The sequence below is a fragment of the Haemaphysalis longicornis genome, unplaced genomic scaffold, assembly GCF_048455015.1.
Source record: "Haemaphysalis longicornis isolate Haplotype H1 unplaced genomic scaffold, Haemaphysalis longicornis Haplotype H1 scaffold_7, whole genome shotgun sequence".
NCBI classification, from domain to species: domain Eukaryota; kingdom Metazoa; phylum Arthropoda; class Arachnida; order Ixodida; family Ixodidae; genus Haemaphysalis; species Haemaphysalis longicornis.
Genome location: NW_027526422.1, coordinates 16,547,956 through 16,778,935, shown reverse-complemented (window position 1 = coordinate 16,778,935; position 230,980 = coordinate 16,547,956). Strand labels below are relative to the sequence as shown.

At 48.6% G+C, this 230,980-nt stretch overlaps 2 protein-coding genes across 5 annotated transcripts; one reads left to right on the top strand and one right to left on the bottom strand.

Moving 5' to 3' along the window:
• Positions 1-7,699: 7,699 nt before the first annotated feature.
• LOC144145120 (uncharacterized) lies at positions 7,700-27,263 on the bottom strand. Its single transcript, XM_077676623.1, has 7 exons — positions 27,215-27,263; positions 25,218-25,297; positions 20,650-20,754; positions 18,485-18,535; positions 11,128-11,190; positions 10,914-10,963; positions 7,700-7,817 (listed from the first exon to the last, which is right to left on the bottom strand). Exons 1-7 carry the CDS (start codon positions 27,261-27,263, stop codon positions 7,772-7,774), a joined length of 444 nt encoding a protein of 147 aa, XP_077532749.1. The 3' UTR covers positions 7,700-7,771.
• A 25,804-nt stretch (positions 27,264-53,067) lies between these two features.
• Positions 53,068-215,333, top strand: LOC144144595 (protein ABHD15-like). Of its 4 annotated transcripts, none has more exons than XM_077676098.1 (6): positions 53,068-53,224; positions 195,933-198,185; positions 199,219-199,459; positions 204,042-204,252; positions 204,767-205,053; positions 211,186-215,333. In XM_077676098.1, exons 2-6 carry the CDS (start codon positions 197,884-197,886, stop codon positions 211,387-211,389), a joined length of 1,245 nt encoding a protein of 414 aa, XP_077532224.1. In that variant the 5' UTR covers positions 53,068-53,224; positions 195,933-197,883; the 3' UTR covers positions 211,390-215,333. The 4 variants fall into 4 exon arrangements, with proteins under 4 accessions (XP_077532224.1, XP_077532226.1, XP_077532227.1 ...); XM_077676100.1 differs by lacking the exon at positions 53,068-53,224 and adding an exon at positions 80,800-80,939; XM_077676101.1 differs by lacking the exon at positions 53,068-53,224 and adding an exon at positions 153,470-153,491.
• Positions 215,334-230,980: the final 15,647 nt, after the last annotated feature.

The window sequence follows — 230,980 nt, the reverse complement described above, 5'->3', positions numbered from 1 at the left end:
CTCAGTGCTGTCAAGCTTGCAACAAAGCTAGATTTCAAGGCAAAGCGAGCTCACAACGTTGCGGAGGGGCAAATTCGCACAAAGATAATGCAAAGATAATGTGTTCACTGACAAGCATTCGAGGAAACAAATTACAAATGACGCGCTAATTTCTAAAGTATCCGTGCGTAGTAGTGCTTACCGTGCAATACAATGTGTTGTCACTCAGTCTTCATTGCTTTTTTTTTTATGCATTCCAGTTTGTTTGCTTTTTTTTATTCTGTTTCTCTTTCATAGCCTTCTTCATTCAGAGGAGTAAAATAGAGTGCTGTAATTATTAATTAACTGTTTTTGCCAGCATTGGTGCGATATAAATGCAACGAAAGAAAATTTGTTTTACGAAGAACATATATATATATATATATATATATATATGATAATTAAAAAAGGATGGACTCTGCAGAACCTTTACCCTGAGTGAAAAGCAAGGTGGAACTGCTCAGTAACTGCCGCATACAAGCAGGTGTTCAGGAGTGTACGAATCCAAGGACAGTGCACATTTCATAGGGCTCCAAAATTTTTAAGACCTGACAGGCCTACTGCGTATTACGTTTTTGCTTTTGCGGCCTTGCTGATTGCGGTGTTGTGCTTCCGGGTGTTCTATTTGTCTTTTGCTTTTTTTTTATTGAGGCCTACCCTTGTCCCGGAAGAAGAAAGTGTACGACAGCTGCATCTTACCGGTACTCACCTACGGGGCAGAAACTTGGAGGCTCACTAAAAGGGTTCTACTTAAAGTGAGAACGACTCAGCGGGCAATGGAGCGGAAGATGATAGGTGTAGCATTAAGGGACAACAAGAGAGCGGAGTGGGTCAGGGAACAAGCACGTGTTAAGGACATATCAGTAGAAATTAAGAAGAAGAAATGGACGTGGGCGGGGCATGTAATGCGAAGGCAAGGTAACCATTGGTCATTAAAAGTAACAGAGTGGATTCCTACAGAAAGCAAGCGTGGCAGGTGGCGGCAGAAAGTTAGATGGGCAGATGAGATCAAGAAGTTGGCGGGGATAGATCGGTCGCAGTTAGCACAGGACCGGGGTAATTGGAGATTAATGGGAGAGGCTTTTGCCCTGCAGTGGGTGTAGATAGGCTGGTGATGATAATGATGGTGATGATTGAGACCTCGCCGCACTTGTGTACTTTTTACATTTTTTTTTACTTTTTCATTTCCTTTTTTTTCTGTTTTTGCTATTTCCCACCCCCACTGTAACTCCTTATTGTTGAAACGTTTGAAACAACGGTTGACAATAGTCAAATATTACAATGCAAGTGCTTTATTCTTTCATCCATGCGAATTTTCCTTCTATTAAAAATTCAAATGCTTGAAAGAGAGCACTGATTTGATGAATATTTGCAGAATGCCAATGTACCGTCGTGCCAGCCTTTACTTTTCTAATTAAAACATTAACATAAAGAATAATATTCGAGACATACCTCCATGCCCGTAACCTAAAGAAAAATAATTTCTTTTATTTTTTCTCTGAAATTTCATGAAAACTGCCTATAATTCCGTTAGGGACTTAAACAAGACGGTTGATACTCTCAGTTGCGTGCCCAGTTTTCAAAGCTCCTTTTCACCAAAGCTTTGTTTTTTGTTCTTCGTAACAGTTTTCGTGCAGTGATAAGTCTATCGATAAGTTTACTAGCTGAGCCTAGACCTCAGCGTTATGCGGTCTAGTCCAGAATGCGCATAATGTCTCTATGCGGCAGTTGTTGGCCCGTCGCGCCATCTTGATGGTTTCGTGCGAAACAAGTTGCGCAGAGGGACGCGCCAAAATTCAGTCGATCAAGCGCACCTCGTCTGCTCCTACTCAGCGTGTTAATACGGCAAAACAAGGACGCAAGCACCCTCAATGGATGTATTTTCGTGGCTGTACTCTTATCTGTTATGGTTCTCGATGGCTCCTGCTGCCGCGGCACTGTGGTTAAAGCGTTCTACAGGTGAACGCGCCAGTACCGAAGCGCACCTTAAATTCGTTATTGTTTAGGAGGGCCCGCGCGCACCCCCACTTTCCTTGGCTGCCGCCGACGCAAGACGATTGCTTAGAACAGCGGCACTATCATTTGCCAGTGTCACGTGCCCGTGGCTAGCTAATTGTCTTCATGCATGTAAGATGCGAATATATAAAGCGAGGGAATATTACGCTCACGCACGATAAAATGGCTGATCTCTTGTCATCTAGCGACCCAGTGATGAATCAGAGCAATTCAGTCAGTGAATCATTGTGATGCTCATCCTTTCCCTCACAAACGCCATTCCTCCTCTTTTGATAAGGGACTTTGCCCTGCAGAGGCAAAATGGTATGTCAGGCATTTATCACTCACGTGGATATGAATAACGCATTGCGGAGGCCTGACTTGCAGATCGTAAAATGCGCTGGCGGAAAATCCCGCTTATCTCCAAGGTCACCCCTCCTAACCTCTTGAAGAGCAAAGGGGAACCAGCGGCCCCGCTCCCCTGTATAGGGAGATTGATTGATTGATTGATTGATTGATTGATTGATTGATTGATTGATTGATTGATTGATTGATTGATTGATTGATTGATTGATTGATTGATTGTGGCGTTTAACGCGCTGACGCTGCAGAGGTGATGAGGCGCGCCGTGGTGGAGAGCTCCGGAGTAATTGTGACCACATGGGGATATTTAACATGCGCCAAACTCTCCGACCCACGGCCGTTCTCGCTTTTCGCCTCCACCAAAAAGCAGCCACCGCTACCGGGATTGAACCCGCGTCCTTGGGCTCAGCAGCACAGCGCCTTAGCCACTGACTCTGAGCCCCCACACGTGAGGAAGAGTGACGGATCGACGAGGAGAGCATTTCTTTTATTGTTTCTGCTGACGACGACTACGGCGAACACGGCTGGTTCAGACGATAAAGCTTCGCCGTAAAACCTCATCGGCTTCACGGTGCCGTAGTGGCCAATCTGTGCTGATTAATCGCTGTCTATGCTATAAGGAGGACGTAAAGGCGCCACGAAGTACAAGGTCACGGAAGAGTGCTCGTACTTTGGCGCCGCGACTTCAGCGTCGCTTCCGTCCACCCTGCAAGTGGCCACACGCACACAAAAAAGCGGCAGAACTACGTCGCTTTTTCCTAGAACAAATGTGAAAGGCCGACATAATGTGGAAGCTGTTTCTGGGTGCGACAACTACATTGTCGCGTTTTTTCTTTACTGTGGAGAACGCGCTGCTGGTCTTGTTAGCCGTAGGGGAAAACATTCCCACTCACCTCACTCTGTTCTTCACCTGTAAACGTGTTAGCTTAATTGTTACAAAACCTGTGGCGAAAACGGTACGTTTTACGCGCACGCCGCACAAAACCACGAGTATGGCGTGCGTCGGCGGGGCTTCCAGATGTTTCTATCTTTAGGCCTGGAATGTAATCTGACACTTCTGATAAATTCTCAGGGAGAAGAGCAAAACAGCAGTTTCACAAGCGACTCCACGTGCGTTCACGCAGCTGCTGTTAGGTAATACAATTTTATAATTTTTCCTGGACGTTGTGAAATGTGTCCCGCAAGGGGCCAGGCCCATATTTGAAACTAAATATCCGCATGCCTTTTTTGTCTGTTCATACCTTGAGTGCGTTGCTTCGAAAGGCCGTGCCCAAGCACGAAAGGCATTCGCCCACACTGCGAAGACATTACGGGAAATTTCCGATACTTCTTACGAAAGTGGAATCACGTAACGGGGACCGGAGTCCGCATTTCGAGCATTGAAAGTTAACAGACGGATGTCGCGTTTCATTCGCTGCGCTTCTTTATTGCAAGATCGAAGAAAACAAAAACTGCCAGTGTGGTTACGGAGAGAATTCCTGCGGCGTAGGATGAATATCCCATGAAGACGAGATACAAAAAAAAAATGGAGGACATTAATAGCTCGAAATGGTCCAATGCACAACTGCGGGCGCGCTTCACACGCCTAGTTTTAGCATATAGCTCCGATACGTTTAACCATGAATTTATTATTGCGTTAGCGTTAGATGGGGCACGCCACCAAAAATTTTCGCTGTCGATCCGCGGACTGAGAGGGACAGAATAACAGAGCACAAAAATGAACGTGCGGAGGAGGAGAGGTCAATCTGAGCCAACGGTGACGTTGGCTGCGATGGCGCTTAACTGCCTCTGGAGGCCTAGTTAACCAGGTAACTTCTTGTCGAAGTGGCAGCGGTGGCGCTCGAAGAAGTGTTTTCGTGTCTCGGCGCCGTTTCTCAGCGTTCATGTGTGGTGTGAATGGGTGTGGAGTGATTGCAAGGCCTAGTAGGCGAAAAACGAAGACGGAATGCCATCCACAGTGACGGCATGTCAAAACTGCTCAACAACGAAAGTAGCGGCAGGCATTTGGTGCCCCCGCTTAGCGCACAAAGGTGAACAGCGAGATTTTGGGAGCTCCAAGCGCGCTTGGCACGGTGAGCAGATTAGGCTCGCAAGCAACGTGCGGCGTACGCAGAGAGAGAGAGACTTTATTTGGTCCGAAATTTTAACCCGGAAGTGTTTTATTCCCGGATACACGAAGATTTTGCTGAAGTCATATCCGTCACGGAAGTGACGTTTGTACAACGAAGCAAGCGGCCTGTAATGGGAGCACCCCTGCACAGGGGGTCTTCTTGCGGGGAAGCAAACTTTAGTACTAATGAGAACGTTATATTTAGGGTTGTTCGTTTTCGGGTTTTATATTTGAACCCGAAAGTGTTTTATGCCGCGGTACCCCAAGATTTCACTGACGTCGTATCTGTAACGGAAATGATGCCTGTACACCTTTGCCGAAGTGACCCGCCAGCAGGACGTCGCTCGCCAAGCACCCATACAATACAGCCGCCGACCCGCAAATCATGCTCAGCTGCAGATTTCGCTGCACATTTCACTTTCGTGTTTTACTCATTGCTATGACAGAGGAATCAACCACAGTTTTTTGAGCGTCGGCTATCAGCGAATCGGCAAACGCAGAGCTTCGGGCTTCCGAAGCCGGAGCAAATCATGCGCGTCGGGTCGACTGTCAAGTTTTCGAGGCAGGCAGGGCTGTGCTGCGATTCTAACGAATTACGCAAGGTTCATCAATGAGCCTCCGATTGCTCTTTTCTCTATCTTTTCAAGAGAAGCTGCTACGCGAGAGATTAAAACCTCCCACAAGGAGTCATTGAAACAAAATGGCCGTGGCAATAGTGCCAAAAAAAGCAGTGACCATTACGATCCTCCCTAATGCGAAATTTGTGCGCTGCGCTCACTGCAGTCTTCTCGGTCACGGCGCATATCCGCTGCGTCTCAGGAAGGGATAGCGTGATGAGCGAACGCATGGGGGCTCGCGCCACTCATCCGTTATCTCGCAGCGCGGGTGAGCATGTTGTTGCAAATCGTGTTTGAACCTCCCGCGCAAATGTCACGTGGTTCAGATGGGCCACGAACGGGGGAAGGGCTCTGTGAAAGTTTGAGGGGTGGGCGTGTCTCGGCGGCGACGCATGGCAAAAGTGAGGGGAGGCAGGGACAGAGATGACGCCACAGCAGCATGTTCCGCCCTCCCCTTCACACTTTCGCCAGCCCCTTCCTCCGTTTTCTTTCTGCCTTCGGTGTCTTGTTACCTCGGATGGTTACGCGGACATCGCCGCCACCGCCGACAAACCACTGTACCAGCCGCCAATGTTCTGCGCACTAAACATCAACGGGGCATTACAACCTACGGGGATTGACGTAGAGTGCGCTCTACTAAGGACATCAGTAAGTAAATACTTGTTTCTGCTTTCTTACTCTGCAACCTCTCGCTCTTTCTTCCTTAAGCACGCCGTCATGGTTAACCTAGCCACGTCACATACAAGTACTGTTTGTAGACTAAATACTCATGACTACAACTGTGTTTATTGTGTGAGTTGTGACCTTCCCTTTTCCCCTCATCCTTGCTCCCCCCAGGGTCCCATGGCCTCTCTTTTAATAAAGTGTGTCACTCACTCACTCATGTCGTGTTCCTAGAAAAAGAAATAGTAGTTTGAAAGTCAGCACTTGGACTCCCTCAACTTTCCCAGTCTTTGTGTTGTGTTGCCCTGTGCAACTAATCTTGAATGAGTGTTGAATACAGGAGCAGCATATCAGGTGAATTCAAACCCACCTTATTTTTTATCCGGTTTAGCAACCGTAATGTTCTTAAAGGAGCCATGAAGACATAACACAAATTTGTGTTATTCGAAAGATTTCGTGTTTTATAGTACCCCCAGCGCTTGTCCGAATGCAAACGACGCTTTGTTCACTGGGAAATTAATTAATTGAAGTTAAAAGTTTGATTTTCCCGCTAAATCATGTGTTTTTGCGGTCCGCAACGACATCACAGACCGCCCTGCTGCCTGTAATAGGATCCCTTGATTCACCCGTCCGCCGTACAAGGTGGGGACACATATACGCTGGCGCCGCCATTTTGGGTCGCTCGCTCGACGCCGAAGCAAGTCATTGTATCAAAACCGCGCTACAATTATCGCCGCAACGCGGTTAACTGGCGAAGTTTGAATCATCTTATCAGTTTCGCGTTGCTGGGTCGCGTGGGGAATGAAAAGAACGACTCGTTGAGCACGTTGACCAATTGCAACGGCACGGGACCGTTCAAAGGGTGTCTCCACCCTGTAAGGCAGCGTTGATATCGAGGTGTTCACGCGTCTGTTTACGTTAAACCTAGATGGCGCCACCATACCGTGGCATGCCGTTTTGTGTCTTTGGTTTGTTTTTGACCTTCGTTAATAACCTGACTTGTTTTTGTTCTGGGAGAAAATCGTTGCCTGAAACATAGTGCTCCCTCGACAAATATGGTCACGTAAGACACCGTAGCGTCAATCAATCGGCCAGTATCGTCTGAGACGACCCCAAAGCTCCGCAGTTCTGTGCAGCTAAACAAGCATAGTGCGCGCAGAACCAACAGCAGTACGCATCGGTACTTCTATGTTTACATGTGATTTCGTAACTTACGCTGTTTGTCCCACCATTCTTACGGCTTTCAAAGAATGTTCCCTAAATTTAAGAGCTTATAAACTCTGCCTAATCTGCGTTTGCTTTTGCCGCACTCCGCCGCCAATTGCAGAGCTGTCTCATGTGACATCATAGGTTCTGTTGCGGGAAATGAGCTAGGGGGTCGCATGGCCATTCCCTTTTTTCCTAATTATGTAGCTTAATTGAGCGAATTTACGTTAAAAGTGGTGTCAGTGTGATTCTAACGAGGCAATCTTTTTAATGAACCAAACTTGTGTTTTCTCTTCATGGCTCCTTTAAAGTCCTTTTTTTTTTTGTTCCTCAAGTCTGTTGCGCCAGTTGAATCCTTCGATACGGAAAATTCATCAAATATTTCTTCGGGGCACCCCTAAAATAAAGTCTATTAAATAATTTGAATCTTCGTGAAAAACTGAACGGCGGAATCAATGTAGAAAGATTGCGATTTGAGCGTTTATCGTTGCCACAAAATGTTAAAAATCTTCGATAAATCTAGGGTTTTTAAGAATCTTCAGACCTTTGAAAGGTTTTCAGGCAAGACCACCTAGAAAATTCAAAGCCCCCGCGCCACTTCCTCTCCTAGGCAGCTACGTCACGGCAGCGAGACGGTTGTGTCGGGTGGGGAAAGCCGCCGACCCGGTGTTAAGCCACCTTTGCTTCAGGCCACAATTTTTTCACGTCCGAGAGCAAGGACCGAGGGCATGGTGAGTGGAGCTGTTTTATTCGGAGTTATATCGTGTTAGAGCGTTGTGGGCGGTCCCTGTGGCAAACTTCATGGGTACCTGAGAGCGCGTGCGTTCCCGTTCATCCCTGGTGGCCTGCATAGAAAGAGAACGAAAAGGGAGTAGGACCCACATTGGTCGTGAGTACTTATTGAACGCTGAAACTAATGATCCGTACTCAGTCGTCTCGCTTTGAAGTACGCGGCCACTAACAAGTTGTCATGACGGATGGATTGGAGACATGAGTTTAGAAATGTACAAGGTAATGAACATATATCCCCTTTTTAGGCAATGTATCAAAAGTAACAGCCTTTACGTTTCGCCGGTGCACTTTCCTTTTCGTGGCATAGCGCAGAATGGGAAAGTCACAATACTGTATCCCCCAAAGGAGATCGAAGTGCTTTACATGAGAACTATACGTAAGGAGAACTGCAGCCTTTTAAGTTTATTGCATAAAGCGCAAAGATATATAAAGCGCAAAATAAATTAGGATCTAAGAACATTGCTAATTTTAACTTGAAGATAAAAACCAAGGATCGTCGAGAGGAACGGTCACGCAGAACACAGAGCTGCCAAGTCGGGAATGTCCCAAAGCTTGATTTCACAAAATATCGCCACAGTTTTGTTAGAACAACTCGATTATGAAGCTTTGCACCAGGCGATTCGTATCTGAGAAAAAGCTTTTTTCCATTCTCGCGCCCTTACTGTATGTTCATGTACCTAACAGGCTTTTGTCACTTCTCAAAATCCGCGTCAACAGCTGCGAAGGCTGAGGACCTGGGATGCACTGCGGACTAGTAGCCTGTCTTTGAATGCGTTGTCAGCAGCTGACAAGTTACTAGCCAAGTTTCCAGAAAAGAGACTTAATAACGTGTTCATTACGTCCTTTTAATCAGAGGACTTGTTACGTTTTTGTCAGTGCTTGGTGCGGCCAATAAAGTGTGTGTGTGTGTGGGGGGGGGGGGGGGGGGGGGGGACTTATTTACAAAAGCGACCGCGCTGATTGTTAATTGATTGATTGTAGGGTTTAACGCGCCGACGCAATGTAGGCGACGAGGCGCGCCGTAGTAGAAGGCTCCGGATTAATTTTGACCACCTGGGGATCTTTAACGTGCGCCGAAATCTCGTACACACGGGCGTTTTTTACTTTTCGCCTCCATCAGAAAATTTACACCACCTTCCGGCGAGGGGAACCATGGGATAGATGCGACGCATCGGGGGTTTCCGTTGTGTTTCCGTTATGTTAGCGTGTCCATTGTTGTTGTGTGTCCATATTTTACGCAGCATGTTCACCCCCGATGCGTCGAATCTACACCATGGTTCCCCTCCCGGGAAGATGGTGTAAATTTTTATCGGGGTGGCCGGTGCTTGTTACGGTTGCGCCGACCATCGAGATAGCAGGCCTGTTAGTCTCCATTCAAATCATCGGTGGTCATCGGAGGATGTCATCGGAGGAGGGGCGGCGGAACGACTGGGAGGAGCGGCGCAGTTACCGCGTTTATATGCAGCGGAATGAGAGAGAGCAGCGCATAGCAGCGCATGCGCATGTGTTAACCGAGCGCAAGCTGCGCGCTAACCCGCACCCACGCACAGCTGGCACGGCGACGGAGCGAGCGCCGGCGAGCGCTAACACGCAGATGGCGCTGCGGTGAGAGCGGCGCTAGCGCGCAGCTGGCGCGGCGAGGAGAATGGGGGAGGGATGCGGACTACGCCGGACGACGTCGGAGGGACAAGGCGAGTGAAAGAGAGGCGTCGCATCTAAAAGCGGCCGCCGCGGCCGGGAATCGAACCCGCGACCTTGTGCTCAGCAGCACAATGCCCTAGCCACTGAGCCACCACGGCTGGTGCGCTGATTGTTAATGTTTTTTCACAAGATGCGCTTGTTTTGGGGGGCTTTTGTTGCATTCTCGTACATTCGGATTGGCCGAGGACACGGAGCAAGAATAAAATAGGAGGGGAAAGTGAGCTTCCTGGGACAGCCTGATAACGTCACAAGCACTTGTCGAACGTCAGGTTTCTGGCATCTGGCGGCAAGTGAAGGACTGGGTGAGCGCGTTCTGTTCGCGCTCACCCAGTCCAACCCGGCCGCGGCATCGCGTCGCCATTTCGCCGGGCCGCCGAAACAATCCGTGGCCGAAGCGAGAGTGTGTGCGCTCTTCTGTGCTTATGTTGGCTGAAGAGCCCGCCTTCGCGATTAATTTTCTGTCAAATTTAAACTAGCCGGTACCAGCGAATAAAAGGGGCATTTTCTTTTAATGCGTAAGCAATCTTGCGCGAGCACCAAGCCCAAAATACAAATCTGTAAACGCAAAAAAATGTAAAACCTGTAAACGCACGGCCTTATCTCGCGTGCGATGCGCTCGAAGCGAGTTGAGTGCACCGGCCAAATTATGACGCCCGCACGCGCGCGCGCGCGCGCTACGTCCGAGATAACCGCGCTTTCCGTCACCGCGTCGCGCAGCAGCTCGAGCGCGTAGCGATTCACGCCTTGTGGCGAATGCTGCAAACAACAGTATTGCTTTTAATACATTCAACCAGGTGCCGCTGTCAAATTGTCAACCGCAGCTCCGGAGCTCCGCAGTTCACCGTAGTTATCATTGTGACATTATCTAGTCGCTCGATAGCACCGGCAGCAATGGGCATTTCCTCTCCTATATATTCTTGCTCCGTGGCCGAGGACACGAGAAAATACACTTAGCGCGATTTTTCGTCGCTTAAAACCCGGAAAACTGGCTCGGGATAGTGAAATTTCAATACAAAGCGCCAGAATGCTTCCCTAGCAGGCGCCACCAATTCATTCGCTTTTGCCTGCGCTCCAACGTTTCATGGTCGTTATATTTCAAAACAACCATTCCTAATCTGTTCACTCGAACTTTCCTCCTACGTCGAACATGCCGGACGACATCTACTTAGAACGTGTTGCGAGCTTGGAGTACCCAATGAAACTGTCGCCGATGTGCGCTGCTGTTCTATCTAGTTTCGGCGATAAGAACTCATCCGTGCAGTCTTTAAGCAGCTGTTTTTAATGCGACTAAAAATCCACTCGGCGGGCCAAAGATAATGTCTTGTTTCGCGCGAAATATGAAGGACAGATATTTCTTTTACCCAGGTTCAGAGCTCATAAATCTGACTCGGATGCATGCTGAAGAGAAAAAAAAAACCCACAAAATTAAGTTGTTGCTTCAAGCTTACCCTTGTCTGCGCATGCCGTTTAGCGGTCTGATCCATGTTCCCTGACAGTTCTGAAAATTTAAGGTAACAGACAAATGGCACCATATTCGTAGTCAGCAAGCGCCAGGTGCAAGAAAAAAGATGGCGGTTGGGGGGGGGGGGGAGGTGTAAGGGGGGTGTAAGGGGGGAGGCAGACTAGAGTAGTCACTTGAAGAGAAAGTGTGGTAGTTCTTACCTCAAGCTGTTCAGAAAATTTTATGTACTCCTGCTTGCTTCTGGCTCTGAACATCTGCAGCAGCTGGAAAACATAAGAAATAAATAACATTGTTTCAGTTTTCGTGGGGGTTTTTGCCACCAAAACTGGCTCAAAGAAGACAGAAAGTTTTGGGCACAAAATATTTGCGCATATGATACTGCGGAAAAACAGATATGTATAGAATCGACGCGATCGTTCTAAATTCAGGGATAGTAAATCAAATACATTCACTCTATCACACTAAAGTAGATAGTCGGTAATCCTAATAGTATACTCCGCGAGCCTCACTACAAGTAGAAATGTCAGCTCCGGATGATTCAATGAAAGAAAAATGGCATGCAAAAAAATAGACACCGGACACACAAACAATAGTCAAGAACAGCGTTCGTCCAGTCCATATTTTGGGGTCCAATCTCCATTTCTTGCTCGTTTTTTTTTTTCTTGAAACCATGAGCCAACTCACCCAAAAGAAGGTTTTATTAAGCGCATGGCGAGAATCCAAGGAAATCGGCAGTGCGCACTGAGGAGCCGCAGGTACAGCCAAAGCCCCAAGAATTGCATTCAGTCGGGCCTACTGCGTGCCCTAAAAGCCATCACTAAACGCGTTGTCGCACCCAACTGGTTGCAACCAACCAGGATCAGCCGGAATCTAATGCCCCTCTTGCCAAACACACGTCGCGGGAGTCTTTCGAACACGGTCCTGAGCCTCACAGGTGGGCGCATGCGTAGTGCGGCCACCGGTTACAGCAGAACACGTGCGTAGAGGTTGCTATGCGGCTCTACTGTTCATCTTCCACACTTTGTGCGCTCCCAAACCCCTTACCCCTAATCCCCTCTATTGATCTATTGGAGGAGGCGTTGGGCTGCGTGACCCCCCAGTCGAAAAAAGACGGCAAGAAAAAGTTTTGTAGTTTGTCGTATTTTCGCGTGTCGTGCTGTCGACGTGTCGTATTCTTGTCGTGTCAGGATTCTGATGTTCTGTCGCGTGTTGTAATTCTGTTCTGATTTTGATGTTCCGTCATGCCGAATTCCTGTCTTGTGATCCTGATGTTCCATCAGTAGTTGCACATTGTTTTAATGTTATTCCCCATTGGGAAGAGTAACGCAAATGGCAGTTCTGTTGTGACTACAGGAGTGTTTGTCGTTGAGACAATCGATTTTGTCGTTACGAAAAAAATACATGTCGTAAAAACAGATGGCTTTGTCGTAACAACAGGACATCTGTTGTCCCAAAAAAGTTCTTTCTCGTACGAAAGGAATTCTTGTTAGGTTTTTGCGGTATTCCTGTTGTGGTTTTAGACTGGGCCGCGGGTCCAAAAAGGCCTGGCGAACATGCTGCAGAAGCCTGCGCCCAGCGGTCGCCATCCACCCCTCAATAGCATACTGCAAATAAGGTTTATTCCTCCTCCTTCAGCGGCATGCGAATGAACACCCGTTGTGTGTCTTCCAACACTCATCTCTATATATACCTCGGTGGGACTGCTGTTCCTTGCTACGAATGCTTCCCTGTTGTTGCGCTACACTAGTCCAGAACCCCGCATGCCATTAAACCCCTGCACAACACAAACGGGAACTGCGATTCGCGCTCTGATATTCACTCCACTTCACTACTAACTCCACTTTGAAGCACTATACGTAGCTATGTCATTCTAAGATCGGTAAATTCGCGACTAAAATCAACACGAAATGACGACTAAAAATTACGCCATGCTCCCGTGGGGGGAACCGCGAGGAGGATGCGAAGCAGCAGTGGGGGTTGGTTGGTGTGGCAGCAGCGTAGCAGAACCGGCGAAGACGGGGGTTGGAAGCTGACTGAACGGCGCGCAGCGCGTGTGCACACCTGGTTTATACGGCTGGTTGGAGGAGAACGGAGGAGAGGCGCGCATGCGCAGTGGAGTAGCGCACAGTGCGTCTGCACACCAGGAGAATGGAGGAGAGACGCGCATGCGCAGCGGAGTAGCGCGCAGCACGTCTGCACACCTGGTTTATACAGCTGTGAGGAGGAGAGGGAAGCGTGCTGGTCTTGTGGCGGCCCAGGAAGACACCGGCAACACTGTCGCTCCAGGAGCCATTAAAGGGTAAGACACCACCAGGGGTTCAGCAAGCCGAGCATGAGCAGTGGGGGTGTGGACGGCGCAACAAAAACAAGGGAGGGACACAGCCCCGACCATGAGATGCTTCGCATCTAAAATCCTAGTTTTTGCCGGCTGGCGCGGCTATGGGGCCGAAATGTGCGACATCACTTTAAACTTAAACTACGAGAATAAGTGGTATCAAATTGCACTTTAGCTAGTACTATGTCTAGTAATAACAATTATGACAATTATACGACCTGGTTATTAGTTGGGTCCCAGCCTAGTTCGCATACTCACGACATTTCTAAGAATTGTAGCTTGCTGGGGCAGTTCGTGCATTCTGGCGTTTTGGAAAACCCAGCGAAAAAACACAGTCAAAAGAAAGAAAGGACAACACACTCGCTGGACTAACAACAAAAAATGTATTTGAAGAATGATACATCCTACGATCAACCGGCCACCGCGCATGTGCAAGGATTTTAGCACAAAACACGCAGTATTCATTAAAACCACCAGAAACAGCCATGTAGGAGTGCAATCTCTCTATCACTCGATCTCATTTCTCTATCTCTATCGCATTTCTTCGGCTTAGATATCTAACTTTCGTACGAATCAGTGCTTCCGGCCTGATTCGCGTCTCGAAGTTTATCGTTTATGGTTTATAAATTCGCCATTCCGCACGTGGCGTATTCGTTTCTGCGTGGCCCCGCCGTTTCAGAGACCCCATAACACGGGACCTTCTTTGAATCGGCACTCCTGACTCAGCTTCTAGTTGTGACATCATTCTCACCTACGTCAGTCACGTCCACGCTTCTTGCTCTCTCCGCCAGTCATGGGTCCTTCTACAGAACCCTATGGGTCCTTCCCGCGCCGTGCGATCATCATCTTCTCTTATCGGACATTCCTAAAAGCCTTTAGGCATTACGGGGGCGTTATCTCCCACACGAGCTTCGTACTCTCCATCCGTGTACAAATAATCATAGCTGCGCTTATCCATTGGTTTAATTCCCAGCGAAATCGAATTGTCCAATATCGCAATAATACCATGATGGTCTTTTAAAGACGATAGCCTTTCTTGGGCTAATCCAACGCGAAACTCTTGGTCTGTCTGTCTGTCTGTCTGTCTGTCTGTCTGTCTGTCCGTCCGTCCGTCCGTCTGTCTGTCTGTCTGTCTGTCTGTCTGTCTGTCTGTCCGTCCGTCCGTCCGTCCGTCCGTCCGTCCGTCCGTCCGTCCGTCCGTCCGTTTCTCAATTCAACCCGCCGGCCACAGTTAACATAATTTTTGAGCGAAATGTCTATGGGGGCAAAACATTTTCAGTTTAATAAATATAGAAACATGCTCCGTATTTGTCACAAGTTTTCAGCCAAAAAAAAACAATAGCCTTGCTCGAGGACGAACGATGTCAACAGATACCTTTTGTTTGCAGTGTATTTTTTTATTAAAGTTGAATCGGGGCTCACTTTTTTCCGAGAGAAAATTTTAAAAAACGCGCTCAAGACAGGTTCAACCACAAAACACGAACAAGGCTCGCGCTCGTGGCTCGAGCGGAAAGTCCCCAAACAGTCCCGAAAGACGGTGCGCAGCATTGCGAACGCGGCAAAATTCAACTCCGCAATACTCCAATGGGTGGACCGATACCGGAAGGCAACAGTGTGGGAGGTGGGCGGACGAGACAGGAGAGGCATTTCTGTGGCAGGTGTGGCAGAACGGTATCGCCTTCGAACAACATTCGCAGCGATGCGAGCAGATGCGAGGCCAATTTTAAATGCAGAGCATTTCTTTAGCTCACGATGTCACCCGTTCTTGGCGTCCGTAGTTGTCCGCATCGCTCGCCTCGACATGCCCGGCTCAGACGTTTCGCTATCGGCGCGATCCACATTCGATAGCGCGCCCAGGCACGTTTCAAGGACACTCTCTCCCCTCTCTCGGACTCAACGTGCGCCGAGGCTGCCAATTTTACTGCTGACGAGCGCTCTCTCGTCAGCAGTTGCCACAAGTGCAACGACATTAACGTAACGCAAACTACTTAACGTCGTGCGCCCCCGGAAATGCTCTGCATTTGATCGTGCCCCTCGCGAGGGGGATGTTTCACTGCGTCGCCATGCGAACAGTTTGCCACGCTTTAGTTTCAGTTCCGTATCTCCCCGCCGCGGCCGTGGAGAGAAGGCGGCCGGCCGCGACTCTCGCCACCGCGGCGCTGCGGTTGCGAGTTGCGCTAGGAAAGCGAGCGTCGTCTGCGCTAGCGGGGAGCGGAACGCGTTCCGCTCGGCATCTCCGGTCTTCTTTCTTTTTTTTATTGATATGATTTAGCACAGCATCGAATGGTAGTCCGACAAGCTTCTGGGCTGCCCCGAAGTTTTAAAAAACACACAACCCGTATATATTATATTCTTGGAAGGAGGGGCGGAAATGTCAAGTGTTACGCGTGCAGGTGCCGTCAGACGTAATTGGAGCACGGGAACTGTGGCCGAACCCACGGTGGAAAAATATTCTTACACCGTGGCCGAACCGCACAGGCGCGCCGCGTAGCTCCACCGGCGGCAAACGACAGGACGAGAACACGCATGCGCGCCTGCCGACGGTGGTAGCCCACCTGTACATCTTAAAGCTTGTCTTTTAACGTGCATTCGAGAATTCTTCCCAGCATACTAGTCTCGGCGATGGCGCTGATAGCATACACACCTAAAAATATGTGAAGAAAAAAAAACTGTCACAGCAGATCCCTGTGAGAGCGCTGCTTCTCCGGCAGCTCGCGTGCTGGAAGTGGGCTAAAGACGTAGTAAATGCTCGTGGTTCATTGTTCCTTGCTTCGATGCGCCGATGTTGTGGCGTGTAGAAGTCTTCCGATGGTCTGCGTTGGTGCCAGATAGTTGTGGCACTGATGACACGACGACGATGGTTGATGGGGGGTTTCTAAAAAAACTGTATATTTAAGCGTGAGACATATACAGGATATTGACAGACTGAAGATAGAGTTAACAAAGTAAAAAATAAAATGGGGTTCTAGGTCAGCTAAGACTTTGTGCCCGCGGCACCCCCGTCAGCGACGGACCCTGACCTAAAACTACCCAAGTGGTGAGATCCTGCCTAGCCTGACCTGGCTAGCCCGGCAATACGCCGGCCGTGCATAGCACATTAAAACCCTGAGGATTCGACCCCGATACCTCGTGTCTCCTGGTTTTAATGGGTTACTTAGGCCCCACCCCCGATACACAGGCCAATCGGTATCTCCTGGGCACCTGATAGGATGTATTAGTAAATCCGGACCTAAACCACGGTGGGCAACACCCCCCGAAACCCTCAAACACTGGTCACTATCTCTCTCTCTCCAGAAAAAAAAGGAAAGGATCAAAAGCAAACCAAACAAACACGATAAACACTCAAAAACCCGCGAAAACACGTGCAAGCGCCAGGGACACGCTCCCACGAACGCGGTCTGCATCGCCTGTTCCCACGCATCTCGTCCGAGACAGGACAGCGATCAAGCCAGCCGAAATCTATAAACATCCGTCTTAACGACCCGGCGCGTCCCCAAGATTCTCCGCCGTTGACAGGCGATGCCCCGTTAATTGGACCGTGGGCCAGAAACAGCGCGTAGGGACAAAAGGATACGGCGGCCGGCTCAGGCGTCGCCTCTGCCGCGCCCATTCCGGGCCGCAACGCGCGCACCCTCGCACGCCTCCACTCAGCGCGCGCACTGGCCAACAAAAGGAAAACTATCGCCATAAATCGGCCACTGTCTAACCCAACGTTACTAGTAACGTTGGTCTAACCACAGTGGACAGCTCCACGCTCCCCGTCTCCAGCCGCTCGATGGACCAAATGGTTTTACAACCAGCTAATGGCTAAACGCGCGCGCAGGCGGCCCCCGAAGCATCCGACCCACGCTTTCCCACGCTCGTACTGTGCTTTGCAACACACGGTTCAAAACAACGTCACAGCCCAGCTGAGGCTCAAGACAATTCGTCTCCGCGCAGTCGGCATGATCCAAAGGCCGTTCGCTCTTAGCAAGCTGGCTGAAAGCCCTTCATGCGCCCTTCAGGGAACCGCCGCTTCCCACGCGTTCGACTTTGCAGCGTCGCTGACGCCTGGAACCCTTACAGACGTTGTCTCCGCTATCAGCACCATCGCCGAGACTAGTATGCTGCGAAGAATGCTCGAAGCCAGGTTAAAAAGTGCCCCCGTCGCATGCCCCCGCGCGAGGGACACGAGTAAATGTAGAGCATTGGGGGTGGTCACGTGGCGTAGGTTGTGGTAGTTGGCGGTGGTAGTTGTAGTTGTTGTTGTCGTACGGGTGCGTCGACGGCGCTTGAAGGCCAAGTACGACGAAATGCACGAGGCGTTGGTGCACGGGGAGTTTGCGAGCTTGGACGAGTTCCTGCGCGCCTTCGACGTGCGGTCCGAGGAGGAGTACTCGGAGATTCTGCGGGCTGGCGCGTCGCGTCCGTGCGTGCTTCACGCGAGGACCCCCGCCGAGAAGCGCGTGAACGCGTTCAACCCGTGGATCGGAAGGGTTCTCGACTCCAACATGGACCTGCAGATCATCCTCGACCACTACGCGTGCGCGGCGTACGTCGTGGACTACGTCAACAAGGCCGACCGCGGCATCTCGTTTTCGTAACGCGGGGTCCGCCGCTCGCCGCTGACGTTTCGAAGCCGTGTCTCGCTCTCGATTCGATGGATCCGCAGCTCGACGCTGACGACTGGCGGCGGCCTCTCGTTCTCGACGCTCGGGATCGGCCGCTCGACGCTGACGCTTCGCCGCTGCCTTAGCGCGCGCAGTAGAGGGAGAGGAGGTAGCACCTGCTGCTGCAACGCCTCTTTCAGCGCTGGAGCACGCGCATGCGCGCCCGCACCTGTTGTTGAGAGCGGACAACGCCGAGGGACGACGGGTGACAGCGCGAGTTAAAGAAATGCCATGCATTCAAAAAAGTAGTTTGAGATGTTTAGGCGGGCTATCGACGTCTGCCGGCGCGCATGCGTGTTCTCGTCCTTTCGTTTGGCGCCGGTGCAGCTACACGGCGCTCCTGTACGGTTCGGCCACAGCTCCCGTGCTCCAATTACTTCTGACGGCACTGGTACGTTTCAGAATGTGAGACAAATATGAAATGCTCTACAACCTTTCCCCTTGTCTCCTTAATGGGCATCACTTAACACAGCGCGCAGCTCTCGAGACCGTATACAGGAACCATTTGTCACGGAATACGCGCTATGAAGGGCAGTCATGGGAAGTGCGGAACTCGAGGACACAAACTCTTACCTCGTCTTTTGGCTCGTAGTGATCGTGAACGCATTGGTACGTTTTCACAATCTGAAAAGCGAAGAAAAAAAAAACGCAGTTCAACACGCCGAAAATACCGAACCAAAGGCCGTAAAAGACCGCGAGTTTTTTTTTTTTTTTTTTTTTTTAATCCAAGCTAAACCCGAGAAAAACAGAAATATTTCGAAAAACATTTTTTTGAGATGGTTGTCAAATGAGTTTGGACTGAGATAAATATTGTGCGTAATAGACATCGATTATAAGAGCAATCCCATCGCAACTGTGAATATATTTACGCTTTAACCGTACGGCTTTAAATGTTGCCTGAAAGATTCTTTTATTCGGTGCCATCGTGTGTTCGCGAATTCATCAGCACGTGTCGATTTCGGACGCCTGCTGCACGTTGCAGTCGCCCAAGCATCAGCCTGGCATCATTCTGGGCAACAGCACGAAAAAAGACGTGGACGAAGGGAACAGACAGGATGAGCGCTGACACACAACTAGTTTATTCACGGGATGAGTGCGGAAAATAAACGTTTACAACAGAAGAGAGAGAGAGAGAGAACATTCAAATCAAACACACTCCCTCGTACCCCCTCCCCCACATAGTCTGCACTCAAAACCGCTACGTGAAATTCATGAAGAATGAACAAAGGGCCACACCCGGGCTGATAACGGTGATACAAAACATCGGAACATCAAGATTAATGGCACGTGCTAGCTAAGTACGCATATTCGTTGTCACACAGAGCTATCGACGTTTGGCTTACACAATTAGCTACAAATTTTCTGATGTGAAACGCTTCAATAATTTCCTTGCCTGTCTGCTGGCTTGTCTGGAAAGAACGGTTGTTTCTTTTATCAAAGGATAGCAGCCGCATGCGCGGCACGGGTCTGCTAGCCGCGAGTAGGTGGCCGCTGTTAGCGACCTTCTATGCTCACCTAGGCGAGTATTGACACATCGACCACTCGGACCCACGTAGCTCTTGCCACAATGCATAGGAAGCCGATAAACTATACCCGTCTTGCACGGGACAAACCTTGGTTGGTGTTGCACACCACAGCTACCCTCGTGTGTACGAGATTTCGGCGCACGTTAAAGATCCCCAGTTGGTCAAAACTAATCCGGAGCCCCTCCACTACGGCGTGCCTCATCGCCTGCGTTGCGTCGGCACGTTAAACCCCACAACAAATCAATCACAGCTACCCTCTGTGCGTTTGCCCTCTGCGCGGTTGCGCACTTGAGCACACATCTTGGTAAGTTTTTCTGGCGCAGAAAAAACAACCCCGTCTGGAAGCCGAAGTTCGGTGAGGCATACAGCCTCGAAACCACGATTGACTGACCTGCGTGATCTACTGGAAAACTGTTTCGCTAAACCTTCTCTTAAAGAGCTCACGGTTAGGGGTTCGCCTCCGAGCACTTTATGCTTGTTTCGGACTTTATGGCCGCAGCATTCATAAGTTCGACCCTCACCGCTGCTTCACTGCACTGTATGGACGTGTATTCCCTTGGGGTGACGTCGCATACGCGTTACGTGTGAGCCTCATCATCCATGACGAACCCATTTCGATCATGTAAATTTCAAATCGCTCATAGTGGCGTTGCAGCAGGTAAAAAAAAACTGTGGTTGATTTCTCAATCATAAGAGTCAGTAAAACACGAAAGTGAAATGTGCAACGAAATCTGCAGCTGAGCATGATTTGCGGGTCGGCGGCTGTCGTGTGGGTGTGCTTGCGAGCGACGTCATGCTGGCGGGTCGCATTGGCAAAGGTGTACTGCCGTCATTTCCGTGGCGGATATGACGTCAGTGAATTCTTGGTGTATTTCGGCATAAAACACGTTCGTGTTAAAATGTAAAACCTGAAAACGAACAACACTAAGTATAACGAGCTCTCTAGTAATAAATGTTGCTTCCCCGCAAGAAGACCCTATGGGCAGGGGTGCACCCTTTACAGGCCGCTTGCTTCGTTGCACTGGCGTCACTTCCGTGACGGATATGAGGTGAGTAAAATCTTTGTCTGTCGAGGAATAAAACACTGTCGTGTTAAAATCCCATAACAGGCTATTATTGCGTTAAGTTTACTTCTGAACAAGTGATCGCTTAATACGCTATTTAGTGCTTCAGAAGCGGGTGGTGGGCCATGAAAGGTGCGCAGATACTCACTGATGAGGCCGGTACACAACCGTGCTTAGGAACTTCGACGAGAGCTCTGTACGTAAGACAGCCTGCTGCGAGCAGTTTGGCCTTCTCGGGTGCTTCCTGGGGCAGCTGGAAAGGTCAGACGGGTTTGAGGGAGAGCAACAGGAAACCAGATAAAAAATGCGGTTGATGCCTCTTTCAAGGAATCGGTAAAAGACGAAAGTGAAATGTGCCTTTACAGGAGCATTTATTGTGCCTCCATATAAACTTGCACGTCACTATTTATATTACGTCGGTATGGCATCGTTAGACGCATCAACGTTAAACACTGATCGCATGCGCCGGACCATAGCGTAAATCCGACTGAAACCACAGCCCCTTGAAAACCGTGCGAACGAAATGGAACCGAAACCGGAACCGAAAGCAGTAGATGGCGGAGGGTGTCTCAATTCCCCAGCGTCAAGCGGTACCGCGTACACGTAGATGCTGGCATCGAGGTGCCAACTATCGGCGCTCATAAGTGTCATGATGAACTACTTCGCTTCACTTCTCCTAGGGGGCAGCATCTCCTAGACGGCATGTGAATAAAGAAAGTAGTGGGGAAGATATAAGGCGTGTTCGTGGACCTATTTGAGCTAGAATTCGTAGCGCAGTGGGCAGAGCGCGGTGTAGCTCCCGTTGCGGCAAGAGTTCGCGGCTCGAATCCGGGCACATCCGCATCAATGGAACTTTTTCCCGGTGACATCATTTCCTTGACGGATATGACGCCGGTCAGATCTTGGTGTACCCGTGCATAAAACACTTTGGTGTTAAAAATACAGGGGTGATTCCTGTTGTGATGGAATCGCGAGAGCGCGAAATGTGAAGGAAGATAAAAGTTCCGTTGGCGCTAACGCACGCACGCACGCACGCACGCACACACACACACACACACACACACACACACACACACACGCACGCACGCACGCACGCGCGCACCCACGTGCGCCCCTTTTATATACCCACGGTCCCCCTTGCAGTGAAAGATGGATGGCATATAATACTCTGAATTATGAACGGAGGGATGCTATATTCGGCTTTCCATAACGGACGGACGATAGCGAGCCATAGGCCTACTCTGCCGCCAGCTTCATTAAGTTGGCTGTTGGTGACCAACCGATCCGCGTATATGCGTTTCCTAGTGAGTACAGCCAGCCGTCATCTGAGCTTGCTATGGGGGTTATATCACAGCAGAAACCTACGTAAACAACACAAAACCATCCGAACTAAAATAAATAACAGCCAAAACGGATCTACGCTCGATAAAAACCACGATATCTAAAAATATTCAACAGCAATAGCCGAAACCGACCTAAAAGAGACATACCCATAAAAACGTACAAAAAGCAGTAGCCCAAACTGACCTAAAGGTAACAAAAACACCCGAAATCTCATTTATAATGCATAAAGATGTCATAAATAGATTATATGCGTGATAACAAATGCTAATAGTCAAGTGTGACAAACCATTCAAACGCAAAAAAAAAAAACCAAGAGCGTTAAGGGGATTTGAACCCGGGTTCGGATGTTTGCTATGCGGAGCGAAACCACTACGCTACGGAACTTCGTTTTCCTTACTGCATGAAAAGCTGCACTTACTACAGCCTACAAAAGCTATGGAGTCATCCAAGAAGATGCACATCACTGCCGCTAAAATAGGTCTCCCGTCAAAACTTCGGCAAGCAGACGCACGTGTCCAACAGATGCAGCAATTTTGGTGGGTCACTTTGCACCGCATAAATGCTCCGTAATAATGCAGCCTGCTCAAGAAAATGGACTTCGTTGGGCGAGGGGATTCCGCGTGCCTGTCCGTCATGTTGCACTTCTACAAGCTATACAATCCCATCACAACAATTATATCAAAGGGCACTCCAGTAAGATCTCGATAAGGCAAGAACCGAATTGTATAAGGGTAACGTCCATGTCCTTTTTAAGAGTTCGTTGCAAAACATTCCAGAAAAACACCGCATCCCGGAACAAAACAAAACAATGATCAATGGTTTCAGGTTGATTGCGTAAACGGCAATTTCCAGACCAAGGAAGAGGCATTCCTTTCTCGGGCAACCATGTTTTCACTGGGAGTGACGATGTATGCAGCTTGAAGAAAAAATCCCAAGTGCAGACTGAACTCGCCACAACCATCAAACCACCACGCCGGAACGCACGCCGATCAACGAACGCCCGCGCAGCTCCTCTGCCGTAGTTTGAACCGTGGCGACACCGACCGGAGCGGGCGGAAACTATAATGGCAAACTGTTCGCATGGCGACGCAGTGAAACATCCCCCTCGCGAGGGGCACGATCAAATGCAGAGCATTTCCGGGGGCGCACGCCGTTAAGTAGTTTGCGTTACGTTAATGTTGTTGCACTTGTGGCAACTGATGACGAGAGAGCGCTCGTCAGCATCGAGTCAAGGCTATAGGGCGCGTTCGTAGCCACCCATTCTGTGTCGGCTTTGTGGCGCAGTGGGTAGAGCACCATGTACATTGCGTTCCGCCTGCAGGGTCGAGGGATCGAAACCAGGCGCCGGATAGTATTTTTTTATATAGTGTAGGGGGAGGGCGCGGACTACGACTACGGACGACTACGGACGTCAACGCGGGTGACATCGTGAGTTACTGAAATGCTCTGCATTTAAAATGTCTTCCTCCAAAAGCAAGAACTACGCTACGAGGCTAAACGGTTCTGTGCGAATAAATTGAATGCCACAAGCACGTGGATATAGCTGGAAACATGCCCTTAGATGGCGCCTTCTGTCACTTGGCTGTACTGACTAGGAAACGCCTGTCAGCGATCGGTCCTGCTGAGATAGTGACATGAACCGATATAGTCGCCATCATCAAAGTTATAACTATTTCTTCCTCGTACACTTATAGAACGGGCGTTATGAAGTAGGGATACGCTATAGTGTGAAATTATCGAGTAAATGGGGTTGGAACTATCGAAGTTTTTAAAGGTCAATGCAATGTGCGAAACCTCGGCAGCTTCTAAGCCGTTGATTTGGTGTTAGCATTAATAAAAATATCAGTCAATCAATCGATCGATCAATCAATCAATCAATCAATCAATCAATCAATCAATCAATCAATCAATCAATCAATCAATCAATCAATGTTTATTAAGGTGCCCAGGAACAGCCAAAACCCTCGTGCTGGAGAACTCAGAGGGCAAAAAAGATGATGGCGACGACGACGGCGACGATGATGATGATGATGATGATGGTGGTGGTGGTGGTGGTGGTGGTGGTGGTGGTGGTGGTGGTGGTGGTGGTGACGACGACGACGACGAGGAGGAGGAGGAGGATGAGGAGGAGGAGCAGGAGGAGGAGGAGGAGGAGGAAGAAGAAGAAGAAGAAGAGGAATAAGAAGGAACAAGGGGAGGAGGAGAAGAATAACAACAAGAAGAACAATAATTACACAATTCATTAAAAGCTCCACGGACTTGACCCTCAGCTGTCATCAAGACTTCCTCACCAGCTTCCCCGCCATCTAGAAACAACATTTAATCGGCTCCGACTTAATGCAGCGTACACTAATAGTTACCCGTTACCCCATTGGACTATCTTCCGATTCCAGGTGCAACAACTGTGCGTTGCAAGACACAATCGAGTATGTTTTGCTCGACTGCCGTGTTTCAAGGATTCTCGATCAATCTTGCTACGCAACATTGCACACATAGGTTATATGCAAAGACCAGTGACTTTAAAAACCATTTTAAGCCCCTGACTTACTTGTTCTCAGCAGCGCGTAACTCTAAAATTTCTGTTCTCACACCTCAGCGACGCCGGCTTAATTCACAAACTTCAGATCTTTTCACTCTGAGACTTTTGCACTTGCCTTTTCTTGCCTAACTTCTTTGATCCCCCTCTCAGCTTGTATCTCTTTTCTGCCCTCCTCTCTCTCGTACCTGTCTTCCTTTTCCCCCTCCCCTAACCGAGCAGCATGAAAGCGATTTTGTACACCGGCTAGACACTGTTTTCTAATAAAGAGCTTCTCTATCTCTACGTCTCCCTCTCTCTCGCTCTCTCTCATCCGATGCATATATGTAGCGGATTTGCCTAAGCCGTCAAGTGGCTTGTACAGCGCAGCCTATAGGGTAACATATATAATATACAAGCGTTCATTTACCGTGGCAAAAGCAACAAGTGCAAATATAGTTATGCACTTCTTATTAATGTACTGAAGCATAAAAATCAATTGTTTTGGATGGCATTGCGAGAAAAAACGTACGAATTCAAAAATGCAGACTAAATCCTTATAGGAATAGATAATATTGGGGTACAAGCCCAACTAATTGTGCTTATGGGAGTAAACTGAGATACAATATTTCTACCATTATAGGCATACTCAATGTAACAGCAGTTGCTGTTATGCACTATCAGCAGCAAATAGACAAGGAAAAATGCAAAAAAAGTTCATTTTCAAATAACAAGGAACAACAATTTATGAAAACACACAGAAAACCGCTTTATGGTACAAGATACTGGCAGATAATCAAAATAGAATAAAGGTTGTGTTTCGATGTTTCAATAACAATAACAACAGTAATACTTACCGGAACCTGACTATCTTTTGCTGGCACCCAACCCTGCCCATTAAAGAGGTTCTGAACGCACTCCCGGACCTCGCTCCGACCTGCGTGATACGTTTGGGGAACCAATGAAAGTTACAAAAAAATTCTTATGAGTGCTGAAGAACACCTAATCTAAACGAAAGGTATGTATCCTGCCGATAGCGTGCTGGGAAAATGAGACCACTGTGGCGCAAAAGAATAGATTTTAGTGGGCCAAGCCACGTCATTCAGGACCATTGGTTGCTTCCCACATACGATGCTCTATTGAGAAAACTATAAACAAAATGAATAGTATAATATTGACTTACAGGCTATTCTCAGCTGGTTCACTCAATAATTAATCGAGGGGCTGGTGTCGCAGTTTTAAAAGTTCACCAAACATCCTTTCCAGTTGTTTAGTAAGACCCCAAGTTTCATCTCTGTATGTCATCACTGGCAGTATGCAGCGGTTGTATATTTTCCTTTTGAGTGACAGAGGTAGCTTACTTTTTGTTATTTGGCAGTTCTTGCCGAGTTCTCTCTTGGCAAGCACTCCCAAATGGGCCAAGGAATGGATAATAAAAGGAGTAACACTTGTGGACAGGAAACGAGCTTCCTGGATCAGGTAACAAACTCTAGTAGATGATATCATAATTCAAGTAAAGAAAAAGAAATGGGCTTAGGCTGGCAACGTAGTGAAACGAACTGACTACCGATGGAAAATTTAGGGTAACAGAGTGGATACCAAGAGATGGCTATAGAAGAATCAGAAGGCCAATAACACGGTGGATAGATGAAATACGGAAATTCGGCGGCCAACACTAGAGCAGGATGGAAAGTTGGGCGAGTTGGTAGGTCGACATGATGTAAAAAATTCCCCCGCATTTCCCCGAGGGGGAGAATGTGAAAGTGCGAATGCACGGTTGCCGGCCCGCTTGCAGCGCTTGCGCTCGGCCCCCGCAGCCCACCGCCTCGCCGCCTTCTCTTCCATCTCTTCCATCGGGTTTGTAGTATCACGTGTACACCACGCAGTTATCAAGCCGCTATAACGCCGCTGAGTCGCAAACGCACGCCGCTGACGACGTAGTTTGAATGCGTTAAAGATATAAGGCGCGTCACTAACACTGATATCACCGTCGCGTCCGTGGCTTGGTCGGTAGAGCGTCGCGCTGCGGCCGCAAAGTCCTCGGACCGAAACCTGGCGCCGGATGCTGTTTCTTTTTTAAATATAGAGGAGCACTGCGGACGCCGCCGCCGCCGCCGCCGCCGGCGGTGGATGGTTTGGGGTCGCTTATAAAGTGCATTCGCACTTAAAACAGCGCGGTAGGACGAAATACACGAGGAAATGAACCAGACAGGACGAGCGCTGGTCCTGTCTGGTTCCTTTACTCGTGTATTTCGCCCTACCGCGCTGTTTACACATCATGTCAGGCCTACACTGGACTCCAGTGGCGCAGGACAGGAGCTCTTGGAAATCAATGGGAGAGCCTTCGCCCTGCAGTGAGCCTGAGGAGGCAGTTGTTGATGATGATGAAGCATCCTTAGTGGAGTGGAATTTTCACCCGGATAAACCCATGCACACTTTTCTTTTCGTGAACACGCATTTATGGTAATGGAATGGCTGGTGTGAAGGCGGACTGACGGTTCATTTTTCTGGGGTTGAAACACACATAAAAGTATGTACGCACGAGTTTAATCATTTAAATAAATATTTAATAATTGAGCATCAAGTGTTTATTTCAGGGCACCGGCATGGTGCGGACAACCCAGTACAATACCCCAGCTGCAGCTGTCTGTTCGGACTGTCCTTACCAGATCTTGACGGTTCTCAGTGTCCGTGCTGGCCAGGAATGCCAGTGGGAAGTGCAGAACTTGGAAGGGAGGTCTGGCTTCGTTAGAATTCCCATATTCGTTCCCTTATCCAGAAAAGACGCTGCTAGGAGTCTCCGCAAATTTCCTCGGGAGGCCACACTGCCAAAATGGACTACTTAAAAACTCACGCGCGCACGTATTGGTGCCCTTGACCTGCACCTTAAGCGCCCCTTCCATTAGTCCTCCCGCGGTCTAGCGGAACCCTTTGTTGCCTCTGGCGGGGAGTAGCAGTAGTTGTAGTAGTAATAATTTTGCCCAAAATTTGTGGTGATTGCACCACTGAGTTGTTCACTCAGTTACTCCTATTTGATCGGAATGGCAACCAGTGAGTTGTGTGAAGTCTGTGGCACGCTGGAGACTATACAGCAAGGATTTATACACACACCCCTAAACACCTCCCCCCCCCCCCCAACGCAACGCACCCCCAGAAGATATTCGACACCCACCCCCCCAAAAAAATATTCCACGACCACGAGTACCAGGCCCAGGGACATTACACACACATCCAGCAGTTCTCCCCCCCCCGTCCCCCCCAAGAAGGTTTCGACCCCTTCTCCCCAATATCGATATTCTGGATAAACCGCTACTATACAGCATGTTCTGTGCGAATGCCCGCGGTTTTCTTAGGGAAAAAGGGAGCTCTCCTGAACTCTGCAGAAGCTAGACTCTGCGTCCCTTCTGTGAGGAGAAAATTCTGGGCCACTGAATTTCTCCGTTATCTATGTAGAAGGCGACAAAAGCGCCCATGTGGTTCATAAAAATTTGGCCGTGGATCTGCTCACTTCGTTGCAAATGTCGCCGGAAGTCGAATGTCTTCTGTCGCCCCTGCCACGTAAATGCCTCTTCTCTCCCCCACCCACCTCTCATGCCCTCCCTTTCGCTTCTTCCCCGATTAACAAGCAGGAGGTTTGCTAAAGTCAGTCCAATTTTTCCGCCTTCTACTGCGAGGACGTACTGTGAGACAGATCTGTAAACGGCTTAACGTTGACATTGACCACGCTGAGGTAATCAACGCTCGACTGGGGCTTCTAGCCGCTCGAGCTTTTGGAACATATATTTCGATCGGTATAGAAATGAAAACTATAACAGGTGGATGAAGTATCAGCACCAATATAGTTTCCCTAGCAATCATCCGTGAGCCTTAGTAGACAACAGTCCAGCCATTATACCCGCTGACAGGAAAGTGCCAACTTTTCGAGACAATATGAGCACTGAAGCGGCAACACCGCTACAGGGACAAACTCACCTCTCATATTAATGCACAAAGTACTTTCCCCTGTGTCCTGCCCGCTGCTCTGGTGCGCCGCGCCCATGAGTAGAAAGGCGACTCCTACCACCGCTACGGTGCACATCTCACGCAGACACGACCGCCTTCCTAGACGATATACGGTTCGCAGACCCTGCACTTCTGAGCAGCCCCTCAACTGGGTGAGCAGAAGATTCCGTTGGGGGAAGAGGAATACGTTAGCTCCTACCATCCCCCTCTCGCATTCCTGAGACTCGGACGGTCCCACGCTGAATGACGAGAAATCAACTGGGAGACCGTGAAAGCTCAATAAGAACGCTCTACCAACCAACCGACCCGAACTAAAGAACAAAAGGGACCTACTGCGAGACCAATGAGCTGCTGAGAAGGGCGTCGCACCTGGTCTACGCGCTAAACGTTGCCGCATTGAAAAGCGGTGCGTGAAAAGCGATACAGAGCCTGTTCAAAGAAGCTATGAAGGAACCACGCTGCTTCTCCGAACCAAAGGAGGACCTCGAGAATGACCCGTTTCGTTTCAGTTGTCGTTCGAGGGGTTACAGCGCTGTTTGCCGCAGCCTCCGTCAAAGACCGCGGCCAATATGCTAAACCGAGTTCGGAGGCTGCGAACAAGCTGCGAAAGGGCTAACGCGAACGACGTTCGTGAGCTGTGCTTTCAGAAAAACCCAAAGATTGCGATGGTCACCCCAACATGTGCCTGTTACAAACAGAAACCTTTCAAACTCTGCAAACCTTTATGATCTGGAGTGTTTGAAAGACGGTTTTGGTTTCTTTTTCCTTTCCATTTAACGCACGTAAAAAAGGGGGCCTGGCGCCACCTAATGAAATTACGCTTCTATAACAGCCGCTGTCGTGATGGGAATCGGTCTTCTCATTACGGAGAAATTAGTTTAAAGTATGGGACTCGTTCTTCTCATCAACAGTGAGATTAATTTGAAGTTAATAATACAAACACAAACAAAATAAAAATACTGTGGTTGATTCCTCTGTCATAGGAATAGGTAAAGCACAAAAGGGAAATGTGCAGTGAAATCTGTAGCTGGACATGATTTGCGGGTCGGCGTCTGTCTTGTGGGTGTGCTTGACGAGCGACGTCCTTCTGGCGGGTCGCTTCGGCAAAGGTGTTCGGGCGTGATTTCCGTGGCGGATATGACATCAGTGACATCTTGGCGTATTCCAGCATAAAACACTTTCGTGTTAAAATATAAAACCAGAAAACGAACAACCCTAAGTATAACGCACTCTTTAGTACTAAAGGTTGCTTCCCCGCAAGAAGACCCTACCCTATGTGCAGGGGTGCACCCTTTACAGGCCGCTTGCTTCGCTGCGCTGGCGTCGCTTCCGTGACGGATATGACGTCACCGAAATCTTGGTATCCGGGAATAAAGCACGTTCGTGTTAAAATGGCGGATTTCGCACAGAGGTGAGAATCGACGTCCCGCGAAGCTCTCATCGGGGCGCACCTGGGTTGAAATGAACTGGCGGGAGATTTTCTCAGAGTTATAGTTTGTATATCTATGAAGGGATAAGCGGCGCAAAACGATGGCACACAAGAAAAGGTTACAGTTGCTGATTATTCAATACGGTAAGCCATGGCAAGTGCGTCGAAAACTACGAGACGTGAGAAGATTCGTTTAAAGTTTCAGTTAGACAACCTGATACGTTCCCTAGTCCCCCTTTTCGAGTCGCTTGCCGGTCCCCGCGAACACGATAAGCGAAGGCTAGCTAGCGTTATGGATTGTAACATAAAAACGAGCGTGGCACGATGCCAGGAAGAAGAAGCAGGTCCCCGAAACATGGCTGAAAAGCCAAAGAAAGTCGCTTTAATAAACAGATGCAAATGACCTTAAAGAGCTTCGCTTTAATAAAAAGTTACAAATAGCCCTAATGCGCTAACAAATTGCCAATTTATTCCTGCTTTAATATATGTGCAAATTAAAGTCAGCGCAGCGACTGCGTTCCTGTCCTCGGAGAGTTTCCTCAGGTGCCCGCAGTGGCAGGGGATGCGTGGCCATCACTTGGCGAGCACGTTTTTGGAGGAGGCTTCCGTGCCCTTAAACATTTACCAGCGCCCAGTTCTCAGAAACATAAAGACTGGCTGGGGTGCTCCTGCGGCAATGCAGTCAGCCTTTTGACGCTTCGGGATTTTATTCTATTCTAAGGTGATCGTAGGTAATGACAGGCGCATTAACTTCAAGTACTTTTATTATCAAATTATCAAATTATTAAGAAGCGAGCCCTAAATGCCCCACTGAGCGAAAAAAAATGGCGATTCTTGCACTAGTGGTGCAAGGCTGGGGAAACAGCAAAGTTGGCGGCCCTTCTCCCTTCGTCGGAGACCCGGCTGTTGTACCTCACACGGATTTCCCAACTTGCCTCTGAAAGTTCTCCATGACTGACAGGGCCGGATCGTTTCGTCCGAAGCCTTTCACATCTCTCCCAAAGTCGACTGCGCGGTAGAACCCACGGCAACCGGCTATCGCGAACTCGGCGTCTGTGCTCCCCACTTCAGGCCCGAACGCACATGAACTGTCGAAGAGAAACACATGAGAGAGATCACGTTAAGAACGTTGGGCAGAATTTTCTTGAAGGTCGAGCGCTGCCGGTTCGTGCGATGACGTCATGGCCAGGCTATGCTTGGCTCCGCTTTGTGCGCGAGCGACGGCCACCCTGGCCCACCTGATGTGGGGTTGTGACGCAGTGTGCGCGGACGGTCAGACGCTACCGCCGCGAGTGAGACAGTGCGTGGAGTCCGCGGACCCGAGTGACCAAAGGAGGAACGTCCAGCAGCTCGAGGCTGCCCTGGCCCTGCAGAGACGAAAAGGCGACCGCCCGAGTAGTCCGAGCGGGGTAGGGGCGCACCAAAGCCTTGGGTCCTAGGCCCGACGTGAACTCTTAGGTCTATAAGAGTAGCGTAAGGTAGGGTGACCCCCGCGCCCTGCGCGGCCGGAGGGGATCCCGCATGCCGGATGTGTGATAATAAAGTATTTTCTCTTTTCTCTCTCTCCGCTTGCGGCGCTGGGCGAAGGTCGGGCCAGGCGCCTCAAGCCGGAGGAGTACTTTTCTTGGTAGTTATTTTTGCGAACGCCCACGGACCAAGCTCAAGCTTAAACAGCTTTGCTGTTAAAAAGCCGGCGCGTCCAGCGTTTCGTGATAAAAACGGCCTAAACTCGGCAATAGCGAGAGATGGCTCTTTGGGAAGGGTTCCAGAGCACGAGGCGTTCCATAGCGCGAGCGTAGGATCGGTAACATCGACAAGGCATATCGTTCACGCCAGCACACCACACGTGGAGCGGAAGCAAGACGACTCAGGCTTTTAACTGGACATCCGTGCTCTCGCATTCACAACCCATAAGAAGTGTTTCGTGTCCTAAGACATTTTTATGACTTCTTGTGAAACGCCACGCCGTTTTATGAGATGATTTTGCGGGAAATTCATCTTTTATTGGTGGCAATTAATATAAGTTATACATAAATCTTTCACACGCGGCGTTAAGATACGATCATTGTTGCGTCGGAGCTTCACCAAAAACCTGTGAGGGAAGATTTCACAGCCGTAAACCGAGGGATAACTGAGGCATGAACACGCCCACGCACAATTTTTGTCTTCATTGCAGGCACAATGAGGGAATGCGCTCACTGTGCTTATAGCTTAGAAGACCTTATGACATTAAAATCGCCTTGAAACAACTATAGAAATATTTTTTCTTATCTTTTTCCGCACACGTTACGCAACAATTAAGCGAACCAGTTCTTGACAGTGTCAACTCCTGAGAATGGCCTCACATGTATAGTAGCGCAGGATCGTAACAGAAAATGTACCGGTTGTAGCGGTATGCCCATCAAAGCCAACAAACTATACAGCGCGCGTCTATGTCTCTTTTCCACAGTGATGGCAGCTGAACAGGGTCGTTAAGTAACGCCTTGACAGCTGAACCTGACCACTCGGTTGCGTCAATCAAAGGCGGACTGTGGCCCCGCAACGCGATCAGCGGATGAGCAGGGTAAAAAAAAGAGAGAGAACGCAGTGAAAGAGATAGTGCAGAGGAACGAATGCGTGGATCAGCTATGTTTCTCGGGTTTCTTTTCTTTTGTTTTATTTTGTCTGCGTGTAAGCGCATAAAATGTTGGTGAGCTGGCAAAATAGTCGTTTACATGACGGTTATATTCGACGCGCATAGACACACAGAGAGAGATTAACCATAAGGAGTTGAAAGCTATACCGCATGCATATTTATCTATTAAGCCAGTGTGTTTTAGCTCTTCCCAGTGACAGTCCTATAACACACATGCCTATATAATGAGCGCAAAAATGACCGATAGCATTTTAGATCCGATTGCTACTGTCTTTCCCAGAGCTCCTCCGTACTCTCCCCTTCTTTGCCGTTCCTAGCTGGAAAATTGCAGCCGGATATTTGTGGCCAAATATTCAAAACCAGAAGTTGGAAGCGGTTGTTGAGTAGTGGCACGGATTTACTTTTAACCCGTTCGTGATCCCAATGTCAATGAGAAGCGCTCTAACGAGACCCTGCTCGTGTACACCAAGCTCAAGGCTGCTGTCGCCTCTAACACTGACTTGAGCTTTTGAGAAAGTTCCACCACCACTTTTTTTCAGCAAATCAAATTACTTGCAGTCACAGTGCTTGGTTTGATGTTAAGCGTGATGATAAATGTTCGATGGGGCCAGAAAAGTCCCATACATTTTACTTTAGCTTCCTTGGAGCTCTGTGGGTTTTTTTTTTTTGTATGATGAACGGTGGCCTGTTGTTGAGGCTAAAACCTTAGATCTCTATATTTCATGCACAAAACTTTATTCAGAAAACCGCATTATCGAGGGGGGTGGCGGAGAACCAGAGGTCCTCTGCGACCGCCAGAGCTTGGGAGGTGACCCGCGCTTGGCTGGGCTCCACGGAACTGCCCAGGCCCTGCTCTCAATGGGACGGAGAGAAGAGTGTGGTGTGAAGTTTGGGCCAAGCAAGACACTCGCAAAGAGAGTGATATAGAGTATCCAAATGACTACACTTGGGGCAGTGGGGTGTGTGGAATTGATGTGGATGCTTATGTATTAGTTGAGTACGATGAGAGAATGTGTGTGCTTGTAGTATCCGCCACAAGTACAAACTGCCTTTCTATGGAGTTCGAGGAGTCATGTTGTCACTGATAAAAACTACCTGCCCTTTAGAGCCCAGTACACAGTAATTAATGGCGGAAATTCTCAAATTAAGTGTTTAAACTACGGCGTATCTCAGGGATCAGTTTTAGGGCGTACACTGTTCCTTTTGTACATAAACGATATGGTTAACATAAAATGTGACGCTTTTAGGGCGTACACTGTTCCTTTTGTACATAAACGATATGGTTAACATAAAATGTGACGCTAAGTTAATATTGTATGCGGATGATAGGACTGTATTTTTTTCTGGAATCAACGTGCAAGACTTATTCGTACAGGCAAACAGCTGGACGTCAGATCTAAGCTTGTGGCTAGCATCTAACAAATGGGAAATTAATCTGAAGAAAGTCACATATGTATTCTTTAGAGCGAGAGCTATATCTGCACCTTTAAATTTAGACATACGATTTCGTGGTTCCCCAATTCAGGAATCAACCTCAACCCGGTTTTTGGGAGTCCTTTCCCAAGAAAATCTCTCGTGGACACCATACTTAGACTCACTTAGATTCGATCTCTGTCGTGCAATTGGAATCTTAAATAAGTATTACCTACCGGCAGTCGTTAAACATGATATATATTATGCGCTCGTCCACTCACGTATAAGTTGCTGTCAGACTAACTTAAAAAACCTACAAAATAGAGAAATTCGGGCTATTGCCAACCTGCATATAACTGAAAGCGTAGCACCGTGCTTAGAAACATAAAGTGTTCGATATTCGAATTTTATACAAACACAAACTAAGCCTAGAAATTTTCCGCCAGCAGGACCGATAAAGTATTGTTTGAAACCAACTACTGCACAAAAATCACCTTTTATAAACTACGAAGAAATGTAATGGAAGAACCGCGCTCGCGAACAAATTATGACACCCAGAGATTAGCATCTCAAATACCTGATCTACTGAATGGTAGCCCAGTTTTTTTTGCAACATTGAAATAAGTGAAAACTTACAAAATACTTATAAAACAAATACTCTTTGAAAAAAATTGGACGCGTATGTGCTCCTTTCGTTGCAAATGTCGTCAAAAGACGATAGTCTTTGTAGGCATTTGCCAAGGAAATGCCCCCGTTCGTTTTCCTGCTCACCTCTCATGCTGTTCCTGTTCCGTCGCGCTCATCCCACAGTAAACACACTAAAGGTTTGCTCAAGGCGATTTGAATTTACCGCGTTTCACTGCTACAGGCGGAGTTCCTCGATGCCAGCGCTGCAGTACGGCGGAGACGCGCGGAGCAGAACGGCGGAGCAGAACGTGGAACCTAGCTAGTGGAACCTTACGTTGCTGTTGCCGCGTGATTTTTCGTATGCCGCCAGGAGGCGGCGGTTTTCTGCAGGAGATGTAGAATATCATTTGCTATCGAATAACCAAGCACCCAAGAATGTTTTTAATAAAGGAACACTGTAAATATCCCTTGTGTACTAATTTCCTGTCTTATATTTGCGTAATGCCTTGTTCTTGTTCAACAAAGTTGACAAGTATGAACATATAAACCGGGCTTAGACGTTTACATTTGGCTGTGAGTATATAAGACTATTGCGCAGTAAGCATTTTACTTTGGCCGGGTGGCAGAATCGAGTTACAGAGACAGACGGACGGACAGACAGATATACATACACACCAAAATTTCTGGGTTTAAGAAGCCCAAGAAAGACTATCGTCTTTAAAGGTGCATCTGCAAGTTAATTTAGAGTTAAAATGTTAGACAAACTATACGAAGTGTACTATTTTATATACCTCACATGCGTATTTTGGTAGGTTGTGTTAACACCAGTTCGTGAACTCAAAATTCACTATTCTAATTTCATTGTTTTTGCAATCCCATGCACAAAAAAAGATCCTGTTGTCCACTTTGTTGTTTTTGTTCCGCAGTTTTTTACATTTTTTTTTTAATTTTGTATGAAAATTGTAAACAACTGTACCATTCGATGCCGTTACATCTGTAGGGTGGCATGGCCCAGTTAGGCACGGTTGTGCCTTTCGCCATGCCACCTAGGCCAAATGTGAAATTCTCTTGAAAGAAATAAAGAAAGAGGTTCTTCAAAGTTCTCTTTCAATAAATTCATATGAAAAAAAAAATCACGCCATATCCACAGAATGAATGATGATAAGTGGGGCGAAGCTCGAGAGGGGGAGATCATCGGTAACCGTAACTCTCCCGTGAAAGTTCGCCCATTACATCATTAAGAAAGACGTAAGACTGGGTGCGTACATTGTACAAATCAACTTTTATTTTCGGAGTCAATGCTCCCAGGCCCAGACCTGGTGAAAGACCCCGCGCCATCGAGGACTACCCCGCACCTCCACCACAATTTGTCACGTAGGATGGGACACAACGGTAAAGAAATAACTTTTATTTAGGGCGAACTTGTGCCCGAACAAGACGAGAGGAAACGAGCAAAGGTCCTTGCGTATCGTTCGATCTCCGAGAACGACTGCCTGCGTTCGTGGCGTGATCTCTTCCGTGATCTCCCCCTCGCAGTGCACGTGCGCTCGCGCCGGCGTTGGCGAACACAGACAAGCTCGCGCTCCCGGTGCCGAGTTTGCGCTGCCGGTTAGAGCCGGTTCTTGCGCGTGCAACGCGGCCCACTTTGCGACATCTCCGAAAGCATGCGGTGGTCACGTACCACGAGTGAGTGAGTGAGTGAGTGAAAGAACTTTATTGAGGGTCCGGCGATGACGCGAGCTCGTCGCGCACCCGGCTAGTCCCACGTCGGGATCGGCAGGTCTAGCCCACCGGTCCGGTCGCGGGCACGCTGGACTGCCAGGATTTGCTTGTCTAGAGCGGGGCTACGCAGAAGAGAGTCCCACTCCTCCTTGCTGAACTTGGGGTGTGCGGACCCGCACTCCCAGAGCATGTGAGCTAGAGTAGAGGTCTGTCCGCAGGACGGGCAGGTGTCGTCGCGATATACGTCGGGGTAAACTTCGTGTAGAACTGCCAAACACGGATATGTGCAGGTCTGTAATAGTCTAAGGGAAACGGCTTGCGCCCTATTCAACTTGGGGTGAGGGGGTGGAAAGACCCTTCTAGACATGTAGAAAAATTTCGTGACCTCGTTATAAGTAGCGGGAGCATCCCTGTGGCCGTAAGGGGGAGGCGAGTCAGCTCTCCTTACAGAGGAAGCGCGGTCAGTGAGGTCGCGCGCAGCCTCGTGAGCAGACTCATTGAGGTTCGGGGGAGCACCCGCGAGAGATCCTACATGAGCGGGGAACCAGTGAATTGAATGATGCGTGAGAGCATCTGTACGCCAAACGCTAAGAAGGCGAGCAGCTTGCTCAGCTATGCGGCCATTCTGAAAAGCCCTCACTGCCGTTTTGGAGTCACTGTAGATCTCTGACCCACGACCGTCTAGCAGGGCGAGGGCGATGGCGACTTGCTCAGCGACTTGGGGGTCTGATGTGCGAATGGAAGCGCAGTTAGAAATATTTCCGCTGGAGTCGACCACAGCGACGGCAAAGGTCTTCCCATTGCTGTACTCCGCAGCGTCAACGAAGCTTGCTATAATGTTTTTTTGCTTGATCTGTTTGAGGATCGCTGCTGCTCTTGCCTTGCGTCTGCCCTCGTTGTTGACAGGATGCACGTTTCGGGGCACGGGGGCCACTATGAATTTCTCTCGAATGCACCTAGGGATCGGGGTACTGCTCCTCGAGGATCCTGCTGAAGGGTAGCCTAGCTCTTCGAGGATGCGTTTGCCTGCTGCTGTGGTGTTCAGGCGAGCGAGTTGTGCGCGTTCTTGGGCTTCGGCAATCTCCTCGGCGGTGTTGTGTAACCCCAGCTTGAGGAGATCCTCTGTATGAGTCCTGATGGGCAATCCGAGAGCCCTTTTGACTACTTTACGGATGAGAGCGTTGAGCTTGTCTCGTTCCGCTCTGAGCCAGTTGTGCATGGAAATCGTGTACGTGAAGTGACACAGTACGAAGGCATTGATCAGCCTGAGGAGATTGTCCTCCTTCATGCCCCGGTGTCGGTTTGCAATCCTTCGAACGAGCTGGAAAGCGTTTTCCGTCTTTGCAATGATTTTGCGGAGAGCCGTTCCATTCCCGCCATTGAATTCGACAAACATGCCCAGGACCCGAATGACGTCGACCCTGGGTATCAGCCCCCCGTCACTGGTGCGAAGAGTGATGTTGCTTTCGGAGACTGGCTTCCAGTCTTTGGGTCTGCCTCCCTTCTCCTTTCTGTAAAGCAGAAGCTCCGACTTCGCGGGGGAGCAACGAAGTCCGGTGGGGCGGAGGTACTGCTCGGTCACATCGATCGCCTCCTGCATAGCTTCTTCAACTCTTCCCTCGCAGCCGCCGGAGCACCAGATGGTGATGTCGTCGGCGTAGATGGTATGCTTGACGCCCTCGACTCGTGCCAACCTCTCCGAAAGGCCAATCATACAGATGTTAAATAGCATGGGGGAGATTACGGCGCCCTGAGGAGTTCCCCGTCCTCCGAGGGGCACTTCGTCGGAGCGGAAGTCTCCAATGCGAAGCGTGGCCTTCCGGTCAGTTAGAAAAGAGATAACGTACCTGTGGAATCTGGAACCGAGACCCAGGTCCGAAATTGTTTTGGCGATGAAGGTGTGGAGCACGTTATCAAAAGCCTTCTCGAGGTCCAGGCCGAGCAGGGCCTTTACGTCCCTAGAACGGCCATCCACAATCTGATGCTTGATTAGTTTCATGGCATCCTGCGTCGAGAGTCCGACTCGGAAGCCAATCATGTTGAACGGGTAAATCCCGTTGTCTTCGAGGTACCTGTTAATCCTATTAAGGACGACGTGCTCCATTACCTTGCCGACGCAAGACGTTAGAGAAATCGGCCTGAGGTTCTCGATGTTCGGGGCCTTGCCGGGTTTTGGGATGAGAACCGTGCAGGCCATTTTCCATTCTGCAGGAACAACGCCATTCTTCCAGACCTCGTTGATCTTGTCGGTCAGAAAGGCAATCGATGGGGCGTCAAGGTTTCGCAGCATTCTGTTAGTGACCCCATCGGGACCCGGCGCAGACTTGCGATTGAGCGCGAAGATGGCCTGTCTGACCTCGGCAACGGAGAAGTCTTCATCCAGTACGGGGCGAGGAGGGCCTCGGTAGTCCGGGAGTTGCGTCACCACATCCCCGTTGTGCCGGATGGGCAGGTACTTCTGAAGGAGTTTGGAGACTAGTTCGTCGCCCGTGTGAGTCCATGTGGCCTCGTGAAGGGCCCGGGCCAATGTGTGCTTCTGGTTTGACTTGGGGCCGCTTACGTCGAGAAGGTGCTTCAGCATGCCCCAGGACTTGCCGTTACGTATCTGTCCGTCGATGGATTCGCAGAGCTCGTCCCACTGCTGCTTGCACAGCACTTTGCAGTAGTCATCGATAACCTTGTTGAGCTCCGAAATCTTCTTTCGAAGTCTGCGATTGAGTCTTTGACCTTTCCATCGGCGGAGCAGGGCATTTTTGGCCGCGATCAGGTGGGCAAGCCTACTATCCATTTGCTCGACGTCGAGATCGGTTACCACTTTCTTGGTGGCCGCGGAAGCGTCGTTGCGGATGCCTTCACACCATTCCTCGAGGCTGGCAGGTGCACTCGCTCTCCCGGGTTCTTCCCGAATCTTGCGAAAATGGTCCCAATCGACGAACGTGAATTCCCTGACCCTACTCCGAGCGACCTTGAAATGCGTCTCGAGAATGTAGTGGTCGCTGCCGAACTCCATGGCGGTGTTCTCCCATCCCACGTCCTCCACGTTCTTGACGAAGGCGAGGTCGGGTGTAGTGTCTCGGGTTGCGGAGTTGCCGATGCGTGTGGGAAAAGCCTTGTCTGTTACCAGAGTAAGGTCCATCTCGTTGGCGTCTTGCCACAAGTTGCGCCCCTTGGTAGTGTCATAGACATAACCCCAGAGGCCGTACGGGGCGTTGAAATCACCTACGACGACCAAGGGTCGAGGGCCGGCCAGGTCGGTCGCTTTTTTGAGGATGGTCTTGAACTGTTGGCGCGAGTCTCTAGGGTTGCTATAGATATTGAGGACGAAGACGCTATTTTTTCGCTGATTCCGCTGTGGCGCGTCGAGCAGTACCTCCACCATGACGTATTCGAGTCTACCGCTCGCCAGCTTGAGGTCGTGGGTGAGATGAGTTAGCCTTTTATCGATCAAAGTACAAATACCACGGCCACCAGGCTGGCCCGATACGGCTCTGTAGCCTTGAAGCGATGCGGCGGAGACTAATGTTTCTTGGAGTGCGACGACCTGAGGTTTAACCGCCAAAGACCTGAAAAACTGCTGCAGAGGGGCTTTCTTGGTAGAATACCCCCTGCAGTTCCATTGCCAAATGCGAAAACTTTCTTTGGACCTATCCATTATGGGGCTGATCGAACTGACTACCGCCTAGCGGGGCAGTTAAGGTTGCGCTAAAAATGGGACATTCTGTCACCGCGTTGGTGGGATACTTAAGCGTAGCTTCCCTCAGTACGGTGGGAGCGGTTAGAGGATGTACGACAGTGGCAGGTGAAGCCATTCGCGCCTCATTGGCGTCGATGCGATCTGCGAGAGCTCCGAGGCCCCTGTTGGGATCCCCGAGCGCAACCTGAATTTGCCGAACGCTGTCGCTAAGAGGGCTGACGTTAGCGGTGACCTGTTTGAGGCCGTCTGCGAGCGCAGTGAGCGTTTGCTTAATTTCGCCAACTTCTGCGGTCAACACTCCCGACTCGCATGTGTGATCGACCACTGCCCTGCGTTTGGAGGATGTTGCAGTACCGTCTACCGGAGCCGCGACTGGAGTCTCGGTGGCCCTGACTGCCTCACCGTTACCCGACGTATTCGAAACGAGTTTTCTGATTTCTGCCATTTCATTAACTAGCCTGTTGATCATTTTCTTAAGGTCGTCGTTCTCTTTGCGTAAACGAATGACTTCCGCGTCCCTAGCTTGCTCTGGGAGCGGGTTGTTACGAGCGCCCGGAGCGGCCCCAGTATTGGCGCTGGGGTTGGGACGCACCAAATCGGCCCAAGCGAGGAACGGTTGCCTCCCGCCACGTGTAGAGACGGGCTGATGTCCGGATGCTGGCTGGGTTCTGGAAACCGAACGGCCCCTGGATCCGGATGGGGACCTGGGACTGGATCGGATTCGGGATCTCGACCTGGACCGGATCCTGGAGATGGAACGGCTCCTGCTACGGCCCCGGGAGCGGCTACGAGATCTGGATCTCCCCTTGGACCGGGAACGGCTGCGGGCGGATGGGCGTTGAGACGGTGATTGCTGAGCTTGATTCGAGGTCTCCATGGACGGAAAATCGTCGTCGTTGAAGGTGACGGTCTGTCTCGAACTCTCCGCGGCGCGGGAGCGTTCCCCCCGTCTGCGCCTGACCAGGTACGGTGTCTGGAATCTTCGCTTGCACTCCTTGGCGGCCGTAAGGTGACCGCCTCCGCACAGCTTGCATTTGGGGTAGCATCTGTGCTGAGCGTCGGGGTTTGCTTCTCCACATCCCCTGCAGACGGCATCGTTAGGCGAAGGGCAGACATCGGAGCGGTGCCCGAGGCGGCCGCAGCTGTAGCACACGTCCATTTGCTTGCGAAATAAAGTGCACCTGATCATTGTGCCACCGTAGGAGACGAAATTAGGCACCCTGTACCCGTCGAACAGGACCACTACGGTGGTAGTTTTCTTGATTCGTTTGGCGCCGAGCGCCGCGGGGTTTCTTGAATTGACCAGCTTTTTTTCGATCTCCGCGGGTCCGTCGCTAAGAGGAACGCCTCGAATGACGCCCTTGCACGTGGAGTGGGGTGCTGCCTCGTAAGCGCTCACCTCGAAGAGTTGACCGGTGACGGTGATGCCCTCGATGCCGACGTAGCATGCAGCGTTGTCCCTGCTGGGTGTGCTTATCACCATGATATTTTGTTGAAAGTTGGGACACATCGTGTCGGTGTCCCGCGTCGCCAGATCGAGCCCGGCAGCTTGCCATATGGCGTCGGCGACGACAGTAGGTCCAACCTTGCTGATACACAGGCCTCCCCGGGGCCGCACGACGATCTTCGCTTCTTCTTTGTTCAGCGGAGGCATCCTGCCCCCTCGAATGATCTTGCTTTTAAGGTTGGCGCGGTCGGCGCGGCCCATAGCGTTCGAATCGGCGTTAGGCTTAAGCCCGCTCGCATTGCCGCCAATCTGGTTGATGGCCGAGTTTCGCACTGAAGAACGTCGGGAGACAACGTGCTGCCACCCGAAGTCTTTAGTAAAGTTCTCGGGGGCTAAGGGCTCCCCTTCCACCTCGCACTCCATCACAAAGTCCGTGAAAAAAGCTCCCGGCGAGAAAAGGCAGGCGAGCGATGCCTCGCCGCACGAGCGCGGTTAGCGTTTCCACAGTCACGGCGTGGTCGCTAGAAAAGCGGCCATAAAAGTCACAAACGTCCACCCACCCATAAAAGTAGGGTATCAGCGTGTTCCTCTTGACTTCACGAATCCAAAAATGCAGAAAGTTCAGGGGAACACTATCAAAAAATCTCCGGAAACTTTGCAAAAAAGCAGGAGCCGAACGAGCCACGTCCGAACCCGTCACGTCCGAGCCTCACGTACCACGAAACACAAGGAATGGACAGACCCATGGCTTTAGGAGCTTCCCCATACAAAAATGCCTTATGGGCGTCTATTGAAAAATGTATGGTGAGCTATGGCCGCCTATGGGTCTCTATGGTCACCCATAAAAAGGCATAAATTAGGCTATAGCCAGCTATTGAAGTTTTTATAGATCCTGCACTAAAGACTGTAAACCATACAATTCTCTTTAGACGATTATAGAACATCCTAGTGTGTTTAGTCTATAGAGTCACAGCTATTCAGGTAACTGTAGCCAGCTAAAGAAATATGTATGGCTTTAGTTCTATAGACCAGCCGCGTCAAAGCTTTTTTGGCTGGCTATAGACGATTTTTTAGCTTGAAGTCTACAGACTCAAAACCATTCAGCTGTCTTTTGCCAGCTATTGAAGAGAGTTCGTCCTAAAGCTATAGAGAGAAAGCCATAAAAGCTCTTTCGGCTGGCTATAGACCATTTTTTAGCTTGAAGTCTACAGACTCAAAACCATGCAGCTGTCTTTTGCCAGCTATTGAAAAGAGTTCGTCCTAAAGCTATAGAGAGAAAGCCATAAAAGCTCATTCGGCTGGCTATAGGCCGTTGTTTCGCTCTAAGTCTACAGACTTCAAACCATTCAGCTGTCTTTTGCCAGCTATTGAAAAGAGTTCGTTCTAAAGCTATAGAGAGAAAGCCATAAAAGCTCATTTAGCTGGCTATGGGCAGTTGTTTAGCTCTAAGTCTACAAACTTGGAACCATACGGATGTCTTCTGCCAGCTATTGGAGAGAATTTGCTTTAAAGCTAAAGTGAGGCAGCCATAAAAGCTTCTGCGGCTGGGTACAGTACCATATATAACTGTAAACCTTTAGATGTGTGATAATTAAGCAACATTTTGCCGGCATTAAGAAAGCGTTTGGCGCAGAACTTACAAGCCTGCATTCATAAAGGCTTCTTTAGCTAACTACATAGTAACATAAGGCTCCAAGTTTCCAGCCGCTAATCGAAAAGTGTTAGCCTACAAAGGTATAATTCCAGCAACCATTAAATCCTATTCCGCTGGTTTCAATATGACTTATGACGCGAAATTCATATACTCATGATTTACCTAGCTACATCTACAACACAGATTGGATAACGATGATGAGGTTGATCGGCTGGTTATATGAACGTATTTGTTCAATAAGGTTAGGTACTTATTATACCAACAATACGGGAAAAGTACAATTAAAAGAAGCTACTGATTAACGCTCAAATTCAGGTTGCAACTTTGGATACTACGCGTCCGCAAAGCTTGCAAATGAACGTTGACCGAAAGACATATACTTTCGTAGAATTATTCCTCTGTGGCCCTTCACTGCCGCGGTCAAGTGCAAAAGCGGGCTTCTCTGAAAACGGCCCTCACAGTGTCGAAGCAGATTGGAAATAACTTTCGCGGCCCACGGGGTACGCTCTCTCAGAAATGTGGTGGAAGCTGCGAACAACCGCATTCTTTCTCCCGCGGACCCCACTTTCAGATTAGTCATTGAGAAAGGGGGAGAGCGACCCACGCCTGACCGAAGGAGGCGCGGTGAAGAAATTCTGGGAAGCGATGAAAGGGTAGAGGGGACACCCCTGCTTCCTGTTTTATTTTCTGTTGTTTGTTTGGCATACTGGTTTTGGCGATGGGTACCGAAGGACACGGCCGTGCGGCCCACGCTGTGTTAGTATTCCTGCGCGCAGCAATGCTAGTGACAGACAATGTTCCCTGAGTATTGAAAACAGATACAACTTTTTTCGGATGAAGAAAACAAAACGTTAAGCGATTTTGTATTTACCAAAAAAAAATTACCAGCGAACAAGTTAGAAAAAGATCGAAAGATGGGCATGTATCTCCGCACTATTTGCTATCGCGATGGACCTACTTATACCTGGATGCACTCAGTCAGCCACATTTCGTCTCCTTGTTCATGTGCGCGGGCATGGCACGTGTTGCCTGGTGCTGGGAATTTCGACTCGTCGGCAATGTGCTCGTGTAGATGGTGTGACGCCAAGCAAATGTGTCGCTTTTTGGTGTCGTGAATTTCGGTGTTTACGGTGACAGTGTTACGATTAATTCAACATCAACTTCAAGTCATGCTAAAATGGATACCTGCGATACTGTGACAGGAATTTCATCGTACGCAAAACTCTAGGGTGAGTGATCTTACGAACTGAAGAGACTCTATAGTGCGAGAAATGCAGGACTTTTTTGGTGTTCACGAATACTTTTCTAAACTACCCTGCACCACATGGGCACTTCAACGTAGACAGGAGCGAAGATTTGGCCGCGGTGATGTGAGAAAAATAATTTTTTCGCGAACTGAGAAAACTTACAAAGAACTAATTGAGGGAACTTGGAAAAACGTTTTTATTATCATTGCATTGTGTGCGACCATCTTCATTGTTTTATTGAGAGTGCATTTCCATTTTAGCCACCGAACTTGCAGCTGTGTGCGTTGAGTACTGAGTGTAATGAACGACTTCTGAGTGCTTTCTTTTCTGTGGACTACCCAGCACCTGTAGGTATTTGTGTCTCGGCGGACGTTCGCGGGGAATGTGCCGCGTAGTGTGGCTGTCGAGCGAGTCACTTAAGCGTGAGCCAGAGTGTTGGAATGTGTGTGCTGTGTTTTTCGATCGGCGTATGTGAACAACTGTTTACTGGTGGTGAAGTAGCGTAGATAGTAGCCATTTGTGTGATTAATGGAATGAATAAACCCCTTGATTTTGCTTTCCTTGAATGCCTGTGTTTAAGCCTTTTGTGAATGAAAACTGGCGAAGTGTTTGCAATCGCAACCTCGCACTCCCCCTATATCGCTGAAGTGTTCACGGAATATATATTACAGAATGACCTAAGTGCCACAGGACAAGTTCTAGAGATCTGCAAGGCTCTATGCTGGCATGGAAGCGTGCTAATAATTTTTCAGCGGCTGCTGCTGTCGCTGTGTTTCAAGTAGTGGTGATTCTCTTCTGGCTGCAGCTCATGCAAAAATATTGTATGGTCGGCTATTGAAAAACCTTCTTATGGTTGTCTTTAGCTATTTGGCCCAATTATCTTTAGACATTTCTATGGCTGTCTTTAGCCATTCCTATCGACATTCCTATGGGTGTCTTTAGATTCTTCTATAGCCATAGCGATATCGAAAGAAGAGCTAAAGACAGCCATAGAGCCAGCTATAGAAGAAGCTAAAGACACCCATAGGAATGTCGATACGAATATCTAAAGACAACCACAGAACCGGCTATAGAAGACGCTAAAGACACCCATAGGAATGTCGATACGAATAGCTAAAGACAACCATATAACCGGCTATAGAAGAACCTAAAGACACCCATAGGAATGTCGATAAGAATAGCTAAAGACAGCCGTAGAACAGGTTATAGAAGAAGCTAAAGACACCCATAGGAATGGCGATACGAATCGCTAAAGACAGCCATAGAAAAGTCTAAAGATTATTGGGCCAAATAGCTAAAGACGGCCATAAAAAGGATTTTCTATAGCCGACCATACAATATTTTTGTATGGGTCGCCCCTAAAATTTTCGACCAAAATAAACGTCGCGCGTGACCGGTTTATATGCTGCATTCTGTGCGGTCATGAGAGGGTTTCCTTGAGTATTGTTTTATGTATACTGTTAAAATTATGCTGCGTACCCGCCTTGAGGGCAAAAAAAAATATTTTTGCCTTGGTATTGTTTAGGTAAAACTTCCTTTTGCTAAACTTTTTCTACTTATGTCGCGGTCTCTACCTTTTGCGTAGTATATATTGTTGTCATTATACTGCTTTTTTGTGCTTTTTTATTGTTTTATATAACCGAAAATCGTGTTGATATAGTTTGCCTATGATGTCATTTGGTTTGTTGCATGTTTATAATTTGATTCACCGCTTGTTGAATGTGCTTCGCTAGTGTTTGTGCCGTTGTGCTACATCAGGCGGCTCGATCGGGCTCGATCAAATGGGCTCAAACGCCTTTTCTTCGTTTACCTCGGCAAATGATTCAAAATTATACTATTTCGCGCGGTGTACGTGTTCTTTTCCTAAACAAACAAACAAACACGTGAGAAGCCTCGGGGAATGAGTGTGGGTGTGGTAGTGGGGGAGTACAGCGGAGGCGACAGCAATGAAGGATAGTTTCTCTGAAACCGAGGAGAGGCTCGGAGGTCTACAAAAAATCGTGAGGTACCAAAACATGGCGAATACCACGCATGGGTGTGGATCGACGTATCGCAAAGCTTTTATTGTGGCTTACCCGGGTTGAAACAAACTTGCGTGTGACATTTTTGTAGACTGCAATTGTACTTGGTGTAGTTGATGATTTTTAAAACGGTGAGAAGTGGCGAGTGCTTCGAGAAATATTATTTCCTGGTGAAAACGGCACCAGCTCCGACAGAACAGAACATTTTACGTGCAAGGACTGCAGGGACTCAAGGCGTGTCAAGAGACAACGACAAAGCGTCTCAAGAGGCAAGAGTACAAAGCCCTTCAAAGCCGTGAGGCGGAAGCGAAGCGTTTCTGGCGTTCAACTGGACATTAGGGAGTTTTAGCATTGCGGGTAGCGTCCGCTAATGCTACGGCGGCCGGGTACCGGGACTCGACCGGGCACCTGCGGATTCGTTCTGGTAGAATGGATTAGTTCCATGGGCGGGCGCTCGCCATGCCCGCGCATTAGTTCCGCTGAGGGGCGCCCTCCGCGCCCTCCCCGCGCGCGCATGCGCCGTCAAGTCCCGGTAACCAGCCACCATATAGCGTGAGCCTCCGCTAGCCGCTATGCTAAAACTCTCCATTGACTCTCTCGCATTCACAATGTGTAAGGGATGATTAATCGTCCAAGGGCTGTTTGTTTCTTGAATGCGAATGTATGCAACTTAATGTAACCGAAACAGATTCGCTGGTTATTCCGCCACCGTATCACATATCCGAATGGTTCGACATTTGGATTTTCCGCGAGTTGTCGTGAAGCAAGCACTTCTCGCATGCTGCAGAAACACCCGGTAGACTGATATTACTGCCGTTTTGCAACTCAATGAAAAGTGTGTTTAACTGAATATCTCGCAATTACCTTGTTTTTAGACTGGCCATGTCTAATACGGTTGTACTCACTGAGTTTTTAGGGATAAGTCGCGTATATCAAATTACCTATGATGTCATAATTTCTCGCTTTCTATTCGCGTCGTCATGACAAGAAAGTAATGTACGCAGTCGACTCCGTTAATACGAAGCCCATGGGGACCACAAGACACTAGAATTAACCAAACTTCCAAGTAAACAAAAAGCCCCAAAACAGCGTTGTGTTTAGCCGGCAACATGTCTCCCATCTTGATTTCGTTCAGAATCTCGACTTTCGTTGCCAGGTCGAGTGTGCGACACCGATTGCCACGATATTTGAGACTTATGGCTAAAATAGAAGCCTGAGGCCTCTACCACACAAACTGCTCACACGACTCTGTGCGCACCAAAGAAGGTTGATGGCTTCAGAAGTGAGAGATCCGTGCGCTGGCGCGAATGTCAACTGGCCATGGCGCTATATCAGCTGTGCGCTGCCTCTGTTGCGATGGCACCGACATTAGAGGAGCACACGGTCTTTCTTTTTTTAGATGCAGAGCATCTGATTCACTCGCCTTGTCCCTCCGGCGTCGTCGTCGTTGTTGTCGGCGTTGTCCACCCCTCTGCCATTCTCCTCGCCGCGCGAGCTGCGCTCTCCGCCGCTCACCCCCTCTCCTCTCCGATAACGAACACTCTCTCGCGAGGGGCATTGGATTTGATTTGATTTGATTGGATTGGATTGGATTGGATTGGATTGGCTTGGCTTGGATTCGGTTGGATTGGATTTGGATTGGATTAAAGCGGATTGTGTTGGATTGTGTTGCGTCATAGCCGCGGCACGTTGCGTCATAGCCGCGGCAGACGCGCTGGGGCCGGCGCATGTGCAGTACTCTCTCTTCCGCGGTTTCCTCTCCTTCGGGCGCGCTGCGCATATAACCGGTGTGCCGTTCTCCGGCGAAGCAACATCCACGCTTGGCTCAAACACCTAGTCCACGCCGCTTTACAAGTACGCCAACGTCGTCATCGACTGGGACCAGCTTACGCAGTCCCCTCAACGTTATGCGCGCTATACAACGCGTTCCCTTCGCCGCTCCGCCTATGCGTTGCATCTACACAGGGGTTCCCGCGAGGGGAGGTGGGAGTTTTTTTTTCTTTCTTTCTTGCTTTCTTTCTTTCTTTCTTTCCTTCTTTCTTTTTCTCGTTCTTTCTTTTCTGTTTCTTTTTTGTGCGCTCATAAATTTTGCGTTTCATCGAAAAGTGGCACCCATTTTGACACATTTTATATTGCAAATAAGTTCTAGTTAAGCTAAATGATAGGTTTTAGCTTCGTATTATAGAGCGATTTCGTCCATTAGATTGCATATAACATTGCGAAACCAACGAACCACTTTTAATTAACCAAACATTTTTAGATGCGACGCATCTCTTGCTCTGAGGCATGTCCCTCCTGCGTCGTCGTCGGCGTCGGCGTCCGCACGCCACCTGCGCATGCGCGCCTCTCCTCCGCTCTTCTCTCCGACAGCTGCATGCAACACTCTCACTCCGTCTCATTAGCATAACATCTGCGCATGTGAGCTTCGCTACGCTCGCGTTTGCTCCGGCGCCGCAAACGCGCGCATGCGCGACTCTCCTCCTCTGTCTCCTCTCCTTCAGGCGCTGTGAATATAAAGCGGGTAGCGCGCTGCGGCGGTTCAGTCAAGCGCTCACTCTCGCTCGAAAAACGGCAACCAGTCTCTCTCTCAGTAAAAGAATGAAAATTACGCCCATCTTCCCGCGTATGAGAACACCTGCATGTGATGGAATGCATCCTACGCGTTCACAACACGTTTCACCCGATTTTGAGAATCCACCCAATCGAAACGGCAATTGAACCCCCCCATGCATCGCATCACATCAGGGTTCCCTCGCGGGAAGATGGGCGTAATTTTTATGAAGTGACTCGCATTGTTGCTACGACTATATATATATATATATATATATATATATATATATATGAAAAGGGTTTATTTACAGCCATAAATAGGAATAAGAGCGTTGAAGGAGACGGCCACCGATGCTGGGGTCAGTACGAGTGCGGTTCGTCCTCCACTTCCTCTTCTTCTCCACCCCTTGACGCATACCCTGCTTGGGGATTGGTTGCGACCAGTTTAACGCTGTACAGTTTCGAGCGTGACAATATATATATATATATATATATATATATATAGGGAACAGTTGAACTTTTGAAGATGGCAGAGAACACAAGAAAAGAAAACTTTGAACAAGGTAAAAGCACGATTGTTGCCAACGTTTCAGCAAAGAGACTTGCTTTGGTCAGGGCGCATCTCTTATATATATATATATATATATATATATATATATATAAGAGATGCGGTGCTTATTGACTGTGTTATTCGGCTAGTTGAAGGTGCTTTATAGCGCCGAATGAAGTGATTGTCATTTTTGTATGATACAGGAGTAAAGAAATCAAACTCGAGAAATATCAGCCGTGATCCGAAGCGGGAATCGAACCCACAACCTCCGCATAACGCGTGCGGTGCCCTGTCAACTGCGCTATCCCGGCGGCGGATTTGCTCTCGACCTATGCTGGGCTTATATTTTAGGGAAGTTCTGAGACCGGCCAACTAGCGCCGCCATTCGAAAACCGCGGGAGACACGGGGCGTTTTTCGTTATCTCAGCGGCTCGCCACATGAAACGTGATCAAATGGGGGGGGGGGGGGGGTAAGCCAATGACATTTGCGGAGTGCGGGAGCCGGAACCCTCGTAAAGCGTTGCGCTGAACAGAAATTATATAATATATATATATATATATATATATATATATATATATATATATATATATATATATATATATATATATATATATATAACCATAAGCCTTGCTGTGTCCACTGCAAGACGAAAGCCTCTCCCATAGATCGCCAGCCGCGCCTATTGTGCTCCTGTAGGCCGATAGTGTGACTGTATTATCATTAGGCGGTTTTTTAGCAAATATACTAATTCGCAGTTGCCAAATCCTTGTCTCATGAGGAAATGCTGTTTTTGTGTCCCGTGGAGCCTAGCACGGTTGAACCTGTCTAGTTCAGCGTCCCGTGGCATTCGGCGACGTTATGACCGTATCAGGCAGCATTTCGGACCTGGTAATGTGATGGAGGGCGGTTGGTGAGCTTTGGTATGCTCAGAATTTGTGGAAAGCTCTATTGATGCACATAAACTGGGACGTCTACATAGCACGCTTTTCTTATCTATAACTTATCGTTCCAGCGGGAAAAAGCACGCGTCACTGCAGCCGCCCTGGCGGCATCTTGCGTCATTTTGCCTAAACATCGAGCAGTGGTGTACGCAGGGCAAAGGCAATAATATGCAACATTGGGCGAACGAAAACGGCCCGCACAAAAAAAAAGTAAACCCAGTTACACCTCGTGTGAAATGTGCAGAAACATCTGAGCTGTTGGTTGTCTATGAGAAGATTCCGTTTAGCTTCGTCTTCTTTGTTGTGCGTAATGTTAGAGTCGTCTTAGCGGCTAATTCTCATGTAATCTGTTTTGGGATACTTTTATCATAACAGAGGTTCTCTAATCATGGTCTCTCCGCAGATGGCCCTGCTTCACTGCGCAACACACCATGTGGCAAAGCCAGCTCACAAAGGCTAAGCTCACACTGATACAATAAAGTGGGCTTCACTTCTAAGCGACAGTGCATTGCTAAGAAGACATCTTTTATGTGGCAATATGAGGCGTTTCGTCTCAAAATAGGAAGGCCCTAGGACGTTTATTTTATTTTTGTAATTTTTTCTAAACGGGATGACGCTGGTTGTGTCATCGCGTCATGCTCTCTCTGAAGCGGGTTTCCACTGAGAGAGCGTAACTCAACACGAGCAGAGACTGTGGTCAAGGCCAGCGCTAGAACTGCTCAGCTAGTAACAAAACGGCTCTCAGTTGATTCACAGCGCCGTGGTTTGATGCACAGCGGCCGTACGCTACTGCGTGACAGTGCCATGTGCTCGATTAACGGTGATGCACGATTTCTTTCGTCGCGAGCGTCATCAGCAGAGCGACGAAACACGTCACTAGAAATTTATCAAGCGTGACAAGCACCCGCGCGAGAGTGAGGGCGAAGTTTGACGTCACTTGGGGCACTCTCGGCAAGAGTGCAGCGGCTGCCGGCGCAGTGGTCCGTGTACCTTTTTGGCCGAAAGTGCATAGGAGACAATACAGTAGGAGGTCCTAGAGCCAAAGGGTGAAAGAGGACCTCGTGTAAGTAATCACATAAGCAATAGTACTTGAAGAATTGGTATGCTTGAAGCGTTTAAAAAAATTGGCTCCAATCCACGCTGTTAAGGTGGTTGGATTGCGACACCCACAACGACACCCACAACGATTACCCACACACCATCACTTGAATTCACACACGTGGCTCTACAAAGCGTGAAACCAGAGACTCTGCCAGCCGTTACCTGGGCTTCGCAGGGGCGGCGTCCCTGCGTCCCAGCGTCGGCAGAAAGAAAATGGAGAGGGGCGTCTTTCGAAGGGTGAGGGGGAGGGGGGCACGCACGGCTATAGCTTCATCTTTCTCACTGCCTCCCTCTCGCTCTTGTTTCATGTGTCGTTTCCCAAAAGCAACCTCCCCCTCCCCAGACGCCAAATCAAGACCACCGTCTGTCTCCCCGTCTTCACGTGTGGGCGTAGCTTAGTCGGAAAGACGGCGAGCTCTCACTCTGCTTCTCATCAGGCCCAGGTTCGATCCCTGGCGGCGCCAGTTATTTGTTTGTGAAGCCTGCGTGTAGCCCGTAGCCAGTAGTAGCCTGGGATGTTCCTTTGTGTAGCCAGTAGTAGCCTGGGAGTTTTCTGCTGACGTGGACGCGAAAAGTTCCTTGGCTGATTAGGGGTATACTGCTTCGCAGTAAATTGGAAATGGACAAGAGTGCGCGTCCCTGGCGGGTCCCCAACCCATAGCCTTCTGCTATGTTTCTGATGCCCTACCAAAATAAGATACCGGAGCGGAGCGGATATGTTTCCCCGCATTTTTTTCCATATATGCGCTTCTGTTATGTAACCACCCCCCTCCACTCGTTACATTGGATTTACCGACATCGTCACCATTGTCATCGTCGTGGTAAAATGTTGCTGGGACACACTTAAAGCGCGAGGAGGGGGACAGGAAAATTATATTGTTAGCATTTTGACGACCAACTTCGTCTAACAAATAATAAAAGAAATAGCAAATTTAATATCCCGGTCATAAAAATATGCAATAAGCATTGAATGTTATGGTCACTTAACTTTTTAGTGGCCGTACACCACTAGGAAGTTGTCTGAGTAAGACTCAATCGGGTGTGCGCTTCGTTCCCGAAGGCAACAATACATTAGTGTGAGTAAGACTCAATCGGATATGCGCTTCGTTCCCGAAGGAAACAATACATTAGCTTAATATATGTGCGTAGTCATTGTTTTAGGTAAGGAGGACCTGAATCATCTTGCGCTGTTTTTATCCAGCACATATTTACCTATTTTGGCTGGCGCACAGTGACCGCGTTGACTCCGGTTACGACGAGTTCGGACATTTTCAATGAATAATTTATATCGAGCGGTAGAATAACTCTTCAAACCCTTTTTAACAAGCTGTAATTTTGTTCGTCGAACTATTTATTGAGCCAGCAATTTTCTGCTTCCCTTTCAGTTGAATGTATCCCGGTTCAACTAGAACAGAAAACAAGCGCACGCAATTTTTCGGTTCTGAGAATTGTTAGAAAGCTCATTTGCTCCGACCTATCGCTGTTATGGGATGAACCAGCATATGCGTTTTCGAACAGGACGTCCGCACGTTTATCGTTGATGTGGACGAACATTACGCGAGTCTCTGCAGTTCGTCGAAAACCGCGCCAAAATTCAATACCTCTTCGCACTACGCAACAGATGGCGCTCCTGCCACAGGCGCGGTTCGCGGAAACTTGGGATCACCAGATCGGCTCCGTAGCAGACGACGCTGGCGACTCGTCTGCTTCAGTAGTCGCGGGAGCGCGGGCCCGGTGTCGGACGCCTCTCCCCTTGTGGTTTACCGGTCGCTTCAGCGCGTTGGCCTTGTCACCGCCACCCCCGGTCGCCGTCTTCCGCGACGACGCCACGTGAGCACCTGCGAGTTTGTGTTTCCACTCCCACGCGGTATGTCGCTACACGCGCGCACTGACAGCGCGGCCACATGCGAGCCGGCCGATCCAATTGCCCGGAAAGGCATGTGGCGGAATGAAAACAGAAAGGAATTTTCGTGACGCAGTAGGCCCCTACTTTGATGGCAGCCACAAAACGCAGTTAGAGGAGGACGTTGTATTGTGTCATCGTACATTGTGTCAGTGGATTATTGAGATCTCTCTCCGACGTCAAGTCATTCAAACCAATGTGTTGATAGAGCCGTCCAGGCTCTGAAGCGCGCGTTCCTTTTGGTTGGTTATACCGCGTACGAGCACGTGATCGATGCAGTCATTTAAAAAGAAAGGGCAGCGTAAACTGGAGCCGCAGATCCTTAAAATTGCAGCCTTCCCGTAGCCGGCGAGGCGTTTCGAAATTGAAGGAGGTAATAATTACTGGCTTTTTCCGTGAGGCGTTTCGTGACGGGGCCCATACTTTCAAGTTCCATTAAGTGCTAGCTTCTCTCCGATAAGGCGGATATCCTACCCGTTTTTTTTTTTTTTTTCTTAAAACGCAACCCCAATCCTTGACAGCGCATCGACCAGAACCCCCAGTAATTCACAGTGAATACTTGAAACTGCTCAGATGGGAACGAGTGAGCGTCTCATAAATCCCGTAAACCCACTGCAACAATTTAGGCAATGGGAAGAAAATTCTCCATTGGACACAAGTCGTGGTGTTTTAGCCGTCTATGTAGGGACATCTTGAAGTTACTTGCGACGTTTAGATTGTTGTGGGTGTGTTTTTTTTTTTTTCGACACAGCGGTAACTTATTATGCGCAGTGTGTGCCGCTACATATACCATGGTATGATTATACCTAATAATCGCAAGGGGCCGATTATCCTATAAGAAAAACGCTTCTGGCTGTATCAACTTAGTCCGTCACTTTTTCTGAGATGATTTAAAAAAAGCTAAGTCACTGCCAGATCTTTCTGTCCTCACTTTGCAAGGCGGTTCGTAACGATTTGGCGCACTCGAACGTGTTTCGGCGTTTTGAAGCACGCGACCTTCCTGTGAAGTTTCGCTTTCTTATCTTGGCTGATTGCGCGTACACGCCGTTCGGACGGTGAGAAATTCTCACACCTTTCGCGGCGGCCTGGTGCGACAAGTAGGATAGCTTTGCGCTGCTGTAGGGTCAGATTTGTCGTTAATCTTCACGAATGAACTACATAAAAGGCGCATATAACAGTCTAACCCAGGTATATCGGATTAGACGGGGACCAGAATACAGGCAGAAAAAAATCGACAATCTGATATACGAAATTTTCAGTGTATACATATATATTCAAGAGGTTGCTTAGGCTGTCCTGTAGAAAAAAGATTCTAATTGGTTTGTAGCTGAACTAGCTGGTTTATTGCATGAGCTGAACGGCGCTAAGAAAGAACAAAGTGAAGAATAACGAACACGGGCGCTGGCTGATTATTTTCAATGCGATGAGGCAGGCAGTCTATTTCGATGTGGGTACAAAATTCCCTGTCATGCAAAAAATCGTATATCGGCCAGGCAGGGCGCGGCATTCAACGACCGGCTGCGATAAGATGATGACCGCTAAAAACCGCAACCGGCAGCATGCTCGCCCAGCATGTGAGCAGTTGCAAGTGTGGGCCCCGTTTCGAGGCCTGCAGTGTCTTAAAAAGATACCGAGGCCAGCTGGAGCGTGAGATCTGCAAGGCATTATTCATTCGTGGGGACCCGATTCTCTAAAACGAGAGGCCTCTCGCTTTAGATAATTGGCCCCAGATGACTATCATGCATAAGCACACCGTCCATGGCCCTGCCGGATAAAACAATAGCTTATTTGGCGAGATGGCTTATTTGGCGAAATAGCTTATTCGGAACGTTTGGCCTGAAGACCGCCTTGATGCTAGATACGCCCTTTCATAGCTTTGTTTTATCTATTTTCACGCGTGCCGAAATGCACACACAGGTAGCCATTATCGTTTCGTTCCCCCATATATAGTCTTTCTTTCCATAAATAAACAGTTGTTAGTCGAGGACCGTGTTTGTTACTCTTCACTTTGCCCCGTCTCAGCACTCTTCAATTTATGTAATTAATAATATTCGATATAAACACGGCTTCTATCGCGACATAATTTGTCGCTAAACGTAAGGTAATCCAGCCTTCACGGAAGGGAGATTTTGTTGAATTTTTAACCAGGACACTGCGGCACGTTTTAAGTGTGCCTTCACTTACAACGGCAACGTCATGTTTGTACGCTTGGAAACTGACTTTTTGTCGGTAACTTATTCAAAAAGTGGATACAAGCTAATTACCGTGTGTGGCCTTACATTCAAACAGTTACATTCTCGCGATATCCTTTTTTAATCCGATGCCGCGTTGTGAAGGCAAATCAGTTCAATCTCGAGCGCTGTAATTTACCAGCCTTTAAACCAATGCCTATTTTTGTCATCAATCCTTCATGATGCCCCTAAGGCGCTTCGTCTCCTCGATTTGTCATTTGGGCTGCTCTTAATCCCTCCAGTGTAGCTCCGTATTTCTTGTTCCCATACAATTTCGATTGCGAGAGTAGTCTGAGGCTGCCCACGAACTGCTCAGAACAGCTCCCGATATACCAATAAAAGTGATCAACAGCTACGAAGAAACGTTGAAGCTTTGAGAGTTGTGCGCTGAGAGGGTCCTTAGAGCAAGCGAGGATTATTACTTCCTGCGAAATGAAACGTCAATCAACACGACGATGTTTGCTCTTTTAAGGCCTCTAAGCTTGCCTGATGCTCACTTTTGTGCAACCCTTCGAATTTGATTGCAACGTGTCGTGCGCGTTCGGTTGTTCTTTTTTTAGATTTGTCATCATTAGCACTGCCAACTTGTAATAGGACTCGAACCCGTGGACACGCCACACAGCAGCAGTGGGCCCCAGACATTCGTGCTGTGTGCGTATAATGTCAAACCAGGATAATCAAAGGGACCAGACAGTAAATATCCTTGTTTTATTTAAAATAAATAGCTTTTCACAACTTGCTAAGTATCGCTCTGGCCCCGAAAGACGCTATTTTCGCACAAACAAAAGAGCACAAATATTTACGAAGCTTTAAATTTCCCGCTACACGATTTGAGCTGTGACGCCGTTGTCGTGTTAATAAGGACGATGAAAAGGGTGTCTTAACTCCATGTTGGTCTTTAGGGTGGTACAATCAAACGGAACATGAGGCACCATTACAATCGCCCAATCATGCTTATTGGCAGTACATGTTTTGTCTCCGGTGACTAATAACCCCCTCCCACACCCCTTGAAAAATGGTAGCCTACATTCATTCTCCGCTGCAAATTCCACCGAAAGACGATAGTCTCCTTCGCGTTCATGTAGCCCCAGAAACACTATCACCTTGAATACCCCTTGTGACGTCACAGGAGTAGTGCGAGGAAGCGGTTGGTGAGCCACTACTTTATCAGCTTCTCTTACTATTTCAAAAGCATTATGGGGCGCACATAATGCCGTATTTTTCGCCCTAAGCACCTTGGCGCAAAATGCGGCACTGTCCATGGACGATATTGTTGGAGAAATACGCGTGTATCTAACTAAAAGAAATAGAAACGTATCAAGCATGGGAATCGAACCGATGAAATTGCGGTTTCCTGAACTAACGAAGGTTTGCGTGTACGAAAGTGAGTTTAGGATGTCAGTGCTGCATAGCAGGCAGCACGGGAAGAATAATTTTGTTGCTGCATTTAGCGACGTTTCAGTCTCCGCTGAGAACAAAATATAATTGTGAGCTTTCTATCCGAGTATGTTTTGTCCTAATTGACGTACAGGGGGCGCGAGGAAAATTTTGTCGCGGCTTGTAGGTTTTGCCGCAATTAGAACGACCATCGCTAAAGAAGCGTGGCGTTGCTGTTCCATGCCCACGCCCGCACTCACAGTCACAGATACACATGCTGCGGTTGGGCAATAATGGCGCGGTCACATGTTTACGGTCAGCTGACCGTAAGCTCGTAGCCCCACACTCGTACGTAGTGAACATGTCCGTATACTTGGGACCTTTTGTTGTTTTATCGTTTTAAAGCGAAAACGTAAATACGTACCGTATGCCCTATCATTCTGGGAGAATGTGCATAACCGTGGGGCCATCAGCTGCTGCTGTAAGCCGTGTCACCTAAGATGCTAATCTGTGGATTTTTCTGGAGGCGCATTTTTGACAGCATTTTCTTGCAAAGCTTAACAACTCACTTTTTGTTAACATAATAGAAACTACGTCGGCAATGTCTTCGCGCCGTGCGAGTTCTTTAAAAAGGCCCTCGCCATTTCTTGTCTCCGCAGTGCTTTTCGCTGAACGGTTCTTTAATTGTTGCCGCAATATTAAAAAACGAATATCAAAGTCCTTACTTTTTAGCCAAATCGTATGCTCGACATCGTTGTCATTGGCTATTACTAAATAATACCCAGCTCTATTTATGGTAGACGGGCTCTGCTATATCCTCCGAATACAGATAGTGAAAGTACGTGCGTGCGTGCACGCCCATACAATAAAGACAGATGTATTACCTATTTTATAGCAAAACTGTAACTTTCCTATTGCAAATAGTAGACACGATATTTAGAGCGATAACGTTTATCGTGTTTTCTTGTGGCGCTACTTGCGTTTAGAGTTCAGTCTCCCGCTATCGTCAACTTGCCTATCTGCGTGTTCCTGCTTGCGCTGATCCTTCGAACAACGTTCCCGCTAACGCAAGTGCGTTCCCGGGACGCAGCGGTACGCGTGATGGATCACCGCGGTTGCGTATGCGTTCCGCGCGCGCAACCGACTCCCGCGCAACGTATTGCCTTCTCGCCCCAGCGTCTCGACAGCTGTCTAAACCTGAGACACGGGAAGTGCGTGCGCGAATGGTTTTACGCGCGCAGCAATCTCGTATAGCTGTTTTGTGCAGGCGGATGCACCTGCTTAGAATGTTAGATCATTCGCAAATTCCATGGTGGAATTCTTCTCACACAACAATAGGATTTCTATTTAGTTCGCCTAAACGGCCTCGCAGAATTTCGGGCTTACATCATGTCACCCCACGATGTCTCAGAGACAGCAAGTTCAAGCCGATCAGCTCCAACGCAAGGTACCCGCGTACCTTAACACTGACCGTCGCGGAGTGTGTTGAAATCAGAGAAATCGGGGGCCACATTGAAGATGCTGGAAGAAAAGAATAGTGCGTGCATCAACGGAATTCCCTAGTTCACGAACTGTCTCAATTGGTAAGTGGTCCGGCATACAGACGGTATTTTCTGCACCGAATAAGAACAGAGGTGCGCAACAACCAAGGGCAGCATGCGGAAAGAAACACGCAATTCGCTTCGTCGCCTGCTGAGGCAACGTAGTGTACGAAATTCCCTTCTCTTACGGTGCGTGCACGGGTGCGTGTATGTTGGGTAGTCAGGCAGGTGTCTGAATGACTGCCTCAGAGAACACTGATTCCCTACGAGTCGACGCCGGTAGTCTGTTTGCATGCCCCTGCACGACCTGCGGATATACACCCCTTTCGGGAGCGCTCAAGTGATACTTTTGTTCGCGTGCAGGTGAGATTACGTAGGCGTTCGTGGAAACAAAAATTGGCAGAAAGTGCGTCACCGAACACCCTGGGGCATTATTCAGGATGGAACTTGATTACCTTGGCGGCGCATGTTACTGGCTGTGATATCTGCGGGGGGTCGCCTTTAGCCTCGTGGACGTATTTTCTTTCCTTCTTTTCTTTTTCCCCCTTTCTTTTCTTTGTCTTCTTTCCTTTTCTGGTTTACTTGCGTGTAACGGGTGATGGCATCGTATACGTTGTTTACCTTATATATTGCAGACGGCAATAAATATGCGCAGTCGGTAGTGAGCACTTGTAGCGCCCCTTTTTTCCAGCGTCCCTTCTTTCCCGTCACTGCACTGTTTCACCCGCATGCCATGTAACCAGCTACCCCAAATTAGAGCTGTAGCAAGTGTACGCGAAAGCTTAAGCGGTTACACCGATGGACTTGTCGACATCTGTGTACATGGGCGTAGCCGGGCCTTGCAAACGCCTTCCTTCGATTAGATATGCTGGCTTTGTGAGCATAAATGCGTCCAGTCGAATCTTCAGTAGAAGAACTACCTACGACGTGACACCGCGTTCCCTTTTATAAACCAATGTTTTTCATACTAAAATTTCAGTCCAGTTACCTCTATACTACCTTTTTTATAATCCGATGAATGAATGGAGGTTTAAATTTACACCTACAAGGAATGATTTTGTTGTCAAGGTGTTTAGGGAGAGATATCTAGGGGGAAGGGAAGGGAGGCAGAGGGTGAGCGAGGATGATTATTACTGAAGAAAAGGCAGAGAAGTTTGCCATCACGCGTTCACCGACACGCTTCTCTGCAGGGAACAGATGAGGGGAAAAGGCAGCAAATGAAACAAGGGAAACAGTACCAGAAAAATATGAGAAAAATACAAAATAAAAGCTAAGTCGCATTCTTTTTGGGGTCATTTAGTAATGAATGGACTGCGGAAAGTCAACAACTGCGAAGTGAAAGCTTTACCATTTATTGCTACAGATTGCTTAGGTCATGACCTAAGGTGACCTTGTGGCGTACCCCGTATTATGCAGGGGTCTACGTTTAATAAAGGAATGTGTGCCGTGGTTTAAACTATCACAATCCTGCACTTCAAACGAGCCAAACAGCATAACCTGTCAAATGTTCAGGCCTTTGCCCCATATGAATGGGTAGCGTTTCTTGCAGCCGTGATACCGAGTGCACGCAGCCGGCTTCAGCAGTTGACCCAGAGCACGACAAGCTTTAAGAAGCCCAGGCGCTTTCAGAGACGGCTGTTCCTCGCCGTTTCCAGCTGTCTTTCGCTTGTATGGGGCAGTTTCTGCAGAACGGGAAGGTGTAGAGCAACGCGCCGTATACGCCTTAAAGGGCAGCACCGAGAAGTTACAAATGGTGTGCCAGATAGTTCCAGCGAGATATCCAATAATTTGGGATGCTGTGAAAATGCCCGTAGTCTGTTCTCTTTAGGGGCACGGGAAAGGTTTATGTTAGTTATTATGCCATTATTATTATGTTCATTATCATTATTATGCTGTAATAATAATTGTCATTGTTCTTTCTTGCGTGCAAATATTTTTTCAATAAAGCCTGAAACCTGAAGATATCTATGGGTCCGCAGGTAATGCAGAGTCCTACCACAGAGTAATATGGGATATCGAGCAATTCCTTCATGAGCGAACGCATATCACTCTCTTTTTTGTGTGAGAAAAGATAAAGGCCTTCAGACGCTAGGTGTGGAGATAGTGTCACATCGTTTTCTAAAGCTTCTGTTGTGGAACACGACGTGATCTCGATGCACTCCAAACGCAGATATCGTGCGCGCAGAGTGGGATCTTGACGTCATGAAAAAGAACGCGCTTCTGGTGTATGAGCGTGAGATTTAACAGTAACGGGCTTAAGGCAGCTCCTTGATGTACTCCTCTTTTTGTCTTCATAACAGGGTGTTGGGAATTTTGCCGTGCGCTTGAAATGTTTTCGCATTTTAGTGTAGTTAGAAATCCATACATTTATTTGTGTAGCCTAAGCTCCTGATTGCGGGAAAAAACACTTACAGTGTGGGCTTCGCCTGCTCAGGTGGGCTGGGATAAAAAGCGACGCGACGGGAATCGTCTCGCTGTGGCGGCGGCGTCGAGCCCAATCCGGGGTGCTATCGAAAGAAGCCCAGCGACTCCGACATGCATGAAAATACCCTCTCTTTTACGCCCGAGTGTAGATGACGGGTTGATCAAGAAGCTCAGCTTACCGGTGGCGCTCCTGTCGCCCCCCAAAAATTCAGTGTCATTTCACTTTGTGCAGAAGAATGACCTGCGGAACCGGACGCAGTCCAAGAAGTGCACGAACCAAACACGTTGTTTGTAATTTGCGATTGAGCCTGCCCCCTAGTTAATTAGCAGACTGAAACTTGAACGGACTAGAGCATTATTCTAGCGGACAAAAAAGCGGCTGTCTGTTTACCCCCCCCCCCCCCCCCCCCCCGCCAATATAATGACAGCCGTAGGGAATTTTGCAGTGCTGGCAACTTCGCTGTGCATTACGTAATTTTTAAAACTAGGTGAAACATAGTGTGGTGTTAGAGTCGTCTTAGCGGCTAATTTTCATTTTTTTTGTTAGTCTTAGTGAAACAACAGTTACCGTATTTTCCGGTAACCTTACTCCTTCCGTAGATGCCCATGTAGTGACAGCAGCGGGTAATTCTGTAAAGTTTACATCTCACTGTGAACTAACTATGACAAGTAAATGAAATTCGGCGCAATGATAGAGTCGTCTTAGTGGCCCGATTAGGTATTGTGTTTGCCTACAAAATACCTACATCAGATTGAGAGCTACAGATCATTCACCAAAATGCTGGCTTTCGCGCAAGGTTAAATTTTGTCTACTCCACGCTTTTATACGCACCCTGTCGACGCCCGCAGTTGTTGTCAGAACCAAGCCCATATCAGCTCTGCTGTAAAATCCGACAGCACTGGGCGACGCGACAATCTACTTCACCCTCTTCAAGAACATTTAAGGAATAATATGCGTCTCCAGTGACCCCAACGTGATCACAAATAAAGAAACCTCAATGTCATGTTCGACATTTCTTTCCCCTTGCAATAAAGGGCCTCGTTGGAGTGCTCAGTTTCACTGCCTGTCGTTTCTTCTTCGAAGAACGTCCTTTTAAGTGCGAATGCACTTTATAAGCGACCCTGAATTCCGTTGACCGCCGTCCGTCCACATAGCAACAGCTGCGGGTGCGCGCGCTCCTCGTCTTCCTTGGCAACGGGGGGAGATTGCACATACCCACGTGGGAGATTGGCCAGGAATCTCCACGTCTTCCATGGCAACGGGAGGAGATGGGCGCGCGCTGCCTGGCCGCTGACATGGCACATACCCACGTGGGGGATTGGCCAGGAATCGGGCGTGAGAAGGGCTAATGCACCCGCTTAAAGGAGTACTGACACGAAATTTCAAAGCTGAGATCCGCTCTAGCAATCAAGTACAACGACAACACAAATAGGTGTCTGTGCATGGCACATACCCACGTGGGGGATTGGCCAGGAATCGGGCGTGAGAAGGGCTAATGCACCCGCTTAAAGGAGTACTGACACGAAATTTCAAAGCTGAGATCCGCTCTAGCAATCAAGTACAACGACAACACAAATAGGTGTCTGTGAATAAATGCATCTTTCTTTCTTTGTAGTTGTGTGTGTGTGTGCGATCTCTCTTTCGCGAACATTACCGAACCGCGCAAATTCAACTCCTGCATTCGCACTTTCACATTCTTCCCCTCGGGGAAATGCGGGGAAATTTTTTGTTTGTTTCTTGATCCCCTGTAAGTTTCTAACAGATTGGCCATGCACAAGACGCTTAGTCGGTAAGCGCAGTGCCTCGCAGCAGGATTCATTCTGACCCACTGAATCGGTATACAGGGCCAATCCCCGCTTTGAAGACGGTCGGAACGCGTAGACGTCGTGTAAGCTTTTCAACAATGAAGCTACTCCAAGTGCTAAGCTTTGGGACTCTCATGAACCGAGATATCGGGGTGTAAGCGTTGATCAGTGCACCTACCCGCCGCAGTGGCTCAGTGGCTGAGGCGTTGCGCTGCTGAGCACGAGGTCGCGGGTTCGATTCCCGGCCGCAGCGGCCACTTTTCTGATGATGGCGAAAAGCAAAAACGCCCGTGTGTACGAGATTTCGGCGCACGTTAAAGATCCCCAGGTGGTCTAAATTAATCCGGAGCCCTCCACCACGGCGCGCCTCATCGCCTGCGTTGCGTCGGCGCGTTGAACCGTATACAATAAATCGTTCAGTGCACCTCTGCCAGTGTGTGCTGCTCTAGCTGCGGCTGTGTGCCCCTGTGCGGGTATGTAGCACCCTGGGAGTATTGGGACTCGCACCAAATGAGAAGTCCCGGCGCTAAGCGTTTTGCAGGGCATGTCTACCCGTAACCCTGCGTTCAGCCTAATCATGTGCCAAGCTACGTCACACATTTTTGTATGTCAACCTGCGGGTACTACCTGTTGGCGTCCTTAGACCTCCAAGACCCTATTCATGGCTTACCGGAATGACGCCACATACCACTCCCCCTCCCCCTTTTTCAATTTGCAGCGCAAGCATATAACGAAACAATCACGGAGTAAGTGCTAAATCTTGGCCGACACACCCGTGTGGCTAAGATGCACCGCTCTGCCCTGGGGGTGTGGGCCGTGTACTGCTAGCGCCGTAAAACAAGGCTAGTATGATGCGCCTCCGTTGAGCGTTAAGCAAGCTCGGCTGCGGTCTAAATTATTCTGGTGGAGCGCCACTGCGCCAGGCCGCGGTAAACATGGTATAGTACTAATGCAGGCCTGATATATTTACGACTCAGGTGTTAATATTCACGTGACTGCGAGATGCTGCCGGCTTCATTGCGCCGCCTGAGGAAAGTGTGTTATTACTGCGCTCGAACCTCGTGGAAACCCATACAATATAGAATAATCAACGCTGCTGCAGATGAACCGGACGAGCGTTGTCGGTGGGCGTCACGCATAGGGGAGTACAAACAGGTATGGAATATATAAACGGGAACAGGTATAAAATATATAAACGGGTGGCTTACGTACTGTGTTGTTTGGGGTGTGGAGAACAGGGAATCTTTCTAAACAACATCGTAATACCTGATTACTAGCGAAAAATAAAGAAGGGCGAGAGAAAGAAACAATGGACGACGCTACGCTTCTTTCTCTCGTTATTGTTTATATTTCGCTAGTAATCGTGTCTATTATGCTCCTCGCCAACTAGCCTAACTTGCCCCCTTGAATTTAGAAGCTGGCGTTTTTCTGTATCTTAGGGTTACTACTAATAAAACAAAAGGTAAACGGAAAATCGTCCAAGATATCACATTGCTTATAGCGTGCCTGCGGCGCCAAAAAAAAAAAAATGGTGACGTTTCCGCTGACTTTGACGGCGACAGCTTTGTACACAGGCAGGCTGGAGGAAAAATCCCGCATGCGTTGTGTATCCCTTGGCGGTTATTACAGAGCCGGCTCTCACAATGTTTGAGAAGAATTTCCGCACGGCCCTCGTCTAAAGTGTCACCACCTTGTAGATCGGACAAGATCCACAATATTCGGGGATTATACGTAAGAAAAGGTGTGAGCTCCGCAGGGTATAGCTAGGCATTAATTCAAACGGGCTCTGTGACATTTGGAAACCGAGAAATGTCAATATTCGCGCTTTCGTCGAGCATGCGTATGTAACCATTACTTCGAAGCGGCGCTGTAAGAATGGATGGTTTGCGTGGCGGGCGTCGAGAGCGGGTCTATCAATTGAGCGACTGGCTGAAAGAGCCGTGTTGTATTTCATATGAGGGCAAACATAATATCCTTTGGATTGGTTCGCTCGAAAAATGGACCGATGTCGAACATCGTCCCCTCTGTATTCCCGCTCACCTTACGAGTAGATAAAAATAATAAACAACGAATGAAGAAATCAACCGATTTACCATGTTTATTTACGTACCCAGGAACAGCGACTATCTCAGTGATGGCACACGGATAATACAATAAAAGTAAAAAAGTAAAATTTATACAAGAAACAATTTAACACCAGTGCAGATGTATGTGTGTATGTATTGTTCATTGGAAAAGGAAGATCCACCAACAGGCGTAAATTGTCTCGCCTAGGGGGCGGACACCGGAACGCCTGCTGGTGTAGGGGGGGAGGGGGAGGATAGGGAGAAAAGAATACATAGGAATAGGAGGATAGGGGAGAAGGTTGACATTACAATGTATATAACACACACAAGGGTAAATATAAAACACAAAAGAGAGAAAGAAAAGGAGTTACACATTGAGGAAATTGGCATCACAGAGAAACACTACAGATATAATAAGAGAAACAAAAGGAGTTACTACACGCAATTAAACTGGCGCACATAAACGTAAATAACAAGTAGACGGAGCAACAGGTTAAAGAAGTAATAAGAGATACCTACGGAAACCGTATATAGTCTATTTGTAAAAGTGCAGCGACTCCGCCATTTAAACTAATTTCGGTCACTTAGATGGCAATCAAACTCGTTTAACTATTTTTGAGCAATTGATTAGGCTTTTGTATCCACTCACAACGTTGAGCCCCCATGTTAAAAAAAAACACAGCTAAGCTGACACGTAGTATGTGGAATGGGAAGTGCACATGGCTGGCTCAGCAACAGAAGTCCGACAGAAAAATGTCCATGAATATATCATCAGGAACAGAGAGGATAAGTGAACAAAGCAATAAACACCCCGGTCAGTTTCCAAGGTCAGTAGCTAGTTAGACTACAGAGGAATTGGTCAAATAATAAAACCGAAACGAAACAAAAGATGCATTTGGTATGTCTATAAAGTACTACGTTGAGCAGTCCAGTCTGGTTAGATGAAAAGAAACACTGAAGGACCAACTCATAAATGGGGTCTAGTTGGTTTGAACTGTAAAGCATGGTTAATTAGCGCGGTAAATACGGTACAATAAGCAAATACCACACTAGTCCTCTGTGGTCTTTCCTCATAATCCCGTATTTACCGCGCTAATTAACCATGTTTAACTGAAAGATGTCTAGGCATTCAAAGAAGACGTTGTATGAATTCCGCAGTCGGGTTACAAGCCGTGATAGAATTGAGGAGTGCTCAGGAAGAAGCTGTGCGGCCTGGTTGCCTTCTAGGAAGGCGGCACAGGGTAATTTTGTTTATTTTTTCATACTGTCAGCATAAAGGATAATGAGGATATTGAGTTATCCTCCCAAAAAGGTCCTCACATGTTGGCCGTAACGATTTCCTCTTATTTGAAGGTTACGAGTGACGTATTTGTACACATTTTTTCCCGTAATGTCTACAGCACTGCTTCAAAATGACAAAGCGCCCGCCGGCGCGATCACGTTTTGAACGGTGTTGACAACGAATGACGTTGCTCAGGTCCCCGAGCGCCCATCTGTACTGACGCACCTTTTCGAAATGCTGGCTTTGCTCGGACTGAACATTTTGAATGAAATGCAACAACACTCGAAGCGTGGTTAGGCAGCACAACAGTGGGTACACCCTGCATGGGCGCTTCATTAACGAGAGCATCCTTTGCATCGAGTGGCTTCGCAGCGCTCCGGAGAAGATACGTTCTGACAGTGGCGTAACTAAAAGGGAGGGGGGGGTGGGGGGCAAGGGGGCAAGTGCCCCGAGCGCCACTTGAGAGGGGGCGCCGAACCGAGTTCTCTCAACATGTGCCTGAGGGAAAAAAACAGCAGTGGGTTACCGTGTGTCACCGCACCGGGGCGTCACTGCAGCAAAAGTCCCTGTTGAGAGCGCCAGAATGGGCGTGTTGGCACGACCTTGCAGCAGAAGAAAAGGGCTAACGAAGACAAGGACGACAAGTGGGCATCAAACATGGGGCGCAATGTCGGAGGACACACACGGGGCGCTAGCGCCCCGCGCACCTCCCGGCATAAAGCCCCGTATATGTCCCCTTCTGTCCGTCCTTGTCGCCCTCAGTACTATTCATTTGCTACAATGTGGCTTTTCAAGTAATTTCTTTTCTTAGTACGTTCCTTGTCATGAAGCGGCGCCACCTATGTGTGAATACTTAGGTACGGAGTCCAGGCGGCAACCCCAGATGATCTCCAGTGTGTGTGCGTGCTGCATGCATACGCATGTGCTTTCTGTTTTCATTTGTATTCCTGAAGCGGGCGGTGGGGTGGGTGGCTCTCTTAAAATTTGCACCCTTACAATTAGATTAATCCTTTTCAGGTATTCTTACAAGGCGAGGTGAACGACGTGCAGTAGATTTTAGGGATTCTCCTTTATACTCCCTCCAAGACATTATAGTCGTGTTCGGTCAAAAACTATACCCGCCGCGAATGCTCAGTAGAAAGCGTTGCGCTCCTCAGCTTGCGCGGTTGCGTTCTATTTCCTGCCGCAGCCCCGAGCTAGCACATCAGGATGGCTAGGTTCCGACGCCTCACCCTTTGAAAGACGCTCTTCGCCGTTTTTTTTTTCCGCCGACTCACGGCCGGGCTACAGCGGCGGCGTCCGCCGCTCTAGCCCGGCTATGGCCGACGCTGCTGCGTTCGTGACTTCGCTCCCGCGAATTTTAGGTAACGGCTGGCAGAATCTCTTGTTTCACTGTTTGTGGAGCCAAGTGTGTCAATCCAAATGACGTAGAATGGGCAATTGTTGTGGGTGTCGTTTAAAGCTTTGCTTTCCAACCACCTTCACACAGCGTGGATTGGAGCCATTTTTTTTTTCTTGGCAACTTGCTGACGATGAGAATCAGCACTGGCGTCACAAACGGCAGTGATATGCGACAGGAGGCAACAGGGATATCCGGGATGAGTATTTTGACGCATCATTAGCATTAATAAAAAAACGTGGGCATAGTATGCAGATATGAAGTTTTCAATAAATCATTTGGGCAATACATTTTATGGGTTTATTTTATGTAAAGCGAAACGAAAACTGGTGACCGACAAGGTCCATTTCTTCTTTCACTTTTCTTTCGCATTTGTGGACTTCTGGCGTATGGTACGATTAATACATATTCTAAGACGGCTATCGTCCACTGTAGTGAACATTCAATCAAAAAATCACTCATTCGCTTTCCCAAAACATCCCGACGGCCTTTTTTCAACATATTGATGATGATAATAATAATAGTAATAAAAATAATAATAATGATAATAATAATCACTATCATTGTTATCATGAGGGGCGCGAAAATATATTTGCCATGGGCGCCATCCTATCTAGTTACGCCACTGTGTTCTGATATCGGTCCCGGTGTACTACACTGCGCCAATAAACAGCCACAGTTCAGCTGAGTGTTCCAGGGGCAGCATGCTAACTCCACTAGGCCGCTTCGGCAAAAATTATCATTCAACGGCAATGAGGACAATGGATGCAGAGAAAAAAAAATAAAAGCCCTTTTCTTCACAGAAAGATAGTTAAAACGCGATGCTTTCTCCTTTGCAACCTGAGTGAAAGTCAAAGTCCAAAATCCAAGCTGCTTCGACCGTGAAGGAATGATGCAGTCGGGTAGACGTCGGCTTCATAACGCCGGTGACCCAGGTTCGATCCGTCCACGGGAATAGTTTTTGTAGAGGCCCTTAATTCGTTTTTTTTTTCTTCTTCTCCTTCTTCTTAATCACCACCACCATCATCATCATCATCATCATCATCATCATCATGTGTCCTTTGCGGAAACCATTGTGTAAAGTTGACTTTCCTGCAGAGCGTTTTGGTGTCATGATCAACGGCGCAGATGAAGAGAGAGAGAGAGAGAGACAGGATCAACTTTTACTGAGCCCTTAAAGAAGGTGTGAGCGCGCAGGCACCAGGTGTGGTTCCCTAGTCACGGGAACCATATGTGTCCAGCAGTTCCTGGCCCTGGCCACCAGTCCCTACTAAGTGGCGAGGTCGGGGCTGAACAGCAAGGTCTCCCATCGCTCGAGGGGTTGGGGATAGCGGTGGGGGGAAGGGAAGGTGGGGGGGGGGTCCTGAGTTTCGTGCACTCCCTTATGATGTGCGCGAGAGTGCCTCTCGTCTCCTTGCAGAACGGGCACAAGCTGTCGTGCTCGGCCGGGTACATCTTGCTCAGGAGCGCGGGATGCGCTAGCGATCCCGCTTGCATGCGACGAACGATCGTCTGCTGTCGTCTGTCCAGCTGCGGATGCGGAACCGGAAGCCTACAACGCTCGTTTCGGTACATTTGGACTGTCTTTGTAGCTCGTGGCGGGGTGCGGTAGCTCGTCCTCGCCCGGATTGGCATTTCTCGGGCATGGTGGTCGGCGAGGAGGTTGCCTTCCACCTGCGAGTGAGCCGGGACCCACACGAGCTTGATCGCTCGTCCCAGTGGTCTTCGTTTGTTTAGAATGGCTAGTGCTGCGGGAGAGACTCTCCCCCTCCGTCGCGCAGGTGAAAGCATAAACAGCTTCGCTTTAAAAATCTTTCCTGAATTTTATTTACTTCGCTTCAAATGTTAATGCGAAAGCAAATTGAACGGCCCTTTGTGCGAGAAAAAAATTCCCGTGGTTGAACGGGGTTTAACCAAGTTTGTCGAGCGGGAGCTCGGTTCTCGCATCGAGAGCGCGGAGTAACCGCACGCACACTTGCACCACAAGACAAAACAAGGACGCTGCTTAGCGCAGTCGGCACTGCGGGTGCGAACGCGCACTAAGGAGGTGCAGTGTATTATTTTCAGGTGGCATGTGCCCTTAGTCTTCCCGCTAGCCTCCTCTCCGCACCCCTCAGCTTGGAACGAACGAGCGATCGGATGCGTTAACTCGACTGTCACACGAGGCTTGACCTTAGCTGAGCTTGAAGGTCAGATTGAGGCGGCGTCGTTTTCTGGTGCTTTCTGACGATGTGTTTTGTCGGTTTGTACCTGGAGTAATAGAGCTTTCGCTCTAAAAGCTTACAGCATCTGTAGCAGCAAAATGGCTCTTAAACCTTCCATTGGCTGCGACGTGTGGCGCATGCCCAAGAGGAGAATCTGCCAACGCTTTCCCGAGATTTTTCTGTAAGTATGGCTTACGTTATGCTCTGAGGTCTGATGACATTAAAAGGTGCCCACAACTTGATGTACACTCTTAGGCAAAAGAAATCACATTTGGGACCAGTGGTTATCAGGTCCTGTTTCCGAACGCGCTGGACGTCTAGCAGCACAAAAAAAGCAATAAGGGTCTCACGTGCTTGCAAACAACGTGTGCACGACCCCCTTCTTGAAGGCTGAGCTGTGACAGCGTGGAGAAGACCGAGAAGCACCAGGAGCGCCGCATCGGCGCGTAACACTACTACGAGTCCGAGCTACCGCTTATAAGCGGTCGGGACACTTCCGGCGCTCTGTGCACGAGAATCATCCAAAATGTAACGCGCTGCGGGAATAGAACTTGATCGAGGCGCAGTGTCAGCTGTAGAAGCTCTCAATTAGCGAGCAAGTTTTTCCTGCGGTGCAGCTCTCGTCCTTGAAGCCAGATGCAAACATTGCGGGCGCGGTAGGATGTTGAATCTCTATGCCCCAATCACCACCATTATCATCACCATGAGAGAGAGAAAACATTTTATTGAGCATCTCCTTAGGTCAGAGTAGCGTCACTAAATAAAGGCTTTCAGAGTATCGGCACTCTTTTCTCTCATTGTTATGTGCCGCCGGGATTTCCATTGGTCGGTCGGCACCACGTGACGTTTGTTTAAACATGGGCGCAGCCATTTTGTTTTTGGGCGTCTCTCCTCTCTCTCTCCTCGGCTGCGCGGGCGCTAGAGCGGCCGGTCGCACCCTGCCCGTCACAACCGGCGGCGGTTTCGTTCGGAGAGATGGCAACACTACAAGCCAGAAACAAAATGGCCCCCAGACGCCTCTGGGTGCGCGAAGTGGCGGTACTCTTAAGCGTAGCTTATTTAGTGACACTAGGTCAGAGGATACTCGTGGCCGCAGGCATGAGCCGAGCGGCGACGTCGGTAGCTCGGGTGACCAGGGTGGTTTGCACGCCTGGGTCCGGGCTACGCAGTGCCTCCTCCCACTGCTCCTCGGATGTGATTAGGGGAAAGCTACTTTGAGGGCAGGCCCACATTATGTGAGGTAGATTGGCTGGGGCGCCGCATAGGGGGCAATCAGGTAGATTCCCCTGTAATTAAAGGATCATCCCCGTTTCGGGCAGCCATGGCTCCGGTCTGCCTTGCGTCATTCTTCAGTTATATGCATGTGTGTTAGCCTGTGCTTACCCCCATAATTTACCATTTCGTGCGACTCCGATAGCCTTACAGACTTACAGAGCAGCAGATACGCGCCTCGTGCACCCAGCGGCGCCACAGTCACCAGCGAGTCAGGCCACTCTGCCTGGTAGTACCGTACCGCAACAGTGTGTGAAATATATGAACATCGCCACCATACGCAACCCCGACAACCGTGAAAGGTAGCCGTACACACTAGTACACCGCATATACCTCGCAGCTCGAAAACATTACTCGAAACGCAGAACTCTGCTAGCACACGGCGGCGTTAAATAGGACATTATTGCTTTCGCATTCATCCGCCGCAAAAAGTGCTTACGTGCATCAGTAGTATATATATATATATATATATATATATATATATATATATATATATATATATATATATATATATATATATATATATATATATATATATATATATATATATATATATATATATATATATATATATATATATATATATATATATATATATATATATATATATATATATATATAATTTTGCAGCGACATCGCCGCATTTGGAGTTGAGGATAATTCTTCAGGGGCAAAAAAATACTCAACTTTGACGGTTCCGACAGAAGTATTCGGCTAACAGGCGCCCCTTGTTTCAAGTTGTCGAAAAATATTCCAGTGCGCTACAAGAGCACTAACCTCGATGTAGCGTAACATTTCACCATAATTCTCGTGGTTATTTTTAAATGACGTTGCGCACAGCAGTGAAACCTTACTCTGTTTGGACAGCGAAAACAAAAGTTGTTCGAGGGTGTAGACGAGACCAGAGCAGCTTTCTTGTTCTTTTTTTTTTTTTTTTTGGTTTGTTTTTTGTTGCCGAGTTTCGACATAACGGCGCTTGGCCAAGCTGCACTCTGCTCTGTCGACACAAAGCGAAGCTGCACAGGGGCACGCCTTGTGATTTCTCTCTTCGAGTTTCAAGACTAGTCTTCGTCGTACCTGACTGCCACACGAAAAAATTTAAGCTGTTTGGCGTACTTCTCTTTTCATATTAGCTACCATCTGATTCAGCTAACCGACAATTCTGAGCGTGGACAGCAGGTTTCTGTCGTGTGCAGAGGAACCTCCTTCTCTCTCAATCTCTTTCTCTCTACCTCTCCTCATAATAAGGGCACTATGGCAATGGAACGAGGTCATTAACGTCGCGTCACACAGGACCTCATTGCTATTCTTACCCGCTCACTTTGGTCTGCTGCGCGCCTCAGTGGTCTCGCACCGCTCCCTGTGCCCGAGTGATTGAATAGCCCGAAGTCGACTTCATTCTCCATGCACCAGTGCCAACAACGACAAACAGTGTGGCTCCGAATGGGCGACTGTCTCGTAAACATCACGAAGGACGCGGATTAACTAATCATGTAGACATACGTGGTGCACCTCGCGCTGTATACACGCACTGATCTGCAAACATGTCTGCGTACCGTGCTTAATCCGCTTAATCCTTAAATATGCACGGTTCGTGGGTGCTGCGGCGAGTAGCTTCTAATTTACGACAGGAAGGAAAAGTGGTGGGAGGCATATTTTGTGGGTCTAGTACCGCCTGAAACAGAAGCAGCAACAGTAGCAAAAACAACAACTAAAAGCAAGCGATTGAATAAAATCCCGGGCCATCTCCACCAACGTGAAACCTGGTGAGGGGCGAAGCATGTAGTGTATAAGTGTATCCTTGACGCCTTGGCGTTTTTGCCCACGGTAATGAAACCACTGAGGGGGGGGGGGGGGGGGGGGGGGGAGGGTGTAGAGGTATACAGCTTTGCTGTAAAAGTCTCTCGTCTTTGAAGAACGAAGCGTTCTAGCGCGCGGCGCAAATGAGTGTCCCGGTGTTTTGTAGCGTAAGCTGCACTGCCCGAGGTTGAGCAGTTTCGCGTGGACCTTGACGGGCCATGCTGCGCAAGCGCGAGAAGCATTGGATTGGATTTGGATTGGATTGGATTAAATTGGATTGGATTTGATTGGATCCAATCCAATTGGAGTACAGGTGGGGAGAGAATTGGGTCTGCCCATTCGTCGGTCTGCGCATTCCAGAGGAGTGACGTCATAGCCGCGGCAGACGCACTGGCGGCGGCGCGTGCCCAGCTGTGTGCCTCCGTTGCGCAGTAGCCAAGTCTGACGCTGCGCCGGAGCCGCTTGATAGCCATTTCACGTGGCTCCTGGAGAGCCGTGCTGCTCTTGTTCGAGGAGCTGGGACTGGACTGGACTGGACTGGACTGGACTGGATTAGATTGGAAATCGTTTTAGCAGCAGTAAGCATGATGATCAGCTAATCCTAGGGAACCAGGATACCTAAGAATAACCAGCTGAACCTTAGTTCACGCTACGTATATCCTGGCATAGCCGAGCTAAGCCACTGCTAATTTTTTTTAGTACGTGTTACGAAGCGTTCCAGCGCGAGGCGTAAGCGAGAGGCCCGGTGTTTTTTTAGTGCGCGTTACGTTATAGCGTTAGGCGTAAACGAGTGTCTCGGTGTTTACCATGACTACATGAGACGACGATTATAACGACGACATTAGACGCCAACAGCCCGAGCCCTTAAGGGGTCTCGCCCTTAATTATTTCGGTAACAAGCAGGAGAGCTCTTTGAGAAATGTTGGATTGTATACATTACAATAGGATATACGCAGCTGGTCTGATTTGCGGGCTGGCATACACATAATCGAATGTAATGCGTGACTAATGTGGCCGCGTGCAGGTTTTGCTGCTACGGCGCACAACATTTCTGCTATGCGGGACGTGACACGTGTTTTCCCGGACCACTTGTGAACGGCAAATCGAAGCTTATCTATACTACAGTAGGTCGCCGGGTCTTTCCGATACTGCGCGGTGAGAGGTGAAGCACCTGCGAAAAGTATGATGCGATAACGGGGACAGTAGGGGAGTCATGTTGCCGACAACGCGATTACTCGAGATCGTCCAAGTCACAAGGAGAGAAGGGTATGTTCCAGAAAATCTGCCTGGTTCTCGTGTTAGGCTTTGCTTTTTTAAAAAAAAAAAACCTACGAAAAGATCCGCAGCGCGCTTGTCGCTGTGACCGGGGAGCGAACCCGCGATCTTCTGCGCAGTTGGAACCTTAGCCAGGGCTCGATAGCGCTGGATTGCTAAATAAGTGACATTGCAGGTTGTGACAAGACAAAAACCATGTTTGTGGAGGGAGGGAGCAGAAGGCTAGATATATGGGAATTTGGGTAGTGTTCGCCCCTGCCTAAAAAGGACGGAAAAATTATCTGCGCCATAAACCACCACGCGAAGCACCATAACTCATGAAGGCTTGCTTTTTCTAGTTTATTCTCTTATAAATCATCACAGTAGTTACAAGTGCAGTGTCGGCCAAGTGTCACATCTTTATTTTGTGGGGCCGCGGGTTCGTGTTTTACGATAATGGCTGTTTAGTTTCCTTTCGTGTTTGTTCCTGCGTGATTAAGCTGCCGTCTAGCCTTCGCGTAAACATCATTTAATACTCGCGTGACAATATGCTGTCTGCTTTATTGGTGGAGTTTGGGGGGGGGGGGGGGAGTGGAAGATGAAGGGGACCTCACGATTGTAATTACGCCCCTTTTCCCCCCAGAGGACAGAAAGTGCTTAGCTTATATCAGGCGCACCTTTTCATCAAAAACAGCTTAAAATTGCGCTTTTCAGCTGCTACGCACTTTTACACGAGCAGTTGTTCCAAACAAGAAATACTAAGTTAGCTTGAACCAATATTGATTTACGGTTTTAACGCCGAGTCTTGCTAGCGCCGTCGATTTTTTAATGCGCTTACGCTGGTTATCGTGAAGCACTCACTCGGCCTTCGCGTTCGTCGTTCGCTTTATGAAAATAACGTCCCGTTGCGCATTTTCCTCGCGCATAACCCCGCTCTCCGTTAACGCAAACTGAAGGCAGCTGCGCCATGAAGAGTTTATTAGCGTCGAGTCGCTGTAGTAACGACCGTGGCCCCGATGGCGCTAATGTTCTCCACCAATGCAGACGTTCGGTCGTCGGTGATTTGCGGCATCATTCTCGCGACACGAGCACGCTTCTTGGAGAATTTTGTCTTTGTCGTTCGACGTCTCTGTATTTACACACGGTGCCGTGAGCTGACGCAGCATCAAAAATGCACGTGTCAGTTGAGCCCGTTACGACACGAGCTCAGGTGAGTATCGGAGTAATGGCAGGTGCACTAGGTATACTCAATCGTGTACACGTTTTTGTCTGGGCTTGCATAAGTCATCGCAATTCCAATGAATCTAGTTATCGGAACTCGCCGGTAACATTGCCTCACTCCACCGAAACCCCTAGCTCTCTTGCCTCCTTTGACAAGCTGCGGTAGTTTAACCTGGGTCCCCATGTTAGGATATGCACTCTTAACAAAAACATGGCTCCAGTCCACGCTTTGCAAGTGGTTTGGAGCCATTGGAACCCCCCCCCCCCCTCCCCCAACAATTCCACATGCTACGTCACGTGAATTCACACACGCGGCTCTAGAAAGAGTAAAACCAGAGGTTCTGCCAGCTGTCACCTGGGATCCGCGGGCCCGCCGTCCCGAACGCAGCAGCGTCGGCCACGGCCGGGCTGAGAGCGGCGGACGCCGCCGCTGCAGCCCGGCCGTGAGTCTGGAGAAAGAAAACGAAGAGGAGCGTCTTTCGAAGGGCGAGGTAGCGGAACCTAGCCATCCTGATATGCTAGCTTGGGGATACACCACCGCGCGACACAAGCGCAGACACCCAAACAATTCGGCATGTGAGCTTAATGACTCCCAATTATACCAATTTAAACTAGTTAGTTTAGTAAGTTCGAGAATTGCGAGAAAGCAGAGGGAACTTTTATAATCGCTATCTATCAGAGCCAGTTGCTACATTCGTCTTTTATAATACCTATGAAAACACAACCGAATTGGTATTCAGCAATTTAGAAAACGCCTTCCCATTCGTGACAAGCAGCGCGCTAAAGGTGGCGTTTTCTAGCGGCCAGATGTCTGTATGTGGTCTCTACATTTTGTTTTCCCGCCCTGCAAACCAATCCTTAACGTACCTTTGCCGTACAACCACTTAATTCCGTCGGGTTCGAGTTGCCCAGGAGGCGCTGTCGAACAAGTTAATCAAGCCGTTCGAAGTAAGCGCGCAATGGACGCGAAGCTGCGCCAAAACAGGCCCAGCACCGTCGCTAAAGCAGACGACAAAACCGGTGAAAGGGTCCCGCCGACGCACCCGCCGGAGGGAGCACGGGTAACGCTGAGCACTAGCGCCCTATTGCCGCGCTCTACGCTGTGCTCCGTGATTGAAAACGGCCCTCCTCCTCCCCAGCCGCGTTTGGAGTTTCTTGTCCCGCAGGCCATGAAAGAACCGTTCGCTTTTAGATGTAGAAAGCTTTACATTAAAATGCCAGTAAAAAGGTAGTAACGGGTTGTATTTACTAACTCCTTACGAACTTTACTACATCCAAACATAGGTCCTGTCACTAAATATGGAACTTAAACGCTATCGTTACCAGCCTATAGACCATGCACTTAGTAACTTATGCTTGTTTGATACTAACATCCACTGATAATAAGAAAATCCTGTGAATTATTGGACGTTAACTACAGTACTTTCCCCACTCCAAATCATGATCAAATATTTTCACAAATCCACATGCTGACTTTGATATGTTCACAATAAAATGCATAATTCTAAAATTATCTCTAAAATATTTTATCTTTGCATGAAGCCCATTGACTCTATCAGAGGACTTTCCGCTGCTGGCTATAAAATCAAGAAGAGCATATGTATTTCTAAGGTAACTAAGTTATACTCGCTCTCCTTCTTCGAAACGGGTTGGATAATTTTCTGTTCTTAGGGCAGAGCTGTTACCACTAGTCGCTGTGCCTGATATGTGGTTATAATAATTTCTCTTTGCCCCTTTGTTTTTCTTGCTGAGTTAGTGTGATATGTGCGTGAAGAATGTGTCTTTTTCGAACTGCGTGCTCAGCCGATCCACGTTGCCACGCGTAGTTTTTTACTTGGTTATGCACGGACAGTTAGTAAAAGCACTAGGTACGTAGAGTATACTGTGACGAGTAATTGGTTAGTGTTCTGTTAGTATGTGCCGCGACCTTTTTAAGAGTGTGTGAGGAGTTTGCGAAAGTTTTTGTTTTTAGCGTCTGCCATGGTATGCGCTCACGACGGACTGGTGGTCCATATTATTATTCTGAAAGCTTCCACTACGGCGTACATCATAGCCCAGGTCGCCTATCCTCCCCGCACCTGACCCGCCGTCGAGCCACTCGTGTTCATCAAGCGCGAGCTAGCTCACTGTCCAGCGTACGTTTTCCCCGTGCACCGCACGCTTGAGAGCTAGGGCCCCAGGTGTGTGGCGGCTACCCCAACATTCATCCTGCGAATTTGTTGTGCACTCGAGCCACTCACTCACCACACTGCCCCTCTCCGGACACCATCCTTCGAACGTGCCCTGCTCCTCGGGCAGCTGTATCCCATCACCGACCATTGTCCGAGCTACCCCCCCCCCCCCCCCCCCCCCCCATTCTCGAAACATACATTTTTTGTGTGGGTCCTTCGTCACCGGTCGCCAGTGACGCCCTACATGTCGTCACCTTGACCACACCGCCGTCTTCAAGTGAACTAATTAACATGATTAGGTCATGGATCGTTTAATAATGTGATCTCTCTGTCTTTTATGGCCGAAGTACTATATACCTCGTCACGTACAGTCATGAACAAGTGAAATGCGAACACGAAAATATGAACCGTAGCACAGAATTAGCGGGATTTCTTTCTAAGAAAGTCAAATTCATGCGTGGCTTAGTTACAGTAACAAAGTTGGCAAATGCGGCCTCCCAAATATACCAGTAGTGCACCATTGTTGTTCCTCCACTTACAGTATTATTCAAAATCGCGTGTTCTGCTTCATATTTTTGTGTTCGCATTTCATTTGTTTATGACTGTATACATGCACGTAGTGAAATCCCCCTTTCTTTTAACTACGCTGTAAAGTATAATATCGACACAGCAATCAGAGCTGAGAATGTCAGTTGACTCCAAACGACGTACTATGCCCATGAACTCAGAGTTTTTTGTTGTTGTTGTTTTTCTTGCATGCGGGCAGGCGGCAACAAAGGCGAACGTAACTGCAGTTGAATTGAAAAACTTTATTTTGATCCGCTGCTCATACTCGGCGATTTCAGCGCGGCCCACCCCTCATGGGGATACACAAAATGGCAGAAACTTGTCAAGGGCAGAAACTTGTCGGCAGACGCGCAGAGGGAAGGCCTAATTCTGATCACGGAGCCCAGCCAACCCACGCGGCAAGGAAATACCTTCACGAAAGATACGACGCCGGACCTTGCGCTCGTAGGGAAACTGGCTAAAGGCAACAGTGCCGATAGGGGCAACCTCGGCCAAGATTTGGGCAGCAATCATATCATCGCAGCCACCTGAATAGCGACAGGCCCGTCCAAACCCAAAGGGACAGTGTGCAAAATCATTAACTGGGAGAAGTTCAGGCAACATTCCCTAGAAACCGGCGGTGAAATACGCAATATCGAAGAGTGGACGGCTAGACTTGAGAAGGTGGCGGAAGATGTTACCACAACCATCACCGAAGAAGCGGAACTCCTTTAGGCGGACTCCAGGCTCTTACACATGTGTGAAATAAATGCAATAGGCCACTCAAACGCCGCATAGTGAGACTCAACCTCTAAATACAAGAATAGGCTGTCAAGCCCACGCTGCAAAATTGGCCCGCTCTATGTGAGCGCACGGAACTCCAGATGGGTATGGCTAAAGCGCGGAATATAGTCCGGCACCTTATAGGTCGGAGTAAATCCGAACACTGCAGAAGTTTGGAAAAGCTCCTTCACACGCACAACCAGGGTGACGTTCGCAAGACCATCCAAGAGATGCAAGCTCGATACACACCCGAACACCCCTGCAAGAAGCATGAAGACTATAAAGGCGCTCCCAATGCAAAACTGGACCAACCATTCACCACAGAAGAGCTCAAGGCAGCCCTACAGCGACTAAAACCGAAGTCATCTCCGGGCCCAGATGGCATCACTAATAAAACGCTGCGCAACCTCGCAGACGAAAAGTGCGACCTCTTGCTCAACTACTTCAACACGTGCTGGAACAACGCGACGCTGCCCAAGCAACGGAAGAAGGCGCTAGTGAGGCTCATACCTAAGCTCAGAAAGGCACTTAGTGGGGAGAACCGTAGACCGATATTTCTGACATTCTGCCTGGGAAAGCTCCTCGCAGGCATAGTTCTCAATAGGATCAACAACCACATGGAAGATGACCGGCTCTAGACACACCCTATGGTAGGCTTCAGGGCTGGTTAGACGTCATGCTGCAACGACAGAACCAGATCTTCAACAACGAAGACAAGGCGGCCACTGACGCCCGCGTGATAGTCACGCTTGTTCTAACCAAAGCCTTCGACAGACTCAAACATGATGCAATTCTTCCCACTCTCGAGAAATTACAAGTAGAAGAGAAAACCTACAACTATACCGGGGAATTCCTGAACGCCAGAATGGCACAGCTCATGAATCGCTTGAAATCTTGGAAAGAATATTGGAAAGAAAACAGGCGCGAACAGTACCCATGGAGCTATATCGAAAATTCCGCGCCCTATGAGATTGAGTTAGAGGCTGAAAGTTGGAAGGCTTGACCGTGATTCGAGAGAAGAAACCAGCTGAACCTTAGCTCACGCTACGTATATCCTGGCATAGCCGAGCTAAGACACTGCTAATTTTTAATTGCGGACACGAAAAATTAGGATTTACTAAACAGCTTCGCTGTTAAAAACAAGAAATAGCACGGGGACGTCCCAAGACTAATTCCTGGCCAAACCCAGGCCTCTAGAGACACTTCCACCCAGACATTCGTGACGGTAAATGTAAACAGTGCCCCCAGCATGCGAGTTTGGCACACATGTTCTGGGAATGCCCTGTTATACAAAGAAAAGACTCTAGCCATACAAACGGAACATTTATTATCACTATCAAAGAGCACTGGGGAACCGTGCTGCTTAGCGAGGACCCTGCCATTCAGCAGTGGGCCGTACGGAGGGCCGAAGACGCCGCCAGGAGCCGAGACATCATTTCCGTCGCCTGAAGCACACCGGCCCTAACTAGGCGTTCCCTCTGGACACACTGAAGTTACCTCCCCCTCCTCCACACCAACTGGTTTGAGCGCGTGCTCTCTGAGATGTCCCCGTAAGTCGTCTTCCCCACAATACTGCAGAACGACCAATCGAAGTGGCCTAATGAGCGAGTACCGCGAATCAAGTGGCCGAGCATTCAATTTTAATGAAGAGGGGCACCTGCGCAGGGTCACTGCGCAATGCAAACGTCATTCACGCCTTGCGTGTTGTCCCTGCGCACATGCACTTTTTTTAAGTCAAATCATATATTGGTCTTCTTCATTTGCCGAATTTGCACACTTGGTCACTCCAATTCGACATTCTGGAGCACTGTAGGGAAAATGGTTTACGGTGACATCTTATAGTGTATGCGATGGAGGGCATCGGTTTTGGTTCATAGCAGTAAGGACGTAATGCTACATACACGCCGACGAAGCAAAACCTTGAGACGCTTTGAGGTGCGGTCGCTGATACCGAGTTGCGCCACGCTGCTTAGATAATCAGCGCGCCCCACTTGACCCCGGCCGTCTATCCTGAACAGCATCTCTCCACACGCTGTATAGTTGCGAAAGCAGCCGCCGATATTTACCATGATTCTTTCGTCAGCAAGCTTGTTGTTGCCACTACGGAGCCCATTGAGTTTTTCGCCCGCGTTTGCTGCGCGGCGGCGTCAACTCTGTCGCGGTGAAAGAAACGTGGTGGACAGGTTGCAAGATCGCGTTCCCGTGCGCGCTTTGGCTGCGGCCTGAAAGTTATCCTGCTTCTTGGTGCGCACGTCGATGTCACCGGTGAGTGTAGGTAAACGGAGACGAACGCAGCAGCGATAGAAGTTCGCCTCTTTTCTGATGACTTGTCTTAACACCTGTCGACGAGCCTAGCGTCGAATACCGTGTACCTGCTGGAGGCGAACTTGGTGTGTTCGCAGATTCAGATGTTAACTAAGGAAATAAACAGAGCAGCCGAGGATTAAGGAAAAGCAGGACACACGCAGACAGGGTGTTCAGTCCGTGTTTTGTCCTTCTAAAGCTACGTCTTCAGTTCACAAACTAGGCCAACGGCGCACTTTATAAGATCATATATTAAGCAACTCCACAACAGCATTTCATGCTTCCTGGCATCAGGCGCAATTTACAACAAGCAAGATAAAATTTTGGCGGTACGTCGTTCGTTCATTGGTCAGCGTTCACTGCAGGACAAAGGCGTCTCCTGGGAGGTCTCAGCCGTGTACTAGGCCGGGGTTGCCAGATCTTGCGAGGAAACGCAGTGTATTTCCGATTTTGCCGCAAACACGTGCAAACGCACTGGAGGCAGGCACAGAGCACACGCCCTGCATGCGATAAATAGGATCGCTCTAACGCGCCGAAGCTGTTGCTGGGTTACAACTGCGCCGTTCGGGAAAGCTTCGTATTTATTAGGCCATGGTGGTTTGTATATTGCGTCCAAAACTTCTTGTGATTTATGCAGAACCCGCCTTCATCCACAAAACATTCCTCCCGTATATATAATCCTACCGGATACTGCAGCACAGCACATTTAAAATACTAGGCTTCCACTATGTACTGGGCATGTGTTAAATGGATGCTCACGCACGAAAACAACAAAAAATTTCGCGGACACAACGTCGGTAACGAGAAAGAACCACAGGGGGTACATAACAATCCTCAATACCATCCTGTGAACCCCACTTCATAATTTAACTATTTTTGTCGTCGTACAAAATTAATCTAAAACTGGTGAAATTTCTTAAGTCCATGGGAAATCATATATTTTGTTGCTTCAAAGTGATCTCCGAAAGTAGCCTTCGCGCTTTTGATTGACATGTGTTCTTAACCCTGTTTATACGCGACATAAGCCCAGAAAACGCTTGGCAGGAAATATTGAAACTCGGTGTTATCTTTTCTCGGTGCCGTTCGAAAGAAAACAGGCGCGAACAGCACCCTTGGAGCTATATCGAAAATTTCGCAGCCTATGAGATTGAGTTAGAGGCTGAAAGTTGGAAGGCTTGCCTTATCTATGATTCGAGAGAAGAAAAAAAGCAACAGGACAAACCTGAAACAAAAACATATTTCGATCCCATGGATTCGGCAGACACTTCCCTTGAGCACTTAGCTGCCGTCTCCTTGTGGACACATTTATTGACTGTGCCATCTTTACAGTACTGAGCTCTTTACGTATAGCGACCCGCACGGCACGATAAAGGATTACCCCCTGAAAGCTTGGCAGAGACTCAATATGAAAGCGATGGTTCCTAAGAGGGAACGTTCTTTAAAAGTTTGCTCTGCGTTTTGTTCTAATAAAAATTATGCGCAAAATGCGGCAAGTTTATGAGTAGAGTTGCGACAATTTACTGCTAACTTTTTTATGTGGCTGGCGATGGAGGCGAGGTGCTATATACGCCAGCATATCCCGCTTTGATAAATTAATGTTTTTTGTTCTTTTTTTCATCTCCCGTTTAGAATGTTAAAAGCTCGATGACAAGTTTAGATTAGAAAAGGTCCTGTTTTGAAACCACGCTTACGAAACGGGACTCGGTCTAGTCGTCCCGTTTGCCGGTGGTGTGACGACATATACTGCGTCCCGCTTTAGCATCCGCCTTACATCCAAAGATTATAGTGGCTTTTCCGCCGGTGGCTCGTTTACACAACGCTCGCGACGCTCTTTTATACACAAAACACTTGCGTGGGCACAAACAAAGACCCGGCAACCGACGTGTTCGCGTTGAATTTCCGAGCCGTTTCAGGGAAGATTGATAACAGATAGTAAAATGGCGCCATGAAGCGAAGCTGTTTTTTTTTTATGCCTGTCGGTCTATTCAAATTCTTCGTCATGGTTTACTACGTCATTAGATTGTGCCAGTAGCGCTGTAATTATCGCAGTGGACAGTGCGATCTGACGTGCAACACAGAACAGAATTACAGAATTAAAAGAAAGTCCACCTCCACCGGAACTTTTCAGACGACGGTAAACTATTTATAAAAGTCCTGAAAGGAGCCTCCGTAGGGCTCAAACTGGCTGATGGAAAAACGGGAGGGATGCGACTGCATTATTCTTTCTTTTTTACTCCACTGAGTTATGTATTCTGTTCATCCTGTTTGTCCATCAGCGTGGAGATGAATGGTAGCGGACAGCTAGGGCGCAAGACTCGCTCAGTTTCAGAACACTTCTACGTAAACGTGGGAATTGCTGGGAAAACTTAGCTGCAATAACTTTCCTTACGTGTCTTCTCGTTGGAGACCGCTTTCTGTTATCTTTTCCTCCTTCCTTCATGGTTTGTCGCCGGGTAGAATGAGTTAACATAACATCCGAGGTGAGAGAAGAACCTCTCACAAAACCAATTTGTGTGAGTCAGGATAATTTGAATACGTAAATGGGAGTGTTTGGTCTCTTGCGGTGATGAGAACGGCGCATTCTACTAGAGAGGCAAAAAACCCGACTTGTTTTACCGAACATATGGAATTTTCACGTAGGTCAAGAATCGCACGGGACTTATGCAACACCTGAAATTGTTAACAAAAATGTGACCGAACTTTCAGTGAAGTTCTGAAGACAGATACGGAAAGGGCTTTACTCAACTGGTTATGACTGGAACAAGTAATATGTCATAAACTTGCGAGATGGTAATATGCTTCCACCAGTTTGCATAATACTGATCCAGTATAATCATGGTATTGTGTTTCGATACAGAGCAATATAACATTCATACTAGTAGCTGCAAGGTTGGTTAGGGTGCTGCACTGTGTTTGAAGTCTTTGTTGCCCGCACAAGAATGCATTTGTCTTATCACGCGTCCGAAGAGAATTACGGCAGCAAAACTTGTTGGTGAGCTGGTGTTAGCCCGACAAAGTGGGTGGCTGCAGCGCAAAAGGTGACAAATCAAAGACAGAAGAGGCGTGCACGACCTGAGTAGCCCCTGTCCAGTCGAGCTTCTAGCTGTGCTGCTCTCTCTGGAACGATAAATGAGCGGTGTTATGCGTGGGCAATAAATCCTGAAGCCCTATGTTGCGTATCATGTCAGCGGCGCTTTCCTTTGCGTAACTGGCAAATAACTTGCGTGCCCGCATTTTGCTGCAAGCGGCAGTCATTGCAGCATTCCCCGCGCATAGCCAGCTAATCAGTGATGCTGGGACGACGGGGGCTGGAACTCGAAGAATGCAATTAGGGCAAGGAGGCATCTCTTCTCCGTACAAAGCTCTGCGGGTCGCCAACCGCTGCAAGCTCGCAGGCTTCGCGTCGCTTGGTCACCGGGACACTTCGACAGGCATTTCGTTTCGGAGCAGCGAACCGTCGTCATTGTGCGCGTAACTTGCTCACTAAGCGCGAAAATCCACTCGGAACTATTTCTCGAGACAAAGCAGCTTCACTTCGGTATGGCCACCGCATCGTGCCGCGCGCACATCCATGAGGCGACATACGCAGGTATGCGACCTTCACGTGAATTGAGTTACGGCCGGCGCTACGTGATGTTGCAACGACGCGCATTACCCACAGCGACGCCTGACTTGTGTTTCAATTGTTGGAGTATGCAGTTGCACAACAAGCCGGTATTATATTGCTTAATTTGATGGAGTAGGCAGCTACGGTATCAGCCTTGCGGGAAGATGAAATACGAGCAGGCATAAAGGACCTACAGCATTATGGTGCACACCAGCGAGCCAGCAGGCAGTCGCTTACAACCGCTTCGACGCTGCTCGCAGAATAACTGTGAACAGGAACCGTATACTCTGCAATAGCGAGGTTCGTCAGTACTGAGCCATTCTTCGCGATGAAGCGGAGGACAGGCAGCTCCGCAGTCACGCTAGTCGTGCTCTTGGCTGCGAGGGCTCTCTCGGCGTGCAGCTTAAAGGGAACCTGCAACGCTTTCGATAAACTCTTTCACTCTTACCTTCGCGTCTGTAAGCACTGCGAAAGCTACAGTTATCGCCAGCACGGAGCGGCACTGCGCGCTACATGACCTCAGTAATCAATCAGTGATCAAACGTAATTCGGGCCGTCGAAGAACGTCAAGACCGGGAACGGGAAAAAAAGTGAGTTTCCAAGTTATCTGATGAACATATAGCAGTAATTTTTGGCTCAGGTACTTTGCGACCCCGTAATCTAAGTACTGAGTGGGTTGTGTGACTACGCTCTGCAAGCATTTAAGATTTCCAAAAAAGTTGAGGAAAGTGTTGCAGGATCCCTTTAAGCTCGAAGCTCAGCATTTCCCGGTGCCGGCGGCTGTGGTCCTTGCAGCAACATAGAAGAGGTAAAAGTCAACTGGAGAGGGAAACAGGGTGGAGAGGGAGAAAGTGACTTTCGAGAAAATTCTCGGCGGCCACGGAGAGGGTGGGAGTTGAAGCGTCAGGAGGTTGGAAAACGGACAGCACGTTTACCTCCCCCGGCTATATAAAGCCCGCGCTCGGCGATGTCATTCACATTATCGCTGTCGTTCGTATACCTCACGTTGCGTGTTTACCGTGGTTAAAGTGCGTGAGTCCGCAGCCAAGCCGGGCGGTAAGTGCGAGGCTCATTATTATGTGCAAAAGGGCAAGCCGGATCAGTACTTTTACGGCAGGAGGAAGTTTGAGGAACTGGATTACTGTGGATGTGGTCATTAGAAAAAGATAATTATGCAGATTGCTGGGCAGGTGTTCCTGAGACGTGGAACCGTTTTACGAATTGCGCTGTGCATAACTACACGCGGAACAGGCCATGCGACTGAGCCAAGCGCGAGACAACAAGCAGCAACGTGTAGCAGCGCACAGCCTGAGAACGTGTCACGTCCCAGTCAAAATTGCTTAGAAATTCACGTAATTAATTTTAGATATGAAAAGTATACCCAGGAGAGGGGAGGCAACTACCCAGAAAAGATCTATCTGTCCTTGAAAATGGCAGCTTTAAGTATGATTAGCACCGTTTGAGGGATGCCGGTATCTTAATGTGATGCTAAAAGTTATTGATTGATTTCTTTAATTATGTGTTGAATTATGTACTTTCCGGATTGATTGATTGATTGATTGATTGATTGATTGATTGATTGATTGATTGATTGATTGATTGATTGATTGATTGATTGATTGATTGATTGATTGATTGATTGATTGATTGATTGATTCATTCATTCATTCATTCATTCATTCATTCATTGTGCTGCATCGTGTACGACTACCGCCACCCGGCGGAGCCGGAAAAATCTAGCCACTCACGTGAATGGAGCGTGTACACCACGAAGGCGCACTGTATTTTTATTAATTCACAAAAACAAATGCATGGAACCCTGGCCATAAACAACTTCGCTGCAAAAGTTAAGCAGCATTGCACTCTGACGTAGGAACAAGTGCAGCACTTCCGGTTCACACTTAGCGCCATCTGCTGGTTTACTTTGAGCAACCCCGATGTTCACATGAGACATTGCTAGAAGTATCCTGCTGTTCGGCCACCGTGGCATATGCAGAATCGCGGGGCCTAGCGCTAAACCCCCGTGTTCGATCTCAAGCAAGTCTGACATTTTTTTGCCAAGTATCGTGTTTTTTTTTTTTTTGTTTGCTGCAAAATATTCTCTTAGTTGAATTTTACGAATTGTGTCCGTAAGTAAGTCTCGTTTGGAACCCTTTATGTGGGCTAAATTGTGGGCGCAGCCGACGTGTAATCATCGTTGTGCATCTGCCGAGCTTGTGACTGTCATAGAACGGCATGCCGCACGAAATAAACCTTTCTAACGTATTGGCCAATCTAGTGCCACTAGATGGCCAATCCCTTACCAGGGCAGGTCTCATAAACCAGCTTAGCGGAGATGATTTCTCTAGGCAGGAGGAGCAAACTACCGGCACGCGGCTCAGGACTGCAGCTGGGGCTGTAACAGTTACTGACGTCAGGGTACCCACGGCGGTACTTCAGGGAAGCGAAATTTCGTTCCCTTGGGGGCACAAGCACGGCATTTCCTGTGCCTACGCAGCACCATCTCTTGGAACGCTCCTTCTATTCTATGCAACTGCCAAAAGTGCTCCGTAGTGCGGCCTTAGTAGCCCAAAGGTACAATTCAGGGCTTTAAAACGAACGACCCGGGTTGCGTATATGCGTTTCCTATATTGTGTACAGCCAGCTGTCATCTCAGCTAGCTATGGGGGGTTATATATCAGCAAAACCTACCTAAAGTACACAACACCAGCCAAATCGAAACAAATAACAGCAAAAGCGAACGTAAAATGATCCAAATGACCCAATAGTGAAAAATAACGTATACATATGTGCTTACCGCAGCCATGGCTGAGCCAGCCTTTTGCAGTATGCAGAGTCTAAACCACGGAGAAAACAAGCAATCACCAACCCCCATTACGGTGTGTACGACAGGGGGCCAGGTGATTCCCGAAGTCGCACAGATACGGGTTTTGGGCCTCCTGATCGAGCGGAACCGAACCAACGGATCCACGGTCAGCAAGATAGCAACGAAGGCGGCCGCGGCGGTCCATCTCATCCGGCGAATCTCCACGCGACATGCGGGCATGAAAGAATCCAGCCTCACTCGACTGGTACAATGGTTTGCCGTCAGCCACATCGCATATGTGGCCGCCTTCCACAACTGGCGGCAGTGCGAGCGGGAAAAGGTGGACGCCACTATCCGCAAGACCTACAAGACAGCTTTGGGACTTCTCCAGAGCACCAGCACTGCAAAGTTACTCGCTCTGGGTGTCCATAATACCGTGGATGAGATTGCCGAAGCCCAGCGCACCGCTCAAATAGAACGCCTATCTGGAACACGGACGGGCCGTTACATCCTCCACCAAGTGGGCCTCCTCCCCCGAGGCGGCCTGCAGGAGTCCAAGGAGCAGATACCGGCAGACGTACGCAACCGTCTCATCGTATGTCCTATCCCCAGGAACATGAACCCCGAGCACAACCACGACCGCAGAATGGCTAGAGCGCGAGCTCTGGTGGACGTAGATGCACAAGACACCGGGGCAGTCTTCGTCGACGCGGCCGAACATCAGAGTCAGCACGCCACCTTTGCGGCCGCAGTGGTGACGGCTACAACGGGCGAAATCAGGTCTTCCGCGTGCTTCCGGGCTAGCAAGGCCTCACACGCCGAGGAGGTGGCCATTGCCCTGGCCATAGTGAATCCCCAGTGGACTACGGTGCTCACTGATTCAAGAACAGCAGTGCTAAACTACGCTCAGAACAGGGTGTGCAGTGTCGCGGCGCGTGTCCTCCGCACAGCAGGAGTGCGTGACAGTGCGGTGTGTGTGAAGTGGTTCCCGGCACATATGGGCCCCAGTGTATCCCGCCGGGGCAATGACAACCACAACGAGACAGCCCATGCCGCCGCGCGAGGACTGGCCGACCGCGCGGTGGCTAGCGGTGTCGAAATCTCGGAGTGGCAAGCCCCAGAAGGTAACAAGGACCCCCTGACCACCTACAACGAAGTGCTACAGTGGTACCGATTCAACGGGAGGACTATGCCGCCCCCGCATCCTGGACTTACCCGAGCGGAGGCGGTGCTATATAGACAGCTGCAAACTGATTCAATACTGACTCCAGTGCTAGCTAGACATGTGTGCCCGGAGGTATATGAAAGTGACATTTGTAGACTGTGCGAACGGGAGCGAGCCACTACGGCTCATCTCCTCTGGAACTGTCAACTACGACCGCGTGAGGCCAGCGAGACCACTACGCTCCCACCGCAGTACAATGCGGCGAAGAAGAGCAAGGACTATAACACCCAGCTACAGGCCGCCCAGCAGGTTTCGGCGGCCCTCGAACGGCAGCGGCCGGAGTGCGACGCGGGAAGGGGGTACGATCCGCCCGACGTCGTAGAGCGCGCCCGGGTGCGGCTCAAGAGGTGCTATCGTAACGACGTCGCGGCCGCGTCACGGCACCTGGGCCCCTGTTATGGGCGCCCCACCGTCTGCAGGCCCAAATAAAGTTTATTCTCTCTCTCTCTCAATTGAAAAAAAAAAAGCGAACCAAAAATGGACACAGCCACGGTGTATAAAATATTCAACAAAAGTAGCCGAATCCGGCATAAACAATAAAGAAAAACCATACAGACAACATTAGCTGAAACTGACATAAAGGAAAAATTACCCGAAATCCCATTTATAACGTACATGGGTGCCACAAGTAAATTTCACGCATGGTTAAAAAGGTATTATCCTTCAGTTATAACCAACACCTACAAAAATAAGAACTCATGGGGTTCCAACTCGACTTCACAAGCATGCTATCCATAAGCGGAACCCGTTCAGGACGAGGCAAGGCGGTAAAGGTCGGCACAAAAGAATATCAGGATCACGGGGATAAGTACCAGAACGTGTCCCTAGATGGCGTCATGTGTCACTTGGCTGCGCGCACTAGGAAACGCATATACGTTTCCGGCGTTCTTAAGCAATATCAATAGTAGTTATTTTCCATACCCGGGGATTAATTTAGTGTCAAACGCTCTCTTAGCTCAATGGTGCGTCTTCTTTTCGTAAATAAAAGTGTTTTGGTATCATTTAGGCCGGTTTAGAGGTGGGGCACGTCATATCAACGCGTTTAATTAGCGGTTTGCATCGCACCGGAAGTTCTGGGTTTGTACTTGTCTTGGAACAGAATATTGCGGCATTGACGCTTTCTGTTGTGTACTTAAACCCGGATGTTCAGTTACCGGTGGTTGTACCCGCGATTTTGATCGAGACCAATTAAAAAGAAAATTGGCCGCGTATCTGCTCCTTTCGTTGCAAATGTCGACGAAAGACGATAGTATTCGCTTTCCCGCTCACCTCTCATGCTGTTCCTCTCCCGTCGTGCTCCACCCAAGGTACACACGCTAGAGTTTTGCTCAAGTCAATGTAGATTTACCGCGCTCCACTGCTCAAGGCCGGGTGCCACGATGGCAGCTCTGCCGTACGGCGGAGACGCGCGTGAATAGAAGCCACCTACTACAATGTTTATTGAACCACGTTGCCCTACTCCATAGAGTTTCATACTTATATATACTAGAGGCAAATCTTTCGTTGCAGTTGCTGGCCGCTGTGGGTGGCGCCATTGCCGCAAGCGACGTTCCTCGCCTACTTGGCTTAGCTAGCCATATGGCTTCTTTTTTTTCTCGAAGCCAAAATCGACAAAAAAAATATTCTTGGAGGTTCAATTTTATAATAACAAAACAGATTTCATAAACCTTCTACAGTAATATTGTTGCTTTTTTTCAGTGAGAGCCAGCTTTTCAGCCTGTTCAGGAGCCATGCCAAGGACAAGTGGAACGTGCCTGCTCGGTACATGACGGAACGCTCGTCGAAGCACGGCTCCCCTAGACAGTGGCGCCAGATTTCCCTCTAGTGTATATTATTAAGAAACTCTATGCCCTACTCCACGTGCGCTCCAAGCGAAACATGGAACCTATCTAGTGGAACCGTTCTGTTGCCGTTAGATTTCTTAAAATGCCACCAGGAGCTGTAGTGGCGCGGGCGACACTACAGCCCAATGATTTTTTTTTTCTGCAGTGCACGTAGTATTTGTTATCGTAAAAATCAAGAATCCACGATTTTTTTATAAAGGAACAGTGCAAATATCATTTATGTATTGATTTCCTGCCTCATATTTGCGCAATGTTTTGTTCATGTTCAAAAATATTTACAAGTATGAACATTGTTGCCGGACTTAGACGTTTATATTTGGCTGTGAATATAAACCTATTGTGCAGCTTCTGTTGCACTTTGGCAGGATGGCTGAATCGATTCACAGACAGACAGACCAAAATTTCTGCGTTTAGGTAGCCCAAGAAAGACTATCGTCTTTAAAAAGAGCTCATAGAAATCACTGTGGTGCACGTAAATAAAAAAAAAAGCATTCAGTCAGAGCGCTGCTATCGATGATGGTTCATAGCGTGAAACACGAAAAAATTACTTTTCGACACCTATACACGAACTAACTTAGGTTTCGTCGGATCATCGATTTCGCTACCGGAAAGGTAACGGCGTCACTGTTCCCTCTTTGATAAGAAATAGCACTGCGCAGAAACGGCAAGACAGTCTACGTTCTTGAAAACATTGGTATCTTGTTAGCGCGTCGCTTTGGACTCCTGTCAGAAGAGTGCTCGGAAGTGCACTCAAACCGAGTGTATCTTAGGTGTACCTGAGCATCTGCTGTCAATAGGAAAAAGAGAAAAAAAAATCAGTCTATTTCCTGCGCTGTCGAGGTGAGTTAAGGGTTTCGATCCGGACAAAAATGTCGATCGATACACGTTTCTGTCGCGACAGTGCGAACATCGCCTAGAGGATCCAGTAATGGGTATAAGCCTCACTGAGAAGCCTCATAAATAAAAAATAAAAAAAAAACATCCGAAACATGCGAAAGTATCTCTTCGATACAAATGGTGTGGCCTATCTGCGCGAATGTCTTGTCAGACCTGAACAAAATTGGAATGGGAAACCCAAGGAATAGAGAAGCTGGGCAATGGGGCGCCAAATCATACCAAATGAAATGAAATCAAATTAAATTTTATTCAACATCGTTCTCCGTGATGTTGGGAGCACGGAAGCCTTCACAGGATCGGCTGACAATCCGATAGATCCAACCAAAGTTGACTATACAGTAGAGGGAACAGCGCTACAGCATTATATAGTGTTAATAATAGAAAAAAAAAGAACACAAACGAAAAAAAAAACCAACGAAAACTGCAACAACCAAGAGGAGCCAGAACTTGTACAATAAATAATCGGTACAATCCTTTATCCTTTTTTCAATCTTGCATGTTGTTACAATTGATACACTATAAAAATGTCTTTTTAAGGCGAAAGGCAGGCACATAAGTACAAATACACACACACGCACACACAGACGCACACGCACACGCACACGAAAACACGACCTGAAGTTACAGACCAAGTGAAAAATTTAGTAGAAATGGCAACGTATGCGAAAGCGTTTGAACACCGTTATTTGTGCGCGCACGACGTGTTTGTATTTTCCAGGGTTCTTTATGTCGCGTGTGATAGGTGTTATTTAGGTCTAACTGTGCGATAAAGTTGGTCGTCTTCCTTTGCCCTGCATAATAACGCTTAATTAAGCAAAATGCATTTTAAATAAATGAAAATTTAAGAATACCATGTTTTGTGAAAAGTGCTTCCGCGTGGGAATCGGAGTGGTGCGTTAGAAACTGCGCGCACAGCTTTTTACGCAATATAAGTAGCTCGCTAGCTGATGTTTGACAGAACGGTGCTTTCCCAAATTATAAATGACAGTAGCTAATCTGTGAAAGAAGAAGTGCGTTGTGTATCATAAGTTTTATTTTTGTGGGTAGAAAAGTTGGAGCCTTCTTAGAATGACTACTACTTGCGAAATCTTGTTACTAACCTTTCCAGCATGCTCATTCCACGTCACATGTTCTTCAAATATGACTCCAAGGCGTTTTACTGTGACAACTATTTCAATGGCGGAATCCCCAATGTAAAGGGAGTCACTAATAGAGAGTTTTAGCAGTCCGTCCGTTCCGTCGCGTACGTAGCTAGCGTGTTTACCGGGACCCGTCTGGGCACTTGGGGATTCGTCACGTTAGGGGGATTAGTTCCGCCGGCCTGCCTTCGCCATGTCCGCGCCTCCTCGCCCTTCCTCCTCTCCCTTCCGCGCGCGCAGGAGCAGACCGTTCCCGGTTAACCCGGTAACAACGTAACGAACGGAACGGACGGACGGCTAAAACTCTAATATTTCGGGTTCGTTTTCTGGCTCTGCAAAGCCCGGTCTTGGTGTCGGAGGAACTGATATCCAATACATTTAATTTAGTGCATGTATTTAATTTATCGAGAACAGACTTAGCCAGACCTATTAGATGTGTAGTATCACTAAATGTTATGAGAGGACTAGTGTCATCTCCATAAATAACATACTTTGGGGTGTCGTTAATGTCTATAATGTCGTTAATGTAGATTTATTGAATAACGTGAGACAGAAACCACACGAGGATGTGTTGTGAAAAATTACTTTACGGTCCCGGCTCTGGGGGGACATGCTAATTTAAGCCGGCAGCGTCATGTTACCAATACCATTCTCGCTCACCGTAACACATCCTTCACGGACACTCCCTCCATAACCCATTCACCCTCAGCACAAAACGACAAAGGGAGAAACACAAAAAAACTCGTCCTGGTCCAGGACGAATGTTTTGCAACTGCGACGATTCTGACAAACCTCTACATAGCTTTCATTTGCAGCCTTCCGGCTGAATTTCAAATAGATGTCAAATGTTCCCTCGCAGACATAAAGGTTTATACGGAAAGATAAATGAATCCCTACCACGAGCGCTATGTGCAGGAAACACCCGAAAAAACACAGGGCTGGTGTTTTTTCCAAGCGGCTGAAGAGCTTGACGGAATCAGCGGGGCCCGAGGGCGAACCGACGATTGTGGTTGTTTTCAAGCCCTGTTTTGTCATAGGGCCGGTACGCCAAATGAGGAGAACGGGTAGTTAACCGAGGGGAGGTGGAGTCTTCAGTCCTGGAGGTGTTCATTTCTTACCGGGTAAAGAAGGTGATATCCAACTGGATAAACCTAGGTGGGCGTATACATAGGCTCGGGTGCACCAGACTCTGGCTAGATCACTCTCTTGGGAAAACGCAAATCGACGGCCAGAAACATATACTGATGGTCTATAAATGCAGCGCAGCACCAAATTAAATGACAAAGCTGGGAAATTTTCTTCACCTGTCGGTGCTGGGTGCCTCCGTTAGATACAGCCATTTTATTGTGATGCGGGGGGGGGGGGGGGGGATTGCAGTATCGGAGAGCGGTTCTTGTTGATGAAAAGTGCGGCTGGACGATGTTGGGAAGAAAATTTATAGAACGTAGCAAAGGTTAGTGCCGAGTGTGAGGCGGCATTATGAAGTGTGAGGCGAGTGAGAGGGGGGGGGGTCGCAAGTAGCGAGGCGAGGCTCAGCCAGCTAAACGGTAACGGGAAGGCTCTTACTAGTCGCACAGGCTCTGTGCCAGATGTCCCGGCATACCCACGCCAAGCGCTTGCATTTTCCCTTGAAGGCGAAATTAATTTTCTGCTGGTCGGGTCGAAGCATCGATTAAGCATTGTCTAGAATAGATACAAGCAACCACAAATGAAGCTTATTGCGGCACATCGCGAATGCATGCGTCATCTTTGTTCAACCTTTGTTTTATCCCGCCTGAGTGCTGGTCTTGATGGAGGCTTGTGATGGAACCTTTAGTTTGAAAATTCACTACATCTCAATAACAACGTCCGGAAAAGTATATCGGCTGAGGAATAATTTGAATGCGTACGCGAACTCCTTCAGACGACCCTTCACAGCGTCGAAAGGCTCGACGGATGTAAAGTCAATCGCAGGAGAGAAGAGCCTTGTTCATAACTTCAGAACAACAATCAATAAACCATCATGAAGGCTCTCCGCTTGCTCCTTACTGACCCTAGGAGTAGTGATGCACGTATTGACCTCTTATTTCACCTTGTCTGTCCGTCTGCCTGTCCGTCCGTCCGTCCGTCCGTCCATCCGTCCGTCAGCCCGTCCATCAGTCCGTCCATCAGTCCATCCGCATGTCTGTCTGTCTCTCTGTCTGTCTGTCTGTCTGTCTGTCTGTCTGTCTGTCTGTCTGTCTGTCTGTCTGTCACTTGCTTTAAAAGAACGCTTGATCAAGGAGCATATACCGAGACAACCTTCCCACCCTACCAAAACTGGTGGAATGTGCCCTACATGCCACGATTGTTCAGAAAAAGGAAACATTAGGCATACTTGAAGTAAACATAAGTACATAGCTGGCAGTAGTAGCGTGGGATTGACTCCAGCGAGAGCAAATTAAAAAACAAAGGCGCTACAAGACGAGATAAATGTAAACAAATAAAAAGATATCTCCACGAGCTGTTATAGGAACCTTAGAAATAAGAGGCCCCAACCGACGGCGCGCTCGAGCAGCGAAAACGCGGGAAAATTGAATCCAGTTCAGTAGACTTCAATTTGCCTTCGTCATGGTACGAAGTAGAGGGCAGGAGAACCACGCAAAAGGTTTGAGGGGGGGGGGGGGGGGTGGGGAGAAGAGAAGAGGTTATGTGTCCGGGTCGGCAAAAGATGACGGCACTTTCAGCGGATCAAGCAAATACGAGGCCAATTTTTAACACGAAAGTGTTTTATGCCGGGATACATGAAAATTTCAGTGACGTCATGTCCGTCACTCAAATGACGCCAGTACAACGAAGCAAGCGGCCTGTAAAGGGCGCACCCCTGCACTCCGGGTCTTCTTGCGGGGGAGCAACCTTTAGTACTAAGGAGTAGTTTATATTTAGGGTTGTTCTGTTAGTTTTCTGGTTTTATATATTACACGAACGTGTTTTATGCCGGGATACACGAAGATTTCACTGACGTCATATCCGTCACGAAAATTACGCCAGGACACCTTTGCCGAAGCGACGCGCCAGCAGGACGTAGCTCGCCAGGCACACCCACAAGACAGCCGCCGACCCGCAAATCATGTTCAGCTGCACATTTCGCTGCACTGCACATTTCACTTTCGTGTTTTACCGATTCCTATGACAGAGGAATGAACCACAGTTTTTTTTTCAACTAGCAATGAGTCGTTGCATGATTCTGAACAGCCAAGAAGAGCAATCTATAGAACCGCCAGATCCAGCCAGGTATGTGTTAATACACTTCCAAAGGCCCGCTCTACATTTGAGCGCAGGCGCTGCGCTCGTCATTATAAACAGCCCGGCCGTGTTAAAGCAGCAAGATTAACACGGCAGGGCAGAGGGAGGGATATGCATGCTGGCGTTGGTGGAGAGGAGGTCAGAACTGAATGGAATCAGACAAGCCGGGAAAATTTGGAGAAGTAATGTCGTTTGGAACATTTCGGTTGACAGCAGGCCCTTTTGCCAAAAACAGAAAAAGAGGTGGGAGAACGTGTACGGGGACAAGAATTGACTGACAAAAACAATTAGTATGACAAAAAATTCAGGAGAAAAATTATTACGACTGGCGACACGAAAGGCTGCAAAAACTACTGAGCGAAGATGTGGTGGGTGGCGCAACCGCGAGCCTCAAATGGAACAAGACTGAGGCGCAACTCCCTTTTTGTGGCCTTGCGTCGCGTAGAGTGTAATCGATTTTCAACCTGAGTGTTTCTGCAAGACTCGACAAGGCGTGGAGAAACGTCAAGGGAATTGACGGGAAACAAGAGGAGACGTAGTGATTAAAAATGGTCATTTTAGCTGGCACGGAAAAGTGGAGTGGCGTACTTATTTCTCTGTCTGGCTCTTTAATTTATTTGCTTATTTTTGTAATTCGAGATCTTCGGTTCACGGTGCTTGGCCAGTAGTAAAACGCGACTGTGCAGAGTGAAAAAGTTAGCCCAAGAGGATACGACCTACAGGGACAGCTTTGATGAATAGGTACACCTTTAAGATTGGATTAGGAGTACATGTGGGTATTGTATTACAACGGACGGCCCTCCATATTATAGGAATGGCTGCTGAGAACGGAAGAGGTGGTAATTCGGTGTTTTTGGCACTTCACCAAGGATAGGACGAGTGGGAGTCACGCGAAAAGGAAACAACTATACTCGGGAACAAGTTAAGAACGGCAATAGCTAATGTACGGTATCAGTCCGCCTAAGCGACGGACCCGGATGTTAACGGGCGCGCGCGTTTTAAAAGGGCATTGCTATGAATGCGTGATTATGTCTGCCTTTTCTCACGTAGTTTGTTTGTCGCCGATTCAGTAATTTATGAGCATATTATGTCCGAAAAATCGCGAAAACGGCTCGTGCCATGTTCAAAATCTTCCCACTAACGCACTACTTGCGCCGCGCGGAATGACATCCGGCTGAGGTGATGAGGCACAGCGGCAACTTCCGTTAAGGTTTTTAGGTACCTATACTTGAAAAGCGTGGACACGCAGTGGTTAAGAAAGACTAGAAGTCTAACGATGAAATACGGAAAGAACAGTGCAGAATCCAAAACAGCCAAGGTAACCAAAAAAGAGCCAAGGCAGATTGAAACGAATAAGTGAAGGGAAAAAATTGAAGCTAAAACGTCGTTAGAGATGTACAGGGCTGAGAAATTGAACATCAGAAAGGCAAATTTCTACGATAATTCCCAGGGCAGTGCTTTGCTTTTTGAGGCTAGAGCAGGTTGCCTGCGAACTAAGAGTGCTGTGAGGAAGTATTCACAAAATGATGGGGTATGCGTGGTCTGCGGAAAAGAAACAGAAAGTATGCGGCACATAATTTTAGAATGTGAGGGTATCCATCCAAATCTACATGAAGAGAATATTGGGCTTCCAGAAGCCCTAGGATTTAAGGGTATCACAGAGGAAGTTAACTTCAAGGCTGTCGAGGGGACGAAAAGAAGATTAGAATGCTGGTGGACGAAAAGCAGAGAGGGGAATATTGCCTAGGACAGTTTCCACCTGTAACAGGGGAAAAAAAAGCATTTTGTGCCTGATAAGCTTTTTGTGCCTGCCCTAGCAGCGCTAGTATTAAACCAAGAGTGTAAAACGTGGGTATATTAGTCCCTTTTGGTAAGATGACATGTCATCACCCCGTTCCAAAGGGGAAACCAATAGCACTCATCATCAATCATCATCATCATCGTTGCCGTTTATAAGTTGTAACCGCGTATACTACGAGACGACTTTGTGCTAGGCAACCCCCGCAACTTTTAAAATGGGCGCGCCCCCCTTTTAGTGCGACAGCCATAATAGCGACGGTTTGGTTTGGAGTAACGAAACCGTATATACTTGAGGAGTTTGGCGATTATCGTAGGCTTTTTACGGGGAGAGTTTGGCGAATTTTTGTACTCGTCACGTGGACCTAGGCAACTTCAATGCTGACGGTGAAAATTTTAGGAGTGTTGCGCCATCAGCGCAACGGTAAACTCTGCACAGTTCACGCGCGAGGTTGAACGTGTATCGAAAAAAAAAAAGGAGCAAGACAAGCTAACTCGCAATTTGTTCCCCAAGAGCGTAATCTCGTGGGCGCGCGCGTGATCCGTGATGGAGGCAATTCTTTTTCAAAAAGTTTAGAAGGAATGCGACTTCTACGACGGGAATAAGCAGCGCTCGAATCGGAGCTCGATCTCAAAAGGTTTCCATTGCTCGCATCCGCCGCGCTCCGTGCCATGGTAGTTTTGTACAAATAATGTTAACTTAATATAGCGCCACATCTAAAGCCCGTCCGCCTGCGCGTGGTTTGTACGACGCGCACTCCGAAGTTGGAAAGATGTCTAGACAAATTTAGTTCCCCCTCGCCGTTTCTCCGAGGCTGCTTTCGTGGGTTCCTGAACCATAGGGGGGGGAGGGGGGTCATTTACACATATCTTTCGGAAATTTTGTTCTGCTGATCCACAGATGATGCGGCTTTGGGATCTAGCCGGCGACTCTCCTCCGGTGCCGCCACTACACACCGTTATGGAAATTGTAAACAAAAAAGATGTCTGGAAACAAAACTCGGGGCAATCAAGTGCAGCGCGAAATTAAACTTTCGAGCTGCTTCCTCAGCGACTGTATGCCACTCCTGCCACTGCTGACGCTATTCACCCTCTCTGTTCCTTCTCCATTCCTATTCGATTTTTTTACTTTCTCTGCTTCCTTTTTATGCCAGGGGCAGTTCCAGCGGTGTTCGATGCATCGTTTTCACTGCCAATAAATGTGGCTAGTACTACAAGAAGGGAACTGAAAGCTATCCAGGGCAATTGTGCAGCAGCTACGGCAAGGGGTGACTCGTCGGACTGCACTATGAATTGACCACGCTGTATTCACACGTTTTATGAACAAGCGCTATGTACACGCTTTGTATTTCCCTATTTTTTGGTGAGTACGTATCATCGTATCGTTAAGCCAATGCGAATGAATAGCCCGATCTGTCAGCAAGAAACTACTCTTGTTTTTATACACGAGTGCGAGGAATGTGCTGCAGCGGTATTAGAGCTGGGCTATTTAGAGCTCGGCATAATGACCGTACAGGTCCAGCGACGGACAGAGGAGGGTAAACGGGGCTAAGTGTTGTCTGCTCTTCTCCGTCTGCCGCCTTACTGTTGTGCTGTTGCCTGTGCAGAATGAAAATAATTCGCTCCAAGTCCAATGCAGGGAGTCCCAATAATACAGGGCGCGAAGAATTGAAAACTGACACCCGAAATGTACGAAAACATGATGTAAACGCGGAAATGATTGCGTAGTTACTGGGTAGGTCAGACAAAGGTCAGACTGAGGTCAGACAAAGTAAAAAAAAATTCAGGTACGATCGTCCTTAAGTGGTACGACCTGAAGCTACAGCTGTTGCTATTTCGACGATCCCCCTAAGGACATTACTTCGTGCGGTACGTCATGACATTGTAGCTTCAAAGCGAAAAACAAACCCGTAAGAGAGCCTCGGCCATGTGTCCACACGTTATCTTAAGACAAGCTACCCTCAAGGTGTACTAGTTGAATGGTGGTTTTGCAGTATTTTGTCAATTCCCGTGAACACCGCAAGGGCGTGAACTTAGGCCTGCAGCAACAGCGGCAAGTGTTCTTGGTGTAGTGTCGCGGAAACCTACAAGCCACGATGATTTTTTTCCCTCACTCCTAGTGCTTTAAACCGGTCGGCAAGTTTATTGTAATGCCCGCAGTTATAACTTTCTATCAACATTAAACTCGGTTTTGCCGCTGAGTTGTCGTGGGGAATCACCCTACGGCACAAGATTGTATTTTTGTTCTTGGGGAGGGGAAGCGGAATTCTGGGGATAAAAAAATGGAGTAGCGGTAGATTCCCAAGTTTGTACCACTATAACATTAACTGACCAGTTCCTTCTCGCTTTGCTAAAAGGTAATCTGAGAAAGATGTTTGCAAGTAGTCTAAATAGCTTATTTGAGTTGCCCGTGCGAGCTGTCGAAATGGCTCCATGGCGTTCAACTGCTGTTGTCGTTGGACGGAGGGTTGCATAATTTTTCTGTCCAATATAGCACGTCCATGCACCCCTTTCCAAATCCAGACTGCTTCGACCGGGCGGCAATGACGCAATCCGTAGACGTCGGCTACACAACGCGGGGTGCACAGCTTCGATTCCGACTGCGGGAAGCGTTTTTATTTTTCTTCACTTCACCCACGATCATCATCGTCGTCGTCAGAGAAAGTTGGCTTTCCTGCAGTGCGTTTTGGGTGGACGACAGAATGGCATGAATGAAAAGCCGAAAGCTTCACTTTAGTAAGTTTGTTGGCGAACAGATGGAGGTATCGAACGCAGAGAGACGTCCCTCATCCTCCATGCTGCACAGCGAGCCCATTTAGCGCTGCGCTTGCCTCCAACAGTGTCGAGTTGAGCACCGTGGTGAGCCGCGCTTTCATCACTCTGCCAATATCGAGGTGCGCAGTCGTGCATCGCCTTATGTAGGTGCGGGTTCAATCGATAAAGTGGCGCTACGTCACGGAGGTGCGTTCTACGCTTGTCCTTCTCCTCCCCCTCCCCCTCTTTCAGCCCACATCCGCTCGGCAGGTGCTGTTCCCGAAATGCGATCCCGCTCGAAGTTTGTCCTCCTCCGGTGGGCTTCACCGGAGGAGGACAGTTCGCACAACGGAGATGTGGTGTAGCGGACCGGAAGGTGGGCGCGCACTCACAGGGCGCCCGCAGCGACGCACCTCGCCGAAATCTTCCGAGCTCATTAATGACCTCCTTAATTAAACGGGAATGTCGTCTCCCGCTTGCTCCTCTTTCCTCCCATTGGTACACGCGTGGTGTCATTATATTGTGCTCGGGAAAGAGTGTGCGCACGCCAGATTCGTACGATTCCTGGAAAGCCTAACGAGGCGTCTTAGGCAAGTTAACGTCTGTTCGCCTCGAAGGGCCTCTTTATAAAGACGATCATCTTTCTTGGGCTATTCGAACCCAGAAATTTTGGTCTATCTGTCTGTCTGTCTGTCTGTCTGTCTGTGACTCGATTCAGCCACCCGGCCAAAGTGAAACGGTAGCTGCACAATATGTTTATATGTATACTTACAGCCAAATATAAACGTCTAAGTCTGGTGGCAATGTTCATACTTGTCAACATTGTTGAAGAAGAACAAGACATTACGCAAATTAACGACAAAAATAATACACAAGTGATATTTGCAGTGTTCCTTTGCAAAAAAAAATGATAGGTTCTTGATTTTTGCGAAATTAAATATTTCATCCACTTCAGAAAAAAATTTCACTCCGCCGTCGCCTTGCGTGTGTTTTTGGTGACACACGCAAGGCGACGGCGGAGTCACACACGAAAATTTAGGTAGTGACCATTATATCATCACTATCACAGTGGAGACTAGGATCGCCAAGCACAATGGGAAACAACTCAGGATTGTTGACTGGGATACGTTTCGCAAGATCAGGGACGCCGAGCGTGTCTATGATATAAACGATGTCCCTCTTACAAGCGACATAGACGATATTCAAGAATGGGCAGAACAACTGCACAGAGATACTAAGCAAGCCACCAAGGATATCCCGGTAGAGGCGGATCTTTACCAGGCTGATGCTAAACTCCTACACATGTGGGAGGCCAAACAAGGCTTACAAAAGAGACTCCGAAAACAAAAATTAAATCGTACCTTACGACGACGTCTTGCTGCCCTCAATAGGGACATTGAAACCTACGCCAATCAACTGATGCGGCAGAACTGGTTCAGTACATGCGACAGCATGGAATCCCAGATTGGTCTTGCGAAAACTTGGAATCTTCTCCGCTGCCTCATTGACCCGGAAAGCAGCAAGACCACGCAAAGGCACAACTTGAGTATTCTGCTTCACAGATTTGAAGGTTCCGACAAAGAGCTAATTGAAACAATTCGACAGAAGTACATAGGGGACTGCTCCGCAGAAGTGCTCCCGCCATATTCAGGGACCGGGAACGAAACCATGGACCGCCCCCTCATGGTGCACGAAGTACGAGATGCCATTCACAACCTGCGAACCCGCTCCGCCCCGGGTCCAGACGGCATTACAAATAAAATGCTACGGAATCTGGACAACAATTCGGTCGAGGCCTTAACCCGATACATGAACGTGTGCTGGGAACGGGGTCAAATCCCGGGCCAGTGGAAAACCGCGAAGGTAGTCATGATTCCCAAATCAGGCAAAAAGCTCCAGATAGAAAACTTAAGACCTATATCTCTTACTTCATGTGCCGGTAAACTTATGGAACACGTGATCCTCAACAGAATTAACAAATACATGGAGGAAAATGGCCTATTTCCACACACAATTATCGGTTTTCGGCCTAAACTCTCAACACAAGACGTGATGATTCGACTTAAACATGACATCATAGACGGAGCGCATTGCTCACCCCTAGACACCAGGGCTATACTGGGAATTGATCTCACGAAAGCATTTGACTGCGTAAGACACACGGCCATCCTCGAAAACCTAACCAAACTGGGTCTAGGCCGAAGGACGTACGATTACGTTAGCAACTTTCTTTCGGACCGCACGGCTACGCTCAGCGTAGGGGGTATTCAATCGGATACGCTGGAACTGGGGAGCAGGGGGACGCCGCAAGGCTCTGTCCTCTCTCCGTTCCTGTTCAACGTAGCCATGATTGGCCTCCCCGAACTCCTGGATAACATTCACGGCTTGCAATACAGCCTGTATGCAGATGACGTCACGCTGTGGGTTCCGGGTGGAAGTGACGGACAGATACAAGACACACTACAAAGGGCAATAGAGGTAATAGAAACTTACGTGATCCCTCGTGGCCTGAACTGCTCTCCAGAGAAATCAGCGCTTCTACTCTATCGCCCAACTAGCAGGGGACGCCGGACAGACTCAGTAGCTCCGGACATCCAGCTCTTTACATGCGGAGGCCAACGCATCCCGACAGTTTCAAGTATCCGAGTCCTGGGCCTCCGCATCCAGGCCAACGGACACAATTCAGAGACCATACTCGCTCTCGAAAAGAGCGTACACCAAACAACTCGCCTTATCTCACGAATAGCCAATAGACACCACGGGATGAAAGAACACAACCTCGTGAGACTTGTACAAGCCTTCGTCATTAGTAGAGTAACATATGTCGCCCCATTCCTGCACCTGAAACGCGATGAAGAAGCCAAGCTAAATGCCATGATAAGGCGGGCTTATAAACAGGCCATAGGGATCCCGTTAACAGCCCCAACAGCACGGTTCGAGGCACTCGGGCTTCACAATACCCTCAGCGAGATTATTGAAGCTCAAAGGCTGTCACAGCGGGAGCGACTTATCCAGAGTCTGACCGGCAGACATATCCTCAAATCACTTGGCATTTTTCCTGCAGGGATACCCCGAGCCAAAATAGACCTACCAGCGGAAATAGGGGATCGCATGCACATACCACCGCTACCGAAAAACATGCACCCCGTACATAACCAAGAGCGGCGACAGGCTAGGGCCAAAGCCCTACACAAAAGATATGAAAAATCAGAGGACGTGGTATACGTAGACGCCGCTGATTACATTGCTCGCGACGCCATGGCCCTCGCAGTGGTCAATTTCCGTGGGGATTCAATTGCCTCATGCTCGGTCCGCACGACGGACACAGAGGTGGGTGAAGAGGCGGCCATCGCCCTGGCGATGACAGCTTCTCCAAAAATTAAATTCATTGTTAGCGACTCTAAGTCGGCTATTTTAAATTACTCGAGAGGGCGAATTTCACCCGAGGCGTCCCAAATCCTAAAATCTCGATCCCATGACGTGCGGAACGGGAAGATATACTTGATATGGGCACCGGCCCACTCGGGCCTTGCCGGAAACGAGTGTGCGCACGATGCGGCTCGAGGCTTTACCGACCGAGCTGGCGTCGACACTTCTGACCCAGACGCTCACTCGCTCCGCTGGACGGGCAGAGACAGGCTCGTGTCTTACAGGGAGCTGACTACTCATTACCGGCTTGAACGAGCCCGCTACCCCCCCGCTCATCCATCCCTCAGTAAAAGGCAATCTGTGGTTTGGCGGCTTCTTCAGACGAACTCGTACCCGAACCCCGTCGCGTATAGTCATTGTTATCCTGGACAGTTTTCAGATAAATGTCGGAGATGCAAGGAACGGGCCGATCTTGCACATATATTATGGGCATGTCCTCAGGCGACTCCTCAGAGCCGCAAAATTAGCAGTAATGAGCAGTGGGAGACCGTACTGCTCAGCTCAGACCCGGCGAATCAAGTCTGGGCCGTCCAGTTAGCCGAAGACGCTGCTAGGACCCAAGGGCTCCTGGCCGACGCCTAGGGTGGAGGTCTAGCTCTCCTCCACAAACTGGACAAATAAAAGTTATTTCTCTCTCTCTCCGCCGTCGCCTGCTGTCGCCCACGCCACTACAGCTTCTGGCGGTATTTTAAGAAATCAAGCGGCAACAGTTACGAAAGGTTCCACTAGATAGGTTCCACGTTCTGCTTGGAACGCACGTGGAGTAGACCAACGTGGTTCTATAAACGTTGAAGTAGGGCGCCTCGACTGCGCGTCTCCGCCGTACGGCAGCGTTGGCATCGAGGAACCTGGCCTGAAGAAGTGGAATTCTGTAAATTTAAATCGACTTGAGCTAACCTTTAGCGTGTTTACACGCGACGGAAAAGGAACAGCATGATAGGTGAGCGGGAAAGCGAAGGGAGGCATTTACTTGGCAAATGGCGACAAAGACTACCGCCGTTTGTCGACATTTGCAACGAAAGGAGTAGATACGCGGCCAATTTTTTTTTTTTAATCTAAAACGTTTTCCTTGTCTGGAGGCATTTCATTTCGGTCATTCGTGGACGTATTGTGTTCGAGTTATAGGGTATCAATTCCCTTTTCGGATAATTTCGCCTCTCCATTTCGTTGTTCAGTGCGAGTACAACGCCATCTTCACTTCCACTATCGCTCTCGCTCGTGTCGTGAGCTCACGGCTTGCATATAGGTTTCGAAACGCGCGGTTATTATGTACACAGCCATTCTTCGTCAGCACGAAGTAGGCTGGGAATTCCCCTTTTTGTTTCATGGCAATACAGGCTGCTGGGAGAGTTTTTGTTTCGATTTTCATTTAGCAGACGTGTATTGGCTGCTTGCTGCGCTACAAGCAGTTTCGCCTCTTGACGTCAGTTTGCGGAGGTGGTCCGCAAGTTTCTCCCAGCGCATGCGAAGGTCCAGAATGGGCGGTGCCGGATGAAAGGGAGGTCATGGTTGTTGCGAGAGGTCAACTGCTCACGGGGGTGTGCTCGTATTACGAAGAAGAAGGAGGGGCAGGAAGCGACTCGTCAGACAGCACGCCACTTGACCTCAACTCGGTGTCAAAGATGGAGGACGACAACAGAATGCGTGATGAAGAGCCACCAGCCGCAGCACGGTTTCAATGGTCCCGAACTTGAGCACGACACGACACCGCGCGGAAAGCATACAGTTTTTCTTCGTTTCTGTCTTCGCTTATTTATTTATTTATTTATTTATTTATTTATTTATTTATTTATTTATTTATTTATTTATTTATTTATTTATTTATTTATTTATTTATTTATTTATTTATTTATTTATTTATTTATTTATTTATTTATTTATTTATTTATTTATTTATTTATTTATTTATTTATTTATTTATTTATTTATTTATTTATTTAAAACCTACTGCAAGCCCATTGAAGGGTCCAAGCAGGAGGGGCATCACAAAAAAAGAAATATGCCCAATACACATGGTCTCCACACACGGAGTCGGATTGGGATTCACTAAAAGTTTATTAATTCATTAACTCACAATACACATGGCAAGTATGGAGTATTGAAACGATTATTGACACGAAAAGCAGTTCAATCGAGACATAACGGCGCTCTATGTAGGTTGTTTTTAAATCGTTGCTCAGTGCGCAGACGGTTAAGAAAAGGGTCCCTAAGGGGAGAAAAGACTGAAGAGATGGCAATGGAATAAAAAGTTGATAACCACACTCTCTGATCTCCACGGCTGGAATATCGACTAACCAGAATACATTGAAATTTCTGACACAGAATTGAAAAACGGGGAATAAGAAAAAATGAGAACGACCTCGCGTATACACGCTTCCGCAGATAAAGGGCATTTACGCTCATGTTCACGCGCTTCCACGGGTTTAGCGCCAACTTTTAGTATATACCGGATCTCTGGTCTCGAACAATCTGTTCTCAATGCGGGTGTTTAGGGAATCTGCCTAAAGTTCACAGCGCTGGAGACAAATACGGGTGGAAAGACGTGGAAAACAACGCCTGTGGGTCTCGTTGTTCCAAACGTTTTGTTTTTGCGCTGTGGGTTCAATACGGAAAGTGCTGTATTTGCTTCGGCTTTGCCGACAAGTGCACTACTTTTAAAACGGGCTGGAACTGCTGTTCGGAAAAATCGAAAAGGCGCAATGAATGCAGCGTTCTTTGAATGGCAGACCCATTATCTTCTTGTTCACTGTTTTTCTAGAAAAGTAAAAATAAGTAAAAGCTATATAATATGGTAACGAAATTCCGAGCAAAAGTTATGCACGCAGTGCAACAGAGAGAGAGATACAAGTTGATGGTACTTTCTCTAAATTTATCCTGGTCTTTGTGTACACATGGGATTGGCATCTTGCACTAATATTTTGCGAACATCCTAGAGTTTGACCTAGTTAATTCGTTGCCAAAATATGCGCAGCCTAATTTAGATGGCTGGTGTGATATTTGGGTAATTGGGAAGCGAACAGCAAATGCCCAAGAAATAGGTTGAGGCGAAGAAATATGACTTAAGCAGCAGCAAACGCCCGTCGCTTAACCCCATTCATGCGATTCGGCTACACGAAAGATTATTTGTCCCTTTTCAGAAGAAGCCGTTCATTTGACACCATTTATAGTGTTCAGGACATTACACGCCCAAACGCGTATACATGCGCGCGAACGATTGCCGTCGAAAAGTAGGACAGGTAAAGAAAAGGGGAATTCGGGGCTGGCACTATACTTTATTCAAATAAGTGTCAGGGTGCCTCAGATTATGACGCGAAGCCTGGCTACGATGTACTTAAAGCTCTTTCTACCTTACGAAAAGCTATTTTATGCCTTCCGTAATGCAGCGCATTCTTAAAATTAATCGCATTTCAAAATTCGAAAAAAGATTGTAAAGCGTTTTTCGGACCTCACCCTTGCCATATCTACTGCAATCCCGCACCATTGTGCCAAGAACCATTGATGTTGTAGTCGTTGCGTGTTGCAGAAAATGGCCACTGCTGTATATAATAAATAAAAACACATTTGAGATCGAATTAGAGATGAACCCGTGTCTCCGCAGTAGAAGGCGGTGCGTTACCACAGCGCCATCACCGCACATTGGCAGTGGTGGAAGAAAAGAAAACATTCGGTATGCACGGGGCGTGAAAATGACGGCGCGTGAGTATAACAGGTGCGCCCCAGCCGCGCGGAACTCTTGTTATGTGGAAGCTGCGGTGTGTGCCTTCAGCCTGCGTAGTTAAAAAAATTGGCGCCAATCCAAGCTGAGAAGGTGGTTGGAAAGCAAAGCTGTAAACGACAGCCACAACAATTGCCCATGCGACGTCACTTTAATTCACACACGTGGCTCTACAAAGAGCGAAACCAGGGATTCTACCTGGGAGTCGCGGGGGTGGTGTCCCGAACGCAGCAGCGTCGGCCATGGCAGTGCGTCGGAGGAAACAAAACGGAAAGGTGCGTCTTTCGAAGAGTGAGGAGGGGGCGGCACGCGTGACTACTGCGACATCTCCCTCACTGCCGTTCTCTCACTCTTGTTTCATGTGTCGTCTCCAAAAAGCGCTCTCTCACTTGTCAGCCGCTGAATCAAAACCAGCGTCTGTCTCCCCCTTCTCCACGTTTGGGCGTAGCTTAGTCGCTAAGACGACGGGCTCTCGCTCCGCTTCTCTTCGGGCCCAGGAACGATCCCTGGCGGGTACAGGAGTTTTATTTAACTTGGTTGGGAGTTTCTTGGGGCGCGCGCCACGACGAAACCGTTGGCTGCAGAAAGCTTTGCTTTAATATTTGCGCCGAAGACGAAGAAACGAAAACGAAGAGACGCAAACATGGTGTAGCAGGAAAGAAGGCTCGAACGAATTCGCGTCGAAAGACGAAGCAACATAACCGAAGAAAGAGGCGCACATACGATGCAGCAGTAAAACGATAGTTGATACGTATCACCAAAGACGAGTGCCCCAACGACTTTGTTTTGGCGATTGAAACGTGGTCGCAGGCTCGAGGCAACTCTCTCCTAGATGGTGGTACTATATTTTAGGGGTGAAGCACCTGTAAGGATCGGGCTGTCGGCGTCTCATGTCGTCGTGTTCTCATGTAGTACGGTACTAAAACACCGGTACACTCGTTTGCCAACGACTCGCGCTAGAACGTTTCATTTCCATTGGGCAAAAACACGTACTAAAAGAGCACACCAGTACACTCGTTTTCCAGCGCCTCGCCCTACTTCTTAGCATACTTCTTAGCTTGCTGCGGCATGGGACACGAACACAACTTACGGCTAGTCTGTCGCTCATTTAATTGCTTAAATCCAGTTCAACGCAACAGAGGGCGCAATCGCCTCAGCAAGGGCGCGATTGCTCCTCCCACCGGCGCTTCTCCGGCGCCCAATCAGCGCGCACCGTGTGGCACGTGAGAGACTTTCAATCTTTGAATACACTTATACACTGCACGCATCGCCCCTCCTCAATTTTCACGTTAGGGGAGATGGCCCGGAATTTTTCATAGCACGCGATGGTACATATGACAGGAGCAAAGGTACAGAGAATACAGAAGTGACAAATCAAGCACCGAAAAATTAAAGGACCAAGTAGATGAGCGTTGGATCACCAATCCCACCTATCAGCCTTGAAAACGTTGCCCGCCCCCGATGAGGTTGGCTCGCCCTCCGTGCAGTTGACATCCTCTTGGCATGAGCAATATTCTATAACGAGGTTCAACTGCCGATAACAATGTCTGAGAAATTTTAAGCTTGATCTGTTACGGGCCTCAGCGCGCGAGCCTCGGCGCGGCCCAGAGCTCGCCTCGACGTCATTTAAAATTCCACGTGCGGAGGCACGACCACGCTGATGTTTACCTTGAAAAATAGGGCTGGCTGTTTGCGCAGCGGAACGGAACACGTACCTTGTCCTCCATAATGGGCAAGGCCTCCCCCGAACGATGTGCAGCGGACTCCCCTGTAATATCAGTTCCTCAAATACGATGGAGCATGTTTGCGTGTCTTGCTCAGATTGAGAACTGCTGCTTGCGCAAAAGGAGTGCCAAGAATGCATGTATTGGTATATTTGTCCAAACATGCATGTATGAATCTTTTATATAGCAATGCTTGGCACTGTCAATTGAAGCATTTCAGGTTTGCGGTGGTCGATTCTTCGAAAAGCCACCTGTCCCATAAAGCCTGTCGCAGTGGGTGGTGAAGGACGAAGTTGGCTGTTCGTTGACCAAATTCTGGATAAATATTTGCACAAGCACATTAGTGGGCGGTTGACCGTATAGGACGTATTTTCGCGTTTCCCCTCTTCCAGTCAGCCAAGCTGACGAGTGCGAACCATATATAGGGGCTCTCAACGAAACGGGAAATTTATTTCTGTGTTTTTGATGTACCCTAACAGCCCCGATAAGCGTTACATAGAGGGGATAGACTTTGTACAAAGTATGTCGAACCACAGGCGGAAGTCACACATAGCTCAGGGACGTTGAAACAAATTGTAAAAAAAAGCAGCAAGTAGAGGAGTGAGAAAGAGGACAAGTTCAGGGTGCAGTTCAAATTTGCAATACATGGAACGCTTCTACAAGGCGGGCATACATTGTAGTTTTCTCAAAAATATGCCGTTTGGGAGAAGAGGAGTTATCAAGTGGCTAGCCAGTGTTGCAGCTGTACATTTTAAGCATCTATAATGGTCCTCAAAGTAAATTGGTATGCACACAGGTAAGTAACTATAAAAATGTACCGGGGTCCCCCATTTCACTCGTTTGCTGGCAGCACTATAGCGGAATACTGGCATTCTTTTTGTTCTTGCAAATATGGGAGACACTTTACAGTCATGTGCATCGCAGGTGAGCATTTAATGGGATGAATGAATAGAGGCAGATACAAAAAATGAATCACAATAGTAGGGGGCGTCAGGAAAAGACGAACGGAAGAAGTTTCTACACGGGCTGAGATACGGAAGATAAAAGTCTGTTTTAACGCAGATACACTCCGTTAGGGACAGTAGAAGCTCAAAATAAGTCGGCCAGCCTTACTTTGAATTGATTCAATACAATTAGACAGGTGAGCTGTATGAGGGTGCCAAATAACAGGAATGTATGCTCGAAGTCTTGTGTCACTATATGCAAGGTATACACGGGGCTTTGGGAAGCCAAGTTTTTTCATGCCCTGATTGTAACATGTTCAGTATGCATTCCCAAGCTTCAATCAGGCGCAGAAAGTAAATACCAGACACTTAAAACCAAAATCTGCGCGTTGTGCTGCTGAGCACGAGGACGCAGGTTCGATTCCCGGCGGCAGCGGCCGCTTTTCTGATGGAGGCGCAAAGCAAAAACACCCGTTTGTACGAGATTTTGGCGCACGTTAAATATCCCCAGGAGGCCAAATTAATCCGGAGCCTTCCACTTCAGTGTGCCTCATAGCATGCGTTGCGTTGGCACGTAAAACTCTACAATCAATCAAATCAAAATCTTCCCTCAATTACACTGCAGCTCCGGTTTGTCAGGATAGGAGTCATTCCAAAGAAGATTTCATGACCTCTGTTTGTTCTGCGTTGATTTACATTTTCCACCTGCAACATCATTCATTAAGCGTAGTTACATCTTTTTGTAGGACGGCTATGTCATCCGGAGTATATATAACACTATAAATTATAGAATCATCACTGAATGGCAGTATAGGGTTGGTTTGTGCACGCATTATCCAAACTCGCAACCCGGTGTATTCAAGGTTGCTGCTTTATATAGCTGCCCACATGAATATCATTTCCAGCAGTGTTTGCTCAACGCTTCATCAAATTTAAGTCAAAAAAAGAAAAGAACAGCTGAAATCCACACGAAACTCGAGAAAGATGCGCACGAGGATCTCGTCTCGTCTCTCCTTGTGTACGCCCACGTTGCGGCGTACACAAGACTTCCGGCTTCCGGCTAGACTTCCGGCTTTGTTAAGTTTTCTCATCATCCGTACTTCTTTTACATCCGAACCCAGCGTGCAGGTGCTCATCATAGCTCTGCTCTGAGGGATTTTGCTTCACGTGCATCGCGGAATAAAATGCAGGAAAGGATGAGCACAGGGAAAAACAACCCTTTGGCGGAACCCCCTAATTTAGATGCGAAAACATTCCACCTACGAATTACCGTCGTGAATGGCTCGCAGCACGCTTTCATACTTATCAAAGTTTTATGCCCGATTTTTGTCTTGTTGTGTTACGAAAGCTGCTGAGAGAAGAACGGCAGTTCTTCTGCGTGTTTCGTTTGTTGCGACTCCGCTGGTAAAATAAGTGTGGTTTGTCTTGGGCGCTTTTTTTCGAGGCGTCGCAATTCATACCGCTCATACCAGTACCGCCTCTTCTTTCATCCGGGGCTTTTCAGCCGGGCTTCGGCCACCGGGATGTTTACTCTGCTCCCCCGAGCTTCATTAAAAAGTCTAATCGATTTCCGTACTCTAATTGGTTATGCTTACCTTCGCAACTTGTACAATGTCTTTTTATTCTAAAATTCTTATTCTCAATTTTTACCCTTTATATTTTACTTAAAGTGATTTCCCACCCATTTAAATTATTTTTGTGCAGTTTCTTGTAGTTGTTATCGTAGAAACAGTTAGTGAAACATATTTCTTTCGAACCACTTATTGTTGGTTTATCCACTAGTTTGGCACGTGCCATGAAAGGACTGAGGCGAACATTCAATCAGCCTCCGCACCAATCTTATTACTGAAGTGCCGCGCAGAATTCTGGCTAGTAGGGCAAACGCCCCCTTCTCCTCGCTCTCCTCTCTTTACTACCACGTGGACAGCCGTGCTTGTTATCCTGCGCTAGCATCGTTCTTGCTCACTGTTTAGACAACCGATGAAGTCCCAAACGTTTCACACAACCCTCTTTATAACTAGTTTATCGCTCAGAGAAATCGATTGCTAGCTCTAGTCACTTGATATATCGATTCCCGCCGCGATCTAAAAAGGATTCTCAAGTTCACCTCCGATAATGTTCGTCGCCATGACTATGGCTACCCAATTAAAGCACGCTGGATGCGTTTTGAGCCACCGATTTTTATAGCCGAAATGAAAGATAATCGGTCGGCGGAAATAGAAATACGAAGGCCGGTTTTTTTACCAGTGGTATCGCGCCTCCGACAGGTGGCGCTAGGAGTCCCGCCCGCTCGGCGGGGTTTTCCTGCGCACATTCGCCGGCCCAACCACCAGTTTAAACAGCATCGCTGTTAAAAATCCTTCAATGTTATTTTTTTACATCAAGGACAACAACGCAACAGTTGAGCTTTAAGTGATACTGCGTGCATGATCTGAAAATGCAGTTTATACCGTCTGTGACGTGCAATTATTTAAGGCTATCTGAATGATCTAGACCGGCAGGCCCAGCAATATATAGAATGGTAAAAAAACTGAGGTATCTTACATATGGAAGGAAAACGAAAGGTATACGAACGCCACACATAGTGTCGGTATACAAGAAAAAATATACATGGAACCCGCTGTGGTAGCTCAGTGGCTAAGGTGTTGTGCGCACGAGGTCACGGGTTCGATTTCCGGCCGTGGCGGCCGCTTCCCGGCCTTGGCGGACGTTTCCCGTGGCGGACGGTTCCCGGCCGTGGCAGAAGTTAAAGATCCCCAGGTGGTCAAAATTAATCCGGAGCCCTCCACTACGGCGCGCCTCATCGCCTGCGTTACGTCGACGCGTTAAACCCTACAATCAATCAATCGAAAATGCACACATAATTATGTGTGTTGCAGTATTTCAACCACGGCAGCACCGGTCGTACCCCCCTTGCAACCTCCCTCTTGATACCTTGCAGAGATCCATTCCGAACTTGGAGATTGGTTACTGGCCCGCCGGAACGCCAGCATTCAGGCATGCTCATGCGGGCGCGACAAAAGTCAGTGCGCTATAAAACTGAGCGTTGTGAAGCGGGAACGTTCATGTGAGCACGCTTGTCTAAACGACACTCCTTAATGTTTGGGAGAGTTACAGTAAATGTAACGGTTTAAGCAATAAAAGGGGATCGTTAAAAAGAGTACCATTTCCGACAAGCCCGTCTACGATCACTACGTGCTTAAATTTAAAACTCGAACTTCCCGGAAGAGTCAGGATCATACTCCCGGCCTGGCGTACGACATCGAGTTGGAAGGCCATTCGCAAACCCAACCCGTGCGAGCGGCTCCATCATGGACAGGAACCTCCATTAGGAATTAAGTGTGCCTCGCAGCCATACGGGACACAGCGGCTTCTACGCGAATCGGAGCATCGCGTAACGAGCGCGATGGATGGTGGTCATCGCTCTTGCTCAGGCCGTGTGCGGCAGCCCGCCAGCATAGCCACAGGGCAAGGCGATCCGCCGAACGGTTCCCGCTGCGCCGTGCGTGTCTCCTGCAGCGCGGTGCGCGCGATTCGGTTCTCGCCGCGTCGCGATTGTCTGTGCTTTGCGTGCTTGCATGACGAGCTTCCTCGACTGAAACGGGACGTTGGAAGCGAGGTAGTTTTGGTTCCCGTTCAGTGAACCGGAACCGTCTTAATTTCGGGTTCGATGCGTCGGCAAGTCACCAGGTTAATCGTGCGTCTGGCACGTCACTCATTCTTCTAATCCAAGTGAGATGAGGTACAATGGATGCCTGGTGTATCGAATGCAGGCGGCGAAAAAACTATGAGGGCCCTTAAGCAATTCTTATGCCGTGTAAATGCGACAGCATTACTTGTCGTCGAGTGTGTCGCTCAGGCCATGTTCAGACTAACGACGTAAAAGCCATATCGTGATCTATGAACGTAAAAAAGAACGGCGTGCCACGCAGTTTGGTTTGCTGAGATGTGAAGTGATGTCATTCTTTAAAGTTATTACGGCAGTTACGGCAACAGTCTGAACCCGGCCTTAGCTTAGTGTTGCGGCGTGGTGGATGAACTTCTTCGCTGCACCGGGTTGCTTCGCACGTTTCACCCCTTTGCGATGGTCGGCGGTAAAAGAAAATGCCCCACCTCGTAAAATCTCGTCTGTCGTTCTGTGAAGCCTGTCAATCAAGGTCACAAAGCCAGCAAATGCAATGCGAGTGAGAAAGAGCATTGGTAGGAAACGCCCAAGAGTGCCGGACATGCTAGGCGCAGTGGCTGCCGCAGTTGACAGCGGAGTGCGCGATGGGTGCGCATCATATTCACAGAGGACGATAATGCGAAGAGGATGTTCTCTTATGTAGTGTCGGGTTGCGGCATGCGTGACCTCATCTCCTCTTGCTTGTGCAGCGTATGGCGTTTGTGGCCTTTATCTTTTCGCAAACGTTTCAGAAAATGGACCTTCCAATTACTTCTACCGATATCGATGCTCACCCTCGCGCCCATTGAACCTGTGGCTGTGCAAACGACGCCAAGCTGAGCTTGCATTCGTTAACTCTAAACTCATGCCTAAATTAATTTAAACAAAAACAACAGAAAAAAAGAAAAAGCGGTGCTGCCGGTGCTGAAGAGCTACCACTCGCACCGATCTTACCGTGAAATGACCTTATAACGCAATGATATTTTTATTTTATTTCATTTTATTTTTATTAAAATCAACACAGTTGGCATTTCTAATCAACGTATCAGTGTCATAACGTTTGCGAAATCTGCTATGAACTGTCTCAAATCCTTACATTTCCTTCGCCCTTAAGCATGTTCACATGTATAATCTTTGTCTTCTAGTGAGGAAGTTTTATTAGCCCATTTACGCCTCTTGTTCACAGACACCTCTAGTGAGGAAGTTTTATTAGCCCATTTACGCCTCTTGTTCACAGACACCGCTGTGAGAGGAGTGCTTTTGCCACAATGTGGCCTGGGTGAGCGGAAATAGGCTTCAAAAGAGCAAAGCCAAAAAAAAAAAGAGAAGATCTCTCTGGGTGTTCCTCTGGTGATGCGAAGTGATAATCAATGCGATAATAAATCAGCCCTATGAGGACAGTTGACGGGTGTGATCGTTCGCCTCCTGATTATATCACTATTGTATGCGAATTTATTTTCGCTAGCTGCGTACTTCGTCGAAGTGACTGAGGAGCAAGGAGGAGTAAAGTACAGCCAAACGGAGGGACGACCGTATCTGTGTGACGTCCTTACTAACAGCAGTAGGTGGGCCGCATTACCTGGAATTTTTTTTTTTTATTGCCAGCTAATTGTCGCTCGGACGGAGTTGACTGAATCTTCGTGGTTTCAAACGTCCTGAACGAATGTAGTTATTGACGCCATTCAGGCCGACAGCGCGAGACTCTTTCATGTTGTGCTGCTTCTATTTCATTTCTTTTCGACCCTGTTGTTAACCCGAATTTTTAAAATATTTGTAATCGTCAAAACTAGTGTAACATATAGGCTTTTTGAAAGTAGCGCTGGCATTCTATGGGTTATGTTCTTACGTTTTCTCTAAAACATGCTCAAGGTTTCCTTTGCGCTAAACAAGGTTGACATACATGCGCCATGTTCAGTATAGTAATCGTACATGAGAACAGTATTGCCCACATATATTTCGGATTCACGTTCTTTGTCATGAAAAAAATGATTTTTCCGGTGGTGTACGGCAGTACGGAAGAAAAGCGGCCTAATTTCTAATTTATCGCTTAGAGAAATAGATCGTCTTGCATCAATAAATATATCGACGCCTGTTCTCCAGTTTACGTGCACCTCGAGGCACAATGGCCACTTCAATGTTGGTCACCGTGACTTAGATCGCCCAATTAATCACTGCAAAGACGCTGGACCTGCTTTGAGCCACCGATTTTTGCAGGCCAAATGAAATATAAAACGGCCGTCGGAAATAGAAACACGAAGGTCTGTTGAAACCGCAGGTGTAAGAAAAATCTTGGTGCGCAAGGCCGTATTTTTTCCCGCGTGTCTGTAACAAGGAGGTAATTTAGAGCAGAATACTCACTTGAGAGATTTTAGCGGGGTAAACACCAAACTATCCCACGGCATGAGTTTCCGCAAACAGCGCAAACAAACATAAATTAACATTATTTTATCACCTATAGGACAGCAACACAACAGTTCAGCTTCAAGCTATAGGTTGTATTCCCTGGCGAGGCACGCATGCAGGCAACCATGTGAGTGCTCCGTCACTTGTTACGTCGGGCTCCGAGGGATGGCGGTACTTGTCCGTGCTAAGCACATGATGTGTGTTGGACGTTCCAAACTGTACCCCACCGAATTCAAAGTAATACCTCGACTCCAATGTGAGTACGATTAATAGCATCTCTGTTGACACCACCATTGAGAATCGGGTTGAAACGGAGCAGACGACACACGCCGGTGTTTTTATTTTTAGAATAGAACAGAATATAAATTTATTTCAGACAACAAGAAAGATACAAGTTGCCTGGGGGGACCGGCGTAAAGGCACAGAAGGCCTCACAAAGCGCCGATTCACCCGATTACACACGCATAAATCACCAGTCATACATGAACATTCATAGGGTAAGGGAGAAAAATAGAAGAAAAAAAAAGAAAAGATACATCGCAATTGAGAAATAGAAATGTTATGTCATTGGACACTGAACATAAGCACATTGAAAATTGGTACGTAAAAAATTGAATGAATATCTCATACACAGTTATCGTATAAGAAGAAACGCGTACAGTACGCTTGATTTGCATGGAATGGGAGGAGGAATTAAGAGTATGTGGATTTAGTTTTGTATTTGTAAAAGGTAGGCATGAATCCTTTTTTTAAATCCATGAATCGAGGGGCTTTCCTGAATTAATGCGATTACAGTAGGGTGTTCATTTAGGATATCTGGAATTCGGTATGTCAACATTTGTGCACCGTAGTTGGTGCGAAGCTTATCTTTCTTGTACGTGATATGCTGTAAATTGTGGCTGTGGTCTTTCTCGGCAAATTTCCTTGAAAAGTAGGGTTACATTTAACGTCGTGGTACGCGACCGTAGCTAATTTTTAAGTCGGATATAGTTAACTGTTAACTGTTCATGTTTTTGAAAAAGCTGTGCTGTATGTGAGCGAAAGGGCAGCAGTTCAGTTAAACGGAGAGCTCTTTTTTGTAATAAATAGAGATAGCTGAGGTTCGTCTTTGTCGTTGTCCCCCATATAAGAAGGCAGTAGTGAAGATGCGAGTGTATTGTTGCGTAGTAAATTTGCTTTTTTAACCATACTGGTAATAAGTGACGCAACGTACAGAGCATGCCAACTGCTCGGGCAATGCTGTTTCGTAAGTGATTGATGTGAAGGGACCAGTCTAAGTATTCATGAAAGAAGACACCGAGAAATTTGTGTGATGTAACGCGATCAATATGTTGTCCCTCAAAGCTAATAATCTTTTCGCTGCTATACGTTTTATTACGGGGCCTAAATACCATATACTTAGTTTTTTGGGGGTTTAAGTTTAATCTGTTTGCGGCGTGTGGGCACAGTCGCACAAGCCGAGCCTTGTCCGTGGCCTTTTCCAGTGTTGCCAAGAGGAGAAACTGAGAGCCAAACTTTTCAGTGAATACCATCTATATTGCTACAAAACGCGAAAGTGCAGTTCATACCGAGTGACGCGGAAGCATTGGCGCCAGAAAGAACGACGCCAAATAAAGTTTCACCCGCCGCGGTGGCTCAGTGGCTAAGGCGTTGCGCTGCTGAGCACGAGGTCGCGGGTTCGATTCCCGGCCGCGGCGGCCGCTTTTCTGATGGAGGCGAAAAGCAAAAACGCCCGTGTGTACGAGATTTCGGTGCACGATAAAGATCCCCAGGTGGTCAAAATTAATCCGGAGCCCTCCACTACGGCGCGCCTCATCGTCTGCGTTGCGTCGGCGCGTAAACCCCACAATCAATCAATCAATCAAACCCCCCCCCCCAAAAAAAAATGCTGACGGCAGAAAACTTTCGGCATTCACCCAGATATGATCCGCATATTAAAAGTGCACCTTTCTTTACTCCTCTCAAACAAATTCCGTAATTTCTAAGCGAAACTTCAGCGGCGATTATTATTTTCCAGCCCCTGCGCCTAATGCTGCGTAGAATTAGCGCTGCAGGCACGGTACATCTCACGCAAGACCTGCGTACGCTCGCCCCGCAACGTGAGCATCTGCAAGTGCGTCCATCTGCGCGCACATCTGCGCTCACCGTTTCGATAGGCAGAACGAAGCTGTCGCTCTGTGAAGCGGCGGCATTTGATCAAGGATCGCCCCAGCTGACGCCACGGCTGTGTATTACGGGCGCAGCTTTTCCTACCAGACGGCGTGTACGAACTGACACGCTTATACAAGGGGCACGCGTTCGCTAGTATAGGTAGCCGATAGGGAGTGTGTAAGAGCGAAGGATCAAACGGACATACTTTATTACTAAGCTCCGACTACACTTGCACTCTCCGGGCCTGTATGCGAGAACACACAGATGAGAACACTGTAGATGTTGTGTTGTACAATCCGTATGTCATCCACAGCTCCGGAGTAACAAGTAGCACCTTCATTATGTCGGGAAAGACCCCCTTCCCGCCATCGTTTCTTAATCCTAGATTTCCGCTTCGACGTGATTGACTGGTTCTCGCTAATCGCTAATGGGTTCTTGATTGGGACACAGTAGATTATCAAAATGCCGCTAATGTGTCCTACTAAGATAACTGCGTGTCGGGGCTTTCTTTCGGTCTAGACGGCGTCGAACGGAATACGGACGGTGGTAATGGGAGCGTTCGCAATCACGACCGTACGCGCGAGGGAGTGCGTCAGCTTGCAATGCCATCGATCGCCCCTATTAGAAGCAGCGCGGCCGAAATGGTGGGGCGTCTGCAGTGAAAATTCGAGCACCAAATTACATAATCACATTAGCGCGCAAATGTATTCAGCTACGTAATTCTGGTGGTATTTTTGCTCCCGTTCTATTTCGCCAGATCCTAGTAAATATAACTTGATAAATCAATCAAACGTGATAAATAAATCAAACTTGACGCTCTAGGCCAGTTTTCAACTTTTATGCGGGAATAAAACCGTTTTGTTTCTTCCACTGGCAGTGAAGGACTAAGGCTGCCGTATACGCAATGCAAATAATGAAATATTGTTTACACAGTGCCATAAAGAACGACTGCATGTTTTCTAGAGCGGAATTCCACTGAACATGTTAGAGCACAGAGTATCATATGGCAAATAAATGAACAAAGGAATACGCAGTTGCAGAAAAATTTCATACAATCGGTCAAGTTCCTGTGGGCATAGCCTGGCATATATCTCTGTCAGTACGCTTTCGCCCTAAACAAAGGCGGTATGATTTCATAGCGCCCTGCGAAGGCGCTATGAAACGAAGGCGCTATGAAACGAAGAAGGCCAATACGAACAAATGAATTACCCAGAGGCTATAACTCACGTATATTAATCTATTTTTCGTATAACCAAAGGGTTCTCGCGTAATTTAGGTGCGCTCAACTTGTTTTTAGGGCGCAGCCCTTTCGCGCCTGTTCGTGGGCTGAGGCGCGTCGCCGTCGGTGTCATCGAGCGAACGATGGCGAGACCTAATGGTGAAAGAAAGCAGAGAGGAGACTGTGGCGAAATTGGGAGGGGACGGTGGTTTGCTGTGGCGGCGCGAGACGCTTCTCCGAAAGTAGGCGGGGGGGAGGGGGAGGGGGCAGTATGCTGCGCCCGCACGAGACTGCGCGGCTACGCGACGCTTGGCGAAAACATGAGGGGTTCGTGCGCGGGACGATGATGTGCGTTCGCTTCCTAAGACGCAGTTCACGGTCCCTTCCTGAGACGCACTTCGCGCCGCCGACGCAGAGGCTCACCATACCTACCGTCGAGAGAACCCGCTGACGCCAGAACCCGGAGTGAATGCTGAACGACGAGCGAGGCAACCGGTGCATGTGCTTCGTGAGCCACTGCAAATACAAGTTTTCTGAAACCATACAAATATGTCCGTCTGAACTCCTTTGCCTCAACCTATTGGCCTCAACGTATTTGGATGAACATACAGGCTGGCTCAACAGGCAGCCTGTAGTAACCTGAAAAGAAGATCACGGAATTTGCGGGACTTTCTTACATCATCAAAAGGCAAATCTACATTGACTACAGGCTGCCGCCCTGCAACAAACTGCGCTGCAAAGTGTGCCGCCATATCACTACCTCATCAACCGCGAACAGCACTGCATCTGACTTCAGCGTAAAAATAAATGGTAACTACATTTGCGATACTGCTAACGTAGTTTATCTACTTGAATGCAATCTTCGTAAAATGCAGTACGCTGGGGAGTCCCAAACATTTATTTATTTATTTATTTATTTATTTATTTATTTATTTATTTATTTATTTCAAAATAACCCTAAGGGCCCTCCGGCGGGGGGTATTACATAGGGTATACATCACATCACAATGTTAAAAGGATAATTCAAAATGTAACTAAAACAAGGGCAAAATAAATGACAGTGCATCATATAAAAAAACAATAACATTCGCAGAGAAGAAACGTTCTTGGAGCACCACGTCAAAATTAATACAACGTCGATGGACGTTTACTAGCGTGCGGAAAAAAAGGGAAGCAATAACAGAAAAAGAAAAATAATCCTTCAGACTGCGCTTTCACAATTACATGGCTCACGTTTGTGCACTACCTCACCTGCCATTGTCAAAGTATGCCAATATCGCGGGTAACACTTTCGACAATATCAATGCAACGATTCTCGAGTCTAGCTTCCGAACGCACCATGACAGGGGCGTTCGCGAGTCATTTTTAATCTTCAAATTTAATACACCTCCTTCGGTTTCAATGAAACTGCCGAATATCTGTGTTGCTTGCACCTGTGAACACAATCGTTTGTTTTTACTTTTTACTTATTTATTTTTTGCGTCTGCTGACATTTGTGACGTTCTGTACCACACGTGTAGAACATATTAACATATTGCTTCTGGTTAGATATCTGTAAAACGGTTCCCCGACGGTGTATTGCATTTTGATTTTGTTTGTTGTTTTTCCTTTCTAGATTTTTTTATTTCTGCTGTCAGGTGGTTTGTGTAATCGCAACGAACGCCTTTATATACTGTACAACAACTGTCGCTACTGTTATTCTGACGAAGGCCGGTCCCCGGTCGAAGCTCAGTTTAAAGGGTCTCCACAATTGACGAAAAGAAGGGAGACGTGCGCATGACCGTTTACTTTAATTGATATTTGTATTTGGAACTTCTTCCATTAAAATGAGCGCGGCGGAGCGCTTGAGTGCATTCCTATCCGAAGTGACTTAACGGCGCCTAACTTCAGCCTTTCGCCCGCAAGCCGCGCGCGCCGAAGTTCACAGCGCACTCTCAACTGCAGTCTCTCCTACGAGTTCTTTTTTCGACGCTACGGCGAGCTCAGGTCGAATTCGTGAATCCGTTTTTTTTAATGTTTCTTATATAGGAATGTCTGATTTTACTCCAAACGATTGCGTGTCGAGAGTCAGACAGATAAAAAATGAGGAGCACGGATTCTTTTTAGCTTTAGTTCTCACGAAGAAGATAATTGAATCGGCGAAAGATTTCCCGTGGCTCTTTCCCTGCCATTTTGTTTTTTTCTAATAATGGTGGAAGAATGCGTCGGCAGCTTCTCCCAAGTATATGCGCTCCTTCGTTCAGTCTTTGCGAGCGTTTGCAGCGGAATCTCGTTAATCTAAACGCGCCGATAAAATCAGTGTCGTTTGTAAAGGGCTGCACTAAATTGGAGCTCTATTTGGTTTGTTCCGATTGACATGAATACAAAAGGCAACTGTTGATACAGTTGCTTCGTCCCTTTTATCTTCAATTTAAAAGGGCGTTGTGACACTTTTAGTTTGCCACACCTGAAACGCTTTTCGAACATGGTCAATGAACTCATCCAGGTGCGAAATTGGGTCCATGACTTAGCTGAGTAAAAAATTCCGGCTTGTCGAGTCGAACAGCTGAAGGCTTAAACGTTCAATGAAAAGATGGTCCAACGTACACTACCCCCTCCTCTTTTTCGAGGAGTGCCTTTGTCACCCAATACACTGTGGTTGCAGTAAGCGTATTTGACAAGCACACTAAAGAACAGCGCAGCAAAAACAATGGAGAAGATGTAAATAATCTGAGTGAAATACCTCCCGCGGGGAGTCAATCTCAGAAGGTTATTCCGTATTACCGACTGTTATAGCTTTCACTGAACTTCTATATAGGCACGAACGATCGAGAAGAGGTTTTAGTCAGTCCCATTGCAGGGCCCTTTTGACAGATCTCCTTTTAAAAATACTGTATTGTGCCTTTCGCGCTATTTGCTGGTTGTAAGGCACCACTAAAACACCCATGGGCTCAGACACAAGGAGAATTCTAATCTAAAACGAAGCGCAGGTCCCTCAGGGAACTTCAACATCTGAAAAATAATTAGCGTCTTCCAATGCGGGATGTTTGTAGTGGTTGTCACGCTTAGATGGGATGGCCCGACGTTGTAAAAATTGACCCCGTATCAGCTCCTTTTGTTGCAAAAGTCGATTAAAGACGAGAGTATTTCGTTGACATTCGCCAAGTAAATGCCTCCTTTCGCTTTCCCGCTCACCTCCCATGCCATTCCTCTCTTGTCACGCTCATCCCAAGGTACATACGCTACAGGTTTTATCAAGTCAATTTAAATTTACCGCGGTCCACTGCTCCGGGCCGGGTTCCTCTATGCCAGCGCTGCCGTACGGCGGAGACGCGCGTGAATCGAGGCGCCCTACTTCAACGTTTATTGAACCACGTTGCCCCTCTCCTCGTGCGTTCCAAGCCGAACGTGGAACCTATCTTGTGGAACCTTTCTTAACTGTTTCTGTTTGATGTATTGAAATCGCGCTAGAAGCTATAGTGGTGCGGGTGACAGCGGGTAACCGATTACAAATATTTTTATGCAGTAGATGCAGTGTTTCATTTGAATGAAGCATTCACGAATTTGTTATAAAAGAACACTGTAAATATCACTCATGTATTGGTTTTCTGCTTCATATTTACGTAATGTTTTGTTCTTGTTCAACAATGTTGACAAGTATGAACATTTTCACTGGACTTAGGCGTTTAGATATGACTGTGGGTGTGTATGACTACTGCGAAGCTTATGTTTGACTTTGGCCGCGTGGCTGAATCGCGTTACAGACAGACGGACAGGCACGCAGTGATGTTACCACTAGTCACTGCGCGCTTATATGTGGTTTTGTAATAAATTCTCGTTTCACAGACATGCAGACAGACCAAAATATTCTTTTTCAAGTAGCCCAAGAAATACTATCGTCTTTAATAGATAGATTGCACGTTCTATTTTAGCAAAAGGGGTTTGCATGGCTCGAGGCTTTCCAGGATAGGAGAGCCACACATAGCACCATCTTCCACTCCCATAAACGTTTATCGACAACAACTACTGTAGTTGTTGCAGAGAAAACAAAAAAGAAACAGCAGCACGTTGTGATACTTGATGTAATTGGTTCAGTGATGGGTGTTCACGCAAAATGCAAGGATTAACTCCGAGTTGCTGCTATCAAAAACTCAATAGTGCAAGTGGTCCGAATAGAAGGTACGAGCAAAACATAAATACGATTCGTCTTTCATTAGATAGGCCCGAAATTCGGCAAGACAGAAGACCCCGAAGCTGCCTCTGTACTCTTTTTTTTATGAACTGTCGAGCTCTTGTCTTCATTGACAGCGAAACCTATACCACGACGTGTTATCTGTTGGAACCTTTTAACGGTGCGAGTGCGGGTTCTAATGGTACCAACGTTCCTGTGATGATGATGCAGTCGTTTCGTAATCACGGGAGTTTCATGTCACTCTTAAACTCCTCAATGCCGTCACGACCAAAACGTTGAATGTTGGGCCTTCTCATCTCTTCCAGCATATCAAGATTTCCTTTCATGTGGCTTTTCTTTTCTCGCTGTTTGATGAATTTTCCACCATATCAAGCCGGCCAGTGACAGCATTTTCAACATCTGTTTGATTAATGCGAACACTTTGTGGCTTTTTTCTTCCCGTTTTAGTAATTGCTTCTGCAACATTACTGTGACAAGTCACGTACTTGAATAATTTTAACCGCATGAATTACTTCCAAGTTATGTGTGTCCGCCTTCAGCGTTTGGCGCTTCGAGTGCTGGCACCGCGATGATATCCTGGCTGCCGGCCTGCCCATTCATTTTTGAGCAGAACTTAGAATTGCAAACGGCAGTAAAAGGCAATGTCACGTGCGAAACCCTCTCGCCTTCGCGTAAAGTGTCCCGTCTAGATGCGAAGTGCAATTTTTCAGTGGATGGAAAACGATGGTCCTGATCTTTGTCAAATATGTATGATTACAAAAGAAAAAGGAAGGGGGAAGGGGGGGGGGGGGGGGGAGGTCAAAGAGCTGGGGTGTTTTCTTGCGTTTTGTGCCAAACGTTTCTCGGTCTGCTGAATAATAGATGGGTGCTTACCTCGTTTGTAATACGTACTAATAAGAGGCAGCCTGATGAAAGCAGCGATTCGGCGCTACTTGGGTGAGGACGCCGGAGTGGAGCCAGGAATTGTTTTTTTTTTTTTCATAACCCATACCGATTGCCACCTTCGCGCACTCCAGGTGAACAGGAATTTTAACAGCGGAGGGCTGGGCCTGACGACAGTCTGTCCTCATATTGTCTCACCAGGTTTCTCCACCCCGAAAGAACCGGTTAGAAAAACTGGTTCTTTCGGGGCGGAAAAACCCAGTACATAAAATTCCAGCATAGAAAAAATTCATTAAAATAACAAAAGGTCCTAGGGCATTGATATTTTGATGTAAGACGACCTATATTTCCCCTAAAAAATGTCCTCTCGGCAACGCATCGGTTTTTAAATGTGAAGCCGACTTTATGGAGATCGGTGGAAGTTTTAGTTAGCTGGGTTTTTCTTGATACCTGCCGTGCAGTGAAGCATGGCCGTCTACGGAGAGTATGACTACAGGAAGCGGCTCTAACGTTTGTGTTTTCACAATTATTCCGAAACAAATTATATGACAGTTAGTCGCTAAGACGACTCTACCATTACGCAGTGTTTCATTTACTTGCCATAATTAGTTAGTTCGCAGCGAAGTTGTTAACGTTACAGAATTGCTTTCTGCTGTCAATGCATGGTCAGCTACGGAGGGAGTGTGGTTACAGACAAAGGCTGTAACTTGTTTTACCAAAACTATTCGGAAACAAATTATATAAAAATTAACCTGTAAAACGACTCTAATATTACACACTAGAAAGAAGCCGCGAAGCTAACCAGAATCTCCGTAAAGACATCCCACAGCTCCGCTGTTTCACAAGATATCACACTGGGTGGAACTGGGTTTAATTTCATGTGTCAGCATTAAAAAAATTTTTATCGTGCTTAAGTATTCTTACGTGCTTTAACGCTAAGCAGCTATTGCAAAGGTTTGAATGGTAGCCTTACACAGCCTCTAGCGATCTCGGATTATTGGCACCTTGTTATGCAGCGTCTCTACTAAAAGGGAGTCAGGAAAGACGTAGAAAGATTGCGAAGGTTAACAGTAGCTCCGTCCGTCTGTTTACAGTCTGCTATTCCCGACTCTGAAAGTGGTTTCTATAAATCCAGGAAGCATGCGTTGTTTGCGTGAGCATGAAGGACAGCCGTCTTCAGTCGGAACTTAGTTTTCGTTTCCCTTTGTTCACACTCCAACAGTGACAATTCCCAAGGAGTAGAAGAGAATAAAGAAAGAAAAAACGTAACCTCTTAAGTGCTCCGAGAGTTTTATTGAGGCAAAAGCGGAGAACGGGGAACAGGAGTGTACGACGCCCGTACCTCGCTCCCCCACCTTCTCTCTTTCTCCGGGCTACAACTTCCCTTTTTCGCGAAGGACGACGCAGAGTGCGCTCTGCCAGGTGCAGGCTTACGCACCTACAAGGCACTGCGGTTGCCAGGTGCGCGTAGTAAGAGCGCCAACCTGAACGAGAAAAATACGATGATTGTCTCGGCTTGGAGAGCACTTTCTCCATAAGGCCACCACGTGGGATGAGTGTCCAAAAAGTGGAACGGGGGAGAAAAAAAAGGCGGCAATGAACGCGCCCCAATATGACGAACGAAAAGGATTATGAGCGCTTCTAGAAGCAATTGTGGCGTCAACAGTATAGAGTGAAGCGTTTTAGGGGCAAAGCCCCTTAAGGCCGAGGCTTGTCCGCCCGGCGTCCGGTGCCCGTGCTCCCGGCACAGCACCGTGTGGAATCGAAACATACGTGAACAAAAGGTTCACAAAAGGTTAACAAGAACAAAATGAAAGGTTCGCAAAAGGTTAGAGAGAGAGAGAGAGAGAGAGAGAGAGAGAGAGAGAGAGAGAGAGAGAGAGAGAGAGAGAGAGAGAGAGAGAGAGAGAGAGAGAGAGAGAGAGAGAGAGAGAGAGAGAGAGCCGTGCTGAGCATATGCGAGGAGCATTGAATTGGATTGGATTAGATTTTTATTGAATTAGATTGGTTTGTATTAAATTGAATTGCATTGGGTTGGATTGGATTGGAAATCGTTTTAGCAGCAGTAAGCACTCTCACGGGTGATTTACGGTAAAAACGATCCACAGTGCTTCGCCCACTCGTCATGATTCACTTCGTGGAGATGCGTGAATTTTTTTTTCGCCATGAGGGAGCAACGAAAGGAATTTTTCGCTCTCCAGCCGTTCCCTCACATCCCGCTCTCTTCGTCTCAATTCGCACTCACACGCCGGCGTAACTCGGGCATAGTGATGCCTGATTGCGGGGTACATCCGCGAAAGGTTTCAATCAGAGTAACCCTTTTTGTTCGAGCTGCTGAGATCAAGAAACATCACCTTCTAATCTATCAAGCAGCCGGTGGCATGGTGCCAAAACAGGAGCTTGACAACCGAAAGCCGGCAGCGCCTTGTTTTTCCAGGTGGCGTTGACACAAGCAGAGCACGGACGTGGGACGGCGTGCCTTTATAAAGCGAAACTTTTTCGAGCCGTGCTGGCCCCGTTACTCACTCCTCTAAATGGGGCCGGCCTTAGTCCCGACAGCTGGTGCTATTAACGCGCACGGACTGGCAGTGGAGCGGACAGTTGTTTACCCCTTTCACACGGGGATTTACGGCGCGCTAATGCCACGCAGCTCCTTCTGGACGGCGTGTTCTGTTTTCTCACCCTTTCTTTTTTCTTCCACGCTCTGATTTGCCGAAAAAGTGAGGCATTTTCTCCGACCCTGGTTTAGCTCAGCTGACGCAAACCGTTTATTGGAAGGAGTGTTCGTGTACGTGCCGACCGTAGCAGAAATGTGATGGGGGCCTCGCCGATGTCTTTGGAATTGGGGGGAAAAAAAAAGGTTAGGAAAAGTTATAAGACTTCCACCCCCGAACCCCCCTCACTGCTTGCATTATCGTTTTCTTCTCTTAGAAGCCTGATGCAGTGAGTAAGGAAAAAATGGCCGAAGTTGTCCGTATTACCTAAAAATCAACCAATCAATCGATAAATCAATTGATTGACTGATCGATTATCATGTATTTTCTCTTTCTTCCTCGCCGTACTAGAATTGTCGGTGAACCTACACCTCCTCCTCTCACACTCCAGGTGTCGCTGCGCTCGATTTTAGCCGCAGGCGGGTGCGATCGCTTGTAACTGCCGTCCTGGTCTTCATGTTTTGCGGTGATGACGTGCTTTTTGCGGCTGAGTATCCGTGCCGTGAGCGACGCACTTGTGGACGTTCAGTGCCAACGGGAAATTATTGTAGTTACGCCATCTCATTAAAAGCGGAATTATAAAATGCGTTAACCACATGGTAGCATTTATGTGATACAATCAAACTGTACTACAGTCATCTTTCTTGGCGGTTGCTTTGGTAGGCGGCCGCCAATCGCACAAGCAAGTCCCTGTGACGTCACAAGGTCCTGCAGAGTAAGTTGCCGGCGAGTCGCCACTGCTTTATCCGTTTTTTTTTAATATCTGGCTTAGTTCTTGGAAGTCGTTTAAGTGGGATCAGTGTTTCTGGCACAAAGCAGTCTTCCGAATGAACAAAGCTCATTTTTGTCTTCATGGTTCCTTTGAGTGCGCTGCTGTAAACAGCAACTCGAATTCAACAAATGGTGAGCTACCTTGATGTGTGACGTACTCAAATAAAATACGCATGTTCTAAAACTCTCGCAACGGTTGAATTACGCCATCATGATTTCTGTGCTGAACCATAACTCTGTCGAGAGTTCATGACCGAAGCTGTCACCTAGCGCGACGACCTTAAAAGACAAGAAGAGGGATTAAGTATTTGGGTGCACGTTTCTCTTTAAAGGAGCACATAAAACACCCAAAAGTACACGAAAGCCTTTCTACATTCCCTATAATTCCAGGTGCAACCCGGCGTATGTTATTTATTTCGGGGTCGGTGCTCTGAAGCCTAGACGTCACCACCACATCTTCCGCGGGCGCCTGCGTGGGTGCGTGTGCGTTCGTGCGTTTTTACGCAATCGGCCCCATAGGCGCTCAACACTCTCACAAAGCACGACTCTGAGTGTGGCCCTGACACGACCACAGGCGCTGCAAGCAGTGCGTGGGGCAATCCGTGGGACGTACAGGTCGGGGCAGTTAATTAAGTTTAATCAGGCTCGTTCTTTCTCGCTGAGGGGACCTTCCACGGGCGCGCAGTGGGCGAACCGTTTTTAGCGACTGTAACTGCTCTTGACGTTCCGTAGTCCGGCGACTTTCCCCCTTTCCTCCATCCCCTTACTAACGAACTTGGCGTCAGTGAAATTAATTCACCTCATTTTTTTTTCGTCACAATGTTCACCATTCTCCTTTTCCTTATCCAGATGTTTGTAAGGAATATAAACGCCGCCCGTTCCTCACTGCTAGTGAGTGCCAAGCAAAGAAACGCTCGGTGCGGATTTCGTCAAGTTTCCCCTGATTTCCGGCTAGCAGCCTCCAAAACACTTAGAAGAAGACCTCGGCGGCAACGAGCAGCTCTGACGATGTTTCGAGTGACAAAAACCTCGAGAGACGTAGGATTATTTCTTACTAAGTGCGGCAGGGCTACGGCGTCCGCCGGAACCTCATGAAAACCAAAGCATGTCAAATGCCAGAAGCCTGCCAAAACATTCAAGACTATAGCGACAACAAGTTTTTCTACTGATACATTTCCGTGTGAGCCAACTCCGGTCACGAGACCTCTGGGTGACAACTCTACGACGGCAACTGCTGTCAGGAATGTAGGCCTGTCTGCGAATGTTAACTAGAGTGGAAACTTGGGCATGTTTGTGCTCGTATAACTTGTGCGTATTTCCAAGCGCAAAGAAAACGAGAACTAGCGTGTGTCCCTCCTGCATTCTTTTAACTCGTCTTTTAACAGTAGAGCCGTTTCAGCTCCGCCGTCGAGCGTTACCAGAAAACTCAGCCCAGCCAAGCGCACGTGAGGGTGCGCCTCGGGAGGAGCGTCCGGCGTCGTCCAGGCTTGCGCGTGGTCCTGCGCCACGTGAGGAACGTGCAAAAATTACCAGAAAAATACCCAGCGCACATGAGTGTGCACCTTGTGAGGAACGCCCAGCATCGGCCAGCTCGACCTTTCAGGACACTCTGCCCAGCGTTCGTGGCGTGATCACTCGCGTGCTGTCCTCTTCGCCAGTTCACGTGCGTTTAATTGCACCTGAAGTGGAGAGCACAGACGCCGAGTTCGCGCTAAAGGCGTCAAGTTCGCGAAGCCGGCTGCCGCGGGTTGAAGCGCGTGTTAAGCCGGTCCACTTTGGGAGAGATGTTAAAGGCTGCGGACAAAACGATCCGGGCATGCCAGTCATGGAGAACTTTCAGCGACGAGTTCTGAACTCTATGTGAGGTGCAACAGGCGGCTGTCCGAAGAAGGGACAGGGGCCGCCAGCTCTGCTGTTTCTCCAGCCTTGCACTACTAGTGCAAGCTGCGCCTCTTTTTCTTTCTTTTTTTTTTTTTTTTTTTGTGGTAGGACCATACGGGTGAATGATGTAGGCCGGCTAGGCGAGCTGTGGTGCTTGGGCAGCTAATTACCTGACCTGGAACGCCGACACGTTTCTGAAGGAGGATTTACAAGATGCCAAATGTGATGGTGGGGACGAACCACTTTCTCAAATGTCGGCAGGCTTCCAGCAACACTTGCTGGTTAAGAGGGGGAAGATGGCGAAATACAGTCAGAACTCGATCTAATGAAACCCGATCTTGAGAATTTCCCGATCTAACGAACAAATACGGATTCCCGCGCAGGTTACTATGGGACTCAATTCTTTCATGAAGCCCAACTAACGAAATATATTCAGCGCCACCCCCGATTTAGCGAAGTATTTCAACAAACAGACATTTGAACAAGGAGAAGATTAGAATCTGTTTCGTCAGAACGCCAGGGAGATTTTTGCGCCACGTTAAAAGAAAAGAACGATGAATCTGGTTTTGCTTTTATAGATATCTACGAGATAAAATCAAAAGTACCGTGGCAACGGACCACGGCATCCCGGCAATCGCGCTTTCCACAATCTTGAAGAGAGATGGCGCCATCTTCCATGCCACGTCGTCTTGAATTGCGTTGAGGAAAGACAACCTCAACGACACCCCGCACGAGAATTTGGAGGAAGCCCTGTTTACGTGGTTCAAGGATACGAGAGCCAAGAACGTTACGCTCGGAGGAGAAGTGATACAACAAGAAGCGTTGTGTTTCGCGCGTCTGCTGCAGCGCGACGACTTTAAGGCAAGCACCGGCTGGCTTAGTATTTTTACCGCGGACTTTGACCGCATTGACAAATTATCGTAATTCGAGCGCCGTGGCCGCCGCAATTACGATGTCATGCTAGCTGCTGGGACGCGCCTCCCTTTAGACGTCCAAGTTATGGAATCAACTGCTTGTAAAATCACAGTCGCGATTTTACGAAGTTCTCGATTTAACGAATTAATTCGCGGTTCCCGGTGGCTTCGTTAGATCGGGTTTTCACTGTGCTCAGGTTGCGGAGCAGGGCCTAACGCCTCAATCGAGCATAAATACGGGGGAGACGCCGGAGCCGTACGTAGTCGATAGAAAGAAACGTACAAGTATAATGGGGTACTGGCGCCAGCCGTAGCCAAGCATGAAAAACTTTAAGCGGAATGGAACAGCTGGGACACCACAGACGAGCAAGAAATTCGAAACAACGATTCTACAGATGTTTAGAAGCACCGAGAAAAATCCCCTCTATCAGCAAAACCAAACGCCAACAGCAGCCCACCCGCAGCTGAAATTGCTCCCACCCCCATGTGCAAAAAAAAAAAAAAAAAAAAAAAAAAACAGTTGCCGAGCAGATACACCGCAATAACATCAAGGCTTCGCAAAGCGAATTTCACATCGGTCTTTCAGATAATGCATGTTAAAAAGATCCAACTTTGGATTCGATATACTTGAGAGCAACATATATTGAGAATGCGAATACCTTTAAAAAATACGAATACGTGAGCGAAAAATGAGACGCAAACACGAAGGAGAGATGAGACAACACACATGCTGGCAAAAGGAAACATACACATGAGACGCAGACCACTCCTCCGTGTATTTTGTTTTCAAGCATGAGCATCGACCAAGGCGCCCATCAACTGTTTCCCTATTGCTAGTTATGGAATGTTGCCTGGGTGGGCTAGACGTATTTACAGCAGCTTTTTTTTTTCGTTTTTTTAACGGTTAGTCATGAAATATGCACAGTAGCGTCAGTAACGATTAAATTTGAAATTTATATTACTGTCTTTTCTTTTTGCAAGTTCACCACGCGTGATCAGAGGGCAGTAAAACGGCAGTTTCGTTGCAACTTGCACGTAAAATCCTGCTTTTACGTTAATAAAACCCAATACTTGGTTTTATTGCGTTCTAAAAGACGTTACCCGGTCTCCTACAATCAGAACAACAACATATACTTAATAACAACAGGGCACAAATCTATACTAAATTGCCAACTGACTGTAAAGAGGTTTTGAAAGCCGCCGAACCGCCACTTTAAATGGGTGCAGAGGACGGTTATAAACGTCGCTCAGTTACTGTCACGAACGTTTAGTTTATGTTCTAAGTTTGTCCGGCCGACTTACAATCTTTTTTATAAATAAAATTCAACTCAAAAGTGCCCTTCGAGTCATTCTCCGCGGCGATTTGGTGGTGTCGGCAGTGGCGACAGAATGGAGAGAGAGAGAGAGAGAGAGAGAAAGAGAGAGAGAGAGAGAGAGAGAGAGAGAGAGCGAGAGAGAGAGAGAGAGAGAGAGAGAGAGAGAGAGAGAGAGAGAGAGAGAGAGAGAGAGAGAGAGAGAGAGAGAGAGAGAGAGAGAGAGAGAGAGAGAGAGAGAGAGAGAGAGAGAGAGAACTTTATTTAGTGGCCCGATAGTGTTCAGAGGGTCAGCGGTTGAGCCCAGCTTGGACCCGACGGTGGCCCCCTGTGGCCGGGCCGTTCATGGAGGTGGTTGCTGTGGCGGATCTCGCTGAAGCACTGGAGGTCCCGCACGGATCGCTAGAGCCACAAGCGCCTTCTGGATGTCCTTATTGGGGCTGAGCAGCGCGGCCTCCCAGTCTGATTCGTTGTGAATAAAATTGTCGGTCTGCATAGTGGGGCACTGCCATAATATGTGTTGCATGTTGGCCCAGACTCCACAGGATGGACAGAACGGGCTGTATGCTCTCTACTTAAGGAATTGCGATCACGTTTACCTATTATGAATGTTTGTGGGCAAACAAAAGGTCGATAATGAGCGCGAATTGAGTGAACATGTACAAAATTGGAGGCTGAAATGGATTACAAGTAATTCCAAACCAGAAGAAGAAGAAGAAGAAAACTTTATTTTTGTAAGGATCCCCTAGTCCGGAGCTCCCGGGAGAGCCGACAAGGCCTTCTCTGCGCGTTCAATAAGTCCAGAGCGACATCGCTGCGCTAGTTTCTGAAGCGGCCATGTGTGGTGCTTGACATCTCCTCTCCGTTGTTGAACATTAGGTCGCCATACTACTACAGAATACGAAAACAGGTTGTTACGTCCGTTGAGCTATCCGTGCAGCCCCAAACAAAAGTAAGACAAATTCACTTCGGCGTCCCTTAAAAGGAGGTGAATTCGCCGTCAGGGCACAGACTTTCCCCTGAAATCTTAGAAACCTTCTGCGGCCGCGAGCTCTCTCGTTCGCCCTGGGTCACTGTTCGTCAGCCCATTTTAATGGGATGGAGCGGAAGTGCTTTACGTACTTGCGGGACAGAGAACCTCGTGCGATAGCGCGTTCTCTGAATCGCTGGAAGGGCGGCGCATTTCAACCCTGTTTTTTTCTCCTTAGCTCGTTTCCATCGCAGCACGCATTTTCGGTGCGATTGAGGCCCTAATGGACGTCGGAGCATGGCCCCTTCAAAACTTCATTATGTTCGCTTTCATGTCAGGCGGAGCCAACCGACAAGGCTTTCCTGTCACAAAGGGTCCTCCGCCCAGCAGACCTCAATCGCGGGCAGGCGGTTTTGGAATGAGAGCCGGGTCCAATTCAGTTTCCTTACCGCGCCGTGACAGCTCTTCCTTGACTATTGAAAAGCTTGCGGGCTTGGGAACGGCACAAAATTGCATGTTCGCGTAATATGATGAACAGGACTCGGGAACCTGTTGGTATGCCTTGCTGCTTGTGAAGTTGCGGGACTAGATAGTTTATTTTAGGACGAAAGTCTTTTATTCCCGCATACACAAAGGTTTTACTGACGTCATATCCGTCACGGAAGTGACGCCAGTACAGCCAAGCAAGCGGCCTGTAAAGGGTGCACCCCTGCACACAGGGTCTTCTTGCGGGGAATCAAACTTTAGCAAAAGAGAGTAGGTTATACTTAGGGTTGTTCGTTTTTGGGTTTTATATTTTAACACGAAAGGGTTTTATGCCGCGATACCCCAAGATTTCACTGACGTCATATCCGTCACGAAAATGTCGCCAGTACACCTTTGCCGATGTGACCCGCCAGCAGGACGTCGCTCGCCAAGCACACCCACAAGACAGCCGCCGAACCGTGAATCATGCTCAGCTGCAGATTTCTCTGCATATTTCACTTTCGTGTTTGACTGATTCCTATGACAGAGGAATCAGCCACAATTTTTTTATTTATGTTATACTCTCATTTCCGAGTGGACGTTACGGAGCTGGGGAGATAGTATGATCCAGTCACTGATTCGATACCATTAAATATATCAACACTGGCCGAAACGAGAGTAGAAATGAACAATGTAATGAAACTTGAAAGTTTCTATTTTATTCAATATTACACGTTTGGTTTTCATGTCCCTTAGCACTTTATTAGGGCATAAAAAGATGGTAACGCTTCATCGAGGATCAAATCTTTTTGGTGGAAGTGATGGCCGAAAAAAAAAAGGGGGGGGGGGTTCTATTGCGTTCATTTTTGCGGGAAGAATTAAGACCCTTAGAATTGCGTACAGATACGGGCACGACATCGTTAACGCGATAGTGTTAGTAGGCTCATTGAGTGATGGAAGGGGGAGGAGGGGAAAGCTTATTGAGTGTCTGAAGAAGAGAGGGCGATCAGCTCATTACACAGAGAAAGTTGACCAGAAACTTACCATGAGCTGAAGCCTCTCCGAGCTTTGTTCAAGATACCCTTGCACCAGCTGCTGCAAACCGGCTGCCGTCCACGTGAGCTTGCGCATTCATCCTGTCGAGGTGAAGAAATGCTGTCGAAGAGTATAGATTCCATGATACATCACGAACGCAGCCCTGAAAGCTGACAGTCGTTTCTAAGAATATTTCGGGAAGCCACATTTTCCACTCACAGCCCTCCTCCCGCCACGCCAATCAATAACTAAATGTCATTGTGAAAGCGCACCTCCAGGCCTGACTTCAGATAACCCGCTCTTATCTGTAAATCCAGCAGCTTCTCGACTGTTGCTTCATCTCCGGGATGCTAGCAACGACACAGCGTGGTTATCAGTACTCAACCGGAAGGTGTGCGCGTTGTTTCGGCCGTGTTCGGCCGCTGGCGTTCAAGGGCCGCCAGCGCAAGCTGAACGGCCTCCCGCTGTAGGTTGCAGTCTGTGCTGGCCACCGCACTGGCAAGGCGTGGTGGCAGCGTGTCCATGAGTGGGTCTGTCTCTTGGCACTCCCATAACACGTGCACCATGGTGGCTCGATCCCTGCCGCACACCGCACACACATCACTTTGGTATACCTCCGGGCATACATGCTTTGCGAGTACTGGCGTCCATATTGCGCGTGCCTGCAGCTGTCGTAGCAGTACTGCCTCCCGTCGGGTGAGATTCCGGTGTGGTGGCGGGTAAGTCCTTCTGTTTTCTCGATACCAGGTCAGCACCCCTTTATATGTGCCAACCGGTATCATCCCGTCATTGTCGCCTTCCGTAGGTCGAGGGCTCAGGGCAGTGCCGTGGCCGGTGAGCACATGCGCTGCTCGGTCTGCTTCCTCGTTACGGTTCGCACCCGTGCTCACCGGGCCCATATGCGCTGGGAACCACCTGATGGTCACTGCACTAGTCGTTGTGGTAGGGCCCCGCACACCCTATACGCGCACGAGGACACTTTGTTTGTAGCGAAGTTCATAACCGCACTACGCGAGTCGCTTAACACTGTTGTGCACTTTGGGTTAGTTAGGGCTAGTGTGATGGCCAGCTCTTCTGCTTGGTTGGAGTCCCGAGCCCGTACGCTGCCCGCCGTGTACAGCTCTGAGGTCGCCGCGACCACGGCCATAGCGTACGTGCCCGGGCGGTCTGGGTATGCCGCCGCGTCGACATAGTATGCACCAGTGTCCGCGGCATATGTAGCGGTGAGGGCCTTTGCTCTGGCCAGGCGACGTTCTTGGTTCATCTCTGGGTCCATATGTTTGGGAATTGGTGGAACCTGCAGAAAGCGAAGCAGCGCGCGCGGCAGCGGCGATCGGTCCCTGTCCCCCTGCAGCCTCGTTTGAGAACCTATTCTTTGTAATATCGATCTGCCTGTCTTTGTCTGTGGTAGTCTTGTGAGTTGTGCTGTATGTTGTGCCTCTGCTATTTCGCTTAATGTGTTGTGTATTCCTAGCTCTAAGAGGCGCTCTGTATTAGTGTGTGTATAAAGGCCTAGTGCCGTCTTATATGATGCGCTGATACGCAAATTGCCATAGAGAAATTTGGCGCAGCTTGCACTAGCGGTGCAGTACTACAGAAACCGCAGAGCTGGCGGCCTCTCTGCTTTCGTCGGAGACGCGGCTGTTGCACCTCGCATGGATTTCCGAACTTGCCTGGCAGGCTCGGATCGCTTTTATCAGCAGCCTTTCACATCTCTTCCAAAGCAGACCGCGTTAGCATGCGCTAGAACCCGCGGCAAGCGGCTTCACGAACTCGGAGTCTGTAGCGGGAACTCGGCGTCTAGGCTCTTCCCATCAGGTGCGAACGCACGTGAGTAGAAGACCACGCGAGAGATCACGTCACGGACGCTGGGATGGGTGTTCTCGAAGGTCGAGCTGGCCGACGCCGGGCGCTCCTCACGAGGAGCACGCACACGTGCACTCGGCTGCGCTGCGTTTTCTGGTGTGCCGCTCCGCGGAGGAACTAAAAGCTTAAACAGCTCTGCTGTTAAATCAATTACCGGTTGTAGCCATTTGTTGAGCAGCCTTGTTATTCCCTTCTCCCACATGCGTGTGCCAGTAGTATACGAAATGTTCTTGTCTCCTCGTCAGGCATGGTTTAACGAGGTTCCACACTTACTGGACACGTGATTAGCACGTGCAAGGCCAGACTGTCCCACTTGTAGCGTTGCGTGTTCACGTGACACCAATCGAGTCGGAGGTAGCTTCGTGGTGACAGCTTTCTGTCCTGTCTATTTTATTCTGTGTTGGCCGCCACACACAAAAAAAGCTCAAGGCCCGCTATAAGCAGCCATCGACAGTGTTGGTGGCCACGCAGCGTCTTTTTAGCGTCGTCTGACGGTCGCCGGCGTAGACGAGGCTTGTGCCATCTGCTCGGCATGCAAGCACTGTGCCTCCCCTCTCGGTTCCCCCCCCCCCCCCCCGACATGCAAACCGGGGTCATGCATATTCATATCGCGTACGTTAATGCGAGCTCCCGACCAAAACAAACGAGATATAGTCCGCGATACTGGGTCGCCGAAACGGAGCTCATTTTCTCATTGTGTCCAGGCGGGAAAGCACGGCCGAACGGCGGCTAGTTTACCATTCTGCGTCGCTGCCATAAGGACTCTCACTGCCAACAGAGGACACCTGCGTCGGGAGCATCGCAGTACAGACATTTTCCCATTGAAAAGGACGTCGCAACCGAGCTCTGCAATGTAGTCTAAAAGCTTGATTTTCAATCGACAAACAAAAAGATAAGATTTGAAATTTTGCCAGGGACCTGATGAATATATCTAATCTGCTTGATATCTCCCTAAAGGAAGCACCAAATGGTACTAGGCAGCACCTATTGGAATTGTGCAGATATTAATGTGTGCCGGTCTTGGATATTTGCATACGAAGGCATGTGTTTCGATTAGGGGCGTTTCCGTTTCGTTTCAGCTTCATCGTGGCCTTTCACGCAGCTTGCTTGCACGTATTTCGCCTGGCTGTCCAGTCAGTATTGCGAGGTCACCGATGGTAGGTCGCGGACGGCGCTCTGCACATCCTTCACACGTTTTCCTTCATGCCGGATCAGTTTCACGGCCGACAACATGGAACTCGTACATGTTTGAAACGGGCTTGCTTTCCTGAGGTACGATTAAACAGCAATAATGGAGTTCATTGTTTAAGGGATCGACTGTTAGTTCAGGAAATTACCATTGTAATTAAAACGAAGCTGTCTGTGTCTCACTATTGGCCTCCGTGCGCACCACAAGACGCCCTGCAGGAAAGCCAACTTTCGATGACTATGATGATGATCATAGAAGCGCCTCAAGAAAACAAGGCTTCCCTGGGTCTCTCGCGTTATGAAGCCGACGTGTACCCGTTGGCGACATTCCGACAGAATCGAAGCAGTTTACATTTGGACAGGGGTGCATGGACGAGCAAAATTAGACAGAAAAATCCTGCGCCCCGGCTTCTAAACGACGACGATGGTTGAACACGGAGCTTTCTTGGTGCGAAGTCGAATGGCGAAGGGTCAACGTCAAAGCCGCTGCAATCAAAAGCCCAAACTGCGTGCGAGTCAAAGTCGAAGCCGTCTGCGAGTCGACGTCGGAACGCATACTACAACCAAGGAATCCCTTAGACAAAGCTTCGCGTTCAACCATCGTCGTCGTTACCCGAAGGGGTGCATGATTTTTTATTTTACTTCTTCCTGTCTATCGGGACACGGAAGGACGAAAAATATTAAAGCCTCTTTCTTAAGAGAAATATGCCTAAAGCAAGGCTTTCTCCCACGCAACCTGAGTGAAAATCAGTCGAAAATTCAAACTTCTTTGACCGTGTCGGATTGGTGAAACCGGTTAGACGTCGGCTTCATAACACGAGGGACCCAGGTTCGACTTCTACCACGGGAAGCGTTTTTCTTTCTTTTGAGGAGCTTGATGGGCCTTTACGGAAACCCATCATTATCATGCTCCTTCCCGTTGTGTAAAGTTGGCTTTTCTGCAGTGCGTTCTTGTGTACCGTCGCCATCAGTGTGGCAAAAAAAATGTTCGCATTAAAAATGCCGCCATGCACCTCAATTGACCCGATGGTTGTTTTTTTCCGTATACAGTAAAAAAACAAAAACAAGAAAATACGAAAGTAATAACATGTGTGTACGTACGTAACCCCGTATTTCTGCCTAGATTGAGAGGCATCTAGCGTTGGGGAGACGTACCGGGATGTCTTATGCATCGTAAACTGTAACAATAGTAAAAACACTTCTATACGTGCTTTATACAATGTGCCAAAGCATGCCTTCATGAAGAAATCATTACATAAAGAAATAATATGAACGTTCTAGTTTTCTTTTTCGTGTTTTTGCGAAGCTCCTACTTTTAAAGAGATACCGGAGTAGAAAATCTCCAGCGGGAACTTCCAGAACTTCCCCGTATGCGTAGCCTGTGAGCGCTCAAGCACACGAAGGCCCAGCCCGCATGCTTTCTGCTGCTGCTCCTCCAAGCAGTGCCGTTCGACACTCCTGAGTCGCACCAAAGTGGATTTTCCACCGCAACGCGGATTTTTTCCGCTGGGTGAGCTTTTCCTTGCCTCGCTGCATTTGGTAACCCAGTTTGGGCGCTTCCGACTTTATTTGCCGCCCAAATTTCTTCCGATTCAAAGGGAAGACTGCTGTGGTTCTTTCGTTGATGATTCTTTCAAAGGGGCTCTAATAAGATTTTTATCCAGTCTAATGTAGGAGCCGTTTCTCGTGCTTCTTTCCGCGCTCACTGTCTTCGGGTAACTTTTGGCATTTTCTTTTTTCCCGATATTTGGTAGGCGTGATTCGCAGCGTTGTTCAGAAAATAAATCTTGCGCCCTTCGTCGAATATTCTCACCTCCAGACTTCGTTTTCTTTTGACGGAGGGAACGGAGATGGTGGGCACGCCTTACCGGGTGCAGCCAGGGTGGAAATTGGTTGAGAAACCAAGCATGTAGCGTCTAGACGCTCAGCAATTGAGCTATACCGAAATTCGTACGTCGTGACGAATATGTGGAGGGAAAAAATACCAGCCCTTCTAATTACTGCAAAGACTTCTACTGGAACTTTCAACAGAAACTTGTTTGAAAGTTTCGTCAACAGGCACTTAAGAGAGAGAGACGGAGAGAGAAAAGAAAGAGGGAGAAGAGCCCCAAAAGATGTGCGGCTGACAAAAAAAAAAAAAAAGGCAGGCCAGTTTTCAATTCCAGCCTGCGTTGTCGCGTGCCAGTGTCAAAAGCCCGCCAGTCCTCCATTCGGAATTTTTCGCTCAATCATCTGAAACTTCCCGGAGGAATGACTGCGAGACCTTTTGTACGCCCATGAAACTTATCTCACGCGGCAGGCGCAGGTATGGGAGGGTCGCGCGCTTTGCGGGGTATTTCGCGCAGTTTTGCGGCTAACTTTGCGGCGCAATTGAAAAGGGCCACCAAATGTAGCACATCGGTAACAATTAAACGTAAATATTGAATTAATTTAGCAGGATGAAAAGCGTATTATGAAGCGCTTACTCCGAAGTCTACACGATTATTGAGAATGTTTACTTGGCCTCATTTTCGTGGAGTGCTCAGACATTTTTAGATATATTGTTTGGGTAGGCGCTCTTTACCCCCCTCCCTCCCTCCCTCCCTCCCTCCCTCCCTCCCTCCCTCCCTCCCTCCCTCTTTCTTTCTCTTTCACTTTCTTACTGCGAGGTTTTCTCTGCAATATCTGTTTACCCTTTCCAGGAAGGCTTTGACGAACACTATATTCGAGATTATGTCCCAATACCGGTTTATTGCCAGCCCGACATTGGCCACCATAAGGACAGTGTCTTAAACCGTGTCACACGCATGCGTCTCCCGCCAAATGAAACTTGTTTTTCTTTAAGCTGCATACATCAGTACTACCAGTGAAAATATGGTTGCGCGATAAATGCATGTCTGCTCCTTGGTCCGACCATTGCCGCTTATGTAATCAATCTGAAACCATTGATTATTGTTTCATTTTGTGCCGAAGGCGGTGTTTTTCTGGGGTGTTTTGCAACGAACCGTTACCCCTTATACAATTCGGTTCTTGCCTTTTCGAGATGCTACTGGAGTGCCCTGCGATACATTTGTTGTGATGGGATTGGATTGTATAGCTTGTGGGAGTGCCCCATGACTGAAAGGCATGCGGAAACCCCTCGTCCAACGATGTCCATTTTTCGGAAGCAGGCTGCGTTGGTGCAAAGCATTTATGCGGCGCAAAACGGCCCCCCAGAATGGCTGAATCTGTTGGAGGCGTGTGTCTACTGGCCGGAGTTTTGACGAACGACTGATTTTAGCTGAAGTGATGTGCCCCTTCTTGGATGACTCATAACTTTGAAGCCTGTAATACTTGCAGTTTTCCATGCCGTAAAGAAAAAAAAATATCAAAATGGAGCAATCGGATAGACGCCGGTTTCATAGCGCGAGTGACCCAGATTCGATTCCGGTCACGGGAAGCGTTTTTTTTTACAGTCACTTCACCCACGATCATTTATCATCATCGTCAGAGAAATTTGGCTTTCCTGCAGGGCGTGTTGGCGGACAGCGGCATCAGTGAGGACACTAAAGCTTCGCTTTAAAAGCACGCTCCAGAGCGGCGGCAGCTCCCGAAGGGGAGACAGAAGTCCTTCGGCGAACTTTCGGTAGCCTGTAATGAAATTCCTATTCCCACATCGACCTTTTACGAGCCCGCATTGCTTCATCAGAGTGTCTAGGGTCACAAGACACAAACCATGAAGGGCAGACCGTAATAGAAAATATCCCTTAATTCATCTTGTACTGAATCCAGCATTCAAAACGAGGCTCGGTTACTGTGAAAAAGCCTTCTCCGGAAAAATTGGAAAGACATTAAGTTCCACTGTGGTCTCAATTTCATCTGCTAACATAGGAGTTTCGCGTTTCCTTCCCTAATTGTTCGAGTTATCGTTAGCGAAGTGAAACAAAGTTTTTGGCTGATCGGGAATTATTTTGTACAAACGGAAGGCTATCTTCAGGAAGATTTCCACAAACTAGAGGTGTGCCTCAAGGATCGGTTTTATCGTCTTTACTTTTTAACATCCTTATGAGTGACATTCCTATATTCCCAGATGTAACAACCTACGTTTATGCGGATGATATAGCGTTTTTTGCGGCCGCAGTCGACATTCATTCGCTATATGACCGTTTGCAGGCCTATTTATCTGTCGTGGAGACACGGCTTGATAGCATTTATTTAACATTAAATGTGTCGAAGAGTGCTTTACTTGTCTTCCCGGTTGCAGGAACAATTTCAATTTCTCTCGCTTACAAAAATTAAGTCATTCCGCAGGTGGATTCGCTGAAATATCTTGGTGTTACATATACGTCTACTCTTGATTGGCAGGCACATATTAACGCATCAGTCACAAAAGCGGAGAGAGCATTTCGTCGCATGAAAAGACTATGTGGGAAACGAGCAGGAATGCGCCGGGACACACTTTTGCTGTTGTACCGAGCCTACGTCCGGCCAGTCATGGAGTTTGGGTGCGTCTTGTTTTGCAGTTGTCCTATCTACAAACTGCGTCCGTTATACCTGTTGGAGAGGCGCATTCTTCGATTTTGTCTTGGCCTTCCCCGGTTCGTCTCGAACCGAGTTCTGTACTTAGAGGCACGCGTTCCTGAACTTAGGATCCGTTTTCTCTTGCTCACGGTGCAAACTTACCTCCGCATGTACGAAGCCCCCTCTGGGGCTGCCAAGCCTGTATTTATTTGTGCTCCGAGTATATTTTTACATCTCCGTGGCCTAAACGTATCTCCCCCCAAGTTCTATTCGTTCAATCATGCCTGGATTGTATTTCTGTTAGGTTATATGAGGTTAATTATTCCGGCATCCAAATCGAGCGAGAAACTGAGTTTTACTTTCAAAACCCCTTCCCTTCCGCTGCAAAACTTTTACCACGCTCGCTATTACCCGCTATTTTAAATGAATATTTATCCAAGTATCCTGCTTCTTCTGTGATTTATACTGATGCATCTCAAAATGGCGAGAAAGCTGGAATTGGTATTTTTTCACAATCTTTAGATTGGAGTTATTCGCTGCGAATCCCGTATTACACACCCATTTTTATGGCCGAATTTTTAGCAATAGCTCTCGCCCTATGCAAAGTACCGCAGCATGTATCAAAAATCATGATATTATCTGGTTCGATGGCAGTTATATCGGCATTAACTTCCTCTTCGGACTCTCCATTGTACCGCACGGTATTATTTTTTGTTCCCAGGCACGTGAAGGAGGTACGCTTGTCTTGGGTACCTGGCCATAGGGACATCAGGGGCAACGAGCAAGCGGACCATTTAGCTAATGTAGCTGCCACAGCTCCCATTCAATTCGGAATTCCTAATCTGGCTCTATTTGCATCTGCGAGATTAAGGTGATATTGGCCTTTAGACGCCACCCGTTCCGATTCACTTTTATCATTTGAAGAGTTCCAACATCTAAAGTTCGGGTGGAATGTTCATTTTTGTGGCTCTCGGCAATGCGAGGTGACCTTCACCGAGCTGCGCTGCAGGGTTCCAAGGCTTAAGTTCTATCTGTTCAGATCAGAACTTTCACCTACAGAACTATGTGTGCGGTGCCAGGTCCCCGAAACAATCGAACATTTTTTTCTCGACTGCCGCCGTTTCTCAACAGCTCGACAACTGTTTTTGAAGGACCCAATTGAGCGGATGGGGTTGACCTTATCGATAACACTTATATTATCTATTGGCGCATCAAAGCTCGGGTTTGCAAGAAGGGATATATATAATTGCATTCAAAATTTTCTTTCTGCCTCAGGTCGTTTGAATTGCTAAAGGGTGCTGATTAATGGGCAATTCGGGTTTCATTCACAACTAAGTTTCCTTTTACAGCCTCTTCCCGGAAATAAGTATTTTGAAGTCCCCACGTATTTAACCGGTTTAGCCCTGGCCAATCCCCCCTTGTGGGTACGTGCCAAAATATTTGAGGACATCATTATCATCATCATCATCATCATACCTTGTTGTGATACGCCTTCTCTCAGGATATATGGAACTTTACCGTGTCCAAAAAATGACGGAAGCTCACACTAACGATTAAGACGTCACCTTCACGACCATCACGGCGGTTTAAGTCTACGATTGTCGCCGATTAGCTTTCTCTTCGCTGCCGCAACGACCTTAACTCCATGATTGTTGCAATAAGTGTAATCCTCCCTCACTTTTTGTGGAGTGATAATCATCGGACGTCACCTTGGAGGGGCGTACGCTATGGCGTGTCTTTCTCGTTCTGAGCAAGTGTTGCCACGATTACGGCGAACGCTGGAATTCTTTTTTTTTTTTTTGCCAATCTTGGCCAATTTCTCAAGTGGGTATGCCTGGCTTGCAAACGTGCGCAGGGGACGCTGGGCGGTCGTCGCGAGGCACGCACACACCAGCGCTAGGCATTTTCTTGGTTTTGTTAACTGGCGAGAGGTCCCCGCGAGGCCCGCGCTCACGTGCGCGTGCTAGGCAATTACTTGGTATTTTTTAACTGCGGACACGAAAGATTACGATTTGCTAAAAAGCTTCGCTCTTAAAAATGCATAAAATGTATGCACACTCTGCATTGCGTCGTATGCGCAAAGTACACTCTGTGCTATAGTGTTGCAAGATCAGTTCAGCAGCAAAGGTGACGTCCCTAGAAGTGATAAAATTCGTAAAGGACCCCGATACCCACTTTCGCGCGTGCGGACGTTGCACGGGCCATGGCTTTTCCCGCGTTTGTAGTACATGCGAGCTTCTATAAAAACGGCCAGTGAACTCCTACTCACGACGATGGCCTCGAGCAGTAATGTGTTCGCAAGGATGGCTGCAAGTTTAAGCTGCGCCTCTCAGAGGCCGCTGGAGATGCCACTGCAGCTTTGCCTAAGCCGCGCAGTTGTCTCCGAAGGAAGTAACTTTTGTTACGACTCGAGCGCAAGTATACCCCAAAAACGACTAACGCGGCGGATTTATCCTCCCACGACGTTGTTTTTGTTCCACAATTTTTCGAAGCTCAAAGCTCGTATCGATCCACAAAGCGCGAGCGTCTGTATTTTTACGTTTTTTTTAATCTTCTCTCGCTTGCGTTGAACGTTGGATTGAATTAGAAAAAAAAACTGATGCCAGAGGCTGAAAACCTTGCAATGAAAAAACGGAAAAATTTTTGCCACTCGTAGTAGAACGACTGCCCGACGCCATAAAACTACGCGGCTTCGTTCCGTCGCGACACTCTAACTATCCGAGCGAAGCTTAGGAATTCGGGAACGCTTTATTGCCGCCAGCACCTCCCGCCGCCTCGCATAAATTCCTCCTTCTAAATATGCTCGAAAGAAAAAATCTAAGCTCAGATGGAACAGCGTTCGCTCCCAATCCCCGAAGTCTTCCTCGGCGCTGACGTCGATAAAAAAAAAAACGCACAGCTCTTCACCCGACTCAGTATCTCTTCTGCGAGTTACGGGCGTCTGCCGGCGCGCTCCTCGAAGCAACGAACGAAAGAAACAAATTTTGTCGACGCACACACATAACGAGGCAGACGCTGGAGGCGAGTTTCAAGCACCGAGGCACTGGTGATTAAAATTAGAAGCGTGTGTGTAGGCGTCGGCGCTTGAGGTTGTTTAGATTCCGTCGATGTTTCACACGGCCGGGCGTGTTTCAGCGCCCTCATGCCAGTTTTTCTCGCGTTCCTCTTGCACGGCTATGGACCTTCCAGCGTCACTAGTGAGACATATTAGAATGTTTAGCACGGCTGAGAGGCAAAAAAGAATCGGCGGATAGCCGCCGTCGCATTAACCACAAGACTATGCGGGCACGTCTGAGGTTGCTATAGGGGTGCATAAAGGTGTGGAAAGCGGCTTTGCACATCGATGCATTATTCTGCTCCGTTCATAGCCGTTAGTAAGTATGCATCGTGTGATCTGTATAAAAACAAGCCTACAAACTAGCGAAACGTTTCAAAAGGGGCTGGTGGAAGTTTCATTATTCAGACGATGCCGCCGCCTCGGGCATGTATCAAATGCAGTGGTAGGGGTCGTTATTAAACTTTCAGCGGAGTTCATCGACGAATACCGGAGTGTTTGGCAGGTCAAGTTTCACGATGATATATTATGCAGTAATGTTGCGTATGATTTTATTTGCACTGCCACTTTTGACTTTTGATCCGGTGCTCTGGTTATTTGATAGGAAAAAAAAAATCTAGGCGTTTACGTCTGCTTACCGTATTTTCGCGTGCATAACCCGCCCCTGCATATAATCCGCACCCCCGCTTTCAGCCAGCCGAAAAGGGAAAAAAATCCTTGAGTGTTGCCCGCACATTTGATACAGGAAAGGCTGGACCAAAGCTACTGCTCAAGCAGCACATTACATACCATGTAGACAGAAAAGGCGTATATATAACAAATAGAATACACTGGCTGCAAGGCGAGATTCACAATTCACTAATAAAGTTCAGTTGTTAGAGTGCGCTCCTCCTTATTTTTTTTTCCCTTGTCCTTGTATTATTTGCGCAATCGCTGCCATGGAAGGCTTAGTCAGTGTTACTGCGTAGGAGCTTCACGGCACAACTCGCACTGCCGTGAAGCTACACTAAAGGAAATACCCCGCGTATTATCCGCACCCCTACTTTTCCACTGAAATTCTCGCATTTTTGGGGCGGGTTATACGCGGGAAAATGCGGCATCTTCTCTGAAGGCGAAGGCCTGGCGATACTTGTCAACTTCTTTGCTGCTACACCGTATCGCTTTCGTTTCTTTGTCTTTTGGCGCGAATCCCTTCGACCACTGCTTCTTTCTGCTACACTGCGTATGGGTATCTTTCTTCTCTTTCGTTTCTCCGACTGTCTCAGAGCGCTAATTACGACAGCAAGCAGACTGGCATACGCCACAGCTTCCCTGGAATCTGAGTTGTGCGCGGATGGTGTACAACTTGTTCACGTGCCGTCACGTTGAGATGTCACACGGCCTGTACTATTCAACAGCTTTTACGTTACCAATTCATAGCTTCGTTAATGTTGTAAAGCTGGCATATTTTCCCCTCAAGGATCCCCGTTTCGGGCCAGCTACCATGTGTCTATGAACCCCGAAGAAAGGAACGACAACAACTTTTGTTGTGCGCTGGCAACTTGTGGAAATAAGACAGTTGGTAGCGCGTTGCGCCTCTTCTGTGCAGACCCGATTTCAAATTCCATCAGATCCCACGCGTGCTCCAACTTTTAAGCTTGAGCTTGGTTCGGTGGCGTTCGCAAAAAAAAAAAAAAAAAGAAAAAACACCGAGCGCATGTGAGCATGTGCCTCGTGGGGAGCGCCAGGCGTCGGCCAGCTCGACCTTCGAGAACAATCTGCCCAGCGTTCGTGGCGTGATGTCTCGCGTGCTCTTCTACTCGCCGGTTCCCGTGCGTTCGCGCCTGAAGTGGGTAGCACAGATGCCGAGTTCAGACACCCAGGTCGCGAAGCCGGTTGCCGCCGGTTCTAGCACGTGCTAAACGTGGTCCACTTTGGAAGAGGTGTGAAAGCGTGCGGACAAAACGATCCGGGCCTGACCGTCATGGAGGACTTTCACCGTAAAGTTGGGAAACCCATGTGCGGTGCAAGAGCCGCGTCTCCGACGAAGGCAGAGGGGCCGCCTGCTTTGCTGTTTCTCCAGCCTTGCACCCCTAGTGTAAGCTGCGCCGTTTTTTTCTTTACTCTTTACAGCCGCAGCCATTTTTTGACCAGAAAACTACAATAACAACAACGATGCTTTTTCGAAGGATGGGACACTTAAAGGGTGACTAGCGCATTTCGACGTCCTAAGAAATACGAGCAGCTAGATAAAAAAAATGAAGTAAAACAAAAAAAAAAGAAAGGAACTATGATATTTAAACAGGTCAATAACGACGAACATAGCACCGAGGCACAAGTGGCAAGACAAAAATACAATACGAAAGGGAAAACATTGGCATGTGTTTCCATACGCTTTACTTTGGGTCTTGTTTAAAAATAAAACATCGCCATAGCAAATTATAGTTATTATAAAGCAGATTCTCCATGTTCCTGCAACCTTGGCGCGTGTTCTCAACTGGAAGGATATATCGGCGAACTCCGTGTACCGCCCTCACCTGGTAAAATCAGGCCTAAGCTTGATTCTGTGCTTAAAACTTCCGTCTCTGTACACACTGAAATTTGCACACGTGGTGGTTCATATACAAGCGACGCTGCCGACTGACGTGATTAGAAAGTCAATAATCTCCATGGCAATCCAATTAGAACAAATACGGGAGTTTCCATCGATTCAGGCTTGCAACCATGCATAAAAACGTCGATGCCTGTATGTTTTTTTTTTTTTTTCCCAGACGAGAAATATACGCGCCTGAGTTAGGAGTTTACGCCGGTATCGGCTGCTTCGCAACTCCAGGAGAGTCCAGGGAGGCCTCGGCTTGTTCGCTAGGGTAATGACGCAATGATGGATGGGGTCCTGCGGGAGCCGAGAAAATGCACGCATCAGGACGTCCGTCTGGATGAGAGACGATACGCGATCGTAACTTGAGTGCGCTCACGTGGAAAGTTTCCGCGGCACGGTGTACGCGATGCGAGAAGTCACGGGGTCCGAGGCTTAGCTGCACTCTCTGACGCAGGCAGCGAGGGCTTCTGCGGGTGGCGTGCCGGTTGATGACTTTCAAGCATGGAGGAAAGAAAAGGTTAGGAGAGGCCTTGACGTCACGTTTGTGAAGCCGAGTCCCGCCATGACTTGAGCCCACGGAGCCCAGCACTCTATCCCATCATCCTTTGCTGTCTCCGGTTTCTTTTAGCTAACATGGCGTCGCCCTGCCCTCCCGCTTCGAAGCGAAAACAGCTTCGTCGCTAATTCCTCGGTGCGATGTCATCTTCTAAGCTGTTGCTTTCGCCGTCAATTCGCCCATTCTAACCCTCACCCAAAGTTTCAATCGAAAAACGGCCTTCGTTTTTGAGATAGAAGGACGATTTTTCAGCGCCTAAGCCTGGCAAAGTAGCGTTTGTCGTCGTCATAGCAACAGGCTCGCGGGATGGCGAACGCAGACGCCTCCGACGGCAGAGTTTTCAAACTGGCCTAATTTTAAAACGTTTGTCGCAGCGACTGCGTTGGTTTGCAAGCGTAGCGAGGCAGCCACATACCAAGCACCTTAAAAATTTGTCTGTTCTATTCTCCCAAATTTGGCCGCCGCAGTTGTAAACAAGTAAGCAACATTGTCTATGGGCTCAAGAAAATTCACGTGACTTCCTCCACACTTTTCGCAATGCATTGGGGTGCTAGGGGCCTCTCCTGAGTATTCTTTCCTCCATGCTTTCAAGGCTATCGAGGTGAGAGAGAGAGAGAGAAACAACTTTCGCTGAGCCTATTTCAGGTGACGCTCGCAGGCGTCAGACGGGGTGGAACCCTAGTCACGAGTCCCATATGAGTCCAATAGCTCCTGGCCCCTGGACGCGAGCTCTTGCTGCGTCGACAGGTCGGGGCTGGACATCAAGATCTCCCATCGCTCGGGTAGGGGGGGAAGGGGAAGGGGGAGGGAAGGTAGAGGATTCTTGAGCTCAGTACACTCCGCCAGTATGTGCGGCAGGGTGCCTTCCGTCTTTTTGCAGAACGGGCAGATCGGGTCGTGTTCTGCCGGGAACATCTTGTTCAATAAATAATTCCTGGAAAGTCTTTAAGCGAAGCATGTCTCGTCGAGACCGGGCCGGTCTTTCGGCGTATATATATATATTTTGCGTCGCAATTTGAATCCGCTTTCAATTCGCGAGGGACCATTTACCGCCACGGAAAATATTGCAGCCTTAACGAAGAATGTGAACACGCAATATATGTAAGCAACACCTTTCTTAAACTGCTAACTCTGGGGAACGGCTCATACTTTTCAGCTGTATTTTACTCGAATGAGTCGTCAGGCGTATATGGATAAGAACATCAGTACATGATCGGAAGAAGCAGCGTTCGTTCTATCAAAACTACATGTTGCATTTATTTTCGCAAAAGCAAATAGAAAACCGGGTTAAGAACGGCGTTCAAAAGAGGCGAGATACAGACCAGCACACACCCGCAGACATGCATTGGCCAGTGCTTTCCCGAAAGTTTTTGAACATAGACCAAACGTTACACTTTGAAGTCGAACATCGACGTTAGCAGGTACCCGCAGCTTGACGCACGTTGAGTTTGGGGTTTCTTGTATTTGCCAGCGCTTTGCAGGAATTTTCTTAACGTTAGACGTTACGTTACGCTTTGAGGTCTACCAACATCAACACGTACCCGCAGCTTGACGTGCAACGAGTGTAATGTTGTCAGGTACGGCGTTATTCTCAACGTTAGGGTAACCTGCAAATATTAGGGGTGAAACCCCCTAAGGGCTCGGGCTGTCGTCGTCTCATGTCGTCGTCGTAACCGCTGTCTCATGTAGTCACGGTACTAAAACCCCGGGAAACACGTTTGCGCCTCGCGCTAGAAAGTAACGCGTAGTTTTTACACCGGGACACCCGTTTACGCCTCGCGCTGAAGTGCTTCGTAACGCGTATTAAAAAACACGGGGTCGTTCGTTTGCGTTTCTCGCTAGAACGCTTCGTGCTTCAAAGACTAGAGGCTTTTCCAGGAAAACTGTGTAGCTATACCCTCAATGGTTTCATCACCGTTGGCAAAAACGCCAAGGCGCCAAGAATACTTATGCACTGCATGCTATACACACACATATAAATATATATATATATATATATATATATATATATATATATATATATATATATATATATATAGTCGTGAAGTGGAGTCCTTAGTTGCTGCAGGAATACGCACAAAGTAGAAGTACGCTCTTCGGAGACTTTATTTCCAACGTTTCGACTTGAGACAGGTCTTCCTCAGGAATCATTCCTGAGGAAGACCTGTCTCAGGTCGAAACGTTGGAAATAAAGTCCCCGAAGAGCGTACTTCTACTTTATATATATATATATATATATATATATATATATATATATATATATATATATATATATATATATATATATATATATATATATAGCATGCAGTGTATAAATATACATATACCCAAGTGCAGGAAACAAAAAAAAAATACCTTAACATAAATACCCGAGAAAGTGGTGGGGAAACAGCCCCGCCGGCAGCGTAGTGGTCATCGCACCAGACCGGTATTCTGGAGGTCGTGAGTTCGGAGGTCGTGGCATTGTTTCACCACTTTCTTTCTGACTCAAAAAATTCATCTGTTTCTATGACCTACCGCATTCCCCCCTTTGCTTCCCGAGGTTTTCTTTCTGGAGGTCGTGGGTTCGGATCCCACCCGGCGGGCATTTTTTCACCACTTTCTTTTCGACTAAAAAAATTCTTCGACTCTTTCTATGACCCACCACAACCTCCCCTTTGCTTTCCGAGGTTTTCTTGACTGCCAACCCTTATTTCTGTCTTATTTCACGGAGCCCCTCATTTCCCATTTTCTTATTCGCTATATATATATATATATATATATATATATATATATATATATATATATATATATATATATATATATATATATATATATATATATATATATATATATATATATATATACAGTCGAATCCACTTATAACGATACCGCTTATAACAATATATCGGATATAACGATGGACAACGATTGCACCGTCCAATTTTGTATGGTTTCTATGGTAAAATAACCCGCTTATTACGATGCTCCCGAGCCGCGATATCGGATATAGCGATTGAATCCGCTTACCGCGCGCGCCGAAAATGCGAGCTGCCGCCGGCGCTGGCGACGGCACTCGGCGCCGACAGCACGCGACGCGCCTTGCATCCCGTCCACCCCTCAGAAAAACGAGTCGGAGTGTGGAGTTCGCACCTCCACGGTGCGAAACTGCTTTCGGCTTCGTTCGGCGACGTCACGAGGAGGAAGCAGGCGAGGAGGAAACGATTCCAGGGGAGGCCACGGAAGCACCCGACGATGAAGAGGTGCCACAGTTATGGTCGGCGCTTCACGAAGACGCGTCGGGTCTCGACGATTTTCTCCATGCCGACGATGGTGTGGAAACGTCCGAGTGCCTTAGTGACGAGGCGATCGTTGCGAGTGTGCGTGGTGCAGCGGACAGCGGTGAGAGCGACGACGACGACGACAACGCGGCTGAGCAGCCTACCCAGGTACCGTCATCGCACGAGGCCTAGCGAATGATACAGTCCCTACGGGACTTCATTTTCGCGAAGGACCTCCCGCTCAGCTATGTGGAGCAATTAGATGCTCTCAAAAAAGATGTGCGTCAGCTTCGCGTGAAGCAGTCAAAGCTGACTGACTATGGCTTTTCTGCAAACGAGTAGTTGCACTACCTCACTTGCATGCTAATAAAATGTTTTGATCTCTCTTGTGGCTTTTTTTTCCTCGACCCGCTTATAACGATTATCGGTTATAACGATGGGATTTTCTTGGCACTTGGATATTGTTATAAGTGGACTAGACTGTATATATATATATATATATATATATATATATATATATATATATATATATACATATATATATATATATATATATATATATATATATATATATATATATATATATATATATATATATATATATATATATATATTTCAAGATTTTCAAGATTTCAAGATTTATTTCAACATGAAATTTACCATACATTTGTGTGTGTGCAGTTGCTGAGCTAAAAGCTGCAAAAGCAGCTTGACGAGGCCCAGCAAACCGTTACATGGCAGTAACGACCATGAAGACAACATAAGAGAACATAAAGACAACATAAGAGAACATGATATACATAATCCAATATACGGAATTTGCAAAACAACACGACCGTATATCTGATTAAACCATCTTTCACTTAAATGGCAGATTACAGATAAGACATAAGATAAGATATAAGACAGAAATAACAGTTAGCAGTCAAGAAAACCTCGGAAAGCAAAGGGGAAGACGTGGTAGGTCAGTTAAACAGACAAAGAATTTGTAAAGAAAGAAAGAAAGTGGAGAAAAAATGCCCGCCAGGTACCCACGAATTCCAGAATACCGGTCTCCAGTAGTCCGAGTTTTTCTCCACTTTCTTACTTTCTTTCCAAATTCTTTATCTGTTTCAATGACCTACCACATCCTCCCCTTTGCTTTCCGAGGTTTTCTTGACTGCTAACTGTTATTTCTGTCTTATGTTCAACGAGCCCCTCATTTCCTATATATATATATATATATATATATATATATATATATATATATATATATATATATATATATATTATATATACATATAACAAACACCCTCGCATCCTTCCTTTCTCTCCAAGAATTTCCCGGAATATCAACCCCCGACTGGCTTCCCTCTTACCGACTTCGCGGCTCAAACTATACAACCTTATTTCCCCCTCAATATCTCCCCCTACACTCTCCAAAACCAATCCGCTTTCTAAATTCTACCTCCTTCTCTCCTCTCACCTGGGGACCTACCCCTATATAAAGCGTGCCATCCAGGCGAGAAGTTGCCCTGACGAAGGCAAGTCTCATTGCGGAAACGTTGGCAACAATCGTGGTTTCTATTTTGTTCGAAGTTTTCTTGTGTTCTTTACCATCTTCCAAGTTTTATTGCTCCCTATATACATATTATGTTTGCGTACCCCAGCAATTTTTTTCTTTCTGCTAGTCCCATGCAGTACTCACCCAGTTTCACATACCCGCAGTGATGTATGTGCGAACGCTTCCCTCCGGTTTTTTTAGATTTCGTGTGGGTCCGAAAACTTTCAGCGTTACATATCCGCGGAGGATACCCACGGAGGGCGAGGAGCTCCGTTCGCCGTCCGTTATTGGTAAGTCTTTATATATTGGCATGTATTTATATGGAGTAAACATAGTTTCCTCTTATCCACTTAAACAGGACACAAGTTAGGCTTGGGGGGGCAGGGGGGGGGATATAGGGCTACGGCTGGCAACCAATCCCTTTACGTATCGCAACTAGCTGCCCTGAACACGTAAAAAATGAACGAATAACCTTTAGAGACATAAAAGGGGCTACGGGCCATCAGGATAAAAAGCGGAAGTTTAATAATTGTTGTGTGCACTTATATGCGTAGTCCAACGAAGAGGCAAACGCGAACGGCCCCAAAACGCGCACTATACCCACAGCTATTTCTCAACATCCAAGTCCGGTGGCAATCTTCATACTTGGAAACATTGTTGAACCAAAACAAGAGCTTCGCATATCTGAGGCAAAACATCAGTACATATATGATATTGCAGCGTTTCCTTACCAGAAATGCATGGATACTTAAAAAAACACGCCCGGACAAATAGAAAAGCTGCCGCTCGAGGTGCCCCTGGCGGCATTCGAAGAAGTCCAATGGTAGCAGTAACGAAATTTAGCAATAACTGGCACTTGGAATGCGCGTGGAGTAAACGAGTGGAGTTTACAAACTCCCGTTCTATTACGGCCTCTAGAGCCCCGATGCACGTGCGTCTCCTTACGGCGGTGCTAGCATAGACGCTCCCAGCGTGGAACAGTGTAACGTGGTAAATTTAAAATGGCTTGGCCGAACCTCTAGTGTGTTTATCTTGGGAGGAGTGAGACGGGAGAGGAAGAGCATGAGACGTCACCAGAAATGAGAAGGGAGGCATTCACACTGCAGGGGCGCCATACGACTTTCGTCTTTCAACGACATTTGCAACGAAATGAGCCGGTACGGGGCTCTTTTTTTTATGGCAGATAGACATCAGTATTTACCAATACCTTAATATTTTTTATCGCGATGGAGAGTTGCCACACACCCACACACACACAGAGGCAGAAAATAAGAGGCGGAGAGCAAGAGAGAGAAATCAATATACATGATCGAAACCAGCATTGGAGTTCGCATCGATGGTGCCGATCCTTCTTACCAGCACGGGTGCTGGGCGTTGTCTAATCCGACATAACCCGGGGACATCATTCCATAAATTATCAAGCTGGCGCCATCCGAGAAGGCACCCGTGTTCTGCATTGTGCGGACGCCCGGCATCGAGTTTGTCCAGATCGATCGCAGTCGCCAGTCGGCGCGCTCACGATGTGCTGCTGCTCGCCAGTTGTGCGTTGGAATTGTTTGCCAATATCGTACAATGTTTCTTGGTATATTGATTACGTTGTTTGCGCAGTCTAAGGTTGGGAAATCGTGGTTGCGCAACATTTATCTTTCGCATCATTCTTCTGTCTGGCGCCGCTCCAAATCTGTGCTTTTTAATATTGCATCGGGCTCCATTGAAATTAAATGGTAGAACTATTAAAATTAATTATGATGGCGATGATGATGATGATTATTATTATTATGGTGATGATGATGATGATGATCGTGATGATGATGATGATCGTGATGAGTTGGCAAAAGTTACAAAAGTTCAGATGGCGTGAAAGTGTGGATAGGACGGTTTTCGTCACGATCGCCTCTAGCGTACATACCAGTGACCTGAACACACCCCCGTCCCCGGATTAGGTCTAACGCAGCGACGAGAGTTTTGATGCGGGGATCTTGATGTTGGCGTCTTCTTTGAGACTGCACTCAAACGGCGTCGCCTATCTCGTCTCCGGCGTTGACAACGCGCCTACGTCCTTGACTGGAGAGCCCAGCAAACGTCTCGCTTTCGCTGTTTCCAATTCTTTCTTCTTTTTCGAACTTTTTCTTTTGTGTTCACTTCTACTAAATGCGGAAGCTCTTGCATCGGTTTGGTGCTTTGACAAGTGGACTCCATTCTGTATATAGCCATCCCTCAGCCGACAAACATGGGCGGAGGATCAAGAGGAACGGATTAAATTCCTCCGCTTCCATAGGAAACGATCGACGTATGGCCTTCCCGGCGTCTTGATGGAGCGCATTTCTGCTCTGTCGTTGAATGGCCGAGAAAAGAGCTGTGCACCCGTGATCCACCGCTTATTTCTCACTCGTCCCCTTATTGTTTTCGCCGTTTTGTTTTTGTTCGTCCTTTTTAGTTTTTCCTTGTTTCTTCCCGTGCTTCATTCATTCGCAGTCGAGGCTTTAATGCCTCTTCGGGCTATTATCACCCGGTTTGTAAAGGAAAAACTTAAAAATGCGTCACCCACCGGAAAAAATACCCAGTTCTGAAGCACACATTATTCTCAACGTAGAAAAGAAAGCAGAGAATTGATAAAATAGACAGCGTAAATGCTTGTTTCTCTGAAAATGGCTGGTATGAACCACTTGTAAGGAACAAATGCACAGGTCATTATTAGTCACCTACGAGCAGCCTATTGGCGACTCACGGGTGGCTTGAAGGTAGATTGATCTTTCACTGATTGCTGGTGAGTAATTCACCCATGGTTCACGCAACCTACGAATGATCACCAGCACGTGAGCGGTACGTAACTAGGAATTTGTGAATCCCGGTTTACTGGCGGGCGGCATGCTTTTAAGTCGTCCAGGTACGCCACTGATAAGTGGTTACTACGGCCCACTGATGCGACCCACGGGTGGGTCAAAAGTTGGTCACTCTGGTGGGGGACCAATGACAAACCGATTGTAGTGAGTCAGTGGCCCACTGGCGTGCAGGCGCAGCAGTGAAGCCACCAGTGAAGCCGCCAGTAACTTTTCGGGGTGGCTTGTATGACGGATGGACGGACGGACAGATGGACGGACGGACAGACGGACAGACAGACAAACCGACAGACAGACAGGCAGACAAACCGACAGGCAGACAGACAGACGGACGGACGGACGGACGGACGGATGGACGGACGGACAGACAGACAGACAGACAGACAGACAGACAGACAGACAGACAGACAGACAGACAGACAGACAGACAGACAGACAGACAGACAGACAGACAGACAGACGGACAGACGGACAGACGGACAGACGGACAGACGGACAGACAGACAGACAGACAGACAGACAGACAGACGGACGGACAGACGGACAGACGGACAGATGGACAGACAGACGGACGGACAGACGGACAGACAGACAGACAGACAGACAGACAGACAGACAGACAGACGGACAGGCAGACAAACCGACAGGCAGACAGACAGACGGACGGACGGACGGACGGACGGACGGACGGATGGACGGACGGACAGACAGACAGACAGACAGACAGACAGACAGACAGACAGACAGACAGACAGACAGACAGACAGACAGACAGACAGACAGACAGACAGACAGACGGACGGACGGACGGACGGACAAAGTTAACCTGGCTATAGCCTAAGACTCCAGCAGATTTGCACTGGATTCTTTCAGTCTATAGTCTGGTGTTTAAGTTCGTCATTCGCAGGAAGCGTAAGAGTTCTTTAGTCGCCTTCCGAGCTGAATACAGAGAATGCCAGTGACATAGAATCTTCTCCAAAAATTGCCGCCGAGAGTCCAGATTGCTTAGTGCTGATAACAGATTTTTTTCTTACAGACGAGTAACGTGGGCACTCGCACAAAACGTGGCGTATACAAGTATGCAGACCAAAATTTCAGTGTCTACCTACCACGAGAATGACTCCCAATCGTTCGCTTTCGAAGGGACTAAGGCTAACAAGCCCGCCTCGCTGGACCATCAGCAAGTAACACAACTAATGACAGCTTTATACGCGCATCTCGAAATCAAATTTAGTCAGAATGTTCTGGAACGTGCCGGGGAGGTCAGAGTAAGCGGTCTCCCTACGCATGTCTTTATATTTCGCTTTCACGGGAAATAACACCCATGCAACCGGAAATGGGACCATCTGTCTCGCGTCTGGGTTTGAGTAGAACCTCGGAGGCGCGGGCCTCGCTTCGTGCCGCTGTGCCGCCACAGTAGGTACTATCAACTTTACTGCGTTGCGAAGGATGGATTCCGTGACGAGCGTGTGCACGTATGTGCGGAGACAAATTGTTGATACAGGTATACAGGTTGCCATATTTTGTGTATGTTTAATTTTGGAACGAAACAAATTATAGAGTCGGCGACTTGTATATAAAAAGCAATTTGTTTTGGAGCCCTAGCAAACGTGCGGCAACTTGGTTCGACTGAGTGGCTGCGGTCTCAAAGTTTATCCGGCGGAGTTTGTTTCCGCAATTCATGACTTCGTGTAGCGCAAAAACTAGCCCAAACCCAACTAGCCCATACCCACTAGATCGAACCCAAACTCTAACAAGCTATGTTTCCGCAAGTCGACCACAATCGGCTGTGGATAACTTTTGGAGAAATAACGACTGAACAACGCGTTCGCTACTCAAATAACTCGTCAGGGCACGTGCGCGAGATTACGTTTGTGTGCGTATCTATAAGCGACTAAAGGCTTCGCCTCGTCCAGCTGGCGCCTGTCGAGCCCACTGGAAAACAACACGAGACGATCACGATGAGGACGAAGTCACAGTGACGTAACTGTTTGTGGGATTTCGGACGCTGTTATCGTTCAAGCTTCTTCGAGACAAACAGACCAGTATACACGTTCACCTCAGTGCACGGGAGCCCTCCGCTCAGCTCCTCAAATTTTTGTGCTAATGTGTGCATCTCTAAGAATATTTTAGTTCACTTCTTGCGTTTTTCCTACTCTGGCCAATTTTCAGAAGGTTCTTCTGTAACTTACTCTTTTGTTAACGACAGCGACTAGAGGTATACCACTTCTTCCTGGTATCCAGCAGATGCGGCCTGTAGTGTGCACAATCGCACTGAAACCGTTCCCTTTCATCTCACCACTATTTTCCCCTCTTGTTCATTAAAAAAAAAAGTAGAGGCAGCCTGCCATCATATAGATCTGCAAACGAAGAGACAGGAAAAATCCCGAGCCATCTTCACTAACGTGAAACCTGGGGAGGGGTGAACCATGCAGTGCATAAGTGCATACTTGGCGCCTTGGCGTTTTTGCCCACGGATATCAAACCGTTTGGGGGTAGAGGCATACAGCTTTGCTGTAAAAGTCTCTTGCCTTTGAAGCACGAAGCTCTCTAGCGCGAGGCGTAAACGAGTGCCCCGGTGTTTTTTTTTAATAGGCGTTACGTTCCAGCGCGAAGCATAAACGAGTTTCCCGGTGTTTCAGTACCGTAACTACATGATACAACGGTTACGACGACGACAGGAGACGCCAACAGCCCCAGCCCCAAAGGGGCTTCGCCCCTAAAAAACAGACGGTCGATCATAATGATTGGTAAGGTGATTTGGCGTTCACAGGGATATTCCTGTTGTGCGACAGTTTTGTTTGTTGAATTGAATGGGCATTTCCCAGCCACCGAATTCCTTTTACCTATCTGCACCTCCATCGGTTTCCCTCACCCTCCTTTCCCTCCACACCCTCCCTCACTTAGTCCTTCTGTCCACTTCCGCCGAGACTTCAGGCAGCCAACAACAAAGATCGCGCCGTTTTTTCTTCTCCTTCTTCTTCTTTTTGAGAAATAACCTTAGTGCCGCTAGGGCAGTAAAAGCGGTCACGCCAACTTCTACGATCGGCCGGAAATGATCGTCGCTGATACGAACACGCTTTCGCACTCAAGGGCGTCTTGACACCGGGCTGGCAATCAAGACGCGATGGGTGCGATATAGAGCCACTCCCTTATTTGCGCTGCTCCGAAGTCAGCCGCCGACTGCTGCACACCGACCTCGGATTGTGCAGACGTATACCATACCCGCTGAGAAATGTGACCCAATGGACCTTGGAAGTTTCGTGCGTCATTCGCGAGACAAACAACGCGAACGCTCGCGGATCTTTCATATTCCACTCACTTTGTCTAAGGAGAAAACACAATGAAGGTTGGGAACCACCTGTAAGTGGATGAAAAAAAAAAAAAAAAAAAAAAAAAAAAAACCTCGCCACGCCGCTCACGTATCGCGGGTGTGAATCAGTTCAATATAGGTGCGAAGAGCTCTGGGACGAAATTCTGCGAACTGCTTTTTTATCTACGAGATCAATATTTGCGAATTAAGTAAAAACTTCTGTCTAGGAAATCTATCTATTACTTAATTTCTAGCTCTGGAGGCAACAACGAAGTAGGCCAAGAAATGTTTGTTTCTTTACGTGCTGTCGGCTCGTTATCGCAGATACATTTCGTTCCAAGGCGTTTCTGATCATGGTGTGAATATTTCCCCCGAGCTAGAAGAACTCTATGTCGAAAAAGAAGTGTCTGCCTGTCCAGTTGGCTAGAAGTTAACCTGACCCTCTTGTGACCACTTGAGTCGTGACCACTTCCTTAACCAATATTGGCATCCGGCCCGTCGACGACCTCCCCAGCGGGCTCTTTCTGCCAGGAAATCGGTTTTGACGATAACGGGTACGACGATAAGGATGATAGGCCTACTGAACGCTTCTTTCCCTCCTGCCGCCACACGGAGGATGCTCCTGTAGACACGTAGTAGACGCTCACGGCTGTCTTTGACGCTTACTGAACTTTCGTCATTTGAAGCACAGGGCTGGGTTACAGCCGCACATGGGTGTGTGCCACGGCACCCACTCCTTCGTTTCTCTCTTGGTGTCACGGATGTCTTTGGTGACGTGTGAACATATGCGGAGCTCTGTTGACCATATGCGGAACTCTATTGCTTCTCTGCTGCTGTGGATACACTAATCGCCATTGACCCTGCACGATACTAACAATCTGGAATCTGGAAAAGATGAATGCATTAAATATCTTGCTTCTGGTTTATTTTGCCATTCACTGCTGCCTTGGGGGCGAGGTTTCACTGAAGTCCTTGGCTTATTGGAATAGACTTCCGTGTGCACAGTGCTGCGCGTCCCATTGTGCCACCTCTACTAAATATGCGCACATTCCTTTGTAAGCATTGATTAGTCGCATTTTGCTGTTTCGAAAAGTAGCTCGGAAGCTAATTCTGGCCCTCATTATTCCTAAAAACACTCTGCTATATTTCCTTTTATGCTATGTTCACCTCACGTTTCTAAAGCTCCGCAAATTCAGTTAGCGGTCTTCCGTCTGATCTCCCAAAAATAGGCTCCTGTTGGCGCACTTGCTGTTACAGTAGCAGCTGTTTGCTACGTCTGGGTAATAAGGGAGATTGGTGACTCAATTCCAAATATTCGGTTCTTATTTACATTGTTTTTACTCTTTTAATAAAAACGCACTATTTTTATTCAGAAAGTTTTCATCTCTCTGCCACTCGAGTCTTCTTGAGGCAACGCCCGTTCTCGTCTTTCGGGCCGCTACCACAACGGTTCAACTTCCGTCTTCTGCCGCCTGCAAATCCCCCTTCCTCACGTCCGGGCTCCCACTGCTCCTTCCATTATAGCCCTCCTGGAATCTCCCCAACGACCCTCTCAGAGGCCTCCATCTTTGCTCCGCTTCGGAGTGGTTACACATTGCTACCCATTTTGCTATCACATTTCACCGCCGACCTATGGGCAGGCATGTTTTTCTTATTTTTCCTTTTTTTTTCTGCGCTTGGGTGTCGCTTGGCTTGGCTTCCTCGGGTTTCGCCGTTTCTTGGCGTCCATGCGTGTATGCGCTAGCCGAGTCGGTACGACGTCACCTACTTCCGATGCGCGGTTGCTGCTGTGACCTAAAACGACGCGCAGTCTCGGCAGGTCTGTACTGGCGCGGAATGTCGAGAAGACGCGTAAGCTGAGAAGTCCGAGCGGGGCTCCCGTTGCGATAGCTTCAGAGCACATCCGTTTGGAGAGAACGCACCTCTCTTTTCTCGCGCATGACTTTTTTCTACAAGGGGAGGTAATTGTTACCACCAAGACTTAGGGAATGCCTCGTAAAAAGGCGTAATAGATGGGAGATCGCGATCTCCCATCGCCAACAATCGCGATATTCGTGGCGCACCGAGTAGCAGACGTTGACAAACGAAGTAGCAAGCGTAGAGAGGTGAAAAGAGGTCTCCGAGGATGGGAACACAAGAGGTAGTTTTCACATTGGAGCGCACGGAACACATTTTGTGGTATAGAAGAGAAGTGGCAGAAGAAAATAACGCATGCTTCCAATTCGGCTCTCAAAGTAACTGGTGAGTACTGCTACCTAACATAAGCAAAGGCGAAAGTTCCTGCCCTTGCGAATGCACACAAATAGATGCGGAAAATTAAAATCCATAATTGCAGGCATACATACATACATACATACATACATACATACATACATACATACATACATACATACATACATACATACATACATACATACATACATACATACATACATGCATGCATGCATGCATACATACATGCATGCATGCATGCATGCATACATACATGTATGCATACATACATACATGTATGTATGTATGTATGTATGTATGTATGTATGTATGTATGTATGTATGTATGTGCTCACGTATATATGTATGTATGTATGTTACGCACGTATGTATGTAGGCATGCGTGTGTGTACGCACTTACTCACACGGCAAAGAATGCTACGCATTAAAATTCTATCGCACTGAAAAAACATGTCCTTTCTATAGCTGAGGATAGTGGGAAGCCGAAAACAACACTCGCACTGGGCACTGCCCAGTAGGCCGGACTTCACGAAAGCGCAAGTCTGTTTTGTAGCCACTTCCATTCCCAGCGGATGCGGCGACAGCAAATTTCGCTCGACGGTTGCATCCCGTAAATGCTTGTCTCAAAGACAACCAGAAGAAGCCGGATATTGTATTATCTTCTTGTGCACGTTGATAATATACATATCATCAACCAAATTCAGTTGTTACCAAAATCGTTCTTGAATTCGATATAACCTGGTTGTTTACGAACGTCGGCGCGGAAGCACGCGGGCGGCGGATGCGTGCCTTCAGGTTCAATCATATGTGCTCTTTCGAGCAGACTAGCCCGCTATATAAGTATACAGCTGCTTTCGTTACATGCATCGCTGGCGCCTTATTTTGCGGGCCCTTGCTGAGTCTTGCGAAAAATGCCAGAATGCCTCTATAGCACTGACTGTAAGGGGATCTGCCTGCCGCACGCATACATGACTGGAGAATGGGGAAAGCCTATTCGGGGGTTCTTCGCCTTTCTTCTGGCATTCTTTTGTTCTAAGACGCAAATGAACACTTTTTTTTTCTTCCGCAAGGTAAATCGGCCGCAATGCAATGAATTTCAATTCGTACTTTCTCAGGGGAGGAATAAACGACCCAAGAAGACCAAGAATGTCCTGTTCTACAAATAGAATTTGTTCGAACTGAGCTTTGGAACATATCCAGGAGTATATTCGTTTTAATTCGGCCCGTAGCGCGAATTCACGGAACCTAAACCAGGTGGGCTGTATTGCGGTATACATTGTTACCTTTACTATTGAATATTGATATCCTGCTGCGAATTAGTTCTAACTACGTTTTCCTTCATTAGTACTTCTGTATCGTATGTTTCGCTATGACTAAAGCGAAGTTGTCTTGTGCTAGGTTCTGACAAAGCTTGCGTAGAATCTGAGAATCGCGCAGAATAGGAGAATCGCACACGCTCGCTCGAGAGTTAGCGCAGAATGCTCTGCAGCTCTCAATATGATCTACTTATCCTGAAAAAAATATATATACTGAAACTGGCCGCTAAGACTATTCTGTCAGTACGCGAAGTTTCATTTACTTGTCATGGGTAATTCACAGTGAAGTGGTTAACGCTTCAAAATTCCCGCCTGCTGCCAATACATGCCCGTCCACGAGGGAGTATGGTTACAGAAAACGGCTGTAACTCTCGTTTTATCAAAACTATCCCGAAACAAATTATATGAGAATTAATTTAAAACCAATTCAAATTAAGATATGTGTGTATGTGTCTTCATTCGATTAATATAGTAAGTTACCATACATAACTAAAGATAGTCAACCACCAATACGTCGTCGTTGGTCTTCCATTTTCACAGAAGTAGAATTGCTCTAACGTTTTCTTTTTCGCTATCATTTACCATGTGCGATAGTGTTATAGCTTTATAAGACTTTTTCCTGGAGTAATCATTTGCCCGAAGCGCCGAAACCTGTTTTGGGGGTCTTCTGTTGTCGCCATATTTATAAAGCTTGACAGGTGCACTCAACGTGACGAGAGTAACTGATGGTGGTAATAAATGGAGGAGCCGGTCAGAGCAGTCCTCCAGACCGTAAAGGTGCTCCCCGAACTGAAGGCGAAAGATTAGTAGCGCTTCTTCGCGTTGCTCGCTTTCTGCTCGTCTCGGACACTGATTGTGTTTTGTTCACCCAAAGGTGCCGGCTGTGTTTGCGCGAAAAGCGGAGCGATTTTCGCCGAAAGCGGGGGCGTTGGCTTTCTTTCCCGGGACCCGCTGACTAATGATGCTCCACGCGCGGCTGTGATTTACGGCCGCCTAGCGCTGCTCGCGTTTCTTCCGATGTACTGTGGAACCTTAAACGTGGCACGCCTAGAAAAAATATGACGATGATAGTGATGACCAGAAAAAGAATGAGCGCAGGCTGCGTTAGAGCTTACTGCCCTTTTTTTTTTTTTTTTGTTCTCGTTCTGACTTCGTTACCCTTCACCTGTATTTATGCTGAGAGAAAGCTTTGGGGGTTAATTCCTCTTCTCAAGGGATCCTTGACAACGCTGGAAGTGGTTGCAGCATACACACGCAAACAAACATTCACCTTTGTTCGATTTTCTCTTTCAATTCACTGCTCATTCACGACTCTATCTTGAACTAGGTCAACTCTACCCCACTTCGATGTGCTTCTCATGACGACTGCAACGAGGACCATCATTCGACAGGATATATTTTGCGTTTAACTTCACGTTAAATAAACACGCACGTAAACAAAAAAGCGAAAATCAGCGTAAAATAATATTGGCGTGAACATGGACTCACGCACACGCGTGCACGCGTTCGCGCTCGGGGCGAGAGAGAGAGAGAGAGAAACAACTTTCGCTGAGCCCATTTCAGGTGACGCTCTCAGGCGTCAGACGGGGTGGAACCCTAGTCACAAGTCCCATATGAGTCCAATAGCTCCTGGCCCCTGGACGCGAGCTCTTGCTGCGTCGACAGGTCGGGGCTGGACATCAAGATCTCCCATCGCTCGGGTAGGGGGGGAAGGGGAAGGGGGAGGGAAGGTAGAGGATTCTTGAGCTCAGTACACTCCGCCAGTATGTGCGGCAGGGTGCCTTCCGTCTTTTTGCAGAACGGGCAGATGGGGTCGTGTTCTGCCGGGAACATCTTGTTCAATAAAGCTGGGTGCGCCAGTGACCCCGCTTGTGCGCGGCGCACTATTGTTTGTTGCTTGCGGTCGAGTTGCTGGTGCGGCACGGGAAGCCTGCACGTGCACTGCGTCTGTTGCTATCATCGATGGCATTCCAGAGTTCCGCCAGCGTGAACGGCTCGTCGAGTTTGTCGTTCGCCGGGCCGTCGTACGTCTCGGGGATCTGGAACTTACCCCTGTCGGTCTTGAGGTAACGCGCCGTCAGGTCTGCGACGAGCTTGCGGCCGTCTCCCTCATAGGTATTCAGAACCTTAGTGAGGTTGCGATGCGTTGCCGTCTTGCTGCCCAGCGGGTCGATCAGGTGCCTCAGGAGGCCCCAGGTCTTGTGCGTAGACAGCTTGCCCTGCAGTCCGTCGCACATACTCAACCAGTTCTCTCTGCTAAGCTTGGTGGCGTACTCTGCAATCTCTCTGTTGAGGACTGCAATACGCCGAGCTAGCTTCTTGTTTCTCCGCAGGCGCTTCCACCGCCTCGTGAGCGAATGCCGAGCCTCCCACATGTGGGCCAGCCTCGCGTCGACGAAGGGCGTCTGCACCGTCGTTGTGACCTCTTGTGTAAATTTGGCGAGTGCCATCTTCTGATCGTGCGCCCATTCCGCGTACGTCTGCTTATCTTCTTTGTGCTCCCCTTCGTTTTCCTCGTCGAGGGGTTCCTCGTCTGTGTACTTGCGGAGCTTGTCCCAGTCCGTGATTCGGGCTCTGCCGAGCGTAGCCCTAAACCGTGGTCCTTTGATTTCTATGCCGATTATGGTGTGGTCGGATCCGAGGTCCGTGCCTTCGTCCCGCCACGTCGCGTTCAGGTTACCCTTCAGCCACGTGAGATCGGGCGTCGTGTCACGGTTGACGCTGTTCCCTCTTCTCGTGGACACCCCGCACTCGTTCAGTAACTCGAATTCTGCCATTTCCATGGTTCTGACCAGAGCTTTCCCTCGTTTGGATTCGTATTTGTATCCCCATAGCGTGTGGGGAGCGTTGAAGTCGCCAAGGATCAGGAGCGGCCTGTTCCCCGCCAACCTCTTCGCCTGCCCCACCGTTTTGTCAAAGTCGTACTGGCGCTGCGACGGTCTGCAGTACGCGCTCATGACGAATAGATTATTCCCGTTGCCAATTGTCCGTGTGTGAATTTCGATCAGCGTGTGCTCGCAGCCGTGCTGTGGCGTTATGTGCTGCGTGGCCGCGATGTTGTTGCGTACCAGGATCGCCGTGCCCTTCTCCGTCGGGTCCGTGTATGTAACGTATCCCGGCAGTCGGGGTCGTCCGTGCGTCTCCTGCAGCGCCACCACGTCCGGCTTCTGATCGAGCCCTTCGATGTGTGGAAACAGTTCGGCGTCTTTTTGCTTGATACCCCGGCAGTTCCATTGGTAAATGAGTGTGCTCTCCTGTACTCGAGGAGCCCTGTTTTTACTCTTGTTCAGATTCTGAGCCATCGTCGTTTGCCGATTGCACGTGTCCTCGCCCCTTCGCGATGGATTCCTTGACTCGATTGGCCCGCTCCTGTCGGAGCGCGGCTGTCTTGCTCGTGGTCGGTTGGGAGAGAGTGGAGACCTTGGCCGCCAGGCGTTCGTGCCGGACCGACAGCGCCTCCACTCGCTCTTGCATTTGCCTAAAGCCCTCTTGAATTTGCTTAATTGCCTCCAGTATGTTTCCCAATACAGCGTTTGTCTCGCTGTCCTGCGAGGCTTGTTGTTTCTGTGGTTGCTGCGACGCGCTGGCCTCCGTTGCGCTCTCCGCGTTGCTCTCCGCGTCCATGGCTTCTTGGCTACTCGCGTGCTCGGTGTTACCCGCCTCCACCCGCTCTAGGCGGACAGATGATGGATCTTGCCGCGGCACTTTGCGCTTCTCGCTCGCGCCGTCCGACACGTCGCGGTTGCCGGAGCTAGCGCTCGTCAGCGCCTCTATCTTTTTCATGAGAGCGCGTATTTGTGCATTCTGCTCCTTGATTTGGGCTTGTTGCCGTTCGATTATTCTCTTGAGCTCTATGCATTGGCTGTCGCCTGACTTGGCTACAGCGCCCTGACCGGGAGGTTGGGAGGGGGTAAGGGGAGGGAACTCTGTGTTGTTCCCGAGAGCGACGGGAGACCCGTTTGCCCAGCCCACCTGTTTGTCGGTGCTCTTCCCTCGGTGCCGCTTACTGGAACGGACCAGGGACCTCGACTTCGGTGCTCGGGACCGGGACCGGGACCTCTGGCGTCTTCCGCTCGAGCTTCGTTTGCCGCTGCTCCCCTTCTTGACCGTCTCCCAGCGGCGGTTCCCCTTCGGGCCAGCCGATGGCGTCCGGCCGGCCCCCTTGGGGCCGCCCCGGGAGAGGGATCTCGAACGTTGACGGCTCTGGTGGCCGCCCTTGCGGGCCGGCGTTCTCGATCGGCTCCGCGACGATGTGCTACGGCGGGGTCGCCCTGTACGACCTCTTTTCTCTTGACTTGTGTCGCCGTCTTCGGCTCGTCGGCGTTCCCACCGCCGGCGGCGCACCACATACGGCGTCTTGAAGCGCGCCTTGCAGGTTCGGTCAGCGGTGAGGTGCTTTCCGCCGCACAGGCTGCATTGCGGCACGCACGAGTGCTCAGGGTCCGGATTGGCTGCGCCACAGCCCCGGCAGATGCGGTCCTTGGGGTTAGGGCAGACGTCCATCCTGTGGCCGAGCCGCCCGCACGTGTAGCACACATCGATCTGCTTGCGGTGTAGGGTACACTCCACGAGCAGGTTCCCATAGCGTACGTAGTTTGGCACCTTGGTCCCCGCAAAAGCGATGACCACGGACCGCGTCTTGCCGATCCGGTTGGCCTGGAGCGCCGTGGGGTTGTGTTTGTGCACTACGTAGTCCTGGATCTCTTGGGCAGTGTCCTCTAACGGGATGCCCCGAATGACACCTTTGACTGTTCCATGGGGGGCGGACTCGTACGCACTGACTTCATGGGCCGTCCCTCTGATGTCGATGCTGGTCACAGCTGCGTACTTGTCCGCGTTTTCCCTGCTTGGCGTGCTTGCGACAATTATGTTTTGTTGGTTATTGAGGCAAATTACATCCTCTTTTAAGTCACTTGCGGCAACTTGGGCCGCCGCTGCGATCGCTGGGCTTCGCGTCAGCGAAGTCTCGCGAGTGGAAATTAGCCGAGCGATCGCTCGGGGCGAGCCTCGCACGAAACATTTTACGCTTTTCAAAAACGAATTCCTCTTTCGGCTCAGTGCATCGAACTTAACTTCCTCGTTATTGGTTTTCCCAAGTGTTTTACATCCGTGAAAACGTAATCGGATATCGTTATTTAAACTGGGAAACAGCGCTTTAAACGAGAACAGCGAAGAAGAAGACACAGAAACTAGCACTAGTGTCTGTGTCTTCTTCTTCGCTGTCCTCGTTTAAAGCGCTGTTTCCCAGTTTAAATATGAACCAACTAGCCCAAACCCAAACTTTAGTTAGATCGTTAGCTGGAAAACCATTGAAAACAGCGCCGTTCAGGTCATGTTTACAAAAAAAAAAAACATGAGATAACCCTGTGTTTTCTTTTAAAGTCCTGTCGTGGTGTTGCCTTCGTTGTGCTTTTCTTCGTGGAGGGGGGGGGGGGGGTTCTGCGTGTGTGCGTTCTTTGAATTCGCTGTGTTCGTTTACACAAACGTGCGCACCTTGACTCGGTGCACTTCGGGGACTCCCGCGAGATCGTGAAATGCCAGGCCGTTGTCAGGCAGATTGGGACCGCGGAAAACAAAGCATTTCCCTTGAGCTGTCGCCAAAAGCCAAGCCCTGGTTTTGTTTCGCCGTTTCTCTTTTGACTTTTGCTTGCGTTTCCCGTCTGAATACAAGCCGCCTACGCTGAAGCCGAATCATTCCAGGATCTCTCAAAGCCCACGGGGTGCGCCGCTTCCTACTACGTCGGGAAACAATACTATTCCCTCGACTCGACTGACACGGGGGCCATTATCTTCCGTTTCGTATACCGCATGCCGACTTCATTGTTTCCCTCCAAGGCAGACGAAAGAGCGTAGCCCCGACAACAACCAGACCTTTCCAGGCAGCGTAGTTTGGCTGACAGCTCTTACGATGCACCTGCATACAGAGGGTGAGCTGTGTGTCTGATTTCCTAGGAGGTGTCTTCTGCGTCCAGCGTATTCGCGTGTACAGTAGATAAGCGAGCAGTGAAGGACCTCACTTCCCAGGTGTACGTATGTTTCCGCTTGAACGTGAGTGAGTGAGTGAGTGAGTGAGTGAGTGAGTGAGTGAGTGAGTGAGTGAGTGAGTGAGTGAGTGAGTGAGTGAGTGAGTGAGTGAGTGAGTGAGTGAGTGAGTGAGTGAGTGAGTGAGTGAGTGAGTGAGTGAGTGAGTGAGTGAGTGAGTGAGTGAGTGAGTGAGTGAGTGAGTGAGTGAGTGAGTGAGTGAGTGAGTGAGTGAGTGAGTGAGTGAGTGAGTGAGTGAGTGAGTGAGTGAGTGAGTGAGTGAGTGAGTGAGTGAGTGAGTGAGTGAGTGAGTGAGTGAGTGAGTGAGTGAGTGAGTGAGTGAGTGAGTGAGTGAGTGAGTGAGTGAGTGAGTGAGTGAGTGAGTGAGTGAGTGAGTGAGTGAGTGAGTGAGTGAGTGAGTGAGTGAGTGAGTGAGTGAGTCTGCTGTCTTAAATTAAAATCCCAATACAACAACAATATAAGCAATCACTCTTCGTATTGATAAAGTAACTGCTGTTTGAGCTACATGAGCGTAATAAGCGATTCTTGACGTGTAGTTGCGATTGAACGTGCGTGTATTAGCAAAGGTAGCATCTTTTTTTCTGACGGCGAGAAGCGTTGATATCCTCAAAAAGGCAGTACACGAACGCGTTTCAGTTTTCTATGATGAATAGTCAAATTACCACAAAGCGAACCAAGCGTATTTTCCATGGATGCACTTGTAGATAACCTTCATCACTCAAATACCCCCCCTCCCCCACAAACACACATATTTTAAGGCAATCCTGTGATTGCTGCCATATTTTGAACAAGTAACTATGCAGGAAGCGAAACGCAGATATCTGCGTCTGTCTCGACGTCGTCACTGCGTTTTGTTACACAGGTTTTGTTCGAGCAACTTTTGCTGTACGGGACGAACTCGCACAAAGAAGAGGACACACGAACGCAAACGACTGACTATATGCAACCCGCGATACACTTTTCGGAAGTTTGTCCTGCATTCTGTTCATTGGTTTTGCGCAGTCTATACGTCCCCTGCACGAGGGCCGACCAGCAAATTTCGCACCTGTTAGGCGCTTTTGAGTCCCGCCCATCCGCCTCCTCCTGTGCGTACAAGCGGGAGCTCATGGCGCGAGAGAAACTGTGGCACCATGAATTAATCATTCTTTTCTTGTCGTATCAGCTACATTGGGGTCTGTCTAACTTTGTTTCGTTAATAGAACAAAGAATTGGCACGCCTAGCGTTTGCTTTTCGTTCAACTGCTCACACTTCCGCGCACTATTGAAGAGACTGTGTGAAGTGTAACCTGCTTCCACAAAACATTGATACTCTGAAATGTCAGGTGCTCACAACTAAGCTTTAATACATTTATTCTCTATATTTATTTTATTTTCTGTCTCTTTTATTTTCAGCATTGATTCCTGATATTTTATTCAGTCAACATCCAACGACGCAGCTCGATGGCCTATTGTCCAAAGGACATCCTTTGAAATGTAATCTCAGCTTTTTTTGTGCAGCCGCACGGCTGCATTTCAGTTCGATGTAAATATTCTGTCCTAAAAACTGATTCCAGATTGGCGGCGCGGCATGTCCTAAACTAATCGTACATCTCTACCTTATTGTTACGTGCTGTTCACGTAGTATTTAGTGACCCGTTCCAGCTTGGGGTTCTAAATAAAGGTATCAAAGAAGTCCCTCATGTGTCTCGTAATTGTCTTAATTACGGGACACAATAAATAACCAGCACTAAATCAAATGAATAAATTAAGAGAAATAAGCAGCATTTAAAAATGACAGATGGTTTTGCTGCGCCAAACAACGAATATCGGGCAAGGGCGGAGAGTCGTGCTCATTAAGCGTGTCCGCCACCGCACGTACGTTCTATTCTGCTGCGGGCATGTAATATAATCTGCTGGTCTTCAGAGTGGGGCCACACAGCATGCATAGTACGCGCACAGATTTCCTGTGGCCCACGCTACCAATTCTTTTATTTATTTATTTATTTATTTATTTATTTATTTATTTATTTATTTATTTATTTATTTATTTATTTACCCGCTGCGGTGGGTCAGTAGCTAAGGCGTTGTGCTGCTGAGCACGAGGACGCGAGTTCGATTCCCGGCCGCGGCGGCCGCTTTTCTGATGGAGGCGAAAAGCAAAAACGTCCGTGTGTACGAGATTTCGGCGCCCGTTAAAGATCCCCAGGTGGTCAAAATTAATCCGGAGCCCTCCTTTCACGCGCCTCATCGCCTGCGTTGCGTCGGCGCTTTAACCCCTACAATCAATCAATCAATCAATCAATCAATCAATCAATCAATCAATCAATCAATCAATCAATCAATCAATCAATCAATCAATCAATCAATCAATCCAATATTTATTTATTTGGTTATTTATTTATTGTTTGTTGGTTTGTTAACTTTTGTTTGTTTGTTTGTTTGTTTGTTTGTTTGTTTGTTTGTTTGTTTGTTTGTTTGTTTGTTTGTTTGTTTGTTTGTTTGTTTGTTTGTTTGTTTGTTTGAAATCATTAAGTTGATTATCCGCTTTATAAAGCGTTGTCCACCTATGTGCCACTGTGGCAAGGTCTGATCTGAGTTGCAAAGAACATCTACACTTGTCAGGTTCAAGAGTTGGGCGTGAGAGCGTCATCACCCGTTCTCTCTTGTGTTAGAGGGAAGTTTTATATGGGTAGGACTCAGTGCGCCTTTTCTGTTTTCGAGCAAAGACGCCTTGCGGCAAACCCAATTTTATCCCGAATGCTCAGCAGACGCGGCTGTACCTCCTGTTTTGTTGAAACTTTCCCAAGAACAGTTAAATGGCGATTGGGCATTAATACGACCATATCACTGCAGGGAATTTTTTCTACCTGTATTTATCAGCTAATTCATGTTGGAGTTGTAAATATTACAGCATTCCCGTTTGCATACAAATGATGGGCATGAGGAGTGTTATTACAGAAACGGCTGCAACGATTGTTTTATTACAACTATCCGGCAACAAAGCATGTGAAAATTAGCCGCTGGAACGACTCTATTATTACATCATGCTTTATTTTCTTACCATAAACAGTTCTCACCCGAGTTGTAAACGTTGGAGAATTCACGTCTTCTTTCAATACGTGGACTTCTGCGGTAGGGATGCCGACAGCCCCAGAGGATAAAACTTCAGTCATTCCAAGTTTCCCTGAGTAACCACAAAGCCAAAGTCACTATCATTCCTTCTCACTGTTACTATGAGAGAGCTAGCGAGAGCAAAAGCGAGAGAGAGAGAGAGAGAGAGAGAGAGAGAGAGAGAGAGAGAGAGAGAGAGAGAGAGAGAGAGAGAGTTAACAACAATAATGGGAGCGTGGTTCCCCACTCCAGGAGCCCGTGATCTTGTCAGCAGTATCTCTCACTTATTAAGGGCAAGGAGGCGGTTTTATTGACGGAAAATCTGGGTTTTGTGCGCAGACGCATATTATGTTTCAGGGTTCAGATTCCTGTCAGAATTTACATTTAGGGAGTAGTGTGTGGGAAAGAGTAAATTAATGCAAACTGCGTGGGAAAAGTGCCTTCTTGAATCTGCCTGAGTGCAACTTCTTGGCTTTAGGTCTAAGATGTGTGAGGACTGGGGAACGAGGAAAACACTTTATTGACCCCAAAGGGTTCAAGGTGGGAGGGTGGGGAGCCTACAGGGCTTCCGCTGCGACTACCAGTGCCCGGGTGGTCTCCACTTCTGGGCTGCTAGATCCGAGCTCCCCAGGGCCCGCTCTCATTGGGAAATGAGGGAAAGGTGGCATTTGGACATTCAAATTCGGAGTGATGGTAAGAGTCTAATGCACCGCATAAAGGTCAGTGGGAGGAGGAGAATTGGTGTAGGTGTAAGTGTACGAGTTGTCTGTGGGGGGAAGTGTGTGTCTGCAGCAGGTGCCATATGTGCGCGTCCTGCGGTGTCAGTGATGGATGATGATGTGGATAGGCTTCCACGAAGGAGGCGGTAGTGTTGCGCAATGACCCGGTAAGTAAGAAGGGCTGATCGGGTCAGCTCTGGGACGCCGTGCATAGGTGTAAAGGAAGCTGGAGACCGGAGAAGTACAGCTCGAGCATGCTGATGTGCCGCCTCATTAGCACCTATCCCAGTATAGGCCGCAGTCCATACTTGTGACACGTGTTCGCCGGGGGATTTTTTTTAAGAATTTTGAAGGCGGGTTTGGAAATAATGCCTTTGGAGAAGTTCCGTATCGCCACTGTGCGTATCTGATAGCACCACGAGGGGGGTTGGTAGATGTGCGAGGGCGAGGGCCGCCTCCTCCGCAGCTGTTGGTGATTTGGTGTGTATTGGATCGTATGAGGGGTTATTAAGGCATTTCGTACTGATCTTCCCGGAACAAGAGGGTGTAGAAATGTCTACGGAGGAAGACATTGGCTGCGTACTGGATGACCCCGTTACGAATAGGGCGAAAGCGGAACGGTTTCGATAGGCTGCCGCGTCGATGTGCAGCGTGAACTCTTCGGGAGGCCATTTTGAGCTGTGAGCACGAGCGCGGGCTAAGCGACGGCTCCGGACGACTCGCCAAAGAATGCTACGCATTGAAAAACAAAAAAAGGCAGAATTTGTTCGGGAACGGCCTGCATGATAATAAGCGCAAGGTTAGACTTGACAGTATGTAAACAGTATGTAAACTTGACAGTATGCCACAGAAAAAGGACTGGTGAACGCACGCAAGTACCACCTACCGTATAAAATTGCGTCCCGCTTGTTGTTACAGTGAAATCTCGATATAACGAACTTCAGGGGACCGTGGAAAATTGCTCGTTATTCTGAAAGGTCGTTATAGTGAAAATCGCAAAATTTAAGAAAACAAATAGTATTTCAATGCCTAAAACGACCTACGCGTACAGCAGTGCATCCTTGGAGTCATTTTTCACAAAAAAAAATGCACTAGTGATCATGAAACAATGCACGTTTATTTAAAGTGGTTGGCGATTTTCATCTAGCGTGAGTAGCACAAGCTTCCTAGCACGAAGGACTCAAACTCTTACACATTCCTGGGGAGTGAATCAGTGGCCGTGCGGTTTTTCCCCGGACATGTGCGGAGTTTTTGTATGCTGTCCACCATATCCGCAGTCGTCGCGTGCTCGTCGTAGTCTTCGAGTGCTGCTGCGGCACCCTCAGAGGCATCGTTGTTCATGCCATCCTCGCTGCCATCTTCACTTCTTCATCCTGAACGCTCACGGTCTGGGCAATGTCCTCTGTTGTCAGCTCCGCTGATGTCCGTGAAGATCCAGCAAGCCACGTGAGCAGCGGCGGAACGTAGAAAAAGTTGGGGTGAGCGCGAATAGCGCGGCCGCGGCTTTCGGGACGGAGAAGGCTACCCATGCTTCATTTTTTCTCTTCTCCTCACCTTTTTTCTCCCTCTTGCATCGGCTGCCGCATTCCGCGGAGCAAGTTGCAAGACGTCCTCTTCTTCTCTGCGCTTTGCCGTGTCGTCTACTAGCACACTGCCCCGGTTGCCGCGATTGTTTAACGGACTTCTAAGAGTCTCCGGCCTTGAAAATATGAGTTCGTATAGTATTGAGGTGTTGTTAACATGGCACGGAACTAAATAAAACGATCGTTATTTTGAAACGTTCGCTATTCTGAAGTACGTTGTAGTGAAATAATTTTACATTAAAACTATAAGCAGTCGGCGTGGGATTTCTTAAACGCTCGTTAATCTGAAAAGTTCGTTAATGTGGTGTTCGTTGTACCGAGGTTTGACTGTATTCATTTGGGGGCCCATTCCGTTTCGTACCGTGATTGCAGATATTGTTTTGTGTATACGTATTTTGGCTAGAGCATCCCAAAAGCCAGTTTTATTCAAAAGAATGCGACGCAGTGGGGCGCACGATACACGGTGCCTGATAGGCATACCTCCGATGCAGAAGCGCTTCAATGAAATGATGATACGGCGAAAACGGCTTTTTCGTACATTCGCGCACGCACGCACGCATGCACATACTGCGTGAGAAAGAGAACGATGAAGCTCTGAAGACGGTGAGCACGCGGGAAACTAAACTTCTACCAAGTCGTTGGACTGGACTAGTTGGTACATGTTTGAATGGAATAAAAACCAGCGGCAAGCACGGGGCACAGAAGAAAACGACGGGTCAAGCTGGCACTAACAACTGAACGAACAAGGCACTTGAATGCGCATGATGTGGCCGGAAGGTATTTCTAGGCGTTCAAGTGCCTTGTTCGTTCAGTTGCTAGTGCCAGCTTGTCCGGTCGTTTTCTTCTGTGTCTCGTGTTTACCGCTGGTTTTTATTCCATTCAAACAAAACTTCGAACAAGGGGGCAGCGTCAGCTTCGTGCCAGCGTTTTGACAAAGGGACTTGTTTTCGTCAGGGCATGTTCCTTGTCTAAACGTTGGCCCCGGGCTTCGGCTACCCCCCTGCACAAAGTTTTGTTTTCTATGTACATAAGCTCAGTGTTGCCATCTTCGTCGATGTGTCCGGGTATAGGGGTTGTCTATACAAGCGCTTCTTCAGCTCCTCGAAAGTCAAGAAACGGTCCTCCCTCCCCAAGCGAACGGTGCGTCAACCTTCGTCAAATGAGTTAAGACATCTGCTGTTGATAAAAAATTGGCCACAGGGCGTCGATAATACAAAACAGCGAAGAATTTACAGGCAGACGGTTTATCTGTCGTCCTCAGGAATGTCGTCTTCCGCAGCCGTCTACTCGCGGTAGGGGATAGCGCCCTGACAGCTCACCACATGTCCAAGAATTTGAGTTCCCCGATCTCGACAGGCCAGCTGCACGGTTCGCATCGAACACAGCGCGGAGGCGTTCCAGGTGTTCGTCAAACGTTTCAGAAAGGTGAATACGTCATCTACAGGTAGACAAGACTAAGAGCGTCATTTGAGATCTGAGAGAGCGCTGCTGTCCATCATTCGTTGAAAGGTGGCAGGTGCAGAGCAAAGGCCGAACGAAGCAGTTTAAACTCGTACAATCCATTCGAGGTAATGAATGCAGTTTTCTCGCGTCCAGTTTATCAACTTCCATCTGCCAGTATCGGCTACGTAAGTCGAGAGAAAAGAGGTGCTTTGCACGGTGTAGTCGATATAGGGAGTCGTCGAAGCAAGGTAAGGGATACATATTCGGTTTTTTTTTTGTAGTTCTGTTTAATCTGCGGTAATTGACGCGGAAGCGGAATGTACCGTCTTTTTTTTTTGCAACGAGAATGACAGGTGAGGTCCATAGACTCCTTCATGGTTGCACAACTTCATGGCGCAGCGATTCGCCGACTTGTCGCCGCATTGCCTCTCGCTCCTTTGAGGAAACCCTGTACGGCTGTGGACGAACAGCTCCTTTCTCGTTTGTGCAGCGTTTAGTTAACTCGATTGGTTCACCTCCGTCCTTCCACCTTGTGTCTCTGTGTATGTGGGGGAAAGGGGGGAGGGGGCTGTTGCAGGCAAGAAAAAATCCAGAGCTATCTCCACTAACGTGAAACCTGGGGAGGAGCGAAGCATGCAGTGTATAAGTATACTCATGGCGCCTTGGCGTTTTTGCCAACGGAGATGAAACCGTTTTGGGTACATGTATACAACTTTCCTGTAAAACTCTGTTGTCTTTGAAGCACGAAGTTCCCTAGCGCGACGCGTAAACGAGTGTCCCGGTGTTTTTTTAGTACGCGTTACGAAGCGCTCCAGCGTGAGGCGTAAACAAGTGTCCCGGTGTTTTTTTTAGTATGCGTTACGTTCTGGCGCGAGGCGTAAACGGGTTTCCCGGTGTTTTAGTACCGTGACTACATGAGGTGACAATTGGAGATGACGATTGGAGATGACGTTTAGTACCGTGACTACGACGACGACAGGAGATGCCAACAGCACCAGCCCCTACGGTTCTTCGCACCCAATACGGCCAGACTAGGTCCTTAAAGGGGGTGTATGTAAGGGCCCACTGCATGCGAAACATCATTAGTGAGGACAAGCACACGATAACACGCACTGAAGAAGCGTACAAGTTAGCTTAAAGTTTAATAAATGATAAATTAAAGTTTCATAATTTTGTTTTCAGGGGCTTGGAATTCAACGATAAAATATTTAAACATTAGTGGGTCTAATGCACGCTAGGAAGGTTTAACTATTCAGAAAGAACACGTCACGGACAGCACAACAGACCAGAATAGAAGGTATTATTGGATCGAGTTTAAGGGGGTAGTGGGGGGAGAGGGGGGGTTGTGGACTTCCTGTTTGAAGAAATCGGTAAGAGCATGGGATATTATGACAGGCTACTCATATATCAACGCAAACAGATCTTTCCCACCGTGCGTCACAGATCTCGCAGTTTGGTGGCAACCCTCCTCAGAAGATCGCGCTCGTTATCCACAACACACATTTAGTTGGGGCAGCCATTGTCCGGCTATGCACGACGGGGTCATGGTAGCGATACGTGATGACGTACGAATGCGACCAGCCTTGGCGTTGTGTGCAAGGTGCATATCCTGTACTGGGACAAAAGAAGAGGGGGTCGCGGGGCATGTGTAAGTCGAAAGATGAACAGACGGAGCCCTTCCAAGGAAAGGAAAGAGAAGCGCGGTCACAGCATGAGCGAAAGGACGCAACGGCGGGAGTGACGGAACAGAAAAAATTGCCTTACGTAGAGTTGATTAGGCTGGCGAAAGACGGCAGTGGGGGAAGACACGATGTAAGGGACGAGGTTCGTGCAAAGATATTGGTGCTTCTTTCGAGATTCAGCTGCTGACGGAGCAACGTGAAAACTTGGGCGAGTTGGTGATGCATGTTAATGCAAGCGAGGTGTGCTCACATTATCAATGGTTTTTTTTTTTTTTTCGAGGACGCATAAACCTCTAGAACGGGGGGGGGGTGAATTGATACGGAGAGAGGCAGCTCACAACTGCTGCTGCTTTCCGGGGTCACCATTTGCGCAACACGAGATTATTTACTGCCTGCACCCCGGGACCAAGCACGCAACTCGCGATCGCTCTGGGTCGAGCCTGCTGGCGGCCCACATATATTTCGCGAGAAAAGCATCTCCCGAACAAAATAATTTGCGTGGAACGGGTGAACGCGAGACGCGACGATGCAAGAGGATGTAACAAGGAATTCGAGAAACAGGCATGGTAGCATTCTCTTAAGAGAGCGCGCCCTTTGCTCGCGCCGTTGCACATCGAAAACAAAATAAAACGAAAAAAAAAATGCGCCTTTCGGAAAATGTGGTAGCAACGGATTTTTCAATTTTCTCGGTACGCGACGCGCTCTAAACCGAATATTCGCCAATGCGGCGCTGCAAACCGCTCACCTATCCACTTTCTCGCTTTATCCTTCGCCGTTGCCTTTTTGTGCGTGTGTATGCTATATTTGTGCCCCGAAATATATCAATCTTAAAAGAGAATTTCAGGCTTGTTTTTTTTTTCTGTCCCACTTTAGAGATTTGTGTTTAATGTTACGGATGACGCAACAAACGTCCCGTGCCCTGTTGGCGACGTAATCTGATTTAAAGCGGCGGCCCGTACGTGGTTAGGCAACGTGTGAAAGACTTCGGTGTCAAACACGGTCCTCTCAAAGTATTTTTAGAGCATGCAGTATGCCACATTTTACGCGTGTTTCGGGAACTATCGTTTGGGGTGAATGTGTGCGCGTGAGGGAGTGTGTGCACACGCGTATTCGCGTGGGTGAATTTGCCTTATGAAAAAAGCAACCCATATTTCTCTCTCTCTTTTTACTTTTTCGCCCTACCCTGTATTAAAGGTACACTAAAGACAAAACCGAAGTTGGTCTAGATAGATAAACTGGCATCCGCAGAAAACGAATGCACCATTCTCTGGATCAGCATTTTGAAAATATTTTTTTTTAATGCGGCAGATTGCCGTACGGCATAACAGGGAGGTTTATAGGTACAACATTGCACCAGTTTCACGCAGAAAGCCAAGAAGAGACAGATGCTGGAGTCCCCATATCCAACGCTTAAGATCGGCGGGTCTCCCAGGATGGAGCCCTGTGCCTCGGAGGTGTTGGATTCTGGCGTTTCTAAGACCTGAACAAGTCCACAACAAGTGTTCAACGTCCGCTTCTGGCGCAGGAGTCACACAGAAGGGGCAGGCGTCAGCAAACGGGGCGTGGTATCGGGCAGGCCAAGCGTGAGTAACTGCTGGGGATAACGCTACCCAAAAAAATGAAGTTTTAAGCCTCCCAGCAGAGATAACGTGAACAGCGACTGCGCGGATGTTCCAAGAGTCACGTGACGAACAACAGAACGAGAACCGCGCACGCAAGCTCTCAAAGAAACACACAAAATCATTCTTTGTACGTACCCTTGCAAAGTCATAAACAATTATAAAGTACTGTCGGTCACGAAATAAACCGGACCAAGGGAGCGGTGCGCGATAACTATCGGCGCGACGCCTTCCGGCCGAGCGCCTGCTGTAGAGATAGCTGATAGCGCATGCGTGTTCCAGTCCCGTCAATGCATTTCGGTTTTCTCGATCTCGGCCGCAGTGCTTCGTTTCTCTTGAATGTGACACCCGGCGTCGCCGTGCGCGGTGCTCCGAGCGAGCGGCATGATTTTTCGGCAGTGGCCGATAGCGTGTGGCATCACTTAAACGAGCTCAAGGGCGCCCCTCATCTTTGCGATATGTTGTCGGGCGCTCCTTTTATTGTCATATCACTGCATACAGAAAACTCGCGTTCAAGCAAGTCTGTGATAAAGAACCAGTGCTGGTTGTTATGTGACGAACATGCACTTGATATCAAGCACTGAAAACAACTGGGATAGTTTATTCGCTTCATAAATAGATGATAATTCGAGTGGTTTACTACAAGCCGAGAAGGTGTGTGCAAACTTGCCGTCATTGTCTATTACCTCGCGAATGCGTGAGGGAGGCGATTCGTAAACAGACTTCCCAATTTCTGAACGGGAGCGAAGGCGTTCCCACTCCTCTGAAATTGCATTCCACAGCTCGTCAGCCGTGCTGCCACAGTCACTTCTTTTGGCTAGGTGCATTTTTCTTATTTCCCAGACATTCTCTATGGTGTTCAGGTCTGCCCCGTACGGAGGCCACCACAGCTAAGCCACGCGTGGTACCCCAGAAGAGCGCTCACATCTCGTGCTGTGTGGACAGGGCTTCGGCCCGTGGCGTCAGCCTTGTTGAAAAAGGAAACACCCGTCCACGAATGGGCGATCCAGGACGTAGGGCATAAGAGTTGTAGTTATGACGTCGTAGTACTTGGGAGCGTTGAATCTTTATCGCAGACTTGCTTGAATGCCAGTTTTCTGTACAGCCAGTAGGAAGGAAGGAAGGAAGAATGTAGAGGAAAGGCAGGAAAGTTAACCTGGCTAGAGCCTAGTTTGCTATCCTGCACGTGGGAAAGGGGAAATGGGCAAAAAAGAGAGAGGAAAAAAAAGAGGAAAAGTTGGACCAGGCACGTATGCCCAGCACTGAGGCACTGACAGCGATTGACACTGGAAGCTCTCAGTCTATAGCCTAGTGTTCAAGTTCGTCGCCCGTAGAAAACGTAATAGTTCCTTAGTCGCCTTCTGAGCGGATGACTGAGAAGGCCAGTGGCACAGAATCTTTCCCTCCGAAAATGGCCGCCGAGAGTCCAGGTTCCTCAAAGCTGACGACAGCCTTTTCCTTTCAGCCGAGTAGCGTGGGCACTCGCATAAAACGTGGCGTATCGTCTCCGATGTGCCGCACGTTTCGCACTCCGCCCTTGCTGCCATTCCTATTCAACTCTTCTTTGCCGTCTCTGGCTGGGGGTGGCATTCACAAATGCGTACTTGTACAGCCAGTAAGATGGCAATAAAAGGAGCACCCGACAACATATCGCAAAGATGAGGGGCGACGTTGAGCTCGTAATTGCATGCCACACGCTATCGGCCACTGCCAAAAACCCCCACCTCCCCTCGCGGAAACCCCTGTGTAGATGCGACGCATAGGCGGAGCGGCGAAGGGACCGCGTTTTATAGCGCGCATAACGTTGAGGGGACTGCGTAAGCCGGTCCCAGTCGATGACGACGTTGGCGTACTTGTAAAGCGGCGTGGACTCTAGGTGTTTGAGCCAAGCGTGGATGTTGCTTCGCCGGAGAACGGCACACCGGTTATATGCGCAGCGCGCCCGAAGGAGAGGAAACCGCGGAAAAGAGAGTACTGCACATGCGCCGGCCCCAGCGCGTCTGCCGCGGCTATGACGCAACACAATCCAACAAAATCCACTTTAATCCAATCCAAATCCAAGCCAATCCAATCCAATCCAATCCAAGCCAAGCCAATCCGATTGAATCCAATCAAATGCCCCTCGCGAGAGAGTGTTCGCTATCGGAGAGGAGAGGGGGTGAGAATGGGGGAGGGGCGGACAACGACGACGACGACGGCGCCGGAGGGACAAGGCGAGTGAATCAGATGCTCTGCATCTAAAAATCGTGCCGCTCGCTCGAAGCACCGCGCACCGTGCCGCCGGGGGCCACATTCAAGAGAAACGAAGCGCTGCGGCCGAGATCGAGAAAAGTGACATACATTGACTGGACTGGAACACGTATGCGCCATCAGCTATCTCCACAGCAGGCGCTTGGCAGAAAGGCGTCGCACCGATAATTATCGCGCACCGCTCTCTTGGTCCGATTTATTTTGTGACCGACCGTAAAGGTATAATGGACCTTTTCCACGAACTTTATCTGCACATGCGCGTGTAGGCGCCGCCATTACTTTTGGTGGCTCGCTGTCAGTTGGCGCTTTCTTTGGATGCCGTGGGCACGCCTGGACGAACTTCAAACAGATCGTTATTGGCACATCGAAAGCGCTAAGTCATTGCACTGCCAATCATTGGATTTGGCAAACGTGCTAAAATTTGTCAAGTGTGCACCCATGGAGCGACGTCTGCGCATGACACGGCCGAAGCCGCACTAGGGTGACACTCGATGCTACCAAAAAACGATTGTGGACGAAAGGGTCGTCTGCACAGTGGACTGGCTGCACAGTGGTCGTCTGCACAGTGGACAGTGAGCAGCCTGCAGGGAGGCTGTACATTGCCAGAAGGTTCAGGAAAGGAGGCGACAATGGGAGGGGGGGCGGAAGGGGTGGAGGGAAGGGCGTCGGCAGCACCGGGGCGCTGTCCCTCGGCCAGAAGGCTACGTGCCTGCTTACCAGAAGACTGCGGGGAGGGTCCATAGTTTGGAGACTAGGTGCGGCCCGAGAATGGTCGGCGAGGGGATGCATGTTAAAGAGTACTCACAAGGCGGCACCGCGGCGACTACGTAGTCATTATTTAGAGCGCAGTCCGGTGGTTTCGCGTAGACCCTCAGCGTCGGCCTTGTTGTAACCAGGAGAACGAAGAGTCCATCGAAGATAGAGCGAGCAGGAAACCGGAGAATAAAAGTATGGAAAAAGTCTGAGAAGGAGGGTCTTATGCCGAGCCCGCGCGAGACATGCTCTCCGACGGCCACACGCTACGATATAACGGCAGAGAATAGCGCGCACCACCGCCCGTTCGCTGATGAGGCGATCACTTCCTGAGACGCAGCATCTATGCGCCGTCGCCGAGAAGGCTGCAGTTTGCGTTGGCTCAAATTTCACATTCGGCAATATTCAAATCGTCAGCCATTTTCTTTTGTTTTCTTAACGAAACGACTGCGGGGTATGAGATTGTGGGTTTATGAGCCGGGATAAAATAAATTCAATTATGTAAATGCTCTAAACTAAATTGCCAGAAAAAAACTGCAGAAAAAAAGGGTAATGCTTAACACACGTAAAGAGTAACAGACATAAGCAGCCTTTTATTTTTATTAAGCAGACATAAGAATCTTTTACAGCGGTTCAGTGAGTGTTGTAATCGTTGACCTCATATGGAAAACATTCAAGTTTGCCAAGTCAAAACATTTGCGCAAAGAAACCGACATTAAGAATTTGTTTTTATAGTGACTTGTCAGAGGACGAAAACGCAGCACTAAAAAAATTGAGCACAAACAAACTCCCGTTTTTTTTTTTTTTTTTCCCGAAGCCGTTAGAACCCCTTTTGAACCGATTCGAACCGGAATGGAATGGTGCTCCGGAACCGAACCCGGAGCTGGAACGGGAAGGCTTGAACCCGAACCCGAAAAAATTCCGGTTCGACACCCTGGTATTATCCTTCCTTCCTTCCTTCCTTCCCAGTCACTACCAGCGAAATACCCGAGGATTTTGGACATTGCGGTTATTTTTGTACGGAGTTTCTTCATTTCAGAAGCCCAGGAACGATTCCGGTCTATTAAGGATCCAGGGAATCTTTGGCTTCTCATATATTGTAGGGTGTGGCCTCAGAGAACCAGTGGATATCGATTCATGTGCTTGCGAGTACAAGCAAATTGACATTTTTCTCGGAAGATAGGTGGAGTCCTCTGGGTGAAAGGTACACAGATTATTTCGCGAGAGCTTTCTATAGCCTTTTCTGCGTGGTACGACGCGATCGCGACGCACTCCAGAAACAGATATCGTCTGCCTAAAGTGTGGCGTGGCCGCCAAGTGGGAGCACTCGCTTTAGGTGGATAAAAGTAAGGTTAAATAGCAGAGGGCTCAAGATGGCTCCTTGAGGTACTCCTTTTTGTATAGTATAGTAGGAAGTTGGGGCGTCCGGTATGGACATGAAAAGTTGTCGCCCTCCTTGCAGGTAACTTGAAATCCAAACGTAAAGTTTTCCACCAAACCCAAGGACAGCAAGGGATGTCAGAATGGCATCATAGAAAACTGAATCAAATGCCGGTTCATGTCTAAAAATACAGCAATAGGAACGCATCTATTATGTAATTCTTCCAGAGGTGAAACTAGTGCAATCACGTTGTCAATGGCTGCTCTATTTTCATGAGAGCCGTTCATACGAGGCGGATAGTGTTTTGCTCTCGAGGTACCAGGCCATTCTTCTGAATATCATTTTCTCCATAATTTTGCTGACATACCTTAGTAAAGCTATTGGTCGGAAAGAGTCATAAAGAGTCATACGCCGTTGGCGGTTTACCACGTTTTAGGATGGCCTCTAGCTTAGCTAGTTTCCATTGCGAAGGCACTGCGCCGCAGAGCCAGATTGAATTGTAATATTCTGGGAGACGCAATCGAGAGTGATGGGACAGGTGAGAAATGACCTCGTAAGTTATTTCGTCTTGACCCGGTGAAGAACGTTTGCTGACACGAGAAATGGCTTCTTTGAGTTCGCACCACCTCGACTTTCTTCCGCTGCAGTTTCTAACACGTATAATGCGCAAACCATTTTGTCGCTATTCATATACGAGGCCCGGCTTGTAGATCAGTTGTGCTACGGCAGTCGCCAACTTAAGGCGGGCGACATTTATAGACTGATGAATAGCGGGCGCTCTCCGCATTCCTTTCGCTACGTGGAGACAGGTGTCATGTCGTTCCTGAGCAATTTTAAGCTTTGGGAAGCGTCTACTGCCCTTTGTCGAAAAAAATATCAGGAGCTGAGTTTCTCAACACACCACTCACGAAGCACCTAAGTAACAGCGTTTGGATGAAGCCTATTCAGTACCATAGAGTTTCATACTAATGTATATTAGTATGAAACTGTATATTCAGTACCTTTACAGCGAAGCAGTCTTAAAATGCGTGCGTCTATCGGGTCGCCTAGACAAAGAATCCCACGCGCTCGCTCCAGGGCTGGTGTAAAATTACTTGGAGCTCTCAATCTAATGCACGTATCTTGGAAAAATTATACTTAAATTAGCCGCTTATGCGGATCTACCATTACGCCGAGTTTCATTTACCTGTCACAATTAGTTATTTCACAGTGACGTTGGAAACGTTAAAGAATTCCCGTCTGCTGTCAAAACGTGGCCGTCTACGGAGGAAGTATGGTTGCAAAAAACGGCTGTAACTCTTCTTTTATCGAAACTATCCCGAAATAAATTACAGTCGAACCTCGTCATAACGAAGTGGTATCGGGGCAGCAAGTTAGTTCGTTATAACCGATATTAGTTATAAACGTAGAGGTAAAAATCGGCTATAACAAATTGACAACCTGGCTCGCGCAGAAATACTTGATACAAAAATGCATTTTTTTAGGTTTGGAACCCACTATGCACGAGGTAACCCTTACCTTTCTCCTTGTTGCATTTCGAGCTCAATGAACCGGAGCATGAGTGCGTAAAATCACAACAGAACAGAGTTCACTTTACAAAACAGGACTGCGTCCTTGTTTATTTGATGAAGGATGTGATCTTCGTCTGGTGGATACTCAACACTGAGCAGGATGAAGTTTTCCACAGTGTTCATGAGCAAAAGGGCCTTTATACTTCGGCAGCTTAGGACTACGGGGGGTTTTTCCAGTTAGCTTCTCAACCTCCTGGTAAAATATTTCTTCGTTATATCCGATACCGCGTGGCTCTCGCGGTTTCGGTTTCGTTATTAAAAAAAAGAAGTGTCATTGAAATAAAGTGTGACAAACCAAAATCTGTATTTAGTTCGCTATAGCCGATAATTCGCTATATCAGTGTTCGTTATAACGAGGTTGAACTGTATATGAGAATGAATTTGTAATTAGTTTTAGGGAAGTTATCTTTACGTGTCTTTATTCGATCAATAGAGTAAGAGTCCATACATAACGCAATATAGTTATTCACCAATACAGCTTCGCTGGTCTTCCATCTTCATATCAGTGGAATGGATGTAAAGTTTATTTTATGTTTTTCTAAGAAAATTATCCCGGCGTAACGATAACTTTTGGTACACATACATTCCCCGTTTTGTGACGAACCCACGCGGGGACCATGGTGAGGTAGCCGTGTCTGACGGACGGCTGGGTTACTTAGAGGTCTCTGGTAATGCCTTAGAGGCACGCTGAACAACATCGTCGCCAGAGCACGTTTCTTAGATCTCGAATGGCGTTGCTGGGAATACAAGAGCCCTAAATCAACTCTGCTCAGTACTTATCGATCGGAGGTTACAACAACAGATAAGCAACATCATACGTGCTTCCGTTCGAATTACGTCCCGCTTACAAATATATTCGCTTCCTTCTCATTGATTATGCATAGCCCCCTGGCGTTTTTTGCCGCCTGCTGACTTCAATAGATGCAAATTTCGCGACGACTCTGCCCTGCAATGTTCCCCGCTGAACCGCGTGCCGCATCCACGGTAGTCGAGCCTTCATCTCGTATGCACAGCCTGTCGCCGGAGCCGCATCCGATAAAGAGTCTGCTGATTCGATGGAATTGCGCGAGCTTCATCACGCACCGATGAACGTTCCCCTTTCACCCAGTTTTTCGCCTTCTCTTTGTGTACTGATATCTGTCAGCGTTTATGCATGACCACTGTCGGTGAACGGGGAGTGCCGTCTAGTTATCCGCGCTTGTCGGCTTACAAGTGGCAGATATTTTCGTCGGCCTTGTGTACTTCCAAAATTTCATTAAATGCGTATTTGATGTTTGAAGCGCTGATGCGAGCCGAGATAGATGGCGGAAAGGCATATTGGGACGTGTACGGAAACAGCGAGGATACAGGCGCGGTAACGGGCGATGGGTGACGCAAGCGAAGTAAACTTCGCTCCTCGCTTTGTCGTCCGTGCCCTCTCGTAACGATGTTCCAATGTGCATTTGGTATTAATAACATCTGGCTGGACCTTCTTATCAGCGTCGATTACCTTAGTGTACTCCAGTCGGGTTCACCAGATTAGCACACACACACAAAAAAAAAAGCCGAGCTATCGCCACTAACGTGAAACCTGGGGAGGGTCGAAGCATGCAATGTATAAGTGTATTCTTGGCGCCTTGGGGTTTTTTTCCACGGAGATGAAACCGTTTGAGGGGTAGAGGTATAAAGCCTTGATTTAAAAGTCGCGTGTCTTTGAAGCACAAAAAGTTTTAACGCGAGTCGTTGGAAAACGAGCGTTCCGGTGGGTTCTTTAGTACACGTTTTTGCCCACGGAGATGAAACGTTCTTGCACGAGGCATTGGAAAACGAGTCTCCCTGTGTTTTTGTAGCGTGACTATATGAAACGACTACAACGGCAGCAGACGCCGACAGCCCGAGCACCTGAGGGGCTTCGCCCCTAACAAATTAATTTCAGGCTGTCGGACCGTTCGGAGTGCTAACATGGCTACATAATACTGAAGGCATTACAGCAGGTTTTGGTAGAAATTAGTAACCTTTCTTTGTGAGAGCAACAGTGGCATCACTATGAACCGCTCCTTGCTTACATAAATGAGAAAAGCTCATCATAAAACTGCGATACAGCTCTTAAACAAAGACAGTGAAAGAAGACAAAGGTACGAGCGCCGACTATCAACTGAGCAATATTTATTGCTTCCGGAAATATAAAGGAAAAAAATATAATGACGTCACGCTTGTGCGAGAAAAAAAGAAACACAAACAAATGTACAAAGTGTAAGCGCATCTGCTGAGCCATCCTCACTCCAATCACATGTTTAGGCACCCAAATTCCTTCTTGTGCAAGGCTACCAAGTTTCTTCTTGTACAAGGATTCTTTCTTGTACAAGATTACTGAAGGGCTGCACACGCAATCTTCGCCACGCTGGGCTATCTCCCACGCCTCGTAGATTTCGCGTGCACGTGTATCGCTAAACCAAAGCACGCGAAGCGCTTCGTGGCTTGCCGCGACAGCGTCGTGTACGAGGTGCCCCTCGCATGTGGTCGCGCTTATGTGGGGCAGACCGAACGATGCCTGAAGGCGCGCCTAAAAGAGCGTGTGTACTACCGTAGGGTCGGCACAGGAAGCAATTTGGCAACGCACTGCAACGCCTGTAAGTGCTCCTCGAGTTTGGAACACATGATAGTGCTCGAGAAATTTCGCGGTACACGCGCATTCAAAATCTACGAGGCGTGGCAGATAGACAGCGTGGCGAAGATTGCGTGGGTATCCTTGTACAAGAAGGAACTGGGGTACATAAACATAAGATTGGAATGAGGATGGCTCAGTAGATGCGCCTGCATTTTGTACATCTGTTTGTTTCTTTTTTCACGCACGAGCGTGACGTCATTATATTTTTCCCTTTATATTTGCGGAAGCAATAAATATTGCTCAGTTGATAGCCAGCGCTCGTGTCCGTCTCCTCTTTTACCGTCTTCTTTTAAGCGCTGTTTCATTTTTTATGACGAACTAACTAGGCCAACCCAAACATTAGTTATAAAGCTCCTTATCTCAATAAATAGGACACTCAAAGGTGCCAGCTTTTTTTATATTAGTACAGTAATATCGTGTCTGCTAACTACGCTTCATAATCCCGACCAAACGTGCCAGCACCGGCGGTTGGGAACCGGTAAGGTCCTCCCATGCTCGGGCATACAGTACGTCTACCATCGGCGACTGCAGGGCCTACCCAGGTCCACTGCAGGACGAAGGCCTCTCTCACTGACCTCCAATCGCTCCTGCATTGCGCTGCTTGAGTCCATTCTTTACCCCCACATTGTATTATTTCATCCCTCCATCGTGTTATTGGCCTTCCCTTCTTCTAGAAGGGTCCCTCGGTATGCACACTGCTACCCTGGTGGTTCACGGGTTGTCATTTCTTCTCGCCAAATGGCCAGTCCAAGTTCATTTTATTTTCTTATAGTTCAAATGAACTATGATATCATCTACTTGAGTTTGTTCCCTGATCCAGGAAGCTCGTTTCCTGTCTGTCCCTGAGTGTTATTCCTAACACTATTCGTTTCCTCGCCCGTTGGGCCCAGCTAAGTTTGCTTTCGAGTTGTTTGGTAAGGCGCCAAGTTTCCGCTCCATATGTCATCATCGGCAGCGTGCATTGGTTGCATATTCTTTCGAGCGATAGAGGTAGCTTACTTTTCATTATTTGGGAGGGCTTGCCGAGTGCGCCCCAGTTCAAACCTATTCTGCCACGGATTTCTCTCTCGTAGTTTTTGTCAGCAGGACCACCTGTCCGAGGTTGTTATATAATTTCTACCTGTCCTAGCGCTGCGTTATACATGTTGAAGAGGGCACTTTCGGCATGTTTATTCGTCCTCACTTTAGTTTTGTTCATGTTTATTTTTAGCTAAATGGCCCTGCTTTCTGAATTTTTGCAGGTGTTCTGCTGTATCACTCAGCCAAACTATATATCGTCTGCAAGCCTCAAATCGCTCAGGTATTCTCCGTTTTTCCTGAATCCTGTATTTTGTATATGCCTTTTACTCCCGGATTTTACGGCGAAATTCCGCAGTGAGGGAGTGTTGTTTTCACTAGGGTGCCCTTCCGCACATGCCGCACATGCTCTCTTTTCTAACATGGCTGGCATGTCAGAAAACAGAGCGAGATGACTTCTTAATAAGAGAGAAGACATGAGCCCTGCAAAATCGTTGGCTCGCTGCTTGAGATGTTTGGCAAAGATAACGTGAGGAGGTTTAAATGCGAACATGTTTGCAGTGCTCAACATGGGCTCGAAAGAAATCGCGACGGTACACCAACGCAACAGTCTGCGCAGGCATTATCGGTGAGATACGCTAAGGGAGGATACGTAGGCCAAAAGAAATACACAACCAACACAAGGCAATGCGACGAACAACGGCGCAGATTTCTCCGAAGCATTTAAAAGGTTCGAATATAGGACGTAGTTTGCAAAGGGTGGCGCTACAGCTATTGCCGTGCTTCAATTACTGCTAAAAAGATTGCTGTAATTCTGAGCAGTTTTTTTTTTTCTCTATCTGTCACTTGTTGCCTTTACGCTGGTTCAGCAGCAGTCGCATCGGCAGCCTACTAACTATCTCGACCATTTTATACCTCCTGCCGCCCTCGGTTCAGCTCTTCCGTTTCTCCATTCCCATTGTCATCAACACAAAGTTATGCCCTAAGTGCATTTCGCCCCGCTATAGGCAATCTTTCGCTTGGCTTCCAACGTTCCGCTTCGTTATCACCATATCATGCTAATTGCGCCTTGTTACAGTACTGAAGCACATACTGCAACACATACTGCAACCCAATCGTTGTTCTGGCCTGGCAAACAGCTTCGTGCCTTCGTCCTCGCTAAATTTGGGCACCCGGCCCTTAATTAGTTTCATGACTGATGCACCGATTGCCTTGCGTGATGCAGCTCTTTTTTTTAATATTTTAAAATATGTTTCGCTGACGAGAAGCATCTGTATCGCATTCAAAATAGTAAAAAAGAAAAAAAACAAGTCAACACCAAATTTCTACGCCATAATTAAATCACAAAAATAAAAAAATTGGAAATAGTCATGCACGAGTAAAGCGAATTGATATCGCCTGTTTTCGCTCCAACCAAGTCGAAGTTTAATCTGTCAGGCGCGCCTTTGAAGTTTGAGTTCTTTCATACGTGCGAGTTCGATCGGAGACCCCTTATTTGGGAGACTAATTACTGCTTGCGAAAAAAAAAAAAGAAGCACTGCAGTGTTCTACGAAAAAAAAAACAATCTTCAATCTTCTGCGCCTGGCAGAAAAAATGCGAAACCCGTGGATTAGATGTTAATAAAGCCCCGCCGGGTTTTTCTATTACGCGTGTGGTCGTGTGTTTCCATTTACCCAAATTGCGCTTTCGTGGCATGATAGACGAGCTAAAGTTGGTTCTGGATGAGCGAACTTACCTGGGGCTGTTTATGGAGAACCTTATATTCCCGTTGAACTGCAGCAGCAGAAACAATAAAAAGCAAATTCATGCTTTCTTGCGCGCGCGTGCACGCAATTTTCGCTCAAAGTGAGTTTCTGTGGCCTATTTTTTTATGTTTCAAAGCCTGCATAGTGAATCATCCACTTTTTCACATTTTTGTCTATGTGTGTGCGAATCTTGAGCTTGGCCTACATTTTCTTAGTTTCATCTTTTCTTGGTCTCAGCTGTAACCCATCCGAACGCAAAAGCCAAATTTGATTTTGAACACTGAAAAAACATCTGGGTTATTACAAATGCTAATGTCTTTTTTTTTCACAACGCATATAAGCCGGCCGGTTCGCAACTCATTGCATTTTAATGCTGACAAAGCGAGTACCATGCAGCTCGGTGAATAGCAAGCTTACTAAACTGTTCTGTAGACTCTACTTCGACTTATGTTTTAACTGCTGGAACAATGCTCGAAACACACGCGCGTTTACTACGCTGTTATTAAAGTGACCATGAGTGATTCGTAGCCATATCCAAAGGGACCCGAAATAAGTTCTAAGCATGTCAAATTACCGTACCATAATAAAATCTGGAAAGCGCGGGCAACGTTCTGATAATTTTCGGGATAATTTGCGCATTTTTTTTTCAAATACAGAACTGCGTTCAAAAGTGTCGTTTTTCTTGGCCCATCGTCACCGCCGATTCTCTGATGTCGGCACTGACAAGACATGAGAGCTAAATTCAGCGATTGATAGCATGCTTAGCCCGTGCGACCTGTGCACGAACAAACTAAAGGTCGATATTAACCGTGAAGTGGTTGAACGGCACAATTGTCAAGGCTCAGACAGCACGGGAATACCCTGCAGGCCAGTACGACATCGTTACAGCAGTTTTTTTTTATGGCAAGAGTATACCCGATGGCATAAAGACTACGTTACAGGTACAAGTTAGCTCTTGTTTGGCGAAGAAACGCAAGTGGTGGTGGGGTCCCCATATCCACTGATGGAGGTCAAGTGGTCTGCCTCGAAGGTGTCGTGTTCTCGTCGCGGTGACCACAAACTACTCATGGCGTTTCTTCTGTCGTCAGATACAGATAAACTAAGACCTTGTCATTTCCGCTAAATAGTCAAATACAGCCACAACAAAAAATTGAACAAACTCCGTTCAATTGTCCTTTAAGGTTTCGTGATCTCTTCATGTCTACTGTCTTTCCACGGGGAACCACTTAAAGTTAAGTAAATTGTTATCAGAGAAAGCTGTTGCTTAGTGTTAAGCTTTATTTTCTTTAAAGGTAGGCACTTAGGCATGAAGGATAATTTATAACTGACGAGGGTCTACTCCGCTTAAGACCTTTTTTTTTCTGTTCGCGAACATACCAACTGCCCTGCCTGTATACAATCCATGTCTTGACTTGTGCGTAAAACCAAACTGCCTCAAACATTTCAGTCATTTCAAATACGGCTTCAGTCAACAGACCTTGGCACTGGCGATGGACACATACTTTACCCGCTTGCTACTTCACATTCGAACTATTTTTCTGCTTCCCAATATTTCCTTTAGCCACTTTTCTAACGCTATGAAAAGTAGTTTTAGCTTATTTCTAGGCTAGCCTTTCCCTCTCAAAAAAGTATAACTTAAGCTGTTAGTTTTTCTCATTAATCTGCACTATATCTTTGGCCCATTTCTTGCCTTCTTTGGACTATCTTGCAGAATATCTGACTCGGCATTTTTTACCCCTGTGCCACAATGTATTCAGGCTGCGTCTTTTGCTTGCAACACACTAAAGGGGCAACACGCTCAGTGATGCAGATTGTAATTAAAGTCTTTGCACCTTACTTGCCTACTCCGTAACCACGCTCACGCTTTCACGCGATATTACGGTTTCAGTAGTATCTTGTGTTATGTTTACGTTGCGTTACGGTGCCTTATGCTACGTATAGTGTACAGACCCGTTTGTTGCTAGTTTGCGCTGATACCGTGAAATCTACAGCGCTCGGGAACTCGTCCCAGTTTTCATTTATTTATTTTTTTTTGTAAGGTCCGCTGTTCACTACATGTAGTGAAATAAAAAAAAGCCTTTCTTTACATAAAATTTTGCACCAAAATTAGTGAGATTAGCATTAGCAACATTAGTAGTAATCTTAGCCTGTCATGTTTTCATAAAAAGAAAGTCACAATAATGCGGACACATTTATGCTCTAAAACCCTTTATGGGTCTGCTTCACCCTACGCACCTGAATAAGCCGTCGGTGCGTCCAGGGGAGCTGTTCGCGACATCAACTCGACTTATAAGCGGTATCTACGCAGACACCCCAAGCAGTGCAAACAGCCATGCCCTCACTCACATCTCACACTTGTCCAATCCCAGGCAACTTTCTTATTTCGGGTGAAAGTGTATACGCTGGGCCTCACCGCTGGCCTACTTTGCCCGCTGATCTCAAGAAGCGCTAATTCAGGTACGCTGTGGTGAAACAGATGCAACGATGTTTTCAAAAGCAAAAGCTGCGTATTGTAGTCTTTTTGACAGCGAAGTTGTTTAGAAAATTGTAATTTTTTGTGTCCACAGTTGAAATTACTGATAAATTGCCCAGCGCGCGCACGAGAGCACGGACGCCAGCTTTGTTTGCACTTCGTGGTTAAAACATTGTCAGCGTGTCTTTTTTTAATTTTTTCTCGTAAATATGAGGCACACATCTATTTTTAATTAGAACCATGCGTACACCAGTTATTCATTGATGTTCTTCCTCAAATAATCCAAATATTATTCGTTACTGAAAAATGTTGACATATCTGTAGAATATTTCTATATTTATTAGATTTAAATATTTTGGATATATAGACGTCTCGCTCAAGAAATCTTTCAACTTGAGCAGGGCGGCTGAATCGAGAAACAGACAGACAGACAGACAGACAGACCGACAGACAGACAGACAGACAGACAGACAGACAGACAGACAGACAGACAGACAGACAGACAGACAGACAGACAGACAGACAGACAGACAGACAGACAGATGAACGGATGGAAGGACGGACGGACAGAAGGACGGGCAGAAGGACGGACAGACGGACCAAGTGGAGGCACCAAGTACGCCAGAACTAACACGCATAATACTCGCATCGAAGCTATGACACCCAAATTTGCGTTCGTCCCATTTGTTCGTTTACAACGAAGCTGTATACCTGTAATCCCTCCAGTTCCCGCTCCCGTGTGGAACGGTAACTCGGCGTGTGAAACGAAAACTCAGGAGCTGTGTTGGAAAAAAATTCATAAAAATAAAAAAAAATGCCTAAGGCCTCCATATTTTGATATGCTTATATTGTCCCTGAAAAGACGTGTTCCCAGCAAGGCAATTGTGTTTATAGGTGAAGCCCACATTATAAAATGGCCGCGTATCTGCTTCTCTCATTGCAAATGTCGACGAAAGACGATAGCCGAATGGCGCCCCTGTCAAGTAAATGCCTCCCTTCTCTTTCCCGCTCACCTCTCATGCTGTTCCTCTCCCGTCTCGTTACTCCCAAGATAACACGCTAGAGGTATGCTCAAGTCAATTTAAATTTACCGCGTTCCACTGCTCCAAGTCGGGTGCCTCGATGCCAGCGCTGCCGTACGGCGGAGACGCTCGCGAATCGAGTGACCCTACTGCAACGTTTATAGAACCATCGTCCCTACTCCGCGAGCGTCCAAGCAGAACGTGAGGCTAACGTGAGGCTAATGGAACCGTGCGTTGAGTTTGCCGTTTGATTTCTTAAATGCCGCAAGGAGCTATCGCAGCGCTGCAACAGCAGGCGACGGTTTTCTGCAGTTGATGTAGTATTTCAATTCCTATCGCAAAAGCCAAGCATGAATGAATTTTTAAATAAAGAGCACCGCAAATATCACTTATGTGTTGATTTTATGCCTTATATTTTCGTAATGTCTTGTCCTTGTTCAACAGGGTTGGCAAGTATAAACATTGACACCGGATTTAGACGTTTAGACTTGGCTGTGGGCATATAAGACTATTGCGCAACTCCTGTTTCACTTTAGCCGGGGGGGGCTGTATCGAGTCACAAACAGACAGAGAGACAAGCAGACATACGGGTAGACCAAAATTTCTGCGTTTAAGTGGCCCAAGAAAGACTATCGTATTTAAAAGATCGTTGTAAGCCTGGTTTTAGGGGCAAAGCCCCTTAGGGTCTCGAGCTGTTGGCGCGTCCTATCGTCGTCGTCGCTTCATGTAGTCACGGTACTAAAACACCGGCACGCTCATTTTCCGACGCCTCGCGCTAGAACGTTGCATCTCCGTGTGCAAAAACACGTACTAAAAGAACACACCGGGACACTCGTTTTCCTACGCTTCGCACTAGAGAGCTTCGTGCTTCCAAGACGCGTGACTTTTGCAGCAAAGCTGTATACCTCTACCCCTCAACGGTTTCATCTCCGTGGGCAATAACGCCGAGGCTCTGAGAATACACTTATACACTGCAGGCTTTACTCCCGCCCCCTCCTCCTCCACCAAGTTTCACGTTAGTGGAGATGGCCCGGTTTTTCTTTTTTTTTTTTAACTGGCTTTTTTCACATTGCCTGTTGCGCAGTGAAGCATGACATTCTCCGGAGATACTATGGTTACAGCCCCACTTTAGACACCTCTCCACCGCCATCGCCTCTTTGCCGAATCGTGTATACTGCTCGCCACGCGCGGCGATTATCTCCCTCCTGCCATTTTTATGCCCGCATTCCAGGCGGGAAGGAGAGGGGGGGGGGGGGGTGTATGCGCAGTCAGATTTCACGCACTCACCGTTGACATACCTGTTCTGCTGGGGGGAGATTTAAACGTGGATGTCTCACGGCCCGACGCGACCCGACTGCCCTCCTCCGTGGTCGAGCAGTTTCGTGTGCTGCGTTACACAAAGATTAAGATGCCTACGACGCGTGACAGAAACGGACAGCCCCACGTTTGTCCCCTCGAGTAAAACTATCGTCCTTCCAGGTTTCACTCGGCTAGTTAGCTAGGAAGTACGCTCATTAGCAAATTACAAGAAGGGCTCTGATTTTTTAACACGAAAGTGTTTTATTGCGACATGCACCAGTATTTCGGTGACGTCATATCCGTCACGCAAATGACGCCAGTACAATGAGCAAGCGGCCTGTAAAGTGTGCGCCCCTGCACACAGGGTCTTCTTGCGGGAAAGCAACCTTTAGTACTAAAGAGTACGTAATACTTGGGATTGTTCGTGTTCGGGTTTTATATTTTAACACGAAAGTGTTTTGTGCCGGGATACACCAAGATTCACTGGCGTCATATCCGTAATGGAAATGATGCCTGTACACCTTTGCCGAAGCGACTCGCCAGCAGGACGTCACTCGCCAAGCACACCCACCAGACAGCCGCCGACCCTCAAATTATGCTCAGCTGCAGATTTCGCTGCAGATTTCCCTTTAGTGTTTTACCGATTCATAAGCAGAGCGATCGACCACAGTTTTTTTTTGCTTTGTCTCCCAGGTTCCACGATGGACGCAGTGCAGTTCCCAAGCGTGGATGAAGTACAAAGCGCGGCTGGCGCATGATGAGCTCCGGGGAAGCGGACAACGACGCCGCTTTTACCGTTCGGCGCCCTGGACGTTGTCAGTCACCTGGAAGATTATCTGGCTACGTTGTGTCGCTTCGCGGATGAACTCGTGAGGCGAGGATACTCGACAGCTCTCGTTTATTGAACGCTCTGCGTCGAGAAAGCGCCGACAACAGTGTTTGAACCTGCCACCAGTATTGTTTTTTTCTAATATTCATCCTCTACAGCTCATTTGTTTGCGCATGTGGAACATACGAGCTCATGTTATCTTACCGAACGCTTTCTTATTAAAACAACGCGTTTTTGCTCATTGCCGACACCGATAAGGTTGTAAACTAAACATGTTACCTGATGTATGATGTCATTCATGCTGCTACGCTTGTTAAATGCAGTGAATTCCTGAGATTGTTGAGGGTCTGCATATTTGTGTGCATCCGTAGTTAGTAGCAATCGCTATTCGAGAAAAAAACTCGCCTACCAGATATGTGTGAGAATATCAATACATGCCAACTGTACTCACGGTGCGAGTGAACATACGGGTAATATCTGTCGACGTGAATGCTCCCGACACAGCCTTTTAGCCCCCAGATTCTGATTGACAGGTTGCTTACTGGTGAAGTTAAACACACTTGCGCGTGCTTCTCATGTTAATATAACGTTAGCGCTTTAACTTATTCGCATCGTGACTAAATCATGCCATAATTGCCTTTCGTTTCACACGAATGTTACGCTTGTGCGCCTTAGTGGATTTTTAATATTGTTATACTGACGGTAGTTGGACTACTAGTTTAGTATTTACTCGTAAACTGATCATTGCGCGCACTGAAGGTAGCAAAAGACCAACATCGCAGGCAGGTGCTGTCTCGGCTCTTGAATTAAGCACCGGGGATTATTTCCCGGCAGCCATTTCGCGGCAGTCAGAAATACGGTCCACGTACGGCTGATGCATACAAATCTACGAGATACTGTTCAAGAGCCGTTAAACAGAGAAACGGATTAAACTAAGACTACTCGTGAAGCAGGAGACTACTGTTGTTGCTGCTGTTAAGCCGCCAGTTAGGTCGTAGCTGCGATGTTTGATAGCCTCGGGACACGATGTTTAATCGGGTCTTTCTGTAACGAAATACCAAAATTGTTATAGGAACTAAAAGTTAAAGCTGTAACGTGGCTTTGTGTTCACGAAATCTTTATTACAGAGGTTCCACTCGTTACGCATCCTTTTCCTTTGATCATTGCACCAAATTCTCGGTTATCACATTAGAACCCAAACGAAACACCCACGGTGCTTTAAAATTGCTGGTTTTAGTCAGGCTTCGCCCCATCGAGCTAAACTCTTGTCCGGTCAGACGACGATCTCACACAGCCCTTAAAATTTCGAAGCTCGTGTTACTTTTGTAGAGCAACTGGTGGAACAAGGAATCGCTTGATGGTGAAGAACTTTGCTCAACCACACCGTGGACTCAACAGCTCCAGAATGGCAGTAATGAAGCGAGTTACACTTGAGCTTTGGCTCCCGTCTTTTCTATCCGTCACAACGTACCAATGGGTGGTCAGAGCTAAGTCGTAACCACACAGCCTCCGATCTGCTGAAATGAACCGAGCTCCCCCAAACAAAGCACTCAGAAAACTTAACCTGAGTGAAGTGACTCCTCTCCACAGCTGGCGAAAAACGTTGTGTGTGTGATCCTGCCTCGCAAAGAATGACTGGACCACGGCTTAAGTCACTCAAGGCCTAAACTGGCCAGGAATCGACGCACGTTGGTGGTAGAAACTGTTGTGCGCTAAGCGGCCGAAAAGCTGGACCTACAAGGCCCTACGAGCTCCGCTGCTGCCGCTGCTGCCAACCAGTTCCTCGCGCCTGTGGTGGGACCTGGCTGGGCTGTGATGGCTGCGACGGGCCTGATGGCGGAAGCCCTGCAGCTGCTCCTCTTCTCGCCGCTGTCCACCTTCTCGGTGCTGGTGTGGCTGGCAGCGCTGGCGCTGCACGCGCTGTCTCCGCGGCTCCAGCCCCGGGGTTCGCGTCCGCGGCTGGTGGCCCGGGAGTCGGACTTCTCGCGCTTCCTGGCCACCGCGATACCCGCGCTGACGCAGGCCTACGCCCCGCCGGCGTGGGCGCGGAACCCGACCGTGCAGTCGCTGCTGGCGGCCACCGTGCTGCGGAGATCCACCGACGTGCCCTTCTTCAGGTGAGGGATGCGCCGTATACGTGGCACCTGACGCTCGGCCCACTCGGTAGTACACAGGAAGATTCGTTGCGAATGTACCGTACTTGCATGATTCCAACGCGCACCCTTTTTGGCTGAAGGTAGTCTTTAAATTTGTGTGCGCGTTACAATCGGGCTCAAAACGGAAAGAGGCTTTAAAGCGACCAGCAGCATTGTCACGGACACGATGTCCTCTTAAAATGCAACTCAATCCAATGAAAAACAAGCCATCAACATCACGTGAGTGAATTTTGGCCCACCTATTCCTCAATGAGCATACCTTAGCTAGCTGTTGCACATTTTTCTGTTGCTGCAATTAGCATGTCACATCAAAAACAATGCAGATAAGGCACCTAAAATCGCAAACGCTTTCAATTTTTCCTACTCCAGTTTCATGTCCATCAGGTGCTGTATCCGCAATTTCCCCTAACAACTCAAAGAATACACAGGCGGCGAAGGAGCACTCAACAAATTGACGTGCCCAGGCGAGCGTCGGCGAGTAGAATACCGCGGCGCCTGCTCTGCGGGCATTTATCTCTCAACGCGAGTGTTTCTCTAACCATCGGATTGCCTCCAGGACACTGTAGATCAAAGAAGATTATTCTAGGCTGGTGACGTTAGTTCGGTACACTCTCCCTATCAAAGCAAATAACATGCGCAGCATAAAGAATGTAACACGCGCTTCACTTGGCCCCCAATTAACAGAGATGACACAGCCCGGCGCAGCCTTTCGGCAAAAAACGAAACACAAATAAACAAACCCAATGCATGGTTCGCGGCAGTATAAAGCAGCAGACACATGTGCGTCCAAGCAATCCGGTTTCAACGCGACGCGGCAAAATATCTAGCAGGTTGGGCGTGCACGGGCGCTTCCGAACCGGAGGTCTTCCTTGCAGCCAAACCGGTTCTCGGAGCGGGAGACGCGTGCGCAGACGTGTCCTTTTCCGCTCATGTATTTCGCCCGGACGGAGACACAACTTGTGCCGCTCTTGCCGTCGGCCCTGTCCGGCTGCAGGACCCATCTGCAGCTGCGCGACCGCGGCCTGGTGGCCCTGGACTGGGCGGGCAGCACTCCGTCGGCGCCTCCGGCCAACCCGGACGAGTCGCTGGTCATCGTGCTCGTGCTGCCCGAGCTGGGAAGGGGGCCCTGCAGCGTGGGCGACACCTGCCGGGCCATCATCGGCAGGGGAATGCGGCCCGTCGTTCTCAGCCAGCGCGGACACGCCGGGTGCCCGCTCACCACGCCCAGATTGCAGGCCAGTGCTTTGAGCTCCGGAAGAAGTGCGCGAGGCTCTTAACTGTGGTTGAGCCTGACGGGGCACCCTCTTTTAAATTTTCTTTCTATGGTATCTGTGTGCTCAGAATCTTGGATAGGGCGTTTTACACTTCAAACTACAGCTGTAGGTGCGCCGTAGTTGACGGCTAACAGGTCGCGTGTTCAGGTCGCGTGTAGCTCTTTAACGTGCGCCAAGATCTACGCTTTTCGCATCTAACGAAAGTTCAGAATCTTTTCGCACAGTGAAGAGGATGTCCAGCGACGCTGGTGCAGGGGTCGGATTTTCAATGTTGGGGTTTAGCTATATCCGGGATTTGCTAGGTTTGATTATAAGTGCAGTTGGTGCGTTACGCACAATCATACACACGATTGGAAGGTACAGGCAGTGGCGATTTATTATAGCGCGGCTACGGCAATCACGATGCAGGCTCTTGTGCGCCGCACAGATGGCCGCCGAAGAGCGCGCGGCATTGCGCAATGTCATGGAGCACAGAGATGTTGCGCGTGGCGAGGAGAATGCATGACTACTCGAAATAGAACCGAGAATTGGGCGAGTTGGTACTGATTCATGCTGACTGACAGCGCCCACAGACGAAATACAAAGGCAAAGAAGACAACGGGACGAGTGCTGAAAAAGGCGGCGGGGAAAAGTCGGCGATGGTGGAGAGGAGTATAAAGTGGGGCTGTAGCCATACTCACTCCGTTGATGGTCATGCTTCGCTGTGCAACCCTAAAATGAGGGAAAGCTTGCTTAAAAAAACCAAGCTTACATTGTTCCTCTCAAAGTCGGCTTCACCCCTAACACAAGTGCATTGCTAAGAAGACGCTTTTTCAAGGGAAATATAGTAAGCCGTTTTTTATAAATTATGGCGCCCTGGCGCCCGTTATAATGTTTATGAATTTTTCCCATGCGCAGAAAATTGTTGATCTATGCTTGGTCTGTCGCCGGAGGGAGAGGGAGATAGAAACAAGGCTTTTTATTAGAGGAAATCACGCAGGCCTGCCGTCATCTCGTCTGCATGCGAGTTTGCGGAGATGGGGAGGGCGATCTGCTCGATCCTAGCCCTATGCAACTTCACTGTAAAAATGAACGTCACGGAAGTGATCGAATTCACGCTCCACAGCACAACGCCTTCAGTGAGACCCACATAGAGCTAATTTCGACGACGAACTCGATGAGTTTCGCACTGCCGACACTCCTGCCATTGTATACCGGGCTGGAGCCTCCGTCGAGCTGGATCCGCAGCTTTTAGCTCCAGACCCCTCCTCCCGAAGGAAAATAAACAACTGAATTGAAGGGAATTGAATTGGACTTCTCCTAGCGGCATCAGCCGCCGCGTACCGTTCACCCGCCTAGACCCCACACGGATCAAAAGTGGCGAACTTAGCTGCGGATTTGTCAGTGTTGCCAGCCCGGTATCGGGCTTGAGAAAAAGTTTATAAGACAGCGATAAGGCGTCAGATTTGTGTATATTACGAATTTGTGGATTAATATCTTACGAAAGCAATGCATCAATGTATATTTACGGTGTCTACAATTTGCTGCCTGCTCTTGTTGCCATGCTGTCTACACGCCACGGATAACTTGTTTTGTTTAGCATAGCTGTGCAGCATTGTGAAGTGATTTACCCTTGTGAAGTGTCTTGCATATTTTTAGCAGAATATGCATTGTTTCTAACGAATGCTCGCGAAGTAAGCAGGCGGCATATTCGTGCATCGAATGTTCGATGGGTGTCGTTTGGCGGCCGTTTCGGCTGAACAAGAAGTCACAATCATGCTGGCGTTCCCCTTCCTGGCGAAATCCAGTAATTTACCGCCAAAACTCTGGTCCCAAAAACAATAGACTCAGAAACAGGAAGCAGTACGCGGTAGCAGCGAATAGTGCACCCTGATTGGCCCGATTTCCCAAACGTCTGCGAGTTGCTTCCGCGCGACAGCGAACGTAGGGCGAACATATCTGGCAGAGATAGGTCGCCGACAAACTGTCTCTTGTCGTCGCCGGCCACCGCCGGGTGGCGTTCGCCATTTTTTAACAGCGAAGCTGTTTAGCAAATCGTAATTTTTTATGTCCGCAGTTAAAAATCAAAGAAATTGCCGAGCGCGCGCACGTGAGCGACCGCCCGGCCGATAACAAAATCAAGAAAATGGGAAAATGCCTAGCGTTCGTGTGTGCGTGCCTCGCAGCGACCGCCCAGCGTCCCCTGCGCGCGTTTGTCAAGCCAAGCATACCCACTCAGGAAGATTGGCCAAAATTTGCCAAAAAAATTGGCTGGCAATTGCGATACTCCCTAATGCGAAATTTGGGTGCAGCAGCAGTGCGCTCAGGCAGCACTCACTCGTGGGTTCTCTCGACCGCAGCGATGATGAGCCCGCGGCGCGAAGTGCGTCTCAGGAAGGGACCGCGAACTGCGCCTTAAGTGAACGCACATCATAGTCACGCGCACGTCTTCCTCACATTTTCGCCAAGCGTCGAGCGCCTCGTGCGGGCACAGCATACTGCCCCCTCCCCTCCCCCACTGCACACTTTCGGAGAGCGCTGGCTCGCGCAGTCACAGCGAACCGCCCTCCCCTCCCAATTTCGAGACACTCTCCTCCGTTGCTTTCTTTCATCGTTCGCTTTTTCTTTCACTCGTGGGTCTTGCCATCGTTCACCAGGTTACGCCGACAACGTGGCTCAGTCCAGAGACAGCCGCCAAAGGGCTGCGCCCTCAAAAGAAAAAAGAAAAAAAAACTCCAGCGTTCGCCGTAACCGTGACAACACTTGCTCGGAACGAGAAAGACACGCCTTAGCGTACGCCCCTCCAGGGTGATGTCCAATGATTATCACTGCCCAAAAAATGAGGGAGGCTCACACGTATAGCAACAATGATCGTTGCTGAAGCGAAGAGAAAGCTAATCGGCCACAATCGTGGACTTCGATGGTCGTGAAGGTGGTGTGCAGCTTCGCTACTTTGAAGTCTTACGCGCTGGTGTGAGCTTCCTTCATTTTCCCTACCATTTCGCGCCTTGTGAGCCGTTCTTTAGCCACTATAAGCCGCCGCGGCGGCTGAACGTCTGGGCGGTGCAGAGACGGTGAAATGGAACATATGCAAATACACGAAACACGGTTAGCCAAGTGTATTTTTCGCTCACAATCATTCTCTTGCCGGGTTAGGTTAGGAGCTGTTGTAAGAGACCACTGAGTTGACGCATTGGATTACCGCGAACAGGCGCACGGTGAAGCACACTTTTGGGATATTCCCAGACTCGCGTTAGAATGAATTTGCATGCATTAATCGTAATCTTGTGTATATTCAAACAGTATGCACACACTCGGTGAGCACATAAAGTTGGTCTATATAAATACATCAAGGTGTCCGTCAGCGAAAATACCGTGCTCGGCGGCTTTCTGTAGGGATGTAAAAAATTGGCGAAACCTAAAGTGGCATATTGCCACTCCGACATTAGGACATAGGCTTATAAAAGCGATTTGTCAAACGCTGTTAAAAATCCCGTGAAAGAAGTATAAACCTAAGTATTTAAAAACGAACGGGCCATGTTTCTTAAATTCTTATGGTGACTGCCTGCTTGCGACACCCTTTTTCTCACTATTTGTAACGTCAGAAAAAAGTGAGAGGACTCGAGAGAAAATCTATCATTTTGCTACTTTTTTGCAGCGCGTGCAAACTCGAATCCAAAGCCGAAAGCAGAGCGAGCAAGCTAAGCACTGTCCAGTAAAGTACGTCTTGTCTCCCAAGGCAATTCATTGGGTCGCAATTGCCTTGAGCCGCCGGAGCGCAAGTGCGGCAGGTGTGACGTTACGCCACGTGATCCGCTGCGGAGAGGAGTCGCCATGGAGGGCGTCGCACTTGCGCTCGCTCGGAGCACCGACGCTATGACGCTGTGGGACCACGTGACTAGGCGAGAGGCTAACGGCTGCTGCGCCTGAGCTTGGTCGTCTGCAGTCTCACCACGCCTCGCCGGCTGGGCGTCTGTGCGGGCGCTTCCCTGTTCGCTAGTGATAACTAGGTTTGCAAGTGTGGAACGGCGCCATTGTTTTTAGATGCGACTGCATCACATTCACTCGCCTTGTGCCTGCATCCGGCGTCGTCGGCGTTGGTGTCGGCGTCCGCCCCTCCCCCATTCTCCTCGCCGCGTCAGCTGCGCTCTCCGCCGCTCACCCCCTCTCCTCTCCGATAGCGAATCCAATGGATTGGATTCGAATGGATTGGCTTGGCTTAGCTTGGCTTGAATTTGGATTGGATTAAAGTGGATTGTGTTGGATTGTGTTCCGTCATAGCCGCGGCAGACGCACTGGCGCCGGCGCGTCCCCTCACCGTTATGCGCGCTATAAAACGCGGTGCCTGCGACGCTCCGCTCCATCGTTCCAGCGCCGTTCCTCCGCTGTCCAACGCTGCAACGTGAACCCCCTATGCGCGCATCTACACAGGGGTTCCCGCGAGGGGAAGTGGGAGTTTTAAACCTAGTATGTCTTTTGCCGAGAAGGAGCTTGAGTGGATCAAAAATAGTCCCGATACTTGCGGGCATTTCGCACACATCGCAACCCTCGCTCCGCCCTGCAGGCGTACGGTGATCCCAGCGACCTGCGGCAGACGGTGCGCTTCCTCCGCGCCCACTACGGTCGCGTGGCTGTCCTGGGCTTCGGGGCCGGCGCAGACCTGTTGCTCGCCTACCTGGGGGACACGGGTTCTTCGTCGGGTCTGGTGGCCGCCGTGGCAGTGTCGCCGCTCTACGAGCCCGACAAGCTGCTCGACCAGTCTCCCTGGCCTATCGGTATGCCCACGATTGAACCCGAAACTTGCTTTTAACCACATTCGTGGATTAAGCAAGTTGCAAACGGCCGTTGATTTTTATTGTAGATATACCACGACAGCGTTTTCTGTCTATATTAAGGGCCCAATTGCACATGTGCAAAGAGTGACGCGTTTCCGCACACGTTTTTCCCTCTACAAAACCGGTCTTGTAGCCCTGATGCGTGTTCCTGGTGGCAGCCAGGCCGGTTGCCATAGAAGGAAAACGTGTAAAAATGCGCCGCTCTGTGCACATGTGTTTGGCCTTTTAACTGGTGCCTTTCAACGTGCCTTAATGTGTGCGACTATATCACCACTGATTGATTGCTAGTTGTATCCCCTTGGAAACGGTGTGATGATGTATCATCTTACCAAGAAAAAAAACTACTATATCAATGTTTTATGCTCTTCGTTTAATACTAGCGCTGCTCGAGAGCAAGCACTGCATATACACTGGTCGCCAACGTCTTGCCCTTCTCCGTCCGGTTGCGCTGCAGACGTCCTCCGCCGGCGTGCCCTACAGCGCGTGGTGTCCGAGCACGGCGGCGTGCTCTCCAGGGCGGGCGCCCTGGTGGACGTGGAAGGCGCGCTGAGCGCGTCCCACTGGCACGAGCTCGAGCAGAAGGTCCTGTGGCCCGCGTGCGGAGCCACCAGCGCCGCCCAGTACTGGGAGCGCAACGCTCCGCTGCGCGACGCCGACGACATTGCGACGCCGCTGCTCTGCGTGTCCAGCGCCGACGACCCCGCCGTGCCCGACTGGGCGCTGCCCATGGACCTCTTCCAGGTGCTCGCCCCCTTTGGCCGCATGCCTGCGCAGGAGGCAGGTTGCGTGAACGAGTTCGCATCCTGGGGTTCCTCGAGCCAGATCCAATTTTATCGTATTTCGAAGGGTGGAAATGATATTGCGTTTGCAATGGGGCTAAAGGGCAGTAAAAGTTCGCTAATTCGGCGCTGGTGAGATCGCGAAAAATTGTCGAATTATTCGATTGTCGAAATATCGAATGAGCAACAAAAACGCGGAATTTTCCCCAGCATGACGTACCTTTATTTGCCAAAGAAGTTTGTAATCTTCGTTTGTATTTTCGGGCGAATTTGAGCGGTGACATTAGGTCTAATAGCTGCCTCAGGGATTTATACACACCCCCCTAACACCCCCCAACACCCCCCCAGAAGAACTTCGACACCCCCCCCCCCAAAAAAAAAAAAAAGATTCCGCAACCACGAGCACCCTGCCTAGGGATTTATACAACACCCCCCCAAATATCCCACCGACACCCCCCCCCAAAATCGAAATTCTGCATAAACCCCTGAGCTGCCTTATGCTCCGTGGCACACGCACCATGCGGAATTTTCTCACAAAAGTCATCCAGCACGGACAAGGCTTCTGCGGCTGCTTTTACCGTGCGTTTCGGTAGTAGGGATATCTGCGACACGACTGCACAAAGGCGACGAAGGCAACAAAGCACACAGGCTTCGACCGCTGCAGCTTCCACCAACCTCGCTTTCCTCCTGGATGTATTAAACGTGGCATAACCCTTTGTATCAGGATGGAAGCTTGCGCCACCTAGCCTATACATCTACCCGTTTTGGATGATGCTGATCACCATGCGGTTGGCCTAGCGGCATTTTTTTCTGCTTTTTTTCCCTTGGAAGTTTGCTTTTTTTTTCATCTCTGCGCATCGACTGGGTGAGCTCGCAGGCTGCGACGCTAGGTCGAATTAACCGATGAGCGCTAAAATTTTGCCGAATTAACGAAAGTTCTGCTCCATAGACTCCAGTATATAATTGTAGAGATCACGCACGCAGGTCGAATTAACCGATTTTCCGAATTAACGGGGGTCGAATGAACGAGCCTTCACTGTGTTCAGATTTACTCCTACAACAAGTGCCTCATTGGCAGGGAACAAACAGTCAAACATGGTTTAGTAAACAAAAGGACACTCTGCCCGGTACCTTGTGTCCCTGAAGATGCCTTGTGTTTGGCTGATGATCTTTACGACCCCCATCGCCTGCTCATGCAACTTCTGACTCTGCGGTGATCCCTTTTTTATTGTTTGTTTCTGCTTTTGCCGATGTAAATCTGCGGGAAATGGGCGCTCTCTGCAGGGTACGACATATACGCCCCTAAGCAATCTTTTTTTTTTTGCTGGACATTTTTTATCACGCAGCGAACATACTTCGAAGGAGTACCGCTGGCGCGCGTGCTTAGATTGAGGAAGTTGTATAACCACAGGTGACATTGTTTCTCCACGACACATATGCCACGCCTACATTGGCGCTTGTTCAGGACACGAGCCTTGATGGAACGCGTTAATGTTCCGCACCTAATGTTGCAAAGGTGTTGCTAGGGAGGAGCCATGGTCCTGACAAGGCTAGCTCACATGTGCCGACAAGGGTAACCTCTCAATCGCCAGTCCATACGCAGTCAGGTACTTTTGACGTATCGAGCGTTCATTAAAACTCAGTCTATCTCTACGTCGCTTGCTGCTCCAGGAGTGTACGGCTGAGCGTTGCTGCGATTATTTAGAAAGTTTTTCCGCATCCACTCGACGATGGCGTTGTGTCTTGGGGTCATCTTAAAGGGACACTGAAGTGATTTGTAAACATTGCGGGATTACTAGCGCAAATTGTAGTTCGGAGTCCGTAGGCATTGTTTCGACCACTCTGGCCGCGTTTACGCGAATTTATTTAGTAGAAAAATCAATTCGAAAATGCTGTCCTCCTCTCTTTACGCTCGCCCATTTTCTGTGGCGTTTTCGTGTGACGTCAGCAGGAGATGAGCTGGAAAATGGCTGCGCTACTGCACGGTTCGCCGACCAGCCGACCTACCGATCGAGTCAGTCGGCCCAGCGTTTCGTCCGCCGGCCGCCGACGGGTCGTCGCTATTCGCTCGCTCAATTGAAACTAAGCCGCAACACCATTGTGAATGAAAGAATGTGCCTTTCCTTACTTTGTTAGGTTGTACACTGTGTCAAACTCAGAGTCCGGGTCGCTCCACACAAGCGCTGCACAAGTGCACATGCGACGCTTCGCTGACTTTACGCTAGTAGGAAAATCTAAGGCCAATTGAAGGCGGGAGAAGAGTCAGCGAAGTCAATATAGGTACTAAGAAAATAAAATCACCTGAAACTTTTACCGTACAGCGCAAAACTAGGGAGCAGGAAGCACTTTTTGCGCTGGGTAAAAACAAGCACAGCGGTCAGCAGCACGACCGCACATCTGCGAACGCTTTTCCGTCAAAGAAATGCAATTGCTAGACGTGAGATATTGTGGACGTTTTGGGGACACTTACTGCAGGAGTGATATAGAACAAATAGTCACATAAAGTACTTAAAATGCTTAAAATAAATAAAAGTGTAAACTGGTCATACATTATAAACCTTATATATCCAAACCGGCCAGTGCCGGCTCGTGGCCTAGTGGTCTGAGGCGGTGGAATTTGTTTTAAAAGTCGCAAGTTCGAATCCCCGAGGGTTCATGTATTTTTTTTTTGTAACTTGATTTTTTCGTATGCGGCCGATGTTTTCTGAACTGAGTTCACCATTTTTGGGCCGTAACGTTCACTGCTCCACGAGCGAGATCGCAGAACGCGCGCATACTGACAATGACGCGCTAGCGAGTTCTCGTTGGCGTACTGTTGCCACAAGCACCGACTGCTTGCGTGCAGTGGGCCCAGGCCTGAATCAGCACACCCTTGGCCTGGTGCGAACTAGCTTTTTACGAACAGACATGAGTGAGGCAAGCTCCGAATACGCGGGAAAAGCGCATGGCATTTGAGAGTCTGCGGTGGCGCGGAGGGCGTTCATCCACTGCGTAGGCCTCGTCTAGTGATTTCTACGATTTCAAGCCATCCTGGGAGGTTTATCTTAGACATTTGACAGCCGACAACATGGCAGAAGCGCGGTACGGCGATAATTGAGAAATCGAGAATGCCCATCCAACAACGCCATCAGATGTCAAGCATGTTGTTTTACAGAACCGAAACCGAAACCGAAACTTTTGATTGCTAACCTTGGGCATCGTCCAATCATGGTGCCCCCCCTCCTGACGTCACAGCCTTTAGTTGGTGCGGCCGCCGCAAACCGCGCATAGTAGTTTTTCTTCTTTCGCGCTTTGTAAAATAATTACCGATTTGTCAACCGGATAAACGATGAATAGTGTGTTAATTTTAGCCAGTCTACACAGTGCAAGCAAAAACGGGAGCTTGACAAATTCACTTCAGTGTCCCTTTAATGTTAGTTGCACGCGGCATCCTAACGTAAACCATTTTTCTCGTCTTCTGCTTCACGTTAAAGAAAAACGGCACAATTTATCGCCCTACGATAAATAACTCAATCTTTGATGTAGCAAGGCACTGTAAGAAAAACTTATTACTGGGTGAGTTGGTGGATAGTTGAAGTGGTTTTAGCACAAGAGAACGCGGACACATGAAAGACGAGATGGCAAGGGCTACTAGCAACTGGTTTATGCACTGAGGCGCAATGACGTGTATAGGACTTTAATGCGGATACGAGCCGTGTGCAGAGCTTGACAAAACTAATCAGGCTGAGGACGGTCTGTATCTTATTTCACGTATCTTTGGAATGCCTTCTTTGGCTGTATCTTTGCAATGTCTTCCAAAGCTCACAAAAAAAAAAAAAAAACGAACGAGAAAGAAGATATTTACAATCATACATATGTTAATGTCATTACACTGCCTATTATGTCATTGCGCCTTAGTGCAGTAAACCACTTGTTAATAGCACCTGTCCTTTGCGCCATTAAACAAGAATCATCGGCTAGCAGTTGTCCTGCCACCTTTCATGTGTCCGTCTTTTTTAGCGCTTAGATCATGGGGTTTTAATGCACCGGAGCAACACCTGGGGTTTAAGGTGCGGCGTAGTGGAAGCAGGGCTACGGATTAATTTCGACCACCTGGGGATCTTTAACGGGCGTCGAAATCTCAGCACACGGGTATTTTCGCTTTTCGCCTTTACCAAGGCGCTTAAATCATGTCCACACAGTAACAGTGAGTAAATAAGGCAAAGCTGCCTCGACCGGTACCTCGACCGGAGGCAGCTGCCTCGACCGGCAAAGCTGCCTCCACACAGTAACAGTCAGTAAATAAGGCAAAGCTGCTTCGACCGGTACCACACGAAGTACAACCGGTTAAAAAAAAAGAGAAGGAAAGAAGAAAGAAAAAAAACAGCGAAAAGAAAAGAAAAAAGTAGAGAAAATACCTGGAAATAAAAATTTAAAGGGGGGAATAGGGAAAAAAAGAAGGGGAGAAAAAAAATGAATAATAATAAATAATAGAAATAATAAAAACAAACAATAAAAATAAAAATATAAAAATAAAAAAGAAAGAGACAGAAAGATAGAATCTACTTCTGCGGGAGCGCACCACCAATGGCGGGGCAAGGAAAACCAACGGCATTTATTAGAATCATAAAAAGAGTGCTAGGTGTGCAGCGCAAGTGCAGGTCCGAATTAAGTCATTTATGGTGAAATTATTGCACTTTTCAGCTGTTGGGAAAACTATCCCAACCAATGGGAATAGCACCCGCTGCGGTGGCTCAGTGGCTAAGGCGTTGCGCTGCTGAGCACGAGGTCGCGGGTTTGATTCCCGGCCGCGCCGGCCGCTTTTCTGGTGGACGCGAAAAGCAAAAACGCCCGTGGGTACGAGATTTCGGCTCACGATAAAGATCCCCAGGTGGTCAAAATTAATCCGGAGCCTTCCACTGCGGCGCGCCTCATCGCCTTCGTTGCTTCGGCGCGTTAAACCCAACAATCAAAATTTAAAAAAAAACAATGGGAATAGCATTTGCATGGGCGGTCCCGTTTATATTACTGCTTCAAAGTTCTTGTGAAAGTGGGTAGAGCAAGCAAAAACATTCACCATGGTCATGGCGTCCGGCGAGTTTTATATATCCAAGGCTTGACTAACAACTTTATTAGAGAAGTCTAAGCGATTACTTTGCGAATTGCTTCGACTGATCGGCGAGCTAATGTTTCGGTTCCGCGACACCAGGAGTGAGAATGCGTCAATTTTCTCCACGCCTGGGATTTCGTGTTCACTATTTGAGCACTTCACGCATACTACGACACGCTCATACATATTTGGGGGAGCCTGCTTCCCCAGTCGCTGTAACCAATGATCTAATATTCTTTAGCGTAATAGAAGGAGCAATAACCCTCATACGACTGTTGCGAGGCTCTTCGCACGTCAAGTTTGAAGGTGAAGCATCGATTTGTTGGCAGAAGCTCTCAGAGCACGCTGTGGTAGACCTGGGGCGCTAGGTGGTGTACACGTGGGTGTACGCTCCACGCAGGATATAATTTTTTTTTTCCTTTTACGTTGCTGTCATCCTACACTCTTAAAAATTATTGAGGGTCTGCTTCCCACAATGATCGGCGTAACATGATATTGGTCCCTGCTAAATACGCTTGGTGTAAAATTTGGTCACAAACATTTATCGAGCCTCCTTTTTTTCAACTAATCATCGTCCCCACAACCCGGCCCTCTATTTCTGCCCACAGCGATCTCGTCTAGCACGTTTACCATCCTCCTCAACAATTCCGTCCTGGCTGGCATTTTCCTATCCCAATTCCAATTTCGTGTTCTCCCCCCCCCCCCCCCCCCTTCTCGCTTTGTGAAAAAAAAACGGGAAAAGAATGTGTGGAACAAAACCTGCTCCAGCTAGGCTATGGCTATAGCTAGGCTATGGCTATAGCCCCAGCTAGGCTATGGCTAGGCTATGGCTATGGCTATGGTGGTATTTTCCAGCATACAAGCTTCCAGAATGACGTACACTGCTCAGTACGTCGCAAAAGCCTGCGTACTTCGTGAAAAAAGTTTTGTGAGCAGACTCCCTATTGTGTAGCTGAGCAAGAAGGATGGTGTGACGCATGCGCATCTGCGTTGTTTCATTCGCAGACTGACCCCCAGCTGGTCCTTTTGCTCACCGAGCATGGCGGTCACGGCGGGTTCGTGGAGGGCCTTGGCGGTTTCGTCGACTCCTCGGCGTCGTCCCCAACGTCCCCCCGGTCGTGGGCGGACGGCGTGGCGCTTGACTTCATCGCCGCGACTCTGGACTTTACGACCCGTGACGGACGCCTCTACAAGTGCGCCACACGATAAGCCGTCGCTGTACATAAACGTGGACGCTGCTCAGCTGTCTTCGGTGGTTGCGGTCATCTTCAACGCCCGGCCCAGTGGAGGACAATCGACAGCCGAGGCAGTGCGCGATGCTCACAGAACTTCCACGACTGGGAAATGCCGTGGAGAAAGTCTATTGGCTTTTAGGTGCATGTGGGTATTGATTAACAAACTGACTGCATACGACCATCAGAAAGAAACAGTGCGGGTACTGGACTGGAGCAGAGAACGATAAGACAAAGTGGTGGTTTAGCTTCCAAACAAACAAAAAAGCAGATGGTAGCTTTTGTGACACGTTGCTTCGCAAACACATGAAAAACAAGAAAGGCTCGCGTGTGTCGCTTCTCAAAACAGTCACGAGAGCTACAAGTGATACCCATACTTGTCGTTAAGTTCACATTGTTTTCATTAAGCTGCATTGTTCACACAGAAGGAATAGAGGTGTGCACCTTGGTATTAAGCAGTGCGCTGTGAAATGCGTGTTCAGCCATCCTTTGAGGACGTAAGTATGTGTTCGCAAGCATCGTCTTTCATTGACGAAATGGCTTACATATATGTACGCGGTACTATTGTCCGCCCGGTAGAGGGATGCTGCGCATCGCCTCTTGTGTCACTGTTCTACAAAGAATACGGTCGCTACTGAGTAGCATGTACTAAACTGTTTCACTGAGCTTAAGGACAAGACACCACGTTCTGCTCTTGTCCCTGTGTTTGTCCTTGTAGCAGTTACGTGTGGCTACACCACTCGTAACTACAAAGGCGAATTCCTCTTAGAAAACCATGTCTATGGAGTGTTAAAACATGCTCAAGGAGCAACTGTATCCAGGAGAAATGACTTGCATCAGCTGCATGCGATGCGTGTATCTTCCACAAAAGTAGAGATGGCCTGACGTCCGAAAAGCTGCGTCCTGTAGGGAGATGCTCGCCCGTTTTCAGCAACGGCGACATAAAAACGAATACATCTTCAGTGGTCTACATTGTAGTGCATCAATTTTCGCAGACGACGGTCGACCCAGTAGCGGGAGAAGCACGTAGTCTGAGGCAGGGTTAACTGTAGAAAACAAGGGGAAAAGAGCAGATATTCGTGTTTCATTCATTACGGGTGTGGCGTCGTAAGGATGGGAATTGCAGTGCTTTTGTCAGTTCCTTCCACGGTGTGCGGCGACGTACAGCGAAAGCGGCGACTCGCCTCTCCCTCTCGCAGTATTAACGCCAAGCTGAGCCTTATTTTGTAATGATACGCACTTCGACCCCTTGTGTTGCGAAAGGAATTAACAGAAACGTCGCATTAAGTCATACGCGAGCAACCGTGTGTCATGATGGGGATTGTGAGGTTTCGTCAATCGCGGTGTTGATTGAAGCTGCTCATGGGCTATGAGGCGCGCTGTAGTGGAGCGCTCCGGATTAATTTTTGACCACCGGGGGTTCTTGAACGTGTGCCGAAATCTGACACACGGACATTTTCTCTCGACACCTCCCCTCACAATCTCGGTGTTCGGGGCGAAAGACGGTTCTGAGAGAAGAGACTTCGCGCACGTGTTTCCGTGTCGCTCGTGATAAAGTACACTTAGAATATAACGATCTGACGTTCTCTTTTGCGGGACCTGCTGCTTGCATAATGATTCGTCAATGGTGCACACGTCATGCGTTCTCGGGATTATTAGGCTGTCTCTCTTTATCACTGCGGAAACTCAGTGGAGCTGGACAGTAAAGTAACGTGAAAGTACCTGTAGTAGAGGATTATTCGTTATTTCGGCTCGGTCAATGCTACTGCACTTTCGAGAGGGAAAATAAATTTAAGTTAGGGAATGTATAGATGTTGTCTGCGCCATAATATCTTGTTAGATACTTTGACGAATACCGTGTCTGGTACGCCTCTCTCAGTGAACACAAACAAGTGTGGCTAGTATGCACGTGAACTTCATCACACTTTAAACGCTTTTGAAGGGGTCGAGAAGAGCGTAAACGAATACTCAGTAAAAATATTGGATATTTACGCCATCCAATATCCCGCAACGATGTTTTTTTTTCGTCGGAAACCATTAAAACCGGAGCGGGAGTCACAAATAGCGCTTCATATCGGTTCAGAGGTCAGCTCACAATCGTGCGATACTTTCGTACATGCATGCGCTCCTCACGCTGTCAGAATTTATTAGCTTTCATGACACACGTGTCTGTTAAGTAGATGTTGTTACGTACATGCTGTTCCTATTACTTGTGACCGTTTTCGCTCTGATGTAGATCTACATACAGTGAAACCTCGATATATCGAACAGCGCGGTGCCCGCGAAATAGTTCGATATAACCAGAATTCGATATGTTAAATCACGTAAAAACGCGTCATAAACTGGTACAAATCAATAAATGAACGAATTGTGCAGTAAATACTCACTTGGTGCTTCAAAGTATTTATTCTTTTGGCTTAAAGTACTGCAGCAGGGTAGCCTGGCGTGTTATAAACGACTTACTCAACGTAATCCCCTTCTATAGCGCTGCAGTAGCGGTGCGGTAGGGCCAAAACCGCAGAAGCCTCGGTAGAAGTCGGGAGCGGTGCACTATCAGCGTTTGCGGGTACAACCTTGGCAGCGTCTTCGTTTGTGTGCTCAGTAGTAACCTCCGCTGGGATCTCCACATCCGTCAATTCCGCCGTCGTTCCGGTGCTGTCGTCACCGCCAACAAAGTCATCAATGCACATGCTTCGTGGCTCGCACCAATAAAGCGCTCCAGCTGGCCCCAGGTTTCTTCAAACTCGCATTCTTTTGCACCGTCAAATTCTGCTTCGGTGGAACCAATGCACAGCAGTAGGGAACGCCCATCGCGCCACCGCTATCCTCGAGGGTACTGCGGGATAGCTCGCCGCCTGCCAACAGAGCGCGAGAGGTCTGGGCAGTCTGGGGTGGCGGAGTTCGATATACCCATTTCATGCCCGTGCCAGTTCGGAATAAAAAAATAAAAATGCATGCGATTTTCCGCGTGATATAGAAAGTGTTCGATATAGGCAATAATTCGATATACCCGTGTTTGATATATCGAGGTTTGACTGTACGCCCTTGCATCTGTCCACAGGGCTTCAGTTGCATCTGTCCACAGAGCTTCAGCCCTGTCCACAGGGCTTCAGAATTTGTGCTTGGTACAAAGCTTCTTCAGTGGCTGAGTTCTTGCGTCGTTCTCGCAGGAAGTGTTTGCTACAACGGTTGAGGACAAGCAAGAGGGCGCGCTCTTTGAAAAGCCCGCACTCTTGGGGTTTACATACACGAACGGCGGCCCGCATGATGATCAGGACAGTAAACGACGCGCCGAATGTTTGCTCAGTGCAGCTTTGCTAGGAACTCTCTTTGGGGCGCTCGCTTTCATGTTGCCGACGTAAGTAAATATAAGTAAGGGCAGCGCTGAATAAATAAGGGCAGCGCTGAGCCCTCATCGATTATGAACTCCAAGTTCGTTCGCTGGGCTCTTAAGACATACGCGCCCGTCGCGTGCACGAAATACTCTTGCTGGTGTTCTTGCCATTAAGCGGGCACAAGTTTCTGCGACCTCCAGCGATGCGGCAGCCAACGCGAACGTGCTCTGGTAAGCACGGGATCATATACAGGACATTAAGGTGGGGGCGCAGTGAAATAGAAATGCCAGCAGCGCCCACAATCAACCCCTTTTGTGCCACTCTACACGCTCCCCACGTACTTTGTTGTAATGCCACCCTCCCGGATCACGAAAAATTACTTTACGGGTATAGCGAGTAGATATGCAGGCGTTTATAATTGTTCGTTGAAACGGAAACAAACAAGCGACTGCACGCGGGGAAGTACACACGTTAAATACCGTCATAAGTTGTGAATTAGTACAGAAACGTCAATTACAGGGCTCTATTCCTCGGTACAAATCCAATTTAGGTGTGATGACCGCAAATATGAATACTTGTGACGTGATCCTTCCCTCCTCGCCTCTCTGCCCTCCTCTCCACTTTCACACCGAGGCTTTAAGCCGCTTACAACTGACAACGACGCGAGCTTTTTGCGAAATGACTCTACTTTCGCGGTAAAAACATTGCTCTAAAGAAAAAAAAAACGAAACTGTGACCCTCCTTCGTCGATTCATTCATTGTTCGGAGGTTGTGAAACGACTTCGCCTTGCGATTTGTTGTTGTCTGTACATAGAGCTGTATTGCTATTGTTGTCAAGACGATCGACGTACGTTCTGGAGTTGTGTAAGTTTTCTCTCGAGGCTACCGTTTCGTGGCGAAATAAATGTTTGTAAAATCATACCCACAATTAGTTCGTCTGCACTGAGCTACTATTTTACATTCGTAGTGCATTTATATTCCCTTTGAGTTCGCATACAAATTGTAGCCACTACACGAGGGAAGCATGGTCTTCTTAGTGGCTAAAAGCCATATACGTATTTGTTTTGGGAAGGTTTTCATACCACAAGAGTATGTTGAGCATCCGTGATAACGTTGGCTATGCTGTGAAGGTGGTTTTACTGTGAAGCTGTAGACGACACCCATAACGATTACCCACGTGGCGTCACCTAAATTCACACACGTGGCTCTACAAAGAGCCACGTGTGTGAAATCAAGTGGACTGAGCGGGAAACCTGTGAGCTGTGCCATTTTCCCAGCCTCGACTGTGCCAGGCGGTACCTGAGATTCGCGAGCGTGGCGTCTCAAATGCAGCAGCGTCGGCCACGGCCCGGCTAGAGCGGCTGACACCGCCGCTCTAGCCGCACCGTGCGCTCGGCAGAAAGAAAACCGAGAGGAGCGTCTTTCGAAGGGTGAGGAGGAGAGCGGCACGCGCGACTATTGCATCATCTCTCTCACTGCTCCCCTCACTCTTGTTTCATGTGTCGCCTCCAAAAAGCGCCCTCCCCCTCCTCAGACGCTGATTCCAAACCAGCGCTGTCTCCCCGTTTCCACGTTTGGGAGTAGCTTAGTCGGCGAGTCGACGGGCTCACGCTCCGCTTCTCTTTGGGACCAGGTTCTATCACTGGCGGTGCCCTTAGTTTGTGTAGCCCGGGCGCAGCCAGTAGCCAGTAGTAGCCTGGGATGTTTCTTTGTGTAGCATGTAGTAGCCTGGATTTTTCTGCTGACGCGAACACGAAATTTTCCTTAGCTGGTTAGAGGTATACTGCTTCGCAGTAAAGTGGCTGACGATTACTATATTCCCTGACGCTAAATCTGTGCGCAGCGCGAACTGCAGTCTTCTCGGTCCCTTTTTTTTTATTACCGGTTTTAGACATCATAAAAACGTGCTCCAGATAAAAAACGCTAGCTTTGCCTAAGCCAGCGTATTATGTCTAAAAACGGGGCATAGACAACACTTTCTCTACTTCCTGCAGCCACTCGGGCGTACAAGGTTGACCCTTCCACATTTCTACAATGCGATGAACGCTTTCACAGAAATACTGCCTCGCGGGCCGTCCATCAACGTCCGAGTAACGAGCTGCCAATCGAGACTTCCATATTCCGTGGAGGACCAGCAACATCAATAGGTCGTAAGGCACTCCATTATCGTTCTCAACTGCCAGAAACCGTATACCATGAGGATCCAAGGGGAGTTCCTTTTTCAAAGTTCTCTGAAGAACATCCCACAAAAACACCGCATCCCAACAGTCCAAAAATACATGTTCAACAGTTTCCGGCTTCTTGCATAGCCAGCAGTCTGCTCCCCAGGGCGCGAACAAACCCTTCTCAAGCATCCACGTTTTAACCGGGAGCACACCAACATGAAGCTTAAAGAAAAACGTTTTAACACCCGGCGGAACAACCATTACTTTTACACGTTTCAAAACATTTTGTCCTGGTCCACTTCGAAACATGGATCTGTATAGTGGCACAGGAAAGCAGATTTCAACGAGATCTTTGTACAACTTCTTCTTCGACACTGAAGTCAAATACTCCATGGAAAAACGCGAACATACAAATTGTGTTGCTTGTACGACTTCCTTTAAATATCCGTGAAGTCCTCCGGTATAACACAAAGATTACGTAATAACAAACTGAGGCAGAAATCTACCTAACCTAACCTGAATTACAGTGCGAAGTAGGGGGTCCTTAACCTCACGCAAAAAATAAAATCTATTGACTACATGTCGCAGAAAAAGATGCGATAGTTACAAACCACCATCACGCATACGTCTGAAAAGATTAGTTCTACTCGTCCGTTCCCAGGTCGAGCCCCAGATAAAAACAGCACATACACGATGTAACCTTTGTACATTTGCACGTGAACAATGAATAACTTGCAAAACGTACCACAGTTTGGCGAACAGAAACACATTACACACCGTCGCCCGCGCAAACACAGACAACGTTTTACCCTTTCCCTCCCACTTTTCCGCTTTCTCTCGCAACGCCGCTGTCTGGCTTCGCCAGTACGACTCGCTGCCGCGGTAATTTTCCGGAGCATAGCTGCGGCGTCTCAGGAAGTGATCACGTGATCAGCGAATGCTCCATGGCTGCGCGCGCTACTCTGCCGTTATCACGCAGCGTGTCGCCGCCGCCGAGCATGTTGTTGTAAATCGTGTTTGAACCCCCCCCCTCGCAAATGTCACGTGGTTCGGATGAGCCATGCAACGTGGAGCATGTCTCACTGCCCCTCCCCCACCCCCTTTACACTTTCGCCGAACGTCCCCGCCGATGAACGTCTCGTACGGGCTCAGCCTTCTGCCCTCCCCCTTAAACTTTCCCCACACTTTCCTCCTCCTTTTTCTTTCTGTCTTCGTTCGCTCGATTGCGACGCCGTCGCCGCCACCAAACCACAGTAGTGGCCGCCACAGTGCTGCGTTATTTAAAGGGGCACTGACACAAAAATTTTGCATCTTGTTTTTTTTGTTGCGATAAGTAGCTAGTGACCTACTTATAACGTGTAGAAACCTCATTTGCTTCAGCGTGCGACGGTTGTTTAATTAGAGGCATTTTCAATGCGGCCAGTCGCAGTTTCGGTTTCAGCGAGTGCCGCGAAACGATGGATTTTGTGGATTTTGTGTGAACAAAGCTGACCACGTGACCGTCGGAGGGATATCACAGTTACAGAGCAGAGCCGCCGTAGCACTGTCGAATCCGCATCGACGGCAGTTTCTGCGAATCCCCCCCCCCCCCCCCCCCCCGTACTGATCTCGTGAGGCGCCTAATTAAAAAGCGACCGTGGATGTGACGCAGGCGCTGCGAGTGCAAATGCTACCGCGGCTAACGAACGACGCGCGCCGCTCGAGACGGTGGGTGGCAAGACGCGCGCTGGGAGCAGCCGGCCGGTCTGCCTACAGGTCCGCCTACAGATGTGTTCGGCTTAGCACTGCGGCGGATATTCGAGTGCCGCTCTCGTAAGCGGTGCAGATGACAATTTTTAATGCAACCCGCCATGGCATCATTAACTCCTTTCTCATGTAAGCCACCATGGTCGGGACTTGGGGACAATTTCGTGCAGCGGTAACAAGCTATCACTCGAGCTACCTGCGCCGGCCTGGGCCACTTCGCGGCCGTGGCCGCCGCCTGCACAGCGACCGTGCGGCTTGCTCAGTGGGCTTTTCGTGCCTCCGGCGCGTTTCCGCATCCAATGGTAATAAGCAGTAATAGAAACAGAGTGCTAGAACTTTGGTCGCGGCCAGCTGCCCGATGAGCTGACGAAATCACGGCGCCTCCGCTGCCAACGATCGGGTCGTTCGTTCTCGAGAGCAGAAGCTCCGCCCTCCGGCCCTCCGATTGGAGCGGCGAGCCGGCAGTGCGGAAGCGGCAAACACAAACTCGTGACGTGTTTGGATGTTGTTTATTTACACTTGCGCGTGGTCCTCTGCTGGCCGCTCGGTTGCGTTTCGCACACTTCAAAATTGATTTTAAATATGTTCTAGGCTGTATTCACCGCTGATATTTTGCAGATGATGTATATGTATTCCCACCAATCTATCTCCGAAGTTATCTCGCCTTCAAAATTTTGTGTCAGTGCCCCTTTAATGTACGGAACCTTAGCCCATGCTCCTCCCGAACTCGGACCATTTCATTAAGTCAGTTACGTAGCAGCGATGAAATAAACGTTTCCTGAACGTGTTCTTGGTGCGTGCCGCCTCGATCCCAAGTCCAGAGCTCCTTCCTCGGGGAACACGAACACAACTGTATGTGTAGCGCAGTCACCATTGAAATCATAGGCCTTTTGAAACATGATATGCCCTCCCTCCAAAGCTCTCTACAGTCACGAAGAATCGAAAGAGCCGAGGTTTCCTAATGGCGCCTTCTGTGTCAAAGCGTGTTTTTGTTGACGGACCAGAAAATATAGACAGAACCCTAGCCATATACAGCTCCGTTGTAAAAGTGGCTGAAGCGATAAATGGTGAATTATGATGGCCATTCAGAACAGAGTGGGGTGGATAAACTTTATGTAGACGAGCTTCAGGCGCTGATGGTTCGGCGCCCGCCCGGTGAGGGGCCTCCTCTAGTCCGGGAAGCCCTGGTCCGCGCTGGCTGCCCTGGCCCTCTCCACCAGGCTACGCTGGACTGAGAGGTCGGAGCTCGCCAGCTGGCCCGCCCACTGCTCGTACGTTGGGTGAGGATTTGGGGTAAGGGATGGGGTTTTTCTGACACTCCCATACCATGTGTTACAAGGTGCCGAATTGGGGACAGAAATTACACGTAGAGTAGTAGAGGGTGGGGTACATGGCATGGACGATAGTGGGGTGAGGATAGGAATTTGTCTGAAGTCGGCGAAAGGCAGTCGCCTCTGCTCTGGATAAATGGGGATGTGGTGGCGGGAAGCGTCGTCGTTCGTGGCGGTAATGGGCGAGGATGTCCGCGATGAATTAAGAGTAGCGGGTTTGGGAGAGCGAAGGGGCTGCGAGACTTCGCCTTCTTGAGAAACGGCCCGGTGTGTATGAACGCGGGCAGTGGCGTGTGCTGCCTCGTTCCCCTCGAAGGACTCGTGTCCGGGGGTCCAGATGATGTGCATTTCCGGGAGTTGGTATCGCTTGCAAGCCAGATCCGTCTCTAGGTATTATGAGGCCCAATATCCGAAGGTGGGGGACGTTAGGGACAGGGTGATTATTTATATATAATTCTGGTTCTGGTATTCTGTGTGCGGTCTTGCGGGTAGTTCTCTTGCTGAGCGCAAGTAAACCGGACTTTTCGGGGGCGCACTCCAGTCCTCTGGAGTGCGCACACTTAACCAGCTCATGCGCATCATCCGCCGCGTCTCCAATCGTCGCTTCGGACTTCGCGAACACGACACCCTACGCATGGTCCAAGCCATTCTTATCAGCAGGATAGCGTACGGCACGCCATACCTGGCCCTCAGACCACAAGAAATACGGAAACTCGACGCCACCATACGCCAGGCCTACAAGACCGCTATGGGGCTCCCAATGAGCCCGGCAAACAAGAAACTTTTGGAGCTAGGGGTCCACAACACCTGGGAAGAAATACAAGAGGCCCACCACGCATCTCAGATACGCCGACTACAGATCACGCCCACGGGAAGAGAGACACTTCTCCGTCTACACTACAACGTTCCACCACGACAAGATCAGAAGATTCGAATCCCAGCAGACATTCGGCAACACATCCGCGTAGCCCCTCTACCCCGAAACATGCACCCGGTTTTCAACAAACAACGTCGCACGGCACGAGCTCGATTAATTCATAAGAACAATCACCATCTATCATGCACTCGATACACAGATGCATCGCCGTACCCTCATCAGAAAGCGCATGCAGCCTGTGTCGTTAACACGCAAGGCACAGAACTGGCAGCAGCGACCGTTCTCACCACTTCCATCGAGACTGCTGAGGAGTGTGCCATCGCCCTTGCTGCAACAACGGACGAGGAATTTCTTACTGTTATAACTGACTCACAGACTGCCTGCAGAAACTTTTTAATTGGCCGCATATCTCAACCCGCACTGTACCTTCTTCGTCAAGTAAGCAGACTACCAGAAATTAATATCATCTGGTCACCCGGCCACCAGTCCCTCCAAGGGAACGAGGCGGCACACGCCGCTGCCCGTGCTCATACATACCGGGCCGTTACCTCAGAGGGAGAAACCAACGACCGAACTGCTTCAAAGCCAGCACCACTCCACACGTACACCGAAATCTTAGCTCACTACAAAAACGACCGCCGTCGCTTCCCGCCACCTCATTCACAATTAACGCGCGACGAAGAAACCACTTTCCGGCGCCTACAAACCAATTCGTATCCCCATAACACCCTACTAAACGCTATGTACCCCACCCAATACCCTGCCACCTGTAACTTCTGCCCTGTTGCTGGTACCCTATACCATGTGGTATGGGAGTGCCAACGGACCCCCACTCTAACCGCAAATCCCAACCCTACCTATGAGCAGTGGGTGGAGCAGCTGACCAGCTCCGAGCTCTCGGACCAGCGCCGACTGGTGGAACGGGCCCGGACGGCCAGCCAGCTCCAAGGCATCTTGGAATGAGGATGCCTCTCACTGGGTGGAGGCCCTACGAACATCCTCCTGCTCACCAGTATAATAAATGTTTGTCTCTCTCTCTCTCTCCGGGAGTTGGCGCACACTTCGCAGAATTTTTAAGGCCAGAGAGTAAAAACTTGTGTTAAAATCAGATAAGTGTTCGCACGTCTGTGCTCCCGTTCGTGAGGACTTTTGGTGCTTTACTAAGCTTTCAGCCGCTAAAACTCGGGAACAGATACTTGTGACTTTTACATCTCGAATAAGCATTTACCTCGAGCTTTCCTCTCTGATTCAGTTTACTCAAGCAAAATTTCCCTTCAGCCTGTGATTACTGATACTGCTGAAAGCTGTCACAGCCGCACGTTTAAGCATTTGAAACAAACAATAGAAAAAGAAAAAAAAACAAAAAAAAAAAACAAGAGAGCCGTGTAAACACTGGCACATTGGACCGGCGATACTTCTGTCTTTTAAAAAAATAAAACGGAAGAAACAAGGTTCAGATCCGTTCGTTTCTTGGAACCCTATTTCCTCGTTTTAAAAGTTAATCATTCCGCTGTATGGTCATTACCTCATTCTCTATATTTCCATTCATAACAGTGCACTTCACGGTATATTTAGTGTTAATAAAAGCTGGGGAGCGCGACAGCCCTTTATTCAGAGAAAGAGCTGCCGGTATTTGACTAAATGAAAGGAGGAATGAAATGCGTAGTTTCGGCAGAACACTCCTAGCATCACAGATCAGCGCTAACGCCGTTCTGTGGCACTGCCGCAGTATCTGTGGCTTCCCGCTCAGCGAGTCTCGTGGCCTTTTGGGAACGCACGAGTCTCCGACTCTCCGTTCGGCCCTCTCAAAGCGTTCTTTCCTCGTAGCTGCGCTAATTTTCCGTGCCTTATCCCAGCTCCCCTCACGCTCTCGGCCGGTGGGCGTAATGAAGCCCTGTTCGCCTTATCCGGCTTATTGCTACAGTCCCGTCACGGCCGGCGTGCGTCTGACCAGCGCAGCTCGTCTTCTTTGAGCCACCATTAGAGCGCTCTGCGCTGCGATAAGGCGCTCCATTAGCGTCGCGCGTACGCAAGAACAATTGTTTCTCTTGCACTTAGTTTTTTTTTTTTTTTTTACCAGAAAAGATAGCGCTGGCTCAAAGAAAAGCAACCACAAACTACCCTTGGATACACTCAGTATATCCTGTAGATGACGAGAGCCGAATTGAAAAATGAATGCGGGAGAGGTGGGGTTGTTGCTACTCTTTCGGCGAGACACGGCGCATAACTGATTCTAAAAGGCCTGGAAAGTTTACCAACTTCTCTCTAAGGAACCCTAGCTGTTCAAAATTATTCCGGAGTTTAAGGGACCCTGCAACACTTCCGAAAGACGATTTTACTCTTTTCTTCGCGTCTGGAAGCATTGTGAAATCTATAGTTATCGACAGCACGAAGCGGCACTGCGCGATTTGCTCGTTGCAGCAGATCCACCTTCCGTTTCTGCTTTGCATTTGTGGCGTTTTTTTTTTAAGTAACTATCGAATGCATTTATTGCTGCAACTAAAAGCAAGCCGGCCAATAGCCGCTACACCGCTACAATGACGTAATTCGAGCGCTCGCAGAAGGCCAATACCGGGAAAGAGAGACAATTTTCATGAGCAAGTTTGTCTGATGGGCACAGAGCGATACTTTTTGGCTGAGCTACTTTGCGACGTGTTTGTTGACTACATTTTGAAAGCATTTAAGATTTAGAAGAAAAAAAAGTATTGCAGGGTGCCTTTAAGCCTGTTCCACAGTACCCCAAATTCCTTCACAGGCATTAAACTACACATTCCCTTTACAGTTGTGCACAAGCGTGTGCAATTGATTCAGAAATCTTTTCAGCTAATTTCATGCAACGCGGGCATACCCTGTAGTCTGCCCCTCGGTAAACCCCACCGCAAATACGTTCGAGCTATCTACGATTCAGAGGGACTTGATAGTTTTGGATCAGAGAGGAGCAGAAACGTCTGCAGGCCATGGAAGGAAGGCACCACCCCTATCACTATCGCAGCACCTCATTTTTATTTTCATTTAACGACGTCTCTCTCTCTCTCTCTCTCTCTCTCTCTCTCTCTCTCTCTCTCTCTCTCTCTCTCTCTCTCTCTCTCTCTCTCTCTAACTTGCTTTCTTTCTCTCACATCGGGCCGAATGAGTAGTGCCGCATTGGCGTACTAAAGCTGGCGCTGCACGCTCAGATCAGCGTTTGCGTTATGTCGTCCGGACCGAGAATAACTGGGGCGATTGAGACCCCTGGTTTCTGCTGGTTTGAGCGTAATACGCGTGTCGTCGCTAGCTGACGTTGGCACCGCGGCCTCGATCGCGAACGTGGTTGAGCAAGCCCCCGGAAACGTGACGCTCGCGAAGTCACTTTCACCATCGGTTAATCGATACCGACTTCGCAGTGTGATATTAACAGCCGTTATTCGCCTCAAGCAAAGAGTACAATCTCACTTGAACGTATGCACGTGGTTGTATGCAGGTGAGCTCCCTGCAGAGCTCAAATATCCCTAGTGCACTTCCTTTCCTTTTCTTTCCCAGCAACCCCAACGTACATCATTTTAGTCAACATTCCATAAAGCACGCACCAAAACGTCATTCTACCCCGTGGTAGTAAGCTTTTGCTGCAGAAGGTCGGATTCCTACTACAGTCAGTCCCGCCCCGTCTACCCACAACCTCACCCCTCCAATCCCATCGCGGACGGACAGATCTGCGCCGCCTTCAGACCCACACTTTCTATAACCACCAACATCTACATTGCATATACTCGACCACCTACTCCCTAAACTGCACACGCTGCAACTCCCCATTGACAACACTCCACTCTGTATGGCAGTGCCACCCTCCACCCACCCAACCTACGAGCAGTGGGAGCTGCGCAGCGGCCAGCTCAAGGACCAGGCTGCACTGGTCGAACGGGTTAGGTCGGCGGCCGTGGCACGTGGCCTACCGGACGAGGATGCCCGCCCATGCCCGTCTTCTTTAACACTCCCCTTCACCTTCCCCCAGTTTTCAGAAACAAGTGTTTACTCACTCACTCACTCACTTTTTGAGATCATTTCCAGCGACACGTTTGCCACGTCTGTCGAGTCACACGAGACAAATAACTCTATAGTTCCTTTCAGTGCTCCCCGCCCCCTCCACACTTTTTTGGCACTGTGACGGCGACTCGATGGCAGCTGCGTGCAGTGGTTGAATCTTGTATGAATTTCAGTTTCGTATACGATTGCTTTTACATTCAATGCGCAAGCGTGGAAAATATCATGAAGCTAACATTTCATCCAATGGGGTGATTTATAACCACTTTTACTTCGAACAACCTCCCCGCATATCCTGTACTCGTCCTTCCTTAGTCGACTTCGTGCTGGCATGGCTCGTTCCAGATCAGCGAAGTTAAAAATCAGCCTTTTTTCTCGGCTACACATAAAAAGTCCGGTCAAATGCGGTCTTACCGCGAGCTATTCTCTTTCTAAGCTGTCTGAATCATCGTATTATGCGCCATGCTCACAGCATCCCAAAAAATACGCCGTCTTTAGTTCTTACTCTTCCTGTTCTCCGTTCGCTACACCCCCACCCCCCTCCCCCAACCGTTTTTCTAGCAATGCCTTGGGGCCCTTTAAAAAGGTAACCGATGTCAGGGTTATTTTGGGGAGAGTGTGAGGGGCTGGAAAGACGTAATTCTTCTCTTTTACCCGTTCTTTCTTACTGTGTCTCCCGCGAACCACGCGCCTGAGAATAGGGCGCGAAAAAGCACACGCAACGCAACGCTTCGAATTGTCCCTGTAGCGCCTCTAGGTGCCGATTTATCACTGGCTCTTAATTTATCCTTGACTCAATTTAACCTTCATACAGCCCGCGAACAGCCCAACTATAACCCTTCATTTCTGCTAACGTCGTCACAGCGGGCGAGCAGACGGCCCATTCACGCACCGCGAAGGAAGCAACGGCGGCCCGGGGGGGGGGGGGGGGGTGTAACATCTTTATTTGCCTGCTTTTCGGCTGCAGGAGCTATCCCCCTCTTAGGAGGGGGCAACTACCCGCGCTTGCTGGCGTTGGACCGCCCTCAGCGCAAACTGCGCGGCGGCCCGTTGTGAGTCCAGATCTCTTTCGCCCACCGCACGGGCGAGGTGAGGCGGGAGCGCCTCGGATGAGTCAGGGTTCACGTCGCAGTTCCACATCATGTGGGCTAGCGTGGCCCTCGCGGCCCCGCACACCGCACACACATCTGTTTCGTAGAGCTCCGGGCTCGCGTGTACGGCCCACACGGGAGTCCACGTTGCTCTCACTTGCAGTTGGCGGAGGAGCACCGCCTCCTGCCTGGTGAGGTCGGGGTGCGGCCCCGGGTAGCGTCTGCGACGCTCCCGGTACCACTCCAGGACCCCTCCGTACGTGGTCACCGGGGCGGGCTCCTCCGCCTCCGTATCGTCGCCGTCGACGTCCTTGCCGTCGTCGTCGTCGATTCCGTCGTTGCCGGTTTCGGTCGTTCGAGGCACAGCGGGTCGCGGGTCGGCTGGGCGTCCGGTCAGCGCTTTCGCCGCCCTGTCCGCGTCCTCGTTCCGGTTGGGCTCGGGTCCCACTGCGCCCATGTGGGCCGGGAACCACCGTACCGTTATCGGCGCGCGCATTGGGTCTGGGGCCCCGCACGCCCTCACCGCACTCGCGCACACTTGATTTCTTGCAAAGTTGGTGACTGCCGCTCGGGAGTCGCTCAGTACTGTCGTGCATTCCGGGATCGAGAGGGCAAGCGCGATGGCCAACTCCTCCGCCTGCTCCGCCGACCTGGCCCGCACGCTGCCGGCCGTGACGAGCTCGCCCGTCGTTGCTCTGACTGCTGCGGCCACGTACGCGTGTCGTCGGCCCGGGTATCGGGCCACGTCCACGTAAACGGCGCCGGTGTCGTTGGAGTACGTGCCGGTGAGCGCTCGGGCTCTGGCCAGCCGTCGTTCCTTGTTCTCTTGTGGGTCCATGTGCTGCGGGAGCGGTGGGACCTGCAGTTTCTCGAGCAGGACCCGCGGAAGCGGCAGCCGGTCCCTACCCTCCTGCAGCCGCGGCCTGTGTCCTAATCGTTCTAGGATCGCCCTGCCCGTGCGCGTTTGCTCGAGGCGAGCCGTCTGCGCTGTTTGCTGCGCTTCTGCGATCTCTTCTATAGTGTTATGTATTCCTAGCTCTAACATCCTTTCCGTGTTAGTGTGCGTGTATAGACCTAGCGCGACCTTGTGTGCCTTGCGTATGAGAGCGTTCAGCTTGTTACGCTCGGCGGCGTTCCAGGTGTGGAAGGCGGCGACGTAGGCCAGGTGACTGACGGCGAAGGATTGTGTCAGTTTGAGTGTGTTGCGCTCGCGCATGCCGGCGTACTTGGTGGATATCTTCTTGATGAGCCCCATCGCCCTGTGTACCTTGGTTTGGAGCTGTTGTATCGTGTAACCGTTACGGCGCGTGCTCTCGATGTGCAGTCCCAAGACGCGCAGGGTGTCGACCTTGGGAATGGTGATACCGTCGCTCGTGCGCACGTTGATGTTCGGCTCGTCGTTGTCGGTCTTGTTACTTCGAGGCGGCCGCAGCAGCAGCAGCTCCGACTTGGCCGGGGAGCATTGGAGGCCTGTTCCTTGAAGTTGTTCTTCAACCGCTTCGACGGCCTGCTGGAGCGATTCCTCGATCTCGCCGTCGCTGCCGCCCGTGGTCCAGATGGTGACGTCATCGGCGTATATGGTGTGTCGTACCCTTGGGAGGGAGCCGAGGCGTTCGGCCACCCCGATCATAACGAGGTTGAACAGCGTTGGCGAGATCACCGCTCCCTGCGGCGTGCCCCTGCTGCCGAGCGTCTTCGTCGATAACTCCAGGTCTCCCGCCACGATGGTCGCGGTTCGCTCCGTGAGGAAATCCTTGACGTATTGGAAGGATCGCTCGCCCATGTTCAGGCGCGACATCTGCCGCAGTATTGCCGAGTGCTGTACGTTGTCGAACGCTCCTAATAAGTCGAGGCCGAGGATGGCCGCTGTGTCTCCGGATCTCTTGGTCGTCCGGTCTATGATTTCGTGCCTTAGGAGGAGCATCGCGTCCTGGGTGCTCAGTCCCGCCCGAAATCCGAGCATGGTGTTGGGGTATAGCTCGTTCTCCTCCAGATACCGTTGCCACCGATTTAGAAGCACGTGTTCTAGGACCTTGCCCACACACGACGTCAGCGATATCGGGCGCAGGTTTTCGATGTCTGGCGGTTTCCCGGGCTTCGGGATGAGCACCGTGCGCGCCTCCTTCCACTTGCGGGGCAGGACGCCACTGCGCCAGCAGTTGTTGTAGTACCGCGTGAGAGACGCGATTGCGCCGTCGCTGAGGTTGCGCAGCTCCTTGTTCGACACGCCGTCGGGGCCGGCCGCCGACTTTCCGTTGATCTTTTGCAGAACCGCGCGAACTTCCCACTCCTCGATGTCCGCGTCGAGTTCTGGGTTGACGTCGCCCTCGTAGCTCGGAAGGGGCGAGGGTGGCGTGGCCGGTAGGTACTTGGCGTCGAGCCGGCGCCGGACTTCGTCGTCGCCGAGCTCTCGGCGGGCCTTGAGGAGGATTCGCGCCAAGACGTGCTGTTGCGTGCTCTTGGTCTTGGTGTCGTCGAGCAGGTGTCGGAGCAACTTCCAAGTTCGGCTCTTGTGGATTTGCCCGTCGGCCTCCTGGCAGACGGCGTGCCAGCGCTGGCGATTCAGCGTCTCGCAGTGCTTCTCGATTTCTCTGTTTAGCATCGCCACCCTCTTGCGCAGCGTGCGGTTGTGCCGCTGGCCGTTCCACCGGCGTTTGAGGGAGTTGCGCGCCTCGATGAGGTGTGCTAGCCTGCTGTCGACGTCGGGTGCGTCCTCCTCCGTCTCGAACTCGGTGGTGGCCCGCTTCGATTCTTGTAGCACCGCCGCCGTCCATGCCTCAATGTCCTCGATGTTCTCGGGCACGGTGCCGAGGTTGGCACGAAACTTGTCCCAGTCCGTGATTCTTTGTTTGCGATGCGGGCTCGCTCGACTTTTGAGGGGAACGGTGACCTCTAGGATACAGTGATCGCTGCCGAGCGTATCCAGGGTGTTTCGCCACCTCACCTTCTCGTTGTTGCTGAAGGTGAGGTCCGGGTTGTTATCTCGGCGCACCGTCGACATGTCCTGTCTGGTGGGGACCGTGATGTCGTTGGCGAGGTGGTAGCCTGCCGCCTGAGTCTCTGCCAGGAGGCTGCGACCCTTCGCCGTGTCGTATTGGTAGCCCCACGCCGTGTGCGGGGCGTTGAAATCACCGCAGAGCAGCGTTGTTTGGTCCCCTGCCAGCCGCTTGATCTTGCTGATCAGCGTGCCGTAGCGTTGTTTCGCGTATTTGGGTTTCGTGTACGCGTTCATGATGTACACGTGCTCCTTTCTGGCTAGGGTCTTGGCTCCGATCACCACTTCTATCGTAAGGTGTTCCACGTTCGTGGCGTGCAGGAGGCTGTGTTCGAGGCTGACCATGCCCTTCTTCACGAAAGTGCAGATGCCGCCGCGCACGCGGGCCCCCTTCTCTGGAGCCTTGGGAAGTGCAAAGGCGTAGGAGCGGTATCCCGGGATTTTCGGGGCGTGCTCGCAGTGCGTTTCTTGGACGAGGATGATGTCCGGTCTCTTCTCCGCGTGTGCAATGTGCTGCAAGAATGTCGCTCTCCTTCCCCGGAACCCGTTCGCGTTCCACTGCCAGATGATGAGTTCGTGTGTCTTCTCCGCTGTCTTTATTGTCATTACGGCTGTGCTTCAGGAAGCGGTATTGGCTGCGGCTTCGCCGTGAGCTTCTTGTAGATTGTTGTCATCATTTGCTCCATGTTGGTGAAGCGGGTCTCTAGGTTGGCCAGTCTAGCCGACATGTCTGCCTGCGTGGCCTCGAGGGCCGATAGGCGCGTGTTGACCGTCTCGAATTGCTTGGCGCACGCGTCTTGAAAACTGTGGTATTCTTCTTTGGTCACGTATTGTTGCTCGCGGATCTTTGACTTCAGTGCCCGTCTCTTCTTGGTCGGTTCGCTGTCCGTGTCCATTTCTTCCCGAACGGCGGCCCGATGACAGCTGCCGGTTGCGTGTGAGCATGCCGGCGTCACCGACACTCCTTTACGTGGGCCATCTCAGTGACCTTGAGGCGAGACAGCACCGCTAGCGACGCTTCCACTGGATGCGAATGCCTGAATATGGCAGCCAGCAATCTTGCCGTACCCGCCAAGTGATTGAGCAAGCGCGCATTGTTTTGGCGTCCGACCACCTCGCTGTCCACTTTCGTTATCTTCGGTAACAGCCCAACCTCGCAGGACATTCCCTAAGGCCTTCCTTTGTCTCGGCGGTGTTGACTGTGCCGACTCGGCGCCGCGTTTGTTGCAAGAAAAGGCGGGGGTCACGAGGAGAGAAAATGCCAGGCTCGAATGGCACTCGGGAAGTCGCGGCCGGGAGGCGATTCGTGGGTGACATCTGAGCGGCGTTTACACAAGGGGCCAGTCACGAGGCTGTCGGGGGAAGCCCCGGGGAGTAGATTTCACGCGAATGAGTTACGGTCAGAGCGTGCAAGAACTTCGTACCCGCGCAACCTTGTAAGGCGCGCCCACGGTGCGGTGAATGAAAGAAGGTGACGTCCGGCGAAGCGTAACCTACCGCCCTGAAGCAAAGCAGGATTCCAGCATTTTATGCGGTGATTGTCTCCGCAGATTCTCCGAAAATTAGATTACAGTGTCAGGTGTGGTTTTATTGCCAGAGTATGTTCCGCAGCCTCCTCTGTTTCGAAAAGAAAAAGACGTTCCAGCTGTAGCGGCTGTCGTATTTCTCTCATTTCATAAAATTCTAAACTATCTAAACTTGAAAAATCCTACAAATAAACGCTGTTTTTGTTTTACTACCAGCGATTCATTACTTTCCCCGACTGCATAGTTGCGGCGTTAATTTATTTCAACTAAAGGTAGGGTGCAAACATCGCTTGCATAGCAGTTTCTCAGGCAAGCTTGTAAAGGAGTACAGCGGACACGCTTCTGTCCTGTTTTCCGCCAACAATATGTCAAGCCTGCCAGCTCTTTCTTCTTTGTCCTGCATTGCTAAGCTGCAAGAGTTGGTCGAATGTGCTTGCACATCAGACATGAACATCTGACGCAACACAAGCGTTCCACGTATATTT

Coding starts and splice junctions, on each gene's coding strand:
- LOC144145120 (XM_077676623.1), bottom strand. CDS start 27,263: ATGGAAGGGGCGCTTAAGGTGCAGGTCAAGGGCACCAATACGTGCGCG. Junction 25,298..27,214: donor GGGCACCAATACGTGCGCGC/GTGAGTTTTTAA, acceptor CGTATCACGCAG/GTCGGAGCGAGGTCCGGGAG. Junction 10,964..11,127: donor AATTTTCTGAACAGCTTGAG/GTAAGAACTACC, acceptor TTAAATTTTCAG/AACTGTCAGGGAACATGGAT.
- LOC144144595 (XM_077676098.1), top strand. CDS start 197,884: ATGGCTGCGACGGGCCTGATGGCGGAAGCCCTGCAGCTGCTCCTCTTC. Junction 204,253..204,766: donor CCAGTCTCCCTGGCCTATCG/GTATGCCCACGA, acceptor GTTGCGCTGCAG/ACGTCCTCCGCCGGCGTGCC. Junction 205,054..211,185: donor TGCCCATGGACCTCTTCCAG/GTGCTCGCCCCC, acceptor TTTCATTCGCAG/ACTGACCCCCAGCTGGTCCT.